We start from the raw sequence: 277,202 nt of genomic DNA on the forward strand, positions 1-277,202 counted from the left end.
AATATAACTTGTCCACGTATACGTGTTGCTTGCACCCCAGCGCCTCGCGCATGTTTTGAATCCAGATAATATATACAATCTGTATTGAAATATAAAAGTAAAAAAAAAATAATAAAAAGAAATAATAAAATTGTTACAAGTGTGGACAATAGAATATTTAATGATTGTTATACTCTTCATATAAAGTGTTGCGCTTAAATAATTTAAAATTATCAAGCTAAAGATAAATCACATGTAAACGTACTTTAAATACAAAAAATGATAATTTTAGTTTTTAATTCATCCAAATAAAAGATAACATTATATATTGTTATTTTTTATTAACTTAAATAATTTGAAAAAAAAACACTTCTTTAACACTCTTTTTTTATATAATTATAAAATGGAGTTAAATATATATTTTAATAATCTGAATTCTAGATAAAGGTGGCCATTTCTTTAGCCAGATAATTTTATTTTAGACAAATACTACTCATACCTTAATTATATTTTCCCTCAATTTTAATTTAATTTTTTATAAAATAAAATTGTTATCTTGCGTTACACGTATTATTTTACATAAGTATTTATTAAGATTTTATTTTTCGAACGCAATAAATCTTATGGGAAAAGTATGTTAATTAATTATATCAGTGATAACGATAATTACAAAATAGAAACATTGTTTTTCCCCTGAAGAAATATTAATAAAATTATTAACAGTTAATTATACAGAATAAAAAACACTTATTGCAAAGAGTAAGCTAAATTGTTTTTATTAATATTCTTTTCCTATCAATGTTATCTATATGATATCTATACTTTAATACATATACTTTACACATTTTTATAATATACATATTTATAACAAGCCTTTTCAACAAGCAGCTCCAAATAATATAAAACAAAATACTGTCTATATCATGATTATTGTAGCAGTAATTGACATCTTTAGAATGCGGACTTTAGCGCAGAGAATGCGCGAGGAAATGCGTAGTTACGATCAAATATAAAAAGTGTCTAAATTATAAGTACTGTGCGTTTCTGATATGATCACTAGTCCCATGTTTATACAAATGTTTATGCCGAAATTATTCATTCCGCCACTTTTTATGAATCCGTTGTAGATGCTCGTAAGCTCGTTGAGAAATATTAAGTTCGGGGTTTATCGAACACAAACCAGGTTGTCTCAAGAGACTTAAGCCACACAGACCTGTTGAAAAAGTCATATACTTGTATTATTACATATATTTATTATTAATTTAAAATACCGCTTATAAGATTACTTTCGGCGAGACAGATTCAGATGTTTTAAAAGACATTTAAAATTGAAGAATTTCCTATAAAAACAAAACAAGTTTATTTTTTAAAATCTAATTTATGGCAACAAATTATTTCTATCGTTACATCGTTACATCATAAACACTTTTCTTCTGGCAAAAATCAAAAAGAAATATAAATATAAATAGGTAATAAATATATAATTTTTACAAGATTCAAATAAGGATTCATTATTTTCTTTTTTTAAATATATATATACTCACAAAATATTAATCAAAGCTTATTGCAACATTTTGTTCTTAAACATGTGTCTAGAGGAAACTGATCATATTTAAACAATAAACAGTTTAAAAATCAAAAATTTTTATTTCTGAAAAATTTAACTTTTTAAACTTGTTTGGTTTTTGTAGGAAACCCTTAGTGAAATTTATCTATACTAGAATGAACACCGACTACCCCGACACAATCCAAAAAAGGATCACATTTCAGGGTTATCTATCTCTTTCGTACAACCACGTCAAAAATTTGTATCATTATTACTGTTATTACTCAATTACATATCATTTTAGCTAATTAATTTTTTACCTGTCTGTCTTAAGCTCACTAATATACGTGGTGCTTATTCCAGTAGGTACATTTTAGTAGAAATATTTCAATTATATTGTGTAATATCCATATCAAATTACATATTGGAGAATGTAAATTAAAGATTAAAATTTAACCAGTTGGATAATTTTAATTGTTAACCGTTTTGTTTTGATTAATTAAATTCCAATCTCCAATTCGCATCTTTAATCTTCAATGCACAGGCCTATACGAGCTTTACAAAATCGTGATGTAAATAATCTCGCATTTACCTAAATATGTGTGTAAGGGATCAGGCCGGGTGTTATCAAACTTCGCCAATCCACCGACGAGCGTGTCTTGCGTATTGAGAATAAACGTCTTATTTTGTTCAGCGTCTGAGAAATGGAGATATTCCAACAGCTCAAGCGTAGCACCGACCCAGAAACTGTAACATGTGTCGGACGGTTTTCCAGGCCTGCCATTAAATCCACCATCCTGTCTCATAAGGCACCAGCGCTTCAACCGAGCCAGGCGATCCCATGTCAACACATCCAATACATTAACATGCTCTCTCATCAGGAACAGACTTGCCACGGCACAGAACGTAGAGCCACCATGAGACTCAAGGCCTGGTCCTTGCCCGATACCGCCGTCGTATGACTGGAATTATATTATACATAGTGTAAGTCATCTGTTATTGGGGAACAATGACCAAAGAAAGATAAAGATGTCTAAAGATAACAATGTCTATATAAATCATATCGATAAACAATGGCAATTTGGCAAGGGATGCTTACAATGCTTCGTAAAATATAGTCGACAGCACTTGGGATATTTACGCCCGACCAGTCGTCCAGAATCGCGGACACGCAGGAGGCGCAATATAGGAATCTCATGTCGCTTTCGCATCCCGTGACCATCGCCGTGAAGGAGCCGTCCGGATTCTGGCAGGCGCGGACCCCCTCGACAATCGACTGTCTATCCACTCGGCCGAGGTCGTCGCCAAGGATCAGGAGGGTCACCAGGCTGGTGTAGGTCATTGCCAAATGGCCACACTGGTAACCGGGTATGTCGTTCGGTATCGTTGTCGACGCCTGGAAGCCGGAGCGCGGGCCGGCGCCCTCGACTTGGAGCCGATAGAGCCAGTCGATCGCCTCGGACTTGGACCGCTCGCCGATCTCGTCCAGCGAGTTGAGCAGGTCCAGGCCGGAGAACGCGAAGTACGCGATCATCGGCCTGGTGGAGTCGAAGTCCGCCAAGCTGCTCGGCATCACCTGCAGCAACCGTTGAAAATACTTGACGTGCTTCTCCCGCGTCAGTCGCGGCGTCATGATGAGAGATCTCGGTGCGGCGATCAAGAAACGTTGCTCCAAATCTGGCGCGACATGCACGCGACTCAAGAGAAGAGGGTCGTCGCTCTTCTTCTCCTTCCGCCACGATCCTCAATCGCCGACCTCATACGCCGACCAAAGCCGCGGTATCGCGCTTTAACACCTGTCGTTGTCGCCGTGAAAATAACGCGACAACGTGGCATACCCGTGTAATTCTCGTCAATCGACTCTTATCAAAACACGCGAAGACGCGCCGACGCATCGTGAATTTTCACGACCGGGCGACGCATTTCTCACTTCCTTCTTACGCCGGAGTCAAATTAATTAAATTACAAACGATACGAAAAATTGTTATAAACGTCGTGTCATCTTCGTCTTCGTGACCAGTTGACCACCCGTGACTGGACGTTTAGTTACGTTCGCTACGTCCCCGACGTGAACGTTAATGAACTTCAGCTGAATCAAAGAAAAGTCTGAGAGCCAATCGGCCAACCCACCCGTGAATCTGAAAAGTCATTCCACTGGCGCCTCGACGCGCATAAAATGCATACTTTGTTCTACGTAGCCAAATAATTTCGGCAGGTAACGCACTATATATTTTACAAAATAAAATGCAATTGCAGTTTGAAAAATTTTAAAGTTTATAAAAAAATTCTGAAAAAAATTGTTTCGTGATTGTAAAGTTTTTTAAAGAATTTTTAATATAATTTTTCTAAATTAATTTTAATTTATAATTTTATAACTTTTCCTCAGAAAATTTCTGATTTTTTAATACAAATCTTAGAATATTTTAAAATTCACATATATAAAAAGTCCTGAGAAAAGATCCACATTTTCGCAATATTAAAAAGTGTTTCAATTCATAATTCTGAAAGATTTTCAGAATCCAAGAAAAACTTGATTAAATTAAGTTTAATGTTCTTCTGCATCTATTTATTTTTTACTCAACTCCTTCAAAATTTCATCTATTCCCGACTTCAAATTTTAATATTCTTCTGCATCTATTAATTTTTTACTCAACTCCCTCAAAATTTCATCTATTCCCGACTCCAAATTTTCGTGATTAGAAAGATTTGAGTCAAATAGAGGCTGTAAAAGATTGTTTTGAGGATCTCGAAAAAATCCATTTATGAGAGGGAATTAGGAGAAGTTGAGGAAATACATTGAGCTTCAGAATTATATTTAAAAAAAGATACTCCATAAAACTAAAAGTGTAGTCACATTTTAATATCAAACCATATTACTCTTCAAATCACCCTTACAAAAGAAAAAAAAGATTAAAAATAGAGATTATTTTTCTACAGAATGCCAATGGTGAATATTGTTAAAATAAAACAAATGTGAATATCTTCTATAACAAATCCTTGTATATGATATACATTTTATATATATCTATATATATGACATAAACAACATTGACACATCATTGTATACTTTATAATAAAAAAATTAAAAAAAACTTATACAATTGTTAATTACAAACTCTGTTACACAATTCTGGACACTGCAACACAGATAAACTATAGATCTATAGTGGCAACAATCATCAGAGAAATTTCTAATACCTCTCTCTGTTACTTTGTATATTAATAACACGAAAGCTATATTTATAAATGTACAATCTAACGAGTCAACGCGACGGTAGTCTTTAATCAATAAATAAAACTTTCTCGAATCTACTATATCACTTTGCGGCGCGACACTGTTATTAAATAAAATCAAATAAGTATCTAACGGAACATGGACGAGGAATGCTACTTATCGCTCTCTCTCTCTCTCTATATATATATATATATGGCCAACAATATTCGCTAACAGAACTGTTAAGCAATAAATAACCGTGCAATTACGCCTTATCAGGTAACGATTAGTCATTTAGTCCTAGGCAAATCAAATTGTTAGGACAGAAAATCGGGCGGCACACTGTTCGGCAGAGTGACACCAAGCCTAGTTATCATGTAGGACGCGACCTTACATCCTAATTCTAAACAACTCTTCGGATCCCAATGAGCGAGGACACCAACCAAGAAGCCAGCCACCAGAGCATCGCCGGCGCCCGTTGTATCCACGATAGGTGTCTTAGGCACGATAGGCTGCACCTGAACATAACAAATATAGAATTAAAGGAAAGAATTGAATTTCTTTTAGACGAAATTACCATCTAAAAGTCTCTATCTTTTCCAACCATTTTTGTTTATTCTCGATCGAAACAAACCTGTACGGATTGTCCCCTGCCCCATACAATAATCGCTGGAGCGCCTCCACCGCGCGTCATGATGAATATACCATCGTCGGCCAACCAGTCCTTACTGTTAGCGCTAGAAACGTCCATCGTGATCCTCTTCAAGCTGTTTAGTAGAAAAGGTATATCAGCGACATCGTCGTATTTCACGTTCAGCGCTTGTGCTAATGCAATCATCTCCCTCGCGTTGCCAAATACGATCTTAGCGTGGCCAACCATTTCGCAAATGGCTGCTTGGTGATCCTTCAAAAATTGGAAAAGTTCAAATAAACAAAGATGTTTTTTTTTTCGATTAATATAATAAAAAGATTGGATATTAATTTGATATTATTTAATATAAATCTAAATAACATTTTATATTTTATATACAATATATACCTGGAATATATAGAAAGAATTAAGATTGAACGCTATGATAATATTCTTTTCCTGCGCTCGCTTGACCAATTCCTTGGCTACGTCCAAGCTATGCGTTACAAAGTACCCTTCAATGTAAATTATTTTTATGCTATCTAATTGCAGATTGGCCTTTTTCAGATCGTCCAACGTAAATACACTAGCTGCGCCAAGATTAGCAATTAGGCTGCGGGACGAACCACACACAAGAGAAACGCACAATCCAGTAGGCAAGGTTGAATGTATGGCGTATCTAATAAAACATGTATTCATAAATATTAACTCATCAATTAGAGAATTTAAATTTATCACATTCTGAAAGAACTCTTAATAATACTTATGTATATTGCAATGAAATTACCTCGCATCCACTCCTGCGAGTCGAACTAATTTTTCTAAGATCGAACCTCTTTGATCGGTCCCAAGGCCACCACAGAAAATACTAATTTGGGACTCATGGGTCTCATCGCAGAGCCACTGCAGAATTCTCAATGTATTCTGCGCAGATCCTCCGGGGTTTGTATATTGTTCTATTCTATAGCACATATAAATTTTTTAATTCATTTTTTATTTTTAATAAAAGGAAAGATTATATTATACAGGGTGCAAATAGATAAATGTTAAATATTTTAGAGATTTTTATCCAATCAAATATTAAGGTAATTCTATTATCAAAGTTCTAAAATAAATTTTTTATATAATATTGTACGAAATATTTATTTTTTATTAAAATTGTCAATTTTTGTAAAAAAATTAAAGGTAGTCCTATCGTACAACAAAAATAAAGTTTTAATTTTTGATGCAATTAGTTAACAGTTTCTGATATAAAAAAATTTATTGTGAAGAAGTGATCTCAAAAACAAAGTAACTGATATTGTATCAAAATATGTCAAAATAAAACATATATTAATTTCGTAATAACTCCACTATTATATGCAGAAAAATTAAATAAATCATGTATAAAAACGGATATTTTTATTTAAAAAATTCTTATATATAAATATATATATATATATATTTTTTTACGTAACATACATCTCTAACATTGTCATATATAAATCTATTATGTAAAACTTCCTGGTCATATTATATTATAAGCAAGCACTAGTATAACTTCTTTTCAGCATTTTGTTAAAAATAATTAGCTAAATGAAAGCAAATGTATAAATGTATTCTCAGCTAGCGTGGCAACAAACTCAAAGAAAAAGAATTAAAACATTGAAAAAAATAAAATTTTATACACAATACAAACATAAAACTAATGTGCTCTAACAAATGTATTCATTAACTCTGATGGCAGATCCGTGATCAGCTCCTGTAGTTTCTTCTCACACAGCTCTGTCTCACCATCTATTTTGAGATTGTACTTCTTCATCAGCTCATCGTTCTTCAGTATTACAAGGATATCCAGAAGGGGATTGCCAAAGGCTACGATCGCTGGAAAGTCCAGTCGAGCAATAGTTTTTCGCAGTGGAATTTTCTCTACCATTTTTCGTATCAGGAATCAAGCTTCAAACGTTAGCTTCCAACATAGACATATCGAAATATAGAAAGAAAATTAATGACGCAATCCCCTAAAAATCAAAACGTACATGTCGATCGGTGACAAGCTACTTGCAAGGTAGGCAGAATTTTTTGAATCATCCTATTTTCTGAATTATTCGCTCGTAAAGGTAACGAGCCAAATCACACCGTAGAGCCGCGTAAAAGTTACGAAAGCGAAAAACGTCGCCACAGGCCACACGTAGACTAAATTATTATCGAATTGAACGGAGAATTATGTGAGATCAGCCGAGGCGTCAAAATCGCGAGCTACGAGAGAGGATAGAGCCGCGTCCGAAGTATCCTCTTCTGTTGCGCCGAAAAGAGTCGCGCAGCTAGAACGTCGTGCACATCGTTGTCCCTCATTCATCTCGGACGCCGCCTCGCGCGCCGTCCGTCCGTGAATTCGTCTCGTACGCGTAAGTCACATCTCTCGGCACATAACCTCAATCGCTCCCGCGAAGGCCGTGAAACCGCGAGCTGCGACGATCAATGAACACGCAGATACGAGAAAGGAATTTCCTTCAAGAAAACACGATCGCGATTTTCGGAGCACATGTTGGCACATACCGCAGTTTTGACCGTTCCACCAATAGGAAAGCTGGATTCAAGCAAATTCCAAGATGTCGTTTGGATCGAAAATCACGACACTGCTCGCCATCTGAAGTTCCGACAATCCATTTGTGGCCCACGAGGCCACACGAGGCTGGTCGGTGTGATTTTGAAGGATTTCCAGGTGCGTTGTCTTTACGTAAACGCGATATATTCCCGTCGGAATGGTTCGTAAGAAGATAGACAATCGGATACGAGTTTTAATAGAGAATGGCATCACCGTGGGACACAGGACGATGTTCGTCGTTGTCGGCGAAAAAGCAAGGGACCAAGTAAGTATGAAAAAAAATGTATGGTGTATGGTGTATGGTGCAAATAATTTCTCACAAATTTAATTAGATTAAATTAGTAAAATAGTAAAATTAAATTAGATTTTGATTTTTTATTTGCTTTTTAACATAAGAATTTGGTTTATTGATGAAAGAATAAATGTATCATTGTTTACTTTTCACTCATAGTGAATTTAATTATTATAAGAATTTTACAAACAATTCAAAAATTATGATTTTTTAATTATGTCATTATAGTAAATAAGTAATTTTTTTTAATGTATATATATTATATATGTTACAATATTTTTTTTAGGTGGTATTGTTACATCACATGTTATCCAAGACTGTTGTCAAAGCAAGACCTTCTGTGTTGTGGTGTTACAAAAAGGATCTAGGTTTTAGTAGCCACAGAAAGAAACGAATGAAATCATTGCAAAAGAAAATCAAATCAGGCAAATTGGATGTTAATGAGGATGATCCATTTGAATTGTTTGTTATTTCGACTAATATTCGGTATTGTTACTATAGCGAGACGCACAAGATACTGGGTAATACATATGGCATGTGTGTATTACAGGTATGTATAACATTTTTATCTTTTTTTGCATACCCAAGTATTTTTAATCTTATTACAATATTTTATTTAACAATTTTAGGATTTTGAGGCTATTACACCGAACTTATTGGCACGTACTATTGAGACTGTAGAAGGTGGTGGAATCATTATATTTTTGCTGCAGTCTATGAACTCTTTGAAGCAATTGTATACAATGAACATGGATGTTCATCAGAGGTTTCGTACAGAAGCTCATAAAGTAACAACATATTTCTTAAATTATTTCAAACATACAATAATTATACTTCTCATTTATTAATTTTATTAATTTAGGATATAGTATGTCGATTCAATGAGAGATTTATGCTGTCGCTGGCCTCGTGTACTAGATGTTTGGTTGTTGATGACCAGCTGAATGTGTTGCCTATTTCCTCTCACAATCTAAGGATAGAACCTGTGCCTAAATTAGCCATTTCAGAAGAACAATCGAGCTTGGATGCTTTAAAGGAGAGTCTGCAGGACACTCAACCTGTATCTGCATTAATTAATTGCTGTAAAACAGTCGACCAGGTAAATTAATGCAAAAATAAAGTGATGAATTGTATAACGAGATTGTTGTCAAATGTTTATTTTAACTGCATGCACAATTTAAATATTTTTAGGCAAAGGCGGTCCTTAAATTTATCGAATGTATCTCCGAGAAAACTTTGCGTTCTACCGTATCGCTGACCGCGGCTAGAGGACGTGGAAAATCCGCTGCGTTGGGCCTCGCCATCGCCGGAGCTATTACCTTTGGATACTCCAACATTTACATCTCGAGTCCTAGTCCGGAGAACTTGAACACTCTCTTTGAATTTGTCTTCAAGGGTAAGCTTAAAACTAATTATTGTTACGCGGATGTGAGATTAATAGACATCAACATTTACGAAATATAATTTGTATACTCGTAGGATTTGATGCACTGGGATATCAAGAACATCTCGATTATGGTTTGGTACAGTCCACAAATCCAGAGTTTAACAAGGCTATTGTACGTATAAACATATTCCGAGATCATCGCCAAACGATTCAGGTATGTAATTCCGTTAAGAAATTATCAATTGTTTATATAAATTAGTTTAAACGGAAGTAAAGAAAGCGTATCCACACAATTTACTGTACAATAGAATGTCTAGACTTTACTGATTCTATGAATTAATAGCGTATTATTGTCTCGGTTTTTCTTTTGCAGTATATACATCCAACTGACACCCATAAGTTAAATCAAGCTGAGTTGCTTGTAATCGATGAAGCAGCAGCAATTCCATTACCCTATGTCAAAGCAATGCTTGGACCATATCTAATATTTCTCGCGTCGACTATAAACGGGTAAATTATTCAAACTTTCTTGGAATATCGATAAACTATTTAGTTTTTATTTATTATTAATATTTATAGATACGAAGGCACAGGTCGATCCTTGTCACTCAAATTGCTACAACAATTGAGGACACAGACTACTGGGTCAAATAGCCACAAGAAAAGCGAGAAAGAGCAAAATGAAAAAACTCTTATCGGAAGACAGTTGCACGAACTCACTCTCGATGAATCGATACGTTACAAGCCGGGTGATTCTGTAGAACAATGGTTGTGTGATTTACTTTGCCTGAATGTTACACATGCACCCATTCTTTCCGGATGCCCTCCTCCCGACATGTGTCAGTTGTACTATATAAATAGGTATTTTTCTTTTAATAATGATATAAATAATTTTTTGCACATGTTTATAATTTAAAAAATTAATATGTATTTTAAATGTTTTTCAGAGACACATTGTTCTCATATCATAAAGCTTCAGAATTGTTCTTGCAGAGATTAATCTCTCTATATGTTGCATCGCATTATAAAGTATGTATTTTTTTACATAAAAATTAATATTTTTACAATTATATTAATTAAATTATATAAATATATTTTTTATGAAATTATATAATTTATATATAATTGTATAATTCACATAGTGATACAAATAATTCACATAATCTATTTTTTAGAATACCCCTAATGATTTACAAATGATGTCAGACGCACCTGCGCATCATCTATTCTGTCTCTTAGGGCCTGTAGATTCTAATAAAAGGACTTTACCTGAGATATTAGTAGTTCTTCAAGTAAGTATAATTCTAAAATTTAAATCTCTTTGTATCTAATTGTATAATAATAAGCTATAAATAAACTATGAATAAGCTATGAATAAATTTTTGTTCCTTGAACTTTTATATTTCATTGAGAATTAAATATAAAATATTTAAAGATTAACATTTTAATTTATAATTATTTTATAATAATAGAATAATTTATTCTGAGCATATATCTTTTGTAAATAAATTTATTTTCTTATATATAGATATGCTTGGAAGGCCAGGTGAGCAAAACTAGCATAAATGATGGTCTCGCACGAGGTCGAAGAGCAGCGGGTGATCTAATACCATGGACGATCGCTCAGCAATATCAAGACGAAGATTTTCCAGTATTATCTGGTGCACGTATTGTTAGGATTGCTACACATCCTGATTATCAAGGAGTACGTATTTTTACTTTTTTACTTGTCAACTTATTACACTTAAAAACTATAAATTTGCTTAAAAATTTACAGATGGGATATGGCAGTCGTGCATTGGAATTATTGAAGCAATACTATGAGATGAAAATACCCAATGTCAATGAAAGTGTCATGCAAGAACCAATAGCAGAAATAAAAAATATTTCTGATGAAGCAGTCGGTTTGTTAGAAGAAACTATCGGTAATATATATATGACTATTCATCTATATTTATAAAATTCCTCTTTTAATGAAATACTAGTTTATTAAAACACGATTTTTATTTATAATTATGTTTGTACAGAACCTCGTAGTTCGCTGCCACCACTTCTGTTAAAATTAAGTGAAAGACATCCGGAACATTTGAATTACATTGGAGTGTCTTTTGGAATTACTGAGCATCTACTAAAATTTTGGAAGCGGTCCAATTTCGTACCTGTGTATTTAAGGTATGTATACCAATATGGTTAAAATAAAAAATCGACTAATCTCAAATGTATGTGAATTGTCAGACAAACGTCGAACGACATAACGGGAGAGCATTCCTGCATAATGCTTTGTAAAATTAACGTAGAACAGGACAATGACAAATGGCTGCAAGCTTATTGGACCGATTTCCGTCGGAGATTCATAAGTCTGCTTTCGTATTCGTTTAACACTTATGCAGCATCACTTGCATTAAGCATATTAATTAACAAGACAATATCCTTAAAATCTGTTAGTAAGTACATTATATTATTAAATATACGTCGTATATAAAATTAATGTTTTACTCATAAAATTAATTTCAATCATGATATGCTTTAATACATATAATGTAATATTTATAAATTTAAACTTTAAATTATGTTTCAGCATTGAGTAAAGAAACGTTGAATGTTTATTTTACATCGTACGATCTAAAGCGCTTACAAATGTACAGTAACAATATGGCGGATTATCATTTAATTATGGATTTAATACCGTCGTTAGCACGCCTACATTTTTTAAATATGATAGGAGACACTCATTTTTCACCAGCGCAGTCGGTAAGATGTGCTGGACTTTTCCTGATATTTTTATTACTTCACAAAGATAGTTTCCCCGTTTCTATATATAATACGCAACAATTTTTACAGGCGATTCTACTTGGCTTGGGCTTGCAGCATAAAACTGTCGATAAATTGGCAGAAGAATTGAATTTACAATCTTCGCAATTACTCGGTCTATTCAATCGTATAATTCGTAAATCGGTCCAATACTTTAACAGTGTCGCAGAAAAATATGTCGAACATACTATGTTGACCAACCAATTGGTTAACGAAGATGTAAAATTGAATCCTTTAGGTGGGCAAAGTTTACACGAGGAATTAGAAAATGCAGCTAAGGTTTGAATATTTTGCATAATTTATTCTCCAATTCTCACTTGTGTAACGTATATGAAAATAACATGATATATTGTAGGAATTAAAAATTAAACAAAAAGCAGAATTAGAGAAACTGAAAAAAGAAAATTTAGACCAATACGCCATCAAGGGATCGGAAATGGAATGGACCAGTGCGCTGTCTGGCAAACATAGTAAAAACCTTATTTCTATAAAGACTGGTGAAAAGAGAGCAACGGCGGAAAGCACCATACAAGAATCTGAGAAAAAACACCCAAAGAAGAAGAAAAAGAAACATACATAATTTATGTATAATATGAAATAAATAAATAATTGACAGGTTATAAATAACTTTAAAAGTTATTTCTCCGATAACATTTTTATATTTTATTACAAAAATTATAATTTAAAAAATATGTATTATCTTGTTTTAATATTACAGATCGTTCCTTTATAATTATAACCTTCTATCCTTCATTTTTCTACTTCAAAATATATCCACAGCTAAAAAAATTAAAATCTGTACGTGTAAAATTGTTTCTAGATTATTTTGTATAATTCTTATTGTATTATATTAATTTATATATCGAAAACATAACCATATAAATATAATATGTAAATTTAATATCACAGAACTTTTTTTTATCGTAAATCTTTAAATTTGTACTTAAAAAATGAAAATATACTTATAGCTAAAAAACTATAGTCTATAAATATAAAATTATTTCTAGATTATTTTGCATAATTATTCCTATATTATAGATTAATTTATATCAAAGAAATTGTTTTCTATAATATATTTCACACATTGACAAATTAAATTTCTCTCATGTTGTATAGAACGTGAAAGCAATTTTTCCAATAATTTATTATGATATCTTCGTAGAAATTTCTCATTTTTGTTACTAATCACTTTGTCAATTTGATTTGTTTCGTAGTTTTGTTTATCTTGGGCTTTAGCGACAGTATTTTGAGGTTTGATATTCGATTTATCATCTGTATCAAGAAAGACTTGCTTGTTAAAAGTCTCTTTACAAAGTTGCCTAGCATTTTCTTCATGAACTTTATTTTTCATTATCTGATGTTGCAAGTTATCCTCTTTTATTTTTTTTATCGGCACTTCTTCCGGGACTTCATCTAAAATACAAAATTAATGTCTTAAATTGATTTTTGAAAGAATATGTTTGTGTGATAAGAAATTAACTTTTAATAATTACAGATTTTAAATGCTTCTATTTAAAAAATATAAATAATAAAAAATTAGTATATTTAATTGTATATTAACAAGCATTAAGATTTGCATTATTTACCATTTTCACTTTCATAATCCGCTACTAAAGAAGGTAATATAGGCAAACTGGTTACAGGCAAACTAATAGACTCGAGGGCCGCAGATGCTTGTGGTACATCATCCTCGTCAGAGATATTGTCGATAATTTTTTCACATAAATCTACTTGTCCTGTCTCTTCATCTAAGAAAACTGCATCATCTTGTAAAATAGCTGTAGCAAGGAATCAATTATCTAATATTTTGTGTACAATAAAAAAATATAACAGAAAATATTTAATTAATATAAACTAATTGCAGAATGTAAACAAACTTAATTAAAATGCAATTAACTAGATATAAAATTGAACTGTCAATTAATTTAATATCTCAAAACTTTTCTATGCATTTATTTAAATATTGCAGAAGAAATTGTATGCATACAAACATATGTACACACACACATATATTCCCGTATTATATAAACTTACTTATTCCGGCAAAAGGGTGTAAACCTCGGTATATTTCGTCCGTATGGGTGGCACTATTATTAATTTCGCGCACACGCCGTTTGCGAGGTCTACGTTTCTTCTCTCGGATATTTATCGTTTTCTTTGTTCTCATTCCTGCATTAGAATTCTGCTTGATTACCTCTCCTCTCTGTAATTTTTCCAGTTCCTCTGCCTTGCGCAACTTTATGTTATTTTCCGTGGGATACTTTCTATTTTTTTTATTTAAGAAAGAAATTTTTGTTACTTGTGCCTGCTAGTACACAGGGTTGGATAAGATTAAATTAAGTTAAATTTAAAATTAATTTTGAAAAACATTTATGTTAAGTTAGAATGTTGTAATTCTTTAAAATAAAATTACTTTAAATAACAAAATAATTACAATATAGAGCATCGAATATTTAATATTTTATTTGCAAATTGAGTTTATATATAAAATAACAAATTAAGAGAAATATAAAATAAGAGAAAAAAACATTGATAAGAGAACATAAAAACAATTAAAAACTGACACGTAAAAACAATTAAAGAATTTTATCGATCACAGCTAGATCTTAACGCTGATATTTCTTAAGCAAAACAATTAAAGAATTTTATCAATCACAGCTAGATCTTAATGTTGATATTTCTTAAGCAATTTTATCTACATTTTCGAATTCACCAAGCTGTGCGATAAATTTTTCTATCTTGAAAAAAATATTGCTTTTTACAATGGCAATATATTTTTTCTTTTACACAAATTTTTAACTTAAAAAAAATAATTTAACATTTATTTTTAATATAAAATAAATAATTAAAAAGTACAAAATTAACACGTTTAAAATTAGCTATTTGTTAAGTTATTAATTTTTTAACTTTTTTATTTAACTTTTGACTTTTAACTAGTTACTATTCGACCCTGCTAATGCATTTACATTTTAATATTGGTAACTTACTTTTTTCGTTCCATTATCCATTTCTCGACATCTTCGGATAAATCTTTCATTCTCTGGTACAAACCGGTACGATGCTGCATACTAATATGCTTCTCAACGAGCAATGGATGCGCCGAAAACGTACAGCCATCAATCCCGCACGTTATGTGCGTGCTTTTGTGTTCAGAGAGATCATCCTTGGATGGAAAATCTCTATCACAGACTTCACAATAATGTGACGTGTTTTCGTCGTCTTCATTGTCGTCGGCGTCGTCACCGGAATTGACATAATTTTCATCTCTTTGATTGTATAACTCTTCATCCAGGTACAGATGAGCCTAAAAATCGTCACTTTCTTTTTTATACTAAGATCTTTGGATTAATTTATTTATCAATAACGTTGCATTGTCATTCTTAATCTCTCTCTTATGCATTATGATTTATTGCATAATTTTAATATTTTATTACATATCTTTAGTTATAAGCAAATATAATACCATAATTTTGTACTATGCATCTGTTTTTAATGATTACCTTTTTGTTAATAAAGAATTTTTTAATAATATTTTATGGAGTATCAACCGGGGTATTCAGAAATTCTATGTATCTGCAAATTCGTTTACATAGGCACCTGATCTTCCTTTCATCATTTACTCCTTTTCGGTTTATTTAAACAATTATAAAATTGCGCATATTTTGTCGAAGCATTAATTAATCATTTTTTATATAATAACAACATACGCATCTTGCGTAGCACATTTTACTTACATTAAAAGGTTTACAAGCTAATCTCTCCGCGTGCGCAAGCGTTGAAATAAGCAATATAATAATAAAGAATAAAAAATCTTTACAACCGTAAAACCATTGTTTTTTACATTAGGGTGTCGTGTAAACCTTCCGTCAACGTTTACAAGCAAGTAGAGCGCATTAAACTGAACAGAAAAGTCCTTTACCGTTTTGCAATTTTCGCAATAGTTATGAGTTATTGATTACACAGGTATACAAAAAAGTGGTTTCTTTTTGAAATTAGGAAAAAATGAGTCAATTCAGCAATTCTGACCTTGAATTTGAATTCAGCGAGTCAAAATACATAAAGATTGACTAATCTGGTCCGCCGGACCAACCACTTTTTTTGTGTGCCTATGTAATCAACAACTTGTTAACTATTGCGAAAATTGCACAACGGTAAAAGACTTTTCTGTTCAGTTTAATGCGCTCTACTTGCTTGCAAACGTTAACGGAAGGTTTACACGACATCCTGTATATAAACGCATTTCTATTCTACATCTTGTATATTAACATAAGACTCGCGCATATTATAATAGTTTGCGTAAATCATTGTTTCACTAGTCTTTAGACGTAGATTATTACATTCCAAAAGTTGCAAAAGATTATTTTCATATTTCAGAACGATTGTGTCAACAATTTTAGTGATTCATAATGATAAAATGATAGGGAACACCAGAGAATTAGAACTTATAGAAATATTGTTTATTCTTACAATACGCATTTCAATTACAAATTAATTGATCTATCATGTCATTCTAGTAGTTCTGGAAGTTGTCATTTATGAAATAAACAAATATCTTAAATGTGATACATATATATGTAATGTCATCATGATCACTTATAAAAATGACATTACGAATCTAACAGAGCCACAAGCTACTTCAGACTTTCTGGTATGCATTAAAATACTCATTTTTATGTAAATAATCTATAAATTCGTTACCTATTTTAATTCCATAGGTCAAACATCTTAATATAATTCTGTTACTATTTCTTACACATAGTATAGCTTGCGGCGCTGTACTGGCCATGCATATACTAGATATGGAGAAAGAACTTTAAAAAAAATTTATTCACAAGTGGCCAGTTTTTTACATGCCTGATGGAAAAACTAATACATCTAATTAAACTGTTATATTACAAGTATATACGTAATACTCTATATTCGACACTACAGCTGTATATAAGTAGATATAGTATCAATATATTATATAAAAAAGGACGAGAGATAAATCGTTAATTTTCATAGCCTAAGACTATGTTATTTCAACTAGCTGGTACTTTTTTTAATATCAATTCTATCAGCACATTTTTAAATGCCACACACTTAGGATGTAAATAATATAAAATACGTCACAATGTTGCCAAAATAATGAAGAAAAAGATGAAATAGTCAGTATCTACATATCAAAATTATAGAACTTATATCAATAATGCGAATGAAAAAATTTGCTACATAGACAGTATCAAAACATATGGATCAAATCGTTCTGAAGTTTGAAAACAGATACTTGGTTTGTATATGATTTGAATCATGTAATTCTTTAACAGAAGGAGTAGCCTGTTAAGCTTAAGACTGTGCCTGTTCGCTGGAAGGCTGCGTCTCCTTCGTTTGCTCCATTTGTTCAGTTTGTTCAGTTTTCTGAACACCCTCGGGTTCAATCGTATTGTTATCACTTTTCTGATCCTGTAAAACCAAATTAAGCCATCAACGTTGAAGGAAACAGGCCGAACTTTCGTCGCACAATGACTACCATACGTTTGCAGTATGTTCAAAATTTAAAAAAAACGTACGTTAATATAATAATATATTTGCTATTAACTCATTCCCATGTCTTATCTACTAATTTTTTATGTATACATTTGTGGTCTAAAATAAACAAAAAAAATACAACATTTGTTTTGTCAAAATAAAACCTGAGATGCATAGCAACATTTCACAATTTTTCAACAAATACATTTAACGTACCCATGCTTGAATAACTAATATTATAATAAAATAAACATTAAATCTGATTCAGCTACTTTATATTATTTAATTTTAATATAAAAAAAGAAATAATTAATAATATAAAATTAATATAAAAAGAGAAATTGTAATAATTTCAAGTTCCTTAATTTTACCAAAAAAACCAATTCATGCTTTTATTTAAAAAAAAAAAAAAAAAAAAAAAAAAATTGTCCCCTAATTTTGAAAAAAAATAGTTTTATTCTGTATACATACAATTAGATAACATGCAATTATTGTATAAATTATTGTCATCTGTGTAATAATTTGTGCATCATACATATTCTATTACATAAGCACATATACATCCATAGTCACATACACGTTTAAAAATAATAATATTACATATTAAGACAAATAAAAAAAAATAAAACAAAAATATTGTAAAAAAATTAATTTAATACTTATAAAATAACATTTTGTAATAATATTTTTTTAACACGGAAAAAACATTTTAATCCATATTCCATTTTAGTTTCATCAATAAATGCATACTTTTATTTCTAAAATTTTATATAGTATATGTAACAATTATATGCGTGCTTAAAAACATGTTTATTTATAAAAATAAATTAAGAATATAAAGCTTTTGTATTTGTATTAAAATCAATCTTTTTTAACGTTTATGTGTTGGATTTTTAACATTCTCAAGTGTTAATTAAAAATAATAAGACATTAAATAACAAAGAGATGTTAAATAAAATGTTATTTAAATATTTTGTTAAATTAATATTCAACATTTCTTGAGGTTAAAATTCTAAGATAAATAAATAAAATGTATGTGTATATTATTAAGTGTTAATTTTAATAGAAAAATATGCTTTCACAATTTGTTTCCAAATTATATTAATGTTATATTCTTTGTATTAGTTTATTACATAATATTTTTGTAATACCTTCATATTCATCTTGTATTAAATTAACACAAAATTTTGATCCACCAAAATTGTTTTGAAACATGTAAAATGAGTTAATTTAACACAAAATGTTTTTCTTTATAATAGTTAAGAAAATTTAAGAAAAAAAACAAGATTTTAATAATAAAAACAAAAAAGTAAAATACTAAAAAGTTTTTGGCATAACAGAGTTTAAAAAGAATACCTGTTCAGGATGTTTTGCAAGATATTCATTTTTTGCTTCTCTTATCATCCTCGTTACTTTGTTACGAAGATCCTTAAATTCTTCCCATTCTACTGCTGCTTTGTTCTTTTTTGCCTTAGCATATAGTTTATTTTTCTTTTGAATCTCGTTACGAATTTCATCTGTCATCCATGGCTTTTTTAATTCTAATTCCTAAATAATTATATTTTCCAATATAACTTAAGTGCCAAAACTTAATAACTAGTACAAAATTTACCTCTACGTGTAAAATATTAATTAATTATACATAGTAAAAGAAAATTTTAAATTTTGTCACTTATTTGTAATTTTCAAAGAAAAGAATATCATTACAAATATTCCGGAAACATGCTTTTACTCTTTTACAAATCTGCACTTTCAGGAATAAACACAATATTATGAAAATAAAAAGCATTTGTTAAATAATTAAAGAAAACTTTTTTTTAAGGGATTTTAACCAAAATTAGTAAGATTCAAGGAAAGCAACTTGAATAATAATCATATTATTATCCATCAGAATCAGGAGAGGGAAAGAGAGGACGAAAGGAAGCAAAATACATACTTCAAGCTTGCGTTCTTTCTTTGGATTATTCACTGCCTTGATCTTAGCGTTCCCGTTGCCCGGACCGTACTTGAACCTCATCTGCGGTGGCATCATCTGCGGAGGCGGCGGCGGCGGTGGCATCCGACGAGGCCACACGCGTATTGGGGGTCCATGCGGCGGCCCGGAGCCACGTGGTCCTCCCATCGACGGCACAATGGGCGGCATGGCGCGCGTTCTGGGACCCGGACCTGGGGGGAATCGTGGTAGCATACCGTTCGGTCGAGTGATTCCACCAGCAGGTCTCGGCGGCAGCGGTATCCTCTGTCGGGGGCCGCCCGGCAGACTGAACATTGGATTTAACGGTGGCGGTCGCATCCTCAGCATGCCGTGGGGTGGTAGTCCCGCGAATCTGGGCGGCGGGAGTTGACGCATGCCGACTGGCGGCATTCTTGGTCCCAGGAGAGGCCCCCTATTCAGTGGGCTCATTCTCCTACGAGATTTTCCTCCTCCTGTTGCTAGAACGGAGCACTCTTCGTTCGATGAACGTCCGACGCCGTGCAGCCTCGATTTTGACGCAACAGTCTCTACTCACGTTTCAACCACGAGTTCGTTTGCTTACTTGCTCGTTCGCCTGATATGAGGTTATGAAAGTGTTCCGGTCGTCGCGACCACGCGCGCGAATCGCCTCAACGCGAAGTTGCTCGCGTTTCGTTACGCCGCTCAGTATGCAAGAATTATCGAATTACGCATTACTTGAGCACGAGCAAATACAACGTCGCAGACGCTGCACCAAACACGGCACGAAACGAGAAATATTTGACAAATAAAAAAAAAAAACAGATAAATAGTACGATCCCTTTTTACCTCTCCTATCGCTATCGTTTTTGCCAGCCTTCGCATCAATCGAACGCAGATCACAGATTTGCTCGTGCGCGTTCGCAAACCCATCCTTTCGTAATCCTGGAATAGGACAAAATTCATAGGTCGGTATTCATAGTCGAATCTTATTTTAAGATCGTCTCAAGTAATGTCTTAAGATGCTAATACGGCTCTGTGATTGGTTGATGGCATCTTAAGACTGTACTTAAGATAATCTTAAATATAAGAATTGACTATGAATACCGTCCATAGACCGATCTTAAGTTCAAGAATTGTCTTAAGTCTAGCTTCGAGCAGACTTGAGACTTACTTAACCAATGAAATAACAGCATTGATGTCTCAAGATCGTGCTTAAGCCCGGGGGCTCTATTCTTGAATTCATTCACAAGAAAACGTATGCGCAAATACCCGCTCTAACAGAAAAGTTGCAAGTTTATTGGTTAATAGCCATACGATAGCCAATAAATTTCCAACTTTTCTGTAAGATCAGAATTTGCGAATACGTTTCTCTTGCAAATGAATTCAAGAATCGAGCCCCGGGAGCTCGATTCTTGAATTCATTCGCAAGAAAACGTATGCGCAAATACCCGCTCTAACAGAAAAGTTGCAAGTTTATTGGTTAAAAGCCATGCGATAGCCAATAAATTTCCAACTTTTCTGTAAGAACAGAATTTGCGAATACGTTTCTCTTGCGAATGAATTCAAGAATCGAGCCCCAGATCCATGCACGTAATTGGTTAAACTTGAGATTTATTCTCCGGATAACTTTATCGGGAAGTGAAGAAATTAGGCATTAGTCTATCTTATAGCGTTTTCTACTGGGAAAACTGGTGCAGCACCAACGCTGCGGTAGATTTCGATGAAAACTCCACTAGCGCAATAATAGTGCAGGTTTAGTGTAGTTCAGTGGAACACATCATTAGACAGGTTTAAAAATTAAACAATTTTATTGTTATAAAGTTTACTAAAATAATGTAATAACATATACTTTAATGTAATACCTTAAAGCACGAACATAACATCTATTTAATTTATATACACTGGCACCTTCCACCATCTGGAAAGATGGTGGAGCAAAAGTTGCACTTGGTGCAATTTTTTTGCATCAATTTTGTCAGTAGTATCAGAGAGGAACCTGAGAGTGGCCACCGCGGCCTTTTTCGTGCGACCGATATTTGACTAGCATCAGCGCCAAACGTGGATGTAAAGCCCGTTCTACATTAATTGCAGTCGCCAGTTGTAATTTGCAACACCCAATAAATGTCGAGCTTTAACTAGAAACTAAGCGCCTATTGGATGTCGCAAGTCGCAACTAGCTGCTTGCGATTAATGTAAAACAGACTTTACATCCACGTTTGGCGCTGATGCTAGTCAAATATTGGTCGCATGAAAAAAGCCGCGGTGGCCGCTCTCAGGTTTCTCTCTGGTAGTATATTAAACACTGAAAATATGTGAACTGATTTTTACAGCGGAACAATAAAATTGCACTCAGTGCGCACCAGTGTTGCACTAGTTTTCCCAGTAGAAAACGCTATTATTGCATCAGTGCAGCAGTGCAGGAATAAAAAACAAATCTTTAAATTCATTCGCAAGAGAAACGTATTCGCAAATTCTGTTTTTACATAAAAATTGGAAATTTATTGGTTACCGTATGGCTTTTAACCAATAAACTTGCAATTTTTCTATTAGAATGGGTATTTGCGTGTACGTTTTTCTTGCGAATAAATTCAAGAATCGAGCCCTTGTGGTCTTAAAATTTTATTTAAAATCAAGCACGCATGAACATCCTGATAAGATGCGTTTGCGAACGCGCAGTTAGAGTAGGTGAGAACGGCGATTGGCCCTGGCATTTCCCACGCTCGTCATTGGTCGATTTCGCACAACGCTCCCCATAACGTCCCGCCAGCTGTTGGTGTTACGTTTGTTTGAAATCAAACGGCAACCGTGGCAGCCGTTGGTTGCCGAGTGCACCCGATTTCCCGCAATTCCTGTCATGCCCAACCGGCTTTAAAGAACGAACGGGCATTAACGTTTCGTCGCGGCACGCGGAGAAACCGGGACGGGTATATACGCGCTTGCTCGCCATTATTCGTCGGCAAGAGCAATTCTTTTTCATTCTTGACCGGGTGTTCCGTCCCGGTTGCAGTGGAGTCTCGCGGGATCTAGAGGCCAGGTTACGCACGACGTTGTCTCGAGTCCTTCCTTCCGTCCGTCAGTTGCGAGGAGTAATCGTCGAAAGCTACGACGATAATGGCTACGATCAGGATACATCAGGAGGATCAGGAAAACCGCGTCGTCGCCGATCTACGCGATCGCGGCAAAGAAAACCTCGCCACCGTCACTGCCACCGCAGCTGCTGCCTGTGTCAGCACGCAGACACAAGTGCTACATCAGACGAAGCGCGCCGTCCTCGGTGTCCTGCACAACAATTGCCCACGGAACGGGACGAAGCCTGTATGTAGAACCATTTTTCCGTTCTCGTTCCGCGCTTTGCCCTCGAAAACGGCGGTCAATATCGCGACACGCGGTTTGTCGTTTTCGCTCTAAATTCTTTTAAATTCAATACGGTTGCGATAAATTGAGATATATTGTGTTTTATATCGAAAATTAAATAGAGATTTCTAAGATGCAAAACTTTAGAGAAATTATTTTCGGCGGATTTCTCTTTACCGGTTGCTAAGATTAAATTAACCTCCTTTCGCGTATTGTAACTTAATTTATCATATAGTTTATTATTCTGGAGTTGAGTATTGCATTCAACATTTATTATTGCTAAATGATTCAAATATAACATTTATTATTGTTATAATTCGATATAAAGTTGTAGATATTTAAAACTGGTATGTATCATAAAACTCTCTTTTTCTTTTAGCAGGAGATCTACAAAGATGAGAAATATATCAAAGCCAAACCATTTGTGCCCACGCAATCCGAGTCTTTTAAAATTTACGAGGAAGACTTTTATAAGAAGGAGGAGCCCACCTTCAGGATTTATGAGGATAAGTTGGAGGAAGAGACATCTGTCGCACTTAGAACCTCAAAGGAGAAGAAAGACATTAAAGCTGTGCAAGAAATAACAGTAAAGGCTGTGGATAGAGAACAGCCGAGATTAGAAATATGTACCGCGGATAGTACTTCTACTTATGTATATCATAGCAAGATTGAAGAGACCTGTCAAATTAAGCAGGATGTCTTGTCGAAAGATAGTCCTATGTCCATTGGAATGTCAATGGAGAAGTCACTCACATATAGCAGTTCTTCCAACGAGGAATATAGAACCAGAAGGGAATGTAATAAAGAATTGAGAACCAATTTCTTTGATATAGATGAATACAGGGCTGATATATACAATTATTTACGAATATCAGAGGTATATAATTTCTTGTTTTTATTTTATATTAATTTATATAGATTAAATAGATTAATGAAGTATAACAATGAAAATAAATTTAGTAAAAGTTAACAAAATTTAATTAAATTAATATTAAAGATTTAAACGATAAGGGTATATAAATTAATATTGCTTAAATATTTTTTAAATTTAAATTAAGTAATTTTTAATTAGATTTAGATTAAATGTTTTATATTGTGAAAAAAGTAATGTTGTCTAGTATCTGAAGAAAGAAATCTCTCAGAAGCTTCTTTTGTTTATTGCAATACTAAATTTGTTCTTTTCAGACTCTACATAGACCAAAGCCTGGTTATATGAAGAAACAACCTGATATTACATATTCAATGAGATCTATATTGATAGATTGGCTAGTAGAGGTAGCTGAGGAATATCGATTGCAAGACGAAACGTTGTACTTGTCCATCTCGTATATCGATCGTTTTTTATCGTACATGAGCGTTGTAAGATCGAAGTTACAACTCGTTGGGACTGCCGCTATGTTTATTGCAGCGTAAGTATATTTTAAATGACAATCACTTAGAGAGAAATCTCTAACAAAATAAATCTTAAACTAAAAATAAATTGTAAGAATAAATTATTCGATACTTTGATTCTCGAGATGAAAACGTATATATCTTTACTAGGAAATACGAAGAGATTTATCCGCCCGATGTAGGAGAATTTGTATATATCACAGATGATACGTATTCAAAGACACAAGTGATAAAAATGGAAAATTTGATATTGAGGGTTTTATCGTTCGATTTAACTGTACCGACGCATTTCACATTTCTCACGGAATACTGTATCAGCAACAATTTGTCGGATAAAGTCAGATTTCTAGCAATGGTAAGTTTTAATGCACATAATCTGAATTTTTAAATGCCAAAACTTTCGAAGTTTTTTAAAATTGTTCTCTTATTGTATTTTTAATATGATTTTGTGATATTTTAGTATTTGTGCGAATTATCGATGCTCGAAGGGGACCCATATTTACAATATTTGCCCAGTCATTTAGCTGCATCCGCGGTAGCACTAGCGCGACATACATTGCAGGAAGAGATTTGGCCACACGAATTGGAACTTTCAACTGGATACGATTTGAAGACTCTTAAAGAATGTATTGCATACTTGAGCAGAACCTTCTCCAATGCTCCTAACATGCAGCAAACAGCAATACAGGAGAAGTACAGAAACAGCAAGTAAGTAAAAATATTGTTTAACAAACATTGAGACAATAGTATAATAAAATAGCTTACTTAATATGTAATAGTGCAACTTATTAAATGCGTGAACAGTAACATATTTTTTTCTTATTTTATTGTGTTCTTACAGAGAATTTCATTTTACATATAGATAATAGAATGTTCAAAAATTTTAAAACAATCTTTTCTTAGGTACAGTCATGTATCTATGCTGTTGCCTCGTAATACCGAGGCGATATCGTGCGAGGATGAAGATGAAGAGGAAAGCGCCTAGTAAAGAATATTGTCAGACAAACACAGATTAAAATAACTTTTTTTCTGTGTTTGAATTGGTAATTAAATAACGAACCTCCCATAACAGTCCTATGTATATTAAACATGAAGGAGGGGATCAGGACAAGACTGCTATTCTAAAATAGGCGTAATGTTTATTTCTTTCTGATAGCTTGTTGCAGTGTCCGGTCAATACATTTTGCGAGAGCAAAATTATGTGACTTATTTCTCCCACCTTCATTGTCTTGCGTCATCGCCTTTACGGCCTATCGAAAATTTTAGAGTTTTTTCATTATATCAATATGAAGCTCTAAAGAAAGAAAGGGAGAGAAAGATATAATACATTATCTAGAAATTGTATTTTTATAAGTACTTTTTTAAAGAATTGCTAAAACAACAAACGCTTTTGCCGCGATACATGCAAACGGCTAAAAATTTGATTGCAAAGTAAACCGCTCCAAATAATAAGAAATGTAAGCAAAGCGATTTTATAGTTATTATCGTTTTACTATAAGTGCACACATACACATGCACATATACCGATTAACGATAAAAACGACTTATTTGAGATATTTCCGTGAAATTAATTTGCAATTATTTCGATCAATTTTTCAGTCCTTGTACAGTTATTTATTTACAACAATTCTAGGTACCATAATATCAAATGCGTAGTTTGTTTTGTTAGAAGTAAGATATCTTTTATATATATATATATATTATATCCCTGTATTACTTTATATACAAAAATATTAGATTATACGTTGTGCAAGATTGCATTGTCAATTCTTTCTTGTAGCATGAATCGTTTTTGAATCAAGAACGTACGTGCTCCTTATTTTTTACATCCAATTGTTCATAATGCATGAATGTAACTTATAGCAATAATACATTCATTTTGACTTACATTTTCGATTGTTATTGACCGTGTAATATTGCACAGCCTAATTTCCGCATTTCAACATAACACAAAATACCTAAGTGTTCATCAAATCTAATCTAAATGCACGAAAGTATGTTCATACGAAAAATTTAAATACAGATAAAAAAATATGGAATCATATGCCGTTACATGTTTACATATTTAACTCTATGATAATTGTAAATTATTATTTGCTCCACAGTTTAATTAACGTCAGCCGTGACGTGGCATGAATATTATAATTTTACTTGGAGATTAATTGCCGATGAACTGAAAAGTATAAATGGCTTCTATGATAGGCCTAAATGCAAAATAAAAATTGTTGCAGCTTCCTCGCATACAATATGCACGTATACATCGAAAATACCAAATAACATGAAAGTGTTATTAAACCTTGGAAGGTATTTCGTAATGATAAAACAAAATTCTGAAAAGCGTTTTCTTTTAGAAAAAAAATCTGATTTTAAATTAAGATTTTATCTACCAAGATTTTTTCTAGTGATATTCGAAAGTTGAAAAACGTGATATATCCAAATGTTTATATTGTATTTTCATATATATATATATATATCGGACATAGTGCGTTCTGTAACACAATATTCGGTGCCGTATTTCAACATAATACAAAATCGTTGTATCGAACATTTCCGTATAGCAAATTTATAGACGAAAGCATGACTGATATGACACAATTGTAAATAATATCAATAATTCGTTTTTTTTTTTTTACGAATCTTCGAAGGACATTTTATGAAGGAATAAAGAGGAAGAATGAAACACTAACAATTTTTTTTTCTCCACTTTTGTATTAAAAATGCTTCAACAGTACCCAAAAATTTATTCATAGAGCAACGTGCGTTTTCTCGGAAAAAAATTCAAACAACCACTCTGTCAGCGCGTATAAACGTAACAAGTAGTATAAAATGAAGCAATTAAAAATTGACAATAATTAGTGTTCGAGAGCAAGAGCAATTATCATATACTTATAATTAGATCTTATAGCACAGGTATAATGAGGCGCACATTCTACTCATCGTCAACGGCGAGTATAGGGAAGGTGTGGTACGCATAAATTTCTTTTTTATAATATTTTTTTGTATCACTGGTATGTTGAAGAGTTCTATGCTTGATCTGTAATAGGAGATATGATATGATTAGATGATTGATAAGAATAGGAATAGGGATTACATTTGGAGCCGCAAGGTGCAGGATTATCTAGGCAGTTATCGGTCAGAGGTGTCGTTAGTGTGTTGTCGCATACTGTAACGCACGAACGATTGATTTCTTTTTTTGCTTTTTACGTCACAATTAATATAATTCTACTGTTGTTTACACTCATTGGTATCATCGCCTTGTTTCCCACCTGGAGGCGCATTAATGGGTGAGGAGGCCTCTTCTTCCTCATCCTCCTCATCTTCATCGTCATCCCCATCATCCTCATCCTCATAATCCTCGTCTTCATCATCTAAACCTTCGCCTGGAATTAAATCGTAAGGAATATGAATATGTCGTAAGTTTAGTTTATTTTTTAAATAAAAATATTGTGTCGTATTATATGCACATTCGTTTATATTTGTGAAAATTGTAATATTTAACATTGATTCGCCATGCAATGGATGTTACCTGTGTAGTAGAGTACAGCTCTCGGAACTATGCGTTCTCTAATGTAATGGCCTAATTCGAAATCGCTGGTTAGTAGAGCTTGAGTCTCATCATCCATATCGGCTTCCGAGTCTTCTGGCACTGAAAGCGTTTGCACCAAAATTAAATTATAGAAATAAATTGACTTTTAATTTTATATTAGGACGACGTATTAGTGTAACATGTTGCGCAATGGACTACGAGGTTCAAGCGACCCAAAAACTCGCTATGCATAGAGAATTAAAAGATTTACTAAAAATAAAACGTGAAATAATTACCAATTGGTGGAGTGAAGAAATTAAAGAAGGAATCGTTTTGAACTGTTTTCGTTACAGTACGCATGGATCCTCGAGATTTATGCTTTTGATTTTTCTTAATAGTCTTTATGGTAACGTTTTTACCTTTCTTCCAATCAATCACGCACCCCTACGAAAAAATTCTCGCTTTTAGTATTGTAATTAGTATCGTAATTACGAAAGAATTAATTTGATCAAACCAAAACTTTACTTTGCATCTGTATATCTCTGGTCCTTCGAAACTGAAGGGATCATTCTTATCTGGAGTACATTTCATGATGTATTCTTTAGTGAGTACTGAATTAGAGAAATATTCGTTGGGCGTGAAATAGAACTCGAGGACAAATCCCTAAAAAAAAAAAAAAAACATTAAATTAAATCAAGCTTTTTTTTTAATTATTAAATAGAATCAGGAAGTTTGTGCGAAATACCGCTGAGCACCATTTACGTCAACCAGATTTGACCAGAAAGAATTGTCTCGCACAATACGAATGCAACAGTATTTAGCGTGCAACTTGGGATCTCGCACAAACCGAGATCCAATTATTAAATCATATTTGTTTCGTAACTTACCATTGGATCCGCTCGCAGAAATTTTACTTTAATATCATGTAGATGCTTCAAGATCGGTTCATCATGCTCCTGAACCATATCGGATAGTGTACTTACATTCTTAAATATCGTTAGCCAGAAATCTGGGATGCCTTTAGTATCATCCTCGTTCTCTGTTCTAAAATCACATTATTACGCAAATTAATTTACAGCAGTCAATTGCACAAATTACACTGATATTTCATAATTTTTTAATATAAACAAATACATTAATTAATTTTGAAAAATAAACATACTCATCCTTCTTTGTCTCTGTAGTTTCTTCGATTTTTGCCTTGTCCTTCATATAATTATTTAGCACCTCTTCATCTTCGTCGCTGTCCCAAACGCATTGCTCGTCGGTCGGCTCATAAGCGCCCGATATTATCTCACTGCGCTTCTCGTACAGAGGCGCGCACATTTTGTAGTACTCACATTCCAAGGCATGGACTTCTTCGTAAAATTTAGCCTCGATATTAGTGGTGACGAGTTGCAGTTGTTTCAATGCCTTGACTCTGCGTTTCACGGAAGTAGGAAGAGACTGCATTTGCTAAAAAAAATTGCAATTGCATCGTTAAACCTCGCTAAACTTAAATATGACATTCAATTACTCTATTCCTTATTAAGCTCGATTTTTTTTTAGCTCGACAAGTTTACTGAGATCCCAAGTCGCGATGTTTTAATGTTTCATATGATACATGACGATGAGACACTTATATGTGAGATTTGATATAAATTAGCAAACTATAAACGATATTCGACAAGATGCGTAACAGAGGCATGTAAGATGTATCATTCAAAATTAGAAATTATTGATTAAGAGTAAAAGCGGAAACAGGCATATCGGGTGAAAAGCATGCGATCGAGAGAAAGATTTTTGCAGTATCACTGTAAAAGAATGGTGCGTGTTTAACAAGATATCACAAATTTACATAAACATATATGCGGTATATGCTGAATGCGAGGATGGGAAATAATGTTGCAATACCTCCTCCAATCCTGGTGCGGTAATACCATCTCGGAGAGCGGCTAACAGTTCAGTGCTACGTAAAATTTTGTGATGGTTATCTGCAAGCTCGTCTTCGATGGATTCTGAACCGCTAGCATTGGCGGCGCGTTCCGGATCGGTTGTCATATTACTACAAATTCAAATGCGTACGCTATCAATTCTATTTATTCTTTAACTGTCCAGTAGTATTAATCTAATGAGCCTCTTAGTGTTTTCTTAGGCCTTGAACCATTTTGAGGCTGCAAAACCCCTTGGTATCGCCAAATCTGCCTCGAGCTGCTCGAATTTTACGTAGACTGAGAGTCTTGTGTAAAATTTATGTATCTCGCTGTATAATGTAAGGTAAACTCAACTCGACTCACTGAAGCAATGCTAACACTTATGCGAGTGAACACTGTCAGGTATCACTCTGTAAACACCTTAGTTTCTCTACATTAGGTATAACACTTCTACGTTCTACATAACACTTCTAAGTTCATTTTCCTTATTATATAGTAGAAAAGTTTCTTACATATATATTAACATCTCTAAAAGATATGGTTGTTTATTTTAAAAAATGTGAATAAACAAGATGTTATAGGAAATTATAAGACTTCAAGTCTTTCAAAAAGTAGAAATTCACAGGACAAAATTGTGAATTTTTCAAAATGTGTTTACAGAGTGATATGTGTGAATAAAAAAGGGAAAGACAAGCGACTAGTCTCGAATAGTATTTGTATATAAATCGCAATTTTTGCAAAGCAATTTAACGAACAAGTGAGCAAGCGTATAAATAGCTCAATTATTTCACATATGTACAATGAACAGGGAAAAACTATCTCTAAGTAACACAAATTCTTTGTAGTCACGCATGGCAATGAAAAGAGAAATCTTGTTTCAAATCCTTATAATAAAAACAAAATAATGATTTGCTTATGCCAAAAGAAAAATGTCTTGATGACTTCAGCTCTACAAAGTATCATTTCATAAAAAACTCAGGGAATGTGTTAAAATTTCCCAGACACAAAAGACTGTGCAATGTGATGTATAATGTGATGTTTGCATAGCGTCTGTACTGAGATTGCTCTATGTATCAAAGATTTCTGTACAAAGGGGTTAGATTGCGTGAAAAGTTAGGCCCTGCATACAACAGAAAAATATTGGATATTGAGAATAAGAAATTTTAAAGTCTGTTTCTTTGATGAAACAAATGTAATACACAATAGATATACAAATAAAACGCAAAACAAAGATATCGTACAAGATACAACATAACTTATTTATTTAGTGTTTAATGAGAAAACTAATTTAAAAATTTCAATTCTTATTCCCAATAGCTAATATTGTTCTATAGTACGCAAGGCATTGGAGATTGAGTGCAACGGTGTGTACGTGAGGAGCAGGTCGAGGATGGAAGAGGGGGACCCGGAATCGCGAGCCGCACGATGATTCTCGGAGACACGTGTTAAGTCAGAAATTACGCTCGAATTCTCCGTGCGATCAAATTGATTCGTCCGCGCGCGCGCAAAAACATTAAAACCTAAGCAACGTCCGAGTTCAAGCGGAAGGTTATATTCTGGGGCCTCGGTCGCGAGAAGAGCGAGAGCAATCGGATCAACAGATTGGACGCGAGTCGACGAGAAGCGAGGAGCGAGATGCCACGCGGAATGACATTGAGAGGACGAGGGGCCGCGAAGAGACTCGCTACGTTCCGGCAGGAAAAATTCCGCCGGGGACGAACCTCTCCTCCGACGAGACGACGTGCACGTGGAACGAAAAGGCTGTCCCGGCGAAATTCTTCGATCGGACGCGGGGTCGAGAAAACCGTGACGATGCTAACCGGACGGACGGAACGCGGGGGACAAAGTACGCGCGCGAGATACGTCGTGCATGTACGCGCGGACGACCGTGATGCGGAGGGCCCGCGGCGCCCGGGAAAATTCCGCTTGTCGGATCGTACCTTCGTATCACGGAGCTCGGGATCCACGCAAGAGACAGGTGAGAACCAAACCTGAACCCACAGAAGAATAGAACGAACAACGGACCACGGTGAACCGGTCGCTGCCTCCTTTGACGGTTGGACCGCGGGTAAGCGCGCGACACGAAGAGAGGGATGAGCGGCGGTTAAGCGATCGCGATCAATCGCGTGTATCGAACTATCGCGATTTCTCGACTTGAAGCGCGGAATTCGGATTGCCCCGCGTAGCGTTTTGTTTCTACTGAAAATCGAATGTTGTATGGGAGCTTTTTCCAGCAAGAGACAAAGTAATTTTGTCTTTGTCTCTAACTGAATATCAAACAAAGACAGAAATATTGCTGTGTCGATTTTTGTGTCACTTGCTGGAAAGCTCCCAATATTTGTAAATATTTTGTGTATAAGCAACTCATGTTATAGGAAAAGAAAAGAAAAATGTAGTCTACTATACTAGTATTAAACCCCAATCCCTCAAACATTCAATTTATATTATATTTAATTAGTGAAAATGTTAATAACTATAAAGAACAATTAAACTATTTAATATACTAAATATCTTTTTTAATATATTATTTCTAACATAAAAAAATAAAATGTAATAAAATAAAAATTAAAAATATCAAATAATAATACTAAGAAAGCTCGATGATGTTCGAAACATTCGAAACATTGGATTCAATTAAAAAATACAAAAGATTCAGAAATTTACAAAAAATTACGCAAATCTTTTTTACTGATTTTATTTTTCAAATTTTTAATTTTCAAAGTTTTTAAAAATAAATATCGAAAATTAGAAGATCGCTCAGAACTCAATCAATCTGGACAAAAAGTGTGCGGAGCCGCTTCTTTTTCGCGCACCTCGCCATTGGTCCAAAAGTCGCGCTCCATGGAAACTATCGGTGTCCTAGGGACAGTAGGGACTTCGGACAAATCGGAATTTGAATTTTCACCCTCCTCCCTCGTCCGTGCGGGACACGTTCGATCACGCGCCGCGCGCGCTATGTGACGTTAGCACGCACAGAAAATAATAACTCGCTACGCAGTCTCGCCCCCTTACTGCAGCTGTGGTATTTGTGCTGGTTGTGGTTATGTTTCGCGACGAGGCCCGAGATCCAGGTGACCGTGATCGTATATCTCTCTCTTCCGGTCCGTTGCCATCACCGCGGTTGCTCCAGCTCGTCACAAGTTAAATCTACTCCTCCTCCCTCCCTTCATCCCTTTCTCTCCCGTTGAACTATTTTCGCACGCGCGCGTCCTCGGAGGGGCAGACCGAGCACCCAGGAACGGTGAGAAATATGTGCTTACGTATATACGCGACTTGATAACACTCGGTCGCGAAATATGTTAGCGGGCATCCCGGATCCGGACGAAGGTGTCACGCGCGCAGAATATTGCACTCACGGCCTTCTCTTCGTCGACGATGAGATCGACTGCATCGATCTGTCGGATCTGCAGCTCGACGACCCTGACAACTGGTAAGCGTCGCTCGGTGACTCTTTAATCAGCCCCGAATCTTCTCGAAACGTACATTTAATTTTGTTTCCTTGATTTTTACACGGGGAATAAAAATTATGATGAAAATATAATAAATATAATAGATAGCAGTATATCGTAGCAGTTTGAAATTGACCATTTTCTGTAGATTATGTGTCGTTCATTAGAAGAAAATAACAATATCTACATCCTAGTAGGTCTAAATTGACTTTTATCTTTTTATTATGTATACATTTTAAAGGAAAAAGTCAATGCGTAACTTGATTGAATTAAATTGGATTAGATTTCTACATTTTTTAAAAAGATGATTTAGTATACTTTATTCTTTTATTAGTCAATTTTAATTGTATGTGTCAAAAAATTATCTATACACTATACTCTTGACATATACTAGGCTTAGTGTGTAAGTTAATGTGAAAATGTAGAGGATAAATAAAATGTGTATATGTTTTATCCATTTGTTTAATCTATTTGTATATAATGATATATATATATATATATATATATATATATATAATGAATTAAATATTAAATAATAGAAAAAATAGACCAAGGTAAAAACAATTGAAAGTGAACTGTATTTGGTCATAGCAGGATCAATCATGCTGATTTTTTTTTGTGTAATTTTATACGTATTTTTAAGTTAATCAAACTGCAAATAACCAAATAATTTTTCAAGAATAGTAAATTGATAGTATTATTAAATTGATATTCAATTAAAATCCCTAGCTAATTATTATTTTTTACAATAAATTATTTACAGTATTTGGAGGAAGGAGCTTCTTACTTATTATCATATTATTATCATAATAGATGTTTTATCATTATTAAATTGATTATCAAACTAATATTATGATATTACTAATTTTACTATTTTAACTTAGAACTGTGTTTCAAGAATAAAAAATTTATTTGATCCATAATTTGACGAATTTGAAAATTTATATAAAATTACATAAGAAATATGAGCACAATGATCCATCTATAATCAAATAAGGATTATTTTTAATTAAATATCAAATATCCTTTTATTGCACTTTAATGAATTAACTTAGTAACTAAATTGATTTTTAAAAAACATAGAAACATAGAAAAAGAAATTCGGGCTGTAAGAGTAAATGGATTTTGTTTATTCCTTTTTAGGTTGTATGTGCTTCCACAATGGGCGATTGAATCTCCAATCCAGGATTTATATGCCTGGCTGAGGACAGAACCAGAATTGAATGTTCAAAGTACAAAGCATAACAATAATAACATATTAGTTTATCTGATAAATATTTCCAGTGTGACTTTTAATCTTATAATTCAAATATTGCTTAATATTGATACTAAATATAATATGTATCTAGATACCAAAAAATGCATTGACACGAGAACATTCACGAGACCTAAGAAACGATCAGCTCGGATGAGCTTTGAATCAATTTTCGAAGGACTATCACCTCCCATGATGACAGATGTACGAAAGCTGCAAGATACAAAAGATATTACGCTTATTGAAAATGTAAGTTATTCACCTCTCTTATATTTTTATTATACATGTAGAAAAATATTCTAGTGCTAAGAAAATAATTATTAAAATAATTTCTTGATAATAGTTTTTGAATACAGTTATTTCAAACAAGTAACTTGAATTAAATTAACATATTTCAAATAAGTTTTTAAGTTTATCATAAGTTCAAATATTCACAAATCTATTATAAGTCCATCAGTTTCAATTTAATTCAAAATATTCTGAACTCTAGTAAAAAACTTGTTTTTTAGAATAAAGTTGAGAATTATATTAATTAAAATGTATAATATAGTATTTATTTATTTGATATGTTGTGTCATTGCGCAGGAGGAAAAGGGTTTATCTGCAATAATTAGAGATAATGAATCTGTGCCACCAATCTTGAAGCCATCCATTAGCACGGCTATGAACATCTTATACGATGAAAACTTGGTAACGTCAGGGCAGAAAAGCATGGAAGCCTTCGAGAACATGTCGCAGTCTAAAGGAATAGATTCATTTATCAATCTAGGCGAACCCGAGTTGATAAACGATCTGATGAACGTGTCGCAACCCTCTGTTTTGTACACGTCCGTTATTGCATCTGCAAACGAGTTTACATTTATTAAAAATAACACATCAGTAATTAATAATGAGAACATCGCTCAAAATAGCACGGAAGATGACTCAAATATCAATGAAACATTCGTGATGCAAAATGCTGACAATAGTATTGTTCTAGATGAGATAAATTATATTGAAGGTACTCAAATATGTAACACCAATAAAGAATTTTTGCAATTGGATAAAGACTTGAATGAGACGTACAACACTGGAACTGCCGCTGGAATGTCAGTGTCGAGATCGAGTCTTGACAAAGAGAAGTCAATCACTTCTTTGTCTTCCACTTTTGTAGCCGAGCCTAATGCTATCTACGTGCAATCACAAAATGTAGGGAGTAATGGCGTTAAGTCATTAGACACCACATATCTGTCCTCCGGCGCGAAAGACGTTGAAAGACCGAATTCACCTATATTGATTAGCGATACGTACGTACCTACGATGCACGCAAACAAAGCGGATTTAGACGTAACGTGTAACATTTTATCTGATGAAACGGAATTCACTGTGCCTCTCACTCGTGAGACATATGGAGCGCGAGACAATGCTCTAGATATATCTTTTCAAGTGCCTGGCTATCAATCTACGCCGATGAATCCAAATCTATTGGATGCAACATCGAGATTCACTACAAAGTCGCAGCCCACAGCGTATCTCATGTCGCTGAAAGCTCCCATGTCATTGAGGCGAGAGCTGTTGGCGGAAATTCAACGAAGCGGAAAGCTGGACTCCACGTACGATATCGCCGGCGAACAGCATCCCGGCTTGAGAGATACCAAGGAGAATACTATAACTCACGTAACTGGTAACGAGATTGAGACTGACATTCTTCCCACGAACAGATACCACACGTACAAAAAGATGACAACGCTTAATCAGGCGAATCAGTGTGCAAGTCAGAACAAAGTGGCTATAATCGCTCAAAAGGAATTGCCAGTGGACCAACGTAAATTTTATACTTTCACCAAAAAGAGTTATCCTGTCGAAAGAACCGACTCGAATACCGTCGGTGAGAACACGCGTCCGAATATGGATAGCACGTTTTGCAAGCCTCATTTTTTGAAAACGCAGCAAAAGAGGAACATCCCAAAGGCGTTGTCGAAATTACCGCAGTTTCTGCAGAAGTCCAATCCCAATCTTGTATCAGGTTCGATGAAGAGCGCCGGCGCTGGTGGATTGCGTGCGGGCATATCCGGCGTAGGATACATTAAGGGCTCGTCACAACCCAATATCGTCCAGAATGTCGCAGAGAGGTTGCAGCCGCCGAGCAAGCTACATCCGTACGGCAAGATAAAGAGCGGCTCCGAACAACGGTTGCCAGAAACCAATGTGAATACGAATAATCAGTTTCCAATGAAGAGCGCGATCGCCAGCTCGACGGAGAGCATAGAGAGCACTCACAGCGTTCACAGCGCTCCCGACCTGGACGACAGGCTCAGCACGTGCTCCGACAGCAGTGGTCACAATCCGTGCACCAAACAAACGATCGAGCAACTGCATAAACTGGTGCGGATGCAGGAAGAGAGTAAGTACCAAGTTAACATTTTTCTTTTGTTATTTTTCTTAAAGTCTCTTTGTTGGAAGCGAAGATTAATCCCTCGTTCATATTTTCGGTGACGTACGCTTTTTACAATCTATATAGAAAGATTGTGGCAATATACTCTCAGTAGTTTGCTATTGCCTTTTTAGAGAAACTAGTTATCGAATGAAATCCGATTCTGATTGGATTTGAATCTAGATTTTTGGCATAAAAAGCAGGCGCAAAACTCTGCGTCACGATCGCATACACAGTTATTATCTAGAAAATATAAAAGTAATATAAATTCAACATATTTCAACATTTCATTAAGAAATCACTAATTCTAAATTTGCACATTTCAGGTTTAAAACAGAATTCGGCGTCTAAACCATATAGACAAGTTCTAGAGAATACGTGGGTCGAATCGAAAATGAGTTTGCCTTCTCCAATTCTAAAAAACGGTTTAGAACACAGCGAGGGTGACAGGCATTTACTAAATACTGACATAAGTATGAAGTGTAGTTCTCCAATTGTCAGTCCCACTGGGTCTAGTCACGCATTGAACAACGATGGTAAATTAAATAATTTCTTTTAGAATTAAAGTACAATAATAAAAACAATTTAACTTAAAATAATTAAGTAAATAAAATATATGTGTATTTGTTAAGGAAATGCTGAAGGTAACATAACAAAAACTAAAGATGAAATTATAGTGGTTGAAAAGGCTGAGGTATGTATCACTTTGTGTAAATTTTCTGTTACATTACAAAAATGAAATTTCAATGTTTCACGATAATTTAATCAAACTTATTCATAATTTCTTTGATGTACAAGTTGTACACGTTTTTGTTACTTATTGTTAGAACAATTACAAGTAAATTAACGATACATCAAATATATGTAACATATATTTAAATCTGTTGATTTGTAGAATCCGAATCAAGTAGTGCCTAAAATTGAAAATAAGACTCGATTGAGACAGCCGACCAATTGGAATGCCGGAAGCAAACCAGCTGCTGTGATAAGCGGAATTCCTAGACCTGCGTCGCGTATACCAGCTCCCAGATTTGTTCGACCGAGCGCGAAAAGTGCTCAATCCGACTTGAGAAAAGGATGCACATGAAATCTTGAACGGTAAAACGTGCAAAAAAGAGAGACTTACAAATATTTAACAATATGGCAATTGGAATAACAGAAATAATTTTCAATTCCATATAATTATTAGTAACACTAAAGTTTCTCAAAGCTTATAAAAATTCAGTATTATTGAGCTTCCAAGTTGGATGATAAAAAGTAACGATTATTATTATTAATATTTGCGTGTTTGTTTGAATTTAGTTTGTACAATTAGTAATGTGAAATATTGTCTCATGTTATTATTACTATTTAATATATATGTGCAGTTTTTTCGATTAAAGCATAATTGTCTTGCTGGTAAGCTTTGACAATATTTATGATATTTTCTATAAACTTGTAAAATACTTCAAGAATTTTGTTCATTAATGGCTAAATAATATATATAAAAAAATACGATACATTTTGCAGATAAGATTTAAGTCGTATGTTTTATCGTTGCCAAAACCAAGATTTCAAGATGCAGATCGTATTGGTGTTGTTTGTATTTCTATATGATGTAGAAATCGAGATTTCCGTTCGGTATTTTATACAAAAAGCTGAAGAAAAGGGTTATTTTTTTTACACAATAGTCAATACAAACAATGGCAATAAATCTTTGTATATAAAAAACAGCGGTATAGGAAAAAAGCCGTTCAGATATTTTCTATTAAGTGATAAATAATAAATCGGTCCATCAATCGTTCAATTTATAAATAATGCACACGAAAACAAAAGACTGTGAGTGTCACATCTTTGCAGCCAAAATTCAGTTTTTATCTTTGTCCGTCCCATTGTATTTTTGCTTTTTTTTCATAAAATTATTTAAATCACCCGAAATATATCGCGCTTACATGATACAAAGAAATTATAAAAGGTTGATACAGTGATATTTATATACATCTGTATATAAGGAAATTATTCAAAAGCTATACATTTATATCAGGCATTCAAGTACCTGTTCAACCATTGAGATACTCATATACTGAACATAAGTTCGATGCATTTTCGAGAAAAAAATTAATAAAAGCATATAAATATTCTGTGATTTCACATATTATCTTATCGCATATAGATACATATACATTTTATATAGTTTTTTATACATTAATAATTATTAAAATTATTGAACTGATTATTGAAATATGGAGTTGCACTTTGACTTCACGTAGACTCCACATTCTGCACAATCAAGAAACAACAGTGTTCAAACGCTTTGCTTCGTCATTTACCAAAAAAACTTGCAAACTTCTAAATTGATTTAAATATTCTAAAAAATTGTCAATTACAACACAGCACAGTAAAACATATTAAAAATAATGTTTATATATTAATGTAAATAACTTTTTTTCATTATGAGATTTCATAAGATTCTTATCAATTAAATTGCAGAAATATTCAAAACTCCTATGTTATTAATATTTATTCTCTATAGAAAGATAACGCAAGTTAATAATTTTATTCGCGAATGAGAATTGAAACAATGTTGTGTATGCCTATTGTAAATAATAAAACGAATAAGTGATATCGTCGTATCATAATTTTTATTTATATCAGTAAGTGCTAGACCTTAAGTGCCTTTATTGTATTAATCGAAATACAAACAGTTTTTATACATGAAAATACAAAAACTAAGAAAATGCGCTCACTAATCTACCAAGTTTTACTGTCCAAATAATACTAGAAATATTTAATGTTATCTTTTTTTATGAATCTTGTAATAATAAATAATATACATGTTATTATGTATCTTCATACCTTCATCTTTCTATTTCATTCGAATTAAACGCGATGCATTTGTTTTTATAAAACTATAAAGTTAAGTCTTGTTTTGTATGTCTCATTTAAAAGCATCTTTTCATTATTTAATAAATAATATATATAAATATATGATTAGAATTATTCTTTTGTTTAATTTCGCGTGATAAACTAATGCATCGTTTTTTATAAAAGTACATGATTTTTTTCTTTTCACATGTTTTTAAAGCCATTGCACATACCATTTCCGTAATCGTAACTGTAAGATTTCGACCAATCATATTGCTCAAATTAGCCATAACCAATCAAATTAATCATATTGCTCCATTTTTTATGGTAACGATAACAGAAATGTACGTGCAATGGCCTTTATAAAAGAAGAATGAATAACTTGTTACAGCTTTTTTTACGCATGATGTACCAAATTTGTCCGGTACAATAAAAGACTAGATATATACTCCTCGATTATATCAATAAATAAACATTAAATCGAAAGTGCAAAATGTCTCCGCAACACAAATATTTCCGATTAATTTAATTATGTAGAGATGTAAATAGAAACATTTTTGTAATGGTGATACAAACATACAAAGTACATAATAGTAATTATAAAGGTGTCCTTTGCTCACGGATTATTAGAATATAGAACAAAAAGTGCATATAATCAAACTAATTATGAGAAGTGGAATGTTAAAATATTTCATAATGTAAAAATAACAAAGGATAGAAATTATGGATATAAATACGATACTATTGCGCGAGCGCTATATAATACAGGTACCTATTTTTAAAGTATTATTGCAATAAATATGTTTCATTAATCATCAAACATTGCTACATTAAAAACTACCATAATAATCAGTACTTGCGTAATTAAACAATAGCTCTTTCTTGGATATTATCTGAGCATCTTGATTTACTTACAAAGAATCGTATGTGAAAATTTCAGTAAAATCCTTTGGTTGTTTTGTTTTACATATGTATATACATATTTATATAACTTATTAAATAATACACACAATACATAAATAATATGTGAACACATACTTAACTAACCTTGCATCATGAATTATTCTTTAAAATGTTGCGTTTGTAATTTAATATAGAAGTAGCCCTTGATTATTCTTTCTGCATAATGCAAAGTGTGACGCGAAATAATTAAAATAATAAATATATTAATATTTGATAACGTTATATTAATACAAAATATCAAAATTTCTTTATCCTGAATGAATTTATTATTAGAAGAAACTTGATTGAAGATGTGCTCGATATATGTCTGGTTAACTCTGTGCCCGCTACGTGCTTCATATATCTAGTATTCAAATTTTGTTAGTAATAGTAAAAATTGCACATCTCCATGTGACAAAATAAAGTTACAAGAGTTGCATAGTCTGCACTTTTACATAATCTTATTACGATCAGGGACTGTTAATATCTCTTATTATTACATATTATATAAACTAAAAAAATAATACTTAGTGGAATACTTTGTAAAATAAGTGAAAAATAAGTCTTTAATGCTTGTTTTCACATAATTATTTGATGGCTGTGTTTCACACATTTTATTCTTGGCGCTCACAACGTGTTTCACACATTTCATCCTTGTTGTTCATCAAATATTAAACAAGAAGAAATAATGCTTACAAGCGATGTAAGCGCCAAAAGAAATGTAACCAATATGTATGTGAATTATCCAACAAAACATTTAAACATATATTTTATATTCTTGCGTTAGTGATTTTTTTAATGATATTTTCTTCAATGAAAATAACAAGGGACAACTTTTTTTTTAAGTACAGTAAATATTATACCAAGGCACTGTAAAATGCATCGATATAAAGCATGGACTGGGCAATACGAATTGAAAGTGAGTCCAACTGTGGAAGGACAGCACGAATTGTCGGTCAATTCTGTCTTTCTCTAGTCGTCAAAAAACGAAGACAGAGCTAATTGGTGGCCATTGCTCTCACTTTTTTTCTGAACCTAATTTCGTATATGAATAATATAGGGATGGTGCAGTCCATGCTCTAAGTCCATGGTAAAATTAGATCATACTTATGACTTATTTATAAATGACCTGCATGTATGTATGCATGTGTACACACACACGCGCGCGCGCGTGTGTGTTATTCATAAAAATATTTTAAATGTTCAACATACAAATGTATACTGTTTCATCAGTTTTCTGAATTACTGGCCAAGGAATTCACATATCGTCATTTTTATGAACAGCAATAGTTATTCTACATCGGATATTAACTTCGAATAATGAAAATAGTTGAAACATCGTGTCGTATTTCAAATGTAACGCTATCGAGAGATTTTTTACAAGTTCAACGCCTTTATATATCGATATATAATATTAATAATATTGAAATCGTCGTTCCGCATTATAAACACATTTAGTATAGAAATAGACTCGTTACGAAATATCAAAGTGAACACACATTTAGAGCAAGTCTTATTTCATTTTATAAAACTGTTTAATATATGTCGAATACTATATTCAGAATGGTAATCTACTGATTGTCCATTAGAAAGCTAACGATTTAGAATGATACAGTAATTCGTGGGCAAGTATATACTTAACCGATAGTTTGATCGATGGCCGCGTTGGTTATTCGCATGCCAATTTACTGTCAAAACTGCTCAGAGCAATGGCGAATGCTTGGACTGTACAAAGGGGAAATCTGTAATCCATTGTGAAAACGTCCTCTGCGACACGTCCAAATTGCATCACAACGTAATCCACTGAAATTAATGAAAATCCAGTAACAAGTCTTTTTAAAATAAATAAATCAAAGAAAAATCGAAGATATATATTGTATGTAAAATATAACAAATATTCAATTTCGTCTTACCATCGCTGTCATGAACGACTTGGAAATTTTTTACAGATGCTTGAGTTACTCGTCCATGAAAGTTAAGCACATAGGACTGCGTTTCATCGTTCCACACGGGCGTTTTGTTATGTAATTCTATCAGATTATCCATCTGTTTTAATTTCCATCGTTCTAGAAACATAAAAAAGATTAAATTGTTATTATAAATATATTACTTAAATAGCTCTAATGTAAATATTAATTTAGTTTCATCTGCTACTACAACTTCAAGCATTATTTTATTATCATAGTTTTCATTAGTAATTTTATTATAATTATATAATTTTAAACTTTGATATACATAAAAGATATGTTTTTCACCAGATATTTTTGACACGCAATTCTATATTTTGTCTATTTTGACCTTATCTTGTACGTTATGTTAATATTAATACAATTACCAAGCAATGTTTCAGATTCAACCCGCGGACATATCTCCACTCGCTTCTGATCGGGCGTCATACCCGGTATAATAACTGTCATTTTACGTGGGCCTTTAAAACCTAAAACATTCGTATCGTATACCACCGCGGCCAGTTCCTGTCGTGGATTGAAACGTTCGTCGCGCTTATCGTCTTTCATCAACGAATATCCATTGTCATAAATTGTGAATTGTGTTCCCAGAAGATTCGATCGGAGTTTACCGACGTAAGATTCCCCTCCCCTTGAGAGATCTGTAGGATCGGTCGAAATCAGGTAATTGCTTGTTGCGCTTTTTTTTCTTTTTCGGCCAGCCAACAGAAAAATCTGCAAATACAATCAACATATAGAACTATTAAAATAAACAAAACGGAAAATGTACCTTCTTCCCATAATCACGTTCTAGATGTAGAAAATAAGTCGGATAAAGACCGCGGTCCATGCCCTTTCGATCGCGTGTTATTCGGCATTTGTAATACATTTTTTTATTTGCTGGTTGTAACACAAATTGCTCAATATTACCCTCTACATTGCCTTCTAATTCTGGACTCTACAAAACCATAAAAATTATTCAACAATTATTTTCTAACACTTATATGTTATAAATAAAACAGTTACAAAGTATATTTGTACATGTAATACATACGGAAGAGTTGTTATCTCTATTAATAAGAGTGTTAACTCCTTCTGAAGGGGCTACTCGAAGCGGTGAGGAACATGGTAAAGATTCTGAAGGTGAATGCAAATCTATGGGTGACGATTCCTCATCGGCACAATCAGTATTTTGAGAACCTTCATATAAGCTTCTATCGTTGACCACTGTTGCTATTATATGTTAAATTAAAATAAAAAAATAATACGAATTATTAGTGATAAAGTCTGACATCTAAACACCAACAGACTTGACAAATGATATAAGATGTTAGTTTTTTATAGTAATATATATATTTCATTGTTAATTAATCTAATAATAAATTTACCATTAATTGTTCCCTCACTGTTTTTTCTTTCTGCATAAGAACCCACATCTGTATTTGTTTGAAACATAGCATATTGTAATGGGCCGTCATATGCTGCAAATATATTGAAATATCTTTATTAGGTATTCTTATAACATTCTTATAACATTATAAATAAATATATTATATAAACATTTTACAATATATAACATTATTATGCATAATATTCAGCAATAAGAGAGAAAATTTAAGAAATAATTGTGGATGATAAAGTAAGACAAAAATCAAGAATAAAAAAATTGTGATTAAGGTTTCATTAATTATAAATGTTTAAATATTCATATGCTTTAACACTTTTTAAGTAAATATTTAAACATTTATAATTAAAAAAGAAAGGCTTAATTGTAATTTCTTATTCTAAATTTTTATCTTATTTTATTATCTAAACTCACTATTTAAACTTTCTCCTATATTCAAATACTCTGTACATTATACATTTATAAATATTATAAGATATTATAAAAATTTTTTGATATAATATGTTTAGCTACAATGGTCTTATTTATTGGCAATTATGGAATCATTTTATTTGTGCATAGTACCATGAAGTTCCTTGTTTGGAGTCATCCATTTATTGGAATGACTCGTGAGCTGTGCACTGGACACATTAGATGCCTGTACCATTCCACTAGCACCAGTCTGTCTTTTCTGCTTCATCTTCTGCGCAATCAGTTGCCTCTATATTGATTAACATACAATGCAAATAAATTATGACAATATAAAAAGTATTGAATATATACAATATATACAATAATATGTACAAATTGAAGTCTGTAGACAAAGCGCTACTATTTTAATTTTAAAAAAATTGAATAACAAATTCATTTGTAAACTCATGATCATAAACTTCATACAAATTATCTCATTCATAATATAATAATACTAAAATTTTAATCAAACCTTAAGTCTATTAAATGTTTTTTATTTAATTAAAGTATAAGACTTTTACAAATAAGACTTTTAAACAATGAATAAAGTAACTACACAGTATCACCTTTATTAATACGTGACCTTGCCCTACAAACAAATAATTCAAACGACTAAAGCTACCTATTATTAGCTGTAATATATCATCGAAGCTCAAACATTCATTAATTATTCATTCAGTAATATCGAGAGTTGTAACCAGGATTTCAATGTTTCGACTGCTATGCGTATTTATCAAATACACCGTAAGAGGATAGTCCCTCTTGAATTTTTCATAAATTGATATCTTTTCAAGATTGCAAATCTTGACAATCTTCAAGTTAAACGAATCGCCACACCGTATGACAGAGTCACAAGGTTACGCACTCCGAGGAAGACGAGGTTTGCCGTGTGAAAGGTAAACGTGTCGGCTTATTCGCTACACTCAAGGGTCGCACCTGTTGTTCCAGCTTCTGCTGTCGCAGATCGAGCGACGTCATTTTGCACGGAAATCGGTCGGGTGACGAGATTGACAGAGATGCGTGGAGCCCCAGCTGCTGACACAAACCAGCTTTGTTTACGCCAAACACACTCACTCGCTCGCGGTACCTAGGCAACCGTTCGCCCCGAGCTCCGTAGCCTTCGCGGATTCACGGTGGACTCGTAAAAGCTGAGGAATAGCATATCCGATTGCCCGAGTCGCCAATTGGTTGATTAGATCGCTGGCGTCTTTTGATTGGTTGATCCAAACTATAAGGATCAGAAACAGAGATTTGTCAAAAAATTATTTCTGTTTATCCGTAACAAATTTGTTATAAAAACAGTACAAAATGTCTTCCATTAATTGCTTAATATATATACTTATATATCAATATGGACATTCCTTCTTATAATTCCTAAAAGAATAAAAATATCAATGGTCAAACACTAGAAGATGCGGAACGTCTCTGATTGGTTATGGCGACGCGCGCTATGTGAGTATTGGTTCATAGAACTGCGCCATGAGTTTACTTAAAGTGCATGCCATGTTGTGCGTCATCCTTGACACTGCTTGACAAGCGTGAGACCAGCTGTGGTGTGGTGTGGTCAGTGCAGGTCAGTGGCGAATGACAGCGAATGACAGCAAGTGATAGGGCACTCAAGGAGGGCAGTAGGTAATAAAGGGGGCCCAAAGATCGTCTCCACCTCGCAACCAAAAGTATCCCAAGAAAGAAAAAAAGAGGATCCAGTAGCCAAACAGTTGCAGACTCACAATTTTAAAAGCTGAATGATACTTTATCCCTGGAGGGACGGCAATCCAAAGGGCAAAGAAGAAGAAGAAAAAGGAGGAGGGCAGATTTCTCGGGAAGGAACACTGCTCAGCACAAACTGCGATGTGAGACGGGGAAGGGACAGAGACGGGAAAGAGGGATACGCCATTCGCGGCTATTTAGAAGCGAGAGATAAATATGCTCGCGAGGCGCGATAAGCGAATGTGATAGACGAACATAAGAGAGGTAAAGGTATTACAGAGTGTTGCGAAGAAATACCATCTCTAGCTGGTGACGAGGGAAGATCGGAAGAACGGAAACGCAGACATCTATTGCTGCCGATCGCGATTGCAATGAGTCATCTACTCAAAAACCTTACCAACAGTATCTGGCATGCGTTTCATGCGCTACAGGCCGATACCACAAACACCGTCGCCAAATCCAAATTAAAGGTGAATGAACTTTTGAAGAGTTTACGCGAGATCGCCGGAAAAGATTTTAAAAAATCGTTTACACGAAAAGCTTAATAAATCAATATTACACAGTTAATATCGATAATTTAATATATTGTACAGAATTACCTGTTCATCTTTTGTCTTTTTTTGCCTACTTGTTTATTTTGATGCATTTGATTTTGACAGGTACTGACGGCGAACATTGGTACAATTATGGATTTGTATGGTGTAGAGAAAGGCTTGGAGCATTACCGCAGTACACAGAATTTAACATTTGATCAGTACATCTATTATTTAAAGAAAGAAGTAAGATCTCTTCTAAAATGCATCTACCATAAGCTTTTTTCGTTTTTAATAAAATAAAGCAAATGCTAGAAATAGTAGAGAATTTTATATACAGATAATTTCAAACTGTTGAGAAACATCAAACATAATTATTTACTGCATACTGATTCTAGAAAATATTTGATTGTAGCAAACATTTGGCAAATGAAGTACAGCAGGATCCTTGTAATGCAAGAAATAAAACATGCACAAGAGATATGAAAGCTTCTTTATTTTTTCTTATTAAAAAAAATATGCATTTTTCATCAAGCATCTTACATTTTTTGTCAAGTTTTGTTTCAAAAGTCTTTCTTTTCTCTATCCTTATAATCGAGAGCATTTACTTTGTTTTTTTTTGTCCAACTGGACGCATTCTGTAGCAAAAAATTGGTCATTTCAGGTGTTCTCCTCTGTAGCCAACACTACCCCTGTACAAACGTTGAAGACCTTGGAAGAAGGAATAGATGAAATCTGCTGGCTAGTTTGTAAAAAGATGTATTTGGAGAGATCACATCCAGTCTTCAATGATCACAGTGTTTACCAGTTATTCAGAATTTACTGCTTGTTGGCTGAGACAAAATCAGACACGACAGATTCTTACCTGGTTAGCAATTGGTTACAGCAAATTTAAATAAATAATTCTCTTTTGCAATTTTTTGATATCTGACATATTGCTTTGTGATAATACAGGTGATAATACACAGTGATGAGGTAGCGCAAATCGCGGCCCATTTAGTAATGTCCTTGGGTCTGCAGTGGGATGCAACAGATTTCTCGACTCTGTCAGAAGCTATTGGTGTTTTTAGGTAATTTATTCTCGTTTCTAAAGTGTTTCATTATCAAGATAAAAATATTAAAAAATGCAATTTGTTTATCGGGAAGATTTTCCACGTTCCTGGCGGTTTTGGAATCCAAGTATAGTGGTGGTAATACATCGGACACAATGGCATTAACGGAGGCGATCGACGATATCTATCAGATTTACATAGAGAATGTATTGAAAAAGGTAAATAAAAATTTTGCTAATAAATCGATGCAGCGACAGGAAAAAGATTGTAGAAAAATGTTGCTGCATATTGTGATTTTACTTTTATACAGGTGCATGCTTTAGTTAAAAAAATATATATATATATATGTCATATATAATGTACATGTATACAAAATAATACATTTTGTAAACAAAATATCGTTGCAGGGCTACTTGATGAAGAAAGGTTTCCTGTTGCCAACATTACGATACTTTTGGTTCGTGTTGCGTCCTGGTGAATTGACATATTACAAAGATCCTCAACAAAAAGAACCATCCGGAGTAATCCGGCTAAATATCAATTGCTGGGCCGATACTCTAACCAACAACGGAAAACCCGATAGAAGATTTGTTCTTAGCACTCCCGAACACAAATGCATAGAGCTAGTGGCAGAGGATTATAAAGGCAGATTGCAATGGCTCGCAGCATTGCAAACGGCTATTCAGCATCCGAACGAAATCGATTATCAGAGAAAATTGGCCGAACAAAGAAGATCTTTGCGACAAGTAAATTTAATAATAAAAAATATATGTTTTTGTTAGAAAATTTAGACAAAATCTCAAACAATCTCACAACAGCCTTAGAAGAATGAAAAAATTTAAACAAAATATCAAGAGGCTATGAGAGTCATGCAAAATCTTCATGTAAATAAAAATTCATTGATATATTTTTTAATTCAATATTAACAGACGTTTCAACCCCAATTGAATTATCTTAAGTATAACATAATATGATTCACAAAACAGAAATAAAATGATATACAATTTTACAAAAGTCATTATTGTTTGCCAATTATATCAATGCATTATAATTTAATAGTTTAATCGTGTTATTATCCATGTATAAAAACTGGTTGTCATATATTCAATTATGATATACATAATTATCTTTGTGACTCTCAGCTCCTTGCAACTCCTTAATATTTTGTCTGAATTGTACAATTTCAGTTAAAATTTATTTAATTACATATCGCTTTTATTTGCTAGGCTACTAAACAGGAAAAAGACAAGATAAAGTTGGAACTTAAGCACGAGAGACAAGCTAGAATCGCCGCTGAGATTCAAGCTCGGAAATTGGAAACTCTGTCGAAAGAGGAAAGTGCCAAAGTTCAACAGCTGGAAGATATTAAACAGAAACTAGAAATGTTACTGCAAGAAGAAAAACAGGCTCTACGTGATGAGGAAATAGGTAAGGGACTGTTTCGTTTTGCATTTTTATCGCATTATGTTTCTTTATAAGATATCATAATTTCAAAGTGCGTTACATCATATATGTATGTTGCAGTACGAAATTTACAAGCGAGAGTATTGCGCGAAGAATGGGAAAAGAGAGAACAATTGGAAAGATTGCAGCAGGAGCAGCAGGAATTGCTAGAGATGGAGAAGATGAAGACAATGGAATTTGAACGAATGCAAAGAAAAAACAAGCAACAGTTGAAAGGTATATAATATATCCAATTGTAATTGTAAATCTTATCTTATTATAATTTAAATAAAATCTGCATAATTTGTACGCGTTTCTTCAGCCTCTTTACATTCTATATTTTCAATTTTATTGTTACCTTTTTTAATTCTCCAATTTTTCTGTTAAAAAATTGCTATTTTTGCATTTTTAGATGCTGAACAGAGACTTGATCAGCTAGAAGCAGAAAAAAAGCATTTAGATGCCGAGTTACGCGCTGCGCGTGAAAATGTAAAGCACGCCGAAGAGGCTCAACTTTTATTGGAAGCACAAATCGTGACGCGTCCTTTGAGAGGAGGTGAAAGAATCCGACGTACTCAAAGCTTTATACCAACAACGAAAGAGCGACCATTGTCCACAGAGACAATCGACAGTAGATCTATGACATTGCAAAAGAATACATGACGTAAGTGTCATCGATTATACGGCTAGTTGTTAAACTGTAAAGTAACAGTTCACGGCTAAAAGATCGATGCCTTTATCGCTTGAATTGCATTTAAGTCTTCTACCAAATAGAGTAACACAAAGAGCCTTATAGAATCTACTATACGTTGCGGGGCAACTATTATATTTTCGCGAAGAGAATGCGAAAAAATTCCATACGAGCTTCAAATTCGATAGTTCCTTATTCTTTATGCCTTGTTTTATTCGCAGCCTTAGCCAAAAGGTATTTAGTATTGCATGTACAAATTTCATATATGCGAATTTTTATTCCTTATCTCGAAACCATTGTGATCCTTATCTTATAGATGCCAAAATACTATTTCCATTTTTTCTCTGACGTTATTATATAAAAATATATATATAATTTTTTTATTCTCGAGCGTATTAACATAGGATAGGAAAATATTTGATGCGAATTTATATCATATTAAAAGATATACGCAGAATTGTGTACAATATGTCTAAGACAAAAATGCGAGAATATATTTTTAAAATTTTACATAACTATATAAGATTTTATATACGAATAAAAATTATATTTTATGTAATATTTTGCTCAAATCAAATCAAGTTTAATTGAAATGAATAAATTTTTATAAATGTTTCATATATACACACATATACATACATACATGAGACTTTATACTTATACAAGTTAAACTCTGTTATTGATCAAACATATGGGCTATATGGCTGTCTAACTGTTTCACTGTTGCTATTTTACATTCCTAATGAGGAAATTTGTATCTTGTTAAGAATAAATGATTTGAATACAAATTTGCACAAGTGTAAAGTTTTTTATTCGCTGAGAAATGCCGAAGAAAAAGAAGGGAAAGGGAAGCAAGTTGGCTCGTATGAGCGATGAGGAACGTGCTCGTTACTTACAGCACCGAGCCGAATTGGAGCTAGAGGCTAAACGACGTAAACAGCAGTTGATTGCAGCCTTTCTTAAGGTAGATCTCAGCACAAAATATAATGCAATGACAATTTTTATTTTGTCAGAAATCAATTTTGAAATTTCTAGAACAAACTAAAACGCGAGGAAGCGTTCTCACGATTAAACACTGCCAAGATCAATGAACAATGGCGATTTATTCTACGCCGAATAAAATGTAAAGAACTTCACGAAGACGTAGAATACCTTTGGCATAATTTCGATCGCTTAATAAAGACTAAAGATTCTGTAATACAGCGTTTACATAGTGAACTAGAAGCAGCCGACACGGATCACAGAAGACTGCAAGAGGCCCACATTCAAATGATGGATCTAATAATCGGTAGCTCACATCTCTGTAAATATGTATTATTGTACAAATATTACAACTATTAATTATTAATGTTACATAGGAAGATACAAGCAGAAATGCATCCAACTACGTGAATCCTTTTCACGCGAACGCAATCGTATTGTTTCGGGTGAGATGACCGAGTTAAGTAGAGCACGAAAGAATTTACAGCAGCACTGTGATCAGCTGCAGAACATAATTTTTGGGCAAAACGAAAAACTGGAAAATGTATTGACGCAAACGAAAATTCAGAATGCCACTAATATATATAGCATTGTATATTTGGTATGGATATTTCTCATCTTTGTATGTATCTTTTGTAGAATAGATGGATAAGGAGATTCTTTCATCTTTCCACATAATATAAGAACTTAATCGAATTTTAATAAACAAGAAAAAGAACCTTTTTCATAATTTTTTTGATAAAAAATATTTTAGAAAGAAGATTCCCTGTCGCGCTTGATGTATTATGTTTCCAACGAGATTGAAGAATTGTGGCAACAACTTAATGAAACGATAATCAAATACGAAAAAAATACAGGAAATAAGAGAAAGCAATTCGAATACTTGAAGGAACAGGATGACGTTCATCGTGCAGATGTAGCACAATATCCAAAGTTGCAAGCACAATTACAAAGCACGATTAAGAATCTGAAACAGGATACACATACGTTATCGCAAAAAAGGGAGCAGACTATAAAGGAATTGAATCATCAGATTGTGCAATTGAGGAAGAGAGCCGAAGATATGAGACAGATTTTTTCTGTGAATCAAGTATTGGACACTACCCAGCTGAAAAAACTGACTATTATTAGCGCTAGCGTCCTAAAAGTAAATATATTAAATTGTCGAACTTTTACTGAAGTAACGTTTTAATTGAAAAATTGAATAATTTTTGAAAGTGTTAAATTATTTGGATTTTTTATCAGAGAAAAAGTAGATATTTTAGAAATGTTTTAATTTGCAGGAACTGCAAAGGATTTCAGAAAAAGGCTCGGCATTACTTTCATTACTGAAAATGTGTTCAAATTTGGAACCGTTCTCGCTAACCATTCAAAAATACACTTTACGCGATACGGGATCCAGAAGAGCTTTCACGAGTTGCGTGGGTATTGCATGCGAATATGAAACGTGTGTCTCTAGTTTTTAAATAAGATTTTAAATAAGATTTTGCATACACAGATGTCAGAACCGTTTGATAAATTGGACAAGTTTTGGGAACAGTTCAACTATATTAAATCGGACAATATTTCCATGAAAAAGGAATGTAATAAACTGACTTTCGAGAACAAACAATTGAGAAACACTCTGCGCACGTATCTTTTAACCATTTCCAAAGCTCCAGCCGCACGACCATTCACGTCTATCTCTGTATAAATATATTTTTTTTAATGTTGATAAAAGAAAAATAAGCAATATCTTTTTAAAATATGTAATTTAAAATATTTACATGTTTTGCTTAAAAGTTTCTAACTTTTTACTTGATTTCTTCTAAAATAAAAATTGAATTTTTACTTAATATTATTAAGGGAATCCTAAAGTCTGTTTTACCGATATTTTTTAAATAAACTTTTTAATGGGCTTATAGAATTGCAAAAGTTTTTTACAGAATTAAATTTTTTTCATTTTCGGTAAAGAGTCCAATTTATAGATTGATATTAATAAATGTACTTTAATTCTAGAAAAGGATTTCCAAATGAAATACATACGAAATCTTATTAATGATATGCATAACGAATAACGCTACGTCATCAACCGATCAAGTTTGACAGGAACTTTAGCATTCCCTTAAGTAAATTAAGATTTTAATATTTTTTACTTAAGATATAATTTCTTTCAAGAAAGTTAAAAATATAATTTTATAAAACAATATTCTATATCTCCTATAAGTACTTATAAACTAATAAAGAAAAATGTGAAAAAAACATACTTTGGATGACATTCATACGTTTATTCAACGATGAGTAAATATACCTCCTCCCAAAGGTAGATATTTGTATGGTCGAGCACGAGTCCGTCCTCTTACAGGATGGAAAAATATTTTTTCCTTTGGCACCATACTCTCAGTCTCTAAGTAGATGTCGAAACATGCTCTCAATCGTTGTATTTGCGCCGTCAATGTTGGGGACTTGGTCCACATTACATTGACTTCCCTTTCGATGTCTCTGATGATATCGGCGGATGCTGGCACTGATGGACTGACGCTTATATTAAAAACCGGTGCTATCTTTGGGTAATCTGGCTTGATAGCGATTCTGGCTATGAGCTCGCCTGAGAAAGATTATGAAATTTAAATGTTCAAAATTAATCGTTTATCTATATATAGGAAATTTGATAAAATAATTATCGTACTACTGCCACGACGAAGTACAGCTTCATAAAAGATATCAACAGACAACACTAATCCCCGTTGATAAAATTCTGGTGAAGCCACATAATTGGAGTAATTTTTCCAGGTCATAGTCGTAAATCGATGCAACGACGTTGAGATCTTCTGCGGTAAGGGATCCGTTGTACTGATAAAAATTGGCAAATTACCGGACTCTAATTGTCGTATTTCCATACACAAGTCCAACCTCGCTTTTATACGCCGTTTAATTTCTTTTAACACATTCTCTACACAGTCTTGTGCCAATTCATGACTCGTAAGCTATAGATAAAATAATAAAGTTGAATTTTAATTAGAATACGTTGCTTTAATTATTTATCAAATCGTGTGTTATTTGTTTAAATTATAATTTTATATTACAAACAGAGCAATTATTTTTTATCAATAAATAAGATTAACTATCGTATTTTTTATATGATAGTTATTTTTAATATTTATGTTACACAGGTATGTAAATATGTGTACCTTTTGTTGTGGTTCGTTCGTGTCACATGAAACAAAGTGTAGACCAGCCATTCTTTGTGCCCATTTGTAGGGAATGCCCAGTCCCAGAGACGAAAACGGTCCCAAGTTATGTCGCGACAGTTGATACTGATTGGCAGGATTCGGACTTTCTAATCCTAAATCCCGCGGGTACAATTCGCGAAGAACCGATTCGGATACTAGCATATCTCTGTTAATTAAATTGGATTTGAAAAAGTTATCTCTAAATTTACTAAATAAAAGAAAACAAGAGAAAAGTATTTTCACTTGTGTACATTTGTATATATACACAAAATTTCAATAAATTAATATTAAAATAATAAAAATTAAAGAGAAGTAAATATTTAAGTAATTTATTTTACATACCCAGCGCTAATACCTCCTAAGTCTTCCGTTTCGAGTTTTGACTCTACCGTAACGACTTTTAAATGTATCATGTAATAAAAATGAAGAGTTAGCCTTGTCTCATCTAAAAAGTTAATTTTGCAATAAATATTTTCTTTTCCTTTTCCTAAGATCTTTGAAGAAATTAAATCGCAAGTTAAATAAATTAATAAATATAAAATAAATATATTTCTATTTTGTAATTTTAATTCTTTTAAAAGTATTTTTTTAAGATTTTATTTTATTTGGTAAGATTCAAAATTGTTTATCCTCACTTTTTAATGTAATAACTATTTTTACATGCAACGGATGTCGCTGCAATAGTTTGGAACGCTTTTCTTCTTGTCTGGCCTCCCGAGATAATCTGTGATGTCTTTTTTTATGCACTGGCATCTCTTCCACAATATTTTCCGATTGATTCTCAGGATCCGAGTCAGATTCTTGTAAACCATCATGATTGTTCGCACGTTTCGCTTCGTCCTCGTCACCTTCCACTTTGACCAATAATGTACTATCTAAAAGATATTTTAAAAAATATGTATAAAAAAATTTATCTCATAACAGTCACAGAAATACCCAATATTATGTACAAATTATACCATAAGCATCCCTGTAAGCAGACGCCTTTGCATACAATACGTAGAGTGGTGATGCGAGCAACGAAGCCTTTTGATGCTCCTGACGAATTTTGTCCAATGGCAATCCAAGACTTTCTTGTAATGGTTTACTCGCCTGAAAAATTCAGTTAATCAATTATATAGAAAAACGGTAAGAATGTAATATTTTTAAATGCAATTTTTACATGTGTTATAATTCTGTTGATTGTAGAAAAAAAAAGTAGTATTGGTTCTTAACTCTCAGTAAATTCTCACCAAAATTTTTTCTTAAAAAAAAAAATTAAAAAAATAGCTTTTGAGTTTATACTGTTATTATAGCAAATGAACAATGTAACATTTTGTATGGCTTCTAAATTAATAAATTTTTTTAATTTTCTTACTTCCAATATAGAACGCAATTGCGGTGCAAGATTATCTAAGCGAGTCTGTTTCGTTTCAATATTGGATGCTACTGCCTTTTTACTCTCTGTCAATTCATCACACAGGGCTGCCAATTGCTTTCGTTGTGTCAATTCCCACTCCAAACGAGCCAGTCTTAATTGATGAGGATTATTCTTTGTTATTTCCTAAAATATATTTGTAAATTGTAAATAAAAAAATTAATTTTTTATACTTGTTATTACTATAAACTATTTATGTGTATATACAGGTCGTAAAATATTTTCTGGAGCTTCTTTAAAAAATTCCTCTTCCGAAACAAGTTCTATTAATTCATCTTTGGATCTAAAAGAATAAAAATAAAGTAATTTTTTCTTTGTTTAGAGAAATTATAAAGAGTCAAGAGGTTCTTTTACTTTAAGATAAGAGAATTTACTTGAACTGAAGGCATTTAATAACTTCTTTCTTCAGATGCATGACTTCATATAATAGATTCTGCAAATGAAGATGTTTGCTGTCTACACTACTTTTTGCAGCCACTAGCGAGTCACGTGCAGATTTTGTACGAAATTTTTCCATGCGATTTAGCTTCTTCAGTTCTATGAAAGCCAGAGATGTTTGAATTTGTAGCTCACGAATCTCATCTTTCTGAAGAACATTTGTTTTAATAAGCTTAAAGCAAATTTGATAAATATAAAAATAATATATGTTACAAACATTTGAATCACCACCACTAGACTTCAACTTAGCTATTTTAGCCATTGCTGCTCGAATATCATTACAGGTTGCCAAAAAGCATTCGGAATCATCTTCTGATGATCTCTCAATAGCTTCCTTTTCTTCGTAACTGATTATTGTCTATCAAAACAAAAGTTGATGAGTTAATAGTGAAAGAAGAAAGAATAATTTACTATTTTCAATCAAACATTTGTAGTTAATAATATAATAGGAAGATTACATAGCAAATAGATAAATAAGAATTTAATCAATCAATGAACAAATAAAGATAACTTGTTACAGTTATATAATTACATTTTAAAGTAAAAAATATTTTGACCAAATTTAGATAAAAATTATTTCTATTAAAATGTCAATTAATTTGCAATTTATTTTTTAGTTTTATTTTTATTAAACAATCATTAATTGGTGATTGTTCAGCAATTGGTGCAGATGTTTGCTGTCTAATTTTGTTTATCTACGTAACTCTGTTTCATCTGTGCAATTTTTCAAGTTACAGTCTATTTTCGTCAGAAATATAGAAATGTGAACACATTATAACCTAAATATTGTCTTTTAACTTTTCGAACAAACTTTTGACGTTTATACCTTGTACAAATCTCCTTCCTTTATCGACGTTCCGCTATTCGTATTCACGGACTTCCTCCTTTTTTTCGCACCGTCCGATTCATTTTCCTTGCCCATTTTTCACTTGTCAATCAATCAATATAATAAAGATTTGATTCAAAATTTGGTCTGGTTTGGTCAGCAAATTTGGCGTCCCGCGGAAAGAGCAATGAAGAGCAGCTCGGTGTGAGTTAATTGGTTTCTACACTTACAATTACCTCCAGCGAGGAAGACGAAAACCAATCGTATTAAAGATTTATTCAGCCACACTTATAAAAAATATAACAACCGATAAAATAAATATTTTTAAAAACTTAAGAACAATTTTTAAAAAAGAAGAAAAGTTTTAATAATAAATCTTTGGGTGCTTTAGTGCACTTTTTATTCGATCGGCGCATCAAGTGCAGTTACAGTGCAACACATTTCCTAACCTTAAAAAATTATCGCTAGCGTCAATTATCGCACCATTTGCAATCGCTTTAAGATCATCTCTGCAGCCAACAGCAACAATTTTTAATTGTTGTGTTACAACACACAATAGAGTTCAAGCTTCCTAAACCAGAGAAGAAATCTTCATATATTTTACGTTCCAATCTTGGACGCGTTATTCATCGGACAAATCGTGCGGTTATTCTTCTTAATCTAATATGGGTAAGCTGAGAGATGTAAGTACGGAAGAGGAAATAAATTTAGGTAATTCTGTATCCGATATATCATTTTCATCATTTTTGTACGCTCTTGCCAACACGTATACGCGATTTGATAATTTACTATCATAATTTACTTCTTAATGTCGATTGAATTTTGTCAGATGCAAGCGATGTCCCGCCGCAAAAGAAGCATAAGAAACATAAGCATAAAAAGCACAAGAAGAAAAAGCTCATGCATGACGACAGCGATACCTTCGTGGATATCTCTGCCGACGCCGACCGGAAGAAGAGCTTTCGAATAAAAGTGAAAAAAGAGGATGAACGGAGGTACAAATATTACAATTTTTTTGTGCATTTTTACAAACTATAGATGAATTTTTTGACTCATTAATTGATCAGTCGGAACTATAATTCTGCTCTGTCAAAGCTGCAATTGTGCATAACATGATCAATCAGTGAATTAAGAAACTCACCTTATATTTCAAGTAGAATTGACTTAAAAAAATTTAGAAGATGGCGTAACTGCTATTGTAAATTTAAATTTTATGATCCTGATGGATAGTACTTTTTGATGGAATAAACTTATCTACTGACGAAAAAAAGGCTGATATATGTAACATTAAAATATATTCATATAATTCTATCCAAAAATATATTTTTGCTTTAATTAATGAATTACACGAATCACTTATAACTATTATATTATGATTATATCTTATTATAATTTTTAAAATATTTTCATACATCTATTTTCTATGTGACATGCACTTAACAACACATTATTTTCTAGTCTGGATAAACGTGAAAAGATACTGAAAACATGTGGTTTGAACACAGCTACAATAAGCAGTGCATCCTCTCCAAAAGGTACAACTACAAAAAAGAAAATTCCAAAAGGTAACAAAGGTAAAGATAGTGGAACCAGCAGTGAGGAAGAAAGATGGCTTGACGCAATTGAATCTGGTAAACTGGAAGAGGTATTTTTTCCTCAAATGTTTAAGTAACATTAAAATTACTGTGTAACTATTACTTACTATTCCTTTGTATTTGATCATACTCAATAATAATTTTAACAAGGAGTAAAAAATGAAATAGACATGTGTTCTATTTTAGGTTGATGACGAGTTGAAGAAAATTAAACCAAAAGATCCCAAGCTAATGACAGCACGACAGAGAGCAATGTTTGAGAGAAAAACTGATACAGAGCCAAATCCAGGTGTTGAACAATTGATGTCATTACCTACTGGTTACAAAGAAAAAGTTATGACCGCGGAAGCCATACAGAAGGCTGCTCTAAAGTCTCTGAAACGAAAACAACTTGCTGATGAAAAGAGAGAGAAGGATAAGGTACTATGTAACAAAGTTTCCTGATAATAAGCAATATGTTGTTTTATAATTGACAAATCGTAATGGCAGTTTTTGTGAATTGTTCTCATAGAAAAAAACAATGGAGAGACTGCTCAAGAAGCAAGAATCTAAAGCATCCAAAGTTGTCAGCAAGGGTAAATTATCTAAACGACAAGTACCATTGGTGACGTATCGTTTAACAATTGAAGGAAGTTCCATATCTTTACCACCTGGTGAAAATTTTCCACTTTTTCCTGCCAAAGAGTAAATAAAAATATTACATGGGTCAGTTAGTAAATGGTATAATTTGCGAATGAAATCAACTGATTTCTTTGAAGATTAAACAAATTGTTTTTTTCTCAATAAATAGGCAAAGTATAAATATTTCATCATTTTTAATAAACCATGATCGAATTTTTATACTAAATAATCATAAATATTCGTTTGCTACATTTGAAAAGATAATTCGATTGGACAGGTTTTTTAATGTATTTATATTTTGGTTATTTATTGAGAAAAAGTACAACTTAATTGTTTAATCTTTAAATAATTCATTAATTTTGTTTGCAGATTATATTTTTATTTACTGACTGACCTGTATTTTTGTATGATATTTGTATATTTTTGTTAATTTTGTATTTTAGGAGAAGTCCGCCAAAACAAATCCTTTGCGCAATAAATCAATGTAAAAATCCCAAAAAATATTCGTGTTCAAAAACTGGAGTGCCATTGTGCAGCTTAGAGTGTTATAAAGCCAATCTCCTTTTAGCCAGGTAAAATATGTACAACGACGATAGAAAATTTTTTTTCCAAAAGTTTTACATTTACAGTATTTATTATAAGTGAACGCGTATGTATATACATAAGATGACTAAGCTAAAATAATTAAATGTAGCACATAAGTATAATATATATGATTATATGTAAATATATGTTACCATTTTATTAAAAAGACTTCATCAACTTGATTTTATGTAAAAAAAGAAGAGAACACAATTTCCTTTCCACCTCTCGGTTTTAAAACGTTTAAACGATAATTGCAGAATGAAAAGTCGTTTATACGAGCGTTACATAACGAATGCAACTCTGTGCAGAGAGAGGTAAGCGGCTTTTCCCCGAATTGTGCCACTTTATAGCGTAACCTAGGCCTTGCTTTCACCTACTTCCGCATCCTCCAAGCAAGAAGTCGACTCGCGATGCATTTACTCTAAGCGAGAAGCCGAGTCGGTCGTCGGCTTAGATTCGCGCAGGATCGCTCGGACTTATGTACGTGTACGAGTACGGTCGACCCAGATATTCTGGGCCACCATGTCGTGCCTTCATTATTGCATAGTTTTGACGTTTATCTCGATTTTGGTGTTGGGTTTCGAAACTTTTGGTGAGTTCTAGAATCTTTTATTATTGCCGGCAAATATCCATTTCCTAACTTTGCTCTGTAAAAACAAACCGTTTTGAGAAACTTTCGAGAGAAATGCAAAGTTCTTACATGTCACTGCTTCGTTAAATTGTTGAACGCGATCAAAATAACTTTGTGATCGTTCGATGGAGGCAACACATTTATTAAATAACGAAATCTTGTATACAAATTATAATATGTAATTATGTAGATATATTTACAAAAATAGATGTAGAATGTTATTGACCTTTATAAAATATTAATAACTTACAATATTTTAGCAAAATTATCACGATACGGTATATTAATTTGATGATATATTTGTAAATTTAAATTTGGAAAGAAATTGGTCAATAATTGAGAAAAGTAGTTTACTTATATTATGTATGAAACATTTATAAATTTAATTAATTTATATACATGCTTACAAAATTATACGTAAATTGTAATGCAAAAATATTGCAACATGAAATATTACGCATGATAAAATTAATAAAGGATATTTTTAAATATATAATTTATATCCAAAATTTCGATTTATCTAGTTTTTGACAAATATTTATAGACATTTTATTTCAATAAAACTGCTGCGATGCGGCGTATTATCTTAGCGTCAATCATTACAAAATTCTCATGATGATATTATATTTGTATCTGATATTATTGCATAATTCGTGCAATATTTATGTAGTGTGCTTATCAGGGTAAAACGATACACATTAATTAAATATGATTAATGATACTTTTACAAAATTATCAAATATAAGCACGCACACACAATGTTTTATTTGTGGACTAAACAATTTTCTTATTTAAAACAAAATAGATGACGATTATCACGAATGTGCTCGTTCTTGCTCCCACGAGCCATCCTCCAAAAAAATGTGCACTTATAATTTCTTTGTTACGGAATTGCATGGCACTACAAGGTAAGGGATTACAAGTTTTCTCTTTTTAAACAATTTTAGTTTTATTTGCAAAGGAGATATACTTGATAGTATTGTAACGTTTAAAAAAAACTTTGGGTGCTTAGACCTATTTGCACCAATTGTAGATTAACTTTCATCTTGATTTAACTCAATAAATACTGAATTTAATATAGATGTAATGTTATATATATAAACATTATATATGTGTTGTGGATTATACTATGTTATATAATACATAGTATGAATTCGGAACCTAAGTGCCTAAAATTTTCTTGAGCAAACGATTCTTTTCTCGTCGCCCGTTGTTTTTATTTTATTAGGATGCACCATTGTAAAATAATCTCAATTTATATTTTCTTTTTCAATTTCTAAGATTAGAAAGAGATAGAAAGTACACAACCCTGAAATCTGGAAAAAGATACTAGATTAGAAAACAAGTTGTATAAGTCGAGATTAAAGTTATAATTTATATATTGGTTTGTAAATGAGCTTTAATGAAATAAAATAAAAGCAACATGTGACATATATTAAAAGTACGTGGTATTAAAAAGAGATGAAGAAAATGGCGAGACAATTTCAGAGTTTCTAGTTCCGAAAGAAAGAGAAAACTTCGATAGTTATTTCCTTCGGTGATTATCTAAACGCGTACAAATATATAGCGGCGCGATATTCTAACGGTTGACCCGTAGATTCACGATCGCGTGGGAGTGCTGTCGTTGGTATCGGCCGTTCGACGTGTAACAGGTTTTCCGGTATCGTCCGAATCAATCATCATGTGGTGTGCGTAATTTTACTATATTATCTGTGATGCGTAACACGTGTACATCAACCGTGACCAACTCGGAATCCTGTAACCTGGCGAAAGCGGATAATAGCGTCTTGAAGTGAAAACTTGATGACGCGCCGATATTCCGATCTTTCAGTACTTTTATCCGTGCTCTTCTTTTTCACGATCCTCTTTTCGAGAAAAATCAGCAAACAATAAATGACATTTGATTTCAACGATGTCTAGTTTCTTCTGATCCTATTTTAACATAGTTTAGACTTAATTCGAGAGAAGTTTACTATTGAAAATGGCGAATTTTGTATGTTACCTTGATCTATCTGCAGGTTTCTTTTTTTATTAATCACTTTTCAGACCCGAAAACCTTACCAACTTTTATTAACTTAAGAAAAAATCGGCCGGTTAAGTCCATCACTCTCGGACACTTGATGTTTACTTCTCTTCTCATTTCTTTCAATTTCTTCCTTTCTCTGCATCATCCTTCTACATTCAAAACTACACAGTGTATCCTGTAAAAATATTTATAGTATAAATCTCTTGAGAAATTAAAATCTCTCGATTCGCTGCATTTTTAAACACGATAAAAGCGACGTTGCGTTAATGTGTTCTTAATATAATTAGCAATTTTTACAACAAACTTGAGAGCAACGATGACGTCTCACGGTACGCGAACGTCACCGCGGGCAAGAGCTTTCTGACGATTAACGGAAGAAGTCCGGGACCGGCTATACAAGTGAGTACAATTTTTTCTTACGAGTGATATATAACTCTCGTTTTAGTAATAAATGATCTTGTTCGTTTACGCTTCCTTCCACGTGAGGAAAAAAAACACGATATTACTTTTAGCGAGATATAAATCGCTTCTCAACATACGCAGAAAAAATTTTATTATTCTATACTTCATATGGAAGATTCAGGCTGCGTTCCATTTGGCGCTCACACCGTCGTGAGCATCATTTCATCCTTGTTGTTCATCATGATTAAACAAGGACAAATGATGCTAACAAGCGCTGCAATGTAAGCGCCAAACGGAACGCAGCCTGATTTCATTAGAAAATTACATTCTTTTATTTTTAATATTATACACTTATTAGCAGTACTAAAGTCAATTATATATTAACAATTAATCTTTTATTTTCTTTTGTACTGCTATATCCAACTCATAATAATTTACATTGCTTAAGCAATGTAAACAATTGTTTACATAACAAAAAACATAAACATAACGTAAATAACCTTGAAATTTGCGGCACAATCCTGATTCTATATTCATATGAATAGAACGATAATAAATTTATTGTTTATAAAGCGGAAAATCTTATGGTAGATTTGTCTCGGCGACACGATAGAGGTTCTCGTCTACAACAAATTAGGAAGCGACGAGTTAGCCCTTCACTGGCACGGAATTCGCCAGAAGGACTCCAATCACATGGACGGGGTGCCCATGATAACGCAGTGCCCTATCTTACCATTCGGCGGTTTCCGTTACGAGATAACCCCCGAGAGCGCGGGAACGTACTTCTACCACGCCCATTCAGGTACGTGGATATTCGCGCGGATTATCGCCAATTTCATGGTTATCTTTCCTCTGTTTTTCTTCTTTTCTTTCTCCGCGGCTCTTAACGAACTCTTAACAATTTTAACTTTAAGGCGCCACGCAAATTCGAGCACGGCTTTTCCGCGTAGATGTTCCCTGTTTTCTTTCGGCGCGAAATAAGAGTGCTATCGTGACAAAATCCAAACACAGAGGAGAAAAAAAAATTCTGCGCAAACTCGCGCGGGACCTCGCGAGAGGTCGATTTTGACTCCGGTCTACGCGGAAGCGGAACCGTAGAACACCGTAGAACGTCCTCTCTCTGTCCTCGGCGCGCTCGCGCATCAAGAGAAGCAAGATCAATAAACCGCCCGTTCGCGGTCGAGTTCCGCGAAAGAGAGCAAGAGAATTCGACGCTGCTGACCATAGCTCGACGAAAAATCGTACGTGCGCGTACTCTTTTTCTCGTCTCAAGTGTATATTGAGAATTCGCTCGCTCGCTCGCGTATAAATCGTACTCTCGCAGACCCGGAATGGCACTACGTCGTCGCCACGGTGATCATGGTGTACGCGTCGCGCGGCGTCGTCGGCTGCCAATTGGAGAACGATGGCCGAGCCGATCTCCGTTGTGCAAGGATGAGAGCAGCGGCTCGTCATTTCTCGAATCTCCGATCCGTTTCGATCGGCGAGGATCGAGGGAGGACGACGGAGTAGGAGGTACGGCGTACGAGAACCAACCGAGAGAAATATAAGTCCGGGGGGGGGGGGGGAATCATTAGTCTCGCAGCAGGGCGACGGGGTGTACGGGTCGTTGACAGTTCGAGGACCACGGGACGAGGATCACGGTCCGGAGGAGAGGACGCTTGTTTTGTCGTCAAGGTCGTCGACTCCGCTGACGCGGCACGCGAGCCTCTCGCCACCTACGCCAGGCGAGCTTCTTGTAAACGGCCAGGTATTATTTAGCACTTATTTCCTCTCATCGGCCTATCCCGAGTCCCGGGTGCTGCCCTCCCCCCTTCCTGCTTCGCAAGAAACTACTCTCCCCTCCCTAATGAAAATATTATTCAGTTTTTTTCAGAATTTTTCTGCATAATTTTGAAACTTTAGAAAATTGTTTTTTTTTTTAAACACTTCAGAAATATTGAGTCTACAATTTTTCTTGAATTCTTTGTGTATATATATGAATTCCGAAATGTAATTTCTGATGAAATATGATAAAATTTGAAGAAGTTTAAAATATTTCTTAGAAATGCAAGTGATGTGAGAAGTTTTAGAAATTTTGCAATATTTCAAAATTCATATATATGAAATGAATTATAGATATTTTGTAGAATTTCCAAATTGTTTCAATTTGTTTTAAAATTGTAAGAAAAATTTTTACTACAGTTTCCTTGTGACTCCAGGAATTCTTCAACAATATCGGATATGAAAATTCTGTAGAGTAAATTTAAATGATTTGAATAAAACATGATATGCATAACAATTAAATTTGAAAAAAAAAATTACAGCACAATACATCTTAGTGCTCAAGTAATATTTCTTATGTGATTTTATTGTATATTTTCTTTGAATTAAAAATTGCTTTTTTAAATTGAAATTAAAATTTTACTTTTAACGAAATGTTATATCAATAAGTAGAATAATTTCTTAAGCATTCAAATAAAATCAAATACAATTATATAGAGAAAAGTTGCCAATATTGGCATAGCACTTTATTTTTGGTTAATATTTTTTAATAAAAAAAGCAAAAAATAAAATGTTGAAAATATAAATAACTAGAAAGCATCAGATGATATAGTGGTTCTTATAATACTATTTCATATTTTATAATAATTAATGTTTTCAAATTAACTAAGAAATTGGACTCAAAAACTGGTATAGGAATTATATTTCTTTTTTCTCTTAACATGAGTCATTTGTACAAAAAAAATACAAGTTAATGTATATGGGAATTCCTAGAAACCTTTCACTTCAATCTAAAATATTTTTTTTCATTGATTATATAAAAACCTTATGCTGTTTTGCAAGACATAACATGTATCGTGACTATGTATAAAGTTTAGATTAGATTTGTATTTAATGGATTATATTTAATAGATTTTATATAGAAAAAGTCATTAATATACGAATTATAAATTTTTATTTTTTTAATTATCTAAGCAGGTCATATTTTTATCAGTATTAATAATCCAATATTTAATTTTCAAGAAATAAAGGGGTGATGTTTTCTGCTATTGGTGACTTTTTATTAATAATATATTTTATATATTAAAAATGCAGTTTGAATTTCTAGGACACTGGACCATTTGCTCTTGTAAACGTTACTTAGTATAGGATAGGATTTTCATGTGCGATATTGTTCAAGAAGTGGGTCTCAAATTGAGGGTCGAATACTCTGGAATGTTGTTTGGACGAAGATAACTGCGGCGCAGAGTATATAAACTTGATGATAATGACTTAGGATTAGGATTAAGGATTGCTTCATTAGAATTAAATGTACAGAAAAAAAATTTGGAGTAATACTTGACTTGATTTTTACAGGTGCGGGACGTGGTCGTGCGAGTGAGACATGGATCGCGCTATTTGCTACGCCTCGTCAATGCAAATGCTCATGATTGTCCCATTTTATTGTCCGCCCATGGACACTCGCTTGAAATACTTGCTGCTGACGGCAACCCTGTACAATCGATGACGGGCACGCATGTCGTTTTATTCCCAGGTACGTTTTAATTCCATGACGTCTCTCCACGGCCTCTTGCTTTATTGATACTGCAATCGAAATTAGTCGTGCACGCGAGCTTCAAACTTGTTTAATGCAACCCATAAAGCTTTAGTTTTAAAATTAATTTTTTTTACAACTTTAAATATAGTAATGTTGAATAGATAAACGTAATTGTTGAATAGATAAACATATGTAAATACGCAAACGATATATTTGTACACGCACGAGTTTACGTGCACATGTTACATATTTTTGAGGTACAAGAGAAATGGAAAAGAATATAAACGACGAAAGTTTGATTTATTTAATTTGTGAAAGTATTTTAATCGATTATCAAGAAAAGGGAGAATCCATCGATGCACGTATATTGTGTATATTGCACGTGCTAGATGAGTGTTGGAATGAACAATCTCAAAGGATTATCAAAGGACTTCAAATAAAACAAAACAGTAAAAACATACGTACATAAAAATACTATATTCATTTACAATACAGTTTTTGAAACTCTAAAAATTCAGCTGATTATATTAATGCTCAAGCTGCTTGCTAGAAATTGTCAAAAATGTTTGCAGTATCTACGTCGTTTTGAGATACTTCACTAAAACTGTTCTCTTGGTGAGATAATTAAAAATTGACTACTGTAAACCTATTAAAAAGGATAAAATAATACACGCGACCTGAAATCACTCGCATTTGAAAATCAACGCGTGTACACATACTCAAATCTTCTCAAGTACAACAAAAAACATGTAATGATTTTATGTACATGATTTTACGAACGTGATACAAAATACTCTGATGCTTCCTGAGGCGAGGCGAAGAAACATTTCGTGCATGAGAAGTTATGGATGTGAGAGGAGAAACGGGCCTGCTTGAAATGACTGAGCGCACGCATATCTTTGTCCTCCGTTTTGTTGCTGATTTCGATCGATCTGCCACATATACTCCAACGCGACTGCTCCGCTGCTTCAAGAGATGATACCCCGCGTATCGAATGGCGGAATCGCAGAAAGAGAGAAAAGAGAAGAGAGAAGATTGTTTGCATGTACAAAGAAGCGGATCTTAAAGTCGCGATTACAAGGCCTTCATTGAAATCTCGTAGATTTAATTTTACATTCATGGCCAATGACAAAGAGATGGATGGAGACAATGAGAAAGACTTATTTGATGGCGCGGACAATGGATATTTGAAAAAATGGATCGTAAGGCATAAGGTAGCGAACCCCATTCAGCTTTTTTTCAGAGTGTGTACCACTAGAAAAAATTAGGAGAATTTAAAATTTTCAGGGAATTTTTTTTTGATCTTTGAAATTTTACTTTTAAATTCTATCTTTTCCATCTTTTATTGTTTTAATAATTGTTGATGATACGTGAAATGTCGACAATTGATTAGCAATAAATGTGACATACACATCCATTTTTATTAAAAAAATTAATGACAATAAAAGAATTAAATAAATTTTAGGTAAATTAATTTCAAAATTACATTAAAAACATTTTCTAATCTTACCTGGAAGTTTGAATAAAATTTGTTGAAAATTCCGAAATTCCCAGGGAATTCTTTTACAAAATTCGAGTACACACCCTGTTTATATTCTATATTCGTACGATGGAACGAAATGTGAATATTCGTGATAATCGAACGTCCTATGATTTGATCTTAACGCGTTTGACTCGTAGCGCGTCCCACGTTGAGACTTAACGGAGCGTCGAAGGAAGAAAGGGAGAAAAAAAGAGAGGAAAGAGAGCGGCGCGACGACGTCGGTAGCATCGGCAAGGATCGACAGTGACATCGACGACAGTGAGACAGCGAGAGAGGGAAAACCTTCTCTCCCTCTCGTAACAACATTAACAGGCTCGGATAACGATGTGGATGTGAACGAGGTGGACGCGGCATGGCACGGCATGGCAGGCAGGCAGACAGATAGGTAGGCAGGCGAACGTTCGCGCAGACTCGGTCGTCTTCGTGTTGCTCCAGCCGGGGTTCCCACAAAGAGAAATAAAGAAAGGAAGGTGGCGAAGCGCGCGAGCGAGCCCCGTGCAAAAATCATTAAAACGCGTGCTCGTTTCGCGGCTGCGGCTTACGTCGCGTGTTGATTCCGGCCCGGTGATTTATCAGCGGGCGATCACAAGCAGGACTCACCGCCTCGGCCACACCGCTCGCCCGCGCGGTGTTGGCATCCTCTTCAGGTCGAAGACTTCACGAAAAAGTTACTCGTTAGCCTCCGGACCCGGTCGAGAGATACTTCACGTTCCGCGGTATTCCTTACATGTACAGCCACCACGGGCTCTGGGACGGTTTGGGCAGCAGTGGGATCACGACAACACGCGCCGGCGGCGGCATGGAGTGGACCCGCGACAAAACCCTGGAGCTGCTGCGCGAATACCAGCAGCGACGTGTTCTCTGGGACTGGAACGCCCGCGGATACCGAGACCGCGCGAAGCGCAAACGAGCGATCCAGGAGCTCGCCGAGATCCTCCGCTGCAACACGCTCGAGGTCGAGAAGAAGATCACGAATCTCAAGTGCCAGTACTCGCGGGAGGTGCACAAGATACAGAACAGTCGCGACGCCGCAACCGGCCCCGATGACGTTTACGTCTCCAAGTGGTTCGCCTTCAAGGCCATGCAGTTTCTACAATTCGGCACACGTAGATATAGCAAGCGGAAGAAGGTACGCGGAAACGCGCGATTCTAAATAAAACTCTCTTTTTCTCGGGATCTCCAAACAGTAACGATAGAGGAAACCGTAGATTCTTCTTATGCTTCTCAGTTGATCCTGCATAAAATTATGTTACGCGAGATAGTGAATGACGAAACCCAGTCGCTCGAAAATGTACGCAACAACTATGCATTATTTTTATACATTTTTATCGTAGGTTTATTTTTATGCATGCACCTTACGCGTATGCTTGTTTTGAAACTCTTCAATAGGAAAGAATTTGATTGATTTCATAAATTTATATTTATAATCTTTCTTTTGATTATTAATTATTCACTTGAATGTACTTTTGTTTTCATGCTATTTATGAAATTTCATGAAATTTAGAATTTGTTAGAAAATAAATTGAAATAATAAATCCAAAATGAAATGGATAAACAAATAGAATATAACGTTGCATTGAGTTGACTGGGCTAATTTTATATAGCTATCGCGATTTCCAAATGACGAATGACCCTAACGAGTAGCGCGACGCGTCGCTGGTCGAGATAAATATTTTATTGGCCCGTGGCGATGCGTGGCGACGTACTCATACTCCGCTTCCCAGCGAAAATCCGAGTCGATCTTCGTCCATACTCGACTCGTCTGGCAATTTGGTTGTCGTTTAGTCTCGTCGCGTGTATGCACGAGTACCGATACATTGGCAAACTGCAAAAAGACAGAGATACTTTAGATATTTTAAGACAGACATTTTTCATAATTTATTTACTCGATGTGTAAAAAACACCGTTTCTTTCCCACACGAGTCGATACGGTGTCTTCTATAAATGCTTTACACTGTAACGACTACTGATATAGCGATAATAGATGTGATTCCCACATTTTAAAGAGAGAGGAGAGAAAGAAAGAGAAAATCAATACGTAAGAGCTTCTCTCTCTTGGAGACCAGAGCGTGAGATTAGAATCGAGTCGTGTGAACGTGATACGATTGAATCGTTTGTGATTCGATTGTACGTTGTAAACAAAGTAATCATGAGAGAAAGAGAAAAGCACAAAAATCCTTTCTATCGCTCTCACTCTATGCCAGAGCGCGATAAAAAATTCCTGATCCCTTTTCGCAGAAAGTTGAGGAGGAACCTACGAAACTACAGGAAGAATATATCGTGAGCGACATCGATCCGGAGAGTATCACGTTTACGGATTGTAACGAGGAGACGAACGGCTCCGGTACTGGTTCCTTCAACGCCTCGCTGAGTGAAGACGCCGAGGAGTCCTCGTCGTTTAGTCTAAAGGCGATGGAACTGTACAATGGCTCCCTGCTGGCAAGCCAGGATGATTCACCGGCCGATCTCGACGAGGCTGGGCAGATGAAACTCAAGCCTCGCCCGCCGGAGAACGAAAAGGAACGAAAGAAAACGAAGGAAGAGTTTGCTAAGTTTGGCGAGAGCATTGCCGTGCAACTTGCCGAGATTCCCGACTCATACTCAAGATCGGTCGCCAAGCTTAGGATCAACCAGATTCTCTTCGAGGCGGAGATCGGGATCTACGCGCAAACGCATCGCTAATGAGCCGTTGGTTCGAAGCTGAGGTCTGCGCGAAACGACGCGAACATCCGAGACGTGGGGGATAAACTGCGATAAAGTCATTGTATTCGTGGAGCATCGTCATCGTTTCCGATTTACGTTTGCTCCAACTGTAACGAGCTTCAACGAGCCTGTAACTCGCTCGCTTATCCGAGTAGATTTCGGAACGTAGGACACATGGAGGATAAAAAAAAAGTGGACTCGCCAAGTAAAACGAATAAAATTATTCGATACAAGAGACCTAGTTTTATCTATCGATCGATCAACCGAGCGTTGCACGTGCGTTACGAGTAGAGTGCCGCAACGAAACAAATCCATGCATCTTCCATTTATTCTTTGTAATAACTTACTTTTAATAGATGAAACATTATTTAAATTATTACGCATTTTGGATTTAGAGAGTTAAAGGAATCAAATGTGGTAATACGTGTGCAATATTAAAAGCCGACGCGAATGTTGACGAGCTTGGTAACTTTAATGATCGCACTGTATCCGCGTTGTAAACCGGATGTTTCTAAAGACTGAATCGATGAACAAGACTGTAAATAACCAATTTATCCCCTTCTTTTTTTAAGTGAAAGCGAGAATGTGTTGATATTAAATTAATCTTTTTTTTTTTAAGCTAAAACTGTTATTTTTTATCGTACTTGTGTTTATACATACATACGTATTTTGCAAAAAACATTATCGATATAAAAAGATGTCGATACTAACTTTGGAGTACTATTGTGGGTGAATTTTTACTAAATTGCTGCTAATTCAAGTTTAGTATAATTTTTATGATTCAAAATTTTGATAGTTTGAAATAATATTTTGTTTACATTAAAATAGTGTTTAATTATTTTTTTACTTTGCAATTAGAAAAGAGTCTCAATTTTTACCTAAAGTGATATTAATATAAGAAAAATATGAGTAGCACTTTAGGGTCAAACATTATATATTATGTATCGTTTTTATTTAAACAATTTTACTATCGCGTTTTTTTATTAATTTAAATCATTTTAGCTTTCTGATATTATCCCTTTTTGATGCTTGGCATCATTTCGAATGCAGCGTTAATATAAAACGAATAATTAAGATAATCAGCTGAATAAGCTTTTTTTAAAGAATTTTTTCAATTATTGAAGAAAAAAATTGGTGACAATGAGATATGAATGCGAATAAATATAAAATTTTTTGTAATCACCGCAATAATTTACACGCGCATACACACACACACACACACACACAAAGAGAAAGACTATTTCAACTTCTTAAATATGCAATACTAATTGTCGCTAGCTCGATGTAGCTCAGTAAAAATAGTTACTTTTTTTTAGCGCTAAGATTTTCAATGTCCATTAAATTAAAGATCTAATAGCGGTGATTGCAAATTTATATTAGTCTCAATATATAATTTTTTTTCTGCGACAAATAGTTATCAATACATGTATAAACACAGAAGTAAATTACACTAGTAAATTAAATAATGCATTATATTGATTTAATAGTATTAACGTTTTTAAAATATATGAAGTCCCAAAGCAAATGATGCAACATGTCTCCATTAATCTTTGAAATATTTGTGCGAAGCAAATAAAAATAAATGCACACGTAGCTCCTACTGATTAATTTTTTTTTTAAATTAATGTTATAGCGAAAATATTAGTAAGAAGAGAGGAGCTAATAAGTCGTTAATATTTGAATATTCATTCCGAAAAATCAAAAATAAAACTAAATCAAATAATTTGCAATTTTGAAATAATTGATTAGTTAATTTAGTAATTTATCTTACAAATTCAGTGATTATAGTTATTGTTAGAACAATTTGAACATCCTTGATTATTTGTAATGAAATTTGTATGTACAATTAAGCAATTTTTTCTTCGACAAATAATCTTTCACACCCTTTGCAATTATTTGAATATATTTTTGGGGTAAATTTTATATTTTATATATGTATATATTTGTATATGTTGAAATTTGTACATTTTGTTCAATAAAAATATAGCGTTAATGTTATTACTTATTTTCGATATTAATTCCTTATTGCATGTTTCCTTCAATTTTTATGCTTGCTTTCATCTTAATAGAATTAATTGTAGTCGATTATACATTATGAGTGTAGAGATGTGCGAATAGTTTGAATTCGAATCAAATCCACTTTTCTATTTGTTTTCTAAAAGATTTGAAAGAGTTGATTCGATTCAATGTAAAAATTTTCAGATTCCATTCAATTTAATTTTGAATATATTAAAGATTCAATTTGAATTAATTTGACTTTACAAGTACTTATTTCGCACATCTTTAATATCTATTAATTTTACATCGATTGAAGAATGAATATGTAAAATAAGATACAGAGAATACTTATAATCCTTTATGAATTATTTAATAATCATTGAATTAATTTTTAGGCGAAAGACTCGATGGCATTCTAACGGCTAATCAGGCAATTGGCAAGTACATCCTCGATATTCATGGTCTTCAGAAATGTCGCAATTTGCGTCAGGAGGCATATATTTCTTACGAAGAGACTGAACGCAATTCGTACGCAATAAAAACTGTAAATGTTGATCATTTGGACGAACAGTCAATTAAAATTGCCGAAAGTGGTCATGATTGTCATAGAATATCGAGAAACGTCATTTGTTCTTTGGATATGAAGAGCAGAAAAGTATCACAATTGAAAGAAGAAGCGGATGAAACGATCTATGTACCCTTTGACACAAATACTTTTTCATTTTTTACGGATGAGATGACAGACAATTCTTACAACTTTTATACATCAATATATTATCCAGCTTACCTGAGTAAGAATATTTATTTATATATTATTTATCATTTGGAAAATGTTTTTGCATTTAACAAAGATGAAAGTTGCTTGTTTAATAATACACTGCTTTAAATCGTTAAGTGCAAAAAGAAACGAAATCAGAAAATAAGAAATATAATTGTAATGTATATTAGCTTTCTCACGCACATAATGAAACATGATATTTATTTCTTACAACAATATAATTTTTGTCATTTTTATACATATATCAAGGAAAATTTCAGGCTTAAAGAAAGACACGATAAGGATACCACAGATTAATGACATGTCTTTTAAATATCCACCATCTCCGATACTATCGCAACCAGAAAATGTTTTGGAGGAAACGATTTGCTCTCTCGACAAACGCTCTAGCGAATGCACCGACACACCGTTATTTTGCGAATGTCTGCAATTGCTCCAAGTTCCATCGCAAAAAATAATCGAAATTATATTAATAAACCAAGGTAAAGAAATGAAATTATGTTATTAAACTGTAGAGATGTGCGAATTATTATTAAATTGACTAATACTTGATTTATATTATAATTATAAGTATTAAGTCAATTTGGATTTTAATTTTTATATGATTCAAGTCCGAAGCTATCTCGAATATGAATTACATATATTGATAATTTGATAATCTAATAAAATAATATTTAAAGTGACTTTATATAATCATTATTGTTATAGACATAATTTTTTATTATCTATATTATATGGGTATATATATATATATATTATATATATTAAATATGTATATTAATATTCAACCTAATAATAACTATGTTGCTAATTAAAAGTTATGTTTCAACGACTCGAAAAATTTGTTGATTCAAATTTAAACATAAAAATGAGATTTAATTCAGGTAAAAAATCTTGATTCGCACATCTCTAATAAACTCAATCCCAGAGATAGTCATAATAATACACCCTATAAATATAAAAACTTGTTATGTTTATAAAGTTAAAAGTGCTAAGAATTAGTCAGTGGACAAACTATCATTCCTAGGCTTTGGAGGTAATGAATCTTACACGTTTCATTTACACGGTTACAATGCCAGTGTTGTTGGCCGAGAAAGTTTTAAGCAGCCTCTTACCAAAAATGACGTCATATCCTTGAATCTCAATGGGAAGATACGTAGAAATCTTATGAATCCGGTGCGAAAAGATACGTTTGTTGTACCAAATAAAGGATATATCATTCTTCGTTTCTTTACCGACAATTTAGGTAAAAACATTTTACATGTTGAAATAGAGGTGAATTTACTATAGCGTGACTGTACTTATCAGGATATTGGCTGTGGGAAGCAAGAAGTACTGCTGTATATCCTCCTTTACTCGGGCCTGGGATGCAATTCTTAATGAGAGTGGGTCTTCAGCGAAACTTGCCACTTGTACCGATTGATTTTCCTAGCTGCGGCAGTAACAAGGGCATAGATTTGATATTTGAGTCTTAAATATTTTCAACACATTTCAGTACATGCACATATCAATATACTCAATATAGTCTCTCGAACTATATCTCTTGAATATTGTCGTTAAGTTGTATTAATTGTTATTATTTTTAGAATGTCTTATCTATTATTCTTGTTTTGCATAGAAAAATTTATATTTATATCTCGAGTTACTATCGATTTTTATTACTTGACACGTGTACGTGTCGAGTGTGTTTATAGGGTGTAATAATTATAGTTTTACTCGTTTTGCCCGTTATCAACACATGACAATATAGATAGCTATAATCTAAAAAAAAAATTTTGTTTTTCTAAGCTTTGAACTTTTGTCTATTCCTCTTGGTTATATATTCTAAAAAAATACAAATTCTTTAAAATCAATTATGTTCTAACTCGGTACTCGAGTTGCGTTATATATTAGTTTAAGTTAAATTGAAAGTTAATTTTAAATGGCATTAATTATTCGTATTAAAATATCGACTAATCTAGGATTCTTTTTTAACTTAATTAGATTATTCGGAGAAGCTTTCAAAACTCTTCATCGTCCGATTTAGTTTAAATTTAAAAAATAGATACTTTTAACTTGAAAGAAAACATGCGAAAAGATTTTTATTGATTCAAAATTTAAGAGAATTTTTATGTGTACAAGAATTTTGATAAATATTTAATTTATGGTTTTCTTCTTAAATCTTAATATAGAAATAATGTAATAAATTGATGCGTTTTTGCATGAAACGAAAGAATCTGGCAATGAAAAGCGTCGTTTTGCGAAGCGAGTATAAAAGACTATTCAGACTAGGATACCTGACGAAATGTTGCAACTTTATAAATTAATTAGTTCAAATTAATAAACATTATATGTTGTGTTCAATAGACAGGTGTTTTAATAACAGACGTAACAATAAATTTAATGCATTCATATTTAAATCTGTTTTATGCAAATGTGCATAATTGATTTGATAAAAATTCACTTGCCGATTGCTGTCGCTGCTCCTGCTGCTGCTACATTTCTTTTCCGGTTTTGTATCTCTGTATGATTGCGCGACGACTAGTAAAGTTTCATTATCGGCACGATCGACATTCTACCGAATGGATTGCGTATCCTCTTCGAGCGAATACGCGCACACGAAAACTTTGCTCGGAACAAAAATCAACACGACATGAAAGTAGCGTGACGTCACGTAACTTCGAGGAAAGCGGTGAGAAAACTGAATGAAAATTACACACCGAGATACAACGAAGACAAATTTGTTTCGATAATTTTCTATTTCGTATGCTCGCACGACTAGTAGCACGACTAGTAGCACTTCACTTAATTGGCACTCGCGATATTCTACCAAACGTATAGAGCAAACACTTTGCTCGAACGCGCACGCGAACACTTCACTCGAAACCGAAGGCAAACGCACGATGCCGCGCTTTACAAATGAATATGACCTCTGTTACATACGATCTCACATGGCTCGCGTGTCATCTGTTAGCGCGACAGCACTCTAAACATAACACCGTACCCGCACAATACGAATTCTGAACACGCAAGACACGCACGGAGTCAATAGAACGTCTGACCGGCGCTGGAGTGGCGTACGTGACTGCTGGCAGGCAGACTCGGCGGTACTCGGCGCTAGTCGGCGCCACTCGGCGTTGCTAGGCGACCGACTTGTTGACTCGCCGCGCCTGCGCCGCTGCCGCCATGTTGCTCCGTTGCTCCGCGCTTCAGTCACGTATGCCACTCCAGCGCCGGTCAGACTCTCTGTCGACTCCGTGCGTGTCCGTGCGTGTCTCTGCGTGCTTGCGCGTTCAGAATTCGTATTGTGCAGGTATGGTGCTGTGTTGAGAGTGCCGTCGTGCTAGCAAACGATACGCGAGTGCCGTATTGGGAGTGCCGAATAAAGTATCGGGCGATCGTTATTAATGTGCGATTCGATTCGAAATAGCAGGATGATGTCAGCAGAAAGCGGCATCCATGGAGCGAAAAGGAATATAGCAGTAGCAGTAGCATCAGCAGCGACAGCAATCGGTGAGTGAATTTTTATCAAATCAATTATTTGAATTTATATCATGATATGTGGTATTGCACATTTATAGAACACGATTATGCATATTTGCATAAAACAGATTTAAAATATGAATGCATAAAATTGTAAAATTTACGGGTATAGCATGAAATAGAACCAAATAAACGTGTAGCATAGAAGAGACCCAAAAAGTCGTGCACATTACCTGCGGGATTCATAGATATTTGACTACATAGTTTAACGTGCACATTTTGTGCACATAGAGGCGCTGATGGATGAAAACACCTTAAAATGACGCGATGACCGCTCTCTATGTACACACTAGAGTTGGGAGAGTACGCTAAGAGAGTAAAGTAAAAAATTGAATTTTAATTGTTACGATAGAAATTATTTTGGATTTTTTAACAGAATGGCTGATGATAACAACGTATTGTTTATAAGAGGAAATGGAAGTGTACGTACAAAGTTCTTTTTTTGCGTGAAATGAGATGTGATAGAGATGTGGAGACTTGATTATTTTTCCGAACATAACCTCTTTATAATTAATATTTTTTATTTTTGCATTGTTTTAATTTTCTTTTTTTACTTTGAATATATTCTGAATATTTATTTAATTTTAAATACTATTAATAAAATACCAAAATACAATCGAAAGGCGACACAAGGATATATTCCCTGATTTTATAGAGGACTAAGTTTACTGATTTAGAAATTTTAATTTCATAAATTCTAGAAGCAATTTTTGATAATTATTTAGAATCTTAGAAGCAAAGTATTAAATAAATTGACAAGAATTAGTCTCAGAAGAATTAAATCAGAAGTATATATGGAATATTGAAGTCAACACTGGCTGTAATAAAATTTTTACACACATACACACACACACACACAAATTATATTATTTAAGTGGAACTAATAGTACATGTTTGAATTTAAAGTTATAGATTATCTTTAGTACAATGAATAACGAATGATGCAATTGAATTATAAATCATGCTTAGGTTGGTTTATTATTGTCATTATTAGTTGTCTCTCAGATGATATATATATTTGATTGTAACATGTAGCCAATTGTATTAGTTATTATTTAGTCGATTAAAAATAGTACAAAATTTTAGGACTTAAACATATACTATTAATAAATTTTACTTAAATAATATATTCTTGTACACAAACAGCAACTAGTGTTTGCACTATTCTATTTTAATCTATTATAAGAACAAAGTCTAAGATATAATAAGAAATTAGATATAAGAAAATACTGAATATTCAATTAACATAAATATTAACAACTTGTAGAAAAATGAAAACGAAGATGTCTGGGATGACACTGCGCTGATACAAGCATACGACAAAGCTGTAAACTTGGCCAAGGAGGAAGTAGCAAAACGTATTGCTATGGATACTCAGAACCAGCAGGCAAAACAAAAGTCACAAAACTCAAAATATTCAAATCACGCAAGAAAAAATTTTAAGGTATATTGTAGACAAAAATAATTGTTTACAAAAGAAAAAAATATTAAAATTAAATTGCTTTCTGCTGTATTACAGAAATGGGCTATTGGTGCTCCATGTCGCGCTGTATATTCCGTAGATGGAGAGATATATGAAGCAATTATATCAAAAATTCATTCAAACTCTGGAATGTGTACAGTGAAATTTGTTGGTAATTATTTTACAATATTATTTTATTTTTGTAATGTATTATATTTACAATATTAAATTTCTATGTTGCTTTTCTGATTTAAAGATAAAATTGATTAAGACTTGAATTATAAGAAAAACAAAAAACAACCTTTTTGGACTTGATGGGTTAAACAATACTTAGTTAAATATTAACACTAAATGTACACTTTGTTTTTTTGGATTTATACTAAACATACTTGTAAAAATAATAAAAATTAATGAACAAACATAATTGTTTGTTAAATTTTATTATTTTTACAAGTATATAAAATTATCAAGTAATTTTTATATATACTTTGATATCTTTAGAAAGCATAATTATGTTTTTGTATATAATTATATATTTAAAAAACATGATTATATCTAATTATAGTCAAAAAGTTATTTCAAAGAAGAGAAATATAAATTGTCATAAGATGTACTATATATTAAGTGTTAATCAATATAATATTTCATTTTATAGTATAAATTTAATGATACATACATAATCAAGAATGATACATACATTATAAGGTTTTACAACTTGTAATATAAAATTATAATATAAATATTTAACACAATATTTTAAAATTACACACAATAATTAGTAAGTTAAATTAAAACAATATATAATATTTATATGTGAGACAATTTTTACATTATTTGCAGGGTATCAGAACACAGAAAAAGTGGAGATGAGTTCTCTTTTAGAATCTAAAGGATTGCAAAGTCAAATTGCTCAGCAAAAGGATGCGTTAGCACAAAAAGTTAATGAAGAAGCCATAAATTCTGACACATCCACCTATTCTAATCCTCATTTGCAGAATTTCAAACAAATTAATGGTGAAAAAATGGATTGTGACACAGAGGAACCTAGATTTAAAAATAATTTTATGTCTGGGCTTGGATCCAACTTCAATCCAACGCATTTAGATGCAATGCCACCCGCACCACCTTTACCACCATTAATGGCTAAGTAAGAATAACAATTTATAGATGTAATCATGTGTAGATGTAATCAGTGAACCTAGCACCCCTACAACTAAAAAAATGTTTGGACATATCGCATTATTTTCTGCTAATTATCTGTTAATTTTTTGCTCTAAATGCTAATTCTTTGTCCAAATTTTTTGCTTTTATTTGCAGGAAATTGATACCAAAAATGGGGGTGTTAGCGTCACGTGAATTTAGTACCTCTACTTTTGGTTTTAATTTTCTGTAAATGTGTAGGAGCAAAAATTCGAAACTAGGGCAGAAAATTAGCAGATAATTAACAGAAAATTATGTGGTATGTCCGAACTTTTTTTTAATGGTGGGGTTGCTAGGTTTACTGACGTGATGTAAGCAACAATTTTGTTGTCATAAACTATAAACGATTTTTATTTACAGATTGCCAGAAACTGATTCAGATGCATTATCTAGTATGTTGATGTCATGGTATCTCAGTGGGTTTCACACAGGTAATTTTTAGAATACATAAGTAATAGTCTATCATTTTTCATACTTTATATATTTAATATACTTTTACTTAATGTTTAAATAAAATATTTAAAACTTGTTACAATATTTAATATAGGCATATTCGAATTAATAGCTTCTTAAAGAATAGATGTCAATAGTTTTTGAGTTATAAATATTTTTATTTATGTTTGTTGAAGCGATACACTGTAAACATTTTTCATTGTTATTTTTCGATTACTGTTGAGAACAATTTTATTTTATTCAATTTTAATTAGAGAGAGAAAAAAAGAAAAAGAGAATTTAATTACCAGAAATTTATTAACATTGAGATTTAATATCAAAGAAATAGAATAATTTGAATTCAATTTGCTATAGAAACGGTTCTAAGGCTATTAACAAATGTATATATTTTTTATTTGCCATTTATTTTTTCAAATACTATATATTGGTATAATAGCACAGATTTTTTATGTAGGTTATTATCAAGGGTTAAAACAAGGTAAAAGACAGCTTAGCCAACAGCAGAGAAGAAGTTGTCTATAATCTGTAATAAAAATGATTATTTTTCTTCAGGACACAGTATAATTTTTACGATTTACGCATTGTGTTAATAAATAAATTTGCATTAATAAAATGTTTCAAACTATAAATATCAATTATCAATAATATACTTTTAGATTATATAGTATAAACCAACTGGGTAAAAAATACGTTTTTATCTTTGTATATGTGCATATATTTGCCGTATGCGCGCGTAAAAAATCCTATTTGTAAAATAAAATCCTAATTGTAAAATTTATATTAATTTATACATTTTAATATTATAAAAAATATATATGTATTTTTATATATTTTATATTTTTTATGTTAAAAATTAAATGCTATTAAAATAATCAATATTAAAGTATATAAACAAATATAAATTTTACAAATATTTTAAACGTACTCATGAAACATTATTATCTGGTAAAAAAATTGATCTATTTATTATCTTATGGATACATCCGTTTCTTATTACAATTCTGCTAAGAAGAACTAAGTTATCTTATTATTTATCTCACTTATTTTGAGAAACCAAATTCTTTATGCCATTGCATATATTGTGCATTCATATGTTTGCCGATAGGTTTTACTATGGGTTTAGCAAGCATAATATGATTAATTTCATTGATCAAACCGTCGTTTTGAATATCGTTCAGAGAAATTGCTTTAGCTTCGAGACTCGCCCAAATTGGCCGTAATTGATTGATCCACGCCTCTTTGCACATCAATTTCAAATCTGCGCAAGAGTATCCTACAGTTTCTTGTGCGAGTTTGAGTATTTCCGGCGAGTTGCACAGATCATTGCGCACGTAGGATCGTAATATTTCCAATCGACTAGTTTCGTCAGGTAGATCTACAAAAATCCGTTTTTCTAAACGTCGTAGCAAGGCGACGTCTATGTTCCTAAAAAATAAAAAGCTTTAAGAAGGTATTTCAGTCTAGAAAGAATGACTTATTTTGGAGAATTTTTTTGAGGGGGGGGAACTGCTGCACATATTGTTCTGCACTCTTATTGTATAAACCAGGACTATTGCGATCTATAAATTAACTATTTTCATACATATTGGATTTAATCGATTTTGCAAAATAAATTGATGCTTGTTTTTTAAAACTGCATCTTAATAATTTGTAATATCTTTTTTTATTCTACTTTCGACTAAATAGATTTATAACTATAAATAAATATACTTTTAACTTTAATAACTTTAATAGTTTCTAAGAAATCAACCGGCTTGAAAAATATATAATACTTGTTTTTGTAAAACATGCGTAACAAAAATTAAATATTTAGCCGTGCCAACATTTGTAATATTTTTTTGTAACAAATATTTTTTAAATCTGTAAAAATAGATATGAGTAAATAGCAAAATATGTGTAGTAGTTTTCTTTTAAAAAGTTCCTAAAGATCGGAAAACTTTCGCGCTCTAGATCAGAACTTTAATTCTTAATATCTTAATCGTGAGAGTTTAGAGAAAGGTCAACTCGAATAAATGAGATTATGCGCTTATAAAATTTGAAATTTAAATTATTATATACACATATTCAATCTTGTGAATCAATTATATACATGAAAATTTAAAACGATTATGCGAATAAGATAGAAGATTTTAAATGAGCTGAAGTCACTCCAATTTGTCTTTGGTCGAAAAATAATTTCACACCCGTACGTCTTGCTTACCATGGGACGTTTGTAGCGGCTAACAATATTACATTTGTGTGTTCCATTGATAATAAACCGTCCAATCTAGCGAGAAGTTCCGCTCGAAATCTTCTTGCAGGTTCCGAACTTGACGAGGTGTCGTCCACGTTTTTCGTGGTCGTCCAATCGATCTCGTCGATAAAAATTATTGTTGGTGCATAATGTTTAGCAAGATCGGTGAGCACCTAAATTCATCAAAGATTCCTGATTTGGTTTGATTTGGAATGTGTTTAAACTCAGTGATAATTATAGACAAATTATTTTACGTTCACAAGTTTTTGTCGGATATAAAAGATGTAATAGATGAATATAATTTTAATTATAACTGTGATTTCTCTATCTTTTTCTTTCATCTTTTTTCTTTAAATAGATTTTCTTTAGATAGATGTTCATATCTAGATTTCTTATTTCTATCATTCATTGTGGAAATAGATATTCCGAGAAAGAATCGTGTGTCTTGTTTAACTTACGCGAATATATTTTTCCGAATCGCCTCTCCATTTGCTGATTACTGAGCTGGAAGTGATGTTAAAAAAAGTCGATTGGCACTCAGTAGCGACTGCTTTCGCAAGCATCGTCTTACCTGTTCGGGATAAGTTTTTAAGATAATTTTCAGTTTACCAGAGAGCGACTAATAATCTCGCATCAGAATACGCACCGGTTCCCGGTGGACCATATAATAATACGCCTTTACAAGAACCGAGTTTTCCACTGAACAAGCTTGGATATTTCATAGGATAAAGTATAGCTTCTTTCAACAACATCTTGCAGTCTCTTAGTCCCTTTATGTCACCCCAATGAATATTCAAGTTTTGTTGCACTATTTCCTACAAATTATTGCATTTTATAATCTTATCGCCCTCAGACTTGATCTTGTTTATTTTTTACTTACAAAAAAAGGTTTTACTGAGATATAAAAAAATTTAATCGGATATAAATTTAAATACAATTTAGATTACTAAAAATAATTATGTAGGACACTTATTAATAATGACAATAAATTCTGCAAGATGTTTGGATATTCTAGCAACTAGAGTTTTTAAACGTTCTAAAATAGTCAAGCCAATGAAATAGCAAATATATCTATACATTTAAAATATACATCTTGTTTTTTGCTCGTTTATTGGCCTGATTTTATTTTACATTACTTTGCAAGTAGCGATATTTCAAACTTAATTTAAGCGTTCTACATAGTTATTTTGAGAGTTCTCTAAAATTATTTTCAGATTTGCATCTAGATAAATTTTTAAATACTTTAGCAATACCGTTCATTCAAAATATATATATATATATATATATATATATATATATACACATATATATATACACATATATATATATATATGATAATTATGTGATAATCGACAATTCTTTTAGTGAATTTTTATATGATATTATTGATATAATTAATATTATTATATATCTTATTAGAGAGAAGATAAACTCATTTTTTAGCAAAATACGTATCGCATTTTTTTTTGTTTCTTACCCGTGATATAATATCCGCAATTTCTTTTAGTTCAGAACCTATCGGATAAAGATTACCGATAGGTTTCAGTGGTCTCTCATTGTCGGCAAAAGTTTCGCCGAACATTGGCATTTGTACAGCAACTCGATCGCCACTTTCCGCGGGAAAGATTGGTGTTACCGTGATACCAAGGTTCAACTCGTTCCACTCGTTGGAAGCGGTTTGTCCATACAGCTTCTGCTGCACGTTTTTATTTTTGCCGATATTGCTACATTCCTCGGTAACGCGACTATCTTCTTGCTTCGAAGAGACTTTTGAAACTCTTTCTCTCTTGTTGTTGTTGTTGTGTGTCACACTGTGAAAGATAAAGTGGCTTTAAAGATGTAATTAACCCGTTTTACGAGCACGGAAAGAAATCGTCTCGGGAAGGAGATACAAAGCAGATATCGAGCTAAACAAGTTTGTTATGTCCTGAGGAGGCGAATTTTTGGGGTCTCACGGTTAGGAAATTGTTGAGAAGGAATTACAGTTTACAGAATAAAAGTTTTCGCTTAGGTGATTCGAGGATTCATTCGGGATAACTTCTCCACAAATTAAGAGTCACTCGGTTACATCACTCGCGAGAGTGGAACGCGTAATATTGATTGGTCGAATATCAAACGAATATAATAAATACACAACTTCGTATAATTTGGGACTGTGAGTAGCGTACAATAGCGAAATATTTGCGAATAACTGCTTATTATAGCGAATAATCGAATTCAATAGCCAAATAATTCTGCAAATAACTCTGATATTCTGTAAATAGTAGAGTACGATAAGTGCGCGATTTTGGTGATCTTATAATATGCACAGCTTGATGATATAGGGACGCGAAAGGAGGCTATAAAAAATAAATTTTTCATCAAATTCCTCCTATTCTTCTGATTTGTATAGAATACTTTCTATATATATAACGCCGAAAGCGGCATAATTATCTCGTATGTTATTCATGAGCAATTGATGGATCACACAATTATTCCTGAACTTGTGCGGAATTATTAACAGTCTTGTTTCTATTTTTATCTAGGGAATCTCAGGAATGCACATGCGTGATCAGCAACGATCTCGTCTTACTTAATTCATTGTTTATTCCTGACGAAATTATGAAAATTGAATCATATAAACTGTCTTTCACATATATATGTATATTATACAGTAGAAAACATTTTATATCAATGTTAAAACTGGTTCTTGTTAAACTTTTTGTATTGAATTTTTTAAACATATTAGAATATTCAAAAAACAATGCAATTGCCGCAAAACATTTGAACATTTTAGCAATCAGTTTGTGAGGACAATCAGAGTGTCTTACATAATTACTTTAATTAAGTCTAACAAAATTATTTTTAGGTCTGTATGTAGGTAAATTTTTAGATACTTCAGCAAAACTGTTCCTTCCATGTTGGAGTTCAAGTGCAGACTTTTGTGTATATTCCTATGTATTTCATAAATTGTCATAGCTATTGAGCCATTTGAATTTTCTGTAGTTTACCCTGTCTTCTGGATAATGAATTATATATATTCCTTACGTATTTTGAGCCACGTTCCCGACTTCCGTCTTCTTACACAACTTAGGATATCTGTTGTACTTGGCGTAATGATAATCGGTGTACTCGAGAATGATAGTTTCCAAATCAATATTGTCGCACACGTGAACGTCTCGGGAGAGTTGAGCTTCTTTAAAAAGACTCTCCGCGGTATTGGAATAACTGTAAGAAACATCGATACGCGCAAAGTATATAAAACTCGTTTCACATTTATTTATACTATTACGTCAAGTTTGTAATACGTTTTTAAATTAAAAATTTTTAATCTTTGATATTTAAAATTTGTTATAATACAATAACTTGAAACGTTAATACGTTTTCAGTTAAAATCGTGAATCATTGAAATTCGCATTTTTAATTTTTTACGTGTATTAAATACAGGATAAGTAAAAAGCATTGGATTGATAAAATATCTCGAAAACAAATTATTATAGAATTATACATATTTTTTATGTAATATAGTTTTTTTTAATAGTTATTCTGTATATAAAAATATTACAGTTATCGAAAGATAAATGTCTGTGTAAAATCTTGAATATTAATATAAAATTAATTTTACCATAATTATCCCTCTCTCCATCTATACAACTTTTTGTATGAAACATTTTTCTTTTAAATGTTTTGTTTTCGAAATATTTTATTGATCTAATACTTTTTCTTCATGTATAAGATAAAATTTTTTTGTCAAATATATTCACTCGCTCATCGTACATATTATTTTACGTTTATATTTATGTTCATATAATAATAAATTTTAGGTATTAATATTTAACCAATATATTTTAAAAAGTTTTAATATATGAAGTACAAACGTAGATTTTTACTTACCCCTGCTCCCGCAAAAAGGCAGTGATAAGATAAAGGAGATGACGTCGACGTTCTTGTACACGTTTCTCCTCCTAATGAACAATTAACGTATTTATCATTAAATTCAATTTTTAATTTAATTTATTTGCTTTTTCAATTGTAACGTACAGTTTGAATGTTGTAAGTGAATTAACGATCCGAGCTTACAGAATGTTTCGTAATTGTCATCATGCCATCAATCATTAGTGATCATTATCTTGATACTTCCGGAAACTAGAGTTAATAGAGGTTTTTTTTGTTTAAAGCACCGCATGTGAATAATTACCAATAGTTGTCATGATTGACTTAAAAAGACCAAACAACTGGAAAATTTTACTAAAAATCTTTGAACTTTTTGTGACGAATTGAATAAATATGCGAAAGTAAAGTTTTAAGTGACATTTACATAACATATTAAAAGTAAAACATTTGTTTATTAACAAAAATATAAATGTATAGCTGAAGTATTCTCTATTCTGATATCCTCTTTCAGTGATGCGGTTACGGCAAATTTTAGCTAGAAATTTTCAGGGCAGCGTTCAGAAATACCACCTAGATACCCTCACGTGTTATTTCAGTTTTGTTTAACATTCGACAAACAACAAGGATAAAATTATAATCTAAATGAGGAGGCACACGGGTGATGTTTCTGAGCACAGCCTAAGAGGCTTGCTCAATTTTCAGTTTAATTTGTTAATAACAGCTGTCACTCGGGCAATTTTTATTTGATCTGTTTTATAGAGGTTTATCTATTACAATATCGACAAATTTTCTGAACAAATATTTATAATGTTAATAAAAGGCATATTTTTCTATGCGCGTTGTATAAATATTCCTCAAAATTTCATTTACGTATAATATTTATTCAATTTGTTTATTTATTCAATTCGTCGCCAAAAATTGTTAAAAGCAGGATTTTCAAACAATCTGACTCTCCAATTTTCTTAAAAATACATCTATCTTTATTGATCAATATCGATATTTAATATTACTATTGTATATTTTTAATCTCACGTGTCTTTCACACAAATATGCTTCGATCGAACGGCCGACAGGCATCAAGTTGTGCCTTGGACTTTTGACATTCATAACGCATGTTTAGATACGGCCGATACGATCTTACCTAGATTCCGGAAATGGGTGAGACCGATGAAATCTAATTGTATGTGAAATGTGCTTTCAACCCTTACTTTTTCTCGCGCCAAGTGAGCGACGCGACCGGCTGTCGCATTCAATGACAGGCAGTCATTCATGATCCTTGCTCGTCGACGATAAGACGATGATAGGACGAAGGGAGGGAACGAGCTTCCACTTCTATGTGATGACGAAGATCAACGTTAATTATTCTTTCGCTTGCAACTTCGTTATACTTCAGGGTTGGTCGGTGCACCCACCTTTCAAGTTGAGGTTTGCGAAAGGACGCGTATGAAAGGATCCTATACGGTTGCCATGGCGATGCGACCGCGCATTCTCACTTATTGTCAGTAATAAAGTGTAATTTTCGTCAAAATGAGTAAAGAAAAGTTCAGAGAAAACAAAAATTGAGACGAAAGTACGGGCGAAATTTTTTACTTTTTCGCGCTGAACTTTTAGAAATCTTTTTAATGGATAAATGTTTTTTTAAATTATTTTTCTTGACTTTTGTTTATTATTATTTGAAGATTGATTTCTTATATTTTTAAAATAAAAAATAAGCTATCTTATACTTAGAAATTATTTTTTTATTTTGTCCAGTAAATAAATACCACTTGTTTAAAAAGTTCAATTTTAATTATATTTTTTCATGTTTTCGTGTCTCACGCGAAAAAATATACAAGTTAAGTTATTAAGATAATTAAAATTCTAACGAATCATAAACAAATATTTAAAAGTTTATGAACATCGATGAATTGAGTCAACAATCTTAAAATTAGTTCAAATCGATCGCGCCAAAATGATATGTATTACAAGTGTATTTTTAGTATTTACTCATAATTATTTGTTCAAATCTGATATATATATATAATAATAAGTTATTTATTAATTGTTGTTGAAGCTGTAATTTGTTAATGAAAGTCAACTGTCATACATTTCAAATGTCCTGTATTTTATAAATTTACTACATGAGTGATATAAATTAAATTTTATGTACAAAATATATTTTTCGACATTCCTTATTTCAATAATTACACTTGAAATTATTTTATGATTTTACTTCTTTTTTACGACATTATATATTTGGTTTCTTCATTAAAAAATATATAGCAATTCTTTAATGTTTTTTTAGGCGGATTATTTCTCAATGACATTCTAAACTATACTTTGATCGCAAAAGCGTCATCACATTTTCTATTCAAATGTAATTTGATATAATTAATTTGATTGATTTTACGTTAAGAAAATATAATTTTGCGCGAGCGTCTTAAGCGTACTTCGAGATTGCCTTTAAAGCCAATTGTGCGAATCCTCGAAATTCACGGGCGTCTCTCGTTGCAAAAATTGGCCAAATTCCATCTGACTTTTTTGTAATGAACTTTTATTTTAAAAATCCGCTACCTACATCTTTTTTTCTTCGAACCTTTAATCTGCAACGTTTCGTCACCTAAAATACGTTTAATTAAATTTTTAATAGAAATAATTTTGTATGTGCGAGATGTATGGACGAATGTGCAAGGATAATATTTTATATAAATCAAGTCTCACTTCTTGGCTGAAGTGTAACTATAATATAACAAAAATACAATGAATTTTTACCGGGGCATAATCAATAATCAAGATAAAATATTTTATTCTCTGAAAGCTATCGAACTGTATTTCTAATCTCCAATTTTCCTTTTGGTCGATGCAGTCTTGAAATCAATTTTGGTTGATTTGTCATTACAACCCTCCTCCCTCCTCCCCCCCAAAAGAACGTAAAAATAATTTCGCGACTGTACAAATTTTGTAGACTTTTTTTGTAAACGGCGACGACAGTAGGCGGCAGGGGGTACGTTACGCTACCATGGGGGTGGCTTTGTTGCAGCGTAGCGAGAGAGAGGGAGAGAGGCCAAGCAAGAGAGAGAGAGAGAAGGGGGCAGGCGATGCGCGGAACGTATTCGATCGACCCGCGTGAGAGGAATGAGCTTGTACTGCGACAGAGTTCAGTCAGTCGGTCGGCACGGTGCGCCGCTACCAAACGCTGCGTCGCGTTGATCCTCCTGGAGGTCTCGCGACGAACACGCAGCCGGTACGTTCGATCGCACCCTCTTTTCTCTCTCTCTCTCTTTTTCTCTCTTTTTCTCTTGCTTTCTCCATCGTGTCATCTCGATCTCTCCGCGATCCTCTCTTTAAATTTTTCATCCCCTCCCACCCCATCCTCACCCTACGAAATAAATTGCAGAATCGCATTCGGCACGCGCGGTGTGTCGAGAATCGGTTTATTCAAAATTGTGCACGCACACCGCCCCGTCGAAGAGGAGCACACGTGCACGCCACGGCAGCGGGGGACGCGTGAGGGGGCACGGCGTGAGAAGAGCGGGCGATAGGCGGAGCGATGTAGCAGCACGAAGGTAACGCAAGCCCTTTTTCCTCCCCCTCTCCCTCACTACTGTACCGTCACCACTGCGTGCGTGCCCGTGGTGGCGCATGCATTAATACTATGCGGATTTATTTCCGACCGGCCTGGATTAACCGATAGCAACACCCATTGCACCCTCGTCGCATGAACCTGCTGCGAGTAGTCGATCCCCGTCGCGCCGTGTCAGCTGCGGACTGATTACGAGAGGAGGGTTCACTTGGAACGGTTGACGTCATCCTCGTGCATGTCCCTGCATGTAAGCGTAGGGAGCGTGATAATTCCATAGCGGATATGAGCGTCGTGTCGTTGACATCGTTTTCGCGCGTTTCCTGCGATTTCGCTTTGACACTCCCTCATCCCTCATCTCACATCTTTCTTTTCTTTCTTGTCAATTTGGGAATATGAAAATCACCTTTCCCGTTTCCCTCGCGAAGATTTTTTCTCAGAATTTTCATATAAGTTGAAACACTTTTCCAAAATACTGAGAAATTTTATCTTTTTTTTTTTCAGAATTTTATATGTACGTAAATATTTTAAGATTTCTCATCCTCTAATAATTCTAAAAAGATATTTTCACTTTTTCAGATTTTAGATTTTATTAGAAATCATAGAATGAAAAAAAATTTAAACATTTTAAGACATTTCAGAATTTATATATATGAAAAATTTTGACAAAGTTTAGTCGTTCTCAATATTTCTGAAAAGTATATCAATTCGTATACACAATTTTTCTAATATTGTCTGAAAAGTCGTAAAATTATATAGAAATTGTGAAAAAATATTAAATTTTCATAAAAATGCTGAAAAATTACGTGCAAAATTCTAAGATCAAAATTTTCTTCAGAGAATTCTGATTTAAATAACGCGCGCACGTTCTGTCCTTCTGGAAAATATTTTAAAAGATCTAGAAAAAGTTAAACTAATAAGGTTTCTGATATGGTTCAATGTTTAATACATTAAAAAGATACTCAATAAGAAAAGAAAAATAACATTGCATGTTTATATATCAATAATTTCGCGATATAACTAATATAACACTAACTATTCGGTCACAGTCCAAATAATTGAATAAATTAAATAAATTATTTTATAAACTAAATTTATGCTTAAAATAAATAAGGAACGTAAGCCGCATAAGAGACTACTTTTAAATTTATTACTTAAAAATACGTACGCTTTACGCCTATAGATTATATTCTTAAAGGATGTGTCATAGGAAATAGGTAAAGAAAGTGATTGGGGATTTGGAATCGGTAGTCTGTTTAGTGTAATAAAAACTTCTAAGTAAAATATAAATGTATAAACGAAGTAAAATATAAATATATAAGCCCTTTTTAAAAATTTATTGCAAAACGTTTAGGCAGTAGTATACATTACTTTACGATTTATTATATTATGATTATCCAATTTCTTAACTATATAGAAAATAACAAAAATATATTATATATATACATTTTTTATTAATTATATATTTTTTAGAAACAACATACTTATTAAATAAGGTCCACTTTTATTAGTGTCATTATGGCCATTGTTATTTGTTTATTAAAAAAATTTTATTCTAGGAACCAAGGAAATACTCTAAAAATAAAGGAAAAATTCTAAAGTTAAGTTTAAAATTATAATAAAATTAAATATTCTCAAATTTAGATTTTTCTTTTTACTTTTAAAATATCTTCTTGGTTCCTAGAATACAATTTTCGGTGTTCTGTTATATTTGAGGCTTGTATTAGAGGCTAACGATTTTCAATATTGCCAAGAAGCTAAAATTACACTTAATGGCTAAAAATATCCAAGGATTAAAAGATTGAAGATAATTATGATAATTAGAGATGTGTTTAATAGAGTTTTAGAACTTAGATTAAAACTAAAAATAAAATTAAAAATCCTTAATGGATTTCTATGATTAATAAATTATTTTAAAATTGATTAAAGAGATAATGTTTAGTTCCTTTGTTATTTTCTATTTATTTATTTCTGATTTGAACCTTATTGTTATATTTAATATAGTAAGGCCCAATTAAAGTTTGGGAAAAAATTGTCTATTTAAAAATATTCTATATAAAAGTTATATTTTATTTTTATAAGTTGTTAAAATAGAAATCTTATTTTTACAAAGTTTATTTTATCATCTCCCAAACAGAATTCTAAAAAATAAAATAAATTAAGCGGATTTTATTTGACTCAAACATTTTATTGCTTAAAATCCTTAATAAACTCACATTACAAAATGTAAATTTAAGATTATTGCACGTATGTTTCTACACAAAATCCTATTTTCGCACACTCTTTCGAAAAATTTACATTCCACGAAAAAAATTTACAGTCGTATATTTTATATATAACTTAGTTACTACAGCTTAATTAAAGTCACAAAGATTTCGTGGTACTTTGCAAATTTAATTAATTCAACGTCATTACCGTCTATAAGAGAGATGTGTGGGCAGAAATTTTTAATTCTCAATTTTTATATTCTAATTTTTTTAATTTGTTGAAGAAAAAGCATATATTGAAGTTAAACTAATCACAAATTTTAAAGTTTTTTTAAAATATACTTTAAAAATATTCGATTGCAATACGCAATGTGCAAGTTTTATTAATTTCTTATTTTGTTCATTAAATTGTTTCATAATTATCTTCATTAACTTCTTATTTTGAGTATTTTTATTTTAAGTTTTTAAATATTTTTCTCTCTTTCTCTCATTTGGTTTGCTATCTGTACAATATAAGAAATCAGAATGAGAATATGGTTTATTATTAGTGTAATATTGATTAAAAATTCTTATATAATAAAAATTCTCTAAAATATTTAACTAAAAATATAAATTTATTATTGTTTATTAATTATTTGTATATCCGTTATTATTTTTAAAGTCAATACCTCTATATATAAAATAATTTATTTTATTAATCTGGAATTTTTTGAAATATTATATATTATTAAATAGCATGTATTAATGCATATCTTAATATATAGATATGCGTAATAAATAATATCAACATATTTTCAGAACGTGATTAGATTTAAAATAATAAAATTCTAATTAGAAAATTGTGGCTATTTGCACTTAATTATTATTTTTTAATTTTACCAGTAATTTATATATTTTATCACTTTATATATGTCTTAATGTTTGTAGGATTTATAAATAAGAGTTTTGTTTTATAAAACAGAAAACTATAATATAAATTTTCATTTCTATTTTTCTCAAATATATATTAATCTGACTGATATAAAAATTTATTTAACCCGTTCAATGTTTATTTGTGATTTTATTTTAATCCATTTTGTTAATTTTCTTTATAAATATATAATAGAACGAAGCATATAAAACAGCATAATTGGAAGAAAATTCAGGTGATAGATAATGTCGATTGAATCTATATACACAACGCAAGCATAAATAACGCAGCGCGATAAAGTTTGCCTTTGCACACATCTTGAGTTTGCACGGTAACTTTGAAGAATTAAGTATTACGTCAACAATCGATTTACGAAGACTTTATTCACATTTAACGTAACCTTGCCAAGTACAGAATGCATATTCACTTATAGATCTTAACATGCGTGATTTCAATAAAAATTTATATCTATAGATACACACGAAAAAGAGCTCTACGCCAATTAATTATGTTTCTATCATTGGATACGCGAATTGATAAATGATAAAAGATCTTTTTCGCATACCTACAGCATTGAAAGGTCTATCTGCAAAAGTTACTTATATCAACTTCAGACTTTGCATTGGCACGACGAACAAGTTCAAGAACGACATTGGTTCGCCGTTTACACCTCGTATGACGCATACTTGGCAATCGCGTTGCATTGAAACCGTCGATTATATCGCGAATATGGACTTGGGGTCTAAACTTTCAAGGGTGACAAAAAAGCTTGCCAATAAAAAGTTAAATGCGAGGCTTGCTGGGGACAAAATCTCGGTAATTTTGCAAATTCCGATTTTAATGAAACTCTGTGCGTACCAAGATGATTTCAAGTGATGAATAACAAATGTCTTTAAACTTATTCTTATACGTATGTACATACAATATAAACTCTTGAAAAATAAAAGACAACTACGCTTATTAAAAAATGTTTAATTGTTTATTTTGAAATATTAATTTTTTTTGTTTTTTATTTTAACTAGAACATTACAAGCGCGCGCTATTTGACTTTTTACTTTAAAAATAATAATAATTGCAATTTGATTTTCTCTATCTTTCGTTTACATTAATCAAACGTCTTCTGCAATTTTAAATAAAAAAATGTAAAGTTTAATTATACATACATACATACCTACATACCTACCAACATACATACCTACTTGCATACTTACTGCTATCTAGCTACGTAGCTACATATTTATCTAGTTACGTTCGCTCGTTTGCTCCCTCCCTTCCACCCTTTTTCACTCACTCACTCACACACTCAGTCACTCACTGGCTCACTCCTCGCTCACTTCTCGCTCACTCTTCGCTCACTCGCCAGCTCGCTCACGCGCTCACTCCTCGCTCACTCACTCACTCACTCACTCACTCACTCACTCACTCACTTACTTCTCACTCACTCCTCACTCACTCTCATTCACTCACTCCTTACTCACTCCCGGCTCACTTCTGGCTCACTCCTCGCTCACTCCTCGCTCACTCACTCACTCACTCACTCCTCGCTTACTTCTTGCTCACTTCTGGCTCACTCCTCGCTCACTCACTCACTCACTCACTCCTCGCTTACTTCTTGCTCACTTCTGGCTCACTCCTCGCTCACTCGCTCGCTCACTCCTCGCTCACTCCTGGCTCACTCCTCGCTCACTCACTCGCTCACTCCTGGCTCACTCCTGGCTCACTCCTGGCTCACTCCCGGCTCACTCCCGGGTCACTCCCGGCTCACTCCCGGCTCACTCCTCGCTCACTCCCGACTCACTCCCGGCTCACTCCCGGCTCACTCCCGGCTCACTCCCGGCTTACTCCCGGTTCACTTCCGACTCACTCCCGGCTCACTCCCGGCTCACTCCCGACTCACTCCTCGCTCACTCACTCGCTTACTCCTGGCTCACTCCTGGCTCACTCCCGGCTCACTCCTCGCTCACTCCCGACTCACTCCCGGCTCACTCCCGGCTCACTCCCGGCTCACTCCCGGCTTACTCCCGGTTCACTCCCGGCTCACTCCCGACTCACTCCCGGCTTACTCCCGGTTCACTCCCGGCTCACTCCCGACTCACTCCCGGCTCACTCCCGGCTCACTCCCGGTTCACTCCCGACTCACTCCCGACTCATTCCCGGCTCACTCCCGACTCACTCCCGGCTTACTCCCGGTTCACTCCCGGCTCACTCCCGGCTCACTCCTCGCTCACTCCCGGCTCACTCCCGGCTCACTCCCGGCTTACTCCCGGCTCACTCCCGACTCACTCCCGGCTTACTCCCGGTTCACTCCCGGCTCACTCCCGACTCACTCCCGGCTCACTCCCGGCTCACTCCCGGTTCACTCCCGACTCACTCCCGACTCATTCCCGGCTCACTCCCGACTCACTCCCGGCTTACTCCCGGTTCACTCCCGGTTCACTCCCGACTCACTCCTCGCTCACTCCCGACTCACTCACTCGCTCACTCCTGGCTCACTCCTGGCTTACTCCCGGCTCACTCCTCGCTCACTCCCGACTCACTCCCGACTCACTCCCGGCTCACTCCCGGCTCACTCCCGGCTCACTCCCGGCTCACTCCCGGTTCACTCCTCGCTCACTCCCGGCTCACTCCCAGCTCACTCCCGGCTCACTCCCGGCTTACTCCCGGTTCACTCCCGGCTCACTCCCGACTCACTCCCGGCTTACTCCCGGTTCACTCCCGGCTCACTCCCGACTCACTCCCGGCTCACTCCCGGCTCACTCCCGGTTCACTCCCGACTCACTCCCGGCTTACTCCCGGTTCACTCCCGACTCACTCACTCGCTCACTCCTGGCTCACTCCCGGCTCACTCCCGGCTCACTCCCGGCTCACTCCCGGCTCACTGCCGGCTCACTCCCGGCTTACTCCCGGCTCACTCCCGGCTCACTCCCGGTTCACTCCCGACTCACTCCCGACTCATTCCCGGCTCACTCCCGACTCACTCCCGGCTTACTCCCGGTTCACTCCCGACTCACTCCTCGCTCACTCCCGACTCACTCCCGGCTCACTCCCGGCTCACTCCCGGCTCACTCCCGGCTCACTCCCGGCTCACTCCCGGCTTACTCCCGGTTCACTCCCGGCTCACTCCCGGCTCACTCCCGGTTCACTCCCGACTCACTCCCGACTCATTCCCGGCTCACTCCCGACGCACTCCCGGCTTACTCCCGGTTCACTCCCGACTCACTCCTCGCTCACTCCCGACTCACTCCCGGCTCACTCCCGGCTCACTCCCGGCTCACTCCCGGCTCACTCCCGGCTTACTCCCGGTTCACTCCCGGCTCACTCCCGACTCACTCCCGGCTTACTCCCGGTTCACTCCCGACTCACTCCCGGCTCACTCCCGGCTCACTCCCGGTTCACTCCCGACTCACTCCCGGCTCACTCCCGACTCACTCCCGGCTTACTCCCGGTTCACTCCCGACTCACTCCTCGCTCACTCCCGACTCACTCACTCGCTCACTCTTGGCTCACTCCTGGCTCACTCCCGGCTCACTCCTCGCTCACTCCCGACTCACTCCCGGCTCACTCCCGGCTCACTCCCGGCTCACTCCCGGCTCACTCCCGGCTCACTCCCGGCTCATTCCCGGCTCACTCCCGGTTCACTCCCGGCTCACTCCCGACTCACTCCCGGCTCACTCCCGGCTCACTCCCGGTTCACTCCCGACTCACTCCCGACTCATTCCCGGCTCACTCCCGACTCACTCCCGGCTTACTCCCGGTTCACTCCCGACTCACTCCTCGCTCACTCCCGACTCACTCACTCGCTCACTCCTGGCTCACTCCCGGCTCACTCCTCGCTCACTCCCGACTCACTCCCGGCTCACTCCTTGCTCACTCCCGGCTCACTCCCGGCTCACTTCTCGCTCACTCTTCACTCACTCTTCACTCACTCACTTACTCACTCACTCACTCACTCACTCACTCACTCACTCACTCACTCACTCACTCACTCACTCACTCACTCACTCATTTACTCACTCACTCACGCACGCACCCCATCCAAGTCGCTAACCCATGTGCACACTGCAAACAAAGTAAAGTTCACATGTGTTTGCAGGTTTTTAATACAATGTCTAGTAACGGAATTAACACTTCGGGTACTGTCCCATGGCCTCGGAAAACGGAATCGGAACGAGCGGATCACCAATCACAGGATCGTTCTGATAGAACCCTTTTACTAATTCCGTCAAAACGGTCCCGTGATTGGTGATCCGCTCGTTCCGATTCAGTTTTCCGAGATCATGGGACAGCACTCTTACTCATTTTACAAGTACACCCATAAAAAAAATAAACAAAGACATTGCTTTGCTGTGGTCACACACAAACACACACACACACACACACACACACACACATTTAAATTTTTGTCTACAAATTATGGATTTCCTACTTACCGACATTTAAAAAAATTTTTTTTGAGTCGCCAAAAATCCTTGCATATGTTTTTTTTTCACTAAATGAAATTTCCAAAATTTGAACTAAATTGGAGATTGGTCCGTTTTGGAAGCTAAATTATTTGTACATATTTTTATGTCTGAGTTTGTCAGGTATTAAAAAAATTATGATAAACATTTATAAAAATATTTAAAATAAATATTTATACCATTATCAAAGAATATAAAAAATATTTCAAGTTTATATACCACTAGACACCACAGACGCGTGCTTCGCGCGCGCTACTTAACTTTTTATTTTTTACCTTTTAAAAATAAATTACAACAATAAATGTATAGATAATATTTATACAAATTTGACAGCTGTCAAAATTCAATTGCAATGACAGCTACTCTTGCAACACGAAGTAAGCGCAGCGAGAGAACCAATTGGCATCGCGGAAAAGCGACAACAATGATCTTCGAGAAATGCGAGCAATCGACTTTACATGCCTTTTTAGATAGGATTTTTTGTTACTTTTATTATTTATTAAAAAATGTTTTTAATATTGCAAACAATTTAAGTAAAAAACGTCCAAAATAAGCGTTTAATTATAAAAAATATTTCCGTTTTAAATGTTTTCTTGTTTTAAATCTAAATACCGTTTCAAACTAAAACATTTTCAAGTATTTTAAATATTACATTGTTAAGTATTTTTATTTATTTAAAAGGCGAAGACAAGAAAAATCAACATTTTAATATCTTAAATTCAAATATTTCTTTTATGAGTGTAGTATTATAATTGGCGATTTAGGAAATTATATAGCTATCATATCGCGCTATTTGAATAAACGTGTGTGTATGAAAATTAAAAGCGTCACGTTCTGCGCATTATTTAGTTATACGCACTGCGTAATCTTTTGCAGACATCAACAACCATCAAGTTATTCTGCGTTTCTCGCGAAAATTTTCAATTCCGCGAATATAATATATTATGCGTCAAGAATTCGTCGTAATTGGGCTTTAAGGCCGAGACGGCAATTATCATGCGGTTACGATTCATTAGTTGAGGCCCACGCGAGATTAATATAATATACGATGATAAATGTATCCTGATTCTTTCGCGCAGGCAACATGTTCCTGTTGCTGTCAGTGCACGAACGGAGGTTGCCGCTGCAGTAGCCGAGGGCAGTTCTCCGATCATCCTCTGAGAGACTACTTATCGCGATACAAGCACGTCCCCATTTTTTCTCCAAATCAACATTTCGCGGATCATGAAGTGGCCCTCCATCAGCAAGACATTCACGTGGACGTTCTGCTTGTCCGCTGTTTTATTCCTGCCAGCGAGAACAAGTAAGGCGCGACATATGAAACATAACAAACACGTAAAATTGATATGCATCATAAAAAGATCTTTTAAAGAGAGCAGAGACAGCTGTTACTTCTTTTAAAATTCATTTTTTAAAGAGAATTTTAAGAGAATTTTTGTCATTGGTAGTGGCAAGTATAGCAGCTATCACTCTCTTTAAAAAAAGATGTATTAAATTTTAAGATATTAATATGTTTTATTTTTGTTTCCGTTTCTTAAACGCTTAAAAGTGTTTCAATTTAAACGATGTTCAAATTTAAAACTCTTAAAGCTGTTCAAGATTTCAGTTTAACATTTAAAACATTTTTTTAATATTCAAAAAACAAAGATAAGAAAATAAACCATTTTAATATCTTAAAATTAAACATTTCTTTTCTGAGTGATGGAGCAGTAATGATCGACATAGGATCGTGACTGAATGTTCGAAAAGAGTCTTAATAATAAATGTCTTAAGAGCTCCGTGTAAAAATGTCTACAAGGTAATTAAGATAAAAATAGCATCCTTTTTACTCTAATTTCTGAATATACACTCTTCAAAACCATTTAGTTTATTATGATTCTTTTACATTATTAAATTTTATATCAAATCATTTATATGATATCACCAAAGAAAATCTGAAGCATAATAAATATGAATCGTTTTATCAAAGAAATAATAATTGTAATAATTATAATTATTATACGAAGTCTTTTAAGCGCAATATTTCTATATGCTTTGCTTGTTACTTTAACGAGATATGTTATTCTTAGCTCTTCTCTATCTACGTACATGCAGAAAAATGTCATTCTCATACTAAAAAAAACGATCACTCAATTTTTAGATTTTCTTTTAATAACGGTTTTTCTTTTAATAATGGTTTTTCTTTTAATAATTATCTTTATAAAGAATATTTTCTTGATAATGGTCTTAAAATATATTTATTATTTAATTGAAACAAGCTGTAACATTTACTTAAAATGTACACATAGGAAAATGTATACTTGAATTAAGTAAATATTTATCAAACATTTTATGAGTTCCATTATGAGCATTGAATTTATTCTGAAATTTAATTAAATTCTTAAAATATATTCTGACTTTCTTAATATTTCTTTAATACACTTCAATAAACAACATTAAATTAAAATAAAAATTCGATTTGGTTATTTTGATTTTTCTTCTATACAATTTTATAATATTTTTCGAAAAAATATAAATTGTTTCTTTAAACGTATGGTAATAAGTTTTTTAAATTTGTGATGAGTACATATTTTAATATTTATATAATTATTTAGAAAATATTCTTTTTTAGAGATAACTATTACATATAAATAAAAGAAAAAATGAGTAATTGATTTTTCTTAACAATTGATTTTTTCTGATTTTTACTTTCAAGTAATCCAATTTGATATTCTCTTGTGCGTTATTAGTTTCTAAATATGATATAATCGATTTGAATCTAAGTAATTTAAAGAATGCAAAGATTAATGTATTATTTAAATACTGAAATTTTCATAAATAGCTTAGAGTAAGATTTAGTGTTAAGTCTAAATTATTAATGGCATCTATTGCCCATTTCCAAATAGGGTTTCGAAGCCGTGTGTGTGTGTGTGTGTATGTGTGTGTGTAAAGAGGAGAGGGCTTATATTTGTAAGAACCAAGTTATACGACTGCTAATCCGCGTGATGTGTTAAATTGTTTCAGATGCCTTGGAGGAGAATTGTACAGATTTCCAAGGTGGCACCGTCAAACACGGTCTTTTGTATGTGCCAGGACCTGCGGTCTGCAGTCTCTGTGTCTGCTATCATTCCGAGCCATTGTGGTGTAAAGCGATTTATTGTACGCCACCATATGTGAGTATCTGAGAGAATGCGAGGAATGCGTGCACAGAATGATGTTTTGCTGAACATTTATCTAAACATTTTTAACTAGATACTGAAAATATTTTTGTTCGACCACTAAAATAATTAGGAAAATTAAGCACGATTAATGCTGCAAAAAGTTTTGATACTCTAGCAATCGGCTTAAATGTTCTGTATAAATAATTATTTTATTTGAAATATAATTTGAAATATAATTTTGATTATTAGGTGTAATTATTTTGGTCTGACAAAATTATTTTCAGATCTATATTTATAAGATAAATTTTAAGATATTTCAGCGAAGCCTTTTTTTGTGCCACTGAGTAATTAAGACATGCGTATTATCTTACACTCAATAAAAGAAGTATTTAACTTTGAGATATTAAAATTTTACTTTTGTTTTTGTTTTTTAAATATTTAAACATGTTTTCAGCTTTAAATTAAAAATATATAATGTTTAAATTTAAAACATTGAGATGTTTAAAATTGTTAAAAATTTTTCAGTTTTAAATATTTGATGCTTTAAATCTAAACACCGTTTATAAAACTAAAACTAAATTTTTATGCATTTAAAAAACAAAGATAAAAGTAAAACATTTTAATATCTTAAAATTGAACACTTCTTTTTTTAAATGTAAAACCAAATTTTCTATAAATATTTTTTACCACTGCATTGCCTGTATGAATGATCCCTGCGTTTTTCTTTTTGGATATTGTAGTATTTGGGAATTGTAGTATTTTTCTTACGTAGGTTGCATAAATGTAGCTTTCATTATTAGTGTTGCATTCATATTTGATATTCATGTTTATGACGTAAATTTTTCAAAATGTGAAGTCTTTACACATGCACAAATACTATAAACGTCATTCGTATACGACTGCTATAACAAGCCATTATTACTATAGTTAAGAATAAAATTTATGGGCAGCTATTTTTTAGTAGTAAATTTTTTAGTGCTAACGGTTCGTACTTTACTTTTCAATTGTCACAGAGCGATAGCTCAACATAATTTAAAATATTCATTTACTCTAAATGACAAAGGTAACTTACTAGCATGATAAGAAATATAAAAAAAAGACTAGCTCAGTTTTGCGAATAAATTGCGCAATGCTTTCGATGACCTTGTGACTTATATTGTACGTACGCTCGTCGTTTTAATTATTCTCTCTCTCTTTTCCTCTTTTTTCATCTCTCTCTCTTTCTATTCGCGTCACCGATTAAAATCAATGTCGCGCACATGCATCGCCGTCTGAAGTAGCACAAAGTTTCATCGCGTCGTACATTACGCACTTAATGGCCGCTAATAAGCGCGCAATCGGCTTTGTACAGTTCGCAAGTGGAATTCTCTTAATAACTGCCATAATGAAGTAAACGTATTACTTCGATAATATTGGATGATATTAATAATGGACGCGGCGCGGCGCAGGAAATGATGTAACACTTTCTAATAATCTTTCTCATATTTCTTTCTTAATTTGATTTAAAAAATTATTTATTTAAAATTGATTTAAAAATAATATTTTTTCTGTCTTATATACATATCGTTTCAAGAGAAATTTTTTGTATAAAAAAATATATGATATTATTGCCAATATATGTTAGAAACATGTTATATCCATTTTTACAAATGTTTTAATGTTTGATATTGATAAAAGAATTATACATATTGTAATTTACGATAATTTTATATACGAAATTGCTTGACTATTATTCGTATGTACAATTCTCGAAACAATTAAAAGTTAACCATTCCGTTGACAATTGTAATTCACTTAGAACTTCTTTTTAATAAGTTTTGCTTAATTTACTTCTTGTACGGAAAATAATTAGAAATGCGTTTTTGGAATAAATGAACGCTAATCCGATTGCTCAATAAGATGATTAATAATCGTTTTATTAAATTTCCTCCAGTTAGACCTTATTAGTGCCACATTAGAGAAAAGTTCACTAAGAAAGCTGTTTTTCAATGTAGATTTCTTTTTCACGTGGCATCAAAGAATAAAACTTTCGTACCAAGTTTTTATATTTTTAATATCTAATGATAATACTTAAAAAAACATAAATATTATAATCCTTATTCTTAATTAATTGTATAGTTCGACTGTTATCTGAAAGATTAAAAAGAGAAATTAATCGTGTGTCATAAAGTATTTCTGTGAATGCGGACGGATATATGCTATCAAGTTGTATCACGTTCACGCAATTAATTTGTTTTACACATTGTTAAATACGTGTGGTTTTGCGAGTGATACATTTTTTTACGATAGGTCTCATGTAGGGCAGTAGGGCCTGAACGATGTGCATGCAACGGATTTTATGCTAATCATGTCTGCAATTGCAATATCATCATATGCAAGAACTCAGTTGAATTATTGCATGAAATGTGCCGCTAAGAATTGCTCTCTCTCTCTCTCTCTCTCTTGTTGTAAATAAATTTTTAATAAATTTTTATACTTTATACTCATGAAAGAAGTGTCGAATTTTAAGATATTAAAATATCTCGTTTTTGTTAACGCAGGTCTAACTTTACAGATTTTTCTTTTTTAGGTTTTTTATACTTTATAGATTACATTAGAATAATTGAATTCTAATACTATTTTGATGTGGAAAGATTTTATTAAATATTATATTAAATTATTACAATTTTAATCTTTACTTTTTTCCATTACGTTTTGTAAAACAAAAGTTATATTGCGAGGTAGACAAACGCTATTTTCTACGAAAGAATTGTTACAGTTTTACATGATCGTTTTAAACTTAAAGTTATTCACTGCAGCCATGAATATGTAATAATCTTGGATTGTTGACGTCAGAAACAAAAAAGAAGAAAATTTCTGCAAAATATATTAGAATGTAAATAGTTTTTAAATAAAATAACACATTTGCAATCAATAGACTTGTAAAATATATCAAGCTCTTTCTCTCTCTCTCTCCCTCGCTCCCCTTCTCTCTCTCTCTCTCTCTCTCTCCCTTCGCTTCTTGTTCCGATAATCAATAAATATCTATACATATATTTGGAATTGAATTGTTTTTAATCAAAAAATGAAACCAGAGCTATATAACAGCTGTCGAATTTAAAATAAATATAATTTTATTCTGTTTTCTAAAATGAAAGGAGAGTTTTCAATATATTTTACGAGCGTTATTTTATCACACAAATACGGTTTTATTAAAAAATATTTTACAAGAATTTTAATGTTTTTTCACTCCTGACGTCATCGATCTAAGAGGCATATGACCTTTATTTAATTGACATTATTTTATTCAACATTTTGATAGCTATTGGTTAAGCCCAAACTCTTTTTTTTACAAATGCATATAAACTTATAAAAGATTTGAAATAATATTTACTTTCCGATACCAATATTCAAGTAATGTGTTCTTCACTATTTCACACTCTGTATTCTTCTGTGTGTACACTAGGGGTACATTCGGGGAGATGTTATTAATGCTACCAGCATTAGTCAAATAAGTAATATTTACTTACTTAATTCAAGTAATGTGTTCTTCACCATTTCACACTCTGTATTCTTCTGTATATACACTAGGGGTACATTCGGGGAGATATTATTAATGCTACCAGCATTAGTCTATCTTCATTACTCATTAAAAGTAGAACAAGGATAGACTAATACTAATAGCGCTAATAGCGTCTCTCCGAACGCATCCTTAAATGACATTTTTCTGCGCGTACGATTAAAATTTTAAATTGTTCTCAAAACTTAAATCGACCTCGTATTGCGATTGTTTTGCAGAAATGCAAAAAGTTCCGCGTGGGTGAACGCTGCTGCGAATTCGAGTGTCTCGACGATAGCGACGATTGGAGTGGCCCAGATGTGTACGATGCGGCGAGTTCGTCCAGGATCCACGAGCAGAGTCTTGTTTTATGCCTATTCGGCCTGTTGATTACGTTATCGATGGTGCCTTAGTTACGATCGGACGAGATCCGCAGTCATCGTCGCCACAGTTTGCCTTCTCCTCATTGGAACAATTCGATGAATTCGTCTCTCAATGACATCGGTGACGACGATGACCATGGTAGAATTCATTACGTACAAAAAATCCTCGGAGGCAGGTTTGTCTCATAGCTGTGAGTACTTGCGGTATTTCAGCGAATGGCATAGTCTTTGCCTACAGCAATTAGGGCGTCCATTTGGAGTAGCTCAGTTGATTTAGAACTGGAGTTTCCTCCGACAGAGCGGCACAGTTAAATCGAAAAATCAAGTCACTTTTTTAAAATAATAGTGAAATTTGTGAGAAAACGGAGACAATATTTATTTCGTGAAAAAAAGAAGAACAGAATTCGAACTGTCATTTCGAGTGATAGTTTCAATAATAGTTGCCATTATTGTATCATTATTAAGTAAAGAAAATATATTTTTTTATAACTCTGAATAGGAGAGAAGAATTTATAAAAAATTTGATTAGATGTCGGGCATGTTACATTAAAGAGAACGAGTTTTTATTTATTTTCTCGATTTTTCGTATTCTTTCGCAAGATCCATTTTCTCATATTTTTCCACCTTGTCAAATTCGATGTGATAACACTTATCAGATGGCACGCGTACTCGAAATCGAGAGTTAAAATCTACTCGTATTCGAATCGTCAAGGAATGACGTGGGTAGCTCTTGGCCTAACCCGAACACTCAGATGTCATGTACAAGGTGTACTCGATCTCGTTTCGAGGTAAAATTCAGCAATTTATTTTGTTGTTCAGGGAACATGTGCAATATACAATGCATAAATATATAAAATTATTGTCAGAAAACTGATTCGGTGCTCAATTCTCGGTTTTAAGTCCCTTCGCGGCTTAACCGATACCAATACTCAAGAATGATCGTAATGGATAAGGAATGTTACACAAATTGACGAGGACATACAACTCAAAAAAACAGATGTTTAATTTTAAGATATTAAAATATTTTGTTTTTCACTCTCTAAATCTTAATCAGTGAATATTCACTGATTCGCAGTGGCATACTTATAAATGTGATAATCAGTGAATATTCATTGTCTTTCAGTAATTTTCACTTTAGAATTAGTGTATAGTCACTGAAAGATCAGTGTATTTATTTCACTGATTGTCAGTGAAATATATACACTGATCAGTATGTATATTACTAGAAGTCAGTGTATTTCCACTGATTTGGTCGAGTTTTCACTAATTGTGATTTAGAGAGCATCTTTTAAACAGTTAAAATGTTTTAGTTTTAAATAACGTTCAAATTGAAAGTAAAACATTTTTAAACATTTAAAAATTTAAGACAACAAAAATTTTTAAGTGTTTATTTAGTTCATTTATTTTATTTCTGTCTCCGTTTTTAAATACTTATAAAATGTTTTGGTTTTAAACACTGTTTAGATTTAAAACTAAAATACTTTTAAGTATTAAAAAAATAAAACCTTTTATCATTTTAAAATTAAACACTTTGTTTTTGAATGTAGGCATCTGATCCTCAACTTTTTAATAGAACTTGCGCTCGATGAACGAAGGAGACTGATATGAGAAATGACCGAGATCTCGCACGTACGAGTCTGTGCGCGCGTAGCAAATCAAAATTTTTATTTTTCCATTGTCGCGAAATGTGTGATAGCGAACGTGTCAGGTTGAGGGATTAGCGGGTAGAAACCCAAGTCTCTCGTCGACGAGCGCCGGAAAATTCTGTTGAGTGCACGACATCCTTTTTGTTTGAGAGAGAGAGAGAGAGAGAGAGAGAGAGAGAGAGACTCATTTCAATCTGCAATTCAATCGATTTGATCGTTCGTTTGCTTTGCTCTACGGTAAACGTCGGATTCGCCGGTAAACAGACGTTTCTTTTGAAAGGACACTTCGTTATTTTCATGATTAAAATACATGTGACAAAATCGGGAGTTTATGTCACAAACCAGTGTCCATCAATTTATATCGGTTTCGATTTTATTTCATTTGTATGTACAATACATCGTGCATAGATTTCCTTTCGATAATCACTGATGTTTATTCCGCGTTGTGCAAAATAAAATTTTTCATTACGAGAGACAAACTGTTTTGTAATCATCACTTTGTCACGTTTAATGGCTCTCGTTTATGTTACAAAATTTTATTATGATTTCATGTAAATTGATTTCTCTCGTTACGATATTGCGTTCCCTGATGATAATTTTTTTCAGAATTTTTTCAAACTCTTTCTATGTTTATTTTATAATATTATGACCTTTCAAAAAATTTCTTAGATTTCAATTCGTGTACGAATTTTAACAATTCTCAGAAATGTTGAGAAAGTTTCTAGCGTGCGCATATGTTCGCAGACTGGCAACAGATTTCTTCAAAAGTTGTGTTCAAAGCAATTTGGCATCCGTTATTTCAGCAATATTTTCTATGATTTTCTAGAGAAGCCTACTCACATTGTCTGACAGCAGATTGATGGCAGAAATCGAGGTTTTGCGTGCAACTTGACGGCAGACTGACAGCAAAAGTCGAGCAGAAGTTGCAAATCTTGCTCGAGTACTGCTGTCAGGCTGTACTCTGTTGAGCATCAACAAACTTTATTATATGTGTTCAATTTGTTACCTTTTTGCTATCAAAAATTGGTAGAATGCTCTGCCAAAAATCTGTAAGCTTTGTTATTTGGGTCTTTTCTATAATTATTCATATATACATTCAAAAATATCCTAAGATATAAATAATATTCTATTTCTCAAAATCTGAAAAAATTAAAATATTTTTTAGAAATTTTAGGATGTTAAATTTAAAAAAATCTTAGAATATTAAAAAAAAATATATATATATGAAAAATTCTAAGCAAAGATCTAGACTTTCTCAGTATCTTTGAAAGTACTTCAATTTCTATAAAAATTTTGAGAAAAATTTTCACCAGGGTTATATTAAGGAAATTTATAATGGATACAAACATATTAAACAGAAAAAATATAAGTATTATTTGTGCTTATATTAATTATGATCGATACTCGGCTGTGAAAAATATAAAATGCGAAAAATTTGAGGGAAAACACATTTACCAATATGTTTGCGTGTGTAAGTTCTCATACTATACATTATTTATCTATTAAAATTTTTATTAAACGCTTTTAATATATTTTTCTTCCGAAACGTTTCATATAGAAATGAATAATGTCATTATATCGTCAACTTGACAATGAAAGGTTTGGAAATGTTTTCTATCCCGATAGCTCTTTTATCCTCCTTTACATTACAAAAATATTTCAATTATTCTCATCCCGATTAACACTCTCTACCAACAATTAACTGTTATTCGCGCGACATTTCAAAATGATGATAATTATAATAAGCGTTTGGATTTTCATGCGATATAACAAGCCAGTTATAATTGCTGTCGATTTGCGATACCGCGTCAACATTAATTGTTGATTGATAGATAAGCCGAGGCATAAGTTATTAATACACGAACAGTTTAACATTTCGAGATTATCTTACAATTGTGATTTGATTAATAGTGCAAATGCAAATTTAGAGCCTCTCCTCAGAATTCTCTTATTTTATAACGCTTACCGGAAACAATCTGAAAAAAAAGTTGATTGCTTTTAACGCGATGCGAAACGGTATTCTAATGCCATAACACCAGCGATAAAGCCGAGCAACAAGGGGCCACATGAATTGTTGTAATATAACACAAACGTGCTTTCTTTTTCACTTGGCGAGATGATCACAGGGATTGGACTTCACTTGTAATGCTGTTACTGTTATCGTTACTTTTTTCTTCTATGTAACAATAAATGGTAACGTTAACGTCGTCGCATTTTGACAGTAAACAATTCAGTCGTTACTTTTAACGTTCTCTGTTTTGTACTTTATATCTTTGGCCGTATTCCAATAATTATTGAACGTTATTGGATATGTAATTTGAACTATAGATTTTCAATACTGGCAATATTTTGGAACGTATTCTTAATAACGATATTAATGTTTAAAAGCAACATTTTTTAATAAAAATACGTTTGTAAATTACAATCTAAAAACATTTTTATAAAGATAAGAATATACAAAAAATAAAAATATTAATATATAAAAAGAAATTGGAAGAAACTTATTAAATAAGTTTAATAAAGGAAAGCTTACTATATAAAGACTAATTTGATATAAAGACTAATGAAGTTGTAAGTTTTATTGATTATTATTAAATAATGTAATTTTATAATCTAATGTTTTACTTTTTAGTACTACAAAAAAGTAATAAAACAGTAACGAATCAATACTTTCTGAGTAACGGTAGCTGAGTAACGCGTTACTTTTGTGAAGTAACGTTTTCACAATTTTGGTAAGACGTGAAGATGAAAATAAGGTGCTATTATATAAGTCATTCCTCGCCAAGGGAGGTGATGCTGCATATTATGAATATTTGTGAGTATTCTCTAGTATCGCGACACCACGTATTGCCGGTATACGCTTGCCTGTGATATGTATTTTTTACGGCGTTTGATTACTGTCCTCGTCCTTGGATTGCTAATCGCTTTGCAAATCTCGAAGGCTTCGACTAATGCCCGTAACTGTCTCTAAGAAAGCAGCTCTTCCCTCAATAATGGAGATAAAAAGGAAAAAAAAAGGAATAATTGTGATCGCATAAGATTAACGCGACAGAAATAATTAATAATGATATATTAATTAACTTTATATGTGTATAATATTTATTAATTACGCGAAAATTCTATTTACTACGTGAAGAAATTATTACGGAAGAATTGTTATTCCTTTTAATGAGATATTTATCCTTAAGATTCTATAAACGTGTTATAATATTTAATTATCGTTAATGTTAATAAAAAAAAATGTTCTACGGTCTTGAGGGTGTGCAAAAAGCGACGAAGCGAAAAAACCTACAGCGCGACTGAATTGTTATAAGGGTCCGCTTTGTCACAGGAATGATCATAACCGCGAACAAAGGCGTGAGCTTTGGATCGCGCGTGTATCTGATTTATCTGATTCATGTTTCCTCCTTCACAGATTGCCATCTTTCGTGCCATCACATATGGAAATTCACATTTTCGCTTCGCAATCGTTTGTAACACGTCTCCGCGTTATTAGAAGGCTGCTCACTCATTATTACCACGTGTTTACGTCATATTGAGCCGTTGAAAGCAATCTTTCAATTGCGTCAATTTGAGGCACTGCTAAACATTCTCAATTGATTCTCGCTCTCAATACCGTAGGCGAATCAGTCTCGACCTGGCATTTAAATTTTAAAATTTTCTGCATCGCCTGCGATTATTTTGCGCGAAAATTGAGGCCAAGTTTCGACGAGCGGCCACTATAGCGAGTGCAATAAAAAGAATGTTTGATATTGAATTGTTATTAGCTTAAATACGATACGACTTTTCGTATGCGCATCACAGTATGTGAGTGATACTTGACTCGGACGTGACCCAATTTCCAATATAATCTCTACTTTACTTTCAATTTTGAAAGTTTCAAGAAGTTTGGCTGGATTTTGGATACTTGAGTTTCTAAATTAAAACACACACATACACACTTGTACTCAAAATATTTTCATGAAAAAGAAAGTAAAGGGGATTATTATTGAATTACGCTTAGATGCATACATACCTCCGGGTCAAGTACCGCACAATTTAAATTTTGAATCGAATTTATTTAACAATTTTATCGTCTTATCTCGACGGGACTGTAGTGATATCTTTAGCTGGCGGAAAACGCAGAATGTTGACATTCTCTAAATAGCAATCAGTGTATATTCATTGATTTGCATATTTATAACTGTGATAATCAGTGAGTATTCATTGTTTCTCAGTAATTTTGACTAAAAAAATAGTGTATCATTACTGAAAGTGTATTTATTTCATTGATTGATAATCAGTGAATTATAAATATATTACTGAACGTTAGTATATTTTCACTAATTTCGTCGATTTTTTACTGATTGTAATTTAGAGAGCACTTTTCCTAAACCTCGCCTCGCCATTATACCTTCATTCTCTTCTTCCTCTAGATTTATGCAAATCCCCAGCAGAGAATTATTAATCGACCAATTCCTCCAAGCTTATATTTTAAAAAATTGATCTATCGCGTTTACAAAAAAAAAGGAGAAGATATATATATATATTGTGTGTGTGTGTGTGTATACATATCTTCTCAATGTAAATAGTAGAACGATAGCTTTAATATATTACTGCAATACGTACTTTCGACATAATTATGTCATGTAATGATCAAGGGGCCTTTTATGTATGAGTGATCATTCAGAATCCATATTATGAGATTACAATAAAATTTAATCCAAAATACCAAACAAACTTAAATATAAAATAATTCTCTAGTGTGAAAGAATTTTTTTCCTCGATTCCCTCGAGTAACACAGCAGCAATAGATGAAATTTAACGATAAATGAAAGTAAAAGTTCGCACGTAAAAGAAAATAAAATTTATTCACAGAATTAATTCATTAATTACACAATATTGCATGTCTTTACAGGTTAGATGTAAGATATTTATCTCAGTCTTTACTCTTAATGCGGGTCACACACACTTTCCGTAAAACGTAAGGTTTCGACATGTTGGATTGGGCGACCGTAACAGTAAGTGATTAAATCAATGGTGATTGGTCAAAATCTTACTGTTACGTTCTACGGAAAGTGTGTGTGACCCGCTTTAGTCAGAGTAAAATTTCGAGCCCGTAAAATTGAACACTTTACCCATATAATAGTTTATCAAAATTGTTTAGGATTACGCATAGGAAATTGTTTAATGATTTATCATCAACGTAACGTTTTCCTAATTTTCCTTCTTCCAAATGGTGTCATACAGATCTGTACGACGTTGATTAAACGTGGGGATTTGTACTCTGACTTCATCCGCGACTTTCAAATCTATAACGTATTATTTCAATATATAGAGTGCAATTATTTTCTATACATATTCCTATGTTACATATATTATTATTATATATCTCTTAATTTACACATGTCTGTATTTTATACACAGTTGTATGCTTTGAAACAACGTTTTTATAGTCACACAAATATAATAAATTGTAATAAGATAATTTTTGTACGCACGTGTTGAAGAAGCAAAAGATTTCGATGCGCGCACAATAATTGATCGCAATTTAGAAAATATTTAATAAAAAAAAAATTTATTTAATTGAATAAAAATTACATTAAATAATATTTTTATAAAATATTCTAATTCTAATAACTTCAAAATTACGTCGTTTAATCGTTTTCTAACTTTGCGGCATTACTTACCTATATCGGAGACCACCATATCTTCAGCGGCATCTAGTTCGGTAAGTATTTTTCCCCAAGGATTGGTTAACTGAGTATGTCCCCAGGCGACATATCCAGGCGGTGAACCACGTGCCGGTGATACACAAGCTACGTATAATTGATTGTCATTTGCTCTGGCACGCTGCAGCAGTGACCAATGCAGCGGGCCAGTGGTCATGTTAAATGCCGCTGGGTATATCAACATATGACAACCTGATATACATAACGAAAAGAGACACAGTTTGTAGAGATAACGAAAGATCATCTAAATCTCTTCTACATATATGTAACGTCTGTATGAACAGTAATATATATGTACACATATAAGTTGTTTAAAAATTTCAGATACAAATGCAATTGCATTCAAGGTAAATTTGTACAAATACACATACAATATATGTATGTGTGGGAGGGTGAGGTTTATATAATTGCATACATATTGTATATCAGTTCACCTTTGTTTCTATACAATCGCGCCAGTTCTTCAAATCTGATATCATAACAAATGCCAATGCCGATTTTGCAACCTTTGGCTTCAAAAGTGGTAAGAACATTGCCAGCGGATAGAGAGTCACTTTCACGAAAAGTGATTTTTCCTTTAATATCAATGTCGAACAAATGCATCTATAAAGAAGAAGCTTGCTTTTAAAGTATATTCTGTTTCATATACTATAGTATTTGTTTCATATAAAAAGATTTAAAAATCTTTATATATATGTATACGGTTTTACATTCTCTTTCTCTTCTTCTCAATTTATATTATATAATCTTTACTTCAAATTTATTAAAGGTATACTTAAACATAAAAATATTAATAGTTAAAAATATATTTTAATGTTTAAAAATATGGATTGCTTACAGAGAAATTTAATAGAAAATTTAATGACAGATATACTTTTGAAAACAAAACATTAAATATTTTCTTAGAAAAATATATATGTTAAAAATATATTAAAATATATGTATATATTAATCTATTAAAATATTTTAAAGATTTGCATTCACCCTTACATTCACCCACTTGGATGCAGACACGCACATCGCACAGAATATTTTTTAAAGTTGTATAAATGCATGTACAAACCTTCCTATATTTGGCTATGAGTTTTCCATCTGGTCCCCATATAGTACAGGTGTTGTATAACTTGTCATTGTCTCTCTCCGGTATCGTACCCCCAATTACATAGACATTGTTCTTTTTCGCCGCCTCGGACAACGCTACGCACGTCTCGCCATTCGGAATGCTCTCGGCATATTGAGCAAAGTAAGCTATTTGTTTTATGAAATATCAATGTAACGTGATAAACAAATAAATATTTAGTATATGCATACGTATATAAAATTACATTTGACGCAAAAAATAATAATACCTCCATTGAAATTGATATTATAATAAACATTTTTCAATATTATTATAGAAAATTATAAGAAATATATTTTATTTCCATATACTTTTTACTTTTTTATTCCTTTTCTTTTTTATAATTTTCCGCACTCTTTCACTTTTGATGCACAAAGATTTTTAAGGAGATTCTCTACTTCTTTTACATATTATAAAAACTTAATCAATTTTGAAAATAAGTTTATAATTGTGTATAAATAATTTTAAGATATAAAAAATGTTTTACTTTTAAACGGCATTTAGATTTATTTAAAACATTCGTTTAAAGTTTTTAAAAATGTCAATTTTATTAGTGTTTTAAATCTTAACATCGTTTAAAACTAAAATATTTTTAATTAAAAAAAAACAGAAATAATATCTTAATATTAAACACTTTTTCTAAGCACATCAATAATATTAAAAAAAATATTTCAATATAATGTACAAATAAATAATAAATTATTTCCAGTGCTTAAATTTTATTAATTATTTATTATTTTGAAAATGGCATAAGCTTCTACATTAAAAGATATATCTTAAGCTTATTTAAATGTTTATAAAACGATTAACTGATACGTTTTTTTGCGTATAAACTTTTTTTTATTTTAAACGAAGTAAAACAATTTATTTGAGATACGTCATTTCCGGTATCTCGAGGTCATCGACATTTTTTAAAAACATTAACATTTTGCAAGTGATTAAAGAAAAAAGATTTATGCTTTTGTCTATTTACACGGTCCATATGGTGAGTTGAAACACTCGGGCAGTGTCACGATGTCTGCCCGTTCCTGTTTCGCGCGCTCGATGAAGGAAACTGCTCGTGAGATGTTCGCTGCTTTGTCATCGCCGACAGACAGCTGCACCAATGCCAGACGAAAGGCTAAAAGTACAAATACATAATAAATTTGATGAAATTTCACTTTCTGTTGTCAACATCTTTGTCGCCTGCCGTTACGCATTGATTGTCGATTCCTCATGATTACCGGTAAGCATGGAGTCTGTTCAAGCGATTTAATTCATTTCCCCGTTCGAATTAAAATACACGAATAAAAAATGAAATAGTCGAAGATGTCACAGGATTAGGGATACCAGTGCGTCTAATCTTTGGCTATATAAGGTCAAAGAATCTGATCGCATCAAGATTCTATGATACAAGGTACGGAGCACAGGGGTATACAATAAGCGATTGTTCCTTCAGTCACTTTGAGATAATATTGCATTCTTTGTTTACGTTATAGACTAGGGCTAAATTCCAAAACGTCCTTTCCGAGTAAAATTTTCCTCGGAGAGAACGTTTTGGGATGTAGCCGAGGCTACGTTCCGTTTCACACATGATACACATGGTATATCGTTCATCTTTGTTGTTTGTCTGACGTTAAACGAGGATGAATGATGCATTATGTGCATCATGCGTGAAACTGAACGCAATCCTAGATGCACAGAAGATTCGCGCAATCCCAAATTTCGCGAGTATCATAAAAAAAGAATAATCGCACACGTACTTGTCATTGTTCTTATTCCGTACCGTACGACACTCGCTCGCATCCACATGACAGGTTAAGGTTAAGTTTCCTTCTGTTCATTTTGATGACGTAAAAAAACCGCAATCACAATTTTATGTAATAGAAAAAAAAACGTGACCTTTTCTTGCATTATGTTTAATCAAATTTAGTTTTATTATAATCAATTAGTGAAAATTTATTAGTGCAATAACAAAACTTGTCTTTTGTAAATTATCATGTCAAATGATAAAACGCTTATTTAAACTTTGCATTTAAATTTCTTTATCTCCATTCAATATATTTTAAATTCAAAATATTTGTATTTTATTATTTTTATCTAAAGATCAATATAATATAGAATTTTGTTACTAAATTAAATTTATACAAATCATTTTTAATACTATACAGCCTTAACTTTTTTGTCCAAAAAAATACGTTAAGGTACGATTGGAAATTTACCTGAGAAAGATTAAATCATATGGAAAAATAAATTTTATTAAATAAAGGGATACAAATAAGTCAGTATAGAATATAAAATGTATATATAAATGTGTATATATATATATATATATATATATATATATATATATATATATTCGACATCACGATTTATATATATTATCGTCTACTAGATGATCGAGATCTATGCTTTTTGTATTTTCTTCTATCAAAAGACTCAATTGATGTTTTATCTTTCCGTCGTTCACATTCCTTATTTCTTCCTTTGTGTTTCTTAGACTTCTTCATTCTTTTACTCCTGTCGCTACTACTGGAGCGCTTTCGGCTTCTATGTCTTCTTTTATTGTCACTGTCACTGTCACTTGCATTGTCAAATGAATCCCTTTGTTGGGATTTTGATTTTTTACTTGATTTCTTCGATTTGTGTGTGTAGTCATTCTCTTTGTGTCTTCTTTTTCTTTCAGGTACATCCAAATCACTATTATCACTACTAGAATTTTCTAACGATACAGATCTCCGTTTATAATCTTCCTTCTTCTTATGTTCTTCATATTTAGCAGCATCTGAAATCAAATTCATCGAATACTAAAAGCTAAAATTTCAATAATTTTGTTCAATATAATAAATTATGTAGGGACTTTTAAAGTGTCAAATATATAATCAAATATGTTATATTTTCTTATAGAAAGATTCCTATTCTTTTATACAATTTTCTATTTCTTTAATTTCTACATAGTTACATAGAACAACTAAAACTTTTATACTTTTACAACTTTAAGTTGTGGTCAATTATTAATTTAAATTTAACTTACTAACCTTGTTTACAAATAAGAAATCATTAAATTTTCTAATTAAGGAAATATACACATTTTACATATGTTAATTTAAAAGTCCCTTAAGTATCCCCTTAGTAATCACACCTTCGAAAAATTTAATAATAATCACATGGGGTCATATTGACCTCAACGACTTTGAACACTTATTGCATCAAAAGTATATCTTATCAACTAAAAATTTCTAGACATGATTTGTTGATTAAAGACCATGTTCTCATAATTTAAATAATCAATTTTCATGTTTAAGGCATTGAGAAATTCTTGGAAAAAAATTTTTTTAAATTTTTTTACTCAAAAATTCACAACTCGTTATTTCATCTAAAAACATGCTTTTGAAAATTTAGTACTCGTGTGCAAATTTGTTGGGATTAGATATACCCTGGGGTGATCACTAAGGATTAAGAGATAATTTGCTTTATTTACTAACTTAAAACTTTAGAATTTTTGGAATATTCTGCCTTTGTCACTACTTCAACTATGCTCTCGTTCACAAAAATGTTATTTCCACTCAGTGCCATTTTCACGATTAATCTTCCCGCGTCGTTAAAGCCTTCAATTTGGCCATAAGCATTGGCTTGCTTGCCAGCGATAATTTTTATAAAACTTCCTATCTGCATTACTAATTCTTCCTCCTCCTTTTTTTGAGTCTTTCCACTCAGTTTTTGCACTGCTACTTTGTCTGCACCAAGTCCCATTCCCGAGGGTCGTAATTCAGGAACAACGGGCTTTGCAAGCCTGTAAGTGCAATATATAAAACTATGAAAAACGGCTGAAATCTATGTCTGAAAATAATATACTGATATACAAGTATTCTTCTACTTACGATTACCTGGAATTACGAACGGTGTGCTATTAATTAAAAATGGATAGTAGATTGTAACAAAGCTTATATTAAGAGAATAATAAATATTATATTGAGTTATATTTGTAAAAAACTATTTTTTATTTAATTACTTGTTAAAGTAAATCTGCATAAAGTTAAATCTTAATTTTATAGCGCAAATATTATTAAGAGTTATAATTAAAAAATTTTTTTCTTAAATAAATCTATAATCATTTTTAGTAATAAAATAATTACATAATACATAAATAATTTTGTTTATATGAAATATAAATTCTATTCGATTCTTACGATCAATTCGACTGAAGTCTTGGAATATAATTCTCATAATGTACAAATAAGTATCGTAAGTAGAGGGATACCTATATAATATTTAAATGTTTCGTCTAATACAAATTCTTACTTTGGATTTTTACCGATTCCTTCGCCAGGTTTCCAACCCATACCTCGTAACATGGCTGAACCAAAGATATTTACTGGCACTTTCTCGTAATCTTCTAATGTGCTCTACAGAGAAAAAAATGACATATATTTTTATGATTCAAATGCATAACATAATGTTATTAATAAATAATCATAAAGAAGTACTCACTTCCTCATTCTTTAAATCTTCTCCCTTAACCAAGGATACAGTTATATTGTATGATTCATCCTTTTTTTCTGATGAGTTGAGGTCTTCTATGATTTCTTTAGCTGCCTGTTCATCCAAAGTAAGAGTTTTATTTTCAGTGAGTGACTCCATATTTATTTGTACATTAGAGGGAGAACTAGGTTTCCATTCCATATCTCGTAACATGGCTGAACTAAAAGTATTTGGTGGCACTTTCTCGTAATTTTCTAATGTGCTCTACAGAGAAAAAGAAACATATATTTTTATGATTCAAATGCATAACATAATGTTATTAATAAATAATCACTTCTTCTAATTAGTACTCACTTCTTTCACATCCTTTAAATCTTGTTCCTTAACTAAGGGTATAATTATATTGCATGATTTATCCTTCTTTTTTTCTGAAAAGTTCAGATCATCTACAATTTGTTTCACTACAATTTTTTCAGCTGTCTGTTCATCCAAAGTAAGAGTTTTATTTTCAACTGGTGACTCTGTTCTTATTTGTATATTAGAGAGAGAACCAATCTGATAAATCGGTGTTAAAACACTATTAGATACTATATATGATTCTTCCTTAGGCTTAGTATTTTGTATACTGTCATTACTTATTTCTGACTTTGAAGCATCTATTCTATTAATAATTCTATCATACCAAGTATTAGATCGCAACAGTGGAATAACAAGAGGTTCCTCTGTCTTCTCTTCTTTACTAAACAAACAATATTCTTGTTAAATTACATCAATAGAATGATAAATTCTATTATAGAGTGTGAAATTAAACAACTTATTTAAGAAAGGATCACAACATCGTATCAAAAGATTAATTAAGCATTCATCAATGTTTCAAACACAAAGAAAGATAAAGAATGACGATGTATAAATTATAACCGAAAATATTTAAAAGTATTGAAGTGCTTATAAAAATAGTATACATATATTCTTTGAAAATATCAAATTCTATATTTATATATAGTTTGCAGTAAATTCAATCAATTAGAGCTACATAATTGTTTTGATCTAATTACAAAGATAAATACGACGAAATAAAAAATTGGAATGAGAATACATAGAAGCAAATATTACAGTTTATATTTGAGAACTCGTAAAATAAGGTTAGCTTGAGATTGAGGTTATACAAGATTATACAATTTTTTTTACTCACTTAACCACCTTAATCACCTTTTCATCTAGACATTCGATATAATCCACTTTTTTCTCTTCCTTCGGTTTATCCAAAATTGGCTTTTTTATAGACTTTGAAAAACCGAAGGAAATTTTTTTATTTTCTTCTGCCATCTTCTCACGGTTCAAGCAAAAAGTAGACGTAAACTCCAAGTACTCCAATACGCTCTAACGGCAATGGCGTTGATTGTTGAATGGCGTGCCGACGAAGTTGACACGACGCCACCCATGGCCATGGTCTGCCATGACCCATCGGTCCATCGGTGGAGGCGCCTACCCATGATAAAATTCTACACAATTTCGAATCGATCCTGGAGACCTCGTACGCACGATGAGAGAATCTAAGTTCCGGAAACCGCGACGTGAATTTGCGATTTTGTCCACGATGCACGAATAGCCGTACGAAAACGTGCGTTCGGTGTGTTCTCCGATTTAATTCCTAAACCGGAAGAGGAAGACATTAACGACGTCGATTGTAGAAGTGGAAGTAGACGGCATCTTCTCCTCGGGGTCGTGCGAATCTAACCTCTCGTAATTGTGTGTTGTGTATATGTAATTATATATTGTTTACATACAAAGTTTAAATGTCTCGCGTGTGTGCTCCATGATATTCTGCACGACGCTTTGCAATGTTCGCATTAACGGGAGAGGTCAACTTTTGGACTTTCGACGACAATATAAACATAGAAGTCACGGATTTTGGCGCGTTTAAGTAAGAAACTATTATCGTATTGGGTATTTTCACATTCCGTATTATATTAATGCAACAAATGGATCGTTCATGATCTTTCAGATATCATGATAAACGTATCGATGGCACATACGAGGAGGGTAAAAGATCCTATTGCCAAGAGCGTGGTATGACATACGTTCCAGAAAATAAAAAGGGAAATAAATTAAAACATTCTATTAAATATTTGGAGGTACGATAAATTCTTACCGTCCATCTTCACTGATAGATTTGACTTTGATCTCTGTTTAATTTGCTCTTTATTTTTTTATAATTTTTATATCCACCAGTGTAAATTAACACTTTACATATTTTGTTTTGTGCATTTTTTTTAAACCTAAAAATTGTCTAAGTAATTACAACATTCTTATATTATGTGTAATTCTTTTTTTATGAAAAATTATACAAATACTTTTTAGAAATATCAAAGTATATATCAGAGACACTAAAATTTTTTTTATACTTCTAAAGATAATGAAAATTAACTTGGAAGTGATCCAATATGTATAGAAAAATATATACATTATTTTTTCATATCTCTATAAGTGCATAAGGTCCTCCTGAGATCAGTAAGTTATATCTTTGTAGGGTTCCTTGTTAGTTTAACTTACTTTTATATCTTTCTAATTTTTAGAAAACTGGAAAGGTAAAGAGTAAGTTAAATTGAGAAATCAGATTTAATCTACATTGGTAGAAATGGATATGCATCTTTCTCTTCTGATTGGATTTTGTAAAGAAATTTATTGTCAAATTATTATTGTTATATTTAGGAACAGCTCAGAGACAATTCTGTAATTTATTGTCAGTGGTATGATGATTCTATTGTGCAAGTAATGCTCAGCAACGGCTTACTGGTTCAAATACAAGTTTGTCTCATTAGTGGTGATGTGCAAGAAATTCATTTTGACAAATATCTTGTGGGAAAGTTATCTGAACATATATCTGATGGTAACGCTATTATTTTATTTACCAGAAACTATTTATTATACTCAAAAGATAACATCTTACTTTATATTTACAGTGATTATTACCAAAAGTCATTTGGTTTGTACATACAATGAGAATTTGGTAACACTGGTGTATTTTACAAAATCTAAAACTCACATTTTTGATAAGATCAGCAAGTTGGAACCCAAGTTAATCACAACGGATTTATTTATACCTAATGGACGCAGACTGGATAAAAAAATTCAAGTGAACAAATCTGCTAATTTGGTAAATTTTAGTGCTTCTAGATTTTTAAAGCTACAAGTAGAAAACTTTGTAATCAATTTGTGAGAAATAATATGCCTTTACAGATATTGATTTGGCGAAAATCTACAATGAATGAAGTTTATCCTTGGAGTCCCACTGTGAAACAATACCATCGAGCTAACATGCATCTTTTCCAGCTTACAGGGTATGAGAACAATAGGCTCTTTTTATCTATTTTCAGCACATGGAATTTTAGATGTATATATATATTCTTATCTATTTTCTTTACCGTTATCTTTTTATGATTTGATGTTTTCTTCCTTTTTTCCATCCTTGTTGGCATATTTTATCATTTCACATAATTTCTGATGTTTCTTCTTGTGCAATTCCCATAAATCTTTCTTATATTGAGGCGGTGTTGATAGTTCTTTGGCAATGGTTCTGGTAATTTTCTTTGGTAAATCCCATGTGCCCTTTTTTAAACAATATAACATTTTTTAATTGTCTATTGTATATAAAAACTTAAAAGAAATTTATGATTTTAAATAATTTGTATTCTTGAAATTTTAATGTATATGTAATGTTAATTTATACAAACTTTAAATGTTCCCCACGACGAATGTCCGATCTTTTTGGCGCTATCTAATACGTGCCCATTATCATCTGCAATAAATTTCGTAGTGACACAATGCCTGTCCGGCCAATTAGGATACCATTTAGGAACTTCCCAATTTCGCAATCTTTTTGGGGCAAATGTATCTTCTATCCAACAACCATGCCAATGTTGAGACATTTTTATATAATTTTCGTTTTATAGCTTTAATGAGCATGAAATTTAATTGTATTTTTGCTTGTTATTATAATTTCTTTTCTCAAGCATGGCTAGTTATGTGTTACTATGCTCTCTCGTTGCATGGTTGCTATGTAAATCAATAGGACTTAAGAATAAACCTAGGCTATGTTCTGAAATTCACTACCAGTATTTAAAAAATTTATAATTTATGTTACTATAAAATTTTTAATACTGGCAGTGAATTTCGGAAATCCTAATTACAAATGCTATTATAGTATACACATGATTGGGTAATATTTTTTTAAATTAAATTAAATAGGAGTTAACTTATAAAATTAATTTAGTTACGTTAAAAAATGCATAAAAAACTAACTTAGTTGAAATATGTTTTGCAAATTTGCTATTTCATAGGGAGTCGAGTAAATTCATATTTTCTTTAATTATTGAATTAAATTAAAGCTAACTTATTGTTTCTCTTTTTCTAATTTTTGGAACTAAAATGAGACAACAAGTAAGTTAAATCAAGATTAAAGTTAATCTATGTTGGTAGAAATGAGCTTAAGTTGAATTAAAAATTAACTTTTTAATTTTGTTATTTTAATTGTTAACTAGTTACTACCTAAACTTAAGTGTACATACACGCCTTGTCCAAACATGTGTTACATAAAAATGAATGGATCTAATGATTCATATTTTCAGAACAAAGTTAGAATTGTTATGTTATATACGTACTGAATTTGATCCCTTGTGTATTACGTTTGATGCATGCGATGACAATGTTATTCATTCTGTAGAGCAAAAGGTTTCGAGAAAGGTAATTATCGTTTATAATTCCTAATATTTTTCCTAATTTGTGTTTCCTAATTTAATATAAACTCGATATTAAAATTAAATATGTATTAAAAAAAGATGTATATTTGTAAATTTGAATATTTTAATATACAGGGAGAAGTTACCGTAGAATGGCATACATACGAAGTTTCTCGGCAGAACAAATTAAAGAGAATCGCTGTGATTTCCGTACCATTGCCGACACACACAAGTTGCGTGAAATTTTCACCCAATCAGGAATTATTACTTTTATGTTGCATTGATGGCACTATTATGATGTATGATCAAACCAAGTCGACAAGCATCAGTGTAAAAGCTGCTTTTGTAGGTTTTATAAATATATATACACATAAATTTTTTTTATATAATATATTATACATTTTCTTATAATATAATAATATTATCAAAAATGTGTTTTGGAAAGCATGCCTATGATTTTTCTTATTTCTTTTCTTATTTAAGATACCTACTTTAGCTGCTTGGCATAGCGACGGTATGATATTCGTGGTAGGTAACGACAGAGGTCAATTTCAACATTTTGATATCACTTTAATGTGCATCAAAAGCCAGACATTAACCGACGACGCAACGCCAGCGAATATTCTCGATTTATCATCATATTTTCGGTACAAACGCAAAAATAATTACTAGGATACAGCCATGAAATTATTGATTAACAAAATAATTCTATAACGTAGGAATCAGCATGCTTTGCTACATATGGAATGGAATAAGAAAAGCGACCTGAATCAAATTCGTTATTACAACAATGGCAATTCTTTGTTCCTGCTACTTTTCGAACGGTAAGGACCTCGTTTCATGCAACCTGTCCGAAATGCATTTATATGACTTTGAACTTGCGTTTTATAATAGAGGACCAATTGGTGTTATTAAAATAATCGAAGGCGATACTTTCTCCGGGGATGAATTAGTCAGAAAGTATTTGTCAGAGTCTCGAGCAGAACAAGCGACTTCTTTGTTGCTGTCAATGAACTGGGATACGCATTCACGCGTGTGCATGCATTCGCTAAATCAAATATTAAATTATTTATTTAAGTTACCATTAACAACGGAACGCGAAGGTAAATTAAAGTGTCGTCATTTTTGTAATCAAATGATTAATTCTTTCTGTCTGTAATCTGAGTCTTTCTTGTCCAGTCTAAATTTTTTATTGTTCTAGGCTTTTAAAAAATCTAGAAAAATTCAATATTACTTTCAAACACCTGTACATTATCGAGAATTTTTAACTCAAATATTAAAATTATATTTAATTTTAGAAAAATTAAAAATCGAGTAGTAAAATTTGAAAATAAAATTGCACTTGTGTTAAAGAAAACCTAGATTGCAGAGAGTTAATTAAGAAAGATTATTTTAAAAAAATATCTAATTAATCTGATCTAACAGCTCTGATACAGAATGCATTAGGCAGTTTTCATGTACCTATTAAACCAATAAGCCAAGCTGTTGAAGAAGAATATGGGGATGAAGTGAGAGATTTGACGAGACGATTCTTCCATCACTTATTAAGGTAATTATAAGGTTTTGTCCGATACGAATCTAAAACTTAATTATTCTAACAATTGCAATCTTTTTTTGTATAAAAGGTATAAAATGTTTGAGAAGGCTTTTCGGCTAGCTATTGATTTAAATGATCACGATCTCTTCATGGACATACATTTTTATGCTATGGTTTTGAATGATATGGAACTGGCGACTGCGGCTAAAGAGAAGGCTGAGAATATTCTGAGCAGATCAAACAGCTGCAGTGGCTCGCGTAAGAATTGACAAATCTTAAAAAGAACTTATAAAGTTTTAGACGTATTTTGTATCTAAAAATTTTTAGATTCTACATGTTCGAGAACATCGTGTTCTATATGTTCCGATTCAAGCAATGAAAAGGAAGAGGAGGAAGAAGAGGAAGAAAACGAGGAGGTCGAGGAAGAAGAGGAAGGGGAGGACGATGACGACGACGAAGGGGAAGAGGAAGAGGAGATAGAGGCGACGTATACTGAAGAGAGCGAAGATTCTCAGAAGGAAGAACGGCCTAATCTGAAACGATCGAAGAGGCATCATTACAGAAAGACTTCTGGCTCAAGTCAAATTCCACCCTTGCCAGTTGTCCATCCTCACCACACTGCGAAGAGCACACTTTGCGCGTCCTACAATAATATTCCGTCCACTACTAAGACTGATTACATCTTAGTACCTTCATCCTTTGACACTTCCGATAACATTTTAACAACTTCGTTTAATCACTCTTCGCACATTTCGAGCCCGTTTTTAACGTCGACCTCTTTTAATAAATCATTGTACAGCACACATTCAAATTTTATACCGACTAGTGCGGTAAATGTCATGGACAATTCTCAAGTGTTCAATAATGCATCGGACGATTTGATGACTACGTCATTCGGTAGCTTATCTCTTACTGAATCGGAGATTGCGGATGATCGAGCTAGCAATAATTTCGACGAAAGATATAATAAGACGTTACTTAACGAAATACCATATTCTTTCAACGGTTCCGCCGCTAACGTAGTAACAACTTGCGCACAGGACGACAGTTTTATCTCTACTTCTTTTAATAAGCCTATCTATGAATCGGAGAACATTCAATCGAATTATTTGACGAGCTGCTTAAACAACGTCGACAATAATATTATGTCGACGTCGTTCAGTACTCGAATCGCTAGCACTCCTATCTCGCACAGTAATTCTGTCAATGTGCCAGCGAACAATAATTTCGAAACAGCTTCTACATTACGAGGCACGAAATCCTCAAAGATATCTGATAAATTATTAACTAAAACTTTCACTGATACTAATACTCATACAATGAATCAATCACCTCTTCCGGACAGTATTTGTAACAATCTAATGTCTACTTCGTTTAATTATCCCGAAGAATACGCGACTCTTGAAAGCAGCGATATTACATTTCCCAATGCGTTTAACAACGCCAACAACGATCAGACTAAGTCACAACAGCATCCTGTAATAGAAGAAAAAGAATTGAGCGTTACTGTTCCACCACCACTACCACCTTCTCTGATCAGTTCTCTCTCTAATTATCTTCATGGTTTACCCAGAAAAAATTATCACTTATCTAGCAGCACTCCGGGTTTATCGAATATTAAGGAATCAGAGAAATTTGTATCGAACAAAATGCAAATGCAGTCACGCATTTTGCAAAAGCAAAACTCCACAATATCTAATATTCCCGACAACCAGAAAACATCACCGTCTTTCAAGACATATAGATATAATTATGATTTAGATTACATACCGTTTCACGGTACTCGCGACGATACAGACTTACAACTTTCACAAACGATCAGCAGAAAGTTTCCCTCGCGAAATTTTCATCCCAGTTACGGCATACAACATGGATTATTCGAAAATAGATATTTGTCGAGATCTTCTCAAAACAATACGAATAGAGAAACTAAAATATTTTCTAATGTACCACCTCTGCCTGTAATTAATACCTCTATCGCTAATTCGAAGATTTGCTCCACATATCCGTCATTCGCCGATACGACGAGTTCTCTCTCTAATGAAAAGCCAAAAGTGAAGTTTTCGGATACTGTTACTCATATACTAGTACCTGGCACAGTAAGTTTAACAAATATGTATAAATTTTACGTGTGTGTGTAATCTTAGTCAAAAGTATTAAGCACCTATGTTTTTTCATTATCTGGAATTTTTTATCTATATTATTTTCTAATGTTAACAGCATTGTATATAAATTCAAAGGATTTTTGAAACATGATTATTATCTATTAACAGGAAATAATATAGATAAAATTACAAATAAATACAATAATATATATACAATATATAGATGCCTAATACTTTTGTGTATATGTATGTGTGTGGAACCAATAATGTATATAAAATAAAATATATATTTAGGTGTAACTAACTCTTCTATACGTACACTTTTACAGGCTCAAGTATATAGACAGAAACGATCCACTACACAAACACACATAACGGATCCCAAACGTGAACTAGCTGAAAGTCTTCCACTCTGCTTGGGTAATGAAGATTATCTTAAAGATTTTCAACCCTTATGTAGTAAGCATTTTACTTATTAGTACATCTAATTTTACTTATTAATACATCTTTTGTTAAGGAACTTTATAATACAAGTATGTGTAACATAATTATCTGATATCAATTTTTGATATTACAGAAGACAATGCAGAAGAAAAAATAAAAGAATCTTCGAAGACTGATGACAGTACAAAGATTAAAGTTGTGCATTTTGGTTTATTGTAAGCCAGTATTAAAAGAAGTAATGTGAATTATAAACGTATCACACACGCACGTGCGCGTGCACGTGAAATAAAAGAATAGTGCAAGAAGAATAAGAAACACAAAACAAAAATCCGATATTATTTATAAAGAACAATTTAATCTAATTTTAATCTAGTTACAAATTAAGATAGATAAAAACAGCGTGAAATATTTTACTGAGATACTTTTATAAAATTTTGTATATATTGTATAATTATTTTTAAAAAGTTAACAAAAGAACCTTTTCATCGAGCAATTGTGTATCTTTGCATCAATGCATCAATGTACAATATATACAAGGATTGTTTGTACTGGAAATCCTACATTAATTAATAACAATTATTTAGCTTTTAGGTTTATTCATTGTATCTAACATAGACTTCAAGTCCATCAAGTCTTTGTCCGGTATAAATCGCTTTGATTCTAGAACTGGATCAAAAGTGTCTACATTTAGAGTAACGCCCTGTGGTAAAGCTGCTTCCAATGCCCTGATTAATATCGAACACTTTAAAGTAGATACTTCCGACATCTGCGTATTTCTTTCGTAAATTTTGAGATTGTACTCTGATACAATTTTTGTCGTGCCAGTTTTATATCTTTGAATCTTAAATTCTTGAGGTGGTAATGGCCAACTGGAAGAATGCAGGATTTAATTAGAAAATTGTTGTTAGATAATTTGAATACAAAATTATATTAAAAATTAAGAATAATGTTGAAGAAATTTATTAGAAATTTACCTATTCTCTACATCAATTTGTATAATGTTTGCCAACTTGTGTATGAAAGACTGATAAGATTCTAGTATAGGATAATTGTAACCTTTGATTTGTATATTTATCACAGGTAAAAGTGGGATTTTCGACTTTCCCGTCTGTAAAAATCAAAAATTTGATGAAATGCTATATATGCTCCAATTATTAACTCAAGTAATAGTTAAGTTTAAAATACATTTAATAAATGTTTAAAAAAATCAATTTTAAATGTTTAAAATTTGATACAATTTTTAAAATTATTTAATAAACGTTAAAAAACGTTTTAATTATAATTTGAAATAATTATTAGAACTTGTAGTGTACAATATTGGATTCGAATTTAAGTAATTTTTCAATAATTTTCAATTTAAGTGTAAGGCTTAGATCTAACCTGTAAGTAATCAGGCTCATACAGGCTTCCAGTGTAGAATTTTGCCGACGAGATTTTCGTGGCGAGCGAACGTTGCATCCTGATCTAGAATGAAAAGCAACTGTCAATCATGTGTATGTAATAAAACAAATGATATAAAATTGCAATAAACGAATATAAAACGTTTTCAGGTTATATTGTGTATATAAAGATTATATGTAATTCAATCGCGAAAGTACGATACACCTGTTTAAACAGATTTAGAGCCATGTTGTAAAATAATAAATTGGGCTGATGATTTTCAGGAAATTTAATTCATAAATCCAATTGAATTCAATGGTCGAGTTATCGCCGACAACTCCAGACCAGAGCCTCCACGGTCTTCACGTCAGTACTCTGCAGTGCAGAGTCTGCAGTACTCCATTGTACTAGTGTACTCCACTCGCGATCAGCTGATTGCTTGTGCCTACCGCAAAGATGACGTTTACATTTTGCGAACCCGTGTCGTTTCATAGAAAACCTTCGTAATAAATTAACCTAGTATCTGCCAAATTTTTATAATCGAGAGAAACTCATAATCGTGATACGACAAAATTATTTTTTATAATCTAGTTTGCGATGAAAACGTTTTCTATTCCTCGGAATAATTACGCGAGGTTATGAAAGAAGCTGTTTTACATTGTTACGTGGCACATCGAGAGAAGGTACGCTCGTTGATATCTACCACCTGTCTCGATGATCCCTTGAACAATATTTTGCAACAAATACGTTAAACGGCCGATGTTATACAGTCTGCCACGAAATAATGGATATCGAGACGGAAAATGTGATAAACCTGATATTTCCAGAAGGTATCCCGGGTAAGTTAAAATTATTTAAAATATAATTTATTTATTTCGGATTTTTTGCCAAGAAGAGACTTGGCTTGTTACATTTTTTGCACTAGTAACTTAATTTTAAATTCGGTTTAATTTACTTTATATCTTCTCGTACTTCTAAAAATTAGAAAAGACTATAGAAAGTAAATTAATAAATTAGGTTTAAGCTAAGTTACATTGGTACAAACAGGCCTTAACTAATACATCCAAATCTTAAACTTAATAACTAATTAATATATCTATTATCCCATTATCTTGAAAATTATTTAAATTCAAAACTATACACTGTTAGTTTTTTTTTATGACTTCAATAGTACTTTTCCACAAGAACTATGCTTTCATCTTTATTCTTATCTTTTTATCTTTTGAAATCAATACATTATTGTTCAATGATATTTTTATGTTTTATTCAACTCTAATTTCAGAATCCTGGAAAGAAAATCCCAATTTTTATCAATATCTCTCAAAACTTGGAGGCTTTGATGTCGATCAACTAAGTAAGAGAATACCTTTACTTAGTTAAATTATATCTAAATTTTGTATGTTAATAATATTAATGAAATTTATCCTATGCCAAAAATTTACAGGTAAAGAACCTGATCACTTATCTGATGAGAAAAACACAGTCCTTCAGACAACGCAGAAACTAGTTTTTGCAAATTACAAAACTTTTATTCGGACAGCAGAAAGCTCACGAGAAATACTCAATCATGTAATTTAAACAAAAAATACAAACTTAGTCCTGAAATATTACTGGGTGGTTTTTCACCCAAAAGCTATTCAAGTTTAATTGAGTTTTTCTTATTAAAATTTTTACAGCTTAGAATAATATTTATCAAAATTTTGTTTACATTAAAACATAGTGTTAATTATTTTAATATCTTGAAAATTATCAAGTAAAAAAAATTCTTAAAAGAATAAAAAGATTCTTAATTTTGTGGGTAAATGTTTACTTAGAAGTATTTAGTAACAAAAATATGAGTAGTACTTCAGGGTTAAAGTATATATATTTATGTACAATGTCTAAACAAAAGAATTCACTAATTAATCAATTGTATTTTATTTTTAGTTCAATGAAACTGAAAACCGTCTTGACAAACTTGTACAAAAAATTCCTGAATTCGTGGAAAAATGTCAATCGTTTTGCGACACTTCAAAGGATATTAATGCGCATCGAAGATTGAATAGTTTAACGCTAACGCGAAATGCGGAGTTGCTCGAAATTCTCGAGATGCCTCAATTAATGGAATCGTGCTTGAGAAGCAATCAATATAATGAAGCATTGGAATTGTCTCAGTATGCTCGTCAATTAGGAATGAAGCACGGAGATATTCCTATTATTTCGGTATAAGTTCTTAGCAAAATTTAAGTGAAAATCAATTGATAAAAATACCAAACATGTGAGAAGAGAGAACCTTTATTGATCAAAGTGGATTTTTATGCCTAATAATAATTTAATGTAAATTTTGTTAATTTAATTTGGGATATTACGTATTCCAGCTTCAGTTTAGAATTGTATTTCAAGACTGGCAAATATTCAGCACACAGTTTGCATAATATTGAAAAATTTACACAATTATTATTAGGTATCAAGATCGGTTTAACCAAACAAAAGGTTTTCTTTTTTCTTATGTTTAACAGTTCCTTTTTACAGAAGCTGTTTGCGATAATATATACATGTGATTTTATTAATATTTCAGTCTATAGTAGCAGAGATCGAGAGCAGTTGGTCAGGTATGGTGGGACAAGTAGTTGGTTCTTTGAGAGGGGATCTACCGCTGCCGCGATGTCTCCAACTTGTCGGTTTGTTGCGTTCCATGGATGCATTTACGGAATCGGAACTTCGTATAAAGTTCCTTCAAGCGAGAGACAGTTGGCTTCAAGGTTTGCTGAATGCGATACCAAAGGAAGATCGTAAGTGAATTTTATTTAAATTGCAATATGATATTACATGCAAAATGAAATTAGTCAGTCTAATAAGAAAATTACATTTTTCGCGTATCGCAGCTAATCTTCACATAACCAAAACGATAGAATTGTCCAGGATACATCTGTTTAATATAATAACACAGTACAAAGCTATGTTTAACGACGACGAATTAATTATTCCCGGTCGCGATTTGACGTTAAATGAATCCGCGATATTTTATCATTGGTTAGAGGAAAAGGTAAGTTTGTATGTTTCTAACGGATCTATGCTCTTGTAAAAAAATACTATTGTATTAATGAAAGTATCATTGGACCACGTAGTGTAAAATATTGGATTCAGATGTTTTTCCAATTATTTCTAGCAGTTTATTCGTGAGCTCAATAGTATTTTTACATGAGGGTGCATACAGATAAAATGTAAACAGAAATATGATTAAGAAATCTTTTTTCTAGATATCGCAATTTCTCACCACGCTGGAGCAGGACTTGCCAGGTGTAACTTCTATAGATACCATTTTAGGCCAATGTACGTACTTTGGATTATCATTTAGTCGGGTGGGCGTTGATTTTACTGGCCGAATGTCTGATATATTTGTACGAGTTATCAGTGAAAGGTTCGAACACAACATTCGTAGAACGACTAGAAAATTTGAAAAAGATATGGAAACATTTACATTGATTAATAAAACGCAACGGCTCGATATAAAAACAGAGACTTGTATTAATTCCGTAAGTATAGAATTGAATCTTAAAGGTTTATGTTCGTTTACAATCACAGTTGTTTCGTAGGAAAATCCACCTGAACAACTGGTAGAATTTTACCCTCTAGCCGAATATTGCAACGGGATAATAGCAGCGTTCAATGAATTGCGACTCTGTGCACCGGTGGCACTCTCCACTTTGTGTACAAAACTATTAAAAGAGTCGCTGCATAATGTGGCGAGAGCTATGTTAGTATTTTACAAGCAAGAACAGCAAGTGAGTTTTTATAATAATTAATACTTATTTTGATTCATAAGTAAATTTCAGAATTGAGCAAATTAAGTTGTACAATTTTATTTAATATTTTTTTAAAACTAAATTAAAGACTTATAAAATTAATTAATAAATTTAATTTTGTAAAAAGTTATATGAACGAAAAATTGACTAAATTAAGTTCAAACTCATTTAAAATTAAGTCAACTATTAATTTTTTAACTTTATTACTTAACTCTTAACCTTTTAATATTACTATCCAAGCTTGGTAAATTTCATATTTTACAAAGATATTTAAATCACAGGCGTTTGCTGCTGCGGAACGGGAGAATATGACCAGGTTCACGGAATGTTTGAGCGAGAAATTAATACCTTACGTACAGTATTGCATACACGCGATTTTTCCACCTGCCCAAATTGCAATGCATTTGGGAATCTCAGTCAGTGAACTCCAGAAAGAGGTACAAACTCTCGAATAATATAAAAAGGCAAAGAGTAGGATGTATAATAACTGTATAATGACTGTATAAAATAATTCACAGGATATCACATATTTAAATAAGCAAAGCATAATAGAACCTGTGGCTGCACTTTTACCTGTTAAAAAAGATTTGGTTTCCAAATTATGTACGTCGAATATACAGCCACTAACATCACATAATATAAAGAATTCTTCCATCGCACCATCTTTGTCAACAGAAACTATGACAGAGATAGAAAAATCAAAAGAAAATGAATTTAGTCGACAAGGAACAATACAGAAGCGCGATGTACAAACCTCGCAGAGTGATACTATAAAAAGTATCGTATAATGTATTTGACATGTAAAGATCAAAATATTTAATTATATATTTGAACATAAAGAAATCGCTTACTATTCTGCGTATATCATCGAGGTAGTGTAAATAAAAATTTTTACGATCACCAGGGCACTTTGTCTTTATTTTTTGAAAATGCGTATAATGATAGAAATCTGATAGACACACGAAAGAGAGAAAGTGCAAAATAATTGGATCTTAAAAATGAGTTAGGCTTCAATGGATATTCAACGATACTTATTCTTTCATAGACTCCTCCGTAACTTGACTCGGCTGTGCGGTTTCGTTCTCATTTTTCTTCTTTTTACTTCCGGAAACGATATCGTCTATTCTCAATAACAGAATAGCGGTTTCAATCGCCGTTTTGTACGTCTGTAACTTCACGGATAACGGCTCCCAGATACCGCGTTCCTTCATATCAACCAGTTTTCCCGTCTCGCCATCGATGCCCCAGGTGGTGCCTTCTGTCGCGTGTTTAGCTCGCAACGCCGTCAGAGTCCTGATGGTGTTTGCGCCACAATTCTGCGCTAGCGTTCTGGGAATGATCTCCAAGGCCTGGGCGATTGCCTTGTACGGCCACTGCTCAACGCCCGCGAGACCCGCTGCCTTTTCCGTCAAGAGTCGGGATACCGCCATTTCCACTGCTCCGCCACCTATGAACACAAAAGGAAACAGGAGAAAAATGTATTTGGAGGAGAAAAATATTGATGAAAAATAAAATCACAGTTATATTATAGGCACCTGGTACAAGCTTTGGATCGATAAGGAGATTTCTGGCAACATGTAACGCATCCTGTAAGTTTCTCTCGGTCTCATTCAAGATATCTTTGCTGGCACCTCTCAGAATGATGGTGCAGGCTTTGGGATCCTTGCATTCTGTGATGAAACAGAAATAATCGTCGCCGAGTTTCTTGATCTCGAAGAGACCGGCCCTTGTGCCAACGTCCTCTTCCTTCAGCTCTTCCGTACGATTGACAACGGTGGCGCCGCAGGCGCGGGCGACTCTGTTGATGTCGCTCTTTCGTAGCCTGCGTATCGCGGACACGCCGGCTTTCACGAGGTAATGCTGAGCTAGATCTGATATGCCCTTCTCTGTTATCACGACGTCTGGCTTCACCGAGATAACGTCCTCACAGATCTTCTTCACGTGTTCCTCCTCCAGCTCCAGAATCTTCGTGAAGTCAATGTCTTTCATGATCTCAATGTTCGTCTGTGACTCTCCCTTCTTGTACTCTAATGGACAGTCCAACAGTACTATCCTTGGATCCTTGATGTAGCGTCGCATCTTCGGATGCGTCACGTCCTTGTTAATCATCACGCCCTTCAGAACGGTACTATCCTCTATCGTGCCACCAGGTATTTTCTCTACCTTGGCGTAGCGTTTGATGTCGATCTCCCGCCTGCCGTTCTCCTCGAGCATCACCGTGTGAACGGCGTCGAGGGCGATCTGGCAGGCCAATTCGGACCAGCGTCTGATGAACTTAGTGCCAGTGCAGGAGTTTATCACCTGGACGAGCTTGTCTTTGTCATTGCAATCCAAATCGATGCTGACCTTCTCATTAAGGATTGTGACCATATCCTCTAGTGCCTGACGATACGCCCTTATGATGACTGTGGGATGCATGTTCTGCTCCAGAAATGGCTCGGCGGTAGCCAGAATCTCGCCTGACAAAACGATAACCGAGGTGGTGCCGTCTCCTACTTCTTCATCCTGAGTCCTGGCAATTTCTATCATGGATTTTCCAGCAGGATGCTGCACAGTGATCTCTCGCAGGATCGCGTTTCCGTCGTTTGTCATTACAATGCCACCCATCGGATCCATAAGCATCTTCAGCATAGCTTGTGGACCCAGACATGTTCTAATGACGTCGGCGATTGCCTTTCAAAAAATAATAAGGATAAAACTTGATAAATTAATTCAATACATAAATATGTTATATGCATCTTTATAAAATATATTTGAACTATGTTTTGATCAATGAAGCAAATGAGATTATTCACGTTTATTGATTTGAAGTTTTGCCCTAATTTTATTATACTTGAAAATTGAGGGTATTTTATATATTATTTTTTTACTCAAGTATATTATTTTGCAATATAAATTATGTACAAAGCACTGTGTCAATATCCTCATTACTATTTCTTAATAGTGTCACATCAAACTTTTGATAAATGTTTAATTTGACCCCTTTTACTTAAATTTCAATAAGCCTGTGTTTTTGTGTAAAAACAAAGGTTAAATAAATAAAAATAAATACATCTATCTTTTTTTGATATTAAAATATATCTAAAAATAGAAAAAAAAGTGAACATCAAATAATTTTTACGAGTTAACATTAATGACTTGTGTTATATTTAAGTTGATAATATGCAATGTATACAGAAAAATATTAATTCGGCCGAGAAAAAAAGAATTACTCAATTAATTTCTTTTTCTTTCAAGTAATGATATTTTTCCGTGTGTAAGAGTTGATCGTGGATCTCTGGCCTCCGCGCGCGGAAAGTCGCACGTGGGCGTGCACCTCCGCCGAAGTACACGCGAAGAATACCTCAGAATACCTTATAAGGTGATAACATCGTTAAATCGCTCACCTTGGCCGCCTGGATATTCTCTCTTTGCACTTTCTTGCCGGTGTCGCGCTTCGTGTTCTGACCTGCGATAATCAGAAGATTCGTCATGGTTAGAATGACGGCTCCGTCATGCAAGCTAGTAAACGAATGACAAACGAAGATCAATCAGCTTGAACTTACTGAGAACTACAATCGGTCCCGCGCCCGGTCCAAACATTGTGTTTTTATGTATTGTTATACGTTTCTTGCTTGTTATCACACACGCTCGGCGTGTACACCCGTTTCAGAAAAGGACGAGGACAACGCCAGTGGAACGCTAACCAAAGTACCAAAGCTAGTTTCAAGATAGAAACTTGAGAAGGCGCAAAGTCCCACGAGGTAGGAGCACGAATTACATGCCGTTGAGACTGAGACTGTGCAGTGTGCGTCACGATTTTGCTGTATCGATACAACAGAATACTACCCAGACAGCACAAAACATATAATATTTTATATCTATAAATAATTGTATTCTAAAATATATGTTCTAAAAATTAATTAATTTTTTAAAAATTGCAATAAATTTATAAAGATTTTAAAATAATGCAAAAATCTCGAGTCAAGATTATATATATTATATAATATATCTAAATTTAAAAAATTAATCATTTTTTAAAACATAAAATGCTTTTCAAAATTAATTTTTTAACATTAATTTAATTTTATGAGTTATTAAAATTTAATTTATCCAACTCTAAATTAATCTTTTAGATTTAGAAAAGCATATTCTTTTTGAATATTTTGCACATATAATATAATACACATATATATATATATATTTAAAAAACTTTTAATGAAGCTGTTTTGCATAGCTTTAATTTTGATAACGTAGCGCTTTACATTATCGACGATGGTGTATAAGTTTCACATGATCTCGTGGAAGTAAATCTTACAACAATCTCACAATTCACAATTAGATAAATTTGATCGTGACGACGTGACGCACGGGACAATCTTGTTCTCGATGAGCGTGAACGAACGTTATGCGTGTGCAATGATCACACACATGGATTAATTATGTATATATTTATAAAATCCATGCCTAATCAAGGCGAATATCAACGGTGTTGAACAGTATGGAGTAATGTGGTCCGTGATGCACGGTCTCTCGGAAATGGATACGTGATAAGTATTTCTGATTATAATTGACATCGGCATGATGGAGAACACGAGCGACAAGTTTTTCTACGTCTACAGCTCTTCGTTAGATACCAGGATACAAATTAAGATGTAAGTTGATTGCATACGTCATTTACTTATTATCGTTTTATAACCGCGTAACTGTGGATCTGAGAGGTTGCGATGAAAAAGTCTTGACATCTCGCTGCATTCCATCCATATGATACAAACACGTCCATTAATTATACTGACACGAAATAATCGGATCATGGTAATTAACATACGTGCGTGTGCGTGTGTATGGATGACACGTATTGGAAATATTCGGTCTTTATCTTTAGCGCAGATTGCCGACGTAATTGGCAGTCTTCATTGGAGACGTAACGTTGTCACGTATTGTATGTTCTATTATTTTACAGAGGTACGTTAGAGGGCAAGAGACACAGACCCGAGTACGACGAGCTGCTCTTGGATCCTTTACTTAAGTACTCGGGCTTGTATGAGAGTGGCGGAATTCGTGGGGATTTGGCTGCATCTCTGCAGGTGTGGGCTGGTGGTAGACCTTTGGCCCTGCCTGTGCACACCGCCTACAAGCACTTTACCACCCGCTGGAAGTACGTTGTATCTTGTATTCAAGTATCCTGATAAAAGCTCTCGGAATTTTTGTAGAGATTGGAGCACTTTAGAAATATAGAGAAAGACTACATCTTTCCTTAGAGTTTTTTGTTTATATTTTTGTGAAATATTCTAAGATTTCTAAGATTTCTCATCCTACAATTTCTATAAGTTACTTTAAACTTTTTTAAATTTTATAAGATTACATTAAAAATTTAAAAATGAGAAATTTTAGAAATCTCAGGCTATTTTACAAGTCATATATATATATATATATATGAAAAATTCTAAAAGAGATGTAGATTTTCTCAACATTTCTGAAAAATGCTTTAATTCGAATAAAAATGGATTTCTAAGATTTCTCATCTTACAATTTCTAAAAGATACTTTAAACTTTTTCCAATTTTATAACATTTTATTTTAGGAATTATGCAATAAGAAATCTTAAAAATCTCAGGTTATTTTAGAATTTATATATATGAAGAATTCTAAAGATGTAGACTTTTTCAACATTTCTATAAAGTATTAATTCAAATAAAAAAAGACTAGAAAAATTTTTTAAAGTTTTAAAATTGTACAGAGATTCTGAAAAATTCTGAGAAAAACTTTTATTAAGGAATGCTAAACTATAGATCTCTAAATCTCTTTATTACGGCATTTTTAGCTGGAACCAGTGGGTATATCTACCACTTTCCTACACGGATTTGCCACGTGACGCTCAGCTGTGTATAACACTGTACGACTGTGCAGGGCCTGGTAGACAGATTCCAGTGGGTGGTACGACTATATCGTTATTCGGCAAGCATGGAGTGTATCGACAAGGTATGCTGGATCTTAGAGTGTGGCCTGGAATAGAGGCCGATGGCAGTGTTCCAACTAGCACCCCGGGAAAAGCTAGAGATCATGGGAAAGAACAGATGCAGAGGCTTGCAAAGCTTGTGAAGAAACACAGAAACGGACAAATAAACAAGATCGATTGGTTGGACAGATTAACTTTCAGAGAGATCGAATTAATTAATGAGAGAGAGAAGAGAGCATCGGAATACTTGTACTTGATGATAGAATTTCCCGAAGTAACAATGGATGGTGTACCGGTACGTATATACGATAAAATTTTGTACACTTGTGTGTAAAATCTTTATTGAGTTTGATGAGTTTCTTTTAGTTAAAAACTAAATTAAGTAATTTAAGTTAAAGTTAATGGCTCATAAAATTAGTTTGATTACATTGCATGAACAGAAAATTACTCTGTTAAAAATTGCGTCCAAATTAAAAGTTTATACTTAATTAAGCTAAAAATGATTAATTTTTTACCTTTATTATTTTTATAATTTTTTACTACCTTTAATTCTGAAATTAATGTATCTATTTTCTTTTATTGCAGTATTCAATTGTATATTATGAAAAAGATGGTGATGAGGTTTTTCAACATAGATTACAGCCAGATGTTGTAACACTTCCTGACTTTGAAATTTTACAAGTAAGGTTTTGCAAAAGAGAATGATACATATTTCAAGCACTATATACGTCATGGACGTAAAAATTTAATTTTTTTTTCTAGGATAATCTTGTGGAAGCAAAACACCATAAATTAGCGCGTAGTTTACGTAGTGGTGGTAATACTCGCGAATTGAAACCCACTTCGATCGTACGGGATGATTTGAACAAGATATTGGGATATCCCCCGACAACTGCGCTTTCTACCGAGGAACAAGATTTGATTTGGAAGTATAGATTTTATTTATCTAGTCAGAAGAAGGCGTTGACCAAGTTTGTAAAATGTGTTAACTGGAAAGTCGCTGGTGAGGAGCGCCAAGCTTTGGAGATGCTAGCTTTATGGGCTCCACCAGATCCTGAGGATGCCTTAGAACTACTAGGACCTGCGTTTACTCATCCTGCTATTAGGAGATACGCGATTAGCAGACTTAATCAAGCGCCTGATGATGATTTAATGTTGTACTTGTTGCAATTAGTGCAAGCATTAAAGTATGAAGATTTTGAGAGTATTAAGGCTGCTTATCAAGTGATGCTGAAGGAAAAGGAGGAAAGAGTAGAGTCGAAGAATTGGAGCACCGAAAAGTTAGAAAGAAGTGAAAAATTGGACAAAACGGAGAAACTCGAGAAAACTGATAAATTGGATAAAGACATAAGAAGCAGCGATTCTACATCTACCCCGGTTACTACTGTGAGTTAGAGATATCTCTGTTAAATATGTATTAGACTATTATATATTTGAACATTCTCTATTTTTATATTTATTTACAGTCTAGTGAATCTGAGAGTCAACTATCGACGAGCCAAGAACCGCTTATGGATCTAGCATCGTTTTTAATTACTCGTGCTTGTCAAAACTCGATGCTCGCTAATTATTTTTATTGGTATCTCTCTATCGAGTGCGAGGATCAGCTTGATCCCGCGATAAGCGCTAAACAAGATACGCGAATTAGAGAAATGTATGTTACCGTAATGAAAATGTTTTCCATGATGTTAGCACAGGGGAATATCATCTGGCAAAAAAGAAGAGCGTTCCTCTTACGGCAGAAGGTGTTCATTGATCAACTGGTGTTTTTGGTAAAAGCGGTCGCGCGAGAAAGTGGAAATCGCAAGAAAAAAACTGATAGATTGAGAGCATTATTGACGGATCCAGATCCGGCGTTCAAGATTAATTTCTCGAATTTCGAGCCGATACCCTTTCCTTTGGATCCTGAAATTTGTATCAAGGGAATTATTCCAGAAAAGTAACACATTTAAATTACTTGATGTATCATTAACGTTCATATTACATTTACAATATTTGTTTTATTAATTTCATAGAGCAAGTCTTTTCAAGTCTGCGCTTATGCCATCAAAACTCACATTCTTGACGACAGATAATACTGAATACATTGCCATCTTTAAACACGGAGATGATTTACGACAAGATCAATTAATTTTGCAAACGATAGCGCTTATGGATAAATTGTTAAGAAGAGAGAATTTGGATTTGAAATTAACTCCATACAGGTAGAACTATTATATAAAAGGTGACGAATATAATATTACGCAAGGGTATCGTCTAAATCAACTCTATTATTATTCAGAGTACTCGCAACAAGTACCAAGCATGGTTTTGTACAATTTATCGAATCTACAACGGTTGCGGAGGTTTTGGCTAACGAAGGATCAATATTGAATTTCTTTCGAAAGCATCATCCCTCTGAAACTGGACCCTACGGAGTAGTACCTGAAGTCATGGATACTTATGTCCGCAGTTGTGGTAAGCATGAATAATGTAACTCAACAAAAAGTTAATAAATGTTACATTATTTAAATATTGTTCCAATTGTAGCTGGTTATTGCATAATTACGTATGTATTGGGTGTCGGCGATCGCCACTTGGATAATCTACTTTTAACAGCATCAGGTATGTTTTAATTCTAATATTTATGAGAGTGTGTCAGAAAAGAGATGTTTCTCTTCAACAGAATAGGGTTAAGGCAGTTCCACTGCTGAATCAAAATAAACAGATTTTCATGAAACTTTGTAGAGAAGTTCAAATTAGTCATATAAATTGACTATTAAAATTTCAGAAAGCTAAACTAGCTAGTTATTTTGATATTAAATATGTTATTAAAATGGGCTCTTATGGGAATCGATGAATTTTCAGGATTTTTCAGTTTTTATTGTCGTATTAAACATAGAAGTAATGAACAGATATTAATGAAACTTTACAACGATACATCTTGTTAGCTATCCAGAAAAGTACTGTTAAATTTTTGAAACGATGCACTTGCTCGTTTGAGTGAAATAATTGACAAGATAAAAAAGTTTACAATAATCGAAGTAATACATCACGTAACTGTGGTAAATGTGTACTAGTGATATAACACGAATTTCAAATTGTTGTATTTAGTTATCTAAGGGTGGTATAATAGCGGAGAATGTTTATTCTCAATTAAAAAAAAAATTATTTCAGTAATGAAGGTAGTACTTTATAGCCGAATTTTTGCTTATATTCACCATTATTAACTTTAAATTATATTAAATTATATAAAGCAAAAAAAAAGAAGACAACAAAATGATCATTTGAATATTTTTGTTTACTTGAATCCCTGTGCCACTTGTTGTGCCGGGCCTGAGCAGAGGAACTCCCTTAAGTAGTATATAACTATTTAAAAAGTTAAAAATAATAGAGAAAAATAATTATTTTTAATTTAGGTTATTTTAAATTTCAATTTAATTTCAACTAGTTATTTTTAAAGCACAAACTTTCACTTATTAATTTTTGTTTCTTAAATTAAAAATTACCTATATAAAAAAAATTAATACAAAAATACGTTCTTATATAAAAGAATCAATATTTCTTTGTTATTTATATAAATTTTAAATACAAATATTAAATTTATTTGATGACCCATATTGTAATTATTTTGTTATTTAGAATCTAATTTAAAAAATTACATTACCCAATGCTCTGCAAAATAAATATACAAAAAAATTCGCAATATGTATTTTATAATTCATAGGCAAACTGTTTCACATTGATTTTGGATATATCCTGGGTAGAGATCCAAAACCTTTGCCTCCTCCGATGAAGCTTAGCAAGGAGATGGTCGAAGCTATGGGTGGTGTTGGTTCCGAACATTACCATGAATTCCGAAAGCAGTGTTACACGGCATTCCTACATTTGCGTAGACACGCCAATTTGATATTGAATCTATTTTCATTGATGGTGGACGCCAGTGTACCCGATATCGCCCTGGAACCGGACAAAGCCGTAAAGAAAGTCCAGGATAAATTGCGACTGGACTTGAGCGACGAAGAGGCTGTGCACTATGTGCATAATCTTCTAGATTTATCGGTCACCGCGGTGATGGCTGTGTTGGTAGAACAACTTCACAAATTTGCGCAGTATTGGAGAAAGTAATCAGATAAAACTGATGTATATACAGCGAAATCATATATAGTGTTCTTTTTAAACAGTAGATTATCGTTACATTGTATATAAAACGACCACATCGTGTTTGTAACATATTAATATAATTTATTGTATTTTGGGAGTATTTTAATTAATAAATCTTTGATAAAAATTATTTTTTTGCTTGATACTTTTCCAGTGATTTCGATAACGACTTGATATAACACTTTGTAAATGTTTTAAACTTTAACGCCTGTAATTATTATATTCAATTACATGTATGCAATAAAAAAATATGAAATCTACAGACGAATAATTTACAAAAAACAAAAAATGTGATATTAAATACGTCACTTCTTTTATCACAATTTTGACAAGCGTGCCTAACTATAAAAATATTATTTTTGTACCATTACAAAATGCAGTTTATTGTAGTAGAGGAGGCAAAGAGAAGCAACAAAATATTTTCATTATACATGTAATCAGTTATGTAAATATTTATATATTTATTTTATTCTTAATTACAAGTGTATATGGTGCACACAATAGAAATAAATGTAAATAGATAAAATTGTTAGTGTTGAAAATATCAGATTGTTATCGACATGTGAACGTAGAGGAAAGCTACTTTACTCGTTCGGCATCACTTTATACCATTTATGAATTTAATAAAGTCAACAAATCTTGTTCAGAAAGATAGCGTTTTCTTTTTCGTTTTTTTCTTTTAATAGAAAAAATGTAGCTCTATATTTCCTCATTTTGCAGTATTATATGCGTCTGTAAATATACACAAATTTTAATCTTTTTTGATACATACGTACATTTATATACATATATATCAAAAAAAAAAAAAAAAAAAGTTAATTACAGAACATTAACAATTCAGTCCGTTCTTAAAAATTTCTCAGGTTTTTTTCTTATATGCTACCATAATATTGTTATGTCGAGTCATATTTGACATGAAAATACACAATTTTTTTAAATCTTCCAATATCAACATAATATGTACATGCGTGACCATAATTAAAAACGCCACGAGAAATAAAAACATTGATTTATTCTTGATATAACGTGAGACTATAATAAAGAATATAATTTTTTTTCTTATGACATTTTGGTAAATCTGTTATGTTTGAGGATCGCGCGGTAAGAAGAGATGTTTTTCAAAAACAATTTTTAGAGCATATTTTGCAATTACAATTTTTTCGCGTTTACAAACGTTTTTCTGGACTAACTTAGTTACGCACGTCTCAAATACGACAGATTTTGTAACAATCAAAACCTTTGCTCGCTCTTCACATCTTCGTCTCATTAGCACACAAGGTACACTTTATATAAGTGAAATAATAAGCATATTTTTATTATATATATATGTATATCTATATATGTATATATATCTGTACGTATGTTACACAAGTATATATACATATACATACATGTGTAATATATGTATATGTATATACATATACGTACATCTATATATGTAATTGTATTGGTTCTATAACTAAACATATGCTAGTAGAGAATGACCCTCGTTTCGCTCAGAGCCTTGCACATTCTATATCGCGACTCACAAATCGCTATTGAAAAATTACACTGTTCATATTGAGCAAAGCGAGGCACGGCTCAATGTATTTAGTCAGGGAAAGTTAAGTCTTTGAACGATAGACCGAGAAGTGTCTCTCTGTTTCTCGCGGTTTTTTTATATGTAGGATATACGTCGTTATGGATATATAATCAGAAATATTGTGCTCTTTTCTCTTTCAGAGCCGTGGCAAAACGAACGGCTGCCGCAGACACAGAAGAGAGTGAAAGAGACAAGCGAGAACGTTATCAGTCTCAGTTAATAGTTTGGAGATTGAAGACTAACAATAAGATTCGGGACGTCCGTTAGGTTTTGCTACGGCTCTGTTTCCTGTCTTAAAGAATTACATGAGCTCTTATCTCTTAGAATCTGTTACAAATGAATAACTGCTTACGTTATGACTTGACATTATGGAGCAGCAGTGAAATCCCAGGTTGTGGATATTTTTCTTTTGTTGCAATCGTATAAAATTGGCTTGACCAGCAATTATCATGCCTCTTATCTCGGCGTGATAAAAGCAATCTTTATGCGTAATCGTGCGCGATTTTCACTATTGCTCCATCGTAGACACACAGAAATATTGACGAGAAATCGAGAATTGTTCATCCATGAACAATGAATCTTTATGATACTCCAAAGAAAAAATAATAATGTATCCTTTATATATAAATACCTTGCTCCTCTTTTCATTTACTCTAGCGATTGTATGGACATTTTTTTCTTCACCATATCAAACGTCGACGACAATAAAATCAAAATAAATGTTATTTCAACGCAGTGATGAAATTGTGTACTGCGAATCCTAAGATTACATTCGTGATCTTATTTTATTCTGTTTTCTTTTGTTGCAGCATGTTTAAACGCACGTTCGTACGCATTCGCTTATATATCTAGGAACTTAACAATAAAATTTAACGCCAAATTTTACCTTAGTCTAAGTCTCTAAGCGCTTATTTAATATTATAATTAACTTAACGCGTCTATATTTACATTTAAAAATAGATTCAAGAGTTTCCAGGCGGAAGCGTCCAATAATCTATTTTAAGCGGGAACTAAGATCGTTACCATTGCCTCCCACGATATATTACCTGTCCATAGGCCTAGTGGCTGGTACTGAGCTCTCCACAAGATCGTGCCTCTCGATCGGCGAGTTTTCTAAGGTGTAGTCCACTGGGTATCCCTCGGGGTATGTTGGCGTAGCCTCACCCTGCTGCCTTAGTCTCAGTTCGCTCGACCTCTCCTGATAGAAGCTCTGCGACGCTTCGATGGTCGATGGCGACGAGGCTGTCTGCTCCGTGCTCTTGCCGTCCAGATCATCCGTGGAGTAGTAACTCTGGCTCGCCTCGCTCTCGGGTCTGCTGGGGTCGTAATAGCTTGGCGAGATGCCGTGACTGCTGTAGTTGGCCGTCTCCTCGCCGGTTGGGGCGAAATAGCTCTGACTCACCTCCTGAGGATTGCCCTCGTAGTAGCCGCCGGGCGTCACGTGCTCCTCATGTGGATCCTCCCCCTCCCCCAGGCGCGAGTTCGCATCCTGATCTACGGACTCGTAGTAACTGGCCGTCACTTCTTGGTGACGAGGGTAGTAGCTGGATGGCTCGTTCCGGTGATGATCGCCACTCTCTGTGACAAAGTTCTGCGAACAGGTCTCCTCCAAGCCGGTCATCGGGATCGGCACCTCGTACGACGTCGACACGTTCTGCTCGACTATCACCTGATCCTCGTAGCTGGAAGTGGGCACGGAGTCTACGTGATGGGTTGACGTAATGTCGGGATTCAGGTTGTACGACGAAGAAGTCGGGATCTCCGGGACACCATTGTCGTGGATCTCGCCGGCGTGCTCTTCGCTGACCGACGTGTCCGGTATCACGCTGGACGAGGCAATGTTGAGCTCCTCGCATGGCGGTATTTCGTACGACGATGTGCTTATCGCGCTCTCCTGATCCTGATCGCGTTCCTGGTTCTCTGGTGTTTCCGGCACGTAGGACGAACTCGCCGTCTCGTCCTCGTTCAATCCAGAATTATTAGTTGACACAGACGATGTGCCAATACCATCGGCGCCTACGTCGTTGGATTGCGATGGTATGTTACCCTCCTGACTGATCTCCGCGTCGGTCTCTAAATTCTCCGTTATGCTTTCACCCTTGTCGACTTCGTAGCTCTGCGTGGGAAAGCTCTGATCGTCGATCGCTTCGTCAGCGCTGGGCCGCTCCTGACTCTGTGCGATCTCGTTGAAGGACTGCGTCGGCGCGTTCACATTGGACTCCGCCGAAGTCTCGTATGACTGAGACGCCTCGTTGATTTTCGTATGCTCGAAAGATTGGGACGGCGGTTCCGCCACGACGGTCTCCTCGTCTGTCTCCATTGGCTCGTACGCCATCGACTGTGTGGCCTCGCCCGCCGATGAGCTCTCCAACTTGGAGGCGGATTGACTAGGTAGATCCGTGGAGTCACTGCTTACGGACACGTTGAATCGCTCGTATTGAGATTGCGAAGGCGCTTCTTGACTAGCTTCCGCGATCGCCGTCTCCTCCTCTTCCTCGTCTTCAAAACTGTGTAGTTCCATGCTTCGGCGCAGACGACGTCTATCCGATTCTTCCTGCGAAGATGGCTCATCAGTTTGACAATCCTCTGCACTTCGTTTGTTTCTGACAAACAGATCCGGCTCGACTGCTTCGTCCAACTCCATAGGCGCGTCCTTCGAGGAATTTAACGTGTCTGCTACCTGCTGGTCTGTCGATTTAGCTTTATCACTAGACTCTTCAGAAACTGTTAGCCGTTTCAGCTTATCTGTTGCATTCGCTTCGTGCGACTCGCTCGCGGCTTTACATTCTGATTTTCTTTTCTGCGAATTAAATTCAGACGTTATCAAGGCGGTTTCATCTACGGTCATCGACGTTGCACTCTTCTTGTTCTCACTTTCAGTTTCCTGTGTAATTTCCATGGTGCTCGAAGCCGTATCCTCGTTAGCCGATTGCTGCAAAATCAGTTCTTCGGATGTATTTGGAATTTCTTGGGAAGAGTAGACCTCCTGTAATGTCGCGGGTTGCTGTTCCTTGTCCAAGTTTTTGTTGTCGGTCGATGTAATTGATTTTTGTGATGAGACTGGATGAGAGGAGACGATCATTTCCGATGTTACCGTGATATCCTGCTGTGAACATGTGTTTTCCGGCGCCTTAGAGACCAGCATCTCCGATACCGGCACGTCCACAAATGTTGTCTGCTCGGCGACATACGTGTCGTCGATGATCGGCATCGACGGAGTGGTTTGCACCTGCGAGCTTTCTTCTAGCACTATGCTATTCGGCAGGGTGACCGTGTACGTGGTCGACGGCGCGATCGTGATCTCGGCGCCCTGCACCACATTCTGCGTCTCCGCGACCGCGATATTATCCTCGATATTCGGGATCACTACGTACTGAGTGTTCGCGGAAATCTCCGAGCGAGCGATTTCTCCACGCGCCACCGTCACCGGACTCTCTATGATCTCACCGATATCCGGCATAGAGTTGCCAGGGATCTGAATCTGTGTCTCCCCCGTGGCGGATATATAGGAGATGCTGGGATTCGTAATGGTAATCGGTAACTCGAGGGAAGACGGGATGGTGGAGACCACCGATGTGGCAGTCGAATCCGTCGACTGAATCGGCAAATTACTTGGCACTTCAAGCGGTGTCATAATCGGCTGATTCAGAGTCAGCGAGGTTTCCAGCACCGAGGGTGAAGATATCGGTTCCGTTGGCGGTATAATGGTCGACTGCAGTATGGTCTGATTGATGAGACTTGTCTGTGTCAGGCCGGTCTGGGTCATGACGCTACCCGCCTGATTCTCTGGCAGATTGATCTCTTGCTGGAAGTCCGTGTTAGCAAGGGCGGCCGCGAGTATGTCCTGATTGGATCCCGTCTGTATCACCTCCGACGCGGGAAAACTCTCGGTCACAATAGCCGTTTGACCGGCCTCTGTTTGAATGCTCGGCATGACGCTGTTGTCAAATTGAAGAACGATGTTGTCCAGGGTTCCCGCCTCTCCCAGAGAACTAGGATCTATGTACAAGGTTCTCGTGCCGTCTGGGTTTTGCGTGGTTCCCTCCAACGACATAAGGGTATTGTTATCGAGCGGCTGTATTTGTCCTTGCTCGTCTATCGTCACTAACACGTAAGTCTGCGTGCCGTCGCTGCTCTCCGTTGGCAGAGCCATGATCTGAGGCTGAGCGGCCACTTTTGGCTCCTCCACCTTTTCTGCGTCAGATTTTTCAGTTTGAAGCTTCTCGGTTTTATCCTGCTCTTTTTGAGAGGTATCTGTCTTTGCCTTCTTTTGCGCGATTGGTTCCAGCGAGGATAAGGTGGTACTAGCCGTGGCAACATTTACGTTCGACATAGTGGTGGCGGTACTCGCCGAGTTCATAGTGACGTTGAGATTTTTCTGCGCTTTACTCGAGACCTGAGATTTGACAGAGGATTTGGAAATCGTGGCAGTTGTCTGTTTCGACTGAGCGACTGTTTTGGCGATTGGTGTGCTGACGATGGTCGTAGCAATAGTAGTGGTGGCGGTGGCGGTGGTGGTTGCGACGACTATGCGTTTGTTCGTTTGAGTACTCTGTGCCACCGACGCAGTTGGCTCTTGCACTTTCTGGACAATAATTTTTTGCTGAGCTTTCGTTTGACGGCTGCCACCTCGAGGAACAATGACTTTCTGCACAGTCGGCGAAGCAGCGGCTTTGCCTTTTGGCTGTTGCACTTGCTGCATCATTGTTACCGTTTGTTGCTGTGCACTGCCGCTCGGCGAAGCGACGCCTTGAATAGTTGAGGTGTCTGGTGTCTGCACCATCATTTGTTTAACGATCTTTTTGCTATGCGACGTGCTCTTTTGAGATGATACTGCACCAGGACTAGCAGCGTTTTGCAAGATCAACCCGGTGCTGCCCGGTGCTTTCGCGGAAGCTGCTCTTATTTGCGAGCCTGCGGCCGATATCGGTACCTTCGGGGACTTTTGCAATATTGGCAGCTGTACCTTTTGCTGGAGTTGATATTGCACTTTACCGCCTTTAACCGGACTACTTTTGGCAGCAATGGCTTTGACCTGTTGCCCGGTTATTGGCGTTAGAATGGTGCCTTTGTTAGTGCCGACGACCGCTTGCGTACCTAATATAGTTTTGCCAGTGATAGCTTGAGACACTGGTGTCAAGATCGCTTTCGTGCCACTTAGACTTTGAGCCTGGGGTGTCAAAAGAGTCGTTCCACTTTTGGTAACTAGAGCCTTTGAGCTAATAATGGTCTTCCCGCTCAAAGCCGAAGCACTGATCGGCGTGTAGATGCCATCCTTGGTGATAATTCCCTGAGACAACGTACCCAATAATGCCGTTTTACCGATAGTACCTGAAATCGGAGTGAGCACACCTTTGGACGTGATTATGCCCTGCGTGTTGATAATTTTGTGACTGCTGGTAGCTAATTTGGACGTGGTAGGTGAGCCAGTGGTACCGGCGGTGTCGGCCTTTGGCGCGATGATAGTCTTAGTGGCAATTATATTACCCTGTGGACTAATCGGACATAGTAGCTGAGCTTTGCTTGTAACGATTCTCTGTACTTTGCCGCCGAGACTCTTAGAAATGTTTAGTGGCACCATCTTAGTCTGGCAAGATTGTCCTGATGTCAATATAACAACTTTGCCACCTTGCTGAATCACTTGCGCGTTGCCCGCCACCTTGCCGCTAGTAGGAATGGCAATTTTCTGTTGAGTGCCGGCCTTGCCCTGAACACTGTAACGCAGCTGTTGGCCACCAGCGGTCTGCACGACGACGTATTTTCCCGGGGCGGTACCTTTCTGCGTCAGAATTGCTGGTGTTTTACCGGACGGTTGAGCGCTTTGAAATTTTAAACCTTTCACTCCGCCTGTGAGTGGCGGTACCAACGGTTTAACGCTTGTGACGGTTGGTTTAGGCTTGCTCTTAGTCTTCAGTATTGTCGGTACGCCGCTCTTCTTCTTCGTTGGTGATGTTTCCGTTGCGGTGGTCTCGGTCGCGATCTTGAATTGACCTTGCTGAGTGGGTGATACAATTTGCGTAGTTGGAGTGAAGGAAAGCGTAGCTGGAATTGAGCTAGAAGCTGGTATAATGGAAGATATAACAACGGGCATCTGTTCGATGCTCTCCGGTGTCAACACGTCCTCGCTGAGTACAAATGGCATTGAGTTGATGTCTAGTTCCATGTCCGCCAGACTCTGTGTACTCTGTTGCACATATTTCTCGGTTACCGGCGCGGCAACGATAGTCTGTGACGTAGCTACGCCTTGCTCTTTGTTCTGCGCCTCCAGAAGCGCGTCTGTCTCCTCTGTCTTTAATACTTGAAGTTTTTTAGTCAAAGACATGTGTGAGCTGGATTTTACAGTAGGTTTCACCTTGCTGTTCGATGGCAGTGTCTCTATTTTAATTATTTTTGCTTTTGGGCCACTTTTTTGATCGCTCTTCTTTGCAGCATCCACTTCCAATTTGTGCTTCACACCTTTGTGCAGTGTTTTATCGAACACTTTTGTTTTGAGAATCTGCATCGGTTCAGTTAACGCCACATTCTCTATTATTCGCGGCATTTCACGCTTTTTCACCGGTACGCTGATATCAGATGATAAAGATGATGTAGCTATAGTTGTTTTCGGAATTTCATCTAATTTTTTAATATTATTTTCAGAAATAGCAAATGTTTCTGATTGAAGTAATGGTGACGTGATAAGTTCGCTGGACGATGAGCCAAGCTCGTTACCAGTTTCGAGAACATTGTCTTTAATTTTAGTATCGCTCTCGACCTTTTCTTCAACAACTACTTCAATATTTCCAAGATTATCTATAATCGATATACTTTCTGCGGTTTCGATATTTTTGGCAACCACCAAATCGTTGTTTGAATTGCCGATTTTTTTATTTTGGGACATAGCAGCGATATTCGACTCGATCTCGTCGGCTTTTCTTTTGATGATTCTCTTCTCCTTTTTACCTTTAGCCGACACTTCAACATTTTCAACTACAATATTCTTTTTAGATGACACTTCAACATTCTCAACTACAATCTTTTTCTTATCCATTTGTAAAGTCTTCAGGAAAGCCTCCTGAAATGTATTGGCTGGTCTTTCTTCTAAGAATAAATCTTTATCCTTTTTTCCTTTACCTGTTTCTGGAGTAAATCTGCCTTTATATCTCGTTTGCATTGGAGATTTCTTAGGCGTCAATTGTTGCTCGATTAACGATTTCGTTGGACTCTTGGGTGCATTTCCCACATCATCTGTTTTAGGCGACTTTTCTGGTGATTTCGATTTAAGTTGATTAACCTCGTGCGATTTTTGTAGCACTTCCTCTGTCGATTGCGTCTCTTGCACTTTTACATCTAATACTTTTTTCTCAAATTTGAAACTTGGCTGTTCGTGTTTTTCAGCATTGAGAAAAATACCGCTTTTGTTCATTGCCTTGTTTATCGTTGCCTTTATCTCACCTTCCTTATTTACTTTTTCATCAGTATCATTTCGAGATTTAAGTTGAGATTTGATTTGAAGTTCAATTGTAGGTTCAGATTTAATTTTACACTCAGGCTGAGGCTGTGCCTGAGATTGAGACTCAGGATCAAGCTGAGACTCAGGTTTAGACTCAGCTTCCACTCTTTTGTTAGCTTGAATTTCTACATCCAAAAAATCTATTTGTGACAATTCAAATTTTTTTATTTGAGACTTTTTTGGCGGCAGCATATCCACGTTTGTTTTCAAAGTATCTTGTACTTCAATCTTATCAGTAGTATTTTCAGTTTGCTCTATGATCAATGGTTTTACATAATCTTTCAAGTCTTCTGTATCTTCATTTTGTTTTGATATATCTTCTTTCGTTTCTATTTCAGATGTTTTTTTCATAGTTTTATCTACATTAGGCTCTATTTCCTTAATTTCCTTTTTATCTATAGCTTCTTTGACTGACGTTGTCATTTCTACATTTTCTGAAGATACATCTAGGTCAATTTTTGCAGTAGCTGTTTCGCTTAAAGATTTTGTTTGTTTCTCATCGTGTTTCATCTCGGATGGTTCTTCTACTTCGGAAAAAGTTTCTATTTTATTAATAGATTCTTTGTTTTTTACATCCATCGACAAGATGCTAACATTGTTCTCAGCCACAGTTGGTGTTTGATCGGATACTTCTATTTCTTGCTTGTCCATTTGAGCGACGACTTCATTGCTCCTCTTGTTAGCTCCTTTAGAACGTCTGCCTCGTCTAGATTTGGTTGTGGCCCTTTCGGAAATCTTAGTCTCACTTTCTGATTGACTCTCGTCTGTCCTAAACGCCTTGTAATCAGTATCTTGAACATATATATCGGACTCCAGGTATTTCTTATTCGGTTTACGTCTTCTGCCACTATATGAACGATCTGTATCGGAGTCCGAGGTTTTTCGTTCGACTTCGATCCTTTCGCTCAGGCGAATTCTTTTGTTGCCTCTATTGGTTTTCGTCTGTGGACTTTGATTTGCACTAATACTCTTGCCAGGTGATCTCGCGTTCTTACGTGGTCGTCCTCTTCCTCTTTTAACTGGTGTCTGGCCAATGTTTCCCGAAAGACTCTCGACACTTTGGTCTAACATATCAGTATCTGAATTTTCACTTTGTTCAGGCATAGTCTCTGCAGACTCGGACACAGTTTCATCCTCAGTTTCCGTAGTGAATCGTTCCGACAAAGTGTCGTCTGCCTCTTTCATCGAAGCGTTGTCATTAGATTCCGCAATTGCGTCTTCTGAATCAATTCTCTCGGATTGTGGTAATTTTTCATCACTAGAATCGATATCTGTTTCGTCCTTTTTTTCTGACACTTCTTTATTTATATTGGACGCAGTCGTAAATTTCGCTTTAATGTTTTTTGCAGCATTCGAAGAATGACCATCTCCTTTTTCAATTTCAAATATTTCTACAATCTCTACCGTTTCGCAAGTATTAGATTTTTGTTTGCTATCATCAGATTGCATAGTTTTATTTTCCTTTTTATCTTCACCAAAGTGTTTTGGCTTTATTTTACCCTGTACCTCGCTCTCATCGAGCTTTTCACTTGCATCGGCATCCTTTTCCTCCTGGTTGTCCCTACCTTGTATTATCTCCATTATCTCGTCAGCTTTTAATTCCATATTCTTACTTAATTCGGATACTTTGTCAGACACTTCTCTCTTAATTTCATTTTTCAGGGCTTGGCTCATTTCAAATTCTTTGATAATCTCTTTCTTCAAAGATAAATTCTTCTCGCCGAAAACACGGGGAATTTTTCGTACAGGTGGTATGGAGGGCTCACTCAAATCATCCTCATCAAAATCGAAACATGCCAGCCGCGATTTTTTATCATCTTTATCTTCAGAAGCATTTTTGCTCTCGCTACTCTCGGAACCTGAAGTATCCTTCTTTGGTGACTTGCTTAACGTTTCGTTAGATTTGTCGCTGGTCTTGATATCCTTTCTGGAATTTTCAAAATCAGATTTCTTGTCGAAACTAAATTGTATGTTCGTTGAAGCATGCAGGCTATCTAACGAGTCCCGTATCATGTGTATCGAGGATAACTGCTCAGTCTCCTTGAGCAGTTTCTCCGTTTCCATTATAATTTCATTATTCTCTGCACTTTCAACAACATTATTCTTTTCACTGTATTTACTGTCATCGGCACTCGACAAATTCTTCACGGGCGAATCGCTTAGCCTACTATTTAGAGAACTATTTATATCGACATTCGCCTCTTCATCTGATTCGTCATCCCAATCGGCCAACAGCTTCTCCCGTAATTCGGGATCGCTTTTCTTTTTCTTACTGGATTTTTCAGTCTGTCTCTGCCTCCGTTTAACCGATTCCGACCTATTTTCAGTCTTCTTTTTACTCGACTGACTCTTATCCTTTCTCACGTACTTTCGTTTCGGCGTACTCGTATTAGAACTCCTACCGCGCGACTGAGAGTAAGTTTTCACCTTCGACAGTGACGACGGCGAATCGTCGGATGATCGATGACTCTTTATATGACAAATAATAACGTTAACGCGTGAGGAGGTGAAATTACAGAAGTGACAGCGATATACTGGAGAACCCGCACTTGTTGGAGTCGATGGTAAGCTATTGGGTTGCTGGCGAATGCGAACCTCGTGATCGCTCTCGCCGCGCAGGAAGCGCGGATGCGTGATCCTCTTTGCGATATTCGTGCCGTCGCTTCGTCTATGCCCTTCCTCGCGATCGCGTTTTTTCTTCGGGATCTTTTTCTCACCAAACAGAGCAGAGATATCCGGTTTCTCTTCAGGACAGAATTTCTCCTGATGCAATATATTGGGATTTCCTCCCGTCAACTTCTCCGCCATCTCCACGTCGCCTGGGAATTTGTCCATGTAATTGGAACCGTCTTTACTCTTGGTCCTGTATTTATCTGTTCATAAAAAAAAATTAATAATTTTAAACGTAACTAAATTTATTATAATTTGTATTTTACTTACCCATCCCCTTTTTGATGAATTCATCTTTAAGTGTACAATTGTACTTGTAGATCTGTTGGTAATTTTTCACAAATTCACTGAAAGACAGAAAAATTATATAACGGATTGCATAAATAATTTATCTAAGTATCAAAATTATGTATAATAAAAGAGAGAATGCAATTGCGGATTAGCTGTGGAGTTATGAACTTCACAATATTTCATATACTTTGTGTTGGATTCTGGAGAAAACTGTCCAAATTATTTGTTTACACAGACATTATAACATGATCATTAGTTATTAGTATTTATTGTCTTGACATAAAGGCTGCATTTCAATATATAAGTTGTTGAAAGTTTTATAGACGTATATTCCTTATGTTATTTTGAGAAATACAAAAAAAAGGGTAAAGAAAGTGACAGAAAGATCAAAGACAATATAAAAGTAACCAGAAAGTGCTTGCAATAGATGAGGCAGCAGCTTAAGAGCTGATTTAAAGCTTTACTTGAATATTTTACATATACATAAATATTGAAAGGCACTGAATTAATGAAAGAGATGCACAAATAACTTATGTCACAATAAATGGCAGAAAAAATAAATCAAGAAAATTAAGATTAAAGTAATGACAAGTAATGATAGAATTAAGTAATTTACGCATGAGACTTGTAGAATATAATAATAATATAAAATTGGTATAGGTCTCAATAGATGAATATTACAAACCATTAAATGATAAATAAGCATAATTTATAAACATAGAACAAGTCAGAACATACAGTATTATGAGAATACAGCTTATGAGACAAAAGCAATTTACTGAGTCGTTTAAATAAAACAAAATAGTGATTTATAACCCTCTTCTCTCCTCTATATACTAATAATAAACATTATAAAATTAATATTATACAATAAAATTAAAATGTTTGCAACTTACTAGGTATCTTCCTGGAAAAATTTTACAGCAGCTATTAATGGCTTCTTTTGAAATTCTGTTTGTACATCTTCTGGCAAATTGTTCAGCCCAATGACTTGACCAGGCCACCAGCATGCTCCTAGTTTAACCCAGACGACATCTCCATCCAGATAATTTATTTCCGTTTGTTCACACATCTTGACAGAATATTCGTCTCAATTTCTTTAAATCAACATTGGTGGACACCACGAGCAGCTTTCTTTCAAATATGGTTCTCAAAAAGAAAACTGACAATCACATCTAGAATCGATACGCTGTAAAACAAGGGAAATTTTTAGGTATTAAACTGTAATCTGTAATACTACATATATGTAACTCTTATTTAGAAAAGAAAAGAACCTTTTGAATACCATGTACAAGCGAGGATGATGCAACAAATGCAAATCTGTCGCAGAGACAGATGGTTCGGTACTTCTCTACCAAATGATAGTTTTCCTATTATTCTTCAAACGCAAGGACCATCAAATGTATCACACATCTACGCATACACATACAACCTTCTGTAAAGTCTACGGATCATCAATCGATCGATCAGTCGCCAAGTTTCAAAGTGTATTACTATTACTGCACGTCCATCCGTACGTCTCGTCGCATCCGCACTAGTCTCTCAAGCGAATGTCCCTCCAGAATCCCAAGCATGCTCCCTGGCAACAACCATAAATATAACCCCGGTAGTATCCGCGCGTATCACTGTATTGGTCGACAGTGCGAACGGAGGTTCCACAGCGTGCCACTCGCCAGGAAGTCGAAATGCGCGGCCCGGTAGACCCTGCGTGATCTGGCTGCTGCTCCGGCGATGCTGACGTTGCTGGCCGCAGCTACGTCGGGCATCTTAGTAGCCCGTGCAAGAGTGTCGCGTGACACAGCGGTGGTCAGCCTTGGGCCTGTGTCTTCGTTGCGGCGCGCGGGTCCGTCCCCTAGAAACCGAACCGCCGTACGAAGTCGTCGGGAAGTCGGCGTCAGCGTGTCAGCGTCGTTTCCAGGAACGCAGGCAACCAGCGGTGGAAGGCGCGAGCGCGAGAACACACGCGCGCGAGCGCGCGCGCGCACGCGGGGTCTCCTTTTCTCTTGCTCCTTTTCTCTCTCTCTCTCGCTCTCGCTTACTCGCTGGCTCGTTCGCCCGCTTTTTCTCGCGGCACCTCGCCCGCCTGGCGGAACGCACACACCTCTCGGGGGGGCCTCGTCGGATATGCGCGATAATACCGTGCGCGGGCAACAGCGCGGAGGGAAACTGCAGCCGGGCCGAGCTAGGCCGTGCCCGCCGACGACGACGACGACGACGACGACGTTTCGAAGGCGCTACGTCGTTCGTGCAACACAATACGCACATACATATTCTCGGTTACCCGACTTGCAACGGGGTCTCACACGGTAGACGAGTATACACGATGGCTGAATGTGTTAGACCGAATACTACCCTTCCTCTTTCGCCCGTGTCGCGTCGTGAGAGTGCGAGATCCGATGGCAGGCCTGCCAATCGTCGGCCGCTTGCGTCGCACCGAATCGCGCGCGAATTTTAAATTTTATTTTTAGTAGAGAAAGTTCATTAAACTGGCTCTTTTTTTGGCAAGGTTGAGGTGGTAACTCATTAAAAGTTAATAATTTTTAATCTAACTTAAGTTAATTTTCAGTGATTTAATATTAAACTTTAACTGTATTAAAGCACATAAACAATATCACATATAATTTACAAATTAAATATAAAATATATTAGATAATCTATAATTATTTTAATTGGTATAATCAAATTTTATCAATGTAATAATTATGACTTTCTAATTTAATATATGTATATTTTTTAAAATTAATTTTTAGTGTAACTTAACCTTTTAACTAAATTAATTTTATATTTTGAAAGAGTAAAAAAAGTTTAGTAGCCGAATGCTCCAATTTATTTATTATCCAAATTTTGGAAACTTTTGAAAATGCCCACGCTCCGATTTAATTCAAATTTTAAAAATAGATTCACTTTAGATAAAGAAAACATAAGCAGAGAAGAATTTTCGGCGATTTAAAAATTTTTCGATAATTTTTAAATCTTCCTTTTACTTAAATGGATAAGTCTACAATATACTAATAATAATGGATACTGAAAAGATTAGCAAAATCCTTATGTAAGGAGCTCTGTCTCTCCTCTCGTTCTCTCCACCTCCCCTCCTTGCCTGCGCTCGTACCACATCCCTGACCTCTCTCCCCTACACAGCGCTTGTTATCAGTCTATTAACGTGTGATGTAAACAACGGATATTGCCAATACAACGAAAATTAAATTATAAACTAAAGCAAAGAGAATTAAAAAATTATCAATTTCTTATTTACCGACATTAAAAAAATTTTTAAGTCGTCAGAAATTCTTTATATTTCCACAATTTGAATTAAATCGAAGCATGGGCGTTTTCGGAAGTACAGTCAAAAATTTTACTGTTCTTCATCTATTATCTATCTTTATTTATTTAAAAAGAAAGAAGCAAAAACAATCGGCCCTAGGGAAATTTTTAGGAGAGAAAGTATAAAGGTCTAGAGTATTTTTCTGGAAATTGTATTATAGGTTTATAAAATATATTTTTCAATTATATTATAATCTGACAACACACACTGATATTTCGTGACGCAAACTGTTCGAACATGGATTTCTTTGTCTTCGATTCGATCAAGGCGCTCGCAAGTGGACGGTCTACATCTGCATGGTTAGCGGTCGAAGTTTCGATATATTTCGAAATGTTCCTGACGCGCCATTCGCAGATAAGCAAATTCCGCGAATTTGGCGGCACGCGGTTGACCAACCTGGGTTGCCGGGCCGAGGCGATTGCGATGGTGGATGACGACGACGAAAAATGGCAGTGGTGGCGCTGGTGCTGCCTCGCGGTGGTTCGCTTCCGGTGTATACGTCGTCGTCTGACCGCTGACGGCGCCGTTCAATTTTTCTCCGGTACTTGAGGTACTTCCCGGGCGGCATTGGTCGAGTTTTACGAGCATTTCGCGATACACTTCTTTTCGTTGGCGTTCTCGACGTCGGAGCCACCGCTGTTGCATTTCCCGCCGCGTTCCTCCGATCGCGTCCCCGGAAGTCGATTCGTCGTCGTCGTCGTCGTCGCGACGTCAATTACTCCGACGTGCGTCGTCGCTTATTGAAGCGTAGGAAAATGGCGACCGCCGTGCCATCGCGATTCGCCGTTCTCAGCATCGAGGACGACGATTACAAGCCGAAGAAGCCGCAGAAGAGCGCGACGACGGCCAAGACCAACGCCAAAAGCAAGGGCGACAAGTCGAAGCAGCAGCAGCCGCCGCAACAACAGCAGCCGAATAAGAAAAAGCAGAACAAAGTATGACCGATACGTTCGTCATCGTGTTTTTGTTTTTGATTAGCCGGCAGAACGTCTGGCCGGATGCGACGTTGCGGCGGGAAATCGCGGCATTTTAAATTACAATGTCAACGCGAGCACATATTATTTTCTTTTTTTTCTTCATTTCAGGGAAAAAAGAAGAAAACGAATAACGATGACCAGCAGTGGGAGCAGTGGAAGCAAAAGGACACTATGGTAAAATATGAAATTTTCATTGGATTATGTAAAATTTATTTGTCAAATTGAAAGATCTTTTCACACTTTGTTGTTGCAATTTGGCACGTTCGAATATGAGTGTTACAAAGTATTTTTAAGTTTTTTATTACTTATCTAGCAAAAAATGCACAATTTTTAAATTACTTATTTAACAAATTGGCTACAAGTTAACAATGAATAATCTAAATTTCAATTTTTTAGATTATTAAAAATGTTATGTTTATTTGTAGTATTTTTCATAACTATGTATATACAATTTTGTTTTTTTATCTTATATTGAATTATGATTATCCTAAGGCTGTCGAGGAAACGTACGAGCAAGAATTACATCAAGCTATTCTGTTGTCAAAATTGGCATACGAGGAACAATTAGTTAGCGTAGCGAAAAATGAAAAGGAACAGGAACAGAATAAGAAATCCGGCAAGAAGTCGAAAAAGGCAACTATGTCATTGGAAGAGTTTAACAGTATGGGAATGAATACAACTACAGTAGCTCCATTAACAAATGAACCCACAGACAAATCGAAAGGTGCGAATCCATTAAATAGCTTGAGAACGGAGTAAAAAAATTTATATTACCAATGTGAAAACAAATTTGTTTTTTAACTGATGTTTGTCCTTTTGTAGAAATAGATCCGGAATTCTTTGAGAGGATAGAGAAGGAGACGAAAGAGGAAATAACAAAAGGAAAAGAAAAGGACTTGTTAAAAGTCAGAGCAAATAAAATCGACGATGATATAACGGCCGCGCAGTTAAGAGTAGAGATTGAGAACCGTGATGAAATAATTAGTCAGTTGAAGAATGAGGTGCATACGCTGAAAGAAGAGTTAACGCAAGTCAAGGAGAGAAATAAAAAGCTTTATCAGATATTATCGCATGGCGAGAGTAAGTGTTACGTTTCTACATAAATGTTTTTGTCACTTGTTTAGTGTATCAGATGCACTTTGTTATGTGTCTCTTTCTTAATTATCTCTTTTTTTTTTTAGTGAAGGATAAAGCGTCGGTATTAGCCGAGGTCGCGAAATTACAAGAAATACGGGATGAATTAACGTCCGAGGTAGCTTCTTTACACGCTCAACTGGAGCAGGAAAGATCTAAAACACGTACATCAAGTGTAGATGTAAAAACATCTAAACAAACTGTAAGTTTTTTGTTTTAACAATTTCTCTTTAAATGTGTTAGACTATTTTAGATTTACTCCGCATCTTTTGCATATTTTAGAACAAGAAGAGGCCGGCCAGTGAAAATGCCTAATTTGTTTTTCACGAAAGTATACCATTGTGATCAATTAATTTTAATTATACGTATTGATTAAGTAGCCACACACGAAAAGAAGAAACATATTTGTAAAGCGAATTTTTTAAAATTCTTATTGCATATATAATGTATGTTGTATTTGCTGGTTAAGGATAAGTTTAAGATACACCAGAAGTTAAGATATAGCTCGATCGTTCCGCGAAAGTATATCTTGAAAATAGCATTGCAGCCTACGTTGACAGCTTTTTATTTTTTATTTTTTTTTTATTTTTTTGGTTTCTTGTAAAAGTGTAAAGCATGTCTTACATTTCACATTTCTCAATAAGTTTGATGAGTTTTTTCAGAAGTTTTGAAAATATTAAAGGAAACTTTTGGAAAATAATATTTATTTGAAACTCTTCTGAAATAATTTTGTAATGTATTATCTTCCAAATTGCGTATTAACATACATACACATCCGTGTGAATATAAATATATATTTATATTCACACATACACATACACACACGGACATGTATGTATGTTGGTTGGATTTACACACACACACACACACACACACACACACACACACACACACACACACACACACACACACACACACACACACACACACAAACACAAAAACACATCTATATATATATATACATAAATTACCTAAAATATTTTGTAATAAAATATATATTCTACACAATACTCTTGTTAATCATTGATCACTATTATTTTTTCCATATTTTTACATTTGTATTAATATATATTTATTTAGTTTATATAATAATAAATTTAACATCAGTTAATGAGCAAAGAATTTTTTGTTTAACAAATATAATTTTTACTAAATCATTGAATTTTTATATTTGCATAAAAATAAATTTGTCAATAATTCTTAATTTTCTATCGTATCTAATATGTATTTTTATACACAAAAATATAACATGAGATTATATATTTTAATAAAAACACTAAAGTTTAATTCCCACTTTATGATTGAACATTTAATTAAAAGTTATACTTTTTTATACTATTATATAGTATTTAAAAAAATATAAAACAACTCTTAAATTTAAGATTGTTTATAATGCTATGAATAAAGTTAACATTGTTAGATATTGTAAAACTTAATTAAAAAAGATTTTAATTAAAAGTTTCTTGTGATTTTCGAAAAAATATATGAATTTTATTAATAAGTGTAATATGATACTAATTTCCGAATTCAGATAATTTTGCTATGTTTTTGCGTTACGTAATCATCGTCATCTCTATCTACCAATTTTCAGTCCTTTCAACGATTCCAGTGGGCGGTGCTACGCCCATTCGCTACGATACTAAGCTTCATCCGGATTATACGTGCGGTTGCGCATTTTTATGGAAATTTTTTTGTTCACTTTTTCTGCCTCGAGTTATTCCGCGTGAATTTTTTTCGAGCTCGCTCCCGACAACTTCAACATGCAGTTCGATACGTTACACCTCACGTTCCGATTCTTTCTTCCTTTTTTCTCCCCCTTTTTTGTATGGCTTTGCTCCATTCGTTCTCCAGTACATGTAAAAAAGAGAATTTTCGTATTCCGCGTTAGATTTACGTAAATTATGAATTGCGCTTCGTTCAAAAGGTGACTTGTTTTATTTTTGATTGTTTTACCAGAATGATAGAAACTAGATTTAAGGATGTTTTGGCTTTACAATACCTACTAAAAAAGTTATTCAAATTTAAAAACTACAGGCTTTTTAAGTTTATTTTTTATTTTCCTAATTATCGACAAAAAGTTCTCTGTTTCACACAAATACCTGAATATCTTGAAATTAACTGTAAAAGAGAAAACGAAAAATTTGGCTTATAATAGCTTTAACTGATATAGCTTTTAAAAAAATAATCTTATTTTGTTTCAGTTGTTTTTATATAAATTTTAAACGAGTACATGGATTCAAATAAACTTTTGCATAAATAAGTATTAGAGTTTTTTTATAGTGCATATAAAAAATTTGATTTAATTTGTAATGTTACTTTCTTATTAAATTGTTAAACAAACGAAATGCGATTTAATATAAAAATTAAGAATAAGTAAAAAGTTAAATAACTTTTAAATATCAATAAGAGAATTATGCTTAAATTTTGCATATATATTTAAATGTAGTAATAATATATTTTTAAAATATACTTATTTACTTGAAATAGAAAAATCTTTACAATTTTCAAAATTTGCTATTAGAATTTAAAATATATTTTGAATAAATTTGTTTATAATAAACTTATGATCAATTTGCAGGCATAAACTTATGAAATATTTAAAATAAGTAATTTACTTTATTTTTTAAAAAATAATTTAAAATATATATATTTTTCTATTTCAAGTAAATAAGTATATTTTAAAAATATATTATCAAGAAAATATTTTTTTTAATAATCCTTAAAAAATAACTCAAAAAGAAAGAAAACTAAAAATTGAGTAACTGCTTTTTTTTAGTGGAAACTGGAAAATATTTTCCTGCGTATATTTGTTTTGTAGGAGCGTCCTTAATCTTTAACGTAAAGTAATCTAACGAGCAAACGCTTAATGAATCAATCACGAAAATCACGACGATTACGTCAAAGAGGCTAATGCGATGGTTGAATTTTGTTCGATGCGTGTCGGCGATCCGTGCAAGCGCGTGTCCTCGTCTGTTCCAACCGAGATCTTGACCAATAAAAGGGGCATTAGCGCTAAGTGGACGCTTCGCCTACTCGATCATAGTCGTGTTTGTTACAGAGGGTGGCAAGTACGAGGGATGCGTTCAGCGACAGATATAACTGCCACTTAATTTGCGACATGGCTTCCGCCGATGTATACAACATTTAAGAAATATAGAACAGAGGGATAATTAAATAAACGCACGCGATGATTTATATTTAGAGAATATTCTCTTCACAAGAGATATATGCTTTTATAAACAATTTATAACTTATTTTGTACACTTTGCAATCACACAAGCACTACCCTTATAAAAATATACTATTGGACAGTATTAAATTGACCATTAAGACTCATTTTTAATATTAAAAGTACTGCTGTTAGTACTTTTAATACTTAAAATAAATAACAATTACTGGCAATTTAATACTGCTTAGTACATTTTTATATGAATTATAAGGATATTACATTTTTATAAAGATAGTACTTTATTAAGATTCACTTGCACTAATGTAGTTTAATTTTAAACTTGGTTTAATTATTTTTCTAGTTCTAATTCTTAGAATTAGGAAAAGAAAAGTAAATTAAAGCGAGTTAAAATTAAGCTACACCGTTGCAAACTGATCGTAATAAAAAGATTATAAATCTGGACACAAAGCTGGATACTCTCGATATAAAATTAATCCGTTGATCTTTTCCTTCTCGAGTAATTAATTGCCGTAATAGATGATCCTGCACAATGGGGTAGTTGCGCCTTGCATTTACATTGAAAGTAAAAAGTTGTTCTTCGGTATAAAACGCGACTTTCTCGAATCCATCGCTGTTGCAGAGAAAGATAAGCGTGGGAGGGAAGGAGAAACGAGGGCGACAGGAGAGCCGAACGGGGGAGAGGGAAATGTCGAAAGGGAACACGGTAGATTGAGGGTTTAGAACGCGCGACGGGGTACAGGGGGTGACAGTGGGGATTCATTATCTGACAGTCTATTGTCATTCCTGCGGGCTGAGATTTTGCTCGGGCCACGAGTACCGAGGCATTACTCCACTCGGATATACTTATGTGTGTGTATATGTATAGGAGACGGGAGAAAGAGAGAGAGAGAGAAAGTAGCGAAATGCAATACCCTCTTTTTAAAAATACATTTGTTGAAAAGTCGGGGGCTTCAGGTGGCTGCTTTCTTCCGCGTATATAGGATGATAGTATATACTTCTCTCGCTTGCTCTTAAATTTATCAGTGAAATTTGTTTCTTTTTTTTTTGTTATTACGTATGATGGTGAAATGCAAAATTCGCTATGTGTTAAGCTTTTTAAAAATTCTTATTGCCAGGGTTAATTATTTTATATTATTATATACACAATGTATATTATTTTTATATTATTACATACACACTAACAATGAAAAATTCAAAGTTGGATTCGCTGATTAAAAGACTACAATTACAGAAACTCAAAGCTAATATTGCTAATGATTTGTAGGAATATATTGGTGATAATTCATACATATAATATACAATTTATAGTATACAATCATGTAGTATATAAGATTGTAGTATAGTAGGATTTGTTAAACTGATATCACTGCTTTTTTTATTTACAGTAATTAATAACAGACTCCATGTTGTCATGTACATCCTAGAAAACTGTTTGGCAGGTTTTAGTTTCGTAATTTATAAAAAAATATGTGTAATAAAAGTGTCAAAGAAGTTATAAGTATAAAAAAATGTGAAACAAAAAGTTATGATAGATATTTTATATTACTTATAAGAAATCAAATGTAAATTATTTATAAAAGATCTTTCGTTCAATATTTTTAATTATTGTTAAGTAAATATTTTAGTTTAAAATTTGATTAATACTTTTGTGTAAATTTACCTTTAGAAATACTCATTGATGAGTGCTTAATTGTCTGACATTATTGTCTCCAATTTGGATTTCCAGTTGATTTTCATTATTTTCAATTTCCTCATATGACAAATCTTCACATACAGGGGGTTCTTTATTATTATTATTTATGGCTATATTGTGTAGAACTGTTGCAGCTACGATAATGTCTTGCACAGTCTGTATTTTAATTCCCATACCTAAACTTAGAACTAGAAATTGACGCTTCCAAACTTCAAATAATCGTTCAACAATGTTTCTCGTTCGTATATGAGCATTGTTGTAACGGTTTTTGGTTGCAGTAATTGGTTGCAAAGGAGGAGTAAGGAGATATTTTTTTATTGGATATCTCCTATTGCCAAGTAATATTCCCAAATAAAATTTGTCTTTCTTTGATCTTCTACGCAATCGATTATGTTGAAAAATTGTTGCGTCACGAACAGAATCTGGCCATAATGTCTATAATTCTTATTTTTTTATGATCACAAACAATTTGTGTATAAGAAAAAAATCCTTTTCGATTTCGGAATTTTCCTGCGTGTTTATCTCCTAAAATTTTTGTTATAAATATCATTGATTAAAATGAATAATTCTAAATTTTGCAATAAGTGTAAAATCTATATTTTTATATTTATGGAATCTTTCGGTGTTGTACGAGATAAATATAATGTTTTCAATTTATATTTCAAGTTATTTTAACTTACCACAAGATTGTATTTTAATATGTGTCCCATCGATGCAACCAATTACCCTTGGAAATTTGTACATTTTATAAAATACCCACTGCGTTTCATGAATTTCCTTATTACATTGAGGCATTTTTAATTATTGTTGCTGATAAGCAAGCAATAACCATGAATACCTTTGCGATAACTCGGGAAGCAAGACTAATGCTTACTTCACTAAAATTACCACATGTACGCAAAAATTTTCCCGTGGCATAATATCTCAACGTTAATAACAACTGGTTAATCGGTATTAATGACCTAGAATTACATTAAAAAATTTCTATAATTATTTGTTAAATAATAATATTCTCACAAATTAACATTATTATTTCAACAGAATACATACGTGTTCCAGAGTAACAATCGGTCTTCAATTGCATGCAATGATTTGAGCACTGCATTCCTTTTCAAATGAAATTGTTGGAAAAATTCTGTGTCATCCTACACTTGAAAATTGTTCGATTTATTTCTTATTGTGTACGGTCTTCTTTCCATAAATACCGCATCATTTTTATCATCAAATTCAAATATTGATATCACGCTCGTTACAGATGCCATAGGTCGTGGTCCCTTGCTTGATGACGACCGCGATGTGTCAGGACCTTGAACACCCCGCTGCCGGTCCGTGGTATCCGATCCCACGGAGATCGTTTTGATGTCGCCCATTATCTATTTTGTTTGGTTTTTAATCGGAGTGACCTTCTCCTAGTTCGGTGGTTTGAAGACCTAACGGGTCCGAACAACCGAGGAGAGGACGGGCTTATCAGAGGCGGCCCATACTCGCCTCGTTATGGAGGTCTATCTCAAGATAGGCATTTTATAGGTCATCTTCTTTCCTAGAGGAGACGCTCACCCATCCTCCAGACACTCCACCATCTATTTTGTACCTATTCCTATCTATAATATTTTTCTAACAGAAAATTTTTCTCTTTGTAATTCTGTACATTCTTTTAATAAGTGTTCTAAAGTCTCTACTTTTTAATTATTAGACATACTTACATTTATTCTCCTCAGCTTTCTTCCAGTATCTATTCCTTAATGTCTCATTTCCGCACCTAAATCTAACTATTATTGATTGATTTTTTTATACCCTGCTAAAATATACGAAGGTTTTTTATCTGTTTTTATTTTTTAAATACATTTATTTATTATATTTTGTCTACATTTAAAAAAATATCTTTCCTGTTTTTGTTCGTCTCTGTCTATTTTTTCTAGTCTTTTTGCATACTCTTCCTTTTCTAATCTTTATTAATTATTTCTGCCGTTTATTCACATTTTATTAATTATATTTGTTAGCTTATCTATTTCCTGCTTCATAATAATAAATATTGTCTCTTTATAATAATTTTCTCTCATTTTTTCCCAGTTCGATTTTTGTTTATCTTTTCTTTTGTCAATTTCTTCCCAACATTCCAAAATTATCTCATCGTTACCAGTTTCTTGAGTTTTTTTTCTTGAATTCTTTTCAAATTCTTCCGCTTTTTTCCCTGCTTCTATCTTAATATTTTCATTCTTAACATTTTCATTCTCTGTTATATATCCCGGAGTGTTAGAACCGAAAGTCCATTTAATACACCTCTTTTGAATTGTCTCAAAATCTTTTACTTCCATCCAACCCCAAATTTCAGCTGCATATAATATAATACTTTTTATTAAACTATTGAATATTGTTCTCATCAATCTTCTTTCTTTAAAATATTAAAATTTTTTTTGTCCTATTTCCCATAAATGTGTCATTGCTATGATTGCTTTTTTAACCGTCTCTCTTATGTGTGCCTCGTAGCCTCCGTTTTTCTGAAAATAAAATCCTAAATATTTAAATTCGTCAACTTCTTCAATTTTTTTATTCCTCCACATCCAATTCTCTTTAATCTTCTTAGTGTTATCTTTTTGAAACACTAAAACTTTTGATTTTTCTACATTTAACTTTAGCTCTTTCTTTTTAAAATATGATTCGATTTTAGTTATCATGTTTTTCAAGTCTTCAGAGTTTTTCGCTATTAATACTATATTATCCTTGTAAGCTAATGACCAAATTTTTTTGCTACCTATCATAACTCCTTCTTGTTCACTTTTTATATGTTTCTCTAAATCCGCCATGTATAACGTAAATAACGTAGAACTCAGTGGGCATCCTTGTCTAACTCCCTTCGTCGTCCAAAATCTTTCTGACCTCTCTTCACCTATTCTAACTACATTTATCGTTTCCTTGTAAATTTCATTAATTCTGTTTCTTAGTTGCATGCTTATACCGGTTTTTTGCATTATGTCTTTTAGTTTATCTCTGTTTACCGCATTGAAAGCTGCGCTCAGATTTGCAAAAAAGATATATAATTTTCCATTTCTCTTCTTTATTTCTCTGTTTACTATATAATTTATAATAAAGATTTTATTTATTATACTCCTTATATTTCTAAATCCTTCCTGCGTTTCCGGTATAATATTTTTATTCTTTATTTCACTTTCAAGTTTTTGTTTTAAAATCATTGCATATATTTTATACACTGTGTCTAATACTGTTATTTCTTTGTAGTTTTTGATATTTTCCTTATCTCCTTCTTTAAAAATTGGCGTTATCACTCCTGTTTTCCATATTTTTGGCAATTCGTCTCCATGCCACACTTTATTAATTATTGTTGTCAGCCTCTTGACTAAGTCTGGATGTTCGTACATCCAAGCTTTATTATCTTCTTCTGCTGCTTTATTTTTCTTTAATCTTTTGATTTGCTCTTCTACTTTGTTTTCGCTTATCTGGTGTTCTTCTGGTTTCGCTTCTTCTTCTTCTTCTTCCGCTTTTTCTTTTTCCTTTTCCACTTCGATATACGTGTCTTTTCCATCCAATAAGCCCATAAAATGATCTTTCCATTTTTCAATAGTTATTTTTGTTGTAATTTCTAATTCTTTCTTTCTTTCCCTATTAATGTAAGCCCATACTTGACTTTCCTCTTTTATTTCTGTGATCTCTTCGATTTCTTCTTTTCCTTGTACTATTTTTTTCTTCTCTATGTTGCTATTGTGTTCTTTTTTCCATCTTCCAATCAAACTCTCTGCTTCGTTTATTTTATCTATAATCTCCTCCATCATTTCATTAATTTCTTCTTTTTTGAAATTTATATTTATTTTTTTGTATTGAATCTTTTCATCCTCCGTCCATATTCTTTTTTCTCTCCGTGTCTTTTCTTTTATTTCCTCTCGATATAGTTCGACGATCATAGGATGATGTTTGTCTGATTTTATTTCTTGATCTACTTCAAAACGTTTGATTTCGTTCCTTATCTTTAAATTTGTTACTACATAATCAATTACCGAATAACTTTCGCATGTAAATTCTCCACCTTCGTCCCCTTCTACATTTCCATTAAGAATGTCCCATCCTCTTTGTTCCACCATTTGTAGCAAGATTTTTCCTTTTGGATTGATTATCTTGTCTTTTGAGGTTCTTTTCCCTCTATCTGCTTCTTCTTCACATCTGCTACCGCTCAAACCAATTCTTGCGTTGAAATCCCCTCCTATTATTAATTTTGTCGTCTCTGGTTCTTCTATCATTTCTTCTAATTTCTTTCTTAATTTATTCATATTTCTATTATATACAGTTAATACTCGCCATATTTTGTCGTCTATTTTCAATCTTCTTTCTTGAATATCATTTTCTTGAATATCATTTGTTATTTCATCTTCCGATATTTCCTTCCTTACTCCTGTTATAATTCCTCCTGTAACTCTTCCTCTAGGTCCTTCCGTTGCAGGTCGGTATTTCCATATGTGAGTCTCCGGTAATTTTGCTTTGACTGTGTCCCAGTCGTTGTCTTTTATCCACGTCTCTATCATTCCTATTACATCTAGTTTTTTTATAAATTCAAAATGAATTCTATTTTTTATTCTATTTTTTACTCCTGCTACATTCCAAAAACCTACCTTTAATAAATTTTCTTGTCGTGTTTTTTCATTTCCATTTCTATCTCTGGTTGCCTTTCCTCGCGGATCCTGTCTTGTCTCTTCTATTGTCTCCGCTCTTGGGATATCATCTTCTTTTGTGACGATGTTGTTTCTCTTCTCTCTTTCTTCTCTTTCCTCCTCTTTTCTCTCTAGCCGTTCCACTCTTTTAGTTAAATTGAGTATGCTTTTTTCCAGTTTTTGTCTTTCTTCCATTTTATTTTTATCTTCGCTAGTGACCACTAATTCTTGAATTTTAATTGGCACTCTTCTTACCTTTCTTGATTTATTGAACTTCTCCAAAAATTCTTCTGCTGGTTTGCATATCTCATTTATATTCTGTTTTCTTTTGTTAACTTTTGTTAAGCTATTATATATAACGATAGCTTTCTGTTCAGATAATCTATCGTTTGTTTCTCAGTTTTTTTTTATTCTTTGTGCTCTCTTGTATTCTGGTTCAAGTGTATTACTCCGCTGTCCATAGATATGACATTGCTGACTGGCTCACAATTTCCATTTGTCAGCTTTTCTTTAACAGCTAGTAGCTAGTATTAATTTCACACGTCTCCAATCGATGTTATCTATCACATTTTGCTCACACCTAACCACGTTATCAAGCATTTTTTAACTTCTTCAGATGGTCACTTTTTCTTACCTCCTATTTTGCTTAATTTCCCAACAGATTTGTTTGTTTGTACTTTCCTTACTTCCTATCTCCTCTCCAGATAGCACTGTTTCAATTTTTATTCTCTGTGATCTTTTTGTTTAAATAACCGAAAATTTCACAAGTTGCATGTTTATCTCGTTGCTATTATCACGTAATATTTTCCGCCTTATCAAATAAGTTGGGTAAGTGAGATACATTTATTCTAAAAATTGTCGATAAAGATGTTGGATGACACGTGTCGCGTACGGAATCGTCCGGTTATCACATTATCAGATCAATTATCAGTGTTTACCGGGCAGTATTGATATTGCAAGTACCTGTTATAATGCACATATCGAGCACTTGCGACATTACTGTAATTTTACTTAGACCGCATCTGCTGTCTAAGCAAGTGGAGCCAAAAGTACGTGGACTCGGAAGAGCCCGTTCGGCAACCGGCTAAAAAACGGTGTAGGGAAGAGTTGCTGAATGCGTACTGGTCTTTACTGCCGAGCAAAGAGCAATTGACATTGTAACTCATTAGCTTATACGAAGAAGAAATATTTGTTGGACTTAAAAAGGATTTTTCTCTCTCTTTGAGTGTCCTTGCTCTATCCATCTCCGGTAGCGATCCCGAACAGTGTCCCAAAACCAGAAACACAACTATTTTAATATAAAATAATAATTTGTTTATAATAATTTCTTTTAATATTAAAAGTTGTGTATTTTGCGTTTTATTAATATCGACTCCTATTTGATTTTTATAATAACTCTTATTTGTCCTTTTTTTTTAATTGTTCAAGCCTTCTCACAACATTGTCGTACAGAAATGAAGAAAGAAAATACGTCTCGCACAGGCGATCGTTATTTATCAAAAATACGTCACGTCCCTATTTAAAACGGAATGCGATAAATGAAAAAGACGAACGGAAAATTAATTCGAACATTAGGCAGGAAAATTAAGAAGCCGCGGCGGCAGCGGTAGACGATTCTCAACGGAAGGACTCTCGTTGTACACGACGTTATTCATCCTGCGTACATCCGCGGTGTCATTAACGCTCTCCCGCGGTTACAGTGGCGCACGCCAAGAGTGTGTCGTCTGTGTATATATTGTATATATTGCCAAGCGGCGAAATTAAGATTAACGAGGAAAGTATTTCTGCGCCGCGCGAAGGAGTTCCCTGCCGCTAACGACGGAAATGACGAACTTTTCGCAGGATAATGAGACCGCGCACGAAGGTGGTTGGGATCGACGACTCGATCCTCGTTCGATCGAAATAATGTCCGGAAGGATAACTCATCGAACCTTGCGATTCGCATAATTCGATACAATCAGAAGGGAAGATGCTCGAGGGTCTCAGTTTGTGGCAGCGACGTCTGATTTCGTTCATCTATTTTATAAGAACAGCTCATCAAGAAGAAAAGAGAGAAAGGAAGGAGTGGTGATGCAATTTAAAGGAATGATATTCGATCGCGTTGTTATGGGAAATATTATTGTTTAGTGTTTATACAAGTAATGATATATCAATTAAAAAAAAATTATTAACATGACCAAATTTTTCAACTTAATTATATTTCTCCAATTTAACACACATATGCATACAGATAATAAAACCAATATGCATGTATTTACGGAAGTCTAAGTTTTAGTCTATAGATTCTATAAAGAGTAAAATATGTGGCTTCTTTTAAGGAATTTTTTAAAGAAAATTGTTACACGTATTCTTCTACGTTTTAACATATTTATTTGTACGTATTTAAAAAAAAATGTAGAGAAAATTTTTGCTGGACATGTATTTTATGTGTGTATATAAATTAAAGTCAAAAGTTTCAATACTTTTTCAGAAATCATGTCAGCTAAGTTAAAAAACGTCAGCTAAGGTAAAAAACATGAAAATATTAATAAACATTTCAAGTTATACCACCAATCTGTGTAAAAGTGAAGAAAAATATGTGTAGACATTTTTTTATATATATAAAAAAAAGAGGAAAATTGCACTTTCGCGCGATTAGAATATTTCCCTCCTTTCTAAGTTAAATATATAAATACTTGAAGTAAAGGAATTTAATTAAGTAAGTTAAAATATATATCCATTTTTTTTCAGTATAATAAGCTTACATTTTATAATTTATACAGTCTCTTGTTTTATAAAAAGCTTATTAAGATAATTGAATAATTTCTAAACAAGTACATAGATCTTTGACTTCGTCAAGGAATTGTTCGATTCTTTTCGATTTGATTGATGAGGATACATATTTTTTCATCTACAATATATAATTCTGACGTTATACTCGAGATGTCATCATTTCAGTTCGCAAATATAATTTCTCCATGCGGTTCAGTTTAGGTTTAGGTCATTGAGCAATTACATCCGTATCGTCGATGGAATACCTCTGAATACGTAATACGTCACGAGTCAGATTACATCGCGAAGATCCAGTAGATTCCGCATGGTGTATCAAGCGATCAGATCGCTTCCACATTCAGTACACCGTTCGGCAAATTGGCGCTTAAGATGAGAGATATATACCACGATATACACCTCTCTCGGTTTATCGATGAAACCTTATTATCATGAGCTTCGATATCCTTCGATTATACATACCTACGAAAAGTTTATTCACGTACCGTTCCGCGTAAGAGAAAGAGTGCTCGAAATGTGCGCGGTATATCGCTGTCAGTTTTATTTGATGACGGAGTGATGTGCGTTACTTATTCAAAAATGTCACGCGCCGTTTCAATCCTTGTGGCACTTTTGTTTTTACGGTTCCCTTCGTCGTCGTTAAGAAAAACGAAGCTATTTCGCTATAAAGCTACAAAGCTGAAATTATTACAAGGAAAGATGTGCGGAGACGCAAAGCGGCTCCTAGACGTGCAACATTATCTTACGATACGTGAACATTGAGTGATTTTCGTGTTGATCGTCTGGGGACTGTATTTAATCCATTAAGACTCATTTCAGCGTAGATTAACTTTAATCTTGGTACTCTATTTTTTTTAATTTTTGGAAATAGAATGAGATAGCAAATAAGTTAAACCGAAATTAAAATTAATCTACGTTGATACAAACGAGTCTAAGTCTTAAGAGGTTTTTCTGTTTTAGATCCTGTTTCTGATAGAAACTTTTAAATAACAATTGATATTCAATAGAGAAAAGTTAACTGATATACTCTCTATTTTTGGATAGTATTTTTTTAAAATAAATCTTCGATAACATAAAATGTAAATTAGACAGTGTCTTCTATCAGATGGTACAGCAACTTTTACCGTTTCATATTTTCATTCATTTCATTCAATGTATTCAAAGGAGGTTACCTGGAATTTAATGGGTTAAGTTTATTTTAAACTGTTTGGAAAAATATTGTATAAAATATCGAATGTCTAAAGATTTGGTTGCACAAACATCAATTTAACTTTAGATGAGACTTAAATATGTGCCTGTCTTTATTTATTTGGAGAGAAAGATAAAGACAGCCATATGGTTAAGCTGCTTAAAACAAAAATAATATTGGTGCAACCTAAGGGTCATTTAAAGAGCGGAAAGTCGTTCCGTTTCTTCGCGGAGTCGTGTGCTTTTGATTACCGCGAATTCGAACCGAGGGGGTGGGATTGGGGAGGCCTTCACATAGCGGGGCCGGCACGGCGATGTGTCGCACCATTCAGCGTCCATCCACCCCGTCCGTCCGTTCATCGATGCACGCGCACGCGAAACGATTAAAGTTTTACAAGTATCGATTCCACCGCGGCGTTAACGTTGACAGACAGAGGGATCGTCAAAGAGCATAATAATTACTGCGAGCCCGTAGAGAAGAGGCTCACAACCCTTTGTTCTATAGTCATTTTACGAAAAGGGGCCGAAAGCGGGGGATGCCGCGGAGGGGTCGCTCACGGTTGGAGAGCATCCGTTTCAACCGCACCATTATGTAATTGATCCGAGTCTTTCCTACGAACGCGACTGTGCGCTTCGAACGAATCTTCCCTTTCTGATGCTTGAAAATGTCAAACGAAAAGGAAAAGAAAGAGAGAGAAAGAGAGATATTTTGTGGTATAACAGCGAAATAAAAAGATCTTCATATCGATCGCTGTAGAAGAGAGTATAATTTTTTTATTTCTATTTTATTCGTCGTCGAAAAAAGACGAGCTAGAGAAATCGAAATTTAAATAATGTTAAGAAGCTATGAAAGCAAGAGCTTCATCCCCCCTTAATTCTTAATATCATTTTTCAATTAGTAGTTAAACAAACGATCCTGGCGTCGCATCCTTCTCAACTGCACGCTCTAACTTGTAACGTCGATGACAATTAAATCAAAACGTTTGTTTAATTAAATGAGAAATACATTTCTCATATCTAATTAATTTTAAAAAGCATCCAAAAAACGCCTCTCTCGTCCAGATTGATGCGTCATTCAGGAACTTTGCAAGGGCAGTTAAAAACGAAAAGCGCAGTGGCATCCTTGATACGCATTTGCGTGTCCAAGGATCACGTAAAAAAATTGAACTGTTAGCATAAATTAATTAATCGCCTCTCGCGCTGACGTTTGACGGCGTGCGAATGTAATTTAAAAAATCCGCTCGTTATCGAGGATCTTTTTGCCGCGCGGAAAGGGGAGATCCGCATTCGCCGGATTCGCGGCGGATTCCCGAATTCTCTCGCCGGCGGAGAGAACGTAATTAACAACGGCCGAGATGCGTGTAACGACGGGCACAATTAGAAAATGGTACACAGCGCGGATCCTCCTCCTCCCCCTCGTGCCGATATCACTGGCGCGATTAATGCGCGCAGCCCTCCATTATTCATTTTACGTTTATATATTCGTCGCGGCGGAGCGGCGGTGCGCAATCCGCCCCGAAAAGACAATCAAACGAGAATTATATATCGTTCGCGAGAGAGAGAGAGAGAGAGAGAGAGAGAGAGAGAGAGAACGCGCGCGCGTGTAACACGCACGACAGGTCGCCGCACACAGCCGCGCGCGGTAGATATTTAATTAAAGTTGTTTGCGCGACCAAGTTCGGAAACTTTGGGGGATAACTTACCGTCTCCGGAGTAGGCGAGCAACCCCTCCCCCTGCGCCCCCCTTTTCCTTCCGATGAAGGGAACCGCGGCGTTTAATTGTCCCCGCATTAAATGCGTCCTTTGAGTTATGCTCGTCATCGTGTCACCGGAAGTCGCTATCGAGCCATGCATCACCGCGCCGCCGCCGCGGGATTTATTAATGCCGGCGTCCAATTAATTCTCTCTCTCTCTCTCTCTCTCTCTCTCTTTCTGATCTTCGGCCGAACGAACGGCAGATCGTTACGAATAAATATAATATAACATTTCACTTTTTTCGCACATTTTTTCCTCCTGTATACCGTTTCGGATCTTACAGAAATTAATTAGAGAGCCGCTCCCTACAAATTTTGCGTTTGATTTCATTCGTAAGGGCAGAAAAAAAACTGCGATGTAGCTGGAAAGTACAGGGAGAAGGAAGGAAGAAGGAGATGGACGAAGTATAGGAGAGTAGTGGCGATGCTCGTGTCCTGAGAAACGAGAGGCCACGTGCGGAGATCGCGTAAACGTATTCGTGTCAAAAGCAGCCTCCGGTCGGGACCCCGAGTTATCCTCCGCGACCCCACTCTGTCATCTCGAACTTACTTCTCGCCTCCTTTCAGCTCGCCTTCTCGCGGCTGTTATTTCATACGTGATACTCTTACCTTTTCCCTCGAGTATTTCCATCGAGATTCTTTCCCGCCGCGCCGCGTGAAATGTAATTTACGTTATCGAGCGCGTACGTTTCCGAGAGCGGGTGAATCTTTATCCCCCGTCGAAACACGGGCGCGTACAAATTAAATTCACGTATGTACGTACGAGCGTCGCGTATCCTGGTTCTGATTTCTTTGTCTCCCACTGCGCGAAAAAAACCTTTTTTTTTCTCCACGAAAAAATTTGTTTTACGTTTAATCTGTAGAAATTGTATTTTATCTGACAAGATAAGTGACACACGGTTGAAAAATTTGTGTTAATTTTAACATGATGTGTCCTACGCGATTCAATTCTTTGTTAATTTAACACAAGATGAATATGGTAGAAACATATTAACAAGAAAGATGTAACACTGCGACATAATTTGGAAACAGATAGTGTAAATATTTTTTGAATAATATTAACTCTCCGCGCAACTCTACAATTTGAGTCTTTTTTTGTCAAGATAACTCTTTATTTAAAAATCTCAAAAAATCTGGAAAAAAGTTACTTTTTTATTATACTACCAAATAAATTTTCAATTCAAATATTAAAACTTTTATTGAATAAAAATTCAAAGAAATTTGAAAGTAAAGTTTCACTTATGTCCAAAAAGATTCAAATAATATTTATAATTTGTCAATGCAAAACATTTTAATCATTTATTTTAAAATTAACATTTTTATATTATACTATTTGTTATTTGTTTATTTATTCATAAATGGTACTATTTTAATACAAAGAACTATTAAATTTTAATTTAATACAAAATAATAAAATAATTAATTACATTATGTTAAATTAACACTTCAAAATGCAACCCAAAATGTTTAACTAGCATCAGTTTGAATACAAAAAGTTTTTCCACCGTGTCTCAAAACCAATCCGTGTCAATTATATTTGAGATCACAGACAATGTTGAACTGTCACCAGGAAAATCTCCGCCTCTGCAGAATCCTACGTGGTATTTGAACATTTGACGAATGAATATTAAATTGCAAGATTCTTGTCTCGTGCGCGCAACGTCTATCGTAATCGCGGGTGTTGCGCTTTATTTCCGTAAAAAAGAAGAAAACTCGTCTGACACGCGAGATGCACGAAACCTCAGTCGCGCGAAATACTCGGAGGGCGAGTTTGCAAGCTTTCTCCGAACGCATTCTCCGCGCTCTCCCGAAAGCTTTCTCGCCGCGATAAAGCTTCCGTCGCGTTGTTTCCCGATGTTTCCGCGCCGACATCTCCGAAAGTCTATCGCGATGCTCTCAGGATTACCTTCAATTAAAATGCGAATCTGCAACAAAACCGTGTCGGAATGTACTCTTGAAAAATGTTCTTTATTAACATCAGGCATTACATATCGGTGGTTTATTGTTGCTGCAATGATATTTATCGTTATATTAAAATCCGATTCGCTTGAAATTATCAAAAGTAAATTTCTCTAAAACGGAGCAAAAAGAAAAAATAGACGCCTTTTTTTAGGCAAGATATTTTTGTAATACCAAAGTAATCAGTGACGTTAAACGCGATACATGGAGCGGAGGAAGCTGTTCGTTTCGCAGCATCTCCTCTCTTTCACTTTATCGAGGGTGTAGAGTTATGAAAATCGTATTTCACCCGTATCTCCTTAGTTGAGATTGCGACAAGAGTTTCACGCGTCGGTAATTTTTAAGTAAACAGATTTAAAGAGAATCCAATTGAAGCGTTTGCGGTTTGACGATCCCGTCATTTCGGCGATCCATTTACAGTTGCGTTCGGAGTACGAGGGAGGAGAGCTCAGTCCGTAGAGCTGGCGAAACATCCCCCCCCTCCCTTTCCGAGTCTCCGTTCCATCGTACTATCTGGATAAACGCAGTCGTGCGCGCATTCGTGATATTTAAGGCTCGGCGGTAGCCGAAGCGGCTTCGGGCGCTCATCGCGTCTCTCGCACCGGAGGGCAAAGCGGATTCGCAGCGGACGCGTATCCGGCAACCTGTCGACAACAAGGACCCAATATGGGGAGGAAATGTGCGCGCGGGGCAGGCGCGGACGGAGGAGGAGGCTTATACGGCAGCCCGCGCGTGTGTCATCGCGTATGATACATACATGCGTGCGCGTGGGTCGCGTTAAGTGTAGCATAGCTCTATGATTCTCACCCAGGCTCGTTCCACCCCCGTGGGGGGGAAGGGGGGAGGACGCGTTTCGACCCCCCCTTCGCCCCTTCCAGTGGCGTTCGCTCGCGGGCGCGCGCGCGCGCGCGCGCTTGTCCCCCTTGCCGCTAGTACCGTTCTCCGAACCACCCTAAACCGCCCCGTGTCGTCCCCTCGACGCCGCACCACGTCGTCGCTGTCACCAGGCTGGCAGTCGCATCGTATCGCAAACAAAAGACGAGCGAGCGCGCGCCACTCATCGCTCGCGCTCGATGCGACAGCGAGTGACGTCCCCCCGGCACCCTCTGCCTACCCCTCCCCCTCCGTCGCCGAGCCCACAGTTGCGGCCACCCCCGTAAGACCCCCTTCTCTTTCGCTTTTCTCTTTCTCTCTCCCTCTTTCTCTCTCTCTCTCTCTCTCTCTCTCTCTCTCTCTCTCTCTCTCCCTCTCTCTCTCTCCCTCTCTCGCGTGACGATTCATCCTCATCGCTCCAATTCGCACCCTTCTACCCGACTCGGATACAGTTGGACGGAGAAGGAGAGACAGGCGCGATCGGAACGACGGATCGACAGAGAGAGACGGAGCGGCAGAGAGACTACCACTCTTCCATCTACTCTGCCTTCCATCCGGTCTGTTGTCACCCCCTCCCCCCCTTCGGCACCCCCTTCGGGCTGCCGCCGCCACCGCTGCCATCGCGTCGCTCTACCTCTTCTCTTCCGCGGCTCTCTACGGTTCCTGCCTGCCTGCCTGCCTACCTAGTGCCTGCCTGCCTGCCTGCCCGTCTGTCCCTCAACCCTCCCTCTGGCCTACTCTTCAAGCTTGATTCTCCCGTTTCTCTCCCTCCCCCGCCCCGTTCTCTCGCTTTCTCTTTCTCTGTCTCTCGCGTCTCTCGTCGTTGCCCCCGTTTTCGTTTGGTTCTCTTACGCCACCCCCCTCCTCCCGTCAAAACCCAAACCATCGTCGGCGACCACTACCATCACCGTAGTCACCCACACGCCACGGTGAGCTCGCCAGGCAGGCATACAGCAGAGCTATCTGTTGTTATCACCAGTTATTTGCATCCCTTCGTGGTAGCGGAGGGGGTGGCCGCCGCTTTCTCTCTACCTACCGTTCTGCCTGCCGCGAGAGAGGACGAGTGGTTGACGGTGACGGGGAAGGAGGGGGGCGTGAGAAGCAAGTGGATGTGGAAGTGAGAGAGAGAGAGAGAGAGAAATAGCCTGAGGGGAAAGGGGGAGGAGGACTTGAAATTCTCGGGAGCTTTACTTCCCGGGAATATTACGCACCCCGCTGCGAGCTCTCACTGCGAGCGCGCGCGAGACTCGAGTGATTCCTCATCTCTCGCCCTTTTCTCTTAAACTACCTCCTCCTTCTCTCGCACCTCTCTCCACCCCCCTCTCGCGCGCCTCTTTTGCGCGCGAAGCGACAGATGCGCAACAACGAGGATAAATCTCGATTAAACGAGCGGCGCGAGACCGTCAGCCGGTCTTCGCGCCCGCTTCCCCCCCCCCCTCCCCCGGACTGAGAATCGAGGGTTTCCGGAGGGATGAATGTGTAAGAACGAACTGGAGGGAGAAGGGTCGGGGGTCACTTGCGAAACTGGACCTCGCGAATTACGGACTCGCGTGAGTCTTATTTTTTATTTTTATTTTTTTTTAGACACGGAGCCGCATCCTCGCTAGAACTTTCTCATCCTCTTCGTCGATCCTTTCGTTCATGATAAACGAGGGCGAATCGCGCGAGGAATTTACATCGACATTTGGATTACCTATAATTAAGAGATTGCTCTCTCGCGCCACGCGAGAGCTTCTAATTTACAAGAGCCTCGCTCGTTAAATGCACATTATTACGGAATAACTCGTCACTCACTATTGCTATCGCGGCTCGCTAATCATTAGATTAATTCATGGGAGATACAGAGAGAGAGAGAGAGAGAGAGAGAAAGAGAGAATGATCTCTCGGACTTTTGGGAGTTGCATGCGACGTCGCGTCCTTGAAAGGCAACCGTTATCGGGAGAGAAGCGGCCAATGATGTCCCCGATTTTCGCACGCCGCGAGTGACACGAGGCGGCAGGAGAGGAGGAGGAAGGGGGAAGAGAAACGCCGGGGCGGAGATAGCAGAGAGATCTCCAGCTGTAACTGCATTGTGCCGGGGTACCCATATCGGTGAGATGCGCTCTCGAATTCCGCCTACCGCGGAGGGTTGAGAGAAAGAAGGGTGGGTGAAAGAGAGAGAGAGAAAGAGAGAGAGGGGGGAGGTTTCGCGACTGGGTGGTGGAGCGACGAAAGAGGACGGAAGATCGAGGAAAGAGCACTGACGAATCGCCGCGGTGTTTAAAATTCCCTGGTGAGACCCGGTGGCTTCGCGCTCTCTCCTCCTCGTCGGGAGGAGAGAAGACGGGGCCCCCGGTATCGGAGGCCGGCGCTGGGGAATGCGGAAAGGAGGCAGATTGAGGTTGCTGGGGCCGACCGAAAAGGTGTGGTGGTGGCGGCGATGGTGGTGTGCGGCGGTGCGGGGAGAGCCGAAGGGGAGAGGGTTGCAGTCGGGGACAGATTGCCACGGGGACAAATAAGAGTGTATCCAGTCGTCGAACGCGCGACGAGGCGAATTTCGGGTAAATTGTTTCTCCGCTCTTTCTCCCTCTCCCCCTTTCTGTTCGCTCTCTCCATCTCTCCCTCCGTTTCTCTCGTTCTTCCTCTTCGTGATACCTCCTGAGGTACTTGAGCCCAAAGAGCCAGAAGAGACTCTCTCGGTGCCTCGGTCGAATCGTCGATTGAAATTTAGTGTGTTCGTCCGCGAAGGACGGGGCTGTCTCCACCGCGGACTCACGATCGCTTCCCTTTCTCTTCCATCCCTTCCCCCTTCGTTCTTCATCCGGACTCTCTCTCTCTGTCTCTCTCTCTTGGGAGCAGCGATTTTGAATTGCCGCTCTGTAAACCGTCCTCAGAGTTCATATATCCATGAGTCTCTGCTCCCCCTTCTAACTTACAATCAAACTTATTCATCGTCGAGTAAACGGTCGTACGTCAGATCGAAAGTGATTCAAAACGTACTTGATATATAAGCTGTTAAATATACAAGCTTTCCACAATGATTGGAAAAGTAACGATTTCGCATGAGAAAGATACGAAGATGTCGCAGGATAAATTTCCCGCGCGTAGTTTTACTGTTATAAAAAAAAAAAAGAAACTGATGTTGAAAGTTGACAGTGTCCCTCCCCTTCGTTAAACTCGAGCTGACTAAACATGGGAACGCTCGGTATTTTTTATCATATCTGAAATTATGAATGAAAGACTCGGGTCTCGTTTCCGAGCAGAAAGCACAATTTTTCTTTTTGCTGAAATATATATATATAATAAAAATTTAATTAGATGCAGATATGAAAAAATCACTTTGTTGGATCACCAAATAGTTATGTATATAGTACGTGCTAACGTGCAACGCTCCAAAAAGTTTCGACATTCTAGTAATCAGTTTTAACATCTTACATACTTATTATCCATAGTTATTATCCAATAAAATTATTTTTAGATTTGTATATACGTGTATATATATATATATATATATATATATATATATATGAGAAGGAAATTTTATATCAAAAATTATTGTTTGCGATAGTAACTATGGACTATAAAAAGAAATTTCAGAGAATTATACCATAAAAATTGTATGTGTGTGTGTAATGGTGACTTGATGAAATACATAATAAAAATTTTTATAATTCTTGGTTTCTTACTGTTTACCATAGTAATTATATATACAGATATATATATAAATTGTAAAATAGATTTAGTAAAATTTTTCTTTAGTAAAGTTTTTCTGTGTATAATTTTTTCTATTTTTAATAATTTTATTTTATTTGCGCATAACAATATATTTTCAATCGAGATGAGATAATCGGTAAAAGAGCAAAATTCGGCGAATTCTGCGTTTACGAACGGTGCAAGTCTGAGAAATTCTTTACATAATTAACGATCAGAACGTGTCGCGGGTGTGTGCACGGATTTACCCGGTCTTTGTCCGAGGGGGAGGCAAAGGGTGCGGAAATAGAGCGCCGACTTGGGCAACGACTGCGACGAGTAGTACGGACGAGCGCTTTTACGCGTTGCTACCCCTCGCGGCGGACCAATTAGCATCGTTTCACGTATGGTGTGACGTAAGTGGTCATCCAGCCTTCGTGTCTCGGGCAAAGAGAAAGAGAGAGAGAGAGAGAGAGAGAGAGGCTGCGCGCCGCGGGAAAAGTCTCGGTAAATAATAAATGCGCGCAACGCGCGCGCTGCGATAAACTTTCGGCGCATTATTTATCTCCCACCCATTAATCGACCGCTCGCACGTTACAAAAGGACTAATTATCGCCTTCGAAGGAAAACGCTCGACAATGCTGTCGGAACAATTTACGTGACGCGCTGTTATTTATCATAAAAGAAAAGGAGAATATTAAAGAAAAATAAAATTTAGATACAGATCACGTTCCACGAGATAGGTAAACCTTTGACAGATTACGGAAGGACTTTTGACGTCTGTTGTACACGAAAAAGATCCGATTTTCGCGAATAAAGCACGCATTGATTTCTCTGTGATATCGCGATTCGGCTGGCAATAAGGTCTTTACATGTTAAAAATTATTTAGAAGAAATAGCCGTGCATATTTTGAATAATTAAGAATTTTTATAAATCGAATCCCTTTTTTGAAATTAAAAAGCTGAAGAAATAAATGTGTTCGCGGCTAAAAAATATATCCGTCGTAGAATCTTCCGAAAATCTTTCTCGCAAAGTTATCAAGTACGGTGGTTGTATATTGTTGTTTATTAATTGAGTTTCGGATGTAGGAATCAGACGCTACCATCACAACCTAGTGAGTTGCTTAATTGACTATTTCTATACCAGCAACACTAAAAAAAAAACTCAATTAATGAACAGCACTGTGCTTGTACTTCTATCATTAGCGAATTTGATGGAGTCGACGAATGTTACATTCACTCATATTCTCCTATCGAAGAGTAGCGTCGCTCATGAATTTCTGATTCCAAAAGAGCTCTCTGTAAAATACTGAGAAAAAATCTTGACATTCTTTAACATGTAAATTCCAGCCTGATGACTTTGATCGCGATCGATATTATTATCGAAATTTGGAACGGTCGATATTCGTGCGCGAGGGGTTGATCTTCCTTTTTAGAATATCCTCGCTTTATCCTGCTGTATCATAAGAAACATTAAACCAGTCTAGTCTAATTTGCGAACGATACGCCTTGTCTTGCAAAAAGTTATTCATACAACGAATGACTTTTTCCCCCCGGGCTCGCTGACGATGAAGAATTAAATCGGATGTGAGATGATTGATAAATTATTCCTTATAATAAATTAACCCTAGAGTGCCGGTCGCGACTTGAATTTTTACCCAGACTTATGTTTAGTACAGTTTAGTTTTTGTCAACAAAATTTTGAAAGTTTAAAATAATATTTAATAAGTCTTTATTTTACAATATAGCGTTAGCTTTTAGTTATTTTAACACCTTGCAATTTAAATGAGAAAAACCTAAGTGAGAAAAATTCTTGAAAGTGTAAAAGCGCCAAATAAAAAGACGTAAAGAATTTTTAATTATGCCGATAAATTTCCAAAGCAGTATTATTATCAGGAAAAGATGAGTAGCGTTTCACGATTAAGATTTAAGAGAAAAAAAGAGGGTCCTGCTCTTCGGAGGATTGTCGTATACAAATGCAAAGGAGCGCCGGTCAGGGACAATCTTATCCTACTTGCAAAATGGAGTTCTGGCACTCTCATTGTTTATACTTTATGGAGCGGCGAGTCGCGAGGGAGAGGACTCGTGGCGAGCCGTATGACGCGTAAACGCGAGTTTTTCAATTCCATCCGGCTTTAGACGAGAGACGGTGGCATGCCCGATCTCCGATCCCTTCGCGGCGACGTGTAAACACGTATATGTGCGTATATCGGATATGTACGTACCCTTCGTCGAAGAGACACGCCGCGCTGTGGAGCGGCGAGAAGCGGAGGAACGGTGGCGGGCGGTCGCGCGCCCCCGGGGAGAAAGATTCCTCCTCGTCTATATCTGTTTTCCACCTTTTTTTTTCCACCCCCAGAGGCAGAAGCCGGCGCCTCTCTCTCTCTCTCTCTCCCTTTCTCTCCTCCCCCTCGGCTCGGTTACTCTCTTCTCTCTTCGCTTTTTAGTGCCGTCCCCCTCTCTCCTCTCGCCATTCTCTCGCTCTTTCTCGTTGCGCTACTCTTTCTCTATCTGTCACTCTATCTTCCTCTCCCGTTTCCATTCTTCGCGCCGCGATCCCTCCCTCGCTTCCAACCCCGCGGGCCCCCTCTCCCGCTCCCACTTCGTCTTTGCCTCGAAATGTGGCATTCAACAGGGCTTCCACGCTGCTTGCGGTGGCGCGGAATCCGCGCCGGTTTGCCGCTACGCGCGCGACGGCGGCCGGCGCGGGGGGGTGCATCGCGGGGAAATGATGCGCAGATTGGCCGGATCATCTCAAAAACCACCACCCTCCCGCCTCCTAGCCCTCCTCCTCCTCCTCCTCCTCCTCTTTCTCCGCGCTACCCTCCACCCCCTCGCGCTCGTGCTCGTCCTCTGCCTCCCTCGTGCGCGCTCTTCCGCAGGCAGGCAGGCAGGCAGGCAGGCAGGCAGCCGCGCGCTCCCCGTTACTCTCTCGCACCCTCGTCGCCGACGGTCGTCAAGGGATGAAGTACAGCCCCCACCGCCGCCGTCACCGCTGCCGCCGCCGCCGCCGCCGCCGCACCGCATCGCCGAACAACCGTCCCGACTGCCACGCAGCCGTCGACGACGAGTGACTGAGTCCTCCGATTATTATCTCATTTGCCGCCACGGCCAGCGGCACGCGTCGGACCCCGTGCCGCATATCTTCGGACGACCCCGGGGATCCATAGATCCCCTTGTCATCCCCGATCCCGATTGGTGGACCGTAGTTCGGCGCCAACTTCGAGGAAATCCCCGCCGCTCGCAAGTATACCAGGTTAGTGCGAAATTAACCCTCTCGCCGCGTGTCGTCTCGCATCGAGAACTCGCGCGCGAAAGAAAAAAAAAGAAGAAGAAGAATCGCCAGGAATCGGACGAGAAATCTTCTCCGCGTGAGAACTGGAGGGCGACACCATTTGTCTTCCCGTCTTCCGTGGCGAAGATCGCGCGCGAACCGACGATTTTGTTCAAAGAAGAAGAGGTTTCTTCGGCGCGACCCCGTTCGGAGTCGGGATTTCCGGGAAATTAATTTATTCCGATCTGTCGTCGCATTGACATTCAAATTTACTTTATATAATTTTCAGGCAACGCGTTCTTTCCTTCCAACGTAGACTTTCTTTCTTTTCCGTCTCTGTCTCCTTTGCGGAGAGCGATTTTCTGTTATTACATCTATTACGCGCCGCGTATGCATCGTCTAACGATGCTGCGATTGTACCGCTTGACCGGCTGTTCCATGTTGCCTCCTTGTTAAACATCTGCCATACATATCGACATATGCGACATGATAGATAACCGAAACGATCGAATTGATTCCGCAGACGCGTTGTTTTCTTTTCGCGAACAAGATGTATAACGCAATTAATATGATTATTATTGCGTAAGGGTCGCAATAATTTTCGCGCGACACTGTATTCTTTTGTTGGCGTCTACGACGATAGAGGTTTCAATCTCCCATGTAACGTTGCCGCGGTCTTCATCTTCGTCAGTTCTCACGATTCGCGAAGAGACTTGATCTTTGATTTAATTACTAGGTAATTAAATGATATTTAATAGGGGATGGTCGCCAACTGACACACTGCTTTATTTTTTGATATTATTTCTTCAACAAAAACTGAAAATAAAACTTTAAAAAACAAATGTTAACTAAAAAGTGTCTTTTATCAGATGGTGTAAAGTTACAATATTATTTCATGTTTCATAATAATTAATAATTATGTAATAATTTAATAATATTAATAATTATGTCAATTTTCGTGAACGTCTGAAAAATTGACTCCAGGCTACATTTTCTTTTTTTCTTTTATAAGTTGATATCTACAAAAATTCCTAGAAGTCTTTTACGTTGATTAATACAAATATCTTATGCTGTTCTGCAAAATGTAGGGTGACTATATAAGAATTAAATTTATTTTTAATAGATTTAATATTGAAAAAAATTATAAATGTATAAACTAAGGACTTTTATTTTCTTAATTATTCAAGCAAGTGTTTAGTTTCCGAGAAATAAAGGAATGCTGTTTTAGAAGATCTACAAGAATGTTGGTGATCTTCCTCTAAGTTTTATTAAACAATTTTATAATATATCGTCTTTCTTCGAAATATTTTCCCAACTTCTTTTGGACTTCGATGTCCAAAGCAATAGCATGTAGATACAGCTCTAGAGCTTTTTGCATTCTAATTTTGAGAAAATTTGTTAAAGATTGCTGAATATATATTGTCGAATGATAATAATAGCAAAGTGTCAAGGTGTAAAATCCATTTAACGTGACGGCAGATCGTACGGGTGTCAGACGATTATATTATCTTATTTCTTGGGGGCGCAAGATCTCCGAAATACCATTCGGCGAGCGCGTTCCTTCGTGTGACATGGAGAATAGGACGTTTGAATTACGCGGAGAGTTCAACCGTAAAAAAGCCGAGATTTCGCTGCGACCGACAGCTTTTTCTCTCTCTATGCAGAGAGCAGAGACGGAAGATCGCTGCAAGAGCTATATAGTCCAGCTATAAAAATATTTATGTGAAATGGTATAAAAGAATCGCGCATCTTTTCTCGAAGAGAAATTAGAGGAGTTAACTGTGAAGCGTGATCGGTGTAAAAAAAGAAACGAGATTTTTTTACTTGCTTTAGATTTAGACGTTATTGTACGATTCAATTAATTGGACTAACTACTTATTTTTAAAGCGACGTAAATCTATTTCTTTATATTTACATATGTATAAAGAGAATTCTCTATTTAGAATTTACCCTCAAAATCAATGTCGACTTTAAAGAATATATTTTGCTATAATCTTAATAAAATTTATATATATAACTAAACTATTATAGAATAATTTGGTTAAATTTTTCAAAATTTTACTCGAAAGTGCAGTAAAATTCCTTAAAGTCCATGTGATCTGACGACCACCATAACTTTGACGATAATTCAAAGAGAGAATTCTCTGTATACATTACAAATCTTTTATAATATATTTATATATTTTGATTTCGATTACGGATGCTGGATTCGCCAACTCCAAAGTAACAGTTTCTTCGATATTTTTGGTGACATCTTTGGGCCAGCGGTAAAATACGCGTACAACAAGAAATATTTTCAAAATACCTTCAAACAATATTTTTGGACAAGGTAACTGCAAAAAAAAATACATGAAAATGGTTGGCGAGAAAGAGAGAGAGAGAGAGCGAGAGAGAGAAAGAGCGTCGAGAGTTGCCTTGAGGGCGGAGGAAACGCACGTCTGTCATGATATTCAACAACGTGAAATGAAACCGGCTACCGCGCAAATAGGACAACGGCAATTGTATCAAAATGTTTCTTTTACAATTTTATAGGAAATACCGCACCTCTCGAAGCGAGGAGGAAAATACGAAATACGCGCTACCGACGATCCCTTGGAAATAGAAATGGACAATGCGAGATTTCAATTAAATTCTACGCGCACATACGTAACATATAAATGCCGTAGAGACATTATAAAAAAAAAAAAGGAAAACGATATAAAGTAATCACGTCGATCAAAGTGACAGACAGCCCGCGTGAATCTTCCATGTGGGTGGCACACGAATAATGAAACGAGCGAAAGGAGAGAAATACATTATCAAGTTGGCTAAGAATCGCAAATAAGAGGGGGCGTGCGTGCGTGCGTGCGTGCGTGTGTGTGCGGTTTATTACTTGACATATACCACGTTTCGCGTCTCGAGATGGAGATAGAGCGACGGTAAAGAGTGAATGCCGAAAGGAGGTTACAGGGGTAGAAAGAAGCAGAAGACGAGGAGTAGGAGAGAAAGACGGGCGCGAGAGATCAGAGTTTCCGAGAGGGTTGCCGCCGCGGCGAGAGGGCGAAGGGTAGTAGGACGGGCGGGCGGACGGGCGCGGAACGAGGGGTGGCACGGCCACCGAGGGCCGAGGGAGGTAGAGCAGCGCGAATGCAAATATTCGCAGCGACAGAGATTGAAACAATCCGCCAATTAGAATCGTCGACGCGAACGGGATTATGCAGATTCGCGCCGCCCGCCCGCCCGTCCGCCCGCTGGCGGACGGGACGACTGGCAGCTGCCGGCAGCAGCGCGCGAGCTTAATTCAATCCGCCGAGTTGTCTTATGAATCGTAAACCGGCCTCTTCTCTCTCCCTCCCGCCGCGCGGGCCGCGCGTGAAACCGAGATCGTCGTCTCTCACCGTCGCCGGTCGCCGGTGAGTGACGACGCGCGACGTCGACGTCGACGTCGGGGCGGACACCGCGCACCGCGTCGCCTCGCCTCGCCTTGAGCGGAATAATAATATAACGCCCGTCCCGTAAAGTCCCTTTACGATCTTTGGAATAGCTCTCCAGCCGGCACACCATTGTCCCTTAAACGGGTCCTCCTCTCCCCACGCGAAGGGAAAAAATCGTCGCCGCCGCGAGAGATCTCCTCTCGCGGATTTCCTCCTCCCTCTCGCGTAATCGTCCTCCGGTAAAGTCGTGAGTCGCGCCGAAGAGAGCGCGATGCGATCTCATCTCCCTTCGGGAAGATGAGCGAACGTTTTAGAGAATCGGTATCTTTGCATTTTTGATTACGCGTGGAAAAGTGTGTCGTATTAGTGACTGTAATTGCACAGTAAAATAGTTTATAGTCAGAAATATAATTTTTACAATGACTATTATAATATTAGTAATAAAAATGGTATGTTTTAAAACTATATAATTTATAGTGTAAATTTTCCGTTGTTGGCATCACTATATGCTTATTATTACTAATATTTATTGTAATATTGTAGTTACTATAAAAATGATATTCTTGACTATAATTATTTTACTATGCAATTATAGTTATAAATATTACATATTTTTTAATCATTAATTATTTATACTTTATTCTCTTTCGCTCTAAAAGGGTAAAAATTGGACTTTTCGATTTCTTGAGTGACTTTTCACTCCATGTACGAGATTCGTGGAGTCAATTTTTGAAGGGGAAAATTTTTTGATACGTAAAAAGTAACGCACAGTCTTGTCATTGCAACTTCAAACGTTGCATTCGTGCAATACGGACGGGCGGAATTATGGCGGCGTCGGCCGTGGCGGCGGCGGCGGCAACGGGTATTTATCACGAAGAGTAAAACTGACAGCAGTCCATTTCCCGTTCGTCCTGCCTGTCTGGCTGAACATAATATCTTCTGACGAAACAACGTGGACGCCGTTTGTTTGGGAAACAATGGACCGAAACAATGCGCGAGCCCTCTCTCTCTCTCTCTCTCTCTCTCTCTGTGTGTGTGTGTGTGTACGAGAGGATACAGATCTCATCTCGCTCTTTCGCTCTCTGCTTTCCACGCCCCGCTGCTCTTTGGTCTCTCCGCATTGAAATCTTTTTCAGCAATCATGTTCCCTGGTACGAAGAAGAATTTCTTCAGTAACTATGGTCATGTTGCGCCACAAGAGATCATTTGTCGCGATTCGCATTATCGTCGTCTAGAAACATAAAATCGAGAAGCCGAATTTCTCCTCAAGGTTTTCGCGTTTCAAAAGACAATTTATCTTCTGTCGCTCGTGTAAGCGTAAGTTTTCTTCTGTAAAAATCAACGGAATGTAGCTACAATTTGTATAACAAAGACATATCGAAAAGCGATGGCTTAATTTACCTTTTTTCTCTTAGCAAGTAACGGTTGTCTCTAAAAAAGAATATTTTTTGGATTTTTCTAATTGTCTCGAAACGTACTTGTCGGAAATTTTAGAAAATTTCATGTTATATACTCGGAAAATGAACTCTTTCAAAGAATATTTATAAAAATTTTATCGAGAAAAGGTCAGAATATTAATTTTAACTTGATATTCTTTTGAGTGATGTATTAAACTACTAGGATTCAAAATATCTTTTGAATGAATCTGGCGTTTAGAATTTACAATAGATTTGTAGATGTAAACATAAAATATTTGAAATAACTAACATTTACTTCAAGTAGTTTATAGTATGTCTTTTTCTGTGTGCACACAGTTTATTTTAAGTAAACCTTACTTTTCTAAAACATAAATAACGGGTGTATTTTAAGATTATTATCAAGAAAATGTACTTTGCAAAAGATATAAATCATTAATTCTTTCGAGAAAGTAAAATTAAAAATTGAGCGATCGCTTTACTTTGCACGAAAACGATATTTTTCCGCGTGCGATGATACGATGGCGCAACGGCGCGAAATAACAAATTCTTCCTTAATACATTCGTACAGTGGTGCAAGAAGATTTCAAGTTTGCGGAAAGAACGACCGGCGGGTACCGACGTCAATTGAAATGTCCGCGCTACTTCGAACCTACGGGGGAGAAATTTCCCCGATAGCTTCGCGGAAATTTCTCACGCTCGGGCGAAAGCGAACGTGTACTTGACAGAAATTAGTATTCCTTAATGGACGACGCGATATCCGGGCTGGTTCATCCCGTCCCGCCGTCTATAGATCCCGTTCCTTCTTGGTCTTAGACTTAAGGCCGGGAGCTATTCAATTAATTTCAGAAGACAATAGTGGGACTCACTCCCACATCGGCGAGTCGCGCCTTGTACGTGCCTCGTACACACTCATTACATTTACGTCGTCAGATCCGGCGTTACTCCGCGTCGTTTGCAGAATATTCACGATCGCTCACGGAAGAAATGAAATGTGAATCCGTTAAGGCGTCTTGATTCATCCCTTGTAACTTGATAGGAATATCGATAATATCTTCGCAGAGATAATTAAATAAAACTGAGGAAGAAGAGAAATTATACACAAAATAAATGTTTTGCTAAATATTTAGCTGGATACAGATCGAAAGTAACTTTGTTGGAGCATCGAAATAATTATGAAGAACACTCGAGCACTGCCGCAAAAGTTTCGATATTCTAGCAACCAGCTTGAGTGTCCTACATAATTATTTTCAGATTTGTATCCAGTTATATTTTTACACTTTATCAAAACCCCTTTTTCCCTAAGGAGAATTAAAGTTAAAATCAATAGAGTCGGCAACAGTGACAGACACAATTGCAAAGTTTGTTGATAGAATTTAATTACGTTCTATTATATTATATATATTTATATTATAAATATCCACCGTAGATTTGTTCGGTCTGTATTTGTGATAGCAAAATGAAATTTTCTTTTTGAAAAAAATTAATGGTTATCTCTAGTACGAAGTATATTTCTTTGCACTAAGAAAAATAAGTTGTTAATTTGACTAAATTTTTCAGCTCAATTAAATTTGTTTAATTCGAATATTTATGTACTTTAGTCAAATATATGAAGATTTGATTTAAAATCCAAATATTTTATGTATTTAAGTTAAATGAATAAAAAATGAAGTAAAGAAATTTAATTGAGTTGAAAAATTTAGTCAAATTAATAACATTTTCTTCTTAGTGTGATAATAATCTTAAAATACACTCTCTTATTTTTAATGTCTACTTAAACTAAACTTCTGTATGCACACGGAAAAATACATACCGTAAATATTACTTGAATAAAATAAATAACACTTATTTTAAATATTTTATAGTCATATATCCGCAGATATATTATAAATTCATTTCAATTCAATCAAATTTGTTCAAAATATATTTCAAATCTTACAATTAGCACTTCAATCAAGAATATTAAAAGTTAAATCGGTGGTCGCCATCGGGATGACGAATCTGAGAAAACGTAAAGTTACGAATCCCAAGAATATTCTATTTGTTTCGTCAAACAGCAAAATGACGACGACCACGGGCGACCCGTCGACTCTGAAGACGCCGGCCTCCCTGTCGGGCGGTGATCTCGTCTCTCGACTGCTGGCGGCCACTCCTCCGTATCTGTACAACGTGCCGCTGACGCCTCACAGCTTCTTCTTCAGCGAGATGCTGCGCTCCTTCGTGCAGGCCAAGGCGGAGGCATCGTCGGCTGGCAATGGCGGTGGCGGCGGCGGTGGTGGCGGCGGCGGCGGCGTCGGCGGCACAGCAAACGCGCCGCGACGCCGCAAGCGATCCTGGCGAGACGCCCGCGACAGGCCGCTGGAGCTCACGACGAAGGAACGGCCGCATCATCATCACCATCATCATTATCACCCCGACAAGTACTATCACTCCACGGCGCAGCAGCAACAACAGCAGCAGCCGCCTCAGGTACCCACGGAGACGTCCCGGCTGGAGAACGATGGCGGCAAACGTGCGAGCGACGTCTCCTACCTCGACGCCGCGATGGAGAGCAAAACTGGCGCGACGATATTCGATCAGAAGCCGCCCGGTTTCGGCGGTGATATTCTCAAGCCCATCGACGAGAACAAGAGCGAGTGCAGCTTCCCGCGGCAGCAGCACGGCAAGAGCTTCTTCGACGAGCGGCCGCGGCACTTCGAGCAGGCTCAGCCGCCGGAGAACGTTTTCCCCGGCGGCGGGGAAACGGCGCGGAAGATCAAACCGGAGGATCCGCAGCAGCAGCAGCAGCAGCAACAGCAACTGGACCGCTCGAAGAGCACCGCGTCCGGCGGCGGCCAGGAGGTGTCCGCGCCTCTGCAGCTGTCGTCGGATCAGAAGAAGCTGGACTTCTCGCGGGCGGGCCCCTTTTTGCACGCCGGCAGCATGCCCGGCCGGGGATGCGAGGCGAGCGTGCTGCAGGGCGTGAAGGGCTTCGCCCTGCCCGGCGGCGTGTCGAACCCGGCGGAATTTCTACCCGGGCCCCTCTGGTACCCGCCGTATCCGATGCCGCAGACCTACCCCGGCATCGATCCGCTTCACTTCTTCATAGACCTACGCGTCTCCGGCCACATCTGGGACCGCAAGCACGCGAGCGAGCGCCAGCTATCCTTCAAGAGCAAGCACTGCTCGGCCTTCAGCGTGCCGCAGTCCAAGGAGTGCGGTGGTAATAATCGGCCATTGAATCTCACCCGCGACGAGGCGACGACGTCGAGGAGCACGCCGGAGACGGAGAATATCCATGGCACCAACTACATCCTGAAGCACCTTATGAAGACGTACCAGGAGATACTGCGGATGAAGGTGGAGAACGCGTCGATGGAGAACGAGGAGAACTCGAAGGATACGCAGCAAGGTAGGAATGTACCGTGATATTTCTTATCTTTTTTTTTCTCATTCCGTATTAGACAGTTGGCAAATTTGATACGTTGTGTTTAACGTGTATTGCATGTTCCATTGTGATCCTCTCCAATTTTTGTGTTAATTTAACAAGATGTATATGTCAGATAGTAATACGAACATTGGGTACAAAATTAACACAGAAAATGTACAGCATCAATGCAATTTAGAAATAAATTTGTGCAAGTATATTTCTTCTTTAGTAAAATTAATATATATAATACATATGTCGACACGTACATTTTATTAATTTATTTATTTATCTTGGAGGCTTAACGTTTTGAAGCTACATTATTTTTATGTTATTTGTTTATTTGCCAATAAATTGTATTATTTTAAATTTTAATTTAGCACAAAATATTTTAATAACACAATTACATTATGTTAAATTGACACTTGGATATTAAAAATTCAACGCAAAAATTTTAACAAGGACTGCTTTTAAATACAAAATATTTCCTATTGTGTACTGTCGCTGTTTGTCTCCATCTTTCTGTGCGAATTCTATTAAAATCGGGATTAGCGTATTTCTCTTGAACACGAAACGTTTCAAAATATTTTCAGTATAAAAATACCGTTGTCTCTGTTGGTGATTGAAATTCAGAAAAAACAGTCTTTTTATTTTACTTTCTCTATTTTTAAGAGGCACGCCCACATAAGAGAATTTTAACATTTAAAATCGTGGGACAATGTGAACTTTTAAAGAATTTTACTATCATTTTATACCAGAATTTAGTAAAATTTTAATTACAAAACATTTGGTTAAGTTTTAATAAAAATTACTCAAACAATATTTAATATAAAACAGTCAAAAATATAATGAAATTCTTTCTATTCTTTTACTTTATCGTGATTTTAAGGTTGAATTTTAAGAGAAAAAATTTTCTTTGTGTGCACGGTGAAAAAAAGGTTTTGTCAAAGTGTCTGAAAATTTAGCTGCATACAGATTTGAAACTAACATTAGAGTTAGTTTGCAAGAATGTGAAAATCTTTGTAGCACCGCTCATCATGTTTCAACGCCCTTCGTAATTATTTAGACGACTTAGGAAAATGATTTTTTAATCTGTAACTTTTCCTTCTAATACCCGCGTAATAAAACAATCGTAAGATCGTGATGATTTTTCTTTCAAGCTGGCGAGGACGTAGCGAAGGCAGAGGACACTGGCAGCACGGCGACGAGTCCCGAGGAGGAGAAAAAGGACCTACGGGCCCTGATCGGTCTCGAATTAGTGGTGGACTACGTGAAGGAGCCGAAGGACGACCCGTCGACCGCAGAGCAGACGTCGCAAGTAGCGGAATAACTTACATGTAACGTTTAAATTGCGATTCGCAAAGAGATGCGCGCCGGACGGGCCTTCCACCTTTAATCTAAATAAAATAGCCGTAGTGTTGTTATTCGCATTCTCTTTCTCTCTCTCTCTCTCTCTCTCTCTCTCTCTCTCTCTCTCTCTCTCTCTCTCTTTATCTCGTGTAACAGCTCCGAAGCACTCACCGTACTCGCGATAATATTCCTCCGCCGTAAAATGTAAGTTTACCTCAGGCGCAAGGGTGTGGGACTCGTCAGACCGTGCAACAAGACTGACGCTCGTTTCGTACGCGCGCAGGGTGTGGGATTCATCTCCATACGATCGCGACGCTTTATAAATGCTTTTTTTTTTTGTAAACGCTTCTACGAATCTCCAACAGAGATTTATCATTATTTATTGAAGTTGTTCCTAAAACTTTATCGCGCCTTTACGTTTTCCAAATATATATTTACGACGCACGTCTAGAACGGATCCCTTTTCTTTTTCTTTGAGGGGCGAGAACTTAGGGGGTCGCGTTACAAATCTCGTCGTAGTGAAATGGACGATGCGAATTGTCGACATGTGATATGCACTGTAAATATTATTACAGCATCCCGATGTATCTATATGTATCGATAGAAAGTACTCGTTATTGTAAGTTGAACGTAAAATAAAAGCAACTGCGATTTAACCTGTATAATAAGGGTTTGTTTCACCGGCGGCGCGGGCGCTCGCACCTCTCCCTCGCAAAATCAATGGAAGTTTAACTTTAATAACGCGCGCGCGAATTATGCGCCGTCGTGATTAGCTATGACGCGAAGTTCCAAGATCACTTCGCCCTTATTGTTGCCGTTCATCAGCTTCATCAATTTCCGACCTCCTTGCGGAACGAGAACGACGTCGTCGAGGCTGCCACCCCTTCTGACGGTGGCGGCCGGCTCGGTCAATCTGTAGTATGCGACCGGTCGATCCAAGTCTCTGCCAAGCTCAACGTACGGTTTTTCCGGTGCGACGAGAGTGTATACCTGATCGAATCAACATAGGACTGTCAAACTCACTCGTCAGATAAATGCTAGGGATATGCGAACTATTCGAATACGAATCGAATCGAGTCAGACTTGAATGTCTATAATTTGAAAATTTTGAAGTGATTCAAATACAAATTATATATTAATAATTTTTTTTAAATTATATTTAAAATAACTGTCATAACCGGTTTTATTCCTATAATATAGAAATCTTTTGATATTATCAATATATTAATATTTAATATTTAATAATGATATGTTAATTAAAAGTTTCAACAATTTAATTCGTATTTAAACAAAAAATGGCATTCTTATTACAAAGAAATATAAAGACGAATATAAAATATATTTCATGATTTTTGTAGGATCACTGTACTTAAACAATCATTGATAAAAATAATTGTTTAAGAAATATATTAAAATAAAAATTCAAAATAATAAGTTGCAAATTAAATAATATTCTTTAATTTTTATATAAATTTTTTATAGAGTAAAAGCATTATTTTATTACTTGAAAATTTAATTATCAGGTGACGGTTCCAATTATGGGTCGATGTAATTAAATGTATATTAATGTGTACTTATTAATTTATATCTTTAATGTACATTATTATATGTTTAATGTTTTAAATACAACCTACTAAGAGTATCACATTTTGAAGAAATTATTAAAGAGATAGCAAGCTTATTAGAGAGATTATTAATGGTAGCTTTATGCTTTTCTTCCTATCAGCAATAATTGAGAAAGTAATTTTATATTACAATAATTACAAAAATATTAAAAAAATGTAAAAAAAATTCTGCGATTTTATTAATACATGTATATCCGTGAAATATTTAATTTTACTAATTTTATCCATAATCAGGGCATGCACTATAATTGGGATCGTCATCTATTAAATTGTTTTATTTTGTTCATTATATGGTTCTACTTCTGATTTGTTCATTGACTGATGCAGTGATTGTGTACTTACTCTTTTAGTAGTTTCAAATACACTGAAAAAAATTTACTAGATTGAAATGAATATTTTTTTTAATAGTTTAATTAAAGTTAAAATAAGTATTTTTTTTAATAAGATAATATTTCCTATAATTTATAAAATAGATTATAAATTTTCTAAATTATAGAAAATATTATCTTATTTGAAATAAATATTTATTTTTTACAAAACTTCTGCTTGGTAATATTTGAAAAAATATTTATTTCAATCTGGTAAATTTTTTTTTTCAGTGTAGAATAGCTTTCAGCTCTTAAACGTCTCCGCAAATGTGATGACGTTAAATGACATCAATAACACTTCATTAAAATGTCATTTGAAGTCATTCATGTATATTAGTTTACCTTTCTGGTTGGAGGTAGGACGTTCTCGTTTTCGAGGGGATCTCCCGCGGAGAAGGCCAGGTCCAGGTCGCGAGAAGCTTGCTGCTCCACGATCGGATAGATTGCGTCGTTGTTTCGCGTACCGTCTAGATTCTCCAGGTAATAAACTCTACCGTTGACGCAGGTCGCGACGGAGACGACGGCAATCACGTGGAGGATAACGTTCATCGTGTCCGAATACTCGAAGCAATTTTCTCGACTCGAAGAAGCGACGCGCAAAGGATCCGCGAAGATAATGGAACGAAAGTTTCCGGAGCATACATGCTGACAGATGCTGCATGCTCGCTAATCCGCGGATAAGGCGATTATTGCGTCGTCGAGAGTAGAAACAATTAATTAAACACGCGTGACGTTCTTGCGCGGGCGGGATTAAAATGTTTCCGTTCGCGCCGATGACACTCGCCAGCTCTATGTGGTAAACAGTTTCAAGCGACAGAACACACTGTTGCACCGAGGCAACTTAAAATTACCTAGACGAAATAAATGACACGTAAACGTGTCTCAGATAAGGTAATTTAACTGCAAATTTATCGAGATGAAATTATATATCGTTTTATTTAGATAACTTGAAGATAACATTTGTTGAGCAAAACAATTTAGGATATGAAAGTGATAGATTTATAGTTTTATATTTATCAATCTTTTTCTTAAAAGCGCAAAAGTTTTTCAAACAATTTAATCCGACAAAGAAAATGTTTCTCTTTCAATTTGGATCAATATACAAATGAAAATCAAAGTTGAAAAATATGGAGGAAATATTTAACTCACATTATAATAATTGACACAGTTCCTTGTAAATGTTTCCGAATTAGTTATAATTTTGAAGCAACTTTTACATTGCATTATTTTTTGATCGGTACACTCCAAAAAATTTTTTGCTAATATAGACAGATTTCTTGATATCACAACCCAATGTATCGCTAGTTTTTGTATCTGCTAGAATTTGGGCTGTCACGTATAGAATTTGAAAATTCTGCTTTTATCAGCTAGATTGATTAAGTGCAATACATATACATATCACAGTAATTGCTAATTATTTATCTATTTTAGCTAATTTTTACACACATAATTTTTGTTGCAGTTGCAAGATCATTTTTCTGACAATGAGTGCATAATCTGTGTTCCTTATCATTTTCTCTTTAAGCTAATTTGAAGCTAAAAACAATACTTACTCTCATTGTCATTCACATTAATTTAGACAATTTCAAAAAGACAATTTTTCTAGATAAAGATAGAGAGAATATGCATTCTAATAATCTGCCTGTGAAAAAAGTTATATCAAAATAGATAAAATTTAATATCAAAGATCTAATTATATCGGAGCAAATCTAATTTTACGAACCGATCAATAAAATTAGTTCTTTTTTTATATAAAGATTTTTTTCCGGTTACATATGAGAAAAGGCAATTTCTTCGTCTAGATAATTTTATAGAGAAATCGGCAAACACAGTGCTAGAGAAATATCAAACAATTCTAGCTAAAGAAGACCGCACGTTCGTACGGAGTACGATAAAAAAAAAAGGGGAAACTTCAACAGGTGATAACATCAATCATTTTGAATAGAGAGCGATCGCTTTCTAATGTATCGACGTCGAGGACGGAATTCTCGAACGTCTCTTAAATCCCGGGGCGAGGAAACCTATACGTTTCCCCTCCGGGATGTTTCGCACGTGTCCTCCGTTCCTTAAAGGGTCAAACGGCGTAGCGCAGCCGCGCGTTATTGGGGCGCGAGGAGAGATTAAAAAATGACTTTTTTTTCCTCGGGAGGTTCGCTATCATTGCAACGGGGAAACGAAGGGAGGGGGGGGGGGTGGTTGCATCGTTCGGGACCCGGGTTCTGAATAATGCATGAAATTTGTTCCCCGGAATCGAATCGCGCCTCGTCACCGGCGCGACGGCACGACGACAAGAGAGCGGGCATAAATCTAAATAATTTCAACCCTCGAATTTTTATTATTCCTATGACTACGACGGGCACACCTACACACGCACGCACGCGTGTAACGTACATATACACGTCTCTCGTTTTCGTGTGCCTCGCGTGCCCCCGTTGAATATGCATGCGCCACCGCCGCCGCGCTTTCCGCACTTGGCCGGGGGTGTCGGACCTTTGTGCAACTACCCCCGCCGCGGCCTATGCACATCGCGCTTCTTGCACAGCCTCCTCTCCGTGCATACTCGTTAGCATTTGCCGTTACATCGTGCAGACAAGAGAGCGTATAGATGTAATGCGACGAGGGTTTATCAATTCCGTGGCGATATCGAGTGTGTGTTTTGCAGGATTTAAAACGCGTTTAATGTCATACCGTCGTGTAGTTTGAGGATCGATAGCACGTCGGCGATATGCGTCATTACACGTTTCTGCACACAGGAAAAAACATCGGTTTTCTGCCGCTAAGAAGAGAGAGCGATTACTCTATTTACTTTTCTTCTTTTAAAGCGAGATAGCAGGTCGAAAGGTCTAAAAATAGCTGTTCTCCGGGAATTTTTTAAAGAAGAAAGTAAATAATGAATAAAAGAGAGCAAGGGGTTTTCTTTATTAAATACATTGTACTTTAATTTATATTTTGTTATGTAGATTTATTATAAATAATGGATGAACTGTCAACGTGGACCATAATTTTCAAAACATACATTGATAATCATCACAAGTATTTCACAGAAGGCAAAAATCCTTTGAGAATCTTAAGCTTAAATCTTGTTTTCTTTATATATTTTTAAGGAAATGGTAAATTCTTTAAATAAAAAATATCGTGATTTTTGTCTAAGAGATTTTCTATTAACCCACTATTTTTGTCAGTTAAAAAACTACACAAAGAAAACAATTTCTTTGAATATTTTTTCTCCATTTGTTTTTAGATTTACTGATTTTATTTATTTTATTCAAACAGTATAATATTATACAAAACACTCTTTAATTTGATTAGAAAGATATTGATTCACATTGAATCAAACAATATTATTAATAAATATTCAAATAATTATTTGCCTCTTCAAATAATTTTGTTCGACTATTCCAAAAAATATATTTCCTTGTTTTGAATAAATTTTATTAAATCTAAAGAAATTCTCTCTGTGCAGTTTTATTAAAGTACTACATAGAGAGCAAAACAATGGTTAAAATTTTAGGCCAAATCGGTCTTATTAAATGCTTCGTCGCGATTTATCAATACGTGCAATTATAATGAGATTTCCTTCTCAGAGAGCGTAACACGAATATATTATACCATTGAAAAACGCAACGAAAGCGCGACGCGATGTCTTCGTTCGAAGGAGAATCTAATATCTGAATTTTTGAACGGAGAAGTTAGTCATTACTCACTCGGTGGATCGCGATAAATCACAGAAGGAATTAACGAGCGGCGAAGATGACACTCGGCCTCCCCTCCTTGCCCGTCTCGCGTCCTTTTCCTTCGCCGTTTCCAGCCCTACCGTAGTGAAATATAGCCGGCAACTTTTCTCATACTTGAGAGTTTTCCTGAACGACGCTCACCGTACCGTTCCGTCGTCCGGAGAACGAGGGCGGGGGTAGGGGGGAAGTTATCAAGTGCTCACCGGATGAGTGCTATAACGTAACTGCGAGGGGAGAAAAGAAGCGATACACCTCTTCTTCCTAATGTTGGTGTAAAGAACGATCGGAGAAGACTCTTCAGTAGATATCGTCGTCTTCCCTCGTGATTATTTTCTGTGAAAATTACACTGGTCGATAAAAAAAGAAATGTTGGCCAAGTAACTCCAATCAGAATAAGTGTTTTTTTTTACAATTTCTGACACGCTGAATTCAAATCCCCAAATAAAAATGTTCCCTCACATCTTATTTCTTAGAAAAATGAAATAAAACGCAAAAAATATTTTAATTTCATTTTTTTTCTTTAATTTATGTGATCACAAACTATAAGAAATTAATTTTGATTAGAGTTATTTGATAATAACCCAAGTAGCAAGGTGACATCAAATATCGTTTTAATGACGTCTTCTTGACGTTTCAAACGTCATTAAAACGTCTTTAAGACCATATTTGACGTCAGTTTGCTACTTGGGAATAGTTTTTATTGATAAGTGTTAATTTTCTACATTTATATGATATTAAAAGAAAATGTGTGCAAATTAAAAACGTATAAATATCTCTCCACAATCAGCAACTTTGCAAAAGAATTTTTAACAATAATTTCTAGAAAAAATTTATAAGGATCGAAATAATTTATTTAAAATAAAATAGTTGTCAATTGCGTAAATTTTTATTTTTTCGTAATACTGCACGAGGCTTTCAACTATTCCTAGTCTAACTAGACTAAGAATACGTATCGAGACATACGTCTCGCATAACAATTTTATTTAAAATTATAGTACAGCATTCCTACATAATTTACATGGCTACCTTTACAATCTCTATCCTTTTCTTCGAACAAGTGATAAGTATATCATTGTTGGTTATATACAGAAGCGTGCTCGGTAGATGCAGTGGATAGAAACGATGGTGCGTTTTACGAATGAAATAAAACTAAATGCCGCTGCGTAATTTGACGAATCATGAAAATCTGGTCAAATTAAGCCTGTATTACACTACGCATTGGAAATTGAGGATTACGAAATGAAGAGAATTCAACCAGAACAAAATTTATGTATAAATATACAGAATTTTGTTCATAAAATGTGACCATACATATTTTCTTTCTCTTGTACAATTTCTGTCCATATACATAGAAAAAAAAAGAAAAAAGTTTGTTTCTTTTTATAAAAGGTAAAGTTGCAATGGCATTATACAATTTTCTACATATGTAATTATATATATAAACAATGTTATACATTATTATATAACAATATATAATTTTTCTAATTTTTTTATATATACGAACAAAGATTATACAAGAAAGAAAACATAAACATTTTTAATTATATATATTTATAAATTATGAATCTTTTTCTTGCGCGTTTTAACAATAAAACAAATTAAACTTATTTGATAGATTAAATTTCAATCTTCAATTGCAATTCTCAATCTCCAATGCGCAGTTTGATACGAATTTTACGCAAGAATTAAATCAAGAGAAAATATCTAGAAAGAGAAAAAAATCTACATATTCATACAGAATAGATGACTGAGAAAATAGTCAACGATACACAATCCGTTGATCGAACCAATCGCGGATTTGCAATGCGGACGCACACATGAAACTGCGTGCGATATAACCAGACGGTAGAAAATAGCGGTCCCCTCATCGCGAAGCAAAACGGACACGCGTATTCTACGAGTATATGGCAGTTTAAATTTCAGCTAATAAAATGTCCTTTATTTGGTTTGCGCAGCGACTTTCTTACAAATTTCATTGGTATACTCGCTGCACTTTGCAGTGCCGCCTAAGTCACCAGTCAAATACTTGGCTTCTTTAATAGTGTCGTAAGCAGAGTGTTCAATGATTTTTGCGTGATTGATAAGGCCCATATGTTTTAGCATCATCACTGCGGAGAGCAATAACGCCGTAGGATTCGCCTTATCTTGGCCAGCAATATCGGGTGCCGTTCCATGTACCTGTATAATAATTAAATTTACCAGCCTTTTTTATATTAAAACGAAATTAAGATAAAATTAATATATTATATATATATATATATATATATATATATATGTGTGTGTGTGTTAAAAAATTTAACATTTGTATGATAAATAATATGCACCATACTGAGTTTTTCAGAGATTTCTATCTATATTACAGTGAACGTAAACTATATTCATCTGAACGTGACATAGAAGTCAATAAATCAATCGTGATACTAATGTACAAAATTATTTAAATTTCGGAAACAATCGATTTATGTTTATTAAAGCGTCTTTGCTCAGTATGGTGTGGACTACGTATTAATATATGTACAGTAAAATATAATACAAAATTTATTCGTGCGCGTTTGTAACAATCATACCGATTCGAACAAAGCTCCGTTCAAACCAATGTTTCCACTTGGTGTCAGACCGAGACCTCCGACGAGTCCGGCGCACATGTCAGATAAAATATCACCGTACAAGTTAGGCATGACGAGCACGTCATATTGACTCGGATCTTGCACCATGTTCAGGCAAACTGTGTCCAAGTACCTCTCCTCAAACTTAACGCCTGGAAACTTTTGTGCGGCTTCTCGACAACACCTCAAGAACAAGCCGTCCGACATCCTCATGATATTCGCTTTATGTACAGCAGTAACCTACAGGCAGATTTTTAGTCAATATAATTCATTGAACATCTGCCATGGTTTTTGATGCAATTTGCGCAACATTTTATACCTTTTTCCTATTATTGTCTGTGGCATATTGAAAAGCAAATTCTGCTACCCTACGAGAGGCCTCCTCCGTGATCAATTTAATAGACTGTACAACGCCTTCAACGATCTCGTGCTCTATACCCGAATATTCACCTTCCGTATTTTCTCTAATGGTAACGACGTCGACGTTATCGTACAGTGTTTTGTACCCCTCCAGGGATCGGCATGGTCGCACATTGGCATACAAGTTGAATTCCCTGCAAATATTTGCAAGTAGATAAGTCAAACGTGTGTATGTATTCTATTTCGTGAGCGAAGCGACGTATGATGTATTTGTAGTAGTCACCCGCGCTAATTACACGGCATTACGATTACGTAAGCATGCGTGCATTGCTTCGGCTACAACTACGCTGTATTTCTACAAATTTTGCCGATATATACTCGCGTAATTCGCGGAATTAACTTAATTAGTTTGAACGCACGTAGATTCCTTGAGATGCTTACTTTCTGAGCGCGAGATTGAGAGACCTGTGCCCTTTCCCAATCGGAGTCATTAAAGGTCCCTTGAGACCGATTTTATTCCTATTGACAGAATCGATGGCTGCTTGTGGTATACCAAATTTGCCATCTGGACCCTTCACTGGCGTTACGTCAACTGTTTCCCATTCTATTGGTACCTGTTTTTTTTTTCAGAACCATTGAAAAAAGTTTGTTGAAAAAACTTGATTAAAGTAAAAATACATATAATTAACAATAATATAAATAACACGTTCAGTTAAAAATATCAAGCGGCGTGACCACCGTTAAAAGATATTACGAATTGAGTAATCGTATTACGCAAGTTAAACTTTCTGATTATCGTAAGCTAATTGGGTGATGAGGAAAGATGTTTTTAATCGACAAAAAAGATTCCCTGTCCTAACTTTAGAACTTCAAAGAGAAATAAATAATATACATAACATAAATTATCATTCTAAATATTTTAGTTACAACAAGACAAAATTAATTCAGGTTACATCTATAATAAAGATATTCGGTAATAATTTACTGAAAGCTACATTCAATTAGCTTACAATTAGATTAACTCGTACAGAAATATAATTGAAATAAATGCTTTAATGTTAAGATTGATAAGCTGATGTTGGAACAAGTTAAAAGACACTTTGTCAGGAATTTATTTACTATTATTCTACAAACGCAGCTGTGGCAGATGTAAGAAATCGGTCACGATCTTATCGCATTAGCCAAAACGCTAATTAAGGTTGTCATAAAAAATAAATTTTAAATTTCCCGACTTCTCCGTATTTCCAGACAGTAGAGAATTCTTTCCATGACCAAATAAAAATCTTAAGGATATAAAACTAAACAAATCCAAACGGGACTCAACTTTGTGAGTTTTTATGGAAAAATTAAGAGATAAAGAAGTCACGTTTACTTCATTATAAAGACTATTCCTTTTTTTAATATATTCTATTTTTTATAATTTTATTTAAAAATAATATAAAATAAAACCACTGTTCTTTAAGTTTTTCTAAATCATGTTTTTAGAAAAGACATTTACAGTGACCACTGCCATTCTCACATGACTCATCGAAAAATAAAATGACACAAGCTATGTAAAATTGAAACGTAGCTCTACGTGTTTGACGTAGTTTTTCGAAATATTGTGTTTAAACAAACTGACAGCGAGTCAAAGTCAACATAGTAGTTTTTCATCATATAAATTTTACGTTTTTGGCTGCGACAGAAAACTGAGCATAAAAAAAAATCCTATGTCAAATATTAGTTTTTAGTATCTAAAAAAAATGTATACAAATGTAGGTCGATCGTTTTCGAAATATATTGTATAGTCATGTGTTTTAAAAATATTTAAACAATGATGCCATTACACGTAATCTTTCAATAAAATTTAAAAATCAGAGATAAGTAGAATTCTTTATATAATTTTATTATTTTTTTATAGTTAGAGAATAATCGATTGATTCGTCATTTTACTTAGAGGAGACTGGCGACAGATCTGTTTTACCGATTAAACGCGATACTTTTTCTCACACAAAACAATCTTTTTGTTGATTCCATAGAAAATAATTTTTTTCCACAATTAAAATAAACAATAAAGCAAAGCCAACGCAAGATGAAGCCAACAATTTCATACAAAAAACAATTAAAAAATTTATTGCAAAATTACAGTTTTATTATCGACATTCTCTGACATTTATATGTATAAAAAGTTTTATACTTTGCACGTATGACACAAAGCACAGTCGCCATTCAGGATAACACAAAACAATACCGTGTTCTCGGAAATGCGCTAGTAGCATCAACATAAGAGATAACTTTATCTGATCAGAGATACGTCGATGTTTACTGTGGATTCGGTCGGTAAAACTATAAGAGATCGCCAGCATCCCCCTAAGCTCTTTCTATACGCTAAGTATTCCAGCACATAAGAAATGATCCGTGAAACGCGTGCGAAACTCGAAACGTGCGATTTAACTATAAAGAAATGTTAGATCTAACCGTAGAAAAGAGTTGCAAGTGCTGTTCGCAGAATAAGCATTCAAGGGAGCCGTTGAGGAAAACTCGAATTCTAAACCTTTCCGGACCCGATGTGCAACAACCCGGTAAGTGTATCTCACCTTGGCGGCGTCGAAGATCTTCTGCACGGCGGCGGAGATCTCGGGCCCGATGCCGTCCCCGGGTATGAGGGTGCATTTGTGCACCTTGCTGCTGTAGAGCCGCGCACCGGCGATCCTCCTCGTGGAGATCTGTTAGCATCATCGACGCACTCTTTTTTAAAGAGAGGGAGAAAGAAAGACACGATCGAGAATCCGGATAAAGGATTCCGACGACGGGGAAAATACAATGGTCGAAACTCGACTCGTCGAAATTACGCCGATTGAAATATCCGGCAATTTCCCAAGGCGAAGGGGGAGAGGATGGCCGCCAAGATGGGAAAACGGGGACGGAATTAGAAGCATTAAGCAACTGTGCATCGCGGAGGAACGATAGGTGACCAAAGTGGTGGACGTGCGGGAAGAGAGGGAGCGAGATATAGAGGGTAATGCGTAAGAGGCGTAATAGACGTAAGAGATGCGAGGACGAGGAGAGACGGAGGAAGCTGGTGCGATCGGATGGGATATCCGCGAGGAGTTCTCTAACCTTGCTCGGGGCTAGGAGGAGGCGGATAGGTGACTGAGTAATTCCCTCGGATTATTTCGCAGGCGGTTGCGGGCTCGGTTGTGCCTCTTTACTTACTGCTGTACGGATCCACTGGGCTGCCATATCGCGCCGACGGTGATCGATGCGAAACAGAAACTCGTGTGACTCGCGCTCGCTCGCTCGCGCGACTCCCGCTCTGCTCCGCGCGGAGCTCGCGTCGCTCCGCTCCGCTCGCAGCGGCAGGCGGTAAAGGAGACGCGCGCCGATTGGCAGCAATGGCGGCCACACGAGCGCGGCACTTTCTGCATTTTTCCCACCGACGTTTTATTCCGTTTCATTTGGTTTTATTCCTTGTCCGCTGTAACAGCTGAAACAGTATTGTAAGTATTGTAACAGTCAAATTGTTAATACTTATGGTAATAATTTATAATATATTGTAAATTAATTTTAAAAATTGCTGTAGATCACTGTATTTTCCTTGCTCAAAATTTCTTCCATTAACTTTTCGATCCGATTATTTTATATAAAATATATAGATTCTTCTAATATCTAATGGATATTGTTAGTTAAACTCGGATTAAAGTAATTTGTAGAATTGGGCGTCCTAATAAATCCCTTAATAGCAAAACTCAAATTTGAACGAAAATCTCTCAACTTGGCAACTGTAAATAATGGTTATATTTACTATTTCTTTTTATTCGCCATTATTATAGAGAAACAATAAAATATATTTTTAAAAAATTACTATAATATACTATAAATTGATGAAAATACTAGATCCTTGCATTTTTCTCTTAAAAAATTTCCATACTTTTTTCCCTTAAAATCACTGGCGATAATAAAATTCAAATTTAATTAATGCAACATTCTCAACAGAAAATAATAATAATGTAACGTCACGTCTTAATTTTTAAATTTTTTAAGTGGAAAAATATGTATTTGTCAGATAATTAAAAATCGAAAGGTATCAATAATACATTAAACTAGTAATACAAGCCATGCTATGTCATAGGTTCTTGTTACACTTACGTTAAAAGATACTATTAAATTAATCATTTAAATGTTGTAACATAGATGAATGAATTTTGCCTCTTTAATAGACAATTATATTATTAATTAAATATCAATTACAGCAATATGTAATGTCATTTGAGTAGAATAGTAAACGCGTACACATAGGAAATACATAAAATTTATATTTTACATTAATACGTAATGTACATAATGGAATTCATATAGGTGGTGATTCTTCCGATTTCTCAATTTTCTTCTCGGTGGTCTTGTGCTTCTTTGCTTTGGAACAATCCAATTCCCATAAACTATTTCTCACAAATCTCTTAGCAGCACCTTTGTTGACACGTGGCATAAGTGTATTTTTATCACTGATCTGTTTCGCTCGTACCATTGCTTTCTTCAATCTCTCATTCTCTGATCTGATTCGGTGGTTTGATGGGTCAATCCCTATAATTTATTATAATTTAATAAAGTCAGTTTGCGCCAATGTAACTTAATTTCAAAGAACAGTTTAACTTGCTTTCTTTTTCTAAGTTTTAAAACTAGAAGAAGATAATAAATCAATCAAATAAATTGCAAATTAGCTGTTTAACTTTTGTCTCAAAAATTATAATGCTTGTGTACCTTCGGCCCTCAAGTACATCCAGAACAAACTATTGAGACTGTAGGACAGCAACAAATTATATTTAATTTTATCTGTGTTAGAAAATTTATCGAACAGCGACGGATTGTTGGCCAGCTCCACCATATCTTGGATTTTAAAGGCCGCTTCGCTGAACTGCTTCAATCTCTCAATTAAGTTTACGTCGTGCGAAAGTTCCTCAAAATCAGCATCCATGTTTCTTTCACAAATTTACCAATATAAAGCGTTCAAATTGTTTTCTTTTCTCTTTAATAAACAATATTCGACTGTTGCTATTCCTCTTCAAATAATGTCCGTTCGTTTTACAACTGGCTACACATAACCTCAACTTTTATCAAATCTTACCAATTCTCGTTCCGTTCTTGCTAGAACAAGTACACATAATTTTTTTCAATATAACATTCTTTAATATAAGTATTCATTTCTTTTGATACACAATATATACACACATACACTATTTTTCTTAATTATTACGACTCATCTGGTTTTTGCGCGCGACACTCGCCTCTTCGGTCAACCTAACCTAAAATAATAACACTAGGACAGGTAAAGAATTAGTCATTTTTTATAATACGATTAATTATTTTAATAGAAATATATATACATTTTTAATATATCTGTATTACACATTGTATTAACCATCGGTTTAAATAATTCGTCGTTATCTTTTTTTATACCGAAAATCCATTTACAAGGAAATAAAAAATACGCTAATAATGAAAGAGAAATCGGCATTTTTTTACGAGCCGAATTTATTTCCCGATAGCTTAAAGATTATAATCTTCAAAAAAGATTATAAAAGGATAATAAAAAGATTATAATCTTTATAAAGCATAAATGAAAATCGCACCATTAGAAATTATACATCACAGAATCAAGGTACGATCATTCTACAATTGTATGATTGTATACGCGATATTCTATTTTCTATGTACATACATACATACATACATGTATGTATCGTTTGTTTACATGGCCACGACGTTGCGTGAGTTCGTAGAGGGACAGAGATCGAAACAAACGCAGTCTTCCTCCCACGATTCTCTGAGATTTAAATTTAGCATCCACACTGTGCTCTTTCGTCCCCACGAATATTTGGGCGGATAAATTCAATGGCTTATACAGAAGACATTTATATTACAATTAACTTGCAAATATTTAAGTAAAAAAACTTAACTAGAAATTTAATTTGATATTGTTTGAAATTACAATAATTACAAGAAATATCAGCACAATCTGAAAGATGAATTCGGAAGATTTATGACCGAATGAAGTTAATTAATTGTTTTCACATATACTCTTATGATTATTATTATTATATTATTGCTTAGTTTGTTTCATTACTTTTCCAACATTTTCATTGTCTGCATTTAGGATTCATTGTGTTTCAGTATATTTCCAGTATATTCTAGTGTACAATTTTGGTTAATCTGCATAAATATTATACTCTGCATTATTCTCTTTTTACATTTCTTTTTACATAATTTTTAATAAATATCGTTAGATTTTATAATATTTTTCACTATTACATAAGTATGAAAAATATATTAAACATTATTTTACCAAATTCAACAATTTTAGCGATTTATTTTCATTAGGATCATTACGTCACGGCAACGAAATACATAAATCTTCCAATAAAAACGAAGGCGATACATTAATCTCGCTGTTTATTCAGAGAGTTAAAATTTATCCTATGATAAAGATATTAAATTCTATGGGACTTTGGCACGCGCAATTCTACTTATAAATTGGATAGAAAGAAATGCCATTAAATTTAAAACAGAAGTATTTAATTTCAGGATATTAAAATGTTTGATTTGTGTTAAACATTTAATAAAATGATTAAAAGATTTAAAAGTGTTTAGATTTAAAATACTAAAATGTTTAAAGTTGTTAAAAATGCTTCAGTTTGAAATATTTTGCTGTTTTAAATCTAAACAGTGTTTTAAATATTTAAAGAGCGAAGATGGAAATAAAACGTTTTAAGATCATAGTAATAAAATTAAATATTTCTTTTTCAAGTGTAACTATGGGACACATTGATGAACAATTATCGAATAGACGACGTTATAATTAAATAATTTAACCCTCCGTGAACCGTAAAAGACTCAAATAAAACAAAGATTTATTTTTTAAAAATAAACGACTTATAAAAAAACAAACATTTGTTAACAAAAAATTTGTTCACTAAACATCGAAACTTCAGATATACGCTTGTGTATATTTTGAAAAAAAAAAAAAAAATACAGCGCTTTTAAAACCTCTGAGATTAATTTAACCCCATATAGTTCGCGAAGAGTTAAAAAGGATGGTTCCATGTGTATTCGTGAGAATAATTGGCAGGCAAATACAAAAATACATCAGGCTTGTATCGTTTTGCAAGCGGTATTCACAGCCCAATCTCTTACATTTAAGATCGTTTCAAATAAAATATTAAATGATATTTTTAATGTTTGGCTCTGGATAAAATCTTTTTCCAAGCAGGCCATTTAATGACCATTTTAAAAAACATTTATTAAAGATTTTTAACATTTTTTTAATCATTAAAATGTCTCATATAAAAACGATATACATTAAATTGAAGTTAAATAAAGTAACGTTTTTACAAACAGTTGTTAAATAGTTTAAAAATATATCAAATTTTAAACGTTTATTTTGCCAGCGTTTAACGTTGATTTTTACATGTATACTACGAACCTAACTGTGTCGCTTGGAGAATGAGACAAGATATAAAACGATCCTAAATATAATCGGAGCAGAAGTACCGTTCAAGATCATATCCAAGATCACATAAGGCACTTGGAACAACTAGCCATGACTTGTCCCAATTTCTTATTCAGACTTGCGTTTCACTACCGGAATGATAATGCTTTCGGTGCTTCCGATGCTTCTTCTGGTTCCTGTGGGGTATCTGCGAGCTCGCTAAGGTCGCGTGCTGATGCTGCAACAGGGGATGCTGCGACGGCGCGAGATGGGCGAGATGGTGAATCTGATGATGAGGAGTGCCGTTGTTGCCGTAACAGTGCACGACGGTGGGCACCGGGTGGCATTTATGCGGCGGCTGCTTGCAGTGCGACAGCCTGCGGCACGCGCTGGTCATCTCCGGCCACCAGATCCAAGCGGCAGTTGTGATGCCGGCGCCGAGGGTCACCACGAGCCGTAGGACGAAGAGCTGCAGGTGCGGCCGGGCGGGTACGCGCGGCGCGGTTGACGGCTCCGGCGCCCGGAGCCACGTCTCTCTGCCCCACCACTCGTAGAAGGTCGTGCTGGCGAGGCAGATGATCAAAGTGCCGTAGAGGCAGGCGAATATGCCGATGCGGATCAACAGCTGCTTCTGTCGCCGATGGACCTCGGCCGGGGACAACGACGATTTCCCGGGGACGTCGCGCTGCGGCCGCGATCCCATCAGCGGACCATTCGTGTGGGACGACGCCGTGAGCGCCGTGAGAACCGCCGCCGCCGCGGCCGCGGCCGCCGTCGACGAGGACGACGCCGACGTCGACGCCGACGTCGGAGTCACCGCCGGGCGCCGCGGTAACACCAACGTCGCGAGCCCGACTAGGAGGAACGTCGCGCCGAACGACAGGTAGACGAATTGCGGCACCAGCACCAGCACGAGCAGGGAGTGCGTGTTCTGCTGACCGACGAAACAGCTCGCTGCAACAGAAAATTAATATCTCGCTGCAAAATATATATATTTTTAAACATTTAGAGGAAGCAAAGTACATGCGTTACATTCCAAGACTGGCACATCACTTCGTTTTTTTCTTAAATAATAATGTCTTAAACAAAAGCTAAAACTAGAACGTTGAAAACATAAACTAGAAGGTATCTTCTATGAAATGATATAAAAAAGTTTTTATAATATATACTTTATATTTTGTAATAATTAATGTTTTCGTAGTCAGAAATGAACTAAAAAATTGGACTCTAAAACAGGCATAATAGGCTGTATTTTACTTTTCCTCTAACATGAGCCATTTGCCGAAATTAATTGTAACTTAATATATGTGAGGATTCCTAGAAGCTTGGCTTCCGAGAAATGAGGGGATACCGTTTTAATAGACCTATAATATTGGCGACCTTCCTTTACATATATGGAATATCATTAGACGAAGGAAAGGATCGAAAAGAACGTCAGTTAGACTCTGACTGGAAATACAATTAAAAGTTTTGCTACAAAAACCAAACAAGTCCAAAAATTTTTATAATTAAAAAAAAGACCTCTTTAATATATAATAAATCCTACATCATGGTTTGTGTATGGAAAAGTACTATATTTATAGAAACAGAAAATAAAAAGATGTAGATACTTAGTAAGGAGTCTCTGAGAAAAATTCCTTATGCACACGAAAGGCTCCAAGTAGCTTTCGGTCCTATCGACGGACAGTGACGAGTTGCGAGGCGGGTCTGAAGATATTTGCATTGAATGTCGCTCGCTAGAAGAGAAAGAGATGGAGAAAGAAACTCGACTAACCAGGCTCGTTTCTTTATGTATACGCGCATATAGCTGCGTAACTTCTCGAAATCCAGCCAGCAGCAAATTGACTCGATTGTTGACGAGAACACGCGGATTCAGCAAACAAACCTGTCGCCTCGCGCCCAGAAATAGTCTGTTAATATTCTTGTTTTGAGAATATTTTTAAAATGTAAATATTAAATAAAATCACAAAGCGTGTTAAACAGACGTAATTTTGCTCTTTCTTATTGTGGTAAAATATAGTTTTTTTTTTAAATATATACATATTTATTTTTTGTTATTTAATAATGATTTTTAGTCAAGAGAAAAAAAATATCGGACAAAAAATAACAATGTTTTTAAATCAAGAATTACATATTTTTTGGTACTACTGTTATTAAAGAAATCATGTTCTTTTGGATATTACAATAATGAAATAGAAATAACATTAAATTTAAGATTATATCAAATTCTTCAAAGAAAGCTTTACATTCTTGTTTATACATAAGATGATCTGACCTTAACTTTTTTTCTGTGCAGATTTTTCTGTCATACATATCCTCGATTGTCGTCGCGATGAAAGAATCGTTGCAACTCCATTCTCTTCGATCTAATAATTCGTGTATGATACATGAATATAGGTCGGAATATCCGAAAAACGAAGTGCGTGTGATAAGAACGCGAGCGTGAAGAATTTCGATCCTGCTTCTCACTGGGAAAGTGTTTATTTCGCGAGGAAGAATGCGGCAGGTCCGACAAGCGGACGGCGGAGCGCGCATCGCAGACATTCCTTCCGCGATCCATCCGGATCGACCCAATTTAACATTTTTCTTTTAGTGTCTGCCCGCGTTGTCGAAATGTTCCACGGTGAAGAACGTCGAGCGCGAAAACGACGGGAACAAATGCGAGGGAAATTTCGTCGGAAATCATAAGAGTGGATGTAGAACAATTAAAAGTAATATTTCTTAACATTGTTACTCCCTGAAATTAATACGCGGGCGCTGCTGCATTTATTTGTATTACCCGTATTCACATATTCAAAAGTAAATATAACGATTATACGAATAATCGAGGGTTGTATCGCTACGCTCCGAACCGGTCGTTTAATTCGAAGATGCTAATCTCGACTGGTCGCTCTCCCGAGCATAACTTATCGTGAACATAAACACGGCAGAGCGGTTACTTATTAGCATAAAATAGCCTCGGCTATGGACCACTCGAATTAAGATGGATGGAGGGTAGGTGGCGAAGACAGATAAAGATAGGCATAGAGAGATAAGTAGGGGGGGGGAGGAGACGAGTTGGGGGAGTAAAAAAAAAAAAACAATTATTCAAGACAGGAAAGAAAACGAAAACCCCGAGAATCCCGAGGATTCAACTACGCCAATGGCGCAACCTCGTAAAACAAACGGTATAACGAGGCGTGGCCGTAAAAACCGCTCCAAGCATTCTTCTTAGAGGCTGACCAACGCGAGTTTTAATATCGCGCGCCATTGGCCCTGTGTGTAGGCTGGCGTAGGTCCGAAAGATTCCCGTCAAGCTCGAAAACCAAAGTCCACGCGCGGGAGCGCGGATGAAGATAAAGTTAGGTAGGAAGCGCAAGGAAAATGTGGAAAGAACAGCTTTTCGTTGATCTACGATCTCGTAAAGTTTCCCTCGTAGTGTAGAACTAGATCTAACACAGGACCCATCGGCGATATGCGTTGTTATCTAGATGAAGAACTGGTTTCGGCTTATATCTTCATCCAGATTATTAGAATGTTTATTTTATCTCAATCTTTATCTTGTATAAAAGAAATGTTCTTTTTCAAATTTTTTTTTAAGTTAACGCAAGTATGAAGCATCGTCCTTAGCTTCAGCAGTCAAATTAATTATTCTAACAGAAGAACCTGAAGTGATAACAACAGATTGCACAATGCGTTAAAATTGCTCCAAACCTATAAGCAACCTGGAAACTTTTAACAAGGAGCTCTATCTTGTAATGTGAGTTATATTTTTTCTCTATTTACCTACCCTCCATCCGTCTTTCAATTTTACCTGCGTATTGATCCAAATCAAAAGAGGAGCATCTTTTCATCAGATTGTTTGAACAAGTTTCTTTGAGAAATAAAGAACTTAGGGGAAAAAACAGGATACATTGCTTTTATAATACTTTACGTAAATACGTAATACGAAGAATTAACATCACCTACTCATAGTCAAAAGTAAAATCATATTCTATAATTAAAAATAAATAATAAATTTCGAGAAGGGGGAAGGTTAAACCCTCAAAACTATCCCTGGGCACATCTATGATTTTACCTAGATAAATTTAAAATTAAGTCACCCTTGTCACTTCCTAAGAGGTACGCTTATATTTATCAATATTTTACATGCTCACCGGTTAACTCGTCAGCGTCGACATCCCTCGTGACCAGCACGGCGATGGTGTGTGCGGCGGGAAGGCCCCAGGCCGCGACGGCGGCGACGGTTGAGCACCCCTGCTGCGGCCCGAAACTATCCTCCTTGTTGTAGCTGCCGGCCGTCCTCGTCCATTTTCTGGCCATTATGCACCACCACGCGCATATCACGACCCACCTGCGAATCCAGAAATCGTATCGAATAGCACGGGGGAGACTTCCACGGGGGAGGTTTTCACTCGCGGGAACGATTCAAGCGGTTAGATTAGATTTCACGTTTTTAAACATTAAAACGAAAGAGCGATTAATTCAGTATACCTGAAATTCTCTATTTCTCGCTGGGAAGAAAATGAGAAGGTTACGGTGTTGCTTCCAACGAGGTAATAATTAAACAACTTGTGATGTGCTTTAATTGAAGAGGGCCTCGAGGGCCAAAAAGCGACGGTCGTCTAAAGCTTTTTAACTAATAATAAACACTTTTTGCCAGTTGCATCAACTAAGAAGCATAATATTTTCGATTCCCCAAAATGAGATGAACATCGCTGGAGGAACCAGGAGCTAAAAGACCGGATCTTCTACGTATACGCAAAACTTGGAAGGGGTGCAAAGAACCCAAAGAGACGTAGATTCCCGTCGACGGACACCGGAACTGTCGATGACTCTCGCTCCTCGGGAGCTTCTCCGAATCGATTGTACGGCCCTGCGAGTTTGCACGGCTCGGATAAATAAAAGAGGATAGAACGCGAGAGGAGTCGAGAGGAAGAAGAGGAGCTAGGAGGAGGCGAGGCAGAACGAGCGAGAGCGAGAGCGAGATGAAGCGCAACGCGGAGCGAGGCGGCCGGAGTAAGTGTTTGCGCCTCGTTTGACCTGTTCGCGCTGCTTTTCGATCCTGTCGAAGGGAGAGAGACTCGCGTGATTAATTAGTCGGCTTTTCACCGCAACCGCTGCTCTCCCGGCGAACTGGTTGCCGCGGGGAGAAGGGGATGAGGTGAGCAGGGGGGAGGGGGGAAGAAACTCGAGGATTACGGGAGGTGCGGATGCGGTGCAGTCGCTGCCACGAGGATGAAGAAAGGCGTGCGCGCGCGCGCGCGCGCGTTTCGTCTCACGCGAAAGACCAGCACGCACCCGCTGCCGCCGCCACCGCTGGACCGCATTGTTCGTGCCATGCAGGCTCCGAAACGCGGTTCTCACTCGCTTGATCCCGTTGCCTACTCCGACTCTTCGCGCGCGGATTATTCACGCGTCGATGCTCACTGATCTGGTGCGACACGCGGTGTCACTGGTATTCTTAGCCCGGAAAAGTTTTCAGAAATTTCGAGGAAAAAATGGTCCCTTTCCCATTTCTCTTTCTTTAAGTGTCAACACTATTGTCAATTTTTTGAGAGTTTCTTCACATTTGAGAAGAAACTCTAATAAATAGGTAACTCATTGATAAAATCTGCTGTCGTTATCACACAGTCGCATTTTTCTGTATTTTTAGAAGAAATAAAAGTTAATGATCTGTTTTTTCCTCGATTTGATTTTTGCGAAAAATTAAAATCATTAATTCCAGAAATTTAAGAATGTAAATTCGTTGTTTGAAACTGGTATAAAATGGCTAGCGGTAGTATTTAGAATAACGAGTGATATAGAAAACATTAATTGACAGAAGAGTATTCGGTAATTCTAACTGTAATTATAGTTAGGAACTCCATTTTTACAGTATAAATGGTTGCAATTATAATTTAAATATAGTTGGCACTGAAAATGATTATAAATATGATTAGCCAATTTTAATTAAATTATAATAATTGCAATTATTTTTTTATCAGCACATTGTACGTTATTATTATGTAGCAGTGACAATGATAAAAAATGAATGTTTCTAATTATAATCATTTTAACATTCAATTATAATCAAAGTATCAAATGCTTCTTCCTCGTTCTTTAAATCTCGTGGAATGAAAAGGAAAATCACTCAACAATTGTACGAGAGTTCAATTTTCATTCTGAGTGAATTTTTACTCTTGTTACAGTAGCAAATCACTCGGGAAATTAAATTATAAGTTCAATTTTTCACTCTGTTAGAGTTGACGTTTTACATTACCAGGGATTTCAGGGAAGTCGGCGGGGTCGCGAGAGCGATATGAAAAAAGGGATCTCCCAACTCTATTTATAAAGAATAAATTTTCCTCACGTTGAATCTGGTACCGGTTTACCGAAAGTCTCCTCGTGAGGCAGCCGTCAACCTTCCTCGAGTGTTTGCCACCGCTAGTATTTACCGAGCGAACAACGGTAGCCGTGTCTCTTCGCGCGCATCTACATGAGATTCCACACAGACAGGTAGTCCCCTTTGCACCTTTGCCGTAACGCACACGTGGAGAACGTAACAGAAAAAAAACGACTCGTCTTTTTAAATTAAATACATTTCTGGACAGTTTTTTTTTTACTTCGAGCGCCGGTTTTTTTTTCCTCATATCATTTTACGAAAGCGATGCGAACCGAGGAGAATTTCGAGAGTGTTAAATTTGACGTCTTCATCGAAGGATAGAGTTGATCGGGTCTGAAATTGTGGAACGAATGGGTTGGATTGGCACGACCGAGCGAAATGACGAAATTCGGATTCGCTAATTCCCTGCCGAATTTCTCGCGCTGTAAAAGCAAAAACCCCGACGAATTCCGGCCGCGGTGATGAATGGAGCGCGACGCGACGCACCCGACGCGGTCGCGCTCGTGGAACGTCGATAAAAAGGGAAAGAAAGGAGGGAAGGAAGGAAGAAAAAAATCCTAGAGGGAAACGTTTACACCTTGCGGGAGTTGCGGGACGCTCTATTGCTTCGCGAATGCCACGGGCGTGAGCACCGAATCGAATCGCAGGTTTAGGCGTTTAGCGAGAAGAGTCACACCGACAAAAGGAAAAAGGGAAGGGTAAACGTGTGTAAATGTATAAAAACAGACGGAAGAAAGGAACGAGCGAAAAAAAAAGGTTGCACGTTTTCGACTCGGATCGACATCGATCGACGCGGACGCGATTAATAAACAGTAACGAGCTTGATCTCGTCAAAGTCGAAGTATGCGTAATAAGGCCGATTAGTCGTGGCACGAGAGTCTTCTCTTTCTCTCTCTCTCTCTCTCTCTTTCCTCTCGTAACTGCCTCGTACATGGCTGGGTGGTCGACCACTCGCAGTTTCCGTGCAACTCGAACTCCGACGCGAGAGGAGGGCGGAGAGAGGCAGAGAGGAGAGACTACCTAACGACTCGCTAACTAACAAAACAAACAAGAGGTAGCTAGTGCCCCTCTCATCTCATCTCGCTGATTATATACCCCGCGGGATCCCTGTACACGACGATGCTTCTCTCCCTCGAGTTCCTTCTCGATCCGCCTCCCCGCTCCGTTTCTCTCTCTCTCTCTCTCTCTCTCTTTCTTTCTCTTCCCCTCTCTCGCTCGCCTTCTCTCGTTTTCTCTCGCGATGAATTCGGAAAAATTGACGCCGTTCGCTTATTACATACGAGACTTACGATTATGTATTTTGGGGCAACTGCGAAAAATTTCTCCTTATTTTATTGTGACGATTATATCCAACGACATAGAACATTTTTCACACAAGCGTACAAGAGAAAAAGAAAATTTTTGTGAGTGAGAGGAAAAAATATCAGATAGGAAATAACAATGTTTTCAACGCAAAAATCAAAATAATCATATAATCATGTACTATATATGCTCTTTAGATGACTATTATAATATTAAAATAAAAATATAATATATTGTTGAAATTTAAGATTATCAAACTAATTGTTAAAAAATTAAATTACACACATGCGAGATTAGCATTCAATAAGAATATAATTTCTTGCTTATAAAACAATGTTTGTTAAATAGAATATATTAGTTTTAATTTGATTTGCTTTTTCTGTGAGCAGAGAGCAAATAAATCACGCGCTCTTCGAGTGTCGCTCGATGAGAAAAAGAAAATTGAGAAGTCTGTCAAGACAAATAGCTCTCCCGACTAGTTTTACGTGTTAAATCAACTTTAGAGAGTTTATTTATAATTCGTAACGAAACTCTACTTACTTTTACACGCTATGCTAAAAAGAAATTACGAATAGAATCTTAGTCTGATTTTTTTTCCGAGTTACAGATCGTCCAAAGTGTGCTTTATGATACGTCATCAATATCGCATGTATGTTATATGAAAGGTAGACACACGGGGTGTCGTTTCATCTCTCTCGGAACGAAAGAATACGCCAGATAACGCTGGGCGGCTCGTTATCGGGGGGTGTGGCGGGGAGGGGGAGGGAAAGGCCCCCGATGATCTCGCCTCGCGTTTCCTACGCTGGCGCAGTCGTCTCGGTGAGGCTCTTATCTCGGATAAATTATCGAGAAATTCTCGGATCCGGGTCCTTAAGCTTTAAGGCCCCGGGTTGGGCACCGGGGGAGAGAGAGATGATGGATCAGCTCTTTCCTCAAGCCCTTCTTTCGACTTGTCCTTTTTCCCTCGTTCTTGAGACGGCCGTCAAACCCTTGTAGCAGGAGGAGACGCGAGAGGGGCGAGGGGGGGGGGAGGAGACGCGGGGCGAAGAAGAGCGAAGGAAGGAGAGAAAAGAGAGAAACGGAAACACGAAACTGCCGGATTACCTACCACCATGGGGCCGTACGATCCTCTCTGTCAATGGCGTAGCACCTTCGATTATCGATTCGATTCCTCGGGAGATTTCAATAGAGGCTAAATCATATCTCTTTTGCACTTTTGAATTTGACACGATTTTTGGGTTTAATAATTTATCGATTTGCGCGTGCGTATTGTGCGTGTGTATGTAAATTTTCATTTTTTATTTTGAACGAAATATTTCATTACCAATTCCCACAGCTATCGCGAAGAACAGATGTATGTAAATGAAAAATAAAAAGGATCAAAGATTTTTTTTTTTTTTTATTAATGCGCGAACTCTCTCGGCGCAGCTTTGATAGGAATAGAAAGTTCGTAAATCTAAGAATTTTACGAGATAACGAATAATTTTGTAATTTTAGAAATCTTGATTTAAAAATCGGCGCTTTTCGCGCAAACTTGACGCATGTGGCTGGGAATAACGCAAAAGGGAAAGGTGGCGAGGAAGGCGAGACAGGACAATGCAATGGGCTAAGCCTCGGCCGGGCCCCATGGGTCCACGGTGGTGCGCACGGCTTCGTCGTTTCGTATCCGTAGGGCGCGATGTTTATCGGCTCTTTCGATGTAAATTATGGCCATGCGCTATAGAGTTCGCTACAACACGGCGCGCAAAAGTATTCGGGCTTCGAGTTCAGGGTCGGAGCCTCGCCGATAGGTCTCAATGCCGTGCATGTCGATTTCTCATTTCGAAAACGCCTTTCAACGTGAAATCCAGAGTCTCGAAAGTGCAACGAGATGCAAAACTGATAAACTACACGAATCCGGAAACAATAAAAACAAACATTCGAAATTTGTATGAGTTGAATTTACAATTAATCGTTTTAAATAAATTTGAAAATCTATGGTAAAAGAGAGAGAGAGAGAGGGAGGGAGAGAGACGATTGATTCTGCGAAATTCGTTTGCATAATTGCCACTGTAAATTGTATCCATATATTGTGAATCATTTTGTTTTTTGGTCCGAAGCGTCATTTTATCCGTCTCTCCTTTTCTTTCTCTCTCTCTCTCTCTCTCTCGTTCGTTTTGCTTTTCTCACACTTTCTTTCTTCTTCGCAAGCAACTTGCTTTCTCTGAGATGGAATGCCATTGACTCCATGCATATCTGGCAACAAGGTTCTTCTCGACCCATCTCATATACCGGGTGATCCTTGTTTATCCGTGAACTAAATGACTTGCGAATGCGAGAAAAGGCAATAAGCAACTTTCAAAGAAAGTTATGCAGGATGCAAAAATCCATGCAGAAAAAAATCTCGAGACTATAGGTGACAGCACTTAGACATTGAAAAGGTTAAGGATTTTAAAATAAAATATGCAGATATCAAAAATTCAAAAATTAGACTCGAAAGATAATACAAAGCTCTTTCTCCTTCGAATACTGGACTTCTAAAATCGCAATAACTTTCTCGTTTACATCGCATTAAAAAAAAAAATTTTTCTACAAGAACTTTTCCAGTCGGCGCGATGGTTGGCGATGATTCGGGATGATCGGGGCGAACGGACGATTTTTTCACGTGCGCCACCCGTTAGACGCGTTAAGATGAGCCTCTCGGTATAAACGGGATGAGATGGGATGGGGACGAGATGGGAGTCAGAGGCTCGTTAGCGGCACGAGGGGAGTCAACACTGTTGCCAGATTGTTATCCCTACCTCGGGACGGGACTGCAGTCTCGCCACGGCGAGGCGAGGCGAGTGCAACAAGGCGCTCTGCAACACCCGACAACTTCGGAACATGTTATACGCGAGTATCACTCGATTCTCGCATTTATGCCGTAATTAAAATCTAGCAATAGAGCGACGAACAAGACCTGTTAAATACGTTTTTGGATACAAGTCTCTCGTGCGTTGCTTATACACATATGATAAACTAAACAATTTCAGAGAGGTGCAATCGCAATTTCAAACGGCATTAATTAGTAGCATTAATTAACCTTGGAATGCCACTGGGTGGATGAAGTATCCCAGGTTCAATTCAGAGCTTAGTACAGTTATGAAAATTTTGTTAATAAGAGACTTTTTACATAAAAGTGTTAGCTCGGTTATTCTAATTGCAATCTGTTACACGATTGAATTTTCATGTAGAGTAGCGAGAAAAATATGAATAAGGTTCCGGAATTAATCGTCTTGAAACGATGAAGAAGAAATGCAAAACTTACCAAACGATCGCTGCGTTGCCGAAGTAGTAGAGCAGCAGGAAAACGACGGCACAATATGGATTGGCCAATCCGTCTTGCGTTAGGTATTGCTGCTGTTGCTGCTGCTGGGCCAAGACAGCTTGATCCTGCGGGTGTAACGGCATCGCGGGACTACAGGCGACGTTTAGCCGGCCGGCAGCCAGTCGGATCACGTAGCCGATCGCGACTGCCGCATGACAGATCGTCAAGAAGACTATTGCACGCTCTGTAAGCAATGTACACATTGTCTCTGCTGTTTAATCCATATCTTTAAAGATTTAAATCCGGTAGCAAACGTCTCATATAAAAGTTAACAAACAGGTGAGTGTAAAAGGCCAGTGAAACAAAAGTTCGATGATTTAATAAGATTACATACTTAATTCAGCATAAAAATAAAAAACCCATAGGGTTTCATGTTGAATCAAACATATATTGTTAAACTGACATCCAATTTTTGCTCGTTTTATTAGCTTTTTACATTCACTTATTTGCAATTTGTCATTTGCAATTCAGGTGGTAATGCTTTTGCTTCGCAAAGGATCAAGATTTACCTGCGGTGGTGGTGAGTATAGGCCGCTTGCGCGGCTTCAAAAGCGTCAGAAAGGCGATCGCGACGGAGACGAGGCACACCGTCGCGAACGCTGCCATCCAGGCCTCCGCGAGCCTCTTATCCTTCTGGGACCAGAGAATGTCGGCGTCGCAGGCGGCGGCGCATCTCCCGGAACGATTTAGGAAGGTGTACAGTCCGGACTTGGCGTACCAGGAGCAGCCCCAGGGCCCGTTGCCGTTGCTCACCTGCGGATGAACGAACAACGTTATTATTTGACGATAACTGTTGGCGGTTGAAACTGGTCCGTCTCGCTTCGGAGCTGAATCGTATTTTCGGCGGATACCTGGATAGGATTAGCCGGTCCTGGCTCACCCGGTCCTTCCATGCACATGTGCTGGTGATTGTTCTCCGGCGGAAACCTGGAGCAGTTCAGCGCGGCGGGCCAGGGGAAGCCGAATCCCTGAAGGACCGGGAAACAGCGGGCCCGCACTTGCTCGCACAAACCCCGGCAGGGACCGATCGGCGCGGGTACCTTCTCGGTACACATCGGAGCGTACACCGAGCACAAGAACAGATGCAGTTGAGCGCTGCAACAAGTCACAAACACGACGCAACAATCAAAACAATTCCAGTTTTGGTAATTATCTTTCTAAATTATTCAAAGATGAATTATTAAAAGGTATATCCAATTTTGAAATCAGCTTACTCGTAGTTTCTTGCAAAAAAGTAAATAATTAATAATAATAATTATTATCGTATGTTTAACAATACATTAATATTAGTTTTGCGAAAATTCTTACAAAATAGGGAAAGCGCGTTTACCTGCATCCATACTGAATGAGCGGGCTGAACGTTTGCAAAGTAAAATCGGCATCGTTTTGGATCTCGTGGCCAACTAGATTCGGCATGACAGTGACATTGTAGCCGAGGCCGCGACACATCTCGATTCTGATCGGCTCGCAGGCGCCGTGCGCGCACCATATCGCCCGCACCAACGTCAACAGCGGCAGCAAAATCCAACGCATTTTACAAGAAACGACGGACTTCCACCGTCTTTTCTAAATTGTTATCGTAAACGTTACTTGAAAGTTTCCCTACATGCCACTCGCCGTCGGTCGATCGGCGTGCTGGGACGTCGAACGCGTTTCCGCATCATGCGGAAATTTCAGTCAGAAACTCTAAAAACAACGTGAAACGGAAGAGAGATAAACGCATGTATATATGTAGAAGTGTACAAGTTTTTATCAAGATTTTTCTAAAGTTAATCTTAATTGAAATCTCTTGCTGAAAAAGTTGTCAAAGTATCAGCAATTAATCACAGATGTATTGTAGGTAAATTTTTACTTCAGTGCTTATGCAAGTTTAGCATAGCTTTTGTCATTAAATGTATTAACATTTATTAATCTTGTTTTACATTAAAAAATTGAAATAAGTTAATATTTTTCAAAATTAAATTAAGTTAAACTTTGTGCGATTTAATTAAAATTACGTTAATGATTTCATGATCGGAAAACTAAAAATTAAAAGTTGCATTAAGATTAAATTAAATGTTAATTAAAAAATTACTTATTATTTATTATTAATATTAAATTAAAATGTTGTAATTTTTAGAAATTACTTTAAGGCTGCGTTCCGATATTTACTGTCAGTACTGAAAATCTACAGTATATGTGACGTAAACTATAGATTATAGAACAAAACAAAATTAAATTTTAAATTAGATTTTTTAAAAACATAGGAGTAAACTCATTTGAGAAATTAAGTTAAATTATCAACTTTTCACTTTTTAGGTGTAAAAAATTCTTAATTTTATGGGAATTTTTAGTGTTAATGTATAAAAAATAGGAGTATCACACTATAATGAAAACAGTAAATTTAAAATTCAAAATTTGAATTAAAAGAGACCCGCCTTAATTAATTAAGTTAAGATTTAATTTTACTATTTATTCAACCGCACTCACTCTCTCGTCATAATTACGGTCCTGTCGCAGCTTCATTTAGAGAGCTGTCAAATTCAATCTCGACTTAACGGGGAGTTCAATTAACTTGCTTGCGCATTAAACGAGATCAATTTAACCGACGTTTTTTCTTTATCTCCAGTGTAGATTCAGTCTTGGTTTTAATTTAATCAAGTACCAACGACACTGGCAGTCAGTTCCCAAAGTGACACAGCTCAATGCGCCGTCACTCTGTCGTCCTCCGCGGATATCAAACCCGATGAAACTCAAACTTCACGCACTTCAACTTAACGATTTGGAAACAAAGTTCGAACAATAGGGAGCCTCGCTTTACACGCGTGCAGCGGCACTCGTTACCTTCCGGAAAAGGAGCTGTTCGCGAGCCATTCACGCGAACCCATGCGCACGCACGCACGCACGCAGCAATAATCAACAACAATCCACGATCTGGCACGTGGATAGTCGCGTTGACACGCGCGTGTTTAAACGCAGACGCGGGAGCGCGTGCGATCTCGAATGCAAATTCGAAAGGGGTATAGGCTCTCTCGATTGAGATCACAAAGGCGACCGCGCGTATAATCGCCTTTTCTCGTTTTCCACACGCGGGACGCGTGTCGACCGATCTCACGGGAGGCTATCGCGCGTGCCGCAACGATCCGCCCCCCGGCGGATCATGGTGAACTTGAATTCGCGAATTAATCGTGGGATTAAACGACCGAGCCGGAATGACGCGCGACACCCTCGCTCGTCGAAGGTTTCCGTGCGACTGAACCAACGCTTCTCCTACGAAATACGGATCGCGCCCTAGCGAGCGTGACGTTCTGTTTATCCCTCCCCACCATTCCCTTCCTTCGTTCGCTCGTTCGCTTCTTTACAGGGCCTCCTTGGCTGGCCTTCCCCTCTCGCGAGGCTATACCAGCAGGCAGGGATTTCCGCCGCGCACGTACGCGCTTGTGTTGCGCGCGCCTACTCCGTTGTTCTCTCCGCGCGGTGATGATCGAGTCCAATCGGCTCGATCCGGCTCCGATTATTGCGCGCACGATAAGCGGCGCGGAGTAATTTTCTACATTTATTACGTGCGTATGTAATTTGTAAAGAGAAAGAGAGAACAGAGAACAATTTCGGAATTTTGCAAAGTTATAATGACAAAGCTGTGAAATGAAACGGATTTATAAAAACGATTGTCCATCGATTAATTAAGTGTATACACGAATTTTTTAATAGTCTATAATAAGATTTTGAAACGGTAGAAACGTGTTGAAGAAATCATTGAATGTTTTTCACCATAATTCATGCTATCTATTAGAGGACAAGGACTGTGCAATAATAATTGGCCTGTTCTTTTTTGCTACTCTACTGCACTGGTGTAATAAAGTTAGGATAAAAAAAAATATATTTGTCTTACTTTAACTTGTTGTATCAGTGTAGCTAAAAAGAACAATTCAATAATCAAAATGCTGAAATCTGCGACTTTATCCACCAAAAAATGATATCCACAAAAGAGACGCATTTTCGACGCACATGTAACAACAAAATTAGACATCTCAAGATGGCAAAATATCTAAAAGATATCTTTTTGTTTATAAAAATGTTTGTATATAAAAATCTATCTGCAAGTAAACATTTCTGCGCGGAGAAAGGATTCCTCCCGTTTCGGCAGCTGCTACATCTACGAGATTCGTTGAGGGTAGATTAGGAGGGAGGGAAGCAGACAGTCCACGCTCTCATTATCATATCCCGATGTTTGGCAGCGGTTAAAGCTGCCTTTACAGGCTGTATTTTCTTGGTATAATTGGGCCCAGAGCTCCTCGGGTTCTCCTTCTTTCGTATTCTCTCGTTTCCTCGGCGGCTTTCTCCTTGTTCGTTTAGAGATTCGGCATTTATTGCAGGGCGACTGCCTTCCTTCTTTCCTTGTTTCTTTTTCGCTCGAAGGGGGTAAAGAATTTATTAGCTTGAACTATGTAAAAGAAATATAGCTTCATCAATGGACATTCGTACCGTTGTCTGCATTTGAAAGCGCACTCTCGAATTGCATGTCCGCCCTTGAATTTCACTCTCAAACAATGTTCTTAGAGAAACTTTTGGAAATTTGGGTAAAAAACGGTTTTTTTCCTCGGATTTTCTTTTACCGTCTTTCCAGCCTTTTTCTTTTAAGATAATGCTTTTTCCATACAGCACAGAACATTTCGGCAATATTGCAGAAACGTTCCAAAATTATTGCAATATTATTGGAATGCTCTGTGTTAAATGGATTTATTCCATTATATCAATTGTTTTAAGATTTTCTTTGCTCTAATAAATAACTTTATTAATAAAATCTGTTGTCATTGTCAAAGTTGTACTTTTCTACATTTTTTGAAGGAAATAGGAAAAAGCGGATTTTCTCCACAATTTTATTTCTTTTTAAATTAAAAAAACCTTATTGTCACAATTGTTTTCTCATATTTCTCAGGAAAAAACGGAAAAATTAAATGTTTTCCTCGATTTTAATTTTTTAGAAAATCAATAACACTACTAGTCGTAGACGTTAAAAGAGAAGATCCTCATCCGTGTCGTCGAGCATGTTGGTGTCCGAGCCTCGAGTGAAATCGTGAGAGGACCGTCTGTCACGTCGCTTCGTCTTCCATTCCTGTATCTTCTTAAGGCGATAGAATTCCTCCCGTTCGTACTCGTCGAGTTCGGTGACGATGTAGGCGAGGGTCCGTTCTAATCGCGGTATAATAATGTGCCGAAGAGCGTTTACGCGACGACTCGTCGTCTTGACCGCCCGGTCGAGGATTTGAAAGTTGCGCTGCAACGACGCCAATTCGACCAGCAGATCGATCGCCTTCCCGTAATTCGTCTTTAATTTAGCCACCTGCTGGCGTATCGAACGGCTTGCGGATTACTGGCAGCGACAGTTTACAATCGATCAAATTAAGGAGGTTCTTCAGTTTCTTTCAGATAATAGAGATTAAATTTTGAGAATATAAAGATTAGTAAGATTATTAAAGATTATTATTATTATTTAAGATTATTTTTCATTTATATATATATAACTTTTTTGAAATTTTTTATTATAAATAATTATTTAAAATAGCATTGAGAGAGAGAGAGAGAGAGAGAGAGAGAGAGAGAGAGAGAGAGAGAGAGAGAGAGAGAGAGAGAGAAAGAGAGTTTTATAAGAAAGAGAGTTTTTGTTTATTATTTATTATTTAAAAAATGATGAAATTTACTTAATCTTGAACTATACATATGTAAATGAAATGTCACGTATGACTCACCTCTATACTTTTTCACGCTGGAGAACCTCCTTAAAATAATTCGTGTGTGTGTTTGTCGTGTAGCGAATATCATATGGCGCATAATCACTTGTTGACCGCCTCTTGCCAACCCGGTAAACTTGAAGGGATCGCCGTTATTGCGGAAGGGCTCGTAAATCCATAGTCGTATCCCACCGATCATCTCCTGCCTGGATCGAATCGTGGTTTTGGCCTTGTCGACCGCCTGCAGGACCAGCTCGTTTACTCCACCTGTCGCGTAATTAACTTCGACCAGCGAGAAGGCCGCGTCCCTCATAACTTGGCCGAGTTGCGATTTGTTCTTAAGTAATTGCGACGCAATCTCGCGGAATCGGATTAAGAGACCATCAACCCGTTTCGCGAGCAAATCGCGACCCCTGCGAGCGCAAATCAAACGGCATTTCACACTGGTGTGCGAGCTGGATGTCGGGAAAACTGCCAATCTGTCTACGACCTCCATGACTGTTTTGCGAATCAAAGTTATTGGTTATAACAATCAGTTTTATTTGCGATTGATTTTTAATTAAAAGAATATAACTTTCAATTGTAACTGCATCTCGAATTGAATTATTATTAGAAAGAGGACACCGTTCACAGCATCCAAGCATCGGTGGTTCAGTGGTAGAATGCTCGCCTGCCACGCGGGCGGCCCGGGTTCGATTCCCGGCCGATGCATGTATATTTTTTTTCGTTAAAGTTTTATTACAAAATATTACATAAGTTAAATTAATATTAATAAATTAGACTGCCATAATTTTCTAAAATTAGATTATTTTGAATAACAAAACAAGTACAATATGGATCATCAAATAAATTTAATATTTTATATGTAAATTAAGTTTATATAAAGTAACAAAAAATATTGTTTTTAATGTAAGAATATATTTTATCATATAAACTTTCAAATAGGAAAAGTTGATATAATAAAATTTATGTACTTGGAGAATAATTAGTTGAAGGTAAGGTACATTTAAAATTAAATTAAAAATTATTAACTTTTTAACTAGTTACTATCTAAGGCATCTAAATAAAATCTCAACAAATCAATAAAAATCTAAAATTTAATGCATTTCTCTATTGACTATTCCAAATAAATTCTCAGATAACACATAATATTTATGATAAATATATATTTGTGTAAATATTTGTAGTAATATTTTATAAATAATTTTATAATATTTCTTATAACAAATCTCTATGATCTGTTTAATCTAAAATCATAAAGTATTTAAGAAATATAAATACTTAGAAAGTGTATAAAAATAATTATCATAAATGTTTTATAAATGGTTTGTGTGCTTTGAATTTATATAAATAAAAAATATTTTGCATCGGCCGGGAATCGAACCCGGGCCGCTCGCATTGAAAGTCGAGCAATCCTAACCACTAGACCACCGATGCTTATGTTCTCAATTCTTCTAACTCATATATGTAATAAGACTATATTGTTAACGTTGAACTTATACATGTTAGTAGCACGCGCGGGGCACGCGGTAGCGGGAGCGACTTTTGCGCGTGCGCAAAACTGTCAATGTACATTAGTAGCACCGTAAAGGCCATCACACAATGCCAGGCAACAGGCAATAGGAATAGGAAATAAAGAAAGAGAGAAGAAGATCCTTTCTCTCTTTCATTATTTCTGTTCCTATTGCTTGTTGCCTGGCATTGTGTGATGGCCTTAATATTTTCACCCTCTTCCGAACCCAACTAGCAATACAAATGTAATATGTTCTAACTCTAGTATTTTTGGATTTCTATTAACTCTTCTTTTTTTTAATTTACTTCCAACAATTTTCAACTTACAATTTATGATTTATTTAAATTAAACAATAGAATTTCTGTGGGATATAATCTTACATTTTTCACGTAATTGTTTGAAGTTTTTTATTTTTCGATAATTGCTCAAAACAAATTATACAAATAATTCTAAACTCTGTGATCTGTTTAATCTAAAATCATAAAATATTTAAGAAATATAAATTTAAATATGTATAAAGTGTATAAAAATAATAATTATCATAAATGTTCTATAAATGGTTTGTGTGCTTTGAATTTATATAAATAAAAAATTGTTTTGCATCAGCCGGGAATCGAACCCGGGCCGCTCGCATTGAAAGTCGAGCAATCCTAACCACTAGACCACCGATGCTTATGTACTCACCTCTTCTAACTCATATATATAATAAGACTATATTGCTAACGTGCTAACGTCAAACTTACACATGGTTAGTAGCACGCGCGGGGCGCGCGGTAGCGGGAGCGATTTTTGCGCAAAACTGTCAATGTACATCAAGTAGCACCGTAAGGGCCATTACACAATGCCAGGCAACAGGCAATAGAAATAGAAGTAATGAAAGAGAGAAAGGATCTTCTTCTCTCTTTCTTTATTTTCTGTTCCTATATTGCTTGTTGCCTGGCATTGTGTGATAGCCTTAATGTTTTCACTCTCTTCCGACTTCCGAGCCCAACTAGCAATACAATTATGTACATATTATGTTCTAACTCTAGTATTTTTGGAATTCTATTAACTCTTTTTTTTTTAAATTTACTTCCAACAATTTTCAACTTACAATTTATGATTTATTTAAATTAAACAATAGAATTCTGTGGAATATAATCTTACATTTTTAATGTAATTGTTTAAAGTTTTTTATTTTTCGATAATTGCTCAAAACAAACTATACAAATAATTCTAAACAAAAGATTTTTATTAGAGAATTTTTATATTAGACAAATTATTGATGTTTTGTTTATGAATAATTAATTTCTTAATTAATGGTTCAAATCCCAATACTGTTCACCGTACTCTCCATTTTTGTTACCCCATTTTACCTAAAATACAAAATAAACTAGAAATAAATTACATTCGAAAATATATTAATTGATGAATATTTGATACTGTTTTAATCAACAAAAGAATGTTTTGTAATAGAATGTTGTATATAAATTACAAAATAACATTGATATTGTATATTATATAAAATACGATAATTTTTTAAATAAATTGTAAATAAATAAATAATTAATATATATTTATATTCGTGAAATAAGATAATTACCTTGCCGCTATAACGATTGTCATCAAAATCTTTTCGTTCAAATCTTTGTTCCCATTCATTCGGATTTTCGCAGACATGACCAAATTCAAATTTAAAAGGTGTCAATTGTTCCGAAAATATATCTCTGCATTGTATAAATATGATTAGAATATTTACGTTTTTACATTAATATTGTTAATTATATTTTATAAACAATTTAAAGCAAATTTTATTTTAAACAATTTATAATTTACGTAAAAATTCTTAATTATTTAAGCTATTGTCACACACAAATAAAACTAAAAACATGTAAAGAACATACATACAAAACAGATATATATAAAGATATATGTAAAATAATGAATAGAATTTTATCCTAAAATTTAATGCTAATTATAAATCATTTAAAGAAGACTTTACTCACTGAAAATATTGTCCCATCGATAAAATATCCGTTCCTTCTTGCTTCTCTTCTTTATTCACAAATTATAAATTTAATTATAATTAAAACAAATTAATATGTATAATATTGTAAAGTGCGATATACAAATCACGTATTTCACTCAAGACGGAATATTTACCTGTCGAAGCTATTTTTGTAAGTTTATCAAATAAATTGGACGTGACAGAATTTACGAGAAGTAGTATTGTTGCCATTTGTGCTAGTAATAAATAAAAATTATATTTTGTCTGCATCGTTCTATCTAATAATATAACTTGTGAGACAAATAAGCGATTCGTTGTCTATTGAATGAACACTGAAGTACTGAATGCATATTGGAGAAATTACATTCACTATACTTTACAAAGTTTTTTTCGGACGGTACGCTCTATTTAGTAGAACAGTGAAAGTATATTAGCATCATTGATATAGAATGTGAATATTTCTTTACAAAGAATATATATAATACATTTAAATTGCAAAATTGTTTTAAATAATATATTTTACATATTTTCTCTCTATAAATTACAATTAATGAAACAAACATTTAATAAAGATGAAATAATATTTCCATATACTTAATTATTTATCATATGATAGGAGATAGCTATTTTTTGCGCACTTTATCATGGATTGAATTAACTTGACAAATCCAGTATCCTTTGGCTTTTCTAGGCCACGAAGCACACGATTCTTCATCACAGCCACAAACTCCCGATTACTGAGTTGTCCGTCCACTGTTGAACGAGATAAAAATTTATTTAAGATTCATAAAGACTATTATATTATGATTTAGAAAATAAAATATAGTTTTTCTTAGCAGTTTGTTATATATTTTTTTGAGAAATATTTTTTTTCATAAAAAATTAACTTACTATTCTCATCAAAAATTGTGTATACTACTTGAATGATGTGGTCACTTAGATCAACATGTGCTACAGTTTTTGCCACGTGCTTCAATGTCGCTGCAATATCACATACAATTATGTATGAATAAATTATAAATAAAAATGCACTGTCGCGCTTGTTGTTTTATCTTAATTTACTGAATGTTTCTTTCATAAAGAAGCATAATTATTCTAAATAATTCTAATACTTATTATTTTTTATTAAAATTTATAATCAAGTAATTTAATCTACCTTGATCAATAGATGCACCAGCAATATGATAAAATGTTAGGGCTGTATCAACATCGTTAATGTTGTTTAAAAAGTGAAAAAACTTAAGATATTCCTCTTTACTGATTCCTTTCGGATCTTCTTTAAAGCTGTAAATAGTCGCAGTTTAATTACATAATTTCTGAAATCTTATATTATTTCAGAATTCATATAAAAATTAAATATTTTTACACTCACGTCTTTTTCACTCTCTTCAACATTTTTGCCTTTTTTTTCGCTGGATATCCAGCGTAAGCCAACAATAATTCCGTAAAATCTACCTCAGTGATATTGCCATGCTCATCCGGATTTCGTCGTTCAAACTACGCAGAAATAAATAAATATGAATAAGTTGAATTGTCGGCTATACATTATGAAATTTGTTTAATTACTCTACCTCAAGACCCAGAATTTCTCGTTGTAGCTGCTGCTGGAAGTCTAAAAACTTCTCGATTGTTAGTTTCTGATTCATTTGTGGCCCAAAAAAGTATGTTGTTAGCGCAGAATTTACACCCTAAAATCCCAATTAAAAAACAAATTAAGACTTTCATTATTGACTAACATTTATTGTTCACACAATATTAACAATAATCATAATAATTAACATATTAATAATAGAACCTTAAATGTATTTCCTGTGGTCGCGTGATCACGATGTCGAGTACCTATGCTAGTTTGTGACCGTATCAATGTAGCTACTTTTCCAAATTCTTCGGAATCGACATCACCATCTCCGTTGAAGTCGAACATTCTGAAGGCAATCTCAAAGTGACGTCTAGAAGCTATAAAATAAATTTAATTTATTGAAATTTGTTCGTTGGAACTGATAAGTCCAATTGATATTTGATCAAATGTATTTTAAATAAATTTTTTATTATAAATATTTTCATGTTACATAAATCAAAGATTAATGAAATAGTAAAAGCCGCTCACTTGACAATACGGTCAGCAAAAAGATGTAATCGGAGAAAGTAATAAGACCTGCACTGCCCAGTTTGTAGAAGATGCTATCCTCATCCAATTCTAATTCTAATTTATTGTGGATATTCTAAATAGAAAGACAAGTATTTTTGTTTTACACAAATACTTTGATTAGTTTTTTTAATGAATCTAACTACTGTACCTTTGGATCATAACGCCTGTACTGGTCCAGTCCAAGACCTGAAAAATTAATATTTTTTTACTATTATCATATCAATATTTTTTTACTATCAATTTTTTTATATCGTGATGTCTTTTATGAAATATAAATTTAGATCTGGAAAAAATTATAACTCGAAGATGTTAGTTGATTTGCACATGCAGAGCTGTCGCAAGGCGTCAGCAAGTATCTCACAATCAATTCAAAATATCGAGCAACTTTTAACTTGGAAACAAGGAAGGGGATAATGTAGGATTACCGTCGGGCTGTTTCACGCCAGGAGTCATCGATCTTAAAAAGTCATCCGGTGTCATGAATACTTCGTGTATGTCGTTGTTTGTGACTTGGAGAGTCGCAAAGTAACGGAACACCTTGTCGGGCGTCGAATAATGCCGTATACGATTTTCGTATTCTATTATCTGCGCACACATTAATCGAGTCACGTTAATTAATAGCTCCGATAGTTTTAAGCAAAACTATTGCAGATCTTTAATCAAACTAATTCTTGCACGATGACGTTATCTACGTACGATTTTGGCAACCGTAGAATATTCGAGTATTTTAGTTAGCAGAGCGAAGCAGGTAAGTTGTTAGTAGGATTTAACAATTAGACAATTGTGAATAAAAAGACGGGATTTTGAAATTCCAGAATTATATTTTGGTATCAATACAATAAAAATTTTGAAAGCCCTACCATCCGGCTGTCGCATGTTTGGTGTGATAGCGCGAAGAAAATCGTCAGGTGTCATATAGACCTCAGTACCCTCTAAACTAGTTATTTTCACAGTCGCGAAATAACGAAAAATTTTGTCTGGTGTCGAATACGCTCTAATCCTGTTCTCGTACTCTATTATCTGCAAAAACACTTCAGCCTGCATCGTTCTGCTGCACAGATACATGCTGATGCAAATAAAGCATTAAGTTGCAAGATCTACAGGGCTATTCTAATGACACATGGAAGAAGAATTTTATGTCTCTCTTGTTTTCATTTTACTACAAAGAGTCGTTGCACCAATCAATGAACAAATAAAAATAACTTGATACAATTAGATTTTTACATTAAAAAATATTTTAATAAAATGCATATAAAAACTAGAAAATGTATAAATTAATTTGCAATTTATTATTTTAAAGTTTTATTTTAATATATTAATATTTTTCTTAAACGCATTCATTTACTGGCAATTGTTCAACAATGGGTGCAAAGATTTGCATTAATCTAAAGCAATAGTATAGCTTTAAATTAAAAAAAAATACATATTTGAATAACAAATTTAGGACTAAAGAGAAACTGAAACTCAAAGTTTCTAGTTTTCAGTTTTATTTTCTCTACTGTAGATGTAGTGCATCTTCAATAAACCTTTCTATCACGAAATCCAATCTTCTGTTTTTTGCTCTTCTTCTTCTTTTGTATCTCTTGTTCTACATTTTCTATGTTTTCACTATTCTGACCTTCTTCCGTTAGAATACTGGCAGCTTCCACTTTAGGTATTAAATTGAAGTAACTGTAAAATAAAATAATATATGAGTGATAAAATAATACATGAGTAAACTACTGAATGAAATTTAGCATTTGCATCATTTGATTGTAATATCGTCGACTTACCGTTGCCAGTCAAAACATATGGTTATAAGCATACCAGTGCAACCCAATACAAATGGAAGGTTAGAGAAAAAGGTAAATTTCTTCTTAGTATGACCAAAATTTTTGAAGTTACGAGTCTGATTGTATTCGTATTCATTTTTCCTATAATTTTTCTGTAATTCTAAAATAAAGAGTGTGTCAGCGGTCAGAGGCTTGTGTCGCAGACACTGTCGAAATGCAAATGCGCTCCTGTTCAACAGCATTGTGACAGCCACACTCTGAAAAAATTGAAGATTATTAATCAACTTGTAGAATTATACTGGCTATGCTATTAATATTCAGCACTAAAAATAGTTAACATCAGTGGTGAATATTGGTATCACAGAATCTAGTTGTATCAGCAATCAAATAAATTGGAGATGTCAAGTATACTATAAATTAATTTCTATGTAACTTATTACTAATTTATTGTAGGTAATTTGTAATCTGCATTAAAGAATTTATAAGAATTCTTACCCAATGTGCGTTTACTTTATTGAAAAAGTTCCTCAAGTATCGTGAGCCTAATTCTAACAGTGAGAACAAAAGACGTTTCTATATCAAAAAAATCAATATTTGTCTCGTATTCGTGAAAATTTCCGGCAGAATTTGACAGGACTGCCGTACTTGCTACAATCCATCACACATCACACTCCATCACACTCGTGCGTCGTGCGACACTCGTCGTCCTTCGATCATACGGAAATCACGAGAAGTTTGTTCTTTTTAGCTGAATCTATCTGCACAGTTATTTCTTCTCTTCTCTCTAATGGAAAAAGAAAAGGAGGAAAGATAAACCATGCAAGAGAACAGCTTTTCTTTTTTTCCTAACAAGTAAAGAAAACAGAAAAACTAAACTATGCAAAAAGTTCAGCGAAAATATAATGTTTATAGGCTTGGTTTGTAATTGTGGGACATTTTTACTAATGCTACAAGTCTGTTCTATTTAAACTTCTTCGTACAGTTTATCTTTTCTTTTTCTTTTTACATTGAAAAAAGAGAAAAAAGAGAACTTTTTTGTAAAAACATAAGGATAGGCAAGTTACAAATTTTATTTAATTAAATTAAGTTAAAGTTAATGACTTAATTATAAAATTTATTTATGTAAAATTTAGTTGTGTTAAAAGTTGTATAATTAAAAACTTAGTTAAATTTAAATTATATTAAGATTAAATTAAATTAAATTGGAATGTTTAAAAGCATTATATGTATATTCTAAATTAGAATTTTAAACAATTATCTTATTCTAAGTAACAAGTTAATTATAATTTAAATTAACAAATAAATGTAACATTTTTTGTACATTAAACTTACACGAAACAACAAAGAATTTATTATTAACTTTTATATGAGAGTAGTTCCTTTATTTATAATTTTTATCTTTCTGTCAATTTTTTTCGGGACAATTTCAATATTTGTTGGTAATTCGGTCTTTTCCTGGTTTCCATTTAACGTTTCGCGCGCTACGTGACGTCAGAGTTGGGCGCGTGCGCGCGCATGCAACGTAACGTAGAACGTAGAACCGGATGTGTACGTTTGTCCATCACACGTAATCGAGTCCGTACGATACGACGAAAGTCTATCGCTTCTTTTTGCTTCTTGGAGGAGCTAGTAGGACTTTGGTTTTTACAGTATTCGGAGAAATCCGTTGCGTCGGAGTTCTTTTCTCGCAAGTTGATCGGAAAGAAACGATTCGCAGCTGAGCGGATTCGTTCGTTCGTCCGCTGATCGACTGATGTGGAGACTCCACGCGAGTCTCCTCGACAGATCGCTTGAAAATGCAGAGTCAGGAGAACGAAGGTGCGGACGGTGAGTAAACTCGTCACTTTTCATTGAAGACACAAGATTTCGGAGTTTTTTCGGTTGTGCGAGGATTTTTTACCTTACCTGTGCTTCGGATAACATAACCTCGATTTGCGTATCGGCTTGGTGCCCTTGGTGATTCGCGAGTTTCATTACATTTGAGAGTGCGTTCCACTTAACACTTGCAACACTCTTGAAATTATGTCATCCTTATCTTCTTTATCAAATATTGAATAAGGATGAGTGATGCTTGCAAAGCGTTGCGAGCGTTAAGGATGGAACGCATCCTGGTTACACTCAGTAGAGCAAATTAATGAGTTTATTAATTTTTATGTTATGTAAATTTCAAAATAAACGTATTTTTCGAGTCGGTTGACATAATTTCTCAGAAATTGCTGAAGCATCTTTTGTATATATGTATGTATAATATATGTCTATTTACTATATATTTATTATATAAACTAGGATTATTGTAATATCTATAAATTAACTATTTTTTTATGCATATTAAAATTCAATTGATCTTGTTAAAGAATTGTTACTTGTTCTTTAAAACTATTTTAAATATTTTCTGTTTATCCTAGACAGCTGATAGGTTTAGTTTCTACGAAATTGTGTCAATTTGAAAAACATTTCTTTTTAAATTTATGTAATGTGAAAATTAAATATTTAATGAAATAAAAATTGACAGATATCTACTAAATATGTATAAGTATATGTAATTTACTTTTTAGATGCTAGACTAAATAGCTATCTATTAAAAAAAATTATGTCTAAATAATAGAGGCACAAGAAACATTCTGTATATTGAATTATACATACATACATACATACATACATACATACATAAATACATACATACATACATACATATATACATACATACATACATACATACAATATTTTAATGTAACACTCTATGGCACTGAGATAAGCTGAGCTTTTTTTTTACAGGATCTCCATGGAATAACTCAAGTGGTTGCGATGAGGAACACAGGCCAGCCCCAAAGGAGGGTAAAAAGTCAAATGTGTTACCATTATGGGGCAACGAGAGGACTATGAATTTAAATCCTTTGATTCTCACCAACATACAATCGTCACATTATTTCAAGGTGAATTTATATGAACTCAAGACCTATCACGAGGTGATCGACGAGATCTATTACAAGGTTTCTCACCTGGAACCATGGGAGAAGGGCAGCAGAAAGACAGCGGGTCAGACCGGGATGTGTGGAGGCGTGAGTATGTTTTCTCAGAAAGAAAGATCGATTTTTTTCCTTTTACCTTTGTTTTTTAATTATTAATGCGTTTGTTGGAAGTCTGAGGCTTGTGAGACATGTTGCACAAACATTCGCTTGTACAGAAAACTGATTATGTTGCACTAGCCAGCGACCTGTGGGCAAATTGTCAGACGAGCATAGTAAGGTGATTTGAATGCAGCAGTGTGTTTGACTTGTTATAATGAAATATCAGCTATTGTTAGAGAATAATTTTTAAAATTTATTATTAGAAAATAATTTTAAAAATTTGAACACTATTGGAATCCATCTTTGTTTTTGTCTTTTGCCTTTTATTTAACACATCTACTGAGTTTGGTGAAATATTTAGAGAAAAATTATATCTTTGTTTTTGGAAATTGAAAATTAAAATTATGTAGTGATATAAAACAGAGATGGTGTTCCACTGAAAAGATTTCTGAGAGAAGGAAAGGTTTACTTGATTAATTTGAAATTTTTTAACTTGATTAAATTTCTTTACAGTTTAATTATTTATTTAACTTAAGCATATAAACATTTAAAAACGAAGAAATTTAATCAAATTAAAAATTTTAATCAAGTTAACAACTTTTTTCTTAATGTAAATGCTCGTTACAAGATGGAACGAAAACAGTATATCAAAAAAGAATTATTTAATGTTGTTAAAACCCTGCAAGTTGAGTTATCATGTACAGTTTTGATAAATGCAACACTTTTTGTTCGTAAGAGATCACAAAGTGTGTCACGCATGTACGATGGTAGAACTGCCAAAGCCTCAACAAATTTTGAACGCCTTGGTACTATTACTATTGTCAAACGCAAAGTGTTAATCACACCACTTAATTGCAGAGTAGCATGTATTCGGTCCATATATTGTACGATAACACGAATGTGATTTAACTGACTGAGGGGGGTGTAAATTTAGCGGTTCATGCAGGTACGAGGCGTGGGAGCTGGAGGAATTGTTTCCACGGCGTATTGTCTACTATACAAGCTTTTCACGCTGAGGCTAACCAGGAAACAACTGAATGGTCTTATTAATCATCCGGACTCGGCCTACATACGCGCCTTAGGATTCATGTATATTAGGTAAGTTTTATCTAATACATTTTGTCGTCTTAATATGCATATTGAACACATAACAGAATAACTTTGTCGTAGATCTATTTTCAGAACATATAATTTTTATAAAAAATGTATATTTGGATTAGTGGTCTCCAGGATTTGTAGTTTTGGGCTTGAAATTGAAATGTTTTGGTGTTCATGCTGTTTCTACTATTGTTGTTTCATAGCTGTTTCTTTGTAGTGTGCGACTTGATCTCAGAGATGAGATTAATCTGAGATTGTTAACAATTTTTGAAGTCATTAATAATCTCTTACAAATTATAGTAGGAAACTATTAGCAGATTAATACATATTTTGTTTTATTATAATAAATTTATATATGAGTATTAATTTTATATATGCATACTTAAAATACATATAACATTACATCTTTTATACATATTATTATACATATTACATATTTGTGGGTTTATAATACAATACATAATACAACTCTGTTGTATTGAATAATAATATTTTATATTGTTAATAATATACCGTTAAACAGAAATTGATACGTTAAAAGTTTTTAACAAACTTAGTCAAACATTTTTAACAATTTTCCTAAAAGCAAGCATTACGTGTTACGAGAAAATATTAACGAAATGAGAAGTAATGGTAGTAGGCATAAATGTTATAGCATCTTTCAGAAACTTGCTGGTACTAGCAGTACTAAGTGCTTGAAGTGTAATACTAATAAGGGAGTTATATACACTTTAAGCATTCAGTGCTGCTAGTGCCAGTGACTTTTTGCCAATGGAAGTCGCTATTAACACATTCAAACCCAAGATTACAAATTCTAAACAGCACTGATTTAGAAAACTTATTAGAAGCTTTATTTTGGAAATTAGTTATATTTGTTTGCTAGTTGATTTTATTTCTGTTTTGGAATAATTATAACAGAATCGAAAACTTAAAAACAACATAAAATGTCAATTATAAATCAGTTATACATATATAAATCTATTAATTTTTTATATCTGTGATAAAAAATTAATAATCATATATATAGATGAGTATACATATATGGTAGTTAAGGAATAAATTTGCTTGGTTTAGTATAGATACACTAATCAAGGCTGCTACAAGTAGTCACTCGAATATCCTTCCAGTCCCTGCTAGACGGCTAGACTTGCGACGTTCAAGTCAAGCTATAAATTTGGTTACGATTATGATTATACATACGCAGTACAATTACGATTAGATACACACAGCCACCAGCAGACTTGTTCAGCTGGTACAGCGACTACCTGGAGGATGAGGAAGAGCTAGACGTGAAGGCAGGCGGCGGGCAGGTGATGAAAATGGGCGATATTCTTAAACAATTCCTCACCAAATTAGAGTGGTTCTCCACATTGTTTCCACGAATACCAGTACCGATACAAAAAGACTTGGAGCTGCGACTGGCCGAGCGTTTTCCACAACAGCAGGTGAACGCACGAAATGCCAAGCCGCCGATCACTCTTAACAGCAAGTACGGCAACAAGGATGGCCGTAAGGACAACGGTAACTTGACAGGGTCACGTAATCAGCAACCACGGCATATCCCCGACAACGAGACTCAATGGGGCGAAGCTGAGCGTATGAGTCAGTGGCGTGCCAGGTGCGTCCACGTGGTATGAATACAATGATCACGTTATTAATATGTTTGAACAAATACATAAGGATTGTTTCACAGATAACTTTTTGAAATTCAAATATTTTTTTACATATTTTGACACACACACACACACACACACACACACACACACACACACACACACACACACACACAACAGTTAATTTTAAAAATTATTGTTCTCATATTTTGTTCTGAAAAATATAAGAATAGAGGATTGTTTAGAAAATTATTGTCTTGAACGTATAGTTGTTGACTTAGCAAAGAGATAAAATATTAACAACCTTTTTAAGCATAGAGTTTCACAATTGAGACAACCAATGTCATACTTCCGTTCGAACATGTCTCTTTGCAGAACTGATGAAGATCGTAAGGACAAAAATAGAGAGCGCGATCGGGAGCGCGAGAGATTACGAGAGCGTGATAGGGAAAGAGCTCGTGAGCGGGATCGCGAGAGAGACAGGTATAGCAGAAGGTCTAGCAGTCGTGACAGAAGCAGAAGACAAAGGGATCATAGGAGCCGTAGTAGAGACAAATCATATGGAGATCGGAGCAGGGATCGTCATCGTGACAGAGACCGACATCGGGAGAGGTAAGGATAAAAGTAAGGATTTCTTAAAAGATTAATAGATTATCGCTATTTTTAAATAAATTAGTTACATTAATACAGAATATAGAAAAAGCATTAGTATTAAATTAAAATCAATATATTCTATTTAACAATTATTATTTTATATATGAATATAGTTTTTGCTTAAATATTAAACAGCGATCTTGTATATATTAGGTGTACAATTTTGCTTCCGCCGTTTTCCAATATATGGCTGTAGCGGTAAGTGGTGGTCGAAATAAATAGATCGTAGAAATCATACAATAAGCTTAGGCATTTGTAAACATAACGCCATTGAAATATTAGTCAATTTGTGTCTGCATCATAAAGTTATTCTCGATTGAAAATGTCAGCTTACGAGCCAAATTCTCGTCATTTGTGGGAGGTTTTAATGTTTTGCTTCAATATGAAGAAATCTGTGGCTGAGGCTCATCGAATGCTCTCGGCACGTTCTTTCACTAATAGCGGCCTCAGCGTATGGTGAGGCCGCTATTAGTGAAAAAACGTGCCGAGAGTAGTTTCAACGTTTCAAGAACGGTGATTTTAACGTCAAAGACCAACATGACGGTGGAAGAGAGAAGGTTTTCGAAGTCAAGACTCATTATCAAACGCAAGAAGAATTGGCAGGATCATTGGGAGTGACTCAACAAGCCATTTCAAAACACCTGAAAGTCATGGGAATGATTCAAAGGCAAGGAAATTGGGTGCTGTACGAATGTTGAAGCCGAGAGATGTTGAACGGCGTTTGTTTGCTTGTGAACAGCTGCTTGCAAGGCAAAGACAGAAGGGATTTCTGCATCGTATTGTGACTGGGGACGAAAAATAGGTTTATTACGATAACCCTAAGCGCAGAAAATCTTCCCCGTCGACGGGCAAACCGAATATTCACTGCTCCAAAGTCATGCTCTGTATTTGGTGGGACCAGCTCGACGTAATATGAGCTAAACCGACTGAAACAATCACAGGCGATCGGTATCGAAAGCAATTGATGCGTTTGAGCCGAGCACTGAAAGACAAACGGCCGCAATACAACGATAGACACGATAAAGTGATTTTTTGCAACATGATAATGCTCGACCCCATGTCGCAAAGCCTGTCAAAACATACTTGGAAACATTGAAATGGGAAGTCTTACCCCACCCGCCGTATTCTCCAAACATTGCTCCCTCCGTCTATCACTTATTTCGATCAATGACACACGGCCTGGCTGTCCAGCACTTCCGTTTTAATGAAGAAGTGAAAAATTGGATCGATTCGTGGATCGTCTCAAAAGATGACCGGTTTTTTCGACGCGAAATTCGTATGCTGCCAGAAAAATAAGAGAAAATAGGGGCCAGCGATGAACAATACTTTGAATCGTAAATGTATAACCAGTTTTTCAGAATAAAGCTTCGATTTTCGGGGAAAAAAAACGGCAGAAACAAAGTTGTACATCTAATATATAATTTAATTTTTGAAAAAATTGAATGTTTTAAATTTTAGCAAAATATTAAATATATCTTTACTTTAATATTAAAATAATCATTTAAAAATAATATGATTGTTTTGATAATAATAGTATTAAAAATTCTAATTTTTAAATTGGAGATATTGTTTTCTATCTGATATTTTTTCTCTTTCTCAACTCGTGACAATTATTATTGAATAAAAATATGTATTTTTTTAATGAAACTGTACGAAATTTATTTAATATTAGCAAATTATGTCTATTTAACACTATGTAATCCGATTTTTTAATACTTCAAAAAGAAAGATATATTTTCAAAATATTACTGTTTTTCTGTATTGTTTTACAAAGTCACATTACAGAACTTTATAAGACAAATTACAGAACTTTATGTTAAATATATCTATAGAACACAAATTTGTGAAATGTTAAATTACTTGCACATTTTGATCCATGTATATTTTGGTGATTATTTTGATTTTAGAAGAGGATCGCCGTACGACTATGCTACAGAATTGGCACGCGAACGTGAAAGGCAACGAAGAGAAAGGGAAAGAGAAAGGGACTGAGAAACGATACACATTGTGTACATATTTAATTATTTCTACGAATTGTGTGAATTGTATGAAAGCATTAAGAAAAAAAAAAAAACAAAAGCGATGATAGCTACCGAGCCGAGTCACCGACACCATCACTACAATCACTGTCTCTATCATCGGCATGTGCACTACGTGTGTTCACAGCAGAACGTTTCCGAAGTGGAATATAAATCTAACTCTGTATTCGTCTGTAGTTTACATGTTTTTATAAAATAAATACGTGACTGTCAATGCTGCTTCTCACTGCGTATTCCACCAATAATTTTGCGTTGCATTTCTGTCGCCTCAAGATTTCTTTGAGAAAAAAAGGGGAATTAAACAATAATGATTTCATGTCAGTTTTAATTATGTAATTGTACAACATTTCTAGATAATTACTCTTTGATACATCAATTGATTTTAATCGTTGATTTTAATTGTTTTCTTTTGAATAAATTTTATAAAGACAACTAACAATAAGATTTTAAGTAAAGCATCTAAATGTTTAAAATACTCAAGATGACTTCGGCTAAATTCCGATTTTCTTAATTTCAATACATGTCAATTTATTTCAATTTCAATTTACTAATAACTTTTATTAGTTAACATGTATAGAAATTTTTATATATAATTATAATATGAAAAAAAATGTATATTATAAAGGAACAATTATGTAGTTAGAAATTCTGCTTTGAGTAATATTATCGCTTGACTTAATAATTGCTGCTATTAATATTTTAAATAACATTTACATTGTTTTATAGATATAAATAGAGAATTATTAAATCTTTATTTAATCTAATGTTTTAATGGTTTCTTTTTTTTTAACGATCAGAGTTTAAAATTGCAACGGCGTTTCTCAATGTTCAAGAGTGTCATTCATCATAACACCTTAGTATAAATGAATTGGCGGGCATTGGACTCTGGACGGGAGTTGAAACGCGTCGCTGCGGCGCGCTTAGCGAAGCGGTGAGTAAAAATGGCGACGACATCCGGACACGAATGAGACTGAACGTTGGCAGCGGTCGGTGAATAATGAGAGAAACGCGAGTTATCAGGTGACAGCGAACGCGTGGCCAATTTCTGCAAGGTAAAGATGTGATCGAAATAAACGTTATCGCTGAAAGTCGCGTGCTTGCAAGTCACACCTATATCGATTGTTCGAGCGTTCGAATGAGATTTGTAATAATTTTTTAAAATTAAGAGTTACAGTGAGTTTATATTGTTAGAGGTGTATCTATATGACAATGGCCTAGCTGAAGAGCGGAAAGACTCGACTAATTATAATTAACCGATAACTTAACGATTAACGATAATCTATTGATGATGCTGGTGCGAACGTCATAAACGACGTTGCAAAGTCGCCATAATGCCACGAGAAATGCGTAACACGCCAGTGGCGCGGGAAATTTTGTTCTCGGCTTTTTGATAATTTGAAAAAGTTACCCGAACAATTTGAATTTATAGACTAATTTTATTATATAGTTATACATATATGATATAATTTTGAAAAATTATCTGTTATATATCCTGCAATTTAAATTTGTAAGATAGGAAATAGGAAAAAAAGTATTTCGATGAAAATAAAATTAGAAATATTATAGAAAAATTAAATTTTGTCTGAAACAGAGTTAAAGAATTAAATTATTAAAATACGTAATCTGTTAAATAATATTTACTTGAAATTCTTCTGCGTGTCAATACAGAAAAATATACTTACTGCACATTACTTTAATTAAGTAAATATTAGTTATTTCAAATATTTCGTTAAGTTTACGTATAGCCGCGAATCTGTTACGAGTTTATTATAAGCATTAAATTTAAATTTAAAATATATTCTGAATTCTAGTAACATTTCAAGAATATATAGTTAAATAAAAATTGAATTTGCTTTGATCATTCTAATTTTTCTTCAATAAAATTTTATAATATTCTTTGAAAGACTACAATTTTTTTTCTCAATACACACGTATAATAATGAGTTTTTCTGAAATTCATTATTTATCATTTTTCTTAACAATATTAATATTTATTTGTATGTCTAATAATCGCAAAATTTTATAAAAATTACAGATGATTGGCCGACGTTGCGCTTTTTTCGCCTTGGGCATCCTCTTGATTTTGGTTCTCAGCGTGAACATCTACTTCATTCGAATGATCGTCGAGAGTTCTTCCTCGCATAAGATATACGCAAAGAATTTACCAGAACCGAAAGCTAGGCAAGATCCCTCCACGTCCTCCAATGGAAAAGATTCGCAGCTGCAACTGAAGTCAATCACAAGGGATATTAGCAAAAAAATAAAAGAGGAGATTCGCATGCTGCCCTCCAAGTATTTTAAACAGAATACCAGCTACACTCTCGTCCTAGAACGATTACTGGCCGAGCTGACGATAATGTCGAATGTCCGCGAAGATATCTGGAATATTCCCAATAATAATGTTAGTAATTTCTTAGAGTATTTTAAATTTTTTAACGCAGAAAGTAAATAGACGTAATTTATAATTACATTTTTATTATTATTACAATTATTATACATTTTTTTACACAGTTATATTATTATTTAATTAAAAGACAAATGCGTATTCTAAATTTGTTCTGCTAGGAATTTAAATTGGCGAACAATTAAAATTATTAATAATTAAGTAATCTATTAAATAATTAATTAAAATAAATTGGTTAATAAATTAATTAAAATAAACGTATAATTTTGTTGTTAGAGATTACTGTGTATAATCACAAAATTATAAAAAAGATGAATAAATTGAGGAATTCAATAAAGTATAACGTATAAAGTATACAATAAAGTATAAAGTAAAAATTACTTTTTTGTTGTATGTACAGTGGCCGGATGCACATCAGTTGATTCCGCCGGCAGCACCGGAGCTGGGGACTATTTTGGAGGTTTTGCGGAAATCTAGAGTGATCCGTGCGGATAACGCTCCACTGGGTACACAACTGAAGCTTGTACTCAATCTCGAGAACAACGTGAAAGCGTTATTCAAGCCACAATGGTACTCCAGAGACGCTATTATACACGGGCCAGTATATCATGGCAAGGATCGTCACAATGCTGAAGTGGTGGCTTTTCATTTATCGTCCTTGCTGGCACTGCGAAGAGTGCCACTCACCGTTATTCGAAAACGTACGTTAAAATTAAATGAAATGAGAAAATAGAGAAAAATTCGTCCTTTACAAAAAGTTAATATTGCGTGTAGAAAATTTTTCTAAGGGATATAAATTAGGATTTTTAATTATTTTAATAGAAATCCCAATTGTATGAATTTATAAGAAATTGCAATAAATAAAAACCTCGATTAATCACAATTACTTTTTCCCAATGAAGTAACTATGTGATTGGAATTTTCTTCTACAAATTAATGAAGTGAGAAATGTACTCTTGTAGTTGATCTAAAACGCGAGGTTGTCAACCGTGCGACACCGGCGTTGTACGCCACTATGTATCAAGAAGGTAACGATACATGTCTGTATGGCGTTTGTCATTACTGTTCCCCAGCCGACCCTGTTTGTGGTACGGGGGACGTATTGGAGGGTGCTCTCATCTTTTGGCTTCCGCGATATTTAAGACTGGTTAAACATCGTCATCCTTGGCAGCGAACTTACAAAAGAAACAAACTTGCTGCGTGGGAAGTAGACGAAGGCTACTGTGATAAAGTATACTGCTAAGATTATTAAAAATATATATACATGTAAAACAATATTTACAAGAAAATATATCAAGTTGAATTGAAAGATACTTAATATTTCATGTAGAGGAGGAATATAGAATTGATTTTACTTTTAGGTAAAAGACTCCAAGGCTTATTCACCACAATCGTCGAGTAGACTTTTGGATTTAATCGACACAGCGATTTTTGACTTTCTTATGGACAATGGTGATCGGCATCATTATGAACTTGCACAGAACAATTTCCACAATCCCGCGGTGCTGCTGATCGATAACGGAAAAAGTTTAGGCAATCCTGACGTGGATCATCTCGATATCTTGGCGCCTCTCTACCAGTGCTGCATGTGAGTATAATTGCTTCTAGCTGCAAAAGCAGTTTTGTTTTGCTTTGTTCCTCTTTTAGTTATCGCGTTAAAAAAACTGTAAAGAAAGACAGAAAGTAAAAGAGAAAGAAAGATAGAAAATAAAATAAAAATAAAATTTATTCCAGGATTCACAAGACTACGTGGGATAGATTACGATTATTTAGCGGTGGCTCTCTAAGCATCGTGTTAAGTAGACTCTTAGCACATGAAGCTGAAATGTCAGATGTTTCTCCACTCATTACGGAAGCGCATTTAAGTGCCATGGATAGAAGACTGCTTACCGTTTACGCTGTAATAGAAAATTGTCTAAAAAAGAAAAAGTACATTTCTAATGTGATCCTTGATCATCGATAATTTAAGGACAATTCTTAGAATGAGTTAAAAATTTAGATAAAAATGTAAATGTTTGTAAAAAATATATAGAACTGAAAATTAATTAAATCTAATAAAAAACTAACAAAATAAATAAATAATAAATGAGAAAAACAATAAAGAGAGATTTTAAGAAGAGTTAAAAAATATTTTTATAAAAAAATAAAAAATATATAACATTTAAAAGTCTTAATTTTAGTTTATTTTAGTCATAGTTTTATTTTATTTTAGTTTGTATAAAATATTATGTTTTGGTAATTAGAAAATAAAGTTTTTACATTTTTTTTAAATTAATTTTAGTTTTAATATCCTGATAAAAAGAGGAAATATAATTTCTTCGCTAGAAATAATTTCTTCAAGCAGGACGATTTTTTTCTGAACAGCGGTTAAGGTTTGAAATATGAAAGATCGCCGAGACAGATTTGAATGCGATTTATTTGATGACACAGTTAATTATCATTATTTGAATAGAGTTTGGAGTGCGGCGCTGTGTACAGCGTATATATAAATACGGTACAAACGTAAAAAACCTGTAAATGCGACTGTATTATCGTATGTGTAACGTTGACGTGCTCCCTCTTTTTATTTCGTCGGGGACACCGTGCCACCGATCATGTACACATTATATATAGTCTTCATAGACGCCGTATTATCTCCTGTGATCATGATTCTTTAATCAACATCACATTTTCGTTTTTCTTATATTCTTTTTCATAGAAAAAAATATAAAATCGTTTAATTTTTAGGAAATTATGTCTTATCTGAAACATAATAAACCTATCATTTTGCTAATAAAAAATTGAGAACAAAATTGATCGAAGATTATGATTATTTTCTCAAGCAACGTTTTCTCACGCAAAAAATAGATATTCTATTACGCGCGGCGAAATTAATAATTTATTAATCGTATTAAGATTTCTCTTGGGAGATAAATAGAAAAATCCCAAGTATTTTGTTTGCAAAATATGATACATATGTAAAGAATATAAGATTGTATGTAAAATTATCGCAGGAGATATCGGGGTTCATTCGTATGGGACATCGAATCGAATTCGCATATCTAGCGTAATCTATCTTGCTTTGTGTCTCGTATTTACAACGTTACATGACCAGAATTATTCACGTACCTTACGAACTAGTTAGAAATTTAATTTTTGTAATATATTTATATATATAATATATATATTTAGCGCCGTCGTTCAGGTATGAATGTGTATATATATATATAATTTATATATATATTATATTAACATTCTTTAATTAAATAGAGCTTTCGTAGCAAAGTATGTATAAATAGACTATTTTTGCACAGACCATGACCCTTTCGAACTCGCTCGCTTTATCTCTGTCTGCTTATGAATAAGAGTCTGTTTATTCATTCTTGAGATCTTAGATTATACAATTTTACCTGAAAAATAGTCGGACGAGGAAGGAATCTCTATCTCTTCTTTGACGATTCCTCGGTTTAAAACCGCTTTCCTTTTTTGCGCCTGTCATTAATACTGTATACATCAAACGACAAGATCGATGCGATTTTTTATTCCAACTATGCGTTCGCATCTCTCGTCGTGAATGAAAAATGCGTCCCATTAAAATAGAATTTCGCAAACGGCAGCGTAGAAATTATTGCATTATCGCGTTCGCGTGTATGTCTCGAAAAATTATCAGACCGAAAGAAATTAGCGAATAGCCATTTCGCAAAATCACATTTTTGATATTTCTATGATTGTTAATACTTCAGAAAGTAAGTTGTGATAATACAATTAAAAAATAAAGAAAAATTTATTTTGAATTTATCTAAAAAGCCAAAAGGCTATACTTTTTAATGCTGGAATTCTTTTTATAACTATTTATTTTATGTTTCCAATTTAATTTTCCGAATCCATTAGCTTTAACTAATTTTAATTAGATAAAGATTAAAAAGTTTAATTTTCACAATTTCGAAAATTTATAAAGATCTATCTTCGTCTAAAATAAATTTCTTTCGGTCCGTCTATTTTTCTTAGGAGTGAAGTGTCGCCGGCTTATCCGTTTTTATTAAATATTACATATCACACCTAGATGCTGGATGCACGTAGAAATCTATAAATCTAGGCCAGCTGAAATAGGCATTTTGAATCCCTCTTAGATCATTACGAAGCTACTGTTCGTATTAAAATAATATGGTCTTAAAATAGCTGGCGCTTCGTGACTTCTTTTTAATTTTATTGCATTTCAGAGGGTCCTTAAGTATGAAATTTGATGTTTATTACGATAAGTTTATTATCGCCCACGTTTAACTGAGCTCTTATCTCGATTTAGAAGTACGACTTAGTGATACCTGTAACTTTCTTTTTTTGAGTTTTAATCTTAGAAACATTGTGCTGATTATTTTCCCTGATAAGTATATTCCTCGTTTATAATTACCTTTTACCTTGTATAAATAATTTTCTCTTGCGCTGAATTCGGCGATCGGAATGATTGTTTATTTGCGAGAGCTATTGATCTTTTGTAATCTTTCTTATTGAAATTGGTCGATACGTGATCTTTCGGCGACGAATTTTGTTCATATCTTGTTAATTTAGAGTGCCGATTCTACTCCTCTTGACGAAGATGTTGAGCTGCTCAAGTCCTCTGAGTGGCGAGTATGTGATGAGTCAAGGGACGTCACCGAGTCACTGTCATTGCTATGCGGACTCGAATAATTAGCTGCTTCCTGTAACCTCATCAGCATGTTAAGCTGGAAAAATAGAAAGAAATTTCAAGTAGAATAATTAATAAGATTCTTGATTACCATTGAATACTTCTTACACATAAAGTAACATAAATAAATAAAATAGTAAATTTCTCTATAATTAATATGTGCAGAGAATTATGTAAATTTCATCTTTTCCTCTTTGTTGTAATTGTTCTATTTATTTAGAAGAATAATTTCACATACTGTGATAAAAATATATATAATTAATTAATTTAGAAATTATCATTATTTTTTATATTCACAAGAATTATTTTATTTATTTATTATATAGTTATATATAGTTTATTTAGATCATTAAATTTCTTTGATAACAAATATCGCATTCCAACATTTATACGAATGATATTCAATTCCACAGAATCTCAGGATATTTTTTCCCCGAATATATGTAACTTTAAATTCTCATATATTTAAATATTTAAATCAAATATTTAAATCTGCATTTATATTTTAAAGTTATTGATTCTCAAGATTTTGAATACTAACCAGAGGATCTCCTTCAGTATCACTGTGAGTACTTCCGAGGCTCTTTACGCTGGATGCGCCCACACCAGAAGTGTGTCCGCTAGAGACGACATCGTATCCCACGTCTTCGGGTCTCAGACGTAGAAGAGCGTCACTACCGCCATGCACAGCATGCGTCGAGAGCCATGGATAGCTGGACGTGATGAATTGCGCTGGATCCTCCCATGTGGGCTCGCCATTTCCGTTCCCGCTTACGCGTCTTCCGTACAGTGTCAATCCTTCCCTGACCGCCTCCACTAGGTAGGGTATCACCGAATAGTTCCATAGATCGGTAAACCACACTTGAGAGCCAGCCACTTCCATCGGACACGACAAGAAGAGCCGCGGTCCTGATAAATTATTAATATTATTTATTTCAGTATAAATCAATATTGTTAAAAAAGTTTCTCAATTAAAAAAAATACTGATGGAATTAAAGATAAGTAAAATTGTTGAGTACTTTTATTTTAAATTGTTTATTGTCAATTCGAAAATTGTAAAAAAATATATTTATTGAAATGTAAAAATGTGTTTTTTAAATATTTCCAGTTACCTATTGTTACGTCGGAGCTGCTGTGGGTTTCTAGGAACTTGTTGAGATGCAACCACACTCGCGGCAGCCACTCGACTACTGCTGCCATTTCCGCGTTCCTCGTCCCGGCACATTCGCGCAGTTCGTGCTCCAGTAATTTCCTTCTCAAATAACGTCCCAGGAATCCTTTTACCGGCTCCATATGATTCGCGCATAATACCCACCTATTTAATTTATATAATCAAAATTTTGTTCATTAAAAAATCATTTCTTTATCCTTTTATTATCCTTTAATTAAGAAGAATCAATATAGTTAAATATATTATATCTTATTTTAGAGCAAGATGTATTGTAATATATTTAACTATTGATTCCGAAATTAATTTATAGCATTTAATTTTTTATTTATTTTTTTATTACGTTCAAAATTACTCAAATAATTTTACATATATATTGTATTATTAAAATTATAGATTTTAATACACGATGTGTTTATGCACTAAAAATGAAAGTACCTGAAATTATGATGTAACTGCAAGTTGGTGGTACTACAGGTGGCCTGACTCATGGTACCGATGATGGCAGGACACGATGAGTGCCTAGTTCCTAGGAGTCCGCTGAAGAGTTCACCCAGGGACGCCGCGTGTTGTAGATTTTCCAAGATAATCACCCTTGGTAGCTCGTCAGCGGCATTCGAATCGCACCTTTCGGCGATGTGCGCGAGATACTGGCGTAATTCCTTACTGGACTTGTGATCGACATTAAAAGTCGCAACAGCGGCGGCGTCCTTCGTGTCATTGTCGGCGTCTACTAGGGCGTGCGCTAGTTTCCCAGCCAAGTAACTCTTTCCCGTGCCACTTGGACCGCACAGGATCACCCTGCGATGTTCCGTTAGAAGGGAGATTAGTCGCTGAACGATGGACCGCGGTATCAAGGTGTCCACCGCCAGCCAGGAATAGCCCGACAACACTAGATAGATAGTCTTCACGTGACCGACTAGATAGCCGCAGGGCAGCAACTCGGGATGTTGAGAATCGGTAATGCATCTGTGAAGTCGAGGAAATAGTTCTAATTATTTCAGATAGGGACAAAGCAGATAAATTTTAATAGAGAACTCTCCATACAATAAACTTTAAAATTCATCTACCGAAGTAAAAATTATACATACGGTATCATGGAACTTGTACTATTTTTTAAATTAAATGCGCACCTAGAAGCCTCGCCGTAGTGGTATGCGGCGACACATTCGACGCCGAGACCCAGATTCGTCACGGGGTCTACCCGAGAAACGTACTCCTTGAAGCAACGCCTCACCATAGAGTCCAGAGCGTCCCAGCTAGTCTTGTTGCTGATGCACACGCTAGCGATCATGCAGTGCGGTGGCTCGCCTATGGTGCCATCCGCGGAGCTCCCGGTGATCAGATTGTAGTTGAAATTTCGCTCGCTGCCGAGATAGACAGCCACGCTGATCCGTTTGCCGTCGGTGTCTTGCTCGAGAACCGGTTCCGTGGCTGTCGCACTCGACGGCACCACGGTGTGCTCGACCGAGACGTTGAGATCTTCCAGATTGTCGGCCGTGGAACTAACATCGCCGTTCGACAGCGCTGCGACACTCGACGCCACCTCGGTCATGCTGAAGCGTCGATCTGGGTCACTAGGTAGAGAGGACTGCGATGAGGTAAGCGACTTCGAGGTCACCAATCGCTGGAGACGCTCGTTGTTCTGCTTTAAGTTCAGCATCTCGTACTGTGGACGAGAAATGATATAAACTCGTAAAATAAGTAAAATGGAGTAATAAAAGGGGAAAATTAATTGATCAGACATATAATGTATACATTTTTTTCCCAAATAAAAAAACTACACTTACCCTCATCTTGATGACCGTGTCCTTCAAGGATTCCAGCTGATGGGCCGAGGATAAGGCTTCCAATCTGATGTCTGTGAGCACCAGGTCCTTCTCTCTCAACTGTTTCTTCAATTCGTCCACGTCTTCGTCCTCTTTCTTATACAGCGCCGAGCTGCTTTTGCTCCCCGACAGAGGATTCTCATGCTCGGGAGATTTCTGGCTGTTACTCCTCACGGTTTTCGGCCTCGAGGACTCGTGTTTGGACGCGGTCGGCAGCCTGGGGCTGTTGGGAGCGCTCAGATCGTTGGGACCGCCGGGGCTCTCCTTGCAGTCCTCGGCGTCGGAGACCGAGCCGTGCCGGTTCTTGCGCGACCTCGAGAACGCCTTGGAGAATGAGCTGCGCAACCAGCCCTTCTTCTTGTGATGACTGCTGCCGCCCGAACATGCGCTGCTCAGCGAGTTCAGAGACGTCACGCTGTCCGCAGACAGCTGCCTCGCCATCGATGGGCCCTGATGATTGTTGCCGCCGTTGCCGGTGCAGCCGGTGGTACCGGATTCGGAGTCGCCCAAGGTGTGACGCCGACCATTGTTCGCGGCTGAACCGTTGTTCAGTCCAGCCTCGGCGCTCTGCTTGCGCAGCCTCTCGATCGTCTCTCGCAGCTCCTGAAGCTCGGAATCCTGAAAAATCGCCGGATTCAAAAGAGGAATTTTAACTTCGTGGCGAAAATACTGCTCTGGGGAAAAAAGTAATCGGTTGTAATCCACTTTGGAGCTTACAATTAAGTAATTATTAGGATTGCTCGTAACCCTAATTTTACGTTTATTTTTTCAAATTAACTTTGTGTAATGCCGTGTAAAATTTACAATTAGCTATTCTATTTCAAAAAATTTTAAGTTATAGTCAAATCTTTCAAATTAGTTCCATTGATATCCAGTTACGCAAAAAGAATTTTTACTTAAGTGGCACTAATCAAAATATTAAATTGCTTAACTACAAAAAAAAAAAAAAAACGGTCAAAATTATTCCCAGAGCATACGTCTGGATCGAGTGTCGATTAAATCCAGAGTACATTAATTTTTTATTTCTTCCTATCTTCTTAATCAAATTCAAGGATATTTTATACTTTATGCAAAAATGCTTACAAAGGAGCAAAAATTCCTCTTTTCTCAAATCGCGAGAACTTATATTTTTTATTAATATTAAATATTTTTACCTTCTTCTCAGCTGTAGCCGTAAGTTGCTGTAATCTCTGGGTCATATTGGATAACGATTGCTCAAAAGCTGAGACCACGTGTGCCTGAAACAAGCAAATGACACGCGTTTTTTAATATCCATGTAAATTTATCAAGTATTTTAAATTTAAAACAATCGCGTTATATATTATTTTTATTTCGAATGATATAATTATGTAAACTCTTGGAGGACAATAATTTTATTATACAATTTGATATCATACATAACTCGTATTAATAGTATAATTAGACGTCGCGTCGCTACAATGTTTACTTCCTTATTCGATACAAATGGCGAGTTCGCAAGGGACAAAAATGTACACATGTGACTCTGTTAAAGCAACTTCTACGTTATCTCGTGCCAAATAATAACTGTGTTTTAAGCAGCGTCTGGCGGAGGTAATTTCAACGAACGTGCGGGGCGGAGATTAATAGTCGTCGTTGTAGTCTCTTTTACGAGAGAGGTGCCGTGTCGGAGTATCGGACTCGTGTTTCTCGTCACGTAATTACTCTCTCAGGATCTGGACGTGTTTTCAACGTTGCGCCACGAAGGCGAAGAAGATAATCAGCCATGGTGTAGAAGAAAGTGCTCGCGCCGACAAAACGCTCGATAATTTAAACTGGAGCGATGTAAATGTCGTTCGTTTTCTTTCTTTGCCCTCTCTCTCTCTGTCTCTCTTTTTTCGCTCCAACGATTTTCTTTGTCCATTCCTGAGCAATAATGGTCACCGCTCGTTGCTAACACTGTCCTTTTTTTTTGTTACACTTTTGTTATTACAACTCACAACTGTGACCGATGCCGCGATGACACGCTTGGATTAACGATATTTCATTTCCGCTTAAGGTAAGAGTTTTGCAATATCGCTTTATCTAACATAATAATTACATTTTAATTACGCTAAAAAAAGAAACGTTTACTTTTAAAATATTATGTGTTTTTTTCTGTCTTCGCGTTTTAAATATTTAAACTGTGTTTTTGATGAATCACCATTTGTGTTTTCCTTCCCGTTTCTTTGCGCAAAAAGAAAAGATAAGCTTTTGCCGCGTCATATATTTAGAAAATGGTATAGCATAACTTTGAGCTAGTCTCGTTCGAATCTAAACCTATGAATCAATAAAATCTTACTGATTTGCAGTGCTATACTTATGATTGTGATCATCCATTGTTATAAGACACTGAAATCATGTACTATTCATTGTCATTCAGTGAATAATATACTAATTTAGACAATACAATTACATACACACACACACAATCAATATTATCATCACAATATTAATATTTTTTATTATTGGTCACGTAATTTAATCAATTTTAATTGATTTTATAGCTATTTTTATTAGCATTCTTATGCATTGGTTCATTAATAAATTATCAACAATTTAGAAGATAATTAATAGCTGTAATATTTAATTTAAGTTTAATATTTTAAACTAATATTGCGTAAAATATTTTAGTACTTGAATTTCGAATTTTTAATCGTGTGGAAACAAAGCTTACATAGAGAAAAAGAACACATTCGGGGAACATGAAACTTATAGCCCTTTCTAAATGGAGTCTTTATTTGCGGAATAAAAACACGGTCGTCGAACTCGCCGTGATCGCTATCCCGTTACCACATAAAATCGCAGAAGATTCCTTCAGGATCGAGATTCCTTTAAATCTCGAAGTCAGCTGTGCTCACCATTGTTTCCACGAATATAAGCACCAGCTTTTTCTTCCTCCTCGGAAGGTATCATGCGATCATAAAATTCTAAGAGGACAATCAGCGGTACTCCTTTTTTCTCTTCGCGGACGGACGAGTGTGGAGTTTCATCAGAAACTCGTACAAACCCATGAACAAAGGGGACCGGTGGGAGCCGAGGATTCTGTTCGTGCGTGCGGGTGCGATTCTAGAGTCGCGTGTAATTCCGGAGGAATTATGCCGCTCGTAAAACGGTAACAGCAAACGTGGGACATGTAATTCGGTGCTGCGAGCGGGTGTCTCGGGGCCCATTGTCCCACCTTATTACTTTAACGTACAACGTGGAATGACTCTCGACGTGATTCTGCAGCTGGGATACGAGATCTTCCCTCCGAACATTGACCTTTGCACTTCCGGTAAAAATACTGTTTTCACCCAAGTAGATTTCTACACTTGATTAAAAACAGATGATAAAGGTTGAAGGTATCTCTACAAAAACCAAACAAGTCTTTTTTTTTCAAAAGCCTGGATTATAGCCAATTATAGTCAATTTATTCTGTACCAGTAGCATCATATCGTGAACAATATGTCCCGGCAAGAATAAAAATTAAACAAAAAATGTGTGTAATATATGTACATACATATATAATAGATCGTAAATATAAAATTCCCGGCAAGGATAAAAAAGTTTAAAGGTCTTAATTTTTTAAATAGATTCTTTAAAATATTAATCATAAAGTCTAAATCTTTGTATAACTTTTATACATCCGGAGAAAAATTTACAATGAACACAGTTTGAAAATTCTTTGCTTCCTGAAAATTTATCTTTATGGACTTGTTTAATTTTTGTAGGAAACCCTTCAATTTAAATATGCAATATGAATCATATTTTCCAACTAAAATCTGAAATTCATGGTACAATATTAAGAATATTTTATTCAAAGGTAACATAAAAATTATAACATAGAATTAATTCTAAACTAAGATTAAATTAAAAATTAAAGTTATATAATAGGTTTTTTCTCCTCAAAATAAAATTGATCATAATGAGGCATTTCGTGTCGTTAAAAGATGAACTTTTTTTTAGGAATAAATTGACTTGGAAATTTCTCAAAGAACTCCTAATTAGAAACAATGTTTGAACACGTTGCGCGTTCGTTCGAGGAAGATAAAGGTGCTCGCGGTCGAATGAGGTCGGTGGGTCCACTTGTATGGGTCCTGGTATGGGCTGTAAATATTGGCTCCCACGCTCGCCGCTAATGCGCCCGGCTTCACCTACCGCCGTGATGCATCTGAGAAGCGTGTACGTACACGATTTACGCTCGTAAAAGCGACCCACCTACTCGCCTTACACCTTCCACCGAGCAACTTTATTTCAAGCGTATCTCACGTCAGATTGCGTTCGACATATCGAGGCCCCAATGTATTTTTTGAGCTGCCAATTGTCGATGACGAGTACTTACGGCGGCGCAATATTAATTAAAATAACTAAATTATTCCGAAAAATAGCGAAACGTCAGCGAACGACATTGAAATATGTATGTAATTTTTCTCCAAAAAATACGTTTCGGATATTTTTTTAAGGATATTTTGGCACTACAAATACTAGCTAAAAATTATTGAAATTTAAAAACTGCAGGCTTCTTAGTAGATCTATCTTTTCTTAATCAACGTCAAAATATTTTGATCGTGAATACCTGAATTAAAAAGTTTAGCTTATAACAGCTTATGCAGCGAAAATGATTCCATTTTTCGTATATAATATATTTTTAAACGAATAAATAAATCCAAATAAACTTTCACAAAGTATGTAATTCATAATTCTTATCACGTGTGTGTGTGTGTATGTGTATGTGTGTGTGTGTATTCTTGATATCAACTTTTTATCATATTAGAGAAAAGTTTGCTTTCACTGAAAGAAAAGTCTCGGTTTCGCCTCGTTGTGCATCAAGCTTAACGAAGGGTTTGCCGAGCTCCGAGGACGGACGGAGCTAAAAACTGGACCGGAAGCCTGCGGCAAAAACGCACGTGCCGAGGAGCAAAATGCATCGCGCGCGGCGTACAGTGACTCGCCTTGTTCTCCAGGGAAAACATCAAGCAAGTGCCGGTGCATCTTGACGAGGGTACGTCGCGGGTAAACGGCTCGACCGATATTTTAATCCTCAACGTCTCTTTCAATTACGCCAATGTCTTATTGCAATTAAAAATAAAGATAAATAAAAAATGGAGATAGTAATACACATTTTTAATTAAAAAAAATCTATTAAAATGCCGCAAAAATTCGACGATAATTTACAGTAAAATTTTTAATGTTGCGATAAAATATTAAAATAAAAAATCGTGATAACTTTTTAGTAGCCGTTATGCTGCTAATTGTACATTAATAATATTTAATAATAATAATTTTTAACAAACTAAAAATAAACGCATTTTTTCTGTTCAAGTTTTGACACAACTTTCTTATAACATAAAATTTGTACGGTCAGATATATGATTTTAAATAATAAGAGTCATAAAATATATTTGACATCCTGCGGGCATTTCTCGTAAAAATTTGCCTCATTGCGAAAGTTAAAGCCGTTGCTTCTCTCGTCGAGAGATTTCGCGTGTCTACATATATACAACATATAAAATGTTTTAAAGTTGAATGTCAAAAATAAAGAGACACGTTTCATGTGTGCAAACTAAAAATAAAAAGAAATATTTTATAAATACTACAATATATTTTAATCTTAAAGGCACAGTCTAAAGACTTAGAAGATCATTGATGCAACGGACAAGGTCTTGCATTATTATATATAGCTCTTAAGCAGTAAATCAATTTTATGCGCCAATTATGTTTTATCGAATGTCAGATATAGATTTACATCCATTTTAAACGTCCCTGGTATAATTATAAATTAATAATTAGATATAATAATTTTTACTTGTTATATATATGTATAAAATATTTGCGAAAGGAAAATTAACTGTAAGTAAACAATAAGTTTCTATAATTTTTTCTTTCCAACAATTTAAATGGTATAATAAATTAAATAAGAGCGATTTAATTAAATTCAAAATAAACGTAAAAAAAATTGATGAAGTCTCTTAGGGCCTTGTAATTCCTTGGAATTCACGTTTCGAATTTTTCAGGCGATAATGTAACATCGTGTAACGTTTCTCCGAGAAGAATATCGCGCTTTTGCGGCCTGGGAACTGTTAGCCCAGTTAGTTCGGGTCGTAACGCTTCGAGGATTACGCCGTGTTCACAACGTACATTATCCCCGAAGTTCCCATCACAATGTAGCTCCCCGTATAATTGCTGTAGCAGAAAGAAGGGTGAGGGTCAGCATTATGCTCGATAATTAATGCCGCAAGGACATTTTTAATGCCAAGGTCTCAAAGTGCGCTCTCATATTTCACATGGCTTTCTTTTCAAGTTCAGGATGACAATATTCTTTCTGAATATTTCATTCTCTTAAAAACATTTGTGTATGTTATATTGAATAATTATTAAATCTTTTATAAAAAATCTTTTTTCTTATTTTACATTTTTTTAAAACAAAATAACTTTCTTTAGTATTGTGTTACATTTCAAAAGCAATCTGTCATATTTTGCAAAAAATATTTCTTTATCCTAAAAATTTTTTTTCCAATAAAAGAGGAAACAGACAAATAAGCAATATTTTTCAATAATAGAAATATTTCATTACAGTTTGTTTTTTTCTTATTTTATTTTATTATAAACTAGCTATGCCCTGCCACGCGTTGCTGTGGCTCTCTATTCTTATGCTACGTTTGTTCAAATTTTCTTTGCTTTCGTTATTTAACTTTCAAGAGCCTTGCTTTACTGTTGCTCTTTTTATTTTATTTTTGAATAAGCATTTATCTATCTTTAATAAATCTAATATTTATTTATTCACGTATTTCTAACTTTTTTCTAAAAGCTGACATGGATTTAGAAATCCATTCAAAAAACTGTTTTAAATAAGTTCCTTTTTTTCAATAAAATAACAGCCATCTTTATTTTTCTTATTACCTTAATTTAAACACAATAGAAACATTCTTTGCCTCTCCCGGTCTCTCCTGGTCTCTTCCGATTTCTCCCGGTCTCTACCCGTCTCTCCCCGTCTCTCCCGGTCTCTCACCGTCTCTCCCGGTCTCTCCCAGTCTCTCCCCGTCTCTCCCTATCTCTACCCGTCTCTCCCCGTCTCTCTCGGTCTCTCCCGGTCTCTCCCCGTCTCTCCCCGTCTCTCCCGGTCTCTCCCGATCTCTCCCTATCTCTACCCATCTCTCCCCGTCTCTCCCCGTCTCAATGTGTCAAAATTTCAATAATATTAATGAAAAACTATTTTTTACACTTAAATTATGGCCATCATTTTTGAAACACCGGTATATCCAAAATCAAACCCCATAAGAACACTCCTGTTTTCGAATGCAACATTGTGTCAAAATTTCAAAGTAATCGGTGAAAAACTTACGGAGATCTTAGATGAGGAACAAACATTTACATTTTTATTTATATAGATTTAACAAAAAAAAAATTGTTTATGGCGCTACCTTTACGTCATTACTTTTTAAAACAGCGTGTAAAATATATAATACTGCTATATTTTATTTATCAGCTAGAGGCTAGAGTGAATATATTTCGTAATTGCTAAATTTGAAATAAAAGATCGTAAATATCAAGATTGCATTAGATCACATTTCACGTCATAGAAAAATGTGATTAGCTGTGTTATTAATCGTGACGAGAAAAGAAACGAAAGAGAAAAAACGATTTCGTTTAAAAACCAAAAAAAAGGAATGTCATGTATACGAGAGGGTGCGTGTTTACACACGATATCCGGCTGAAAGTGCACCCCTGAAACGCATAAATCTTTCTCCCTCTTGCAGGAACGGACGAGGCAGGGATCCCGCAAGGGTGTTTATAATGTAACAGTCTGTCACAAATCCCAGTGACAGTTTTATATCTTTCTACCACGTGGCGTTTAAACCTTTCTTGAATATTTCTATCCGACAGAGGGAGAAAGAGAGAGAGAGAGAGAGAGAGAGAGAGAGAGAGAGAGAGAGAGAGAGAGAGAGAGAGAGAGAGAGAGAGAGAGAGAGAGAGAAATAAGGTCACAGTTTACGAAAATTGTTCCACCAGGAGTATTTGCTTTTAGGTTTCAATTTCTAGGTAGAAAGTTTTTTCTAAGGAAAGTGCCTTTCTTAGTAATTCATCCTTAAAAAAAAAAAAAAAACATTTTGGGTCATCTTAAAATATATTTTGAATTAATTTATTACATTTTTTCAATTTATATTATTTTTATCCTGTAGAAAAAATATATAAAAGAGTAACATTAAATTAAAATATAAAATTATTAAATTATATAACATTTTGTACGGAAGAGAAATACATTGTATATGTGAAGTTAATGTTGAAAGAATCAATTACATTTCCTAAGCAATGATCAGCTTGAATGGAGAAAGCAAGCGGGAGGCGTGTCGCGAAGCGTCGGTGACTAAAATTTATGTTTTAATCAGTGCGGAGTTTCAAGACTGCAAAAAGAGTAAATTGCATAAGAAGACGGAATATACATAGAGAATAAACTTCGCGATTGACCAATCGTTTCTGATGCCAGTCAATTGTGCAATTGCCCCTGCGGGGTCTCTGATAATCGTGAGTTGCCTTTCTTCATGTCGTTCTCAACTAATGACGGGGAAATAAGACGTGAGAAAGGGGCTCGTTTTTCAAATCATGTAAGCAGGTCCAAAAATTAAAAGTATAAATAAAAATAAAAGTTAAAAGTAAATACAAGCAAAAGTTTAAGATAAAAAAAGAAAACACTAAAAGTAAAAACTAAAATAAAAGAAGTTATTTCAGAAATGTTTGGAACAAATCAATCGATCTTACGTAAGACGAGAGACGTAAATGTGTGCAATTTCAATTGATAACAGTCATTATGTCGTCGAGGTAGGGCACGATTACAAAGAGTGCCGAAGTATGCGTGCATAATTATTCAATCGGGACTGCGAACGGAATAATCGACCTACGCTTTATTACAAGCTGCCGTTGTCTTTCTAAATGCGCTGACGGAATGCGCTGAGCTCAATTTTGACGGCGAGGCCTCATTATCGAATTTATTATTTCATTGGTTTAACCGGCACAACGGTTACTGCAAATAAAATCATATCTATATATATCACCATAAGAGTTCGGAGTCGATGCACTCCGATTGATGTTGTATTTATATGACAATTCACATACACGAGACAAATATATTATTCACTTCATCTTTTTCATTAAATATTAATAATTTTTTAAATACTACCTATACGCTCTAATGTAGACATTATTAAGATAACTAATCTTTAATACGCGATAAATTTTATTTGTAATAAAATCTCAATACGTTTGAAAAAATTTAGCAGTCGTTATATAAATATAAATGTAATTGATAATATTTAATAAAAAATAAAAAGACAATTAACATATTTTGTATGTATGTACGTACCAATCGGTCTTTCATAGCATAATATAATTTGATTGCAAAGCTAATTGTGCAGACTTTAGCGGAAAAGTTGCTACATGTTCCTTACAGTAATGATGAAGTAATGATCTCATTAAACCGTCCGTTCATTGCACCAATATGGCTTATTCCGTTAAATTAATTCCTTGTAACACTGCGCTGATGTATGTAAACGCAAAATATATAATCTTACAAGTTCAAATGTTATATGGTCTGTTTTATCATATTTTGTTACAAATTTACATTAAATATATTGAATAAAATACATGTATACATTTTAAATTATATAATTTTCTTCATTATATAAAAACTCAACAGTTTCTTAGAAATGAATATCTCTAATTTTTATTTATTATTTTTGTAAATAATTATCTTTATTATAGCTATCTAAACCGCAGTGTCGAGGTAAAATTACAATTTCAATGTGCCTTATCCCTATTAATTAAAGCGATCTACGGACATACTCAATTTACCTGTAAGGATGGGCAACTCCGATGCCTGTACTTTCTCGTGGCCAGCTCCCACCAGGGTATCACATTCTGGGTTCCTCGTGGTTTCATAGGATTACTAACCGCATGTTCGTATAATGGCTCCAAGGTAGATCCGTTCCCAGAGAATCTCTTAACAGAATCAGGCTGATCCTTCGCGAGGTTTCCTCTTCTCGGTAGAGTAGCGAAGATGCTACTTTGAATCTTGTCGTCCACCTCCTTAGATTCCAACGAGTTGTGTCTAGTTCTTGGAAAGAGATTCTGACGCTGTTGTAATAAGCTATTGGATCGCTTCAATTGTCCCTTGAGAATCACTTCGGTGGCGTCCATCACGTAAACAGGACCTTCCCGAACCTCTGCGAGGTTTTCATTGGTGTTTTGCTGATGTTGATCGACATCATTTGAGCAAGATTTCTGTAGATCAGAGTCGTCACGAGAAAATCTCTCACCGTCAAGGACGTCCTCGCTGGACTTGTGAAGCGGTCTCGAAGAGATTCTGGGTCTTCTCGAGGGCAGCGTGTCGTACCGACGGTCCTTCAAACGATTCTCCATAGATCGAACTTGTTCTAGTTTGCCCGAAATCCTCTCCAGGACCTCGTTAGAAGCTCGTTCTTTTCTTAACGACGATTTTTCCTGGTCGACTCGAGAGCGATTCCTGCGAATCGCGCTGGTGACAGGCAATCGATCCTTTTGATTCGAAACTTCGTCGTCCGTCGAGGACGATGAATCCTTGGCTTCTAAACCTGCAGATTTGTTTCTCTTTGGGATATCCTTGTTGACACTAAACCTTGATTGGTCTTGCGAGTTGCTTTTTCTCAATACCGGTTCCTGAGAAATCCTGTTCCAGGGTGGATCTCGTTTCTGAGAATCACAAATCTTCGGTAATTCTGTCAAGGACTCGCTAATCGCATATAAGGACTCAGTGGATTTGCTTGATGAAGCAGTGGTGGATCCCGTCGAGTGTCTGGACGTATTCTCAATGGACGAGGACCTCGGCAATACTTTGGGCGGAAGTCTACCTTTGGAATTAGGTCTGCGAAAGTGTTTAATATCCTCCCTGGACTCCTTTTCACTCTTCTCTTCAACGACTTCATCTATGTCGGCATTTATGGGCGGCATGGGTGCCATGTTTCTCTTTCTCACGTAACCGAAAAATTTTTCGGACTGATCTTGTGGCAGCAATTCGCCTTTGGCGATTCTGTTGATCACTCCGTAAGTCTTGGGATTCGCCTTCATCACTTCGTAACTCTTGTCGATCTCGGCAAGATTCCGATTGATGTCTTCGATGTATTTGACCGTAGTACGGTAGAGATCGCCGCTAGGAACATAGTTCCCGTCAACCACGATCAATCGACGGTCACGTCTGGGCTTGGAGAACACTTGGGGAATTGCATAGACGGGTTGTGAATCCTTGGAAAATCTTCGTTTATCGCTCTCCGCATCGTTCTTAAGAACAGAAATGCTCTTCGAATTCTTGAGAAGATCGTTTTCTAGGTCTCTAGCACTTTTCCGCTTGTCACTTTTCACTTCAACGTAAGGATTATCTTTATTCATAAAAATACAATTGTTTGTCGAATCTCTTACGGAGTGATGGTTGAGATTCTCGATATCCTTCTGATGGGGTCTCTTAAGCGCGTCGCGTCGATTGTTACTGATATTAATGAAATTATTCTCTTGAGAGGTCGTGCCAACGATGCAGAAAGGTTTCGGGGTCATCGCTGGATTATCCTCCACCGGTACCGTATCGTAAATCCGCTGATCGCAACCGTAACGAGCGCAGTCCTCAGGCTTCCATCCGTAATGACCGCAGAAATTGGTATCGACTTGACGATCCTGCTCGCAGTTCTTATCGTTGTTCTCCCTCAGACGCTGAAGATTGCTCTGCGCTGGAGTGCTGTGTCTCGAGCTGCCGCCGTGCTTGTCACGCCGGGAGAACGTCTTCAGCGTCACCTTGCGCGGCTCATCGAGATCCCGCGACTTGACGGTGCGCAAAGTGCCGTAGTTCTCGATCGGCGGTTGATCCTGGCCGAGATCGGCCCACCTGGGCACCTGTCGCGCGTCTTCCGGGACCACCCGGAAGTTGGAGAGGCGCGGCAACGCGTACGGGCCACCTGCCTCCTTCAGCAGCTCCTCGGAGTCGGAACGGTAGACGGCACGTGGTCTGCCGCGCGATCTTATGGTCGCATAGCCGTCGTGGACGCGACGCGAGCACACGTTCACGTCCATCTTCAACGTGCTGTCACGAGCTTCTTCTCTTTGGCATGTGAAACCAGCATATAGATTTACATAATAAGTATCTTAGGAGATGCACACGTCTTGAAGAAACTGAAGAGAATGTTATATAATCAAAGGTGGGCACTGGTTTTTTTTTTAATTTTTAAGACTTTACATTTTTTCTTATTTCAAAGAAAATATTCATCTCTTCCGCATTTTATTTCGGATTTTGTCCACGAAATTTCCAATATGTTGTATCTTGAAGCACATCTTCTGCGATGGAGTTTGCTCGCACTACTGTCACTAAAAATCGCGCAGCCTTCTTTTATCGCGAATCATTTACTTGACGACCTTTACTCATGACTTCAGCCACGGATCTCTGTATGAATAATTCATTATTTGCTTCGGAATCGTTTGCCTGGATAGTCGATGCAACTAGCAAGCTATTTCTCTGATACGTTCGCAACAGTGTTTTTTTACTTTTCTTGTTACTTATAAGCGATACTTTATAAAAAAATTGTTTTGCCATACATTTCTATTAGTATATTTCTTATTACGTTATGTAAAATTACAATAAATTGTAAAATATCGCATAACATTATATATTATTAATTTTATAATCTTTACACTATATCTATCTATTTATTATCATTATATATCTTTTATTTTTTATATTATGTTTTATAATTATAGTTTATAATTATAATTTTAATCTTATTTTTAAGTTTTGGAGTTTTATAAAATTTATACTAAAACAAGATAAACGAACGTTGTGTATAATAGTGCATCGTTAGTTTCTTGAGTCTAAAGAAGAGTCTAAAGAAGATCACATATACAAGGTTATGCCTAGCAAAGTAACAGCTGTCGTAACAGCGACATTGATAAGACATTTGGGTCTCGAGAATTGATGATGTAACCGATGATTCGAGCTGGCGATCTCGGAATTTTAACTATTCTGATCGAAGAGAAGACATATTTAGTCACACAAATTATATATTTGTCTTAATTGGATTGTCTGAATTCAGGTACTAAAGGAAATTAGGCAACTGAAGTAGCAAAGGCAGAACAGCATATTAAAGGGTTAAATTCGATACCGAAAAGATTAACGGGTTCTCGCCTAAGTTGGATGCTATAATAAGAAACGATGACCTAAATCGACCCGGGATCATCTAGAGCGTATTGATTTATCAACGAGTGACGAGTGTGGCGCGATAAGGAGTCTTCTGGCAGCATCTGAAAATGCGCATCTCTTGTGATAATAATTAAGACCATCTGGCGAGGCAAAGAAGCGAAGAAACGATACCAAGTCGTTTGAGTTATTAAAAACAATTTCGGCATGAACATATTCGTCCAAGATTAATTAAATTATATTCTGTAGAGTGAAAATTCAGAGATAACTGTAACTGGAAAGCTACGCAACCACAGAGAAATGTTAATCGACCAATTAATTAATATTATCACGATGCTCGTGAATATAGAATTCAAGACTCGATGTTATCCATGCGGATAATTAGCTAATTATAGATTACGAGCTCTCTTCCTATTTCTATTTAGTTGTAAGGTTCATAACGTAAACAGTAATTAAAAAATTAGTAAAAAGGTGAAGATTGCCTGTATTAATAAATATCTAAGTGACCATGCTTCACTTTTACGAAATATTACTATAAAATAACATTTATATATTTATGAAACAATATTTCTTCATAAATTATTGTTAAAATTCAAGCTCGGCTTTAATATTTTATAAAAAAATTTTTTTATTTAACTTATTATTACTATATACTATTAATTTTTTAAAACAGGGAGAAACAGAAAAGAATAAAACTATTATATCGTGAGTATGAAGAAAAAAAGTTTGACAGATTCAAAATGTACATTTTGACGTAGGCTAACGATTAGCATGAAGCTCATTAGTATTCGTCCGAATTTGTTTATTAACACGCCACGTACAATCCGGAGCACCGTTTCGCTCGTCACGTAATCAAAGTTCATCTTGTCGTCGATTAGCATAAGGCTGTCACTTGCTTTTTCGGTCGTTAACGCGGCTCGTAGGCGCGTAGCGTAATGTAACGACCGGCATTACAAGCGATTTACAACGCTTATAGGCTCGCGAACGAGAAGCAGCAACAAGATGATAGATATGACAGTGCGCAAAATTGCCAATAAACGCTTTTACGAGACTGTGCGAAGAAAAACCGATTTTCCAAATTGAAATCGTTTCTCCTGTAATTTTTTGTCGTTTAACCATCATATAAAATCATTTTTATTATCAGATCTTTTATAAAAAGAAAAGGCAGACAAAGAAAAAAGATGAGATTTGTCCCTCTTAAATAATAAATATTTCTGTACATATAAATTTTATTCTCCGAAATTAAATATATTTATACCATTAATATTTTTATATATAATCTAATCTTTATCCAATATTTAATTTATATATTTGTATTTATATTTTTTTTTCTTATATCTTTCTAACTCTGTAATGTATTTTTCCTATCACTAAAAAAAGTATTTAATTTTAAAATATTAATGCTTCATTTTTGTCACCATCTTTTAAATCCCTAAAAATGTTTTAAAACATTTTAAAATCTAAATACTGTGTTTAAAATATTTTTAAATATTTGAAAAGTGGAAATAAAACATTTTAATAATTTAAAAATTAAACACTTTTTTTTTTAAAGCGGCGTCAATTTCCAAACTGCTTTGTATCAATCCATAATTTTGATTGAAACTGAACTTTTTTTTTAATTATACGAAACAAACGGTTTTACGAGAACAAATTTCTAACTTGTCGATTCCATTGTCGAATTCTCAGTGCCTTTTTTTCTTTGGATGAAAAATTTTTCTGGTTTATCCGTTCTTTCCTCCGATAGAAACAATGTGGAGCGGAAAAAGAGGTCGATCACGTTATTCACTTCCATTCGAAAGCGCGCGCGATTCAATTAACATTGCGGCGGAAGGATACTTTTCGAGCGAACGCGAAACGTCCTGCGGATGATATACAACTTTCCTCCGTCGGGAAGCGACCGTCGAGGTCGACACGGCTCGGAAACCACGGGCAAAAGAGAGCACTTCGTTGATCGTTATTGCGGGGCCGGCCGTGCCACGCGAAACCAGAACGCGTGAAAAGAGAGCAGAAACAGAAATTATCCGCCAAGTTACACTTTTTTTTTTAAATGTGCGCGCTTTTAAAGATATCACTGCACAATTACCACATTTATATTAAATCATCTCGCATCCCACCGTGTCAAAGAGAGAACGGGGGTTCTACTTAAAACTCATTAAATATTTCTATGAAGTAAATGTTTGAGTATACATGGAGCAAGGAATCACGCAACTCGAGTAGAAAAATTACGGGTAGAAAAGTCCAGTCATCGCCGAACCTTTCGCCGCCCGGATAATTAACGGTTATTAGTCCCCTCCCTCTCTTCCCCCCCATCCTCCTCCTCCTCTTCCTCCTCCTCTCCCTGCTCCTCCTCTTTTTTCTCTTCCTTCACTCTCCATCTCAATGTAACTCGTTTTGCCTTTATGGTTTCTCGTTTCTCAACTTTACTGCGAGTAATTCGCAGCAGCCTCTCGCGAACACAGCTTCCGGGTTATGGATCGAGCTGCGAGATCTAGACGAGATTTCGCGGATGAGCGAGAAACTAGTTTCCGGGAAACTTTATGAAATTTCGTACCCTTTTAGAGAGATGTTCACGGGGATAAAAAAAGGGAGTATTTAATTTCAAGATGTTAAAAAAAGTTTCTTTTCTGTCTTCATTTTAAAAAAATGCTTAAAAATGTTGTAATTATAAATGTGTGGTATTTATAGATTTAAAATACTAAAATGTTTAAAATCTGAAATCTTTAAACATTTGAGGTCCGTTTTAGACACCAATGTAGCTCAACTTATTTCTAGTTCTAATAATTAGACAAAGATATCAAATTAGAGTTAAACCGAGTTTAAAGTGAAGCTACATCGATGCAAATGGGTTTTAATGTTTTAAATCTAAACACCGTGTGCAATTAAAACATTTTCAAATATTTAAAACAAAAACGGAGACAAAAATAAATATTTTATCTTAGGATTAAAAGCTTCCTTTTAACCTTGTGAATAAATATAAGAACCTTAAATGTTTAACTTCTCTTTATGAAACAATACAAAAGGGCGGAATTAGGAGAAAGGGAGGAAGAGAATGCCAAATGATGGTCATTAAAGGCAAATAAAAGTTGCACGTCACGCGTGTACGAAGGAAGTCTCTTCCCCTTTAGCCTATGTGTGTATGTCTCTCTCCAGTAAAACGACATCCGCGGCAGCAATGAGGCTTTGTCCTCTCGCGTGCAACGCGCACGTACGAGTGCATAGGCACGCACACGCGTAACGCAGGTGCATTTACTCTCGTCATGAGTTGCCTCGTCTCTTTCTTTTTGGCGGCTGGTAGAGCCTCATAAATATTAATATCCCCGTGAATGTCAATACGCGTGAGTGTCTTGTCTTGTTACAGTACTTCTTCCTCCCCATCTCGTCACCGTTAATCTTCCTTTACACTTTGCCACCGTTAGGTATTTCTTTTAATAAATGTATATTTAGAACTAACATGAGCTGTAACACTCTGCATGAAAAAAATATTTTATTTCTACCTCCGTTTATTTTTTTTAATATTAAAAAAATGTTTCAGTTTAAACCTTGTTTAGAGTTAAAAAAAGCATTGAAACATTGAAAGTTATTGAGGATTTCAGTTTTAGCGTCGAAATCTAAATACTATTTAATAGTAAAATATTTTTAAGTATTCAAAAAGAAAAAATAAAGCGGAAATTATACATTTTAATATTTCAAAATTAATTTTTTTTTAACGCAGGAAATAAAAAAGAAACCACTACTTTTTTATTACAATTATAAATACCTGAATTTTTCCTTAAAGTCACTAATCTCTTTTATTTGTCTTACAATATCAGATATAATAAATATGAATAAGAGTATCTATATTTAATTAATAATTAATTACTAATTTTAACTTTGCTGCAATATTATATTATACAACGCTGTTATATTTTACTACATTTAAATTCGTGCTCGCAATTCTTTGCGTTCTTCGAAAGAAATTTCTACCCGCAACATCTGCAACCTACGCAACGTATAATTTTTTCACGGGGCGCATATTATACGTTACAAAGTATATAAAGGGTAAAGCAAGAGTAAGATTGTGGTTCGTGTGACAACGATCGCGAACGAAGAGGACGACGGCCGATCGGGTGGCGACGACGTGCGCAGGAACTGAACGAAATAATTACAGATCTCCGACGAGAAGCGATCCCCACGGTCTCGTGTCCCGATGCTCGACGCGGGACGCGCGCCGCGAAAAGATCACGCAATTTGCTTTCGGAGCACGACAAGAGCGTGCTGCGACGCGCGCGTTGTAATCGCACCGTCGTCGCGTTGATTGTCCCGGACATCTGCATCAGATAAGAATTTACATGCGCCCGCGTGTAAGTAACCGGGTCCCTGAACTTTTCACACCACGAGGAAAAAAAATCAGTGAATTAATTATAATTAAATATGTACGTACACAATCGTGGTCGTACACTGACAGAAAAGAATGCTTGACTCAAATAAATATTCATTCGAATAGTACCAATAACAATATTTTATAGAAAATAAATAATATTTATTTCAAATAAGAAATATTTTCTAAGTCATAGAAAGATATTACTTGTTTTAAATAAGTTTTATTGATTCTCAATAAAATATGAATGAATATTTATTTGAGTTAAGCATTCTTTTCCGTCACTTTATAATTACATGCAGTTAATTTTACTAAAGTTGTAATAAAATAAAATTCTTTGAAGTCCGTATTGCCCCGTGATCACCATGATTTGGAGGGTAAATTGTAAAAGAAAATTCACTCCGCGCGTTAAAAAAATTACAATTAAATTTTGATTTAAAAACATTTTAATTAATAATTAAATAGGTGGTCATTAATAACGTGTGAAAAGTTTAAATTCGACAACATTCGTGTACAGGACATTTAATCGAAATATAAATTAACTTCATTGTTATATCTTTCTATCGCAATTACGTACAGCGTAATTACGTTACAGCTTCCGTGTTGCTGCAAAGCGTTTTGTTTGCTCTTTTGTACCATGGCACCGGTCTGAAGTATCGCGATATTATATCAGTTACCTCTATTATCGGTAGCAAATAGAGCGGATTAGATGTGCGGAGTGTATTATTAACGCGCAATTTCGCGTCGTTTCGAGATAAATACGCGGCGTATCTCGCGAGGATCGCCGGGCCCCCCGACGGTTTACGTAACGCGACGGGGAGACGATGTCGTTGTACGGGAGTACTAGCAAAGTAAAACAGCCTTCATAAATCACGGGTAGCGTGCTCCGCCACCGTACGCGAAGCGTATAAGTATACGACGGCGTTTACCACTGTGTGTTGCCTCGCCTGAAGCGGCAAGAAACCGCAAATAGACGGGATGACGACTCGTCTCGGTCTCGGCGCGCCGAGCAAATCGGGATTTATCGAATCGAAAACCCCGCGCCCGGCGCGGAGAACTCGCCGTGTGTCCCGTCTGGCCGCAGAGCCTTCCGCTTTTTCCACCGATGATCGATATACCGGGAGGCGGGAAAGTCACGTCTCTCCGCTTCGGCCGTATCCGAGCGATCGTAACGGTACGAAAGGAGACGTTGAGAACGTCACGAGACGATCCAGATAAGAGCTATAATGCATTGAAGAATTTTGCAATTGTCTCTCTCTCTCTCTCTCTCTCTATTCTCTAAAGATCCAAATGCACGGATTCGCCGAGATAAAAAGTACAAAGATTAAAAGATAAAGAAATACAATTTTTTTAAAAATAGAATTTTAAAAAACTAATAAGAATAAAATAAAACGGTAATAAATGAAGTCAGTACCTTACAGTGGAGGATAAAAGATTGAGACGTCTAATGAATATAATTTAAATCTACGAGCATATAAATCGATCGTAATTCATTATCAAGACAATCTTGAGACAATAGTATCGCGGCCATTCAATTTCAATATAAAATTTACATGACAGGCTGCTTCTGCATGACGCAATCGCATCGCCACGACGATTAATGCTGCTTATTCCTCAAGGAAGCTGCTACGGTAGAATGATGATTTAATTCCACGAGATCGCGCGACACCGTCGTTTCTTTTCTCCTTCAGAAATCGAGTTTCCTAGGCAAGGTCGATCGCGATTAGGAAGATCGGTTTCAACAGAAAGGAATGTAAAATCGGTGCACGTCACCGACCAAATGAGCCTGCTCCGCGATGTTATTTACTCTGCCTGCTGAGCATTCATGCATACAGATGCAGGCTCGGGGCATATTTTTAAGCGCGTTACGAGGACTTGACATTATCTAGAACACTCTCGGTTCTCCTCTTTTTGTCACATAAAGCCTTGATGCGATTTTATTGCGCGAACTCGCGGGAGACAATGCGTTAAGAGGTCTTGCTTGGTCTGCAAAAATCGTCGGTAATAAACGAATATCTTTTGCAATAAAAGAATGATTCATTAAACGTTTATATATTACATAAATATTATGTCAGTATAAATTTAGTTTAAATTTTAAATACAAATTAATTTACAAAAATTCGTCACGCGATAGACATCGTTTTTATTATTAGCGTATAACATAAATAATATATAATAAAACAATAATTAAAAACATAGAATATTTTTATCACAGTTATATTCTTGACGTAGTTGATGTAATGTACATTAACATCAGAAAAAATTCTTGGTAAAAAAAATTAAAATTGTGGAAACTAAATTTACTTTGAAAGTAGACTTTTCGATCCATGTTATATAGATTGTATATATCACAGAATAAATTAAATGGATTTCTGTGACAAAACTCATTGTAAAATATTTCTGTTTGATACTCTCATGACGGACAGATTGGAAATAAAGTTAAGATAGGAATGAAGATGAAGATGCGATGGCAGCAACGACAATAAGTGCGATGATTATGATTCATCATAATGCTCGCGGGGTTTAATTCATAGCTCAGAACATATATACGCGCGCATGCACGGCTAAAGGCCCCGGAGGCATAGACGCGGAGACCAAGAGACCCGGGGACTTGATTGAAGCCAACTGCCCAGCCAATCCCGCAGCCCCGCTTATTAAAAGTCGCGCTGTTGTTTCGCCTTTTGTCTCTCCTCTTAATGTACGGTATTAACTGGTCGCCTTGAACGCGCACGTCCGTCTTGGTTTCGCATTTCTTCCCTTGGAGAGAGCCAGCCATTTCTCTGCGAATGTCTCGAAAATCAAGGATATAAATTTGAGAGAAAAATTTCATGATGCAAATGTCTAAAAGTCTCAGCATAGATTTAAATATTGAAACTATCCTAAATAGCAAATATAGGCGAAAGTTCAAAGACTGTAGTCGTCCACGACATCCTTGGTACAACGATTTCGATTAACCAGACGGATATCGGATTTTGAGTTGAAGAAATGGAGGAAGTATAATTTAAGGAAGCCAAAGAGATTTCTTTCAAACTGTTTTGCTCCGTGAAAGAAAAACGTCGACAAAAGATAAACTCGTCACAAGAGGCTGCAGGATCCGGGCCAGACCCTTGGGCCCAATGGCGTAGGTCCCGATCAATATAATCTTTGAAAGTTTGTGGCAGCTGCCCTTTTCCCCAAAAATCTCTCAACGTTTTCTGACCGATCAAGAAATACAAAAATACTAAGATATCATTGAATGTAAAACATCAGATAATATCAAGAGATATTATATTAAAATATAAATGCAATTTGATTTGATGTATAATAATCAAACTTAAGATAAAATTCAAGATATAATTTAAACTAATTAAATAATTTAAAATATTAATCAAATACAAATTATCTTATTATTAAAAAGAATTATATTTATATTATGTAATATATATTGTTACGTAGCTTTCAGAATTATTTCCGCTAAAATAATTTCTTCCATTAATCCATTTTTCTTTCGACTTTGAGATAAACACGTCTTTCATTTTTCAACTGTTTTGACTTCACTTCTCACCGAAACTACTCCATATTCGGATTGAATCATAAAGTTTCGATCGCGAGAGTGGGGCTCGCGCAACACTTTGTCGGTGGGGAAAAAAATCGAAGAAACTGGTTGTAAAAGTTTCACGAGACGAGCAGAAAGAGAGAGAGAGAGAGAGAGAGTGCTGCTGCTGTTGGATATCGTTTTGCGGGAGGACCGCGAGGATAATAACGATTGTAATTTACGACTGACTGCGCCAATGGACCCGTCGCTCGGCAAGTCCTGTGGATTAACGGAACTCCCACGCGTGCCCTCGGTACATACTGTCTTTCGTTCCAAGTTCATGAATCGCCTAAGACGACATGTAAGACGCCCCTGAGTGCCCTTCCTAGTGAAAAGTGCCCTTTTGTAGGTAAAGACTTTTCTCCATAGACATGCAAAGACTTCGACATATATTTATTATTTTCGTCTCTTCTTACTTCTCTACGTCAAAGTTCTATGACATAGAAAAATTTTCCCTCTTATTAAATGGATATTAATTATTTATTTAATATTAAATGTATAAAATACGTACAGAGCCACGAAACTAATTGTCCAGACACAGAATATTTGGAAATATTTTATGCTACGAATTCGCCAAGTAAACCTTTGTCAGTGATACATTTCCAACAAAAACACAGTTACATAATAAAATTAGACTGTAAGATGTCTTTAAATAAAAATGTAACAAGTTGTTTCTACTTTTTCTTTCTTTTTATCTATTTTTGTTTAAGTTTAAAATGTGAATAAAACTAAAAACCGGAATAATATCAAGTAAACAAAATAATCTTATATATAGTCCCACAAAACTAATTGTATGGAGACAAAGAATATTAGGAATGTCTATTTTGTGCTACAAACTAAAAATATACTTTTGATTTGTATTTGGAAACCAATCACTGGCAAGGATTTTTACTTCCTACCCAGTTTTCCCTAACAAGCTTTAATATTTGGTGTTAAATTCATATAAAATAAATTTCCATATCCTGTGTCCAAACAATTTGTTTCAATATTGACATTTATCTTTCTCATTAATGTATCTATTAATGTGCATTATTTGTCTTTAACGCAAATTCGACATTTAATATCCAATATGCAATTTAATTTAAATTTATTCTATGTATATATTGATAGCACAACAGATTACGATTTGTGATTAGTATGTTATTTCGTATGGTGTGTGCAGCATGGGTGCGGTTAGAGATTAACAGATTAATTAATGGAAATATATGCATCGCGTGATCAACCACGCAAAAGCGAAAAAAAATACCCGATGCGCGTTAGAATTACCAATTAGATGGTAGAAAGATCTGTGATTGGTCTATACTGCATGCATTCAATTTTTGAGGCACCATGAAAAAACATACATAGATATAATCTTATTTCTTCAATAAATAAAACATTTTGTTTTCGAGATTGGGCGCCTTTTTTTAGAAAAATTTGTACAAAGAAGAAGCAACTTGTTAAAATTTAACATTGGGTATTTGGATAAATTAAATTTCAAATTAAAAAACCTAAAGAATATTAAAAAACAAGACTCTGTCGTTTAATTGTAAAATAACTTTCGTTTTTAACAATTTATAGACGCGTTGGAAAAGAATCTATTACCAAAAGTTCTTAATAGAATTTCTTATATAAACTGTGGCTAAAACTGATAATATTTAGTCTAATCTCGGGATGGATTATCAAAAATATCACAGAGTCTCATCCCAAACAATAAATCATCTAGATAAACTAAGATTACACGGAAAAAAATTAAACTAAAGTAAGTTGTGTTATATATTTCTATTTAAAACAATAAAGAATCCTAAACTGTTTAACATATTTTAAAATCATTGAAATTTTTATACAGATTACTATACAAATTAATGAAAATAATCAAACACATTTTATATCTTGCTATACTTACAAATATAAAAAATATATATAGTAAATATTAATAAAAAATCATAAAATTTCTTGAAATGCAATGCTGTCCTTCGACCAGCATGATTTTCAGGGTAAATTTTATGAAAGAATTCTTTCCGTGTATCGAGTTAAATTTGGGATACTTTAGCAAAATTCTTTTCGTATACATATCTTAGCATTTTTATAATTTTCAAAAAGCGTGCGATGCCATTGGTAAATACAATGCTTGCGTGTATCACGGAAGAGCGACGAGTTATGCGACGATTAATGAGGCAAACAAGTGCAGAGAAACTCTCGTATTACGTAGTTTAATTGCAAGTATGTGCGCGCGTTGGCCGCTAAGATATCGCAAGAAAAACACCGTCGTGTGCTAGAATCGTTAAATGGGATATACATATGTGCCACATGTATGATATATATGTACATATGGGAGCAACACGATATCTGGGCCAGCCGTATATTTCCCTTCGGTCGGCCGGCAACGGACTCGGACGATCTCTGTTTTTAATTATGCTCTAAGGATCGATCTGGACGCTATCTGGCTCGAGGAACGCGCTTCTACGCCACATGGTCAAGGTGTCGTAACGTCGAGCATCGAAGGATAGTCGGAAGTGACGTAATTATTTACGGCTCGTCACTCGTAAAACTCGCCCTGTGAATCATTCTAAGTCGCGGTTAACAACGAGCCGTTCCGGAGTATTATATCCGGAAGATACCGAAAACTTTCTTTTTCTCCGGTTTCTCTTTTTAAAAGTGCATTGAATTTAATTGACAGCGCGCATTAAAATCTTAAGCAACTAAAATGATCATGTACGAAGTATATAATGTTACGTGTGTAACAGCGTACAAAAAAAAATATTAGATTTTATATAATATAATAAAGATAAAAATCTAAAATGAGTGTGTAGAGAGATATTTAAGAGATAAAATTTTTTGTAAATATTTTTATATAATTGCAACGTTATTTCTTCTACTTTCTAACTTTGTACAATTTGCGTAAACTTTCGTAAATTTTGAATAAAATGTACGTATAAAAAATTTCGTTTCAACATTTAATTAAAGATTTTTTCATAAAAATAAAACTTTTTGAAGACAGTCTGGCATATCGTTCGTCTAAGAATCTATTGAAATGGTAAGGAAACCACATCGATCGAGTTTTTTTCAAAAGGGCAGTACCGTTGGAAAATGATTTAAGGGATCTTTCATTTCGGGATCGATTGTTGCCGCCGTAAAATCGCGGGTTCAGGCGACTAGGTCGTAAATCTTGTGGGCATTCGGACCCGGGGCACAAAAGAAAACGAAACGCGGCGTACGTATTTTTCAGACCTCTTGCCCTTCTCGCCCTTTACTTTCGATACAATGTCTCGCGAGGATCAGCGACGACGACGACGTGAACTGAATCTTTTTACACCGCTTTTACACTGCTTGATTCTGTTTAATATTCCGTTTGCTAATCGCTTACGTAAATTCACGACGGCGATTTGTCGAAGGGGAATTCAGGGATTTTGTAATTCACTCCTGCAGGATATCCCGAAAATACTATTGTCAGTCGTATTTTATTGCCGGCTTTCGACAGCAGAATCCTGTTTACGACATCTTCGAAGAAAATGCGTTTTCTTTTGTAAGTTGATTCGTGCTAATAATTTTTAGGTTTCATTTAGAAAATAATGTTTAAAATTTGTATAGAAATTTACATTTTAAAATAATAAAAAAAATTATGTAACATGTTGCATGTGATAGTATAATACAAATAATTTAATGATCTTCTACCTGGATTAGTAAATATTTTAATAGAAATAATAAGCAATGTTTTCTAATGGAAACATATTAAGTAATAATGACAAAAATCTATATTTA

The 277,202-nt window shown here is 35.2% G+C and overlaps 39 protein-coding genes, 2 long non-coding RNA genes and 3 other non-coding genes across 78 annotated transcripts in view; 20 read left to right on the top strand and 24 right to left on the bottom strand.

Annotated features, from left to right (window-relative positions):
* Window positions 1-729: 729 nt before the first annotated feature.
* Window positions 730-3,718, bottom strand: LOC105839624 (geranylgeranyl transferase type-1 subunit beta). The gene is made up of 3 exons (XM_012686082.3): window positions 2,625-3,718; window positions 2,118-2,487; window positions 730-1,192 (listed from the first exon to the last, which is right to left on the bottom strand). Exons 1-3 carry the CDS (start codon window positions 3,156-3,158, stop codon window positions 1,071-1,073), a joined length of 1,026 nt encoding a protein of 341 aa, XP_012541536.1. The 5' UTR covers window positions 3,159-3,718; the 3' UTR covers window positions 730-1,070.
* Window positions 3,719-4,360: 642 nt separating this feature from the next.
* On the bottom strand, window positions 4,361-7,838 carry LOC105839628 (adenosine kinase). Its single transcript, XM_012686085.3, has 5 exons — window positions 7,086-7,838; window positions 6,158-6,331; window positions 5,779-6,049; window positions 5,374-5,643; window positions 4,361-5,257 (listed from the first exon to the last, which is right to left on the bottom strand). The coding sequence occupies exons 1-5, from the start codon at window positions 7,283-7,285 to the stop codon at window positions 5,057-5,059; spliced, it is 1,116 nt and encodes a 371-aa protein (XP_012541539.1). The 5' UTR covers window positions 7,286-7,838; the 3' UTR covers window positions 4,361-5,056.
* A 255-nt stretch (window positions 7,839-8,093) lies between these two features.
* Window positions 8,094-13,073, top strand: LOC105839626 (RNA cytidine acetyltransferase). The gene is made up of 17 exons (XM_012686083.3): window positions 8,094-8,222; window positions 8,536-8,799; window positions 8,879-9,037; window positions 9,112-9,348; window positions 9,441-9,645; window positions 9,729-9,850; window positions 10,010-10,146; window positions 10,216-10,497; window positions 10,584-10,665; window positions 10,812-10,928; window positions 11,165-11,341; window positions 11,414-11,561; window positions 11,664-11,808; window positions 11,872-12,080; window positions 12,215-12,387; window positions 12,478-12,726; window positions 12,803-13,073. The coding sequence occupies exons 1-17, from the start codon at window positions 8,115-8,117 to the stop codon at window positions 13,025-13,027; spliced, it is 3,039 nt and encodes a 1,012-aa protein (XP_012541537.1). The 5' UTR covers window positions 8,094-8,114; the 3' UTR covers window positions 13,028-13,073.
* Window positions 13,074-13,428: 355 nt separating this feature from the next.
* LOC105839627 (nuclear fragile X mental retardation-interacting protein 1) lies at window positions 13,429-20,832 on the bottom strand. Of its 2 annotated transcripts, XM_012686084.3 has the most exons (6): window positions 19,892-20,831; window positions 19,312-19,503; window positions 15,435-15,751; window positions 14,482-14,711; window positions 14,034-14,225; window positions 13,430-13,860 (listed from the first exon to the last, which is right to left on the bottom strand). In XM_012686084.3, the coding sequence occupies exons 1-6, from the start codon at window positions 20,357-20,359 to the stop codon at window positions 13,487-13,489; spliced, it is 1,773 nt and encodes a 590-aa protein (XP_012541538.1). In that variant the 5' UTR covers window positions 20,360-20,831; the 3' UTR covers window positions 13,430-13,486. The 2 variants fall into 2 exon arrangements, with proteins under 2 accessions (XP_036149660.1, XP_012541538.1); XM_036293767.1 differs by lacking the exon at window positions 19,312-19,503 and having other exon boundaries at window positions 13,429-13,860; window positions 19,892-20,832.
* Window positions 20,833-22,642: 1,810 nt separating this feature from the next.
* On the top strand, window positions 22,643-26,191 carry LOC105828676 (cyclin-A2). Of its 2 annotated transcripts, none has more exons than XM_012667143.3 (6): window positions 22,643-23,206; window positions 23,625-24,122; window positions 24,431-24,654; window positions 24,788-24,992; window positions 25,098-25,345; window positions 25,541-26,191. In XM_012667143.3, the coding sequence occupies exons 1-6, from the start codon at window positions 23,003-23,005 to the stop codon at window positions 25,620-25,622; spliced, it is 1,461 nt and encodes a 486-aa protein (XP_012522597.1). In that variant the 5' UTR covers window positions 22,643-23,002; the 3' UTR covers window positions 25,623-26,191. The 2 variants fall into 2 exon arrangements, with proteins under 2 accessions (XP_012522597.1, XP_012522598.1); XM_012667144.3 differs by having other exon boundaries at window positions 23,628-24,122.
* Window positions 26,192-27,326: 1,135 nt separating this feature from the next.
* On the bottom strand, window positions 27,327-32,444 carry LOC105828678 (nucleosome assembly protein 1-like 1). Of its 5 annotated transcripts, none has more exons than XM_012667145.3 (8): window positions 32,017-32,172; window positions 30,057-30,207; window positions 29,326-29,618; window positions 29,051-29,207; window positions 28,689-28,826; window positions 28,460-28,607; window positions 28,164-28,283; window positions 27,327-28,017 (listed from the first exon to the last, which is right to left on the bottom strand). In XM_012667145.3, exons 2-8 carry the CDS (start codon window positions 30,201-30,203, stop codon window positions 27,860-27,862), a joined length of 1,161 nt encoding a protein of 386 aa, XP_012522599.1. In that variant the 5' UTR covers window positions 30,204-30,207; window positions 32,017-32,172; the 3' UTR covers window positions 27,327-27,859. The 5 variants fall into 5 exon arrangements, with proteins under 5 accessions (XP_012522599.1, XP_012522600.1, XP_036149661.1 ...); XM_012667146.3 differs by having other exon boundaries at window positions 32,068-32,154; XM_036293768.1 differs by lacking the exon at window positions 32,017-32,172 and having other exon boundaries at window positions 27,327-27,671; window positions 27,904-28,017.
* A 928-nt stretch (window positions 32,445-33,372) lies between these two features.
* LOC105828682 lies at window positions 33,373-39,797 on the top strand. Its single transcript, XM_012667153.3, has 7 exons — window positions 33,373-33,506; window positions 34,669-34,757; window positions 34,875-35,029; window positions 35,366-37,163; window positions 37,520-37,729; window positions 37,826-37,887; window positions 38,089-39,797. The coding sequence occupies exons 1-7, from the start codon at window positions 33,373-33,375 to the stop codon at window positions 38,278-38,280; spliced, it is 2,640 nt and encodes an 879-aa protein (XP_012522607.1). The 3' UTR covers window positions 38,281-39,797.
* Window positions 39,798-39,831: 34 nt separating this feature from the next.
* Window positions 39,832-46,135, bottom strand: LOC105828683 (protein king tubby). The gene is made up of 8 exons (XM_012667154.3): window positions 45,717-46,135; window positions 44,895-45,030; window positions 44,314-44,406; window positions 43,980-44,158; window positions 43,716-43,883; window positions 43,315-43,660; window positions 42,893-43,045; window positions 39,832-42,782 (listed from the first exon to the last, which is right to left on the bottom strand). The coding sequence occupies exons 1-8, from the start codon at window positions 45,756-45,758 to the stop codon at window positions 42,649-42,651; spliced, it is 1,251 nt and encodes a 416-aa protein (XP_012522608.1). The 5' UTR covers window positions 45,759-46,135; the 3' UTR covers window positions 39,832-42,648.
* Window positions 46,136-46,325: 190 nt separating this feature from the next.
* Window positions 46,326-50,997, top strand: LOC105828673 (differentially expressed in FDCP 6 homolog). 2 transcript variants are annotated; one of them, XM_012667138.2, is made up of 9 exons: window positions 46,326-46,960; window positions 47,150-47,269; window positions 47,688-47,891; window positions 47,978-48,093; window positions 48,170-48,293; window positions 48,483-48,821; window positions 49,302-49,503; window positions 49,600-49,755; window positions 49,931-50,997. In XM_012667138.2, exons 1-9 carry the CDS (start codon window positions 46,862-46,864, stop codon window positions 50,179-50,181), a joined length of 1,611 nt encoding a protein of 536 aa, XP_012522592.1. In that variant the 5' UTR covers window positions 46,326-46,861; the 3' UTR covers window positions 50,182-50,997. The 2 variants fall into 2 exon arrangements, with proteins under 2 accessions (XP_012522592.1, XP_028047431.1); XM_028191630.2 differs by lacking the exon at window positions 46,326-46,960 and having other exon boundaries at window positions 47,439-47,891.
* LOC105828674 (dynein regulatory complex subunit 2) lies at window positions 50,997-53,009 on the top strand. Its single transcript, XM_028191631.2, has 6 exons — window positions 50,997-51,173; window positions 51,245-51,497; window positions 51,568-51,791; window positions 51,945-52,337; window positions 52,474-52,611; window positions 52,689-53,009. The coding sequence occupies exons 1-6, from the start codon at window positions 51,033-51,035 to the stop codon at window positions 52,881-52,883; spliced, it is 1,344 nt and encodes a 447-aa protein (XP_028047432.1). The 5' UTR covers window positions 50,997-51,032; the 3' UTR covers window positions 52,884-53,009.
* Window positions 52,756-57,317, bottom strand: LOC105828672 (THO complex subunit 5 homolog). Of its 3 annotated transcripts, XM_012667137.3 has the most exons (12): window positions 57,084-57,317; window positions 56,475-56,615; window positions 56,194-56,405; window positions 56,027-56,102; window positions 55,760-55,945; window positions 55,362-55,494; window positions 55,038-55,277; window positions 54,745-54,847; window positions 54,361-54,568; window positions 53,859-54,156; window positions 53,437-53,777; window positions 52,756-52,875 (listed from the first exon to the last, which is right to left on the bottom strand). In XM_012667137.3, the coding sequence occupies exons 1-11, from the start codon at window positions 57,177-57,179 to the stop codon at window positions 53,461-53,463; spliced, it is 2,010 nt and encodes a 669-aa protein (XP_012522591.1). In that variant the 5' UTR covers window positions 57,180-57,317; the 3' UTR covers window positions 52,756-52,875; window positions 53,437-53,460. The 3 variants fall into 3 exon arrangements, with proteins under 3 accessions (XP_012522591.1, XP_012522589.1, XP_028047430.1); XM_012667135.3 differs by lacking the exon at window positions 52,756-52,875 and having other exon boundaries at window positions 52,923-53,777; XM_028191629.2 differs by lacking the exons at window positions 52,756-52,875; window positions 56,027-56,102; window positions 56,194-56,405 and having other exon boundaries at window positions 52,923-53,777.
* A 231-nt stretch (window positions 57,318-57,548) lies between these two features.
* On the top strand, window positions 57,549-60,488 carry LOC105828675 (INO80 complex subunit B). 3 transcript variants are annotated; one of them, XM_012667140.3, is made up of 6 exons: window positions 57,549-57,794; window positions 57,913-58,078; window positions 58,542-58,728; window positions 58,865-59,098; window positions 59,190-59,362; window positions 59,743-60,488. In XM_012667140.3, the coding sequence occupies exons 1-6, from the start codon at window positions 57,749-57,751 to the stop codon at window positions 59,873-59,875; spliced, it is 939 nt and encodes a 312-aa protein (XP_012522594.1). In that variant the 5' UTR covers window positions 57,549-57,748; the 3' UTR covers window positions 59,876-60,488. The 3 variants fall into 3 exon arrangements, with proteins under 3 accessions (XP_012522594.1, XP_012522596.1, XP_012522595.1); XM_012667142.3 differs by having other exon boundaries at window positions 57,550-57,766; XM_012667141.3 differs by having other exon boundaries at window positions 57,551-57,752; window positions 59,743-60,486.
* Window positions 60,143-75,879, top strand: LOC105828680 (laccase-12). Its single transcript, XM_028191504.2, is given in 12 exon segments — window positions 60,143-60,198; window positions 60,339-60,380; window positions 60,382-60,476; window positions 61,321-61,423; window positions 62,829-62,940; window positions 63,535-63,745; window positions 64,521-64,693; window positions 66,283-66,460; window positions 73,103-73,498; window positions 73,746-73,967; window positions 74,513-74,731; window positions 74,794-75,879. Coding segments are annotated over 12 exon segments (1,974 nt in total). The 3' UTR covers window positions 74,961-75,879.
* LOC105828679 lies at window positions 68,398-72,707 on the top strand. Its single transcript, XM_012667151.3, has 2 exons — window positions 68,398-69,135; window positions 70,245-72,707. The coding sequence occupies exons 1-2, from the start codon at window positions 68,734-68,736 to the stop codon at window positions 70,686-70,688; spliced, it is 846 nt and encodes a 281-aa protein (XP_012522605.1). The 5' UTR covers window positions 68,398-68,733; the 3' UTR covers window positions 70,689-72,707.
* A 1,386-nt stretch (window positions 75,880-77,265) lies between the features above and the next one.
* LOC105830386 (survival motor neuron protein) lies at window positions 77,266-80,751 on the top strand. Its single transcript, XM_012669679.3, has 6 exons — window positions 77,266-77,429; window positions 78,275-78,451; window positions 78,527-78,641; window positions 79,310-79,616; window positions 80,030-80,100; window positions 80,577-80,751. Exons 1-6 carry the CDS (start codon window positions 77,385-77,387, stop codon window positions 80,642-80,644), a joined length of 783 nt encoding a protein of 260 aa, XP_012525133.1. The 5' UTR covers window positions 77,266-77,384; the 3' UTR covers window positions 80,645-80,751.
* Window positions 80,752-81,063: 312 nt separating this feature from the next.
* On the bottom strand, window positions 81,064-87,883 carry LOC105830387 (katanin p60 ATPase-containing subunit A-like 2). The gene is made up of 9 exons (XM_012669680.3): window positions 87,641-87,883; window positions 87,437-87,560; window positions 86,229-86,299; window positions 85,383-85,562; window positions 83,833-84,166; window positions 83,002-83,170; window positions 82,814-82,926; window positions 82,323-82,528; window positions 81,064-81,547 (listed from the first exon to the last, which is right to left on the bottom strand). Exons 2-9 carry the CDS (start codon window positions 87,497-87,499, stop codon window positions 81,163-81,165), a joined length of 1,521 nt encoding a protein of 506 aa, XP_012525134.1. The 5' UTR covers window positions 87,500-87,560; window positions 87,641-87,883; the 3' UTR covers window positions 81,064-81,162.
* Window positions 87,884-89,364: 1,481 nt separating this feature from the next.
* Window positions 89,365-104,823, top strand: LOC105829116. 2 transcript variants are annotated; one of them, XM_036293678.1, is made up of 4 exons: window positions 89,365-89,451; window positions 98,444-98,667; window positions 100,368-100,516; window positions 104,282-104,823. In XM_036293678.1, exons 2-4 carry the CDS (start codon window positions 98,589-98,591, stop codon window positions 104,453-104,455), a joined length of 402 nt encoding a protein of 133 aa, XP_036149571.1. In that variant the 5' UTR covers window positions 89,365-89,451; window positions 98,444-98,588; the 3' UTR covers window positions 104,456-104,823. The 2 variants fall into 2 exon arrangements, with proteins under 2 accessions (XP_036149571.1, XP_012523226.1); XM_012667772.3 differs by having other exon boundaries at window positions 89,388-89,773.
* A 5,732-nt stretch (window positions 104,824-110,555) lies between these two features.
* On the bottom strand, window positions 110,556-114,750 carry LOC105829117 (omega-amidase NIT2). 3 transcript variants are annotated; one of them, XR_003625967.2, is made up of 7 exons: window positions 114,645-114,750; window positions 113,876-114,022; window positions 112,846-113,030; window positions 112,217-112,385; window positions 111,741-111,974; window positions 111,184-111,362; window positions 110,556-111,022 (listed from the first exon to the last, which is right to left on the bottom strand). XR_003625967.2 is itself a non-coding variant. In XM_012667773.2 (6 exons), exons 1-6 carry the CDS (start codon window positions 114,691-114,693, stop codon window positions 111,268-111,270), a joined length of 879 nt encoding a protein of 292 aa, XP_012523227.1. In that variant the 5' UTR covers window positions 114,694-114,750; the 3' UTR covers window positions 110,902-111,267. The 3 variants fall into 3 exon arrangements, 2 of the variants coding, with proteins under 2 accessions (XP_012523227.1, XP_012523228.1); XM_012667773.2 differs by having other exon boundaries at window positions 110,902-111,362; XM_012667774.3 differs by lacking the exon at window positions 114,645-114,750 and adding an exon at window positions 114,126-114,276 and having other exon boundaries at window positions 110,903-111,362.
* Window positions 113,991-117,367, top strand: LOC114254658. Its single transcript, XR_003625968.1, has 2 exons — window positions 113,991-114,127; window positions 117,212-117,367. It is a non-coding gene; the product is annotated as an uncharacterized LOC114254658 (long non-coding RNA).
* LOC105829112 (G-patch domain and KOW motifs-containing protein) lies at window positions 115,242-118,725 on the bottom strand. Of its 5 annotated transcripts, none has more exons than XM_036293673.1 (6): window positions 118,573-118,709; window positions 117,718-118,102; window positions 117,373-117,627; window positions 117,184-117,287; window positions 116,367-116,674; window positions 115,242-115,666 (listed from the first exon to the last, which is right to left on the bottom strand). In XM_036293673.1, the coding sequence occupies exons 1-6, from the start codon at window positions 118,578-118,580 to the stop codon at window positions 115,263-115,265; spliced, it is 1,464 nt and encodes a 487-aa protein (XP_036149566.1). In that variant the 5' UTR covers window positions 118,581-118,709; the 3' UTR covers window positions 115,242-115,262. The 5 variants fall into 5 exon arrangements, with proteins under 5 accessions (XP_036149566.1, XP_012523220.1, XP_036149567.1 ...); XM_012667766.3 differs by having other exon boundaries at window positions 115,243-115,666; window positions 118,556-118,725; XM_036293675.1 differs by having other exon boundaries at window positions 115,524-115,688; window positions 118,556-118,725.
* A 420-nt stretch (window positions 118,726-119,145) lies between these two features.
* LOC105829107 (WD repeat-containing and planar cell polarity effector protein fritz) lies at window positions 119,146-126,736 on the top strand. The gene is made up of 15 exons (XM_012667762.3): window positions 119,146-119,287; window positions 119,369-119,498; window positions 120,076-120,253; window positions 120,327-120,520; window positions 120,604-120,704; window positions 121,992-122,106; window positions 122,238-122,447; window positions 122,586-122,749; window positions 122,822-122,926; window positions 122,997-123,205; window positions 123,528-123,651; window positions 123,728-123,897; window positions 123,967-125,738; window positions 126,074-126,203; window positions 126,322-126,736. The coding sequence occupies exons 1-15, from the start codon at window positions 119,205-119,207 to the stop codon at window positions 126,405-126,407; spliced, it is 3,771 nt and encodes a 1,256-aa protein (XP_012523216.1). The 5' UTR covers window positions 119,146-119,204; the 3' UTR covers window positions 126,408-126,736.
* On the bottom strand, window positions 119,507-121,984 carry LOC105829114 (protein Flattop). 3 transcript variants are annotated; one of them, XM_036293680.1, is made up of 3 exons: window positions 121,098-121,984; window positions 120,789-120,972; window positions 119,507-119,943 (listed from the first exon to the last, which is right to left on the bottom strand). In XM_036293680.1, exons 1-2 carry the CDS (start codon window positions 121,290-121,292, stop codon window positions 120,799-120,801), a joined length of 369 nt encoding a protein of 122 aa, XP_036149573.1. In that variant the 5' UTR covers window positions 121,293-121,984; the 3' UTR covers window positions 119,507-119,943; window positions 120,789-120,798. The 3 variants fall into 3 exon arrangements, with proteins under 3 accessions (XP_036149573.1, XP_036149572.1, XP_028047146.1); XM_036293679.1 differs by lacking the exon at window positions 119,507-119,943 and adding an exon at window positions 120,696-120,730 and having other exon boundaries at window positions 121,098-121,949; XM_028191345.2 differs by lacking the exon at window positions 119,507-119,943 and having other exon boundaries at window positions 120,703-120,972; window positions 121,098-121,947.
* A 30-nt stretch (window positions 126,737-126,766) lies between the features above and the next one.
* On the bottom strand, window positions 126,767-127,958 carry LOC105829113. The gene is made up of 4 exons (XM_012667767.3): window positions 127,794-127,958; window positions 127,569-127,652; window positions 127,163-127,296; window positions 126,767-127,057 (listed from the first exon to the last, which is right to left on the bottom strand). Exons 1-4 carry the CDS (start codon window positions 127,815-127,817, stop codon window positions 126,769-126,771), a joined length of 531 nt encoding a protein of 176 aa, XP_012523221.1. The 5' UTR covers window positions 127,818-127,958; the 3' UTR covers window positions 126,767-126,768.
* Window positions 127,959-128,059: 101 nt separating this feature from the next.
* On the top strand, window positions 128,060-132,256 carry LOC105829109 (conserved oligomeric Golgi complex subunit 8). Its single transcript, XM_012667764.3, has 11 exons — window positions 128,060-128,251; window positions 128,339-128,407; window positions 128,851-128,922; window positions 129,013-129,137; window positions 129,495-129,770; window positions 130,126-130,339; window positions 130,433-130,593; window positions 130,808-131,083; window positions 131,144-131,332; window positions 131,635-131,790; window positions 131,872-132,256. Exons 2-11 carry the CDS (start codon window positions 128,353-128,355, stop codon window positions 132,139-132,141), a joined length of 1,794 nt encoding a protein of 597 aa, XP_012523218.1. The 5' UTR covers window positions 128,060-128,251; window positions 128,339-128,352; the 3' UTR covers window positions 132,142-132,256.
* LOC105829110 (T-complex protein 1 subunit gamma) lies at window positions 132,253-135,127 on the bottom strand. Its single transcript, XM_012667765.3, has 4 exons — window positions 134,899-135,127; window positions 134,740-134,801; window positions 132,889-134,026; window positions 132,253-132,800 (listed from the first exon to the last, which is right to left on the bottom strand). Exons 1-4 carry the CDS (start codon window positions 134,933-134,935, stop codon window positions 132,385-132,387), a joined length of 1,653 nt encoding a protein of 550 aa, XP_012523219.1. The 5' UTR covers window positions 134,936-135,127; the 3' UTR covers window positions 132,253-132,384.
* Window positions 135,128-135,913: 786 nt separating this feature from the next.
* LOC105829108 (phosphatidylinositol 3-kinase catalytic subunit type 3) lies at window positions 135,914-141,397 on the top strand. Its single transcript, XM_012667763.3, has 10 exons — window positions 135,914-135,987; window positions 136,296-136,490; window positions 137,156-137,585; window positions 137,876-137,971; window positions 138,053-138,676; window positions 138,757-139,229; window positions 139,306-139,494; window positions 139,572-139,747; window positions 139,820-139,894; window positions 140,997-141,397. The coding sequence occupies exons 1-10, from the start codon at window positions 135,914-135,916 to the stop codon at window positions 141,395-141,397; spliced, it is 2,733 nt and encodes a 910-aa protein (XP_012523217.1).
* A 473-nt stretch (window positions 141,398-141,870) lies between these two features.
* LOC105829115 (serine-rich adhesin for platelets) lies at window positions 141,871-155,871 on the bottom strand. Its single transcript, XM_012667771.3, has 4 exons — window positions 154,743-155,871; window positions 154,365-154,657; window positions 153,448-153,524; window positions 141,871-153,380 (listed from the first exon to the last, which is right to left on the bottom strand). Exons 2-4 carry the CDS (start codon window positions 154,538-154,540, stop codon window positions 144,058-144,060), a joined length of 9,576 nt encoding a protein of 3,191 aa, XP_012523225.1. The 5' UTR covers window positions 154,541-154,657; window positions 154,743-155,871; the 3' UTR covers window positions 141,871-144,057.
* Window positions 155,872-157,273: 1,402 nt separating this feature from the next.
* LOC105829119 (G kinase-anchoring protein 1) lies at window positions 157,274-159,601 on the top strand. Its single transcript, XM_012667775.3, has 6 exons — window positions 157,274-157,725; window positions 157,876-157,941; window positions 158,260-158,491; window positions 158,590-158,847; window positions 158,949-159,103; window positions 159,184-159,601. Exons 1-6 carry the CDS (start codon window positions 157,546-157,548, stop codon window positions 159,214-159,216), a joined length of 924 nt encoding a protein of 307 aa, XP_012523229.1. The 5' UTR covers window positions 157,274-157,545; the 3' UTR covers window positions 159,217-159,601.
* A 5,886-nt stretch (window positions 159,602-165,487) lies between these two features.
* LOC105829106 (retrovirus-related Pol polyprotein from type-1 retrotransposable element R2) lies at window positions 165,488-168,494 on the bottom strand. Its single transcript, XM_028191343.2, has 2 exons — window positions 168,404-168,494; window positions 165,488-168,327 (listed from the first exon to the last, which is right to left on the bottom strand). Exon 2 carries the CDS (start codon window positions 168,314-168,316, stop codon window positions 166,187-166,189), a length of 2,130 nt encoding a protein of 709 aa, XP_028047144.2. The 5' UTR covers window positions 168,317-168,327; window positions 168,404-168,494; the 3' UTR covers window positions 165,488-166,186.
* A 14,646-nt stretch (window positions 168,495-183,140) lies between these two features.
* Window positions 183,141-194,172, top strand: LOC105832602. Its single transcript, XM_036293681.1, has 3 exons — window positions 183,141-183,910; window positions 190,814-192,147; window positions 193,323-194,172. The coding sequence occupies exons 2-3, from the start codon at window positions 190,818-190,820 to the stop codon at window positions 193,490-193,492; spliced, it is 1,500 nt and encodes a 499-aa protein (XP_036149574.1). The 5' UTR covers window positions 183,141-183,910; window positions 190,814-190,817; the 3' UTR covers window positions 193,493-194,172.
* Window positions 193,840-200,622, bottom strand: LOC105832611. The gene is made up of 2 exons (XM_012673726.3): window positions 195,848-200,622; window positions 193,840-194,502 (listed from the first exon to the last, which is right to left on the bottom strand). Exons 1-2 carry the CDS (start codon window positions 196,052-196,054, stop codon window positions 194,266-194,268), a joined length of 444 nt encoding a protein of 147 aa, XP_012529180.1. The 5' UTR covers window positions 196,055-200,622; the 3' UTR covers window positions 193,840-194,265.
* A 534-nt stretch (window positions 200,623-201,156) lies between these two features.
* LOC105832608 (probable isocitrate dehydrogenase [NAD] subunit alpha, mitochondrial) lies at window positions 201,157-205,546 on the bottom strand. The gene is made up of 6 exons (XM_012673722.3): window positions 205,401-205,546; window positions 204,782-204,910; window positions 202,647-202,819; window positions 202,165-202,399; window positions 201,807-202,085; window positions 201,157-201,417 (listed from the first exon to the last, which is right to left on the bottom strand). The coding sequence occupies exons 1-6, from the start codon at window positions 205,425-205,427 to the stop codon at window positions 201,178-201,180; spliced, it is 1,083 nt and encodes a 360-aa protein (XP_012529176.2). The 5' UTR covers window positions 205,428-205,546; the 3' UTR covers window positions 201,157-201,177.
* An 833-nt stretch (window positions 205,547-206,379) lies between these two features.
* Window positions 206,380-208,809, bottom strand: LOC105832610 (nuclear nucleic acid-binding protein C1D). Of its 4 annotated transcripts, none has more exons than XM_012673725.3 (3): window positions 207,415-208,809; window positions 206,943-207,322; window positions 206,380-206,765 (listed from the first exon to the last, which is right to left on the bottom strand). In XM_012673725.3, the coding sequence occupies exons 2-3, from the start codon at window positions 207,154-207,156 to the stop codon at window positions 206,536-206,538; spliced, it is 444 nt and encodes a 147-aa protein (XP_012529179.1). In that variant the 5' UTR covers window positions 207,157-207,322; window positions 207,415-208,809; the 3' UTR covers window positions 206,380-206,535. The 4 variants fall into 4 exon arrangements, with proteins under 4 accessions (XP_012529179.1, XP_012529177.1, XP_028047813.1 ...); XM_012673723.3 differs by having other exon boundaries at window positions 206,943-207,326; XM_028192012.2 differs by having other exon boundaries at window positions 207,411-208,809.
* Window positions 208,810-208,961: 152 nt separating this feature from the next.
* On the bottom strand, window positions 208,962-224,254 carry LOC105834687 (frizzled-4). 2 transcript variants are annotated; one of them, XM_036293682.1, is made up of 7 exons: window positions 223,149-224,254; window positions 222,010-222,365; window positions 221,531-221,774; window positions 221,189-221,432; window positions 220,620-220,863; window positions 213,804-214,000; window positions 208,962-210,621 (listed from the first exon to the last, which is right to left on the bottom strand). In XM_036293682.1, exons 2-7 carry the CDS (start codon window positions 222,210-222,212, stop codon window positions 209,801-209,803), a joined length of 1,953 nt encoding a protein of 650 aa, XP_036149575.1. In that variant the 5' UTR covers window positions 222,213-222,365; window positions 223,149-224,254; the 3' UTR covers window positions 208,962-209,800. The 2 variants fall into 2 exon arrangements, with proteins under 2 accessions (XP_036149575.1, XP_036149576.1); XM_036293683.1 differs by lacking the exon at window positions 223,149-224,254 and having other exon boundaries at window positions 222,010-222,658.
* Window positions 213,966-219,896, top strand: LOC114254685. The gene is made up of 2 exons (XR_004965000.1): window positions 213,966-214,665; window positions 218,831-219,896. It is a non-coding gene; the product is annotated as an uncharacterized LOC114254685 (long non-coding RNA).
* Window positions 224,255-224,292: 38 nt separating the features above from the next.
* LOC105839735 (V-type proton ATPase subunit D) lies at window positions 224,293-227,126 on the bottom strand. The gene is made up of 2 exons (XM_028191503.2): window positions 226,497-227,126; window positions 224,293-226,002 (listed from the first exon to the last, which is right to left on the bottom strand). Exons 1-2 carry the CDS (start codon window positions 226,884-226,886, stop codon window positions 225,673-225,675), a joined length of 720 nt encoding a protein of 239 aa, XP_028047304.2. The 5' UTR covers window positions 226,887-227,126; the 3' UTR covers window positions 224,293-225,672.
* On the top strand, window positions 227,031-227,101 carry Trnag-gcc. Its single transcript has one exon. It is a non-coding gene; the product is annotated as a tRNA-Gly (tRNA).
* A 627-nt stretch (window positions 227,127-227,753) lies between the features above and the next one.
* Trnae-uuc lies at window positions 227,754-227,827 on the bottom strand. The gene has a single exon. It is a non-coding gene; the product is annotated as a tRNA-Glu (tRNA).
* Window positions 227,828-228,169: 342 nt separating this feature from the next.
* LOC105839741 lies at window positions 228,170-230,185 on the bottom strand. Its single transcript, XM_028191584.2, has 4 exons — window positions 230,046-230,185; window positions 229,889-229,937; window positions 229,486-229,609; window positions 228,170-229,258 (listed from the first exon to the last, which is right to left on the bottom strand). The coding sequence occupies exons 1-4, from the start codon at window positions 230,158-230,160 to the stop codon at window positions 229,199-229,201; spliced, it is 348 nt and encodes a 115-aa protein (XP_028047385.2). The 5' UTR covers window positions 230,161-230,185; the 3' UTR covers window positions 228,170-229,198.
* On the bottom strand, window positions 228,502-228,575 carry Trnae-uuc. Its single transcript has one exon. It is a non-coding gene; the product is annotated as a tRNA-Glu (tRNA).
* A 205-nt stretch (window positions 230,186-230,390) lies between the features above and the next one.
* On the bottom strand, window positions 230,391-234,533 carry LOC105839739 (calcium uptake protein 1 homolog, mitochondrial). 2 transcript variants are annotated; one of them, XM_012686247.3, is made up of 12 exons: window positions 234,307-234,533; window positions 233,812-234,068; window positions 233,566-233,710; window positions 232,465-232,624; window positions 232,188-232,225; window positions 231,998-232,112; window positions 231,686-231,846; window positions 231,462-231,578; window positions 231,263-231,387; window positions 231,047-231,174; window positions 230,782-230,871; window positions 230,391-230,643 (listed from the first exon to the last, which is right to left on the bottom strand). In XM_012686247.3, the coding sequence occupies exons 2-12, from the start codon at window positions 234,051-234,053 to the stop codon at window positions 230,489-230,491; spliced, it is 1,476 nt and encodes a 491-aa protein (XP_012541701.1). In that variant the 5' UTR covers window positions 234,054-234,068; window positions 234,307-234,533; the 3' UTR covers window positions 230,391-230,488. The 2 variants fall into 2 exon arrangements, with proteins under 2 accessions (XP_012541701.1, XP_012541700.1); XM_012686246.3 differs by lacking the exon at window positions 232,465-232,624 and adding an exon at window positions 232,900-233,059.
* Window positions 234,534-235,341: 808 nt separating this feature from the next.
* On the top strand, window positions 235,342-242,497 carry LOC105839740 (pre-mRNA-splicing factor 38B). Of its 3 annotated transcripts, none has more exons than XM_036293773.1 (6): window positions 235,342-235,638; window positions 236,587-236,870; window positions 237,826-237,977; window positions 239,197-239,595; window positions 239,966-240,214; window positions 242,152-242,497. In XM_036293773.1, the coding sequence occupies exons 1-5, from the start codon at window positions 235,608-235,610 to the stop codon at window positions 240,204-240,206; spliced, it is 1,107 nt and encodes a 368-aa protein (XP_036149666.1). In that variant the 5' UTR covers window positions 235,342-235,607; the 3' UTR covers window positions 240,207-240,214; window positions 242,152-242,497. The 3 variants fall into 3 exon arrangements, with proteins under 3 accessions (XP_036149666.1, XP_036149668.1, XP_012541704.1); XM_012686250.3 differs by having other exon boundaries at window positions 235,344-235,638; window positions 239,966-240,202; XM_036293775.1 differs by lacking the exon at window positions 242,152-242,497 and having other exon boundaries at window positions 239,197-239,608; window positions 239,966-240,081.
* Window positions 242,498-243,177: 680 nt separating this feature from the next.
* LOC105839738 (glycosaminoglycan xylosylkinase) lies at window positions 243,178-246,779 on the top strand. 2 transcript variants are annotated; one of them, XM_012686244.3, is made up of 6 exons: window positions 243,178-243,335; window positions 244,319-244,684; window positions 245,088-245,388; window positions 245,650-245,918; window positions 246,049-246,275; window positions 246,422-246,779. In XM_012686244.3, the coding sequence occupies exons 2-6, from the start codon at window positions 244,319-244,321 to the stop codon at window positions 246,648-246,650; spliced, it is 1,392 nt and encodes a 463-aa protein (XP_012541698.1). In that variant the 5' UTR covers window positions 243,178-243,335; the 3' UTR covers window positions 246,651-246,779. The 2 variants fall into 2 exon arrangements, with proteins under 2 accessions (XP_012541698.1, XP_012541699.1); XM_012686245.3 differs by having other exon boundaries at window positions 245,761-245,918.
* Window positions 246,780-247,084: 305 nt separating this feature from the next.
* LOC105839736 (protein sickie) overlaps window positions 247,085-277,202 on the bottom strand; it is a 190,401-nt gene continuing 160,283 nt past the window's right edge. For all 7 annotated transcript variants that reach the window (XM_036293781.1, XM_036293776.1, XM_036293778.1 and 4 more), the window contains 7 exons: window positions 253,502-253,585; window positions 252,309-252,965; window positions 251,652-252,187; window positions 250,957-251,487; window positions 250,463-250,665; window positions 249,892-250,259; window positions 247,085-249,387 (listed from right to left, as the gene is read on the bottom strand). In XM_036293781.1, coding sequence (XP_036149674.1) covers window positions 249,229-249,387; window positions 249,892-250,259; window positions 250,463-250,665; window positions 250,957-251,487; window positions 251,652-252,187; window positions 252,309-252,965; window positions 253,502-253,585 — 2,538 coding nt within the window. In that variant the 3' untranslated portion in view covers window positions 247,085-249,228. The remainder of the gene's footprint in view (window positions 249,388-249,891; window positions 250,260-250,462; window positions 250,666-250,956; window positions 251,488-251,651; window positions 252,188-252,308; window positions 252,966-253,501; window positions 253,586-277,202) is intronic.

This window comes from Monomorium pharaonis, chromosome 11 (assembly GCF_013373865.1).
Source record: "Monomorium pharaonis isolate MP-MQ-018 chromosome 11, ASM1337386v2, whole genome shotgun sequence".
In the NCBI taxonomy this organism is placed as follows: Eukaryota; Metazoa; Arthropoda; class Insecta; order Hymenoptera; family Formicidae; genus Monomorium; species Monomorium pharaonis.

Excerpts from the sequence above, each read along its gene's own strand:
- LOC105839624 (XM_012686082.3), bottom strand. The coding sequence starts at position 3,158 with ATGACGCCGCGACTGACGCGGGAGAAGCACGTCAAGTATTTTCAACGG. Across the intron at positions 2,488-2,624 it reads ACTATATTTTACGAAGCATT|TCATACGACGGCGGTATCGG; the intron begins GTAAGCATCCCT and ends ATATAATTCCAG. Across the intron at positions 1,193-2,117 it reads TCCCTTACACACATATTTAG|GTCTGTGTGGCTTAAGTCTC; the intron begins GTAAATGCGAGA and ends CTTTTTCAACAG.
- LOC105839628 (XM_012686085.3), bottom strand. The coding sequence starts at position 7,285 with ATGGTAGAGAAAATTCCACTGCGAAAAACTATTGCTCGACTGGACTTT. Across the intron at positions 5,644-5,778 it reads ATTCTTTCTATATATTCCAG|GATCACCAAGCAGCCATTTG; the intron begins GTATATATTGTA and ends CAATTTTTGAAG. Across the intron at positions 5,258-5,373 it reads GCAGGGGACAATCCGTACAG|GTGCAGCCTATCGTGCCTAA; the intron begins GTTTGTTTCGAT and ends TGTTATGTTCAG.
- LOC105839626 (XM_012686083.3), top strand. The coding sequence starts at position 8,115 with ATGGTTCGTAAGAAGATAGACAATCGGATACGAGTTTTAATAGAGAAT. Across the intron at positions 8,223-8,535 it reads GCGAAAAAGCAAGGGACCAA|GTGGTATTGTTACATCACAT; the intron begins GTAAGTATGAAA and ends TATTTTTTTTAG. Across the intron at positions 8,800-8,878 it reads ATGGCATGTGTGTATTACAG|GATTTTGAGGCTATTACACC; the intron begins GTATGTATAACA and ends TAACAATTTTAG.
- LOC105839627 (XM_012686084.3), bottom strand. The coding sequence starts at position 20,359 with ATGAGCCCACTGAATAGGGGGCCTCTCCTGGGACCAAGAATGCCGCCA. Across the intron at positions 14,712-15,434 it reads TGGATAATGGAACGAAAAAA|AAAGTATCCCACGGAAAATA; the intron begins GTAAGTTACCAA and ends TAAAAAAAATAG. Across the intron at positions 14,226-14,481 it reads ACACCCTTTTGCCGGAATAA|CTATTTTACAAGATGATGCA; the intron begins GTAAGTTTATAT and ends TCCTTGCTACAG.
- LOC105828676 (XM_012667143.3), top strand. The coding sequence starts at position 23,003 with ATGGCTACGATCAGGATACATCAGGAGGATCAGGAAAACCGCGTCGTC. Across the intron at positions 24,123-24,430 it reads ATTATTTACGAATATCAGAG|ACTCTACATAGACCAAAGCC; the intron begins GTATATAATTTC and ends TGTTCTTTTCAG. Across the intron at positions 24,993-25,097 it reads AAGTCAGATTTCTAGCAATG|TATTTGTGCGAATTATCGAT; the intron begins GTAAGTTTTAAT and ends GTGATATTTTAG.
- LOC105828678 (XM_012667145.3), bottom strand. The coding sequence starts at position 30,203 with ATGACAACCGATCCGGAACGCGCCGCCAATGCTAGCGGTTCAGAATCC. Across the intron at positions 29,619-30,056 it reads CCGCACCAGGATTGGAGGAG|CAAATGCAGTCTCTTCCTAC; the intron begins GTATTGCAACAT and ends AATTTTTTTTAG. Across the intron at positions 28,827-29,050 it reads TTCTGCGAGCGGATCCAATG|GGATTTGTCCTCGAGTTCTA; the intron begins GTAAGTTACGAA and ends TTTTTTTTTTAG.
- LOC105828682 (XM_012667153.3), top strand. The coding sequence starts at position 33,373 with ATGTTAGCGGGCATCCCGGATCCGGACGAAGGTGTCACGCGCGCAGAA. Across the intron at positions 34,758-34,874 it reads ACCAGAATTGAATGTTCAAA|ATACCAAAAAATGCATTGAC; the intron begins GTACAAAGCATA and ends ATATGTATCTAG. Across the intron at positions 37,164-37,519 it reads GGTGCGGATGCAGGAAGAGA|GTTTAAAACAGAATTCGGCG; the intron begins GTAAGTACCAAG and ends TGCACATTTCAG.
- LOC105828683 (XM_012667154.3), bottom strand. The coding sequence starts at position 45,758 with ATGACGTCGCTCGATCTGCGACAGCAGAAGCTGGAACAACAG. Across the intron at positions 44,407-44,894 it reads TCCAAACAAGGAACTTCATG|CATATGACGGCCCATTACAA; the intron begins GTACTATGCACA and ends ATATATTTGCAG. Across the intron at positions 43,046-43,314 it reads TGAATCTGAAACATTGCTTG|AACGATGGAAATTAAAACAG; the intron begins GTAATTGTATTA and ends TTATGTTTCTAG.
- LOC105828673 (XM_012667138.2), top strand. The coding sequence starts at position 46,862 with ATGAGTCATCTACTCAAAAACCTTACCAACAGTATCTGGCATGCGTTT. Across the intron at positions 47,892-47,977 it reads ACACGACAGATTCTTACCTG|GTGATAATACACAGTGATGA; the intron begins GTTAGCAATTGG and ends GTGATAATACAG. Across the intron at positions 49,756-49,930 it reads AAACAAGCAACAGTTGAAAG|ATGCTGAACAGAGACTTGAT; the intron begins GTATATAATATA and ends TTGCATTTTTAG.
- LOC105828674 (XM_028191631.2), top strand. The coding sequence starts at position 51,033 with ATGCCGAAGAAAAAGAAGGGAAAGGGAAGCAAGTTGGCTCGTATGAGC. Across the intron at positions 52,338-52,473 it reads TTAGCGCTAGCGTCCTAAAA|GAACTGCAAAGGATTTCAGA; the intron begins GTAAATATATTA and ends TTTAATTTGCAG. Across the intron at positions 52,612-52,688 it reads GAAGAGCTTTCACGAGTTGC|ATGTCAGAACCGTTTGATAA; the intron begins GTGGGTATTGCA and ends TTGCATACACAG.
- LOC105828672 (XM_012667137.3), bottom strand. The coding sequence starts at position 57,179 with ATGGGCAAGGAAAATGAATCGGACGGTGCGAAAAAAAGGAGGAAGTCC. Across the intron at positions 55,946-56,026 it reads CAGAAAATATTTTACGACCT|GAAATAACAAAGAATAATCC; the intron begins GTATATACACAT and ends AATATATTTTAG. Across the intron at positions 54,157-54,360 it reads CGAACGAACCACAACAAAAG|CTTACGAGTCATGAATTGGC; the intron begins GTACACATATTT and ends TTTTATCTATAG.
- LOC105828675 (XM_012667140.3), top strand. The coding sequence starts at position 57,749 with ATGGGTAAGCTGAGAGATGTAAGTACGGAAGAGGAAATAAATTTAG. Across the intron at positions 58,729-58,864 it reads AATCTGGTAAACTGGAAGAG|GTTGATGACGAGTTGAAGAA; the intron begins GTATTTTTTCCT and ends GTTCTATTTTAG. Across the intron at positions 59,099-59,189 it reads AAAAGAGAGAGAAGGATAAG|AAAAAAACAATGGAGAGACT; the intron begins GTACTATGTAAC and ends TTGTTCTCATAG.
- LOC105828679 (XM_012667151.3), top strand. The coding sequence starts at position 68,734 with ATGTACAGCCACCACGGGCTCTGGGACGGTTTGGGCAGCAGTGGGATC. Across the intron at positions 69,136-70,244 it reads GATATAGCAAGCGGAAGAAG|AAAGTTGAGGAGGAACCTAC; the intron begins GTACGCGGAAAC and ends CCCTTTTCGCAG.
- LOC105830386 (XM_012669679.3), top strand. The coding sequence starts at position 77,385 with ATGGCTGATGATAACAACGTATTGTTTATAAGAGGAAATGGAAGT. Across the intron at positions 78,452-78,526 it reads ACGCAAGAAAAAATTTTAAG|AAATGGGCTATTGGTGCTCC; the intron begins GTATATTGTAGA and ends GCTGTATTACAG. Across the intron at positions 79,617-80,029 it reads TTACCACCATTAATGGCTAA|ATTGCCAGAAACTGATTCAG; the intron begins GTAAGAATAACA and ends TTTTATTTACAG.
- LOC105830387 (XM_012669680.3), bottom strand. The coding sequence starts at position 87,499 with ATGAATGACTGCCTGTCATTGAATGCGACAGCCGGTCGCGTCGCTCAC. Across the intron at positions 84,167-85,382 it reads GGGAACGTGGCTCAAAATAC|TGTGACACACAACAACAACA; the intron begins GTAAGGAATATA and ends TATCTTTCACAG. Across the intron at positions 82,927-83,001 it reads ATATGGTCCACCGGGAACCG|GTAAGACGATGCTTGCGAAA; the intron begins GTGCGTATTCTG and ends TATCCCGAACAG.
- LOC105829116 (XM_036293678.1), top strand. The coding sequence starts at position 98,589 with ATGAAGTGGCCCTCCATCAGCAAGACATTCACGTGGACGTTCTGCTTG. Across the intron at positions 98,668-100,367 it reads ATTCCTGCCAGCGAGAACAA|ATGCCTTGGAGGAGAATTGT; the intron begins GTAAGGCGCGAC and ends AAATTGTTTCAG. Across the intron at positions 100,517-104,281 it reads TTTATTGTACGCCACCATAT|AAATGCAAAAAGTTCCGCGT; the intron begins GTGAGTATCTGA and ends ATTGTTTTGCAG.
- LOC105829117 (XM_012667773.2), bottom strand. The coding sequence starts at position 114,693 with ATGTGGATGCGAGCGAGTGTCGTACGGTACGGAATAAGAACAATGACA. Across the intron at positions 114,023-114,644 it reads CGGAATAAGAACAATGACAA|CCTTTCGTCTGGCATTGGTG; the intron begins GTACGTGTGCGA and ends TTGTACTTTTAG. Across the intron at positions 112,386-112,845 it reads TCATAGCCAAATATAGGAAG|ATGCATTTGTTCGACATTGA; the intron begins GTTTGTACATGC and ends TCTTCTTTATAG.
- LOC105829112 (XM_012667766.3), bottom strand. The coding sequence starts at position 118,689 with ATGGCAGAAGAAAATAAAAAAATTTCCTTCGGTTTTTCAAAGTCTATA. Across the intron at positions 117,288-117,372 it reads AAGATTTAAAGAATGAGGAA|AGCACATTAGAAGATTACGA; the intron begins GTGAGTACTTCT and ends TTTTCTCTGTAG. Across the intron at positions 116,675-117,183 it reads GGAATCGGTAAAAATCCAAA|GCTTGCAAAGCCCGTTGTTC; the intron begins GTAAGAATTTGT and ends TTGCACTTACAG.
- LOC105829107 (XM_012667762.3), top strand. The coding sequence starts at position 119,205 with ATGTTCGCATTAACGGGAGAGGTCAACTTTTGGACTTTCGACGACAAT. Across the intron at positions 120,705-121,991 it reads CATCTTTTCCAGCTTACAGG|AACAAAGTTAGAATTGTTAT; the intron begins GTATGAGAACAA and ends TCATATTTTCAG. Across the intron at positions 122,750-122,821 it reads GATTTATCATCATATTTTCG|GAATCAGCATGCTTTGCTAC; the intron begins GTACAAACGCAA and ends TCTATAACGTAG.
- LOC105829114 (XM_036293680.1), bottom strand. The coding sequence starts at position 121,292 with ATGTCTCAACATTGGCATGGTTGTTGGATAGAAGATACATTTGCCCCA. Across the intron at positions 120,973-121,097 it reads CGTCGTGGGGAACATTTAAA|GGCACATGGGATTTACCAAA; the intron begins GTTTGTATAAAT and ends TGTTTAAAAAAG.
- LOC105829113 (XM_012667767.3), bottom strand. The coding sequence starts at position 127,817 with ATGGCTCTAAATCTGTTTAAACAG. Across the intron at positions 127,653-127,793 it reads CTCTAAATCTGTTTAAACAG|ATCAGGATGCAACGTTCGCT; the intron begins GTGTATCGTACT and ends TTTTCATTCTAG. Across the intron at positions 127,058-127,162 it reads CAAATTGATGTAGAGAATAG|TTGGCCATTACCACCTCAAG; the intron begins GTAAATTTCTAA and ends GCATTCTTCCAG.
- LOC105829109 (XM_012667764.3), top strand. The coding sequence starts at position 128,353 with ATGGATATCGAGACGGAAAATGTGATAAACCTGATATTTCCAGAAGGT. Across the intron at positions 130,594-130,807 it reads ATCATTGGTTAGAGGAAAAG|ATATCGCAATTTCTCACCAC; the intron begins GTAAGTTTGTAT and ends TCTTTTTTCTAG. Across the intron at positions 131,084-131,143 it reads CAGAGACTTGTATTAATTCC|GAAAATCCACCTGAACAACT; the intron begins GTAAGTATAGAA and ends GTTGTTTCGTAG.
- LOC105829110 (XM_012667765.3), bottom strand. The coding sequence starts at position 134,935 with ATGTTTGGACCGGGCGCGGGACCGATTGTAGTTCTCA. Across the intron at positions 134,802-134,898 it reads GGGACCGATTGTAGTTCTCA|GTCAGAACACGAAGCGCGAC; the intron begins GTAAGTTCAAGC and ends TGATTATCGCAG. Across the intron at positions 134,027-134,739 it reads AGAATATCCAGGCGGCCAAG|GCAATCGCCGACGTCATTAG; the intron begins GTGAGCGATTTA and ends ATTTTTTGAAAG.
- LOC105829108 (XM_012667763.3), top strand. The coding sequence starts at position 135,914 with ATGATGGAGAACACGAGCGACAAGTTTTTCTACGTCTACAGCTCTTCG. Across the intron at positions 139,230-139,305 it reads AAGGGAATTATTCCAGAAAA|AGCAAGTCTTTTCAAGTCTG; the intron begins GTAACACATTTA and ends TTAATTTCATAG. Across the intron at positions 139,495-139,571 it reads TTGAAATTAACTCCATACAG|AGTACTCGCAACAAGTACCA; the intron begins GTAGAACTATTA and ends ATTATTATTCAG.
- LOC105829115 (XM_012667771.3), bottom strand. The coding sequence starts at position 154,540 with ATGTGTGAACAAACGGAAATAAATTATCTGGATGGAGATGTCGTCTGG. Across the intron at positions 153,525-154,364 it reads TTTTTCCAGGAAGATACCTA|TGAATTTGTGAAAAATTACC; the intron begins GTAAGTTGCAAA and ends TCTGTCTTTCAG. Across the intron at positions 153,381-153,447 it reads ATTCATCAAAAAGGGGATGG|ATAAATACAGGACCAAGAGT; the intron begins GTAAGTAAAATA and ends TTTTATGAACAG.
- LOC105829119 (XM_012667775.3), top strand. The coding sequence starts at position 157,546 with ATGGCGACCGCCGTGCCATCGCGATTCGCCGTTCTCAGCATCGAGGAC. Across the intron at positions 157,726-157,875 it reads ATAAGAAAAAGCAGAACAAA|GGAAAAAAGAAGAAAACGAA; the intron begins GTATGACCGATA and ends TCTTCATTTCAG. Across the intron at positions 159,104-159,183 it reads TAAAAACATCTAAACAAACT|AACAAGAAGAGGCCGGCCAG; the intron begins GTAAGTTTTTTG and ends TGCATATTTTAG.
- LOC105829106 (XM_028191343.2), bottom strand. The coding sequence starts at position 168,316 with ATGATAGAGACGTGGATAAAAGACAACGACTGGGACACAGTCAAAGCA.
- LOC105832602 (XM_036293681.1), top strand. The coding sequence starts at position 190,818 with ATGACGACGACCACGGGCGACCCGTCGACTCTGAAGACGCCGGCCTCC. Across the intron at positions 192,148-193,322 it reads CTCGAAGGATACGCAGCAAG|CTGGCGAGGACGTAGCGAAG; the intron begins GTAGGAATGTAC and ends TTTTCTTTCAAG.
- LOC105832611 (XM_012673726.3), bottom strand. The coding sequence starts at position 196,054 with ATGAACGTTATCCTCCACGTGATTGCCGTCGTCTCCGTCGCGACCTGC. Across the intron at positions 194,503-195,847 it reads TCCTACCTCCAACCAGAAAG|GTATACACTCTCGTCGCACC; the intron begins GTAAACTAATAT and ends TGATTCGATCAG.
- LOC105832608 (XM_012673722.3), bottom strand. The coding sequence starts at position 205,427 with ATGGCAGCCCAGTGGATCCGTACAGCA. Across the intron at positions 202,820-204,781 it reads AGATCTTCGACGCCGCCAAG|GTACCAATAGAATGGGAAAC; the intron begins GTGAGATACACT and ends AAAAAAAAACAG. Across the intron at positions 202,400-202,646 it reads CTCAATCTCGCGCTCAGAAA|GGAATTCAACTTGTATGCCA; the intron begins GTAAGCATCTCA and ends AAATATTTGCAG.
- LOC105832610 (XM_012673725.3), bottom strand. The coding sequence starts at position 207,156 with ATGGATGCTGATTTTGAGGAACTTTCGCACGACGTAAACTTAATTGAG. Across the intron at positions 206,766-206,942 it reads GATGTACTTGAGGGCCGAAG|GGATTGACCCATCAAACCAC; the intron begins GTACACAAGCAT and ends AATAAATTATAG.
- LOC105834687 (XM_036293682.1), bottom strand. The coding sequence starts at position 222,212 with ATGCGTTGGATTTTGCTGCCGCTGTTGACGTTGGTGCGGGCGATATGG. Across the intron at positions 221,433-221,530 it reads GACCGGCTAATCCTATCCAG|GTGAGCAACGGCAACGGGCC; the intron begins GTATCCGCCGAA and ends GTTCATCCGCAG. Across the intron at positions 210,622-213,803 it reads CGACGCTGACGAGTTAACCG|CGAGCTGTTTCGTCGGTCAG; the intron begins GTGAGCATGTAA and ends TTTCTGTTGCAG.
- LOC105839735 (XM_028191503.2), bottom strand. The coding sequence starts at position 226,886 with ATGGAGGTCGTAGACAGATTGGCAGTTTTCCCGACATCCAGCTCGCAC. Across the intron at positions 226,003-226,496 it reads TGGCAAGAGGCGGTCAACAA|GTGGCTAAATTAAAGACGAA; the intron begins GTGATTATGCGC and ends ATACGCCAGCAG.
- LOC105839741 (XM_028191584.2), bottom strand. The coding sequence starts at position 230,160 with ATGCAGACAAAATATAATTTTTATTTATTACTAGCACAAATGGCAACA. Across the intron at positions 229,938-230,045 it reads TACAAAAATAGCTTCGACAG|AAGAGAAGCAAGAAGGAACG; the intron begins GTAAATATTCCG and ends TTGTGAATAAAG. Across the intron at positions 229,610-229,888 it reads TCGATGGGACAATATTTTCA|AGATATATTTTCGGAACAAT; the intron begins GTGAGTAAAGTC and ends TATACAATGCAG.
- LOC105839739 (XM_012686247.3), bottom strand. The coding sequence starts at position 234,053 with ATGCTGTTGAACAGGAGCGCATTTGCATTTCGACAGTGTCTGCGACAC. Across the intron at positions 231,388-231,461 it reads GAGAAATTCTGGGTCTTGAG|TTTGAACGACGAAATCCGGA; the intron begins GTAGAGTAATTA and ends ATTTCTGCGTAG. Across the intron at positions 230,872-231,046 it reads TGGTGCATCTATTGATCAAG|CGACATTGAAGCACGTGGCA; the intron begins GTAGATTAAATT and ends GTGATATTGCAG.
- LOC105839740 (XM_012686250.3), top strand. The coding sequence starts at position 235,608 with ATGCAGAGTCAGGAGAACGAAGGTGCGGACG. Across the intron at positions 239,596-239,965 it reads ATGAGTCAGTGGCGTGCCAG|AACTGATGAAGATCGTAAGG; the intron begins GTGCGTCCACGT and ends GTCTCTTTGCAG. Across the intron at positions 240,203-242,151 it reads AGAGACCGACATCGGGAGAG|AAGAGGATCGCCGTACGACT; the intron begins GTAAGGATAAAA and ends TTTTGATTTTAG.
- LOC105839738 (XM_012686244.3), top strand. The coding sequence starts at position 244,319 with ATGATTGGCCGACGTTGCGCTTTTTTCGCCTTGGGCATCCTCTTGATT. Across the intron at positions 245,919-246,048 it reads ACGAAGGCTACTGTGATAAA|GTAAAAGACTCCAAGGCTTA; the intron begins GTATACTGCTAA and ends TTTTACTTTTAG. Across the intron at positions 246,276-246,421 it reads CCTCTCTACCAGTGCTGCAT|GATTCACAAGACTACGTGGG; the intron begins GTGAGTATAATT and ends AATTTATTCCAG.